Here is a 288,358-nt window from a genome sequence, read left to right as displayed (position 1 = left end):
CATACCAGGCCTCCCTGTCCATCACCAACTCCTGGAGTTTACCCAAATTCATGCCCATTGAGTCAGTGATGCCCTCCAACCATCTCATCCTCTGTCATCCCCTTCTCCTCCTGCCTTCAATCATTTCCAACATCAGAGTCTTTTCAAATGAGTCAGTTCTTCACATCAGGTGGCCAAAGTATTGGAGCTTCAGCTTCAACATCAGTACTTCCAATGAACACTCAGGACTGATCTCTTAGGATGGACTGGTTTGATGGACTGGTTTGATCTCCTTGCAGTCCAAGGGACTCTTAAGAGCAATATTGTAAAGTAAAAAATAATAATAATAATTTTTTAAAAAATTAAAAAATGAGTCTTCTCCAACACCACAGTTCAAAAGCATCAATTCTTCATTATAATAGTCTAAAAATCTGTAGAGTACAAGAAAGGAGGGAGACTAATTCAAAAAAAATTTTGTGAGTTGCTCCAAGGACCCTCTCCTCAGGAAAGTCATAATGAAAAACCATTTTAAAAAATTTAAGTAACTAGAAACTGTCCTAAGTGCATGCAATATATGAAAACTATTCATCCAAGAAAATTTACAAAATCTTGATTATTTAATATATATGGTATTTGAGAAATAAACCAATTCCTAGCCACTCCAGCTATAGCATGACAAAAGCACCACTCAGCGCATAAGCCAAGAAGAAAATGAATATCTTTCCCTAATTGCCATCCAAGAATCAGAGTATCAGTTTAAGATGGTCAAACTACCAGCATTCCCCATTCACTCTTGCAGCATACAAATGAAGCTAAATTTCAGGTGAATGTATCCAAGAGATAAAGACTCCTTTCTTCAGCCAGACACCACTTATAAGGTGTATCCTTAATGTACGTATGGAAGGTTGAGAATCAGTTCAGTTCAGTCACTCAGTGGTGGCCAGCTCTTTGTGACCCCATGGACTGCAGCACGCCAGGCCTCCCTGTCCATCATCAACTCCCAGAGCTTGGTTAAACTCATGTCCATCAAGTCGATGATGCCATCCAACCATCCTAGCCTCTGTCTTCCCCTTCTCCTGCTGACTTCAAGCTTTCCCAACATCAGGGTCTTTTCCAAGGAGTCAGTTCTTCACATCAGGTGGACAATGTATTGGAGTTTCAACTTCAGCATCAGTCCTTCCTTCCAAAGAATATTCAGGACTGATTTCCTTCAGGATTGACTGGTTGGATCTCCTTGTAGATCAGGGGACTCTCAAGAGTCTTCTCCAACAACACAGTTAAAAACCATCAATTCTTCAGCTCTCAGCTTTCTCTATAGTTCAACTCTCACATCCATACATAACTACTGAAAAAAGCATAGCTTTGACTAGACAGACTTTTGTCAACAAAGTAATGTCTCTGCTTTTTAATATGCTGTCTAGGTTGGCCTTAGCTTTTCTTCCAAGGAGCAAGTGTCATTTAATTTCATGGCTGCAGTCACCACCTGCAGTGATTTTGGAGCACCCCAAAATAAAGTCTCTCACTGTTTCCATTGTTTCCCCAGCTATTTGTCATGAAGTGATGGGACCAGATGCCATGATCTTAGTTTTTTTTATATAAATTTATTTATTTTAATTGGAGACTAATTACTTTACAATATTTTATTGGTATGCATGATCTTAGTTTTTTTAATGTTGAGCTTTAAAACAGATTTTTCACTCTCCTTTTTCACTTTCATCAAGAGGCTCTTTAGTTCTTCTTCGTTTTCTGCTCTAAGAATGGGGTCATCTGCATATCTGAGTTTATTGATATTTCTCCCAGAAATCTCAATTCCAGCTTGTGCTTCATCCAACCCATCATTTCACATGATGTACTCTGCACATAAGTTAAATAAGCAGGGTGACAAGATACAGCCTTGATATACTCCTTTCCCAATTTGCAACCAGTCTGTTATCCCATGTCCAGTTGTAACTGTTTCTTCTTGACTTGCATACAGATTTCTCATGAAGAAGGTAAGGTGGTCTGGTATTCCCATCTCTTGAATTTTGCACAGCTTGTTGTGATCTACACAGTCAAAGGCTGAGAATAATGGGATCCAAATATCCCTGAACCAGCTTGCTCATAGGAAAGACATTCCATACTAAAAGAAGCAAGCTAAGAAGGACAGATTTTGTGGTCTAAAACAAGTTCTCTGCTCATAAAGCAGATGTGTCACTCTGGAAGTATTGGGCCACTGGCTGTACTCCAAGGTCTAGAATAATCAGGTAGATATTTTATCCAAGGTGTCAGGCAGGCCATAAGATAGTTTCACAGCTATTGTCTAAGAAACTTATTTTATTTAGAATAGCATATTTGGAATTTAAAGGGCATTCTCAAAACAATGGAGATTTTTGTTGTATGCAGTTGAAGGGAATCCTGAAAGTTCAAGAAAATAAGAAAACAAACTGTAGAGTACAACATAACCATAAAGAACAGTGAAATATTTTATAAAGATCATGACTGTGATGAGAACAAATCTCAAAAACTAGCCACAAAAAATTCTCTTTCAAAGAGGTTAGATTTTAGATGAAACTGTGAAGCAATGTATGGCACCAGGAATTGTCAACAACAAAACAACAATCAGCTGGCAATCAGTGAAGCCTAACCATTCTGGTATAATATCACAGAGGCAAACAAGTTAATAGAGAAATCAGGGAAAGATACAGTCTAAGGAACCCTGTAGAAACCAGTATTATTCAAGGGTGACTGGGTTCACACCCAAGGCTGCATCCTTTGAAGAGTAATAGCAGAGACTTTATACTGTAGGAAAAAGTAAACATTATTAAAATACTTCACCCCAAGTCAATAAACCAAGACATAAGAAGATAAAAACAAATGCAAAACATAGAAAGGGGAAGAGGGAAAAACTGATATCAAAACTTGATACAATAAATAATCCAAAATGTATAGTATTCAACCAAAAAATTATGGAATAAATAAGCCAATGTAAATAAACAATAAGAAAAATAAAAATGTGGCTCATATATGAGACCAGAAACAGTAACCTAAAACTGAATGTGAGAGAGACCATATGTCAGTCTTATCAAATAAAGTGTTCAAAAAAGCTGTTACAGTTATGTTCAAAGAACTAAAGGAAACCATGCTTAAATAAAGATATATTATTGTTGCATCAAAGTGTAGAATATCAATAAACAGAAAATAAGAAAGAAATCAAATTAAAATCCTAGACTATAAAAGTTCAGTACTTGAAATCAAAATTTACCAGAGGCACTCAAGAGTAATTTTGATTTGCAGAAAAAAGCATCAGAAAACTTCAAAATGAGTCTGTAGAAAATATGTACTCTAAAGAAGAGAAAGCAAAGAATAAAGAAACATTTATGGAGCCTCAGAAACATATGGCACAGCACCAAGCACACCAATCCATGTATAAAGAGAATAACAACAAAGGATGGAAATTACAGGGGGGAAAAAAGGAGTTGAAAAATTACTGGCCATAAAGTTGCTAAATTTGATGAAATGCACTAATCTATATACCAAGAAGCTACACAGACTCCAGAGAGGTAAAGAGCAAAGAAAGCCACACCTCGGCACCTCATAGTAAAAAATATTGAAAGTCAGAGACAAAGAGAAAGTGGCAAGAGAAAAATATTTCATCATAAAGGGAATCCCAATACTATTAGCAGCTAATTTCTCATAAGAACAATGGACACAAGAGGAAGTAGAAAGATATTTTCAGTCCTCAAAGGAAAAAAAAAAAAACTGTAAATCAAGAATCTTACTTTAACCAGAAATGCTTTCAAATGTGAAGGTGAAATGAAAATATTACCAAACTAACAAATGTTAGAGAATATGTTGAAATTAGGTGATTAGAGAATGAATTTATGGCTGCCAGGAGGAAAGGGATAGTAAAGGAGTTTGGGATTGACATATACACACCATTATGTTTAATATGTATAACCAACAAGTGTGTACTATATAGCACAGCGAACTCTGTTCAGTCTTATGTGGCAGCCTGGATGGGATGGTAGTCTGGAAGAGAATGCATACATTCTATATGTATGGCTGAATCCCTTTGCTATCCACCTGGAAAGATCACAAAACTGTTAAATGATTATATTCCAATATAAAAATTAAAAGATTTTAAAAAATAAAAGTGGAGAAACAGGTAAAATGAAAACATAAGTAAATAATAGAAGTTATTCTTTAGGCTGAAAGCAAGTGTCCCCAGATAGTAGTTAAAATACATATGAAAAAATGAAGAACACAGGTGGAAGTAATTAGGCAATAATGAAAGAAGTGAAAATTTATATTTATTCTTATATTTATCTTGACTGATTTAAATGGAAATTATACAAAGCAATATGTATATAATTCCATTGTTGGGCCTATAGCATATAGAAATATAGGGTACATCTGAAAATAAGAGATCAAGGAACCAAAGGAAGCAAAGCTCTGTTGAATTAAGAAAATGACAGATGCTAACTCCAGAGGAACAAATAAAGAAGACCAGGAATAATACATAAGAAGTTTTATTTAACAAATGTCATAAGCATATGGCTTCTCTGCTTTCTTCTCCAATATTTTCATGACATAAAATTATATAAAGAAATTACTATAATACTGTAGAGATTGTAACATTTACAGATTGCAATGTGTAGATATAGGAGTTGGAATACAGCTATAAAATAACATTTCTATATTTATCAAATAACTTTGTCTTGCCCTAAAGTAGATTATGATAACTTAAGTTATATATGGTAAGCTCTAGAAGAACTGGTAAGAAAAATCAATTCATATATTCAATGAAATATCATTAAATAAATTCAAGTGTTGCACTAAGTAATATTAATTTAATGTACAAAGGAGAAAAGAGAGACAAAAAGACATGAGATGTTTGTACAAAAAAGTAAAATAGCTTACACAAATTCAAATGTATAAAAAATACAATTAAATCTGAATGGATTAAACAATCTGATCAAAAGCTAGAGGTTGTCTGACAGTCTTAGGGGCACAAAGATGCAAATGCTTTCTGTCTACAGAAGAAATATCTTTGATTTTAAAATACAATAGATTTAAAATAAAAGTGTGTAAAGCATTCTGCATTCTGCAGAATGCATTCTGCATGCAAACAAACATAAGAAAGTTGTATTGAATTATTATCCGAAATTAGGATTAAAGACAAATGAGAAAAGTGTCCAGAATATTGCAATGATCATCTTGCAGAAATATTTAACAGTTTAAACATATATGTAAATAACCGTGGACCTAAATGCATAAACAATAACTCACAGAATTGAAGGGAGAAAAAAAATTCAATAATAATTATTTGTAAACTACAATATTTCACTTTCAATGATTTATGTAATAACTAAAAGGAAGATCAACAGGGTAATGGAAGATTGGAAAAATAGTTTTAAACATTTATACCTAATGGCCATCTATGAATGGCTCCACAAAACTGAATATTCTTCTTCTCAAGAGCGCATAGATCATTCTGCACAGAAACAATACACTAGATCATAAAATGAGCCTGAATAAGTTTAAGAGGATTGAAATAATGCCACATACAAAGTATATTTTCAAACCAAAGTGCAATGAAATTAGAAATTAATAAAAATGGGGAAATTCATAAGTACTATGAAACTAAATTCCTTTCATAATACTATGAAATTCATTCCTTTCCCTAGAGAAGCAAACGGCAACCCATTTCAGTATTATTTTTTTTAATTGAAGGGTAATTATTGCTTTATAGAATTTTGTTAGGAGAAGGCAATGGCAACCCACTCCAATACTCTTGCCTGGAAAATCCCATGGACGGAGGGGCCTGGTGGGCTGCAGTCCATGGGGTCGCTAAGAGTCGGACATGACTGAGCGACTTCACTCTCACTTTTCACTTTCACTTTTCATTTTCATGCATTGGAGAAGGAAATGGCAACCCACTCCAGTGTTCTTGCCTGGAGAATCCCAGGGACGGGGGAGCCTGGTGGGCTGCCTTCTATGGGGTCGCAGAGTCGAACACGACTGAAGCAACTTAGCAGCAGCAGCAGATTTTGTTGTTTTCTGTCAAACCTCAACAGAATCCGCCATATATTCTTGCCTGGAAGACTTCATGGATAGAGGAGCCTCATGGGCTACTGTCCATGGGTTTGCAAAGAGTTTGGACACAATTTAGTGACAGCATGCAGGAAATTAAACACATAACTTACTAATCAATAAGCAAAAGTCTAAATCATGGGAAACTTTGAAATCACTATGAGATTTAAAAAACTAAAGATAAAATATAAATAAAGGAAATGCAGCAAAACCAGCGTTAGAATGAAATTTTATAACTCTAAGGCTTATATTTGTAACAAGGAAAATTATCAATAACCGGATTTTTCAGTTTAGCACAATAAAAAGAAAGAGCAAACTAAACTCTACCTAAAAAGAAAAAAAAAAAATGAAGCAATGCAAATTAGATTGAGAATTAAATAGAGAATATAAAACAATAGGAAAAAAATCAACAAAATTTACTTTTTTGAAAAATAGCAAATCTAAGAACTTTTAAAGTAAATTGAACAAAATTGAAAGAGACTAGATTACTAAAATCAGATCAAAATAATTTAATATATTGTATCAATAGAATAAAGGACAAACCCCATATGATCTTTAAAGACACAAAAATAACTTTGGTATTAAAAACCTACATCATAATGATGTTAATTCTAACAGCATTATGTTTTTAATAGGTTTTTAATAGATAACCTTTATCAGAATGAAAATATTTTTATTCCTAGTTTGACGATTGTTTATCATGAAGAGTATCAGACCATACAAAAGTTATTTTTGTGTCTTTAAAGATCATGTTATGGAGAAGAAAAAAAGAGTGGCTTCATTACTTTGCCAGGAAAAAGTGGAACATGTGTTAGCATTATTCAGTGAAGTCTTAAGGGGAGTCAGTTCTTTGAATCAGGTGGCCAAAGTATTGGAGTTTCAGCTTCAGCATCAGTCCTTCTGATGAATATTCAGGACTGTTTTCCTTTAGGATTGACTGGTTTGATCTCCTTGCAGTCCAAGGGACTCTAAATTTTTAACAGTTCCCTAACCCAACAACTACTCTTTGTTTCTATATCTTCACATTTCCCAATCATTAACTGTTGAGTCAGCATTTTACTTCAAAAGACAAGCATACAGGAACTTGTACATGGTTTCACTAGGGGCTAATTTCATGTCAGATGAGTTGATTATAGGAATTCATCTAGATTTATTTGGGTCTGTTTTTTATTCCTCAGAGAGTTCACTCCGTTTGATATTTTCAACCCAATGCTGTGCTGTGCTTAGTCTGTCAATCATGTCCAACTGTTTGTGACCCCATGGACTATAGTCCACCAGGCTCCTCTGTCTATGCAGATTCTCCAGGCAAGAATACTGGGATGGGTTGGCATGCCCTCCTCCAGGGGATCTTTCCAACCCAGGATCAAACTCAGGTCTCCTGCATTGCAGGTGAACTCTTTACCATCTGAGACATCAGGGAAACCCAAGAATACTGGAGTGGGTAGCCAGCCCCTTCTCCAGGGGATCTTCCAGACCCAAGAATTGAACCAGGGTCTCCTGCATTGCAGGAGGATTCTTAACCAGCTGAGCTACCAGGGAAGCCCTTCCAACCCAACTGGGGGCAATAAAATCCAAAACACTATTTAATACTTTACTTGTGGTTTCACATGGGGGCTTGCTTGTTACAGGGAAATTTTTTCAAGAGTGCCAAATCTGCCTTATGGTCACCCATAGCCAATGCTAATAACTGTAAGGAATTTAATTGTTTTATCAGAATAAATCAAAAATTGTCATAATAGTCTATATATGAGTCTGAGCTGTGAAACATTCCAGGTATTGCTGTTCTTCCTTTACAAGTGTTATGAATCCAACTTCTTCATCTCCCAATGACTCTAAATTTGAAAGGTACTCTGATTTTCAACTAAAAGTGGTCATGAATTTCCCCATTTCATTTTTTTGTGCAGATAACACTTCTCTGTAAGTGTTGTCAGATGATGTAGGCAAGAGTAAGCCAGAAACTTTTGTTGATCTAGGATAAATCATAGTACTAGTCATTACACTACTTTCCTGGTGGCTCAGATGGTAAAGAAACTGCCTGCAATACAGGAACCTGGGTTCAATCCCTGGGTTGGAAAGATGCCCTGGAGGAGGGCATGGCAACCCACTCCAGTATACTTGCCTGGAGAATCTGCAAGTACAGAGGAGCCTGGTGGGCTCCAGTCCATGAGATCACAAAGAGTCAGACATGACTGAATGACTAAGCACACAACACACAGCTATTTATAGTGGGACCCATCTAAGCTGAAAGTCAGATGGCAAGGAAGTACCCCTGCTGAGAGGAGAATTGAGAAGTACACCATTGAGAAGACTGACTTTTGAACTATTTCCAAGTACTCAATCATTAATCATTGCCTTTATTCCACTTCAGTAAAAGTCAACAAAATTCTGGACCACTTTTTGCCAATTGCCCATAGACTTGGTCTATATTCTCACTACTGATTTCCAGGGAACCCAAGTGCTATAAGTTCTCCAACAAACCTTCATTATTCTTCTTCAAATGAGTCATGTCTCTGTGAGTATGCTATCATTCACACCACAATTGTCAAGAAATTAAAAGGGTCTGAGATTTTACTCTACTTGTCAGCTAACAAATGAGACTGCTGTAATTTCATAGATGATTGAAATCATAGACTCAGTCATGTCTGACTCTTTGAGACCCCATGGACTGTAGACCGCCAGGATCCTCTGTCCATGGCATTCTCTAGGCAAGAATACTTGAGTGGGTAGTCATTGCCTTCTCCAGGGAATCTTCCTGATCCAGCAATCAAACACATCTCTTGCATTGGATGCAGATTCTTTAGCATCTGAGCCATCAGAGAAGCCTAGATGATTGTAAAGGTCCCACAATTCCTGGGACATAAACAAAAGACTACATTAGAATGCAGCATCAGAATCAACATGTGCTTTCCAGCCAAATCTTGTGAATGCAATGAAATATAGGTACAGATAGATGCCTATATGTGTGGAGGATTGCATTAAAGGGCAAGAACTCTGTATTTAGGGACCACCTATTATTTAGCATGCTTGTTCTTTGTTTTTGGATGAAAGCATTGCATTTATTATGCCCTTTCTTCACAGGGAGATATTATCTCTATATTCCAAGGTAATAGTAATCCTTCCTTTTGCATCAAGGAAAGAGTTATATATATGTATTTTCATTCTCTCTATATATATTCATTCCATTTGGACCTTTTTACCAAATCAAACTCTCTAAAAAGTCCAAAACAATGGACAGTATTGCCTGACTCTCAAGATATCCAGAAATACAAGACATCATATCCCAACAATCCACATGTGCATTTTGTATTTATTTAACTATAAACTCAAATTATATTTCAGAAGTATAGTAGGTATTTTGGAAAACTGATAGGAAATATGCATCTTTTCACATTACTACTGCATATTCCTCTTAAAACACTATGAAAGGACTTCAAAAGAAAAACTATTTCCTTTAGTGTTTATAGTTGAACAAAATTTTCATATTATCAGCTATTGAAAGTATTCTTTTAATATGTATTTTGTTTCTCAAACTGTCCTTTCAATAACATCACTTTTAAATTCCGTATTCTTAAATCATAAGTAACAAAAATTTACAAATTACTCAGTACAAGTCCATTTTTTGAATGAGGTGACTGAGAAGTGAGCTTAAATAAGAGGTTGTGATGGACTAATGCCATCCACTGCTGCTGCTGCTGTTATTGCTGCTAAGTTGCTTCAGTCGTGTCTGACTCTGTGTGATCCCATAGATGGCAGTCCACCAGGCTCCCCCATCCCTGGGATTCTCCAGGCAAGAACACTGGAGTGGGTTGCCATTTCCTTCTCCAATGCCATCCACTAAGATGGCACAAATAATACCATCTTAATGGACAAGTACTTGGATTTTCCTCTAATTCAGCTGTTGTGAATTTTTTTGCAAATATTTTGTATTTGCATGGAAATATGAAAATAAAGCAGGAAAACTCATATATGCACAAATAGACATATACATTCATATATACAGTAATGCTGAAGAAGCTGAAGTTGAACAGTTCTATGAAGACCTACAAGACCTTTTAGAACTAACACCCAAAAAAGATGTCCTTTTCATTATAGGGCACTGGAATGCAAAAGTAGGAAGTCAAGAAACACCTGGAGTAACAGGCAAATTTGGCCTTGGAGTATGGAATGAAACAGGGCAAAGACTAATAGAGTTTTGCCAAGAAAATGCACTGGTCATAACAAACACCCTCTTCCAACAACACAAGAGAAGACTCTACACATGGACATCACCAGATGGTCAACACCGAAATCAGATTGATTATATTCTTTGCAGCCAAAAATGGAGAAGCTCTATACAGTCATCAAAAACAAGACCAGGAGCTGACTGTGGCTCACATCATGAACTCCTTAATGCCAAATTCAGACTGAAATTGAAGAAAGTAGGGAAAACCACTAGACCATTCAGGTATGACCTAAAACAAACCCCTTATGATTATACAGTGGAAGTGAGAAATAGATTTAAGGGACTAGATCTGATAGATAGAGTGCCTGATGAACTATGGAATGAGGTTCATGACATTGTACAGGAGACAGGGATCAAGACCATCCCCATGGAAAAGAAATCCAAAAAAGCAAAATGGCTGTCTGGGAAGGCCTTACAAACAGCTGTGAAAAGAAGAGAAGCAAAAAGCAAAGGAGAAAAGGAAAGATATAAGCATCTGAATGCAGAGTTCCAAAGAATAGCGAGAAGAGATAAGAAAGCCTTCTTCGGTGATCAATGCAAAGAAATAGAGGAAAACAACAGAATGGGAAAGACTAGGGATCTCTTCAAGAAAATCAGAGATACCAAGGGAACATTTCATGCAAAGATGGGCTCGATAAAGGACAGAAATGGTATGGACCTAACAGAAGCAGAAGATATTAAGAAGAGATGGCAAGAATACACAGAAGAACTGTACACAAAAGATCTTCACGACCCAGATAATCATGATAGTGTGATCACTGACCTGGAGCCAGACATCCTGGAATGTGAAGTCAAGTGGGCCTTAGAAAGCATCACTATGAACAAAGCTAGTGGAGGTGATGGAATTCCAGTTGAGCTATTTCAAATCCTGGAAGATGATGCTGTGAAAGTGCTTCACTCAATATGCCAGCAAATATGGAAAACTCAGCAGTGGCCACAGGACTGGAAAAGGTCAGTTTTCATTACAACCCCAAAGAAAGGCAATGCCAAAGAATGCTCAAACTACCGCACAATTTCACTCATCTCACACGCTACTAAAGTAATGCTCAAAATTCTCCAAGCCAGGCTTCAGCAATACGTGAGCCGTGAACTTCCTGATGTTCAAGCTGGTTTTAGAAAAGGCAGAGGAACCAGAGATCAAATTGCCAACATCCGCTGGATCATGGAAAAAGCAAGAGAGTTCCAGAAAAGCATCTATTTCTGCTTTGTTGACTTTGCCAAAGCCTTTGACTGTGTGGATCACAATAAACTGTGGAAAATTCTGAAAGAGATGGGAATACCAGACCACCTGATCTGCCTCTTGAGAAATTTGTATGCAGGTCAGGAAGCAACAGTTAGAACTGGACATGGAACAACAGACTGGTTCCAAATAGGAAAAGGAGTACCTCAAGGCTGTATATTGTCACCCTGCTTATTTAACTTATATGCAGAGTACATCATGAGAAACGCTGGGCTGGAAGAAGCACAAGCTGGAATCAAGATTGCCAGGAGAAATATCAATAACCTCAGATATGCAGATGACACCATCCTTATGGCAGAAAGTGAAGAGGAACTCAAAAGCCTCTTGATGAAAGTGAAAGTGGAAAGTGAAAAAGTTGGCTTAAAACTCAACATTCAGAAAATGAAGATCATGGCATCTGGTCCCATCACTTCGTGGGAAATAGATGGGGAAACAGTGGAAACAGTGTCAGACTTTATTTTTCTGGGCTCCAAAATCACTGCAGATGGTGACTGCAGCCATGAAATTAAAAGACGCTTACTCCTTGGAAGGAAAGTTATGACCAACCTAGATAGCATATTCAAAAGCAGAGACATTACTTTGCCAACAAAGGTTTGTCTAGTCAAGGCTATGGTTTTTCCTGTGGTCATGTATGGACGTGAGAGTTGGACTGTGAAGAAGGCTGAGTGCCGAAGAATTGATGCTTTTGAACTGTGGTGTTTGAGAAGACTCATGAGAGTCCCTTGGACTGCAAGGAGATCCAACCTTGCAGAACGTCGCTCAGTCATGTCTGACTCTTTGCGACACCATGAATCGCAGCATGCCAGGCCTCCCTGTCCATCACCAACTCCATGTATAATGACATTAAAAGTTCCATTTAGATAAATCAATGCCACAAATTCAATGAAGTTGGAAAGAATCAACATGTGTAAGACTTCATATCTCTAAATAGCTTTATTTAAAATTAAACCAAAATATAGATGATGCATTTCTGCCTTATGGAAATTGAAAAATGACTAAAAATTGGAAAATTGAGATTAAAAACTCATAAAATGATTTTCATTTCACATCTTTATTGAGTGACAGTTTCATTAGCATAACAATATAATGTACTTACAGAATTTATAAAGTGAAAGGAAAATTATCTGCTCATGAAGAATTTACAAACTTTTTTGAAGGAAAAACAAGAAAGCAGAACCTATATAAAAGTAATAGCAAATTATTAATAATATATCACAAGAACAAAATAATATCATTGTAAAGCATACATACCATGAAGGATTTTAAAAGCATACTAGACTTACTTATCAGTTTGTAAACATTAAGAGTGTTTGTCCTCCTGCTATATAAGCTTCTCAATATGTTCACAATTTGTCACCAATCATTTTTCCTTTTCTTGTCCCCAGTTCTCTTCCCTGCTTCATCATCTCTATCTTATTACAGATCTGTTCATTAGAAAATGCTTTGACTAAAACTTATATATATATGAAATTAAGTCCTCTCCAAATTTCTTTTAAATAAAGTGAGATTTAAGTGCAAATTTTAAATAAATAAAATTTAATATTTGCCAAGGTTCTCAGCTAGGCATCATGCTGTTTAAATAGGAATAAATATATTTGTGTGCTAAGTTGCGTCAGTGGTGCCTGACTCTGCGCAACCGTATGGACTATAGCCCACAGGGCTCCTCTGTCAATGGGATTCTCCAGGCTAGAATACTGGAGTGGGTTGCCATGTCCTTCTCCAGGGATCTTCCCCACCCACTGATCAAACCCATGCTCTTTATGCCTCCTGCATTTGGTAGGTGGGTTTTTACCAAAGCCTTCTGTTCCCTTCAATCTCTCCAGAATCAGGGTCTTTTCCTAACAGTGGCTCCTTGAATCAGTTCAGTTCAGTCACTCAGTCATGTCTGAATCTTTGTGACCCCATGGACTGCAGCATGCCACTTTTCCCTGTCCATCACCAACTCCCAGAGCTTGCTCAAACTCATGTCCATCCAGTTAGTGATGCCATCCAACCATCTCATTCTCTGTTGTCCCCTTCTCCTCCTGCCCTCAATCTTCCCCAGCATCAGAGTTTTTTCCAATAAGTCAGTTATTCCCATCACGTGGCCAAAGTACTGAAGTTTCAACTTCAGCATCAGTCCTTCCAGTGAATATTCAGGACTGATTTCCTTTAGGATAAACTGGTTGGATCTCCTTGCAGTCCAAGAGACTCTGAAGAGTCTTCTCCAAGACAATAGTTCAAAAGCATCAATTCTTTGGCTCTCAGCTTTCTTTATGGTCCAACTCTGACATCCATACATTACTGGAAAAACCATAGTTTTGACTACATGGACCCTGGTCAGCAAAGTAATGTCTTTGCTTTTTAACATACTGTCTAGGTTTGTAGTAGATTTTCTTAAAAGGAGCAAGTGTCTTTTAATTTCATGGCTGCAGTCACCATCTGCAGTGATTTTGGAGCCCAAGAAAATAAAGTCTCTCACTGTTTCCATTTTTTCCCCATCTATTTGCCATAAAGTGATGGGATCAGATGCCATGATCTTTGTTTTTTTAATATTGAGTTTTAACCTAGCTTTTCACTCTCCTCTTTCACTTTCATCAAGAGACTCTTCAGTTCATCTTCAATATCTGCCATAAGGGTGGTGTCATCTGCATTTCCGAGGTTATTGATATTTCTCCAAGCAATCTTGATTCCAGCTTGTGCTTCATCCAGCCTGGCATTTTGCATGATATATTCTACATGTAAGTTAAATAAGAAGGGTGACAATATACAGCCTTGATGTATTCCAGTCCCAATTTGGAACCAGTCTGTTGTTCCATGTCTGGTTCTAATTGTGTTTCTTGCCCTAAATACAGATTTCTCAGGGGTCAGGTAAGGTGGTCTGGTACTCCCATCTCTTGAAGAATTTTGCAGTTTGCTGTGATCTACATGGTCAAAGCCTTTGATAATCAATGAAGCAGATGTAGATGTTTTTCTGGTATTCTCTTCCTTTTTCAATGATCCAACAGATGTTGGTAATTTGATCTCCAGTTACTCTGCCTTTTCTAAAGCCAGCTTGAACATCTGGAAGTTCATGGATCACATACTATTGAAGCCTGGTGTGGAGAATTTTGAACATTACTTTGCTAGCATGTTATATGAGTGAAATTGTTAGTAGTTGAACATTCTCAATCATTGCCTTTCAGGGATTGGAATTAAAATTCTCCTTTTCCAGTCCTGTGGCCACTGCTGAGTTTTCCAAATTTGCTGACATATTTAGTGCAGCACTTTCACAGCATAATCTTTTAGGATTTGAAATAGCTCAACTGGAATTCCATTACCTCCACTAGTTTTGTTCATAGTGATGCTTCCTAAGGCCCACTTGACTTCACATTTCAGGGTGTCTGGATCTAGATGAGTGATCACAGCATCATGGTTATCTGGGTCATGGAGATCTTTTTTGTATAGTTCTTTTGTGTATTCTTGCCACCTCTTCTTAGTATCTTCTGCTTCTGTTAGGTCCCTACCATTTCTGTCCTTTATTGTGCCCACCTTTGCATGAAGTGTTCCCTTGGTATCTCTAATTTTCTTGAAGAGATCTCTAGTCTTTCCCATTCTATTGTTTTCCTCTATTTCTTTGCATTGATCACTGAGGAAGGCTTTCTTATTTCTCTTTGCTGTTCTTTGGAACTCTGCATTCAGATGGGTATATCTTTCCTTTTCTCCTTTGCCTTTCACTTCTCTTCTTTTCTCAGGTATTTGTAAGGCCTCCTCTGACAACTATTTTGTCTTTTTGCATTACTTTTTCTTGGGGATGGTCTTGATCACTGTCTCCTGTACAATGTCATGAACCTCCATCCATAGTTCTTCAGACACCCTGTCTAATCCCTTGATCTAATCCCTTGAATCTATTTGTCACTTCCACTGTACAATCATAAGGGATTTGATTTAGGTCATACCTGAATTGTCTAGTGGTTTTCCCTACTTTTTTCAATTTAAGACTGAATTTGGCAATAAGGAGTTCATGATCTGAACCACAGTCAACTCCCAGCGTTGTTTTTGCTGACTGTATTCAGCTTATCCAACTTTGCCTGCAAAAAATATAATCATCCTGATTTCAGTATTGACCATCTGGTGATGTCCATGTGTATATCTTCTCTTGTGTTATTGGAAGAGGGTGTTTGCTATGACCAATGTGTTCTCTTGGCAAAACTCTGTTAGCTTTTGCCCTGCTTCATTTTGTATGCCAAGGCAAAATTTGCCTGTTACTCCAGGTATCTCTTGACTTCCTATTTTTGCATTCCAGTCCATCTATGTTGAAAAGGACATCTTTTTGGGGTGTTAGTTCTAGAAGGTCTTGTAGGTCTTCAAAGAACCATTCAACTTCAGCTTCTTCAGTATTACTGTTTGAAGCATAGACTTGGATTGCTGTGATATTGAGTGGCTTGCCTTTGAAAACAATGGAGATCATTTTTTGAGAATGCACCTAAATACTGCATTTCAGACTCTTTTTTACTCTGAGGGCTACTCCACTTCTTGTAAGGGATTCTTGCTCACAGTAGTAGATATAATGGTCATCTGAATTAAATTTTCCCATTTCAGTCCATTTTAGTCCACTGATTCCTAAAATCTCGATGTTCACTCTTGCCATCTCCTGTTTGACCACTTCCAACTTACCTTGTTTCATGTACCTAACATTCCAGTTCCTATAATACTGGTCTTTACAGCATCAGACTTTACTTCCATCACCAGTAACATCCACAACTGTCAGTTGTTTTCGCTTTGGCTCCATATCTTCTGTCTTTCTGGAGTTATTTCTCCACTCTTGTCCAATAGCATATTGGGCACCTACCAACCTGGGGAGTTCATCTTTTGGTGTCATATCTTTTTGCCTTTTCATATTGCTCATGCAGTTCTCAAGCCAAGAATACTGAAGTGGTTTGCCATTCCCTTCTCCAGTGGACCACATTTTGTCAGAACTCTCCACCATGACCCATCTGCCTTGAGTGACCCTGCATGGCATGGCTCGTATTTTCATTGAGTTAGACAAGGCTGTGGTCCATGTGATCAGTTTGATTATTTTTCTGGGATTGTGGTTTTCATTCTGTCTGCCCTCTGATGGATAAGGATAAGAGGCTTATGGAAGCTTCCTGTTGGAAGAGACTGACTTCAGGGGAAACTGGGCCTTGTCCTGATAGGCGGGCCATGCTCAGTAAATCTTTAATCCAACTTTCTGTAGATGAGCTAAGCTGTATTTCCTCCTGTGTTGTTTGACCTGAGAGTGAACTATGGTGGATGGAATGAAGATAATGGCCTTAAAAAGGTCCCCTACAGGTAAAACCCTCAATCCTATGATTCAGGGTTGATTTTCTTTAAGATTGACTGGCTTGTTGTTGCAGTCCAAGGGACTCTCAAACGTCTTCTCTAGCTCCACAATTAGGAAGCGTCAATTCATCTGCCCTCACCTTTCTTTATCCAACTCTCACATCTGTACATGAATACTGGAAAAAACATAACTTTGACTATATGCAGTTTTCTCAAAAACAGGATATCACTGCTTGTTAATATGTTGTCTAGGTTCATCATAGCTTTCATCCCAAGGAACAAGTGTCTTTTTGTTTTGTTTTTATTCCTATTTGAATTTTTCTTATTTTTTAAACTTTATTTTTTAATTGAAGGATAATTGTTTTACAGAACTTTGTTGCTTTCTGTCAAAAGTCAGAAAGAATCAGCCATAAATATACATATATCCCCTCTCTCTTGAAACTCCCACATAGCTCCCTTGCCAACCCACCTCTCTAGATTGTTACAGAGACCCTGTTTGAGTTTCCTGAGACATACAGCAAATTCCTGTTGGCTATATATTTTACATATGGTAATGTAATATTCCATGTTACTATTTCCATACATCTCATCCTCTACTCCCATCTCCCCATGTCCATAAATCTGTTCTCTATGTCTGCTTCTCCATTGCTGCCTTGCAAATAAATTAACTGATATCATCTTTCTAGATTCCATATATATGCATTAGTATCTGGTATTTATATTTCTCTTTATGACTTAATTCACTCTGTATAATAGGCTCTAGGTCCATCTGCCACATTAGAACTGACTCAATTGCCTTCCTTTTTATGGCTCTGTAATACTCGCTTGTGTATATGTACTACAACTTCCTTATCCATTTATCTGTCAGTAGACATCTAGGTTGCTTCCATGTTCTAGCTAATGCAAATTGTGCTGCAATGAACAATGGGATACACGTGTCTTTTTCAATTTTGGTTTCCTTGGGGTGTATGCTTAGGAGTGGGGTTGTTGGGTCATATGCTGGTTTACTGACTATGCCAAAGCCTTTGACTGTGTGGATCACAATAAACTGTGGGAAATTCTTCAAGAGATGGGAATACCAGACCACCTGATCTGCCTCTTGAGAAATTTGTATGCAGATCAGGAAGCAACAGCTAGAACTGGACATGGAACAACAGACTGTTTCCAAATAGGAAAAGGAGTACGTCAAGGCTGTATATTGTCACCCTGTTTATTTAACTTATATGCAGAGTATATCATGAGAAACGCTGGACTGGAAGAAACACAAGCTGGAATCAAGATTGCCGGGAGAAATATCAATAACCTCTGATATGCAGATGACACCACCCTTATGGCAGAAAGTGAAGAGGAACTCAAAAGCCTCTTGATGAAAGTGAAAGTGGAGAGTGAAAAAGTTGGCTTAAAGTTCAACATTCAGAAAATGAAGATCATGGCATCCGGCCCCATCACTTCGTGGGAAATAGATGGGGAAACAGTGGAAACAGTGTCAGACTGTATTTTTCTGGGCTCCAAAATCACTGCAGATGGTGATTGCAGCCATGAAATTAAAAGACGCTTACTCCTTGGAAGGAAAGTTATGACCAACTTAGATAGCATATTCAAAAGCAGACACATTACTTTGCCAACAAAGGTCCATCTTGTCAAGGCTATGGTTTTTCCTGTGGTCATGTATGGATGTGAGAGTTGAACTGTGAAGAAGGCTGAGCGCCAAAGAATTGATGCTTTTGAACTATGGTGTTGGAGAAGACTCTTCAGAGTCCCTTGGACTGCAAGGAGATCCAACCAGTCCATTCTGAAGGAGCTCAGCCTTGGGAATTCTTTGGAAGGAATGATGCTAAAGCTGAAACTCCAGTACTTTGGCCACCTCATGTGAAGAGTTGACTCATTGGAAAAGACTCTGATGCTGGGAGGGATTGGGGACAAGAGGAGAAGGGGACGACAGAGGATGAGATGACTGGATGGCATCACTGACTCGATGGATATGAGTCTGAGTGAACTCCGGGAGTTGGTGATGGACAGGGAGGCCTGGCATGCTGCAATTCATGGGGTCTCAAAGAGTTGGACATGACTGAGCGACTGATCTGATCTGATCTGATCTGATGCTGGTTTTATTCCTAGGTTTTTAAAGAATCATCATACTGTCTTCCATAGTGGCTGTATCCGTTTACATTCTCACCAGCAGTGCAAGAGGGTTCCCTTTTCTCCACACCCTCTGCAGCATTTATTGTTTGTAGATTCTGACTGGTGTGAGGTGATATCTCATTGTAGTTTTGATTAGCATTTCTCTAAAAATGAGTGATGTAGAGCATCTTTTCATGTGTTTGTTAGCCATCTGTATGTCTTCTTTGGAGAAATGTCTGTTTAGGTCTTTTTCCCACTTTTTGATTGGGTTTCTTGTTTTTCTGGCATTCAGCTATATGAGCTGCTTGTATAGTTTGGAAATTAATCCTTTGTCAGTTGTTTCATTTTTATTATTTTCTCCCATCCTGAGGGTTGTCTTTTCACCTTGCTTATAGTTTCCTTTGCAAAAGGAAAACAAAAGCTTTTGAGTTTGATCAGATCCGATTTGCTTACTTTTGTTTTTATTTCTGTTATTCTAGGAGGTGGGTCATACAGTGTCTTGCTTTGACTTGTGTCATTGAGTGTTCTGCCAATGTTTTCCTCTAAGAGTTTTATAGTTTCTCATCTTCAATCCATTTTGAGTTTATCTATGTATATGGTGTTAAGAAGTGTTCTAATATTGTTCTTTTACATGTAGCTGTCCAGTTTCCCAAGCACCACTTATAGAAGAGGCTGTCTTTGGCCCATTGTTTATTCTTGCCTCCTTTGTAAAAAATAAGGTGCCCATAGATGCATGGGTTTATTTCTGGTCTTTCTATCTTGTTCCATTGGTCTATATTTCTGTTTTAGTGCCAGTACCATACTGTCTTGATCACTGTAGCTTTGTAGTATAATCTGAAGTCAGGAAAGTTGAGTCCTCCAGCTCCATTCTTCTTTCCCAAGACTGCTTCTTTATTATTTCCATATGAATTGTGAAATTTTTTGTTCTAGTTCTGTGAAAAATGCCAGTGGTAATTTTATAGTGATTTGCACTGAATCTGTAGACTGTATCTGGTACTATAGTCATTTTCATAATGTTGATTTTTCCTACCCAGGAACATGGAATATCTCTCCATCTGTTTATGTCATCTTTTCTTTCTTTCATTATTGTCTTCTAATTTTCTATGTACAGTTCCTTTGTCTCCTTAGGTAAGTTTATTGATAGATATTTAATTCTTTTTGTTGAAACAGTGAATGGGATTGATTTGTTAATTTCACCTTTTGATTTTTTCATTGTTAGCATACAGGAATTCAAGTGATTTTTGTGTACATATAGATTTTGTATCCTACAGCTTTTCTATATTCACGGAAAAGCTCAAGCAACTTTCTGAGAGTATCTGTAGGGTTTTATATGTATAGTATCATCTCATCTGCAAACAGTGAGAGCTTTATTTCTTCTTTTCCAATTTCAATACAGTTCAGTTGCTCAGTTATGTCTGACTGTTTGTGACCCCATGGACTGCAGCACACCAGGCCTCCCTGTCCATCACCAACTCCCAGAGTTTACTCAAACTCATGCCCATTGAGTCAGTCATGCCATCCAACCCACTCATCTGTTGAGCCCTTCTCCTCCCGCCTTCAATATTTCCCAGCAGCAGAGTCTTTTCAAATGAGTCAGCTCTTTGCATCAGGTGGCCAAAGATATACATATTCTTGCCTGGAGAATCCCAGGGATGGGGGAGCCTGGTGGGCTGCTGTCTATGGGGTCGCACAGAGTCAGACACGACTGAAGTGACTTAGCATACATATATCCTGATTTGCATATATTGAAGAATCCTTGCATCACTGAAATAAACCCAACTTGATCATGGTGTATAAGATTTTAATGTGTTTTTGAATTCTGTTTTCTAAAATTTTGTTAATGATTTTTGCATATATGTTCATCAGTGATATTAGCCTGGGTTTTCTTTTTTTGTCCTGTCTTTATCTGACTTGGTATCATGGTGCTGGTGGCCTCGTAGAATGAGTTTGGAAGTATTTCTTCCTCTGCAATTTTTGGAAAAAGTTTTAGAAGGATAGGCATTCATTCTTCTCTAAATATTTGATAGAATTCATCTGTGAAGCCATCTAGTCCTGGGCTTTTATTTTGGGGGAGATGTTTGATAACAGCTTCAATTTCAGTACTTGTAATTGGGTTGCTCATAATTTCCATTTTTCCTGATTCAGTCTTGGAAGATTAAACTTTTCTAAGAATCTGTCCATTTCTTTCAGGTTATCCATTTTATTGTCATATAATAGCTCATAATAGTCTCTTTTTTTATTTTTTAACCTTACAATATTGTATTGGTTTTGCCATATATCAACATGAATCCACCACAAGTATACACATGTTCCCCATCCTGAACCCTCCTCCCTCCTCCCTCCCCATACCTATTATACAGAGTGAAGTAAGCCAGAAAGAAAAACACCAATACAGTATAATAACGAATATATATGGAATTTAGAAACATGGTAACAATAACCCTATATATGAGACAGCAAAAGAGACACTGATGTATAGAACAGTCTTTTGGACTCTGTGGGAGAGGGAGAGGGTGGGATGATTTGGGAGAATGGCACTGAAACATGTATAATATTATATATGAAACGAGTCACCAGTCCAGGTTCGATACATAATAGTCTCTATAACCCTTTGAATTTCTCCATTGTTTGTTGTAAGCTTTCCTTTTCCATTTCTAATTTTGTTGATTTCATTCTTCTCTTTTTTTCCTTGATGAATATGGCTAAAGGTTTGTCAATTTTGTTTATCTTCTCAAAGAACAGGCTTTTATTTTTATTTTTATTAATCTTTACTATTGTTTCTTCCATTCCTTTTTCATTTATTTCTGCTCTGATCATAATTATTTATTTCCTTCTGCTAATTTTGGGGGGATTTGTTCTTTTTTTTTTCCAGTTGTTTTAGGTGTAACTTTAGCTTGTCTGTTGGAAGTTTTTTCTTGTTTCTTGAGGTAGGATTGTATTGCTCTGAACTTTCCTCTTAGAATTGCTTTTGTTGCATCCCTTACATTTTGAGTTGTTGTGTTTTCATTGTAATTTGTTTCTAGGAATTTTTTGACTTCCCCTTTGATTTCTTCAGTAACCTGTTGGTTATTTAGAAATGTATCTTTTAATCTCTGAGTGTTTGTGTTTCTTACAGTCTTTTTTTTCCCCCTTGTAATTGATATCTAGTCTCATAGCGTTGTGGTTGGAAAAGATGTTTGATATGCTTTCAATTTTCTTAGATTTACTGAAGTTTGATTTTTGACCCAAAGTATGGTCTATCCTGGGGTATGTTACATGTGCACTTGAGAAGAAAGTGTATTATTTTGCATTTGAATGGAATTCCCTGAAGATATCAATGAGATCCATCTCATCTTATTAATTTTCTGTTTTGATGATCTGTCCATTGGTGTGAGTGTGGTGTTAAATTCTCCTACTATTATTGTGTTACTGTCAATTTTTCCTTTTATGTCTGTTAGTGTTTATCTTATGTATTGAGGTGCTCCTATGTTGGGTGCATAGATATCTACAATTGTTACGTCTTCCTCTTGGATTGATCCCTTTATCATTATGAAGTTTCCTTCCTTATCTCTCATAATATTCTTTATTTTTAAGGTCTACTTTGTCTGGTATGAGGATTGCTAGTCCAGCTTTCTTTTACTTTCCCATCTGCATGGAATATATTTTTCCATCCTCTCACTTTCAGTCTAGGTGTGTCTTTAAGTCTGAAATGGGTTTCCTGTAGACAGCATATATATGAGTCTTGTTTTTTGTATCCATTCAGCCAGTCTGTGTCTTTTAGTTGGAGCATTTGTTCCATTTACATTTAAAGTAATTATTGATATATATGTTCTTATTTCCATTTTCTTAATTGCTTTGTGATTTGTTCTTATAGATCTTTCTCTTCTCTTGTATTTCCTGACTATATAAGTCCCTTTAACATTTGTTGTAAAGTTGGTTTGGTGGTACTGAATTGTGTTAACTTTTGCTTGTCTGAAAAGTTTTTTTATTTCTCTGTCAATTTTGTGGGTTTTTTTGGGGGGGGGGAGTATACAAATTTTTTTTTTTTTTTTTTTTTTTTTTTTTGCTCTCAGTACCTTTATTTGTAATTGACCCAAGCTTTGGAAAAACCCAGATGTCTTTTTTTTTTTTTTTTAACTTTACATAATTGTATTAGTTTTGCCAAATATCAAAATGAATCCATCACAGGTATACATGTGCTCCCCATCCTGAACCCTCCTCCCTCCTCCCTCCCCATACCATCCCTCTGGGTCGTCCCAGTGCACTAGCCCCAAGCATCCAGTATCGTGCATTGAACCTGGACTGGCATCTCGTTTCATACATGATATTTTACATGTTTCAATGCCATTCTCCCACATCTTCCCACCCTCTCCCTCTCCCACAGAGTCCATAAGACTGTTCCATACATCAGTGTCTCTTTTGCTGTCTCGTACACAGGGTTATTGTTATCATCTTTCTAAATTCCATATATATGCGTTAGTATACTGTATTGGTGTTTTTTCTTCTGGCTTACTTCACTCTGTATAATAGGCTCCAGTTTTATCCACCTCATTAGAACAGGAAAACTGGTCAACCACTTGTAAAAGAATGAAACTAGAACACTTTCTAACACCATACACAAAAATAAACTCAAAATGGATTAAAGATCTAAACATAAGACCAGAACCTATAAAACTCCTAGAGGAGAACATAGGCAAAACACTCTCTGACATACATCACAGCAGGATCCTCTATGACCCACCTCCCAGAATATCGGAAATAAAAGCAAAAATAAACAAGTGGGACCTAATTAACCTTAAAAGCTTCTGCACATCAAAGGAAACTATCAGCAAGGTGAAAAGACAGCCTTCAGAATGGGAGAAAATAATAGCAAATGAAGCAACTGACAAACAACTAATCTCAAAAATATGCAAGCAACTCCTACAGCTCAACTCCAGAAAAATAAATGACCCAATCAAAAAATGGGCCAAAGAACCAAATACACATTTCTCCAAAGAAGACATACAGATGGCTAACAAACACATGGAAAGATGCTCACATCACTCATTATCAGAGAAATGCAAATCAAAACCACTATGAGGTACCATTTCACGGCAGTCAGAATGGCTGCGATCCAAAAGTCTACAAATAATAAATGTTGGAGAGGGTGTGGAGAAAAGGGAACCCTCTTACACTGTTGGTGGGAATGCAAACTAGTACAGCCACTATGGAGAATAGTGTGGAGATTCCTTAAAAAACTGGAAATAGAACTGCCTTATGATCCAGCAATCCCACTGCTGGGCATACACACTGAGGAAACCAGAAGGGAAAGAGACACGTGTACCCCAATGTTCATCGCAGCACTGTTTATAATAGCCAGGACATGGAAGCAACCTAGATGTCCATCAGCAGATGAATGGATAAGAAAGCTGTGGTACATATACACAATGGAGTATTACTCAGCCATTACAATTTTTTTTTTAACTTTAAAATATTGTATTGGTTTTGCCATACATCAACATGCATCTGCCACGGGTGTACACATGTTCCCCATCCTGAACCCCCCTCCCACCTCCCTCCCCATACCATCCCCCTGGGTCATCCCAGTGCACCAGCCCCAAGCTTCCTGTATCCTGCATCGAACCTGGACTGGCTATTCATTTCTTATATGATATTATACATGTTTTAATGCCATTCTCCCAAATCATCCCCCCCTCCCTCTCCCACAGGGTCCAAAAGATTGTACCCTGTATGCAAGACAGCAAAAGAGACATAGAAGTATTTCTCTGTCAATTTTGAATGAGATCTTTGCCAGGTACAGTAATCTTGGTTTTAGATTTTTCCTTTCAGTACTTTAAGTATATCCAGCCATTCCCTTCTGGCCTACAGAATTTTTGCTGAAAGATCAGCTATTAGCATATGGGGTTTCCCTTTAACGTTACTTGTTCCTTTTCTCTTACTGCTTTTCTTTATTTGTGTTTAATCTTTGTTTGATTAGTATATGTCTTGGCATGTTTCTCCTTGGGTTTATCCTGTGTGGGATTCTTTGCACTCTTGGACTTGATTGACTATTTCCTGTTCCATGTTGGAGAAATTTTCAACTATAGTCTCTTCAAAAATTTTCTCATACCTTTTCTTTTTCTCTTATTTTTCTGTGTTGTTTTGTGCATTAGTTGCTCTGTCGTATCTGACGCTGTCACCCCAAGGACTGTAACCCACCTGGTTTCTCTGTCCATGGGATTCTCAAAGCAAAATTACTGGACGGGATTGTCATTCCCTTCTCCAGAGGATCTTCCAAACCAAGGGATCAAAACCTGGTCTCCTGCATTGCAAGCAGATTGTTTCCCATTTGAGCTACAGGCAAGTTAGTAAGACTGGAGAAACTGCAGTCTTCTTGGACCCCTATCATTCAAATGTTGGTGTGTTTAACGTTTTCCCAGAGGTCTCTGAGGCTATCCTCAGTTCTTTCCATTCTTTTTAATTTATTCTGCTCATCAGAAGTTATTTTCACCACTTTATCCTCCAGCTCACTGATCCATTCAGATATTGTGCTATTGATTCCTTCTAGAGTATTTTTAATTTCAGTAATCGTGTTGTTTGTCTCTGTGTGTTTATTCTTTTTTTTTTTTTTTTTTAGATCTTTGTTAATTGGTTCTTGCATTTTCTCCACTTTGTTTTAAAGGTTTTTGATCATCTTTATTACCATCATTCTGGATTATTTTTCAGGTAGTTTTTCTATGTCCTGTTGATTTATTTGGACTTCTCCCTTCATTTGTGCAGTATTTCTCTGCCATTTCATATTTTTTTTTAACATATTGTATTTAAAGTCTCCTTTTCCCAGGGTTAAACATTGAATTATTTCTTCCTTTTGGTTTCTTCCCTCCTAAGGTTGGTCCAGTGACTTGTGTAAGCTTCATATAGGGTGAGATTTGAGCTGAGTTTTTGTTTGTTTTTCCTCTAATGACAGGGCTAAGTGAGGTGGTAATCTTGTCTGCTGATGATTAGGTTTGTATTTCTGTCTTATTTGTTGTTTGGATGAAGCGTCCTGCGATACTGATGCTGGGTCTTGCATTCAAGTGGTTTCCTTTGTGGGAGTTCTCACTATTTGATGTTCCCTAGGATTAGAAGTTTTCTGGTAATCTAGGGTCTTGGAGTCAGTGTTCCCACTTCAAAAGCTCAGGGCTTGATCTCTGCCAGCAAAGAAGATTCCAAAGTTAGTTTGTTATGGCGTAAGTGAGATTAAATCAAATCCCCAAGAACAGGAATCTAAAGTTGAACCCCAAATGGCAGTTGCAAAATCAGGCAAATAATAATTGAAATAATGGAAAATACACATATACATATGCACTCATAAGCAAAATCAAAACAGTTCAACAACAATAAAGTGCAATAGATTCACCTGGCAAACAAAGAAAACTGAAAATGATATCTAGCAGTTAAAAACAAAACTAACTAAAGTACAAGCTGGAAAATAAAACTAAGGCAAGATGTCAAGTGGGGGGAAAAGCAATGAAAATAAAACTAACAAATATGGTTAGCGGAAATGAAAGAAAGAAAAGAAAGGAAGAATAGATAGATATGCAAAGTTAAACAGAGGTAGATAAAGAAGATTTATATACATTAAAGTTTAACTGCTGTTAACTGATTTATATACATTAAGGGAGAAAGTAACAGTAGGAAAAGCAAACAAAGTAATAAATGTAGAAAAAATAATAACAGGGTTAAAATTTTTAAATTGGAAAAAGAGGGGGAAAATGAGAAAAGAAAGGAAAACTCCAAGAAAAAGCCTGCATGGAGGCAGAGGTTTGTAACAAGAAAAAAAAAGTGCAATTAAAAAAATTAAAAAACTTAAAAACTTAATCATATTTCATAGTACGAATGAAATCAACAACTTCAACAGAAGGAGGGTGAACAAAAAAGAAAAAAAAATCCAAAAAAAAAAAAAAAAAACTGTGGGACAAGTCAAAATATAAGAATAGTAAATATTTTTCTTGAGTCACTTCTGTCAGCATCCTTTTCCTCGCTGGAAGTCACAGTCCACTCCCCCACCCCCAGGGTGACTTCCAACACTGCGTTGGTCTCTGGACATGCTGTGGGGGCATCTCAGACTCTAATCTGATCCTACTCCTGTGTGTTCTTGCCTCCAATGTACACAGCTATCAGAACTGTGCATTTTCTTTTGTGGGAGCTCTTAATATCCTTTTATAATATTCCACAAGCACAGAGCCTGCCTAGTTGATCATGTGGATTTAATATGTAGCTTGTACAGCTGGTGAGAAGGTTTTGGGTCATCATCCTTAGCCACACTGCCCCTGGGTTTCAATTGCAGTTTTATTTCCACCTCTGCATGTAGGTCGTCCATTGGGGTTTGCTCCTGAGGCTGCCCTGGAGGACTTTGGTTTGCCCCAGTGAGGACCAGGTGTTGAGGTGGTACAGTTGCTTGGTTGCAGGGGTTCTGGCACCACCACATACTCAGGGGAGTTGGCAGCTAGGGCAGCAGGAAATATAGTGCTCTAGAAGTCTATGGCAACCAGTATTAGCCAATACTCTCCAGTATTCTTACATGGAGAATCCCACTGACAGAGAAGCCTGGCAGGCCACAGTCCACAGGGTTGCAAAAAGTTGGACATGACCAAAGCAACTCCATGTACATAGATGCAAGACATTTTTTTTCCCCCTGTGGCAGCTATTCCTCAGTGAAGGTTGAGTGTGAAGGTAATGTAGCTGCTTGCGTTGCAGGGACCCTGGGGGTGTCAAGTGTCCAGGGACATGGATTGCCTCAGCTACAGGAGTTATGGACCTATCAGAGTCTTTTTTCAAGCCTCTGGTAGCTGGCGATCAGAAGGCCTCTTTGGTTAGTATTCTCCGTAGCTCCACCCATTCAGACACTTAGAAGGCTCCCTTGCCAGGGGTCTTTCTCTGTTTTTCGGTGTATCAGACACATAGAGGGGACCCCTGCCTGGAATCCTACTCTGTAGATTGGTACATCAGGCACATAAAAGGGCACCCTAGGTGGGGTCCTACTCTGTAGTTTGGGGCATCAGTTGCTTAATGCTGCTGCTGCTAAGTCGCTTCAGTCGTGTCCGACTCTGTGCAACCCCATAGACGGCAGCCCAACAGGCTCCTCCGTCCCTGGGATTCTCCAGGCAAGAACACTGGAGTGGGTTGCCATTTCCTTCTCCAATGCATGAAAGTGAAAAGTGAAAGTGAAGTTGTTCAGTCGTGTCCGACTCTGTGCGACCCCATGGACTGCAGCCTACCAGGCTCTTCTGTCCATGGGATTTTCCAGGCAAGAGTACTGGAGTGGAGTGCCATTGCCTTCTCCTCAGTTGTTTAATGGGGCAGCCTTAATTGTTCAGCTGCCAATGCTGGTGTGTGGGGTAATAGTTCCACCCCCTACACATGACTCAGTAGTATTACCTTGCTTCCATGGCTGCCTAGCTTTTCTCCACAGGCATTTCCCACCACAGTCTCCTCCTTCATGTCCCCTCAGTCCGTCTCTCCACAGTCAACATCAGCCCTTACCCTGGGATTGCTCCACAATCCCTATGCTCCAGCTCTCAGCTGCTGTGCCTTCTAGGGGACCTGCATCCCTGTCCAGGGTACACATGGCTATGGCAAGAACTGTCTAATTCTCATTCCATTTAGTCTGCCACAGATCAGTTGTTTCACTCTCAGCCTTAACTGTTTCTCTTCTCACCCATACAATTGCCCCGATGTGGGGACTAGACCCCTGCTTCAGTTCCCCCACACTCTGAGGGCAGATCCACTTCTACTAAAATTAGTTTTCCCCCCTAGTTCCTTCATTCTACTGAGTTTTGCGTGGTTCTATATATTCTTTTCCAGTGGTCAGGTACTCCTGTCCACTCTCAGGTGGTGTTCTACAAGCACTTTTGTGTCTGAAGGTGTATTCCTGATGTTTCCATGGAGAAAGATGTACTCCATGTCAACCTATTCTTTCACCATCTTGTACTCCAAGCAAGTGTTTTTTAATTTCATTGCTGCTGTCATCTTCTACAGAAATTATGAAGCTCAAAAAAGGAAAATCTGTCACTGCTTCCACATTTCCCTTTTCTGTTTACCATGAAGTGATGGGACCAGAGGCCATGATCTTTGTATTTTTAATGATGAGTCTTAAGTCAGCTTTTACACTCTCCTCTTTCACCATTATCCAGAGGTTCTTTAGTTCCTCTTCACTTTCTGCCACTAGAGTGGTAACATCTGCATATCTGAGGTTGTTAACATTTCTCCCAGCAATCTTGATTTCAGCTTGTGATTCATCCAGCTTGGCATTTAGTGTAATGTACAGTCACAGAGTGACAATATACATACTTGTCTTATTCCTTTCCCAATTTTGACAAGTCGGTTTCTCCATGTTGGGTTCTAAATGTTGCCTGTTGACCTGCATATGGGTTTCTCTGGAGAAAAGTAAGATGGTCTGGTACTCCATCCTCTTTAAGAATTTTCCACAGTTTGTTGTGATCCATACAGTTAAAGGCTTTAGCAGTGAAGTTGGTAAAGCAGAAGTAGATATTTTTTCAAGAATTGCCTTGCTTTCTCCATGATCCACCAATTATTGGCAATTTGATCTCTGGCTCCTCTACCTTTTCTAAAGCCAGCTTGTACATCTGGAAGTTCTCAATTCATGTACTGTTGAAGCCTAGCTTGAAGGTTTATGTGTATTATCTTGCTAACATGTGAAATAAGTGCAATTGTGTGGTAGTTTGAACATTCTTTGATACTGACCTTCTTTGGGATTGTAATGAAAGCTGACTTTTTCCAGTCCTGTGACCTCTGCTGAGTTTTCCAAACTTGCTGGCATATTGAATGCAGCATTTTAACAGCACCATTTTCTAGGATTTGAAAAAGTTCAGCTGGAATTCCATCTCCTCCACTAGCTTTGTTTGTAGTAATGCTTCCTAAAGCTCGCTTGGCTTTATACTCCAGGATGTCTGGCTCTAGGTGAGTGACTACACCATCATGGTTATCTGGGCCATTAATAACATTTTTGCATAGTTCTGTGTATTCTTGCCACCTCTTCTTAATCTCTTCTGCTTCTGTTAGGTCCTTACTGTTTCTCTCCTTTATAGTGCCCATCCTTGCAAGAAATGTTTCCCTTGATATCTCCAATTTTGTTGAAGAGATCGCTAGTCTTTCCCATTCTTTTGTTTTCTTCTATTTCTTTGCATCGTTCACTTAAGAAGACCTTCTTATCTCTCCTTGCTATTTTCTGAACTCTGCATTCATTTGGGTGTATCTTTCCCTTTTTCCATTTCCTTTCACTTCTCTTTTTTCATCAGCTGTTTGTAAACCCAACTCAGATAACCATTTTGCCTCCTTGTATTTTTTTATTTGAAATGGTTTTCATCACTGTGTCCTGTACAATGCTAAGAAACTCCATCCATAGCTCTTCAGTCACTCTGTCTACCAGATCTCATTCCTTTAATCTGTTTGACACTTCCACTGTATAATTATAAGGGATTTGATTTAGGTCATACCTGAAAGGCCTAGTGGATTTCCTTACTTTTTTCAATTTCAGCCTGAATATTTCAACTAGAACTTCATGATCTGAGCCACAGTCAGTTCCATGTCTTGTTTTTGCTGACTTTATAGGCCTTCTCCATCTTTGGTTGCAAAGAATATAATCAATCTGATTTTGGTATTGACCATTTGGTGATATCCATGTCTGTTGTGTTGTTAGTCTTTGTTATTACCAGTTTGTTCTTTTAATAAAACTCCATATATATCTGATGACAGATGACAGAAGAAAGGGTAAATATTCAGACAAGTTGATAATGAATATATATCAGAATATATATTCATAATTATACTTCTGACTCTAATCTAGGCCCATGGACTTTATTATGGCCTTCTGTGTTTCCTTCAGATCACATGTACCTTTTTACTCTGATAGTGAAAAATCTGTCTCCCACTTAACTGCTATTATTTGCATATTTTGTCAACCCTAGTGTACATGTAAAATAATTTCAGAATTTTAAACCTACATTTTTGTATTCCTGAAAGAAATTTATCAAGGAGAATGCAGTGTTTCTGTTTCATTTTATTTTCCCCTTATTCTTCACTTACTCATTCAAGCAATTTTCCAAAGTTACACATCCTTTCACTCTCTTCAGTGTAATTATGTAATGCAATTAGATTAACATCACATTCAACATTCCATGCTGGGACTCTTGAAATCTGTTCATCTATTTTTAATTTACATATGTTAAATTTCACTCTTTATTGGTTTTGAAAGCATAAAGGCATATATCTAACTCCCGATATGTACATAAATTTAGCTGCTTACTTTTAAAAGTTAATATTAGATGTAATAAGTTAATAAACCTGATAATCTTATTTTGAATAGTTTTAGAAAAAAAATTAAAAGTAAAACCTTTTTTTTGAAAACAGGAAAAAATACCAACATGGGAAAAATAACAAAATGATACCAGTGAAGTCTCTCCCCAAAGCCTTAACTAAATATTCAGTTCAGTTCAGTCGCTCAGTCATGGCCAACTCTTTGCGACTCCATGAATCGCAGCACGCCAGGCTTCCCTGTCCATCACCAACTCTCAGAGTTCACCCAAACTCATGTGCATCGAGTCAGTGATGCCATCCAGCCATCTCATTCTCTGTTGTCCCCTTCTCCTCCTGCCCCCAACCCCTCCCAGCATCAGGGTCTTTTCCAATGAGTCAACTCTTCGCATGAGGTGGCCAAAGTATTGGAGTTTCAGCCTCAGTATCAGTCCTTCCAATGAATATCCAGGATTGATCTCCTTTAGGATGGACTGCTTGGATCTCCTTGCAGTCCAAGGGACTCTCAAGAGTCTTCTCCAGCACCACAGTTCAAAGGCATCAATTCTTCGGTGCTCAGCTTTCTTCACAGTCCAACTTTCACATCCATACATGACCACTGGAAAAAACATAGCCTTGACTAGACAGACCTTTGTTTGGCAAAGTAATGTCTCTGCTTTTGAATATGCTATCTAGGTTGGTCATAACTTTTCTTCCAAGGAATAAGTGTCTTTTAATTTCATGGCTTCAATCACCATCTGTAGTGATTTTGGAGCCCCCCAAAATAAAGTCTGACACTGTTTCCACTGTTTCCCCATCTATTTCCCATGTTATATAATATAATAATGTGGTTGTCACTAAGTCATGTCCAACTCTTTGCAACCCCATGGACTGCAGCCTGCCAGGCCCCTTTGACCATGGGATTTACCAGGCAAGAATACTGGAGTGGGTCACCATTTTCTTCTCCAAGGGATCTTCCTGACTCAGGGATCAAACCCTGAGTTTGATCTCCTGCATTGGCAGGCAGATTCTTTATCACCGGGCCACTAGGGAAGCCCTAATGTAATAAATATATGCTCAAAAACTATTTCACAAAGTAATAGATACTATAAATTAAAAAGAAGAAGAGCAGATTCAGAGTGTAGATCATAAGTGAAGTGGGAAATAGTTGCAATGTTTTATACTGAAGTCAGAAAAAGTCTCACTGAGAAGATAAAACATAGGCAAAACTTTTAAAAGATGACAGATATGTAAATAGTCAGGGAAGTTTATTGTGGTTATCACAAGTAGAAGAAACTTTTAGAGCTGCACAGTCCGGTAGCCACAAGTGACTATTTAAATTTAATTGATTGGCTTTAATTAAATTTTAAAATTTAATTATTTCATTGAATGTCAGTGATTACTAACCACATGTGCATAGTGCAGATTACACACTATTTCCATGTTTGCAGAAAGTTCTATTGGGAAGAACTAAACTTTTGATGTGGGAATATATACTTGTCATTTAGAGAAACAGAAAGGTGGTTGATGTGGAATGAGTAAAAAAAGAAAAAAAAAAGTGAGCAAATTATGAAAGAAGAATTGAGTAGATGGCACAAAGAAAATGTCTATATTAAGGAGTTTTTGGGGAGAGAATCTGTCATCCATTTGGAGTGCCCAGATTGCAAGGCTTATCCCACATTGACAGTGAGCAGTCTGCATGACTGGTCACATAGACAATGAAATAGATAAAAGTAACCACAGCCTTATTTACATTATTCACACCATTAAGACATAGAAAATATATAGATATATGTTATATAAAATAACTCATGATAAAAAGTGAAGAGAAGAATAAGAGCGAATAAGAAGAGCAGAAGAGAAGAATAAGAGCACTTGGAACATGATTTTCAAGGAGCCTGGCTTCTAGTTCCATGAATTATCAAATAGAGACCACTGTCAATGGACATATAGGTTGCTTCCATGTTCTAGATATTGTAAATAGTGCTGCCACAAACATTAGGGTATGTGTGAGTTGCAGTACATATACAAAATGGAATATTACTCAACCATAAAATGGAACACATTTGAGTCAGTTCTAATGAGGTAGTGAGACTAGAACCTATTATACAGAGTGAAGTAAACCAGAAAGAGAAAGATGAATATCATATATTAATGCATATTATGGAATCTAGAAAGATGGTACCAATAAATTTACTTGCAAGGTAGCAGTGAAGAAACAGACATAGAGAATAGACTTATGGACACGGGGAGAGGGGAGAAGAGGGTGAGAGGTATGGAGAGATTGTAACATGGATCTTACACTGCCATATGTAAAAGAGATAGCCATTGGAAATTTGCTGTATGTCTCAGGGAATTCAAAGAGGGGCTCTGTATCAACCTAGAGGAATGAGATGGGGAGGAAGATGGGAGGGAGGTTCAGGAGGGAGGGGAAATATGTACATCTATGGCTGATTCATGTTGATGTTTGATAGAAAACAACAAAATTCTGAAAAGAAATTGTCCTTCAATTAAAAAATAAATGAATTTTTAAAAGAGACCACTAAATTTAGAATTTATGAATGATGCACGGTTTAAATCATTTACATATATAAACATAATGTTCACCAATGCCAGTTCCAAAAGTACTTCAGGTTTAGTGATGTATACAGTTCCACAGATTATAATGATCTATTACACCAAGCATCTAACATTCTACTGAAACACCCTTCATGGCATTAAAACATGTATAATATCATATAAGAAATTAATCACCAGTCCAGGTTCGATGCAGGATACAGGAAGCTTGGGGCTGGTGCACTGGGATGACCCAGAGGGATGGTATGGGGAGGGAGGTGGGAGGGGGGTTCAGGATGGGGAACACATGTACACTGTGGGGGATGCATGTTGATGTATGGCAAATCCAATACAATATTGTAAAGTAAATAATAATAATAATTTTTAAAAAACTCAAAAAACTAATAATAATCACTTTGTCAACCAATTGTAGTGTCTTAAGGATGCTTCTTCATGAATGAAAGATGCCACTACTTCAGAAAAAAGATGCCATTTCTTTCTGTTGAAAAAGGATATCATTTGTCAGATTTTTAAAATCAATCTGATCTACTGAAAGTTACATTTTATGGTAACTTTTATTCCTTTTATCACAATCTTTGCTCTTACATGTTACCCTACTTCACTACATCCTCAGATTGATTCTCATAAATTGTGTTCTCATTATGTGATTCTGGCTAATTTCTTTTCATGTACCTGATCTTATTTTGAACATCTGATCGCTTTAATTCCTCAAATAAACCAGACTGGAACTACAATGTGAAAGGAATTATTAGGAGATTGAAATAATGTGTTCTTTATTTTGTAAAGTAGAAAACTATTGAACATTTTATTTAGTTGATGAACATGAACAAATTAATGGTTTAGGAAAATAAACCTAGCGACACAGCTTAAAAAAATAGTTTGCTGTAGAATGTTACACTGTAAATAAAGAGGAAATAGTAATATTCTCATTATTAAGAAAATTGTCTAATATATTATCAATAAGGATTGAAAAGAAAAAGTTATAAACATTTACCTTTGTGAAAGTGATGTGTAGCAAATTTGGCAAATTATCAGAGGGATCAAATGTGGTACTGTGAGCAAGATTATCTGACAAAGGAAAAAGTCCTTAGGTCTATCTAACAAAAAATACATGAAAATAAAAAACTTGCTAGATCAGTGATTAAAGGGAAGTTGCAACAACTCTGTAGGGGCGTGTATGGGAGTAGGAAGTGGGCAAGTACAGTAGGTAGCTAGTTTAAATAAATGTATAAACATATGTATATATGTATAAAGCTATGACCAACATAGACAGCATATTAAAAAGCAGAGATATTACTCTGTCAGAAAAGGTCCATCTAGTCAAAGCTATGGTTTTTCCAATAGTCATGTATGGATGTGAGAGTTGGACCATAAAGAAAGCTGAACACTGAAGAATTGATGCTTTTGAATCATGGTGAGTCCCTTGGACTGCGAGATCAAACCAGTCAATCCTCAAGGAAATCAGTCCTGAATATTCATTGGAAGGACTGATGCTGAGGCTGAAACTCCAATACTTTGGCCACCTGATCCAAAGAACTGACTCACTGGAAAAGACCCTGATGCTGGAAAAGACTGAAGGCAGGAGAAGGGGTCAAAAGAGGATGAGATGGTTGGATGGCATCACCAATGTGACAGACATGAGTTTGAGAAATCTCTGGGAATTGGTGATGGACAGGGAAGCCTGGTGTGCTGCAGTCCATGGGGTTGCAATGAATTGACACGACTGAGCGAATGAACTGAACTGATATGCATATATATATATACACACACACACACACACACACATATATATATATAGTGAACCTAGGTACAGTAATTTTCCAGCAAATCAACTCTCTAACTTAGGAAAAAAAAATATTGACATAGTGCTTATCAATTTTTCTTGAATAAATATTCCCACCAAGGTTTACCTAACTATCATTGATTTGATAATTTGCTCTATATTTTTTAAAAACTACTTTGTTTTGGAGTATAGTTGATTAACAATGTTGTGATAGTTTCAGGTGGACAGTGGCTCTCAAATTTTTGAAACATTTAAGAAATAGCTCTAGTGAGCTTGGGCCAGGTTCAACACATCACTATGAGGCAGTTACTTGGTTTTATATCTCACATTTACAAATAATTAGCTATAATAATTTTGATTATTTTATATAATCCTATAGCCATAGTGTTCTTATTTCTAAAATGGGACTTTATATAGAACCTGCATTACGGAGCTACTCTAGTAATTACTTGATTGAATTTGTTAGTAATATAGTAAGTTAAATCCAATCACTTCATGTAATGACCACTCAAATTTTTTCACTCATCTCTGACCACTTACAGCTAATAAATATATTCATCTTACTTGATATTTTGCTAGTGCTCTGCCCACACACATATTGAAAAATTTGTCTTACTTAGTTGCCTTTTCATTAATATATCCTCCATATCCTAATATATCTAACTACTCTTTATGATGACCTTGCATGGGTTTTCTTTTTCCTACTTACTTTTCATTATTGATATTTATCAAGTTAGAGCTTAAAACTGATTTTTTCCCCATCAATTTACATGCACACTTTTGAGCAGTTTGTCTAAACATATGACTCCAACTACATCATTGATATTATGTCCCCCAATTAATATAGATCAGGCAAAATATCTATAAAAATAATCTCAATTTTGCAGACATTTCACTGCAAACTAAAAATAGAAAGATGGATCTGTACTTTCTTTTACAAACATTACTAACTATTAAGGAAGATGTTGGGAAAAAAATGATTTTGATTTGCTATGACAAGTGATATTCCTCAGGTAAATTGAGCTACTTGTCATTACATATATAATATACTCTATCAAATCAATTGTTTCTCACATTCTGCTCTTTGCTCCCTGTTGCTTCTCCATTATATCCAATCTAAAATTAACTGCCTATTTGGATGTCTTCCTTGAATTCCTCAGACTTAGTTAGGGAGTCTGCTTCCCCATGCTCATATTACATCTTGTGGAAAATTTTAATAAATTACTTTTATTTGGTTATGTTCTATATTCACACTTAATATTTCCCTATGTGTTCATTAACTTGTGAGATCATTGAAGGTTCATGATATATATTTACACATTTAGAACCTAGCATCATGTCAGGTAGAGAGGATGTATTCAATAAATAAAATTCCAATTGAATTGAAGAAATTTGGTTCAATGTTATAGAGGAAATTCAAACACAGAAAGGATGATTAAATTAAATACCTTAAAAATACTTTCCAACTCTGAAATAAAGTAAAATAATTACTTTATATCAGAATTACAGATTTGTACTCATTTCTAGTGAAGGATTATTTCTGCTATAGAAATGGACAGCAAGGCAAGTGTTTAGGCAAAGAGGCCTAAGAAGTGTAAGCCTATATAGCCAATGCATATTTATTCCATGCCAGTCAAAGCCATCTATACTTATGTACACTTATCATTTAGCCAACAGGTAAATAGAGTGGACTGGAATGGGACATTTCTACTCCCACCAGTAAATATATTGAGGAAGTAGAACATTGTTTTAATTCAATAGAGAGAAAAAAAAATCACTTTAAAAAATGATGCACTGGATGTGGTAGAATAGAATGTAATATGCATTAGTTTAGGTGCTAAAGAAACTTTTGTTTACAAATTTTGGCTCCAAGGCAAGAATGAATTTAGCCTCCTTGCAATAATAATCACCACACATGTAAGGGTCAGTATATACCAAAGTATATTATTTATGTAAATTAACCAAAAGTGTCCGGAATATAACTGATAACCATTACTGTTAATCATTACAATTGGATTGTTTATATATAAAAAATATTCCTTCTTTTCCCACTCTACACTTCTTATGTATTTTTCTTGTCATTACTATCCACTTATTGCCAAAAAGGCAGTTAATAGTTTTTAAGACATTTCAAGTAAAGAGTAGAGACTCAACTGAAAGCCAGGCTCTTTTAAAGTACCTGTTTTATTGAGAAATGTTTTATGTGCAGTAGCATCAAAATTATTGCCAGTGTCAAGAAGTATTACATCTATCCTTCCCTTTGATTGATCTTGGATTAGTTTGGTAGGATTGGTACTTTACAAAGCCATTGCTGTTATTAACTAATTCCAAGGGTAAATTACCTCCATAAAATAGACCAGAATATTTCCCTGCTGACTGGCCAGAAGGCAAAACTGCTGGCAGAAGCAGACAAGTAACACTCCCTGCAACAAAGAGCATTGCAAAAAGGGACTCATTGTCTAGGTCACTAAGCAAATTAACAATAATTCTCAGTTGTAGTCTTATCCTTCATAAAAACATTTTCTCTTCTAAATTGATTTTATAACATATATTCTATTTTGAGTAAAACACTTAAATTAAGGGATGAGTAAATTCAGGGGTTACGTATTTCCTCTGTTCAAAGTGTGGGCACATTATTTATGGACTAAAGTATTTAAAGTATTAAAAATAATTTTAAATAAGTAAAATGTTTTTACATTTATTGTGCTTTGCAACTAACTTCCTGTATTATCTACTTTAATTGTGGCCTATTATTTTTGTTATTTTTGTTATCCATACTACTTTATTGAATTTTTTATATGGGCTTCCCTTGTGGCTCAGCTGGTAAAAAATCAGCCTGCAATGCTAGAGACCTGGGTTCAACACCTGGGTTGGGAAGATCCCCTAGGGAAAAAATGGCAACCCACTTCAGTATTCTGTCCTAGTGAATTCCATGGACTGTAATAATCCATGGGGTCACAAAGAGTCAGAAACAACTAAGTGACTAAGCACACACAATATTTTATATTCCAGAAATTATTTTAATAGAGATATTTTTAAAACATATTCTCAGATTTAGTCAATAGACAAGAATCATTGTCTATACAGAGGAAGATAAGTTACTCTTGCTGCATAAATCTCTAGAAGGTTTATATTACTATCATTGTAGGCAAATAAAATTTTAAAATAATAGGCATCTGAAGAATGCATATAAATTTGGATAAGCACTGTCTTTCAATGGAAAATTAGGTCAGTATAAGATTTGCAAGTCATTGAGTGCAATCTTTTTCTTGGGGATGGTCTTGATTCCTGTCTCCTGTACAATGTCGCAAATCTCCGTCCATAGTTCATCAGGCACTCTGTCTATCAGATCAAATCCCATAAATCTATTTCTCACTTCCACTGTATAGTTATAAGGGATTTGATTTATGTCATACCTGAACAGTCTAGTGGTTTTCCCCACTTTCTTCAATTTAAGTCTGAATTTGGCAATGAGGAGTTCATAATCTGTGCCACAGTCAGCTCCCGGTCTTGTTTTTGCAGGCTGTATAGAGCTTCTCCATCTTTGGCTGCAAATAATATTATCAATCTGATTCTGGTGTTGACCATCTGGTGATGTCCTTGTGTAAAGTCTATGGATGGAGGTCAGTGACATTGTACAGGAGACAGGAATCAAGACCATCCCCAAGAAAAAGAAATGCAAAAAGAGTAAAATGGCTGTCTCAGGAGGCCTTACAAATAGCTGTGAAAAGAAGAGAAGCAAAAAGCAAAGGAGAAAAGGAAAAATATATCCATTTGAATACAGATTTCCAAGGAATAGCAAGGAGAGACAAGAAAGCCTTCCTTGGTAATCAGTGCAAAGAAATAGAGGAAAACAATAGAATGACAAAGACTAGAGATCTCTTCAAGAAAACTAGAGATACCAAGGGAACATTTCATGCAAAGATGGGCTCAATAAAGGACAGAAATGGGACTGACCTAACAGAAGCAGGAGATATTAAGAAGAGGTGGCAAGAATACACAGAAGAACTGTACAAAAAAGATCTTCATGACCCAGATAATCACGATGGTGTGATCACTCACACTCACCTAGTGCCAGATACCCTGGAATGTGAAGTCAAGTGGGCCTTAGGAAGCATCACTATGAACAAAGCTACTGCAGGTAATAGAATTCCAGTTAAGCTATTTCAAATCTTAAAAGATGATGCTGTGAAAGTGTTGCACTCAATATGTCAGTAAACCTGGAAAGCACAGCAGTGGCCACAGGACTGGAAAAGGTCAATTTTCATTCCAATCCCAAAGAAAGGCAATGCCAAAGAATGCTCAAACTACCTCACAATTGCACTCATCTCACACACTAGTAAAGTAATGCTCAAAATTTTCCAAGTCATGCTTGAGCAATAATGTGAACCATGAACTTCCAGAAGTTCAAGCTGGATTTAGAAAAGGCAGAGAACCAGAGATCAAATTGCCAGCATCCACTGAATCATCGAAAAAGCAAGAGAGTTTCAGAAAAACACCTATTTCTGCTTTACTGACTATGCCAAAGCCTTTGACTGTGTGGATCACAATAAACTGTGGAAGATTCTGAAAGAGATGGGACTACCAGACCACCTGACCTGCCTCTTGGGAAATCTGTATGCAGGTCAGGAAACAACAGTTAGAACTGGACATGGAACAGACTGGTTCCAAATAAGAAAAGAAGTACGCCAAGGCTGTATATTTTCACTTTGCTTATTTAACTTATATGGAGAGTACATCATGAGAAATGCTGGGCTGGAAGATCACAAACTGGAATCAAGGTTGCCAGGAGAAATATCAATAACCTCAAATATGCAGATGACACCACCCTTATGGCAGAAAGTGAAGAAAAACTAAAAAGCCTTTTGATGAAAGTGAAAGAGGAGAGTGAAAAAGTTGGCTTAAAGTTCAACATTCAGAAAACTAAGATCCTATCATCCAGTCCCATCACTTCATGGCAAACAGATAACAGGGGAAACAATGGCTGACTTTGTTTTTTGGGGCTCCAATATCATTGCAGATGGTGACTGCAGCCATGAAATTAAAAGATGCTTACTCCTTGGAAGGAAAGTTATGACCAACCTAGACAACATATAAAAAAGCAGAGACATTATTTTGTCAACAAATGTCCATCTAGTCAAGGCTATGAGCACTGAAGAATTGATGCTTTTGAACTGTGGCATTGGAGAAGGCTCTTGAGAGTCCCTTGGACTGCAAGGAGATCCAACCAGTCCATCCTAAAGGAGATCGGTCCTGGGTGTTCATTGGAAGGACTGATGTTGAAGCTGAAACTCCAATACTTTGGCCACCTGATGCGAAGAGCTGACTCATTTGAAAAGACCCTGATGCTGGGAAAGATTGAGGGCAGGAGGAGAAGGGGATGACAGAGGATGAGATAGTTGGACGGCATCACTGACTCAATGGATGTGGGTTTCGGTAGACTCCGGCAGCTGGTAATGGGCATGGAGGCCTGGCCTGCTGCAGTTCATGGGGTCTCAAAGAGGCAGACACGACTGAGTGACTGAACTGAACTGAATGCAATCTATTTATTAAACATTAATGGTTGGGATTAATGAGTGATCAATCTGAGAATGTAGACATTTCCCAGACCTATGCATCTTCTGTCTATCAAGAAGAAAGATGAAAGATATAACATTCAAGAAGAAATAAACTTGATATCAAAAAGCATATAAAATATGAAAGATTACAAATATGAGAACAAATTCTTCAATAACAGAGCAAAATAAATTATTTTAATAGCAGCTGCCTTTGGTTGATGGAGACTCATGATCATCTGTCACTCTATTACAGTTTGATGTAAATTAATATTTTATGCTCAAAAGCAATTTTGTTTGGTATGTTATAACCATTAATGAAACTTTCAGATGAAGTACTCACCACCCAGATAAAGGTGGTGAATATAGTAGGCAAGAATTTAAGTGCTGACATAGTATGAATATCACATTATATCATTTTTGATAGAACAATCTAAGGAACAAACTGATCCATCTTCAGAATAGTGCTGTATCATAGCATTGGGCTAGCTGTTAGCAGACTGTATATCTGACAATACGTGTGGCCTTGAAGGGAAGCCTATGTTGTTGAGTTCATAGATAACCACTATCTATGAGTTATGAGACAACAATATATGTAATCCCATTGAGGAGTCACTATGTTGGGGACAGGTAGAGAGAGTGAGATATTTCTTAGTAAGATCTTTGGTTCTACTTTCAATTCTATCTCAAAATAAGTCACTCTCAAATCCTTCACACCAAGATCCATGATGTTATCATCCTTTATCTGGATTACTGCCAATTTGATGAAAGTGAAAGAGGAGAGTGAAAAAGTTGGCTTAAATCTCAACATTCAGAAAACGAAGATCATGGCATCTGGCCCCATCACTTCATGGCAAATAGATGGGGAAACAGTGGAAACAGTGGCTGACTTTATTTTTCTGGGCTCCAGAATGACTGCAGATGGTGATTGCAGCCATGAAATTAAAAGACGCTTACTCCTTAGAAGGAAAGCTATGACCAACCTAGACAGCATATTAAAAAAACAAAGACATTACTTTGTCAACAAAGGTCCATCTAGTCAGATCAGATCAGATCAGATCAGTCGCTCAGTCGTGTCTGACTCTTTGCGACCCCATGAATCACAGCACGCCAGGCCTCCCTGTCCATCACCAACTCCCGGAGTTCACTGAGACTCACGTCAGTCGACTCAGTGATGCCATCCAGCCATCTCATCCTCTGTCGTCCCCTTCTCCTCTTGCCCCCAATCCCTCCCAGCATCAGAGTCTTTTCCAATGAGTCAACTCTTTGCATGAGGTGGCCAAAGTACTGGAGTTTCAGCTTGAGCATCATTCCTTCCAAAGAAATCCCAGGGCTGATCTCCTTCAGAATGGACTGGTTGGATCTCCTTGCAGTCCAAGGGACTCTCAAGAGTCTTCTCCAACACCACAGTTCAAAAGCATCAATTCTTCGGTGCTCAGCCTTCTTCACAGTCCAACTCTCACATTCATACATGACCACAGGAAAAACCATAGCATTGACTAGACGAACCTTTGTTGGCAAAGTAATGTCTCTGCTTTTGAATATGCTACCTAGGTTGGTCATAACTTTGCTTTTGAATATGCTATCTAGGTTGGTCATAACTTTCCTTTCAAGGAGTAAGTGTCTTTTAATTTCATGGCTGCAGTCACCATCTGCAGTGATTTTGGAGCCCAGAAAAATAAAGTCTGACACTGTTTCCCCATCTATTTCCCATGAAGTGATGGGACAAGATGCCATGATCTTCATTTTCTGAATGTTGAGCTTTAAGCCAACTTTTTCACTCTCCACTTTCACTTTCATCAAGAGGCTTTTTAGTTCCTCTTCACTTTCTGCCATAAGGGTGGTGTCATCTGCATATCTGAGGTTATTGATATTTCTCCCAGCCATCTAGTCAAGGCTATGGTTTTTCCAGTAGTCATGTATAGATGTGAGAGTTGGACTATAAACTCTATTTGTGATATTTATATCCCTGGATGTAGAATAATGTCTAGTACATATAAAGCACTCAATAAATAGCTAAAATAGTCCAAAGAATGGGTCTTTTTTTGCCCATATGATTATTACAAGAATTGGTAAATATTTGGATTTTAAATAAACTATCCTGTTCTAAAACTAATTTCAGAGTTTTACCCATATAACCTAAACCTCCTTATAAACAATTCTTCCATCTTGATTATTCCAAATTCCAGATTGTTTATAAAAGAGTAATTAATCTTCCATGAATCATTGTAGATTGGTACTACTGGACTGTTCCCCTTCTAGGGGAACTGAAAAGCTATGAAACTTGAAGTTTAGTGTACTAAACAGTTCTATTCTTTACCATCTTTCAAAAAAATCCTTAAGTGAGGTTTTGATGCTCTAGTAGTCTCATTCCAACTTGAACTAGGATATTTGCAGAACACAAAAATCAAAGCCAATAGTTCTTTTTTTTTTTTTAAGGCAAAGATCATAATACATTTCTCTTGGGATACTCAGTATATGTGAATCAACTATCACTGCAGCAAGCATGACTTAGGTGCACTGGAAACATAAGTCACATACTCTTGTAAATTATTACCACATTCAGAATTTGCTAAAACCTGACTTTGCATAGATAACTTCCAAGTAACGTTAGGATTCTGCTACTGCATATATCCAAATTCATGGATTAATAGATATGCTAACATGGGATTAAAAGATCATGAACTGGTAGTGCATGATTCACTTCTGGTTTCTTGAGATACAGTGGCTTGAATAGCTCCAAAACCTGTTGTAATGAGAGGATGAATGCACAGTGAGTGGAATGTGAAGTGAAGTGAAAGTCACTCAGTCTTATCCAACTCTTTGCAATCCCATGGACTAAACAGTCCGTGGAATTCTCCAGTCCAGAATCAACTGGAGGGGGTAGCCTTTCCCTTCCCCAGGGGATCTTCTCAACCCTGGGATCAAACTCAGGTCCCCTGCATTGTTGGCAGATTCTTTACCAGCTGAGCCACAAAGGAAGCCCAAGAATACTGGAGTGGGTAGCCTATCCCTTCTCCAGCAGATCTTCCTGACCCAGGAATCCAACCACTGTCTCCTGCATTGCAGGCAGATTCTTTACCAATTGAGCTATCAATGAAATGAAGCAAATTCTAATTAGGATTTCAAAAGTGACTTTGAGATTAAAGAATCAAGTAAATGAGGCAGCTAGAGCCTATTCTTCACTCTGGAAGCTACCATTACAACCTCTGGCTATAGTATTAATACTATGACTAAATAAGCACTATCTAAGTAAGCCATCCATGATTAGCACCATAATGAGAAACTATGAGAAGCACCATAATGAGAAACTTTGAGTACCATGAAACTAAGAGACAAAAATACAGAATAAGATACCCCCATCATGACATACGTCTGTGGAAACCATAGGAGGAGTCGAATATAAAATCCCTCTGTCGTATTTCTTCTGACTTTGCAAAATTGCATGAGCACATCTAGTTAGTGGCTGTCGGATGACAAGAACAATGATTGCACACAAATCTTGGAAATTCAGTTTTCAACTTTGTCACTGAAAAAGACATGCTAGAAGAAATGAAATGGATTGACCACCAAGTCTTGTTATCAACCACAATTTATCTTCTCAATTATCCCCACATTTACTAGATACCATGTAGCAATGCATGAATTATCATGCAGAGTGCAGGTGGATAGATCCTAAGTGGGTGTGAGGAGGGTATTTCCACCAGGAAGTTGGGCAGCAGCAGCAACAGGAGATTGAGAAGCATCAATTAAGAAAATTAATTGAAAATTGTCATGGCCAGTTTCCCCTCTGATAGAGAAAAAAAGTGTAAATATATTAAGGGACAAAATCAAAACAAATATTGTGGTACTGGATAGGAACTAGAGATGTTAGTGTGAATTTGTAGTAGTGTATTTATATATCCATATGTGTACAGATATCAACATACATATATGCATGTGTGCATGCATGCCAAGTCACTTATTGTGTCTAACTCTTTGCAACCCTATGGACTATAGCCTGCCGGCTTCTCTATCAATGGGATTCTCCAGGCAAGAATACTGGAGTGAGTTGCCATGTGCTCCTCCAGAGGATCTTTTTAACCCAGAGATCAAACCCAAGTCTCTCAAGTCTCCTGCATTGGCAGACTGGTATTTTACCAAAAGTGCCACCTGGGAAGTCCATACATATGCATATGTATACCCATATATATACATAAATGGATGTAAATGTTTATATGAATCAATTATATACACCACACATATACTCATAAACAGTTGTATATATGTGTGTGTGTGTGTGTGTACAATTGACCCTTGAACAACATGGGGGTTAGGAGCACTGGATCTCCATGAAGTCAAATATCTAAGTATAACTTCTAGCCAAACTTTCATATCCATGGCTTCACATCAGCAGATTCAACCAGCAATGGATAGTGTAGTAGCATACTATTTACTATTGATAAAACCTTCTTACAAGTGCACATTACCAGAAAACCACAGCTCTCAGTCAGCTACACAATCACAAGAATAAATAATGGAAACCCAACTGTTCTGGACCCATACAACCATTCTGCTACTGACTTTCAGTACAATATTTGATAAATTACAAGAGATATTCAACATCATTATCACAACATAAACTTTATGTTGAATGATTTTGCCTGACTGTAGGTTAATGAAAATATTTTGAACACTTTTAAGGAGGCTAAACTAAGCTATGCTTTTGGTAAGTCAGGTGTATTAAATGTATTTTTGACCTACAATATTTTCAATTTGTGATAGATTTATCAGGACATGAAGCTTTTTTAAGTGAAGGAAGATCTATCTGTGTGTGAGTGTGTGTGTGTGTTTGTGTGTGCAAGCACGCATGTGTACATACATACACTGATATATTCCCTGGCTATGTCCACTAAGAAAAGAAAGGAGTAGTGACAACTCAGAAACAAAGAGAACAACTTGTGCCCTGATAATAGTTTATAAATACCATTCTCCCCTAAAAGGAATCAAGATTCCTTAGAAAAATGACTATTTCTAGTCCTGCGTCAAAAACTTAGAAAATGATCTGAAATATTTTACATAGGGATGAGATCAAAAAATGAAATAAGCATGTCAAAGTCACACAAAAGCTATCTTGAACAGGTTTTTGTGGAGCAAATCTAGGATGGTGGTGGTTTAGTCACTATGTCCTGTCCAACTTTTGCAACTCCATGGACTGCAGGCCTCTAAGGCTCCTCTGTCCATGGCATTTCCCAGGCAAGAACACTGGAGTGGGTTACCATTTCCTTCTCCAGAGGCTCTTTCCAACCCAGGACTCAATCCTACATCACCTGCATTGCAGGTAGATTCTTTACCATTGAGCCACGAGGGAAGCCCTAGAAATCTGGGATAGTTCATCAAAATAAATAACACTAAAAGAATATGTGCCATGTGCTCAGTCATGTCTGTCCTTTTATGACCCTATAAACCCTGCCAGACTCCTCTGTCTATGGAATTTTCCAGACAAGAATACTGGAGTGAGTTGCCATTTCCTCCTCCAGAAAGGAATATGACAAAGAATTTTTTTTTAAAAATGGGAAATCTTTATGAAAAAGATTGCTACAAGTGAGTAGATACATTAAAAGTCTGATTAGGAGTAAGATAATTTCAGATTCTTAAAGCACTTTCCCAATGTCAGTTTCCTGATAATGATGGTTTTCAGTTCAGTTAAGTCCCTCAGTCGTGTCCGACTCTTGGTGACCCCACGGACCGTAGCACACCAGGCCTCCCTGTCCACCACCAACTCCCGGAGTTTAGCCAAACTTATGCCATCCAACTATCTCATCCTCTGTCATCCCCTTCTCCTCTTGCCTTAAATCTCTCCCAACATCAGGATCTTTTCAAATGAGTCAGCTCTTCCCATCAGGTGGCCAAAATATTGTAGTTTCAGCTTCAATATCGGTCCTTCCAAAGAACACTCAAGATTGATCTCCTTTAGGATGGACTGATGGTTTTACAGGGTTGTATATGAGGGTCTCCTTCTTTGTAAGATATATACACTCAAATATTCTTAGGTAATGTTTCATCATGTCAGTGCCTTAACTAATTCAGTAATAAAATTATTTGTAGTATCATTACAACTTTCTATAAATTTTGAATTAAAATTTTAAAAATTAATAAATCTATTTACACAAACTAATGCCCCCTTTGTATATATTTATTGCCATGCAACAGTTTATTTCATACAACTTTTAGTTTTGTAAAATATTTATAATTATCAATGCCAATAGATTTTGATTTTATACTAAAAACTTAAATCAACTATACTTTTTAAAAGATCAAAGTTGTTATACATTTTTTTCTATATTATACATGTCACATTATAAAAGTGTAAAATACTTTAGTACTATGAATATGATTCTTTAAATCTACCTAAAAACTTGTTTGGATATTTGATCAGAACACTTACAAAACATCATACCATAGAATTTTTTTTTAAAACATCATTTCACTCTTCAACCCTTCTTATGTCTTTATGAGCCATTGAATTACTTGCAACTCAATTTTTATTCTCAAGGAAGCTAAAACATGTATGCTTCCATTAAATAGAATAGAGTTATTAAAATGTTTATTTACAAATTCGTATTATTTTCCTAGAATGTTAAAGCATCATTATGCAAATAGTCTACTTTTAATTGGAATGCTAAAATCAGATTTATTTTCCAATTTTCTCAGAAGAAAATACAACCAACAAAATCATACATCCCACATATTTTCTAATGTCTTTTCTTACTCTTATTAAACCGTCTCATCTGTTGCTCTATGTGTTGCATTATTTAAAAGCTGTTTGACGTATTTACTACTTATGGAGAGCTAATTCAATAACAAAATTGCTTTTAACATGCTGTGATAGACTTTCAAAAAATTTTCAAGTTCAATTATTTATAGACTAATTTCCTGTTTGCTGTCATTGAATGGTAAAGCGAAAAGTTCACAAATCTAGCTAGATGACACTTGCCTTCTCATATTCTAGGGCACTGACATTTCTTGGTGGACTGACAGTAAATTATAACTCCCCAGGCTACTCTTTAACTTTTAAAAGTTGATATAGTAACTTATAAGTTTGGTTTCTCTTGGATGACCATGAATTCTACTTATAGATCCTATTTTTACAAAAGTACTTGGGATGGTTAATATAGTGCCTCAAAGACTAAATTTAATTGTGGTTAATGTGAGGCATCACTACTGATACTTCCTATGAACACACATTGATACTTTAGAAGCTTTAGGGTAAAGCATATTTTTCACACCAGATAAATTGAATTTCCATTTTAGATTGTATTATTATCAGGTTTATAGGCAGTCATTTCTTTTTCTTGGGGATGGTCTTGTTCCCTGTCTCTTGTACAGTGCACAAACCTCTGTCCATAGTTCATCAGGCACTCTGTCTATCAGATCTAGTCCCTTAAATCTATTTCTCACTTCCACTTTATATTCATAACGGATTTGATTTAGGTCATACCTGAATGGTCTAGTGGTTTTCCCCACTTTCTTCAATTTAACTTAGAATTTGGCAATCAGGACTTCATGATCTGAGCCACAGTCAGCTCCCAGTCTTGTTTGTCCTAACTGTATGGAACATCTCCATCTTTGGCTCAAGACATTAAAGATACCAAGGGAATATTTCATGCAAAGATGGGCTCAATAAAGAACAGAAATGGGATGAACCTAAAAGAAGCAGAAGGTATTAAGAAGGGGTGGCAAGAATACACAGAAGACATGTACCAAAAAAAAAAAAACTTCAGGACCCAGATAATCACAATGATGAGATCACTCACCTAGAGTCAGACATCCTAGAATGTGAAGTCAAGTGGGCCTCAGGAAGCATCACTATGAACAAAGCTACTGATAGAATTCCAGTTGAGCTATTTCAAATCCTAAAAGATGATGCTGTGAAACTGCTGCACTCAATATGTGCAGCAGTTTCACAGCAAATCTGGAAAGCGCAGCAGTTGCCACAGAACTGGAAAAGGTCAGTTTTCATTCCATTCCCAAAAAAAGGCAATGCCAAAGAATGCTCAAACTACCGCACAGTTACACTCATCTCACACGCTAGTAAAGTAATGCTCAAAATTCTCCAAGCCAGACTTCAGCAATACATGAACCATGAACTTCCAAATGTTCAGGTTGGTTTGAAAAGACAGAAGAACCAGAGATCAAATTGCCAACATCCACTGAATCACCGAAAAACCAAGAGAGTTTCAGAAAAACATCTATTTCTGCTTTATTGACTATGCCAAAGCCTTTGACTGTGTGGATCACAATAAACTGTGGAAGATTCTGAAAGAGATGGGACTACCAGACCACCTGACCTCTTGGGAAGTCTGTATGCAGGTCAGGAAGCAACACTTAGAACTGGATATGGAACAACAGACTGGTTCCAAATAGGAAAAGAAGTACATCAAGGCTGTATATTGTCACCCTGCTTATTTAACTTATATGCAGAGTATATCATGAGAAACGCTGGGCTGGAAGAAGCACAAAGAAGAAGCTGGAATCAAGATTTCCAGGAGAAATATCAATAACCTCAGATATGCATATGACACCACCCTTATGGCAGAAAGTGAAGAACTAAAGAGCCTCTTGATGAAAGTGAAAGAGGAGAGTGAAAAAGTTGGCTTAAAGCTCAACATTCAGAAAACTAAGAGCATGGCATCTGGTGCCATCACTTCATGGCAAATAGATGGGGAAAGAATGGAAACAGTGTCAGACTTTGTTTTTGGGGGCTCAAAGTCACTGCAGATGATGACTGCAGCCATGAAATTAAAAGACACTTACTCCTTTGAAGGAAAGTTATGACCAACCTAGACAGCATATTAAAAAGCAAAGACGTTACTTTGTCAACAAAGGTCCATCTAGTCAAAGCTATGGTTTTTCCTGTGGTCATGTATGGATGTGAGAGTTGGACTGTGAAAAAAGCTGAGCACTGAAGAATTGATGCTTTTGAACTGTGGCATTGGAGAAGGCTCTTGAGAGTCCCTTGGACTGCAAGGAGATCCAACTAGTCCCTCCTAAAGGATCAGTCCTTATTGTTCATTGGAAGGACTGATGCTGAGGCTGAAACTCTAATATTTTGGCCACCTAATGCAAAGAGCTGGCTCATTTGAAAAGACCCTGATGCTGGGAAAGATTGAAGGCAGGAGGAGAAGGGGATGACAGAGGATGAGATAGTTGGATGGCATCACTGACTCAATGGACATGAGTTTTGGTAAACTGTGGGAGTTAGTGTTGGACAGGGAGGCCTGGTGTGCTGTGGCTCATGGGGTCACCAAGAGTCGGACTCGACTGAGCGACTGAACTGAACTGAACTGAAAAAGATATTCTAGTCCTAAATCTGCAGCTTGAATTGAAATTCAATCATTAAATATTGTAGAATATAGAAACAGGAACAATATACAGTAGTAAAACTAGGGGATTCCCCTCAAATAGATATTGAATGATGATTAATTACTTTGCAATTCAGAAATAAAAGATGTGTGTTTCTTAAAATATGACCCAATAACATAAGGCATGTGAATTTATATTCCTAATTCTCTTACCTGCATTTCAATATCAGTTTTCCGTGATAGTGAGTCATATATGCAAATTCAGGTATTCCTTTCAGGTGACCTAATTTTGATTATCTTATACAACTATCTTAACAAAATGTGAAAGAAGAAACAACTATGAGTACCAAAATCAATGAGATATTATAAATGGAGGTGGCAGCTTGAATAGGATGAAAGTTTAAAACTAATAAGTAAAAGGATCAAGTCCACCCTGTGAATAGGACTTTCAGAGACTACCACTTCAGCATACTTAGTAGGAGTAATGGCTCTTAAATATGTTTTTTAAATGTGAAATGTGACATTATATTTTCTATAAATTATTTTTGAATCTTCATAGAAATTGCATTGATTTTTTCAAAAGAAGCTAAAGGCAATAAACTGAATAGAAGAAAGGAATTAGAGCATTGTCCTTTCCCCTGGCATTATTTCAAACTCAAATCAGTTCAGAAGCAACTGAAAGTTTCAATAAGAAAAAATAAAAGAAAATTACCAGAGGTTGTGTGTTATTAACACCAATTATAGAAAGTTCTATACACATTCTAATACCATCTAACCACGTAGTCAGAAAATATAATGAAAATAATTACAATAGAAAGCACAATATTGTTGTGCTCAGAACAGTGAAATAACTGAAAACTACGTTCCTCTTTTTATTAAGTCATGTACTTTACAGTGTGTTCAGTAAAATGTGGGACAGTTTGTCATGAAAAACAAGCAAAATAGAAATCTATCAGATAATTAACTAGTATTGAAAGTACAATTCCAAATCCAGGTTGCCACAAAATAATTGCTATAAATACCAATAATAACTTATTTAAACATAAGTTGACTATACTAAACAAAGACCAAAAGCCCTTTCTTTGTTTTAATTAATTAATTAATTTTAATTGGTGGATGATTACTTTACAATATTGTGATTTTTTCCCATATATCAACATGAATTGGCCTCACAGATTCATGTAGGGGGAGGCCTTACAAAAGCTGTGAAAAGAAGAGAAGAGAAAAGCAAAGGAGAAAAGGAAAGATATAAACATCTGAATGCAGAGTTCCAAAGAATAGCAAGAAGAGATAAGAAAGCCTTCTTCAGCGATCAATACAAAGAAATAGAGGAAAACAACAGAATGGGAAAGACTAGGGATCTCTTCAAGAAAATCACAGATACCAAAGGAACATTTCATGCAAAGATGAGCTCGATAAAGGACAGAAATGGTATGGACCTAACAGAAGCAGAAGATATTAAGAAGAGATGGCAAGAATACACAGAAGAACTGTACAAAAAAGATCTACATGACCCAGATAATCACGATGGTGTGATCACTGACCTAGAGCCAGACATCCTGGAATGTGAAGTCAAGTGGGCCTTAGAAAGCATCACTACGAACAAAGGTAGTGGAGGTGATGACATTCCAGTTGAGCTATTCCAAATCCTGAAAGATGATGCTGTGAAAGTGCTTCACTCAATATGCCAGCAAATTTGGAAAACTCAGCAGTGGCCACAGGACTGGAAAAGGTCAGTTTTCATTCCAATCCCAAAGAAAGGCAATGCCAAAGAATGCTCAAACTACCACACAGGTGCACTCATCTCACACGCTAGTAAAGTAATGCTCAAAATTCTCCAAGCCAGGCTTCAGCAATATGTGAACCGTGAACTTCCTGGTGTTCAAGCTGGTTTTAGAAAAGGCAGAGGAACCAGAGATCAAATTGCCAAGATCCGCTGGATCATGGAAAAAGCAAGAGAGTTCCAGAAAAGCATCTATTTCTGCTTTATTGACTATGCCAAAGCCTTTGACTGTGTAGATCACAATAAACTGTGGACAACTCTTCAAGAGATGAGAATACCAGACCACCTGATCTGCCCCTTGAGAAATTTGTATGCAGGTCAGGAAGCAACAGTTAGAACTGGACATGGAACAACAGACTGGATCCAAATAGGAAAAGGAGTTCGTCAAGGCTGTATATTGTCACCCTGCTTATTTAACTTATATGCAGAGTACATCATGAGAAACGCTGGACTGGAAGAAACACAAGCTGGAATCAAGATTGCCGGGAGAAATATCAATAACCTCAGATATGTAGATGACACCACCCTTATGGCAGAAAGTGAAGAGGAACTCAAAAGCCTCTTGATGAAGATGAAAGAGGAGAGTGAAAAAGTTGGCTTAAAGCTCAACATTCAGAAAATGAAGATCATGGCATCTTGTCCCATCACTTCATGGGAAATAGATGGGGAAACAGTGGAAGCAGTGTCAGACTTTATTTTTCTGGGCTCCAAAATCACTACAGATGGTGAGTGCAGCCATGAAATTAAAAGACGCTTACTCCTTGGAAGGAAAGTTATGACCAACCTAGACAGCATATTCAAAAGCAAAGACATTACTTTGCCAACAAAGTTTCATCTAGTCAAGGCTATGGTTTTTCCAGTGGTCATGTATGGATGTGAGATTTGGACTGTGAAGAAAGCTGAGCACCAAAGAGTTGATGCTTTTGAACGGTGGTGTTGGAGAAGATTCTTGAGAGTCCCTTGGACTGCAAGGAGCTCCAACCAGTCCATTCTGAAGGAGATCAGCCCTGGGATTTCTTTGGAAGGAATGATGCTAAAGCTGAAACTCCAGCACTTTGGCTACCTCATGAGAAGAGTTGACTCATTGGAAAAGACTCTGATGCTGGGAGGGATTGGGGGCAGGAGGAGAAGGGGACGACAGAGGATGCTGCGATTCATGGGATCGCAAAGAGTCGGACACGACTGAGCGACTGATCTGATACATGTGTTCCATTTATCCTGAACCCCCCTCCCATCTCCGTCCCCACCCTATCCCTCTGTTGTTCCAGAGCACTGGCTTTGGGTGTCCTGATTTATGCACTGAACTTGTACTGGTCATCTATGTTACATATGGTAATGTATATGATTCAATGTTATTCTCTCAAATCATGCCATCCTTGCCTTCTCCCATTGAGCCCAAAAGTCTGTTTTTATATCTGTGTCTCCTTTGCTGCTCTGCGGGTAGGATTATCTGTACTATCTCTCAAAATTCCATATATATGTGTTAATATATAGTATTTGTCTTTCCATTTCTGGTAATTCACTCTGTATAATAGGCTCCAGGTTCATCGACTTTGTTAGAACTGACTCAGATGTGTTCCTTTTGATAGCTCAGTAATATTCCTTTGAGGATATACATAACAACTTCCTTATCCATTCATCTGCAAATGGACATCCAGGTTGCTTCTATGTCCTGCTATTGCAAATAGTGTTTCAATGAACACTATGTGTCTCTTTCAATTCTGGTTTCCTCAAGGTATGTGCCCATCTGTGGGATTACTGTGTTGTATAGCAGTTCTATTCCCAGGTTTTAAGGAATTTCCATACTGTTCTCCATAGTGGCTGTACAAATTTGCATTCCTACCAACAATAGAAGAGGGTTCCCTTTTCTTCACACCCTCTCCAGCATTTATTGTTTGTAGAAACTTTGATAGTGGCCATTCTGACCAGTGTGAGATAATACCTCATTGTGGTTTTCATTTGCATTTCCTTAATAATGACTTATGGTGAGCATCATTTCTTGTGTTTACTAGACATCTGTATGTCTTCTCTGGAGAAATTTCTGTTTATATCTTTTGCCCATTTTTTTTTAATTTTATTTTATTTTTAAACTTTACATAATTGTATTAGTTTTGCCAAATATCAAAATGAATCCGCCACAGGTATACATGTGTTCCCCATCCTGAACCCTCCTCCCTCCTCCCTCCCCATACCATCCCTCTGGGTCGTCCCAGTGCACTAGCCCCAAGCATCCAGTATCGTGCATCGAGCTGCATAACCTGCTTATGTATTTTGGAGATAAATTATTTGCCAGTTATTTCATTTGCTCTTATTTTCCCCCATTCTGAAGCCTGTCTTTTCAACTTGCTTATAGTTTCCTTTCTTGTGCAAAAGCTTTTAAATTTAATTAGGTCCTATTTGTTTATTTTGTTTTATTTCCATTATTCTAGGAGGTGGGTCATAAAGGATCTTGCAGTGATTTACCTCAGAGAGTGTTCTGTCTATGTTTTCCTCTAAGAGGTTTATGGTTTTTGGTCTTACATTTAGGTCTTTAATCCATTTTGAGTTTATTTTTGTGTATGGTGTTAGAAAATGTTCTAGCTTCATTCTTTAATGTGTAGTTGAGCAGTTTTCCCAGCACCACTTGGTGAAGAGACTATCTTTTTTCCAATGTATATTTTTGCTTCCTTTGTCCAAAATAAGATGTCCATAGGTGAGTGAATTTATCTCTGGACTCTATTTTGTTTCACTGATCTACAATTCTGTCTTTGTAACAGTACCATACTGTCTTGATGACTGCAGCTTTGTAGTATTGTTTGAAGTCGGGAAAGTTGATTCTTTCCATTCCTTTCTTCTTCCTCAAGATTACTTTGGCTATTTGGGGTCTTTCATGCTTCCATACAAATTGTGAAATTATTTGTTCTAGTTCTGTGAAATATATTGTCACCCTGCTTATTTAACTTATATGCAGAGTACATCATGAGAAACACTGGGCTGGAAGAAGCACAAAGTGGAATCAAGACTGCCAGGAGAAATAACAATAACCTCAGATATGTAGATGACACCACCCTTATGGCAGAAAGTGAAGAACTAAAGAGCTTCTTGATGAAAATGAAAGAGGATAGTGAAAAAGTTGGCTTAAAGCTCAACATTCAGAAAACGAAGATCATGGCATCTGGTCCCATCACTTCATGGCACATAGATGGGGAAACAGTGGAAACAGTGTCAGACTTTATTTTTCTGGGCTCCAAAATCACTCCAGATGGCGATTGCAGCAATGAAATTAAAAGAAGCTTACTCCTTGGAAGGAAAGTTATGACCAACCTAGATAGCATATTCAAAAGCAGAGATACTACTTTGCCAACAAAGGTCCATCTAGTCAAGGCTATGGTTTTTCATGTGGTCATGTATGGATGTGAGAGTTGGACTATAAAGAAAGCTGAGCACTGAAGAATTGATGCTTTTGAACTGTGGTGTTGGAGAAGGCTCTTGAGAGTCCCTGGGACTGCATGGAGATCCAACAAGTCCATCCTAAAGGAGATCAGTCCTGGGTGTTCATTGGAAGGACTGCTGTTGAGGCTGAAACTCCAAAACTTTGGCCACCTGGTGAAAAGAGCTGACTCATTGGAAAAGACCCTGATACTGAGAAAGATTGAGGGAAGGAGGAGAAGGGGACGACAGAGGATGAAATGGTTGGATGGCATCATCTACTTGATGGACATGGGTTTAAGTGGACTTTGGAACTTGGTGATGGACAGGGAGGCCTGGCGTGCTGCAGTTCATGGGGGTCTCAAAGAGTTGGAAACAACTGAGAGACTGAACTGAACTGAACTGAACTCTGTGAAATACCATTGGTAGTTTGATAGGAATTGCATTGAATCTATAGATTGCTTTGGATAGCATACTCATTTTCACTGCGTTGATTCTTCCAATCCAAGAACATGTTATATTTCTCCACCTATTTGTGTCATCTTTTATTTTTTTATCAGTATTTTATAGTTTTCTCTATACAGGTCTTTTGTTCCTTTAGGTAAATTTATTCTTAACTATTTTAATCTTTTCATTGCAATGGTGAATGTGATTGTGTACTTAATTTCTCTTTCTGATTTTTTATTGTTAGTATATAGGAATGGAAGAGATTTCAGTGCATTAATTTTATATCCAGCAACTTCATAATATTCATTGTTTAGCTCTAGTAATTTTATTGTGGTATCTTTATGGTGTTCTATGCAGTGGATCATGTCATCTGCAAACAATTAAAGTTTTACTTCTCTTTCAATCTGCATTTGTTTTGTTTCTTTTTCTTTTCTTATTTCTGTGGCTAGAATTTCCAAAACTATGTTGAATAGTAATGGTGAAATGGGTGACCTTGACTTATTCCTGATTTTAGAGGAAATGCTGTCAATATTTCAACATTGAAGATAATGTTTGCTGTGGATTTGACATAAATGGATGCTGAATTTTGTCAAAGGCTTTCTCTGCATCTGTTGAAATAAGCATATGGTTTTATCTTTCAGTTTGCTAATATGGTATATCAGTTGATTGATTTGTGAATATTGAAGAATACTTGCATCCCTGAAATAAAGCCCACTTGATCACTTTTTAATATGTTATTGGATTCTGTTTGTAAGAATTTTCTGAAGGATATTTGCATCTAAGTCATCAGTGATACTGGCTTGTGAGGTTTTGTTTGTTTTTTTTTTTTAATCTCAACTTGTTTGGTTTTGGTATCAGGGTGATATTGGTCTCATAGAATGAATTTAGGGAGTTTTCTGTCTGCGATTTTCTGGTAGATTTTGAGTACAATAGGTGTTAGTGCTTCTCTAAATTATTGTTATGATTCACCTGTGAAGCTGTCTGGTCCTGGGCTTTTGCATGTTGGAAGATTTTTGACTACAGTTTTTATTTCTGTGCATGTGATTGATGCATGCAATCACATTTCTTTCTGATTCTTGAAATGTAGTTGAAAAAAACATTTCACTCTAACTCTTTCTCATTCAGTTTTGAAAGGTTATACTTCTCTAAGAATTTGTTCATTTCATCCAAGTTGTCCATTGTGTTGCCATATACCTGCTCATAGCCATCTCTTATGATTGTTTCTACTGCTGCTGTAATTTCTCCATTTCCATTTCTAATTTTATTGATTTGAGTCTTTTTTTTTTTCTTTTTCTCTTGAAGAGTCGTTAATGGTTTGTCCATTTTGATTATCTTCTCAAACAACCAGCTTTTAGTGTTTTGTTTTGTTTTGTTTTGTTATCTTTGCTGTGTTGTTGTTGTGCAGTTGCTCATTCATTTTTGACTCTGCTTTCATTTCCATGAACTGAAGCACGTAGGTTTCCCCATCTTTAACCATCTCCTAGAGCTTGCTTAAACTCATGTCAATCAAGTCAGTGATACCATCGAACCATCCATTCCTCTGCCATCCCCTTTTCCTCCTGCCTTCAATCTTTCTCAGCATCAGGGTCTTTTCCAATGAATTATTTATTTGCATCAGATGACCACCAAAGTATTGGAGTTTCAGCTTCAGCATCAATCTTTCCAATAAATATTCAGGACTGATTTCCTTTAGGATTGACTACTTAGATTTCCTTGGAGTTCAAGGGTCTTCTCCAACACCACAGTTCGAAAACATCAATTCTTCAGTGCTCAGTCATCTTTATGGTCCAACCCTCACATCTGTGTATTACTACCAGAAAAACCATAACTGACTATACGAACCTTTGTTGGCAAAATGATGTCTCTTCTTTTTAATATGTGGTCCACTGGAGATGGGAATGGCAAACTACTTCAACAATCTTTGCCTTGAGAACCCCATGAACAGTATGAAAAGGCAATAAGATCTTTGCTATATTCTTCATTTTTATTTCTGATATGATTTTTATTGTTTCTTTCCTTCTACTAAATTTGAGAAAGTTTTGTTCTTCCTTTTTTAGTTGTTCTAGGTGTAAAGTTAGGTTGCTTGTTTGATGCTTCTCTTGTTTCTTGAGGTAGGTTTGCATTGCTATGAACTTCCTTCTTAGCACTACTTTTACTAAATCCCATAAATTTTGGGTTGTTGTATTTTCATTATCATTTGTTTCTATGAATATTTTGATATCCTTTTTTATTTTTTCAGTTATATGTTGGTTACTCAGTTCAGTTCAGTTCAGTTCAGTCGCTCAGTCATGTCTGACTCTTTCAACCCCATGAACCACAGCATGTCAGGCCTCCCTGTCCATCACCAACTCCTGCAGTTCACCCAAACCCATGCCTATTAAGTCAGTGATGCCATCCAACCAGCTTATCCTCTGTCATCCCCTTCTCCTCCTGCCCTCAATCTTTCCCATCATCAGGGTCTTTTCAAATGAGCCAGCTCTTCACATCAGGTAGCCAAAGTATTGGAGTTTCAGCTTCAGCATTGGTCCTTCCAATGAACACCCAGGACTGATCTCCTTTAGGATGGACTTGTTGGATCTCCTTGCAGTCCAAGAGATTCTCAAGAGCTTTCTCCAACACCACAGTTCAAAAGCATCAATTCTTTAGCACTCAGCTTTCTTTTTAGTCCAAATCTCACATTTATACATGACCACTGGAAAAAGCATAGCCTTGACTAGATGGACCTTTGTTGACAAAGTAATGTTTCTGCTTTTTAATATGCTGTCTAGATTGGTCATAGCTTTCCTTCTAAGGAGTAAGTATCTTTTAATTTCATGGCAGCAATCACCATCTGCAGTGATTTTGGAGCCCAGAAATATAAAGTCAGCCACTGTACCACTGTTTACCCATCTATTTGCCAAGAAGTGATGCCATGCTCTTAGTTTTCTGAATGTTGAGCTTTAAGCCAACTTCTTCACTCTCCTCTTTCACTTTCATCAAGAGGCTCTTTAGTTCTTCTTCATTTTCTGCCATAAGGGTGGTGTCATCTGCATATCTGAGGTTATTGATATTTCTCCCAGCAGTCTTGATTCCAGCTTGTGCTTCATCCAGCCCAGCATTCTCATGATGTACTCTGCATATAATTTAAGTAAGCAGGGTGACAATATACAGCCTTGATGTACTCCTTTTCCTATTTTGAGCCAGTCTGTTGTTCCATGTCCAGTTCTAAGTGTTGCTTCCTGACCTGCATATAGGTTTCTCAAGAGGCAGGTCAGGTGCTCTGGTGTTCCCATCTCTTTCAGAATTTTCCACAGTTTATTGTGATCCACACAGCCAAAGACTTTGGCATAGTCAATAAAGCAGAAAGAGATGTTTTTCTGGAACTCTCTCTTGCTTTTTCCATGATCCAGTGGATGTTGGCAATTTGATCTCTGGTTCCTCTACCTTTACTGAAACCAACTTGAACATCTGGAAGTTCATGGTTCACATATTGCTGAAGCCTGGCTTGGAGAATTTTAAGCATCACTTTACTAATGTGTGATATGAATGTAATTCTGCAGTAGTTTGAACATTCTTTGGCATTGCCTTTCTTTGGGATTGGAATGAAAACTGACGTTTTCCAGTCCTGTGGCCACTGCTGAGTTTTCCAAATTTGCTGGCATATTGAGTGCAGCACTTTCACAGCATCATCTTTCAAGATTTGAAATAGCTCAACTGGAATTCCATCACCTCCACTAGCTTTGTTCATAGTCATTCTTCCTAAGGCCCACTTGACTTCACCTTCAAGGATGTCTCACTCTAAGTGAGTGATCACACCATCATTATTATCTGAATCATGAAGATCTTTTTTGGATCATGATCTTTTTTGTACAGTTCTTCTCTGTATTCTTTCCACCTCTTCTTAATATCTTCTGCTTCTGTTAGGTCCATCCCATTTCTGTCCTTTATTGAGCCTACCTTTGCATGAAATGTTCCCATGGTATCTCTAATTTTCTTGAAGAGATCTCTAGTCTTTCCCAATCTATTGTTTCCCTCTATTTCTTTGCACTGATTGCTGAGGAAGGCTTTCTTATCTCTTCTTGCTATTCTTTGGAACTCTGCATCCAAATGGGTATATCTTTCCTTTTCTCCTTTGCTTTTCATTTCCCTTCTTTTCATAGCTATTTGTAAGGCCTCCTCAGACAGCCAGTTTGCTTTTTTGGATTTCTTTTTCTTGGGGATGGTCTTGATTCCTGTGTCCTGTACAATGTCACAAACCTCCATCCATAGTTCAGAAGTGTGTTGTTTAGCCTCCATATGTTTGTGTTCTTTTATAGCTTCTTCCCACCAACCACCCCCTCCCGGTAGCTGATATCTAATCTTACAACATTGTGATCAGAAAAGATGCTTGAAATGATTTTAATTTTTACAAAAATTATCAAGGCTTGATTTGTGGCCTAGGATGTGATCTATCTTGGAGAAGGTTCCATGTGCACTTGAGAAAAAGATGAAATCTGTTGTTTTAGGGGTGAAATGCCCTGTAATTATCAACTAGGTCCAATGCATCATTTAAAGTCTGTGTTTCCTTTTTAATTTTCTGTCTTGATGATCTGTACATTGTTGAGAGTGGTATATTAGAGTCCCCTGCTACTATTGTGCCACTGTCAGTTCAGTTCAGTTCAGTCGCTCAGTCGTGTCCGACTCTTTGCAACTCCATGAATCACAGCATGCCAGGCCTCTCTGTCCATCACCAACTCCCAGAGCTCACTCAAACTCACGTGCATCGAGTCAGTGATGCCATCCAGCCATCTCATCCTCTGTTGTCCCCTTCTCCTCCTGCTCCCAATCCCTCCCAACATCAGGGTCTTTTCCAATGCTGTCAATTTCCCCTTTAATAGTTGTTAGCATTTATTTGCCTTCTGTTTTGAGGTGCTCATTTGTTGGTTGCATATATATTTATAATTGTAACACCTTCTTGTATTTATCCCTTGATCATCATTCAGTGTCGTTCTTTGTCTCTTATAATGGTCTTTATTTTAAAGTCTATTTCATCTGATATAAGGATTGCTACTCAAAGTTTTTTTTGGTCTTCATTTGTGTGAAATATCTTTCTAGCCCTTCACTTTAGTCTGTATGTGTCTCTAGATTTGAGATGTGTCTCTTGCGGACAGCATACATAGGGATCTTACTTATATATCCATTCAGCTGGTCTTTATGTTTTGTTTGGAGCTTTTAACCAACTTTTTTTTTTTTTTAAACTTTACATATTAACCAACTTTTGTTTAAGGTAGTTTTTGATAATATGATCCATAAAATTTACTTTATTGTTTTGGGTTTATTTGTATTTCCTTCCTCATTTTAGGGAAGTTTTCAACTATTTTCAAGTATTTTCTCATGTCTTGTCCTTTTTTCTTCTTCTGGGATGCCTGATTCAAACGTTGGGGTGCTTAACATTGTCCCAGGGCTCTCTGAGGCTGTCCCCATTTACTTTTAATCTTTTTCCTTTTTCCACAATGCATCATTTATTTCCACCATTCTATCTTCTGGCTCACTCCTTTCTTCTGCCTCAGTTACTCAACTGTTGCTTCCCTCTGTTGCTTTTAATCTCAGTTACTGCATTGTTCATTACTGATTGACTATTCTTTGTTTCTTCTAGGTCTTTGTTAAACATTTCTTGCATCTTCTCAATCTGTGTCTTTAGTCTATTTATCTATACTCCATTTTGTTTTCAAGATTTGGATCATCTTCACTATCATTATTATGAATTATTTTTCAGGTAGACTCTCTATCTCCTCATCTTTTTTTGGTTTGGTGGGTTTATCATGTTCCTTCACCTGCTGGATATTTCTCTGCCCTTTCAGTTTGTTTAGTTTGCTATGTTGGGGTCTCCTTTCTTCAGGCTGGAGAGTTGTAGTTCCTCTTAATTGTGGATCTTCTCTCTGTGGGTGGGTTTGGACCAGTGGCTTGTGAAGGTTTCCTGATTGGGAATCCTTGTGTCTGTGTTCTGGTGGAGGGAGCTGGATCTCATCTTTCTGGAGGGCAAGGTAGTGTTACGGGTTTGTATGACTTTGGACAGCCTGTCTTTTAAAATTTAATGTTATGTTCCCATTTTTCTGGAGGATCAGTACTGGAACTTGATTTCCTTGGGTGGATTCTGGTCTTAGTGTATGGATGGGTGGTTTTGATGGACTCTCATCTATTCATTTTCCCTGGGGTCAGGAGTTCTATGATTGTCCAAAATTCTGGAGTTGAACTTCTTGTCTCTGGGTTTCAGTCCTGACCTCTTACAGTGGTATCAAAACTTCTCTGTCCACACAGGACTGAAGACAAAACCCCTAGGTTAATGATAGTAAAACAACTCTCCACAGCCAGAAACACCCAAAGAGATTAACAGAGTTATACAGATTGTAAGAGGCAGGAAGGAGAAAGAGGTGACCAGGAGGATAAAAGGGAGAGTCAAAAGGGAAGAGAGCAATCAAGCCAGTAATCAAATCCATAAGTGAAATTGGATACTAAAAATTAAACTCTTAAAGATATAAAATTAATAACAAAAGGTCAAAAAATTAAAATTAAAAACCTAGAATAAAAATTAGACTCTCAAAAGTACAATATAAAAAAATACAACACAAAAATTTTTTAAATATGAATTTTTTAATAAGATTTTTTAGAAAGGTGAAAATGTTATAAAAATTAATATTTAAAGGAGTAATAAAGAACCATATTAGGACAATATAAGGGGAAAAAGAAAAAAGGTAAAGAAAGGGGGAAAAGGAGGAAAAGAGGAAAAATGAAAAAAAGAATAAAAACAAAGAAATTTTTTAAATAATAAAAAAATTTTATTTAAAATGATAGTGATTTTTTTTAATTTTTTCATAGGAACCATGGGGATATGTACATTGGTAGTGAGGTAAATATTCATATAATTCCTCCTTTTTCCTGGTCCAGTTAGGTTGCCTACTCAGAAAGTACTCTAGTATATCTAGGAATATCTCTGGAGATTTTGTGGTCAGTGTGGCATCAGTTCAGTGTCAGATATTACCTTGTTCTGGCTCGTACTTGTTCTCAAAGTCTAAAGTTGCCCCTCAAATGCACAGTTTCAGGTTAATCACAGAATTTTAATCTGTTGCACCTGCTACTCTGGCTGCTTCCCCCTGAAGAAACACTCCCCCCTTCTTTTCTTTGCTTAGGTTGGCCTCCTCTGTTTGCAAGTCTCTCTTCAGTGTCTAATCTCTGCCCTGACATGAGGGGATGAAAGTGGACACTTATTTGAGCTCACTGGCTAAGTTGTGCTGTACAGGAGGGGCACTATAAACAAATGCAACTGGCAGGTGTGGGGAGTGCTCACAGTGGATGAAGCACACGGGGGTTGCCACAGCCCAAGGTGGTGTGCACCTCCCTGGTCCTAGCTGCTTGGGCTCCCAGGTTCACCATGAGGGCATAGTCCTAGGTGGGCTGTTCATCTCCTCAGGGGATCTGGTCTCATGTCCAGGATCCTAGGAAGATGTGGGTAATGACTGGCAGCCTACTCACAGCTTGGTAGAAGATGAGGTCTCTGGGGCTGAGATTTCAAGGGCCCCTAGCCTTCCACCTCTGACTGTCTCACACTTGCCTCTCTACCTCCGTGGAGGGCCATAAATGACAGTTGGCTCACTCTCCTTTGGTATTCACTAGGGCCAAATCCTTTGTTCTGTGAGTGCCCCAGGGGTCACAGTGCAGCATTACAGCCTTCCCATGGGAAAGGTCCTTTGTTTCTCCGGCATTCCCATGGTTTGGGTTTTCCCCATTCTATCTGTGCTATGTCATATTAACCCTTTTAGAATGTCCTCATGGCATTCAACCCCGTTCCTTTCCTTAAGGACTGGTGCAGCTTGCACCTCCACACCCTGCCCCCACTAGCTGCTGGTGGTTGACAGCCTGTGAGCTGCTTCTCAGCTGGTAATCACTGTTCAGTGTGATTTCTGTGTTGATTTTTTTTTTTTTTTTTTGGTTATGCTGCCTCTGAGATTCCAAAGCTCCCCACTGACCTCACCTATGAGAGGATTTCCTATTGTGCAGAAACTTCTCCTCCTTCACAACTCCCTCCCCAGCAGGGATCTCTGTACCCAAATCCTTTGTCTCCCTTTTTGTCTTTATACTTTGTCCTACCTCATTCTGAAGAGACTGGTTTTCCTTTCTGGGTATCTGAGATCCTCTGTCAACATTCAGAAATTGTTCTGTGGGAGTTGCTCCACATTTAGATCATTCTTTGATGTTTTTATGGGGGAGAAAGTGGTCTCCCTATCCTATTCTTCTTCTATCTTGGGAGCACCCTCCAAAGTTCTTTCTATTATGCTGTTAAAGACATACAAATTAAAAAAACACACACCCAAAAAAATTATGTCATATTATTATTTTGAGAATTAAATGAAATAACTCATTTAAAATCCATAGAAAAATGTCTGACACATAGTAAATTCTCAACAAGTATAAGTTATTTTCAATATTATCATTATTGGAGTTTCTGTTGTGGTTTTTGTTGCTGTGATCTTTTAAATGTATTGCCCACAAATGTTAACAATGCAAAAATATTAGAAGTATGTATATTCATTGATTCTAACAGAAATAAAAATGTTAAGATAAAAAGTCCTTTCCTCCCCCTTTCAAATCTGCCTCCACTTACCTGATCTTCACTTCTGATATCTATTTATAAAAAAGAAGTAGTTCAATGTTTTTTATAAAGCTAATTCCATCCCTATGTTTACAATTGTAGCATCCTACTTTTTTGGATTATGCTATATTAATGGTCTCAATTTTCTGTTGAATTTTTAATTCCTCCCTATCCATCTCTTGCTGATATGTGATATCAGTCAAAAATGCTAATGTGAACTTTGGATGAAATTATAGTTACATAGTAATTAGGAAAAAGAATATGGCAATCATGTTTTCCTTTTAGTTATAGAATTGAACTCATTTATAAAACCCTACTTTAGCAGAAATGCAGACATAGATAATGTTGGAAGCAAAAGAAAATTATGGCATTAAATATACTTTAAATTAGGTTGCATTTGATCACAATGGGAAATGTGTACCAGGGGCAATTCTAGACACAAATGATATAGTGGCATAAGAGACAGAACAGTCTGATAAGGTTTAAATTTTAGTGTGGAATAATTAAAATGAAGCAGGAAGCAAATGAATTAGTTAACATGAAACAGTGTTAGATGTTTTGAAGAATATAGACTAGCAAAACACTTGGAAATTACATGAGATGGCTTGGAAATGAAGTCAGTATATATAAAAACCAGGATTATAAATGTAAATTTAAGAATGAACTATGTTTATTGAACTGAGAGAAATTCTGGTATCAAGTTAATTGAAAGGACTAGAAATTTTCAAATTGAAAGTAGATATATTGTGTTTCCCAAGTTGTTAGGTGGTAAAGAATCCTCCTGCCAATGCAGGAGATGCAGGAGATGTGACTTTGATACCTGGGTCAGGAAGATTCCCTGAAGTAGGAAATGGCAACCCACTCCAATATCCTTGCCTGGAAAATTCCATGGACAGAGAAACTTAGCAGGTGCAAAGAGTCAAGCACAACTGAGGGACAGAGCATGCCCAATATTTTTAAACTCTAGAATAATGACCACATAAGAAAATATGCAACTTGAGGAGGATATTATATAAGAGAGGCTTCCCAGGTGCTAGTGATAAAGACTCCACCTGCCAATGGAAGAGACAAAAGAGACATGGATTCAGTTCCTGGGTTGGGGAGATCCCCTGGAGGAGGGCATCACAACCCACTCCAGTATTCTTATCTGGAGAATCCCACAGACAGAGAAGCCTGGTGGGCTACAGTCCAAGTGTTTGGAAAGAGTCGAACATGACTGAAGCAACTTATCACACACATGATTTAAGAAGAAATCAATTTTACCACATTTTTAGAAAACAGATTCATAGAAGAGATAATTAGAGTTACTTCTACAGTCAAAAGGAGAAACATGAAATGGATCGTTTCAATTTAATGTTCTGCTTTTCAACAATAGATGCTCTAGCAAAAATGTTTCCACAAACAAACACTTTGTGTAATTTTACATTCAAAACAATTCAATCAGGTAGGTGCTTCTATTTTATCCATTTTATAAATAATCTGAAGCTTTGGCAAGTAAAATCCACAGCTAGTGAAAGATAGAAAAGTTGAAAAAGAAAAGTTAGTCACACAGTTGTGTCTGACTCTTTGTGATCCCATGGACTGTAGCCCACCAGGCTCCTCCATCCATGGAATTCTCCAGGCAAGAGTACTGGAGTGGGTTGCCATTTCCTTATCCACGGGATCTTCCTGACCTAGGGATCAAACCAGGGTCTCCTGCATTGCAGGCGGATTCTTTACCATCTGAGCTACTAAGGAAGCCCCAGTGAAAGATAGAACCAGGTTCCAATCCAGGAGCATGGTCTTAATCTCCATGCTTCACTGATTTATTAGGATGGATGAATATTTGGAAGGGATTTTGTCGGGTTAGTTTGAGCATTGGATGGGTGGTTGAACTGAAGTTCTGGAAATAAGTAAGATAATATAATGCAGAGTTAAAATTAAAAACAAAGCAGTAACTTTACTATAATAAATAGCTAGGTTGCTTCCATGTCTTGGCTATTGTGAACAGAGTTGCAATGTACATTGGAGTGCATGTATACTTTCAAGCCTTGGTTTTCTCTGAATATACTCCTAGAAGTTGGGTAGCTGGATCATACAATAGCTCTATTTTATAATTTTTTATGAAAATTCCATGGAGACCACTTAAATGCCTATCAACAGATGAATGGATGAAGAAGATGTGGTACATACTTACAATACAGTATTACTCAGCTATTAAAAAGAATTAAATAATGCCATTTGCAGCCAAAGAAATGAACCTGGAGATTACATAGTAAGTGAAGTAAGTCAGAGAAAGTCAAGTGTTATATAATATTGCTTATATACAAAATCTAAAAAAAAAAAATGATACAAATGAACTTATTTACGAAACAAAGAGATACATACACTTAGAAAATTAACTTATGGTTAGGGGAAAGTTGAGGGGAGGGATAAGTTGTGAATTTACAATTGAGATATACACACTGCTATATTTAAAATAGATAACCAACAAGGAACTCTGGTCAATATTCTGTGATAACATAAATGGGGAAATTATATATATATATGTGTGTGTGTGTGTTTGTTTTATATATATATATATATATATATATATATACACACACACACACATTATATAATGTATATATATTATATATACACATTATATATAATGCATATATATATACACATATAGTATAGTGTATAGTATAGTGTATACACTATACTATAGTGTGTATATATATATGCATTATATATACACACATCGGAGAAGGCAGTGGCACCCCACTCCAGTACTCTTGCCTGGAAAATCCCATGGACAGAGGAGCCTGGTAGGCTGCAGTCGATGGGGTCGTTAAGAGTTGTACATGACTGAGCGACTTCACTTTCACTTTTTACTTTCATGCATTGGAGAAGGAAATGGCAACCCACTCCAGTGTTCTTGCCTGGAGAATCCCAGGTACGGGAGAGCCTGGTGGGCTGCTGTCTATGGGGTCACACAGAGTCGGACATGACTGAAGTGACTTAGAATAGCATAGCATAGCATATACACACATTATATTATATGTATTATATTATATTATATATATATATATAAACATTATATATATACACGTGTGTGTGTGCATACACACATATGACTGAAAACTTTGTTGTACACCTGAAATAAGAACAACATAATACATAAATATGAAATAAAAATCAAAAGAAAATAAAACAGAATAAACAATTAGCTATAGTAGTTTTTAAAAGACAAAAGAAACTTATAAACTTGGACTTACATATGAAAGTTAACAGCTAAGAGCAACTGTTTTTTTATAATCCAATGTAGTCCTTAAAGAATTCTAGAATTACTGATGACATAGAATTCATTTACTTTGAACCTCTGCATTAAGATTTAAGGAAAACTGGTAGATAATGAATCCAATTCTTGGAATTGCAAGAAAAAATAAGAACTAGGGCTTTCAAATTTTTTTGAACTGAATTAAGATTAGCATATTTAACTTACAGTATACTGTGTGGCCTTAACAAAATCCCATAAATTTTCTGTCTCTTCATCTAGAAACAATGTTAAACATAACACTTGTACATATTAAATATGATGAAATAATCTTAATAAGTCTCTTAGCCCACTATTAACAGACTGGTCATTCAAGGAAATTAAATACATTCAGATCAGATCGATCGCTCAGTCATGTCCGACTCTTTGCGACCCCATGAATCGCAGCACGCCAGGCCTCCCTGTCCATCACCAACTCCCAGAGTTCACCCAGACTCACATCCATCCAGTCAGTGATGCCATCCAGCCATCTCATCCTTTGTCATCCCCTTCTCCTCTTGCCCCCAATCCCTCCCAGCATCAGAGTCTTTTCCAATGAGTCAACTCTTTGCATGAGGTGGCCAAAGTACTGGAGTTTCAGCTTTAGCATCATTCCCTCCAAAGAAATCCCAGGGCTGATCTCCTTCAGAATGGACTGGTTGGATCTCCTTGCAGTCCAAGGGACTCTCAAGAGTCTTCTCCAACACCACAGTTCAAAAGCATCAATTCTTCGGCACTCAGCCTTCTTCACAGTCCAACTCTCACATCCATACATGACCACAGGAAAAACCATAGCCTTGACTAGACGAACTTTCGTTGGCAAAGTAATGTCTCTGCTTTTGAATGTGCTATCTAGGTTGGTCATAACTTTCCTTCCAAGGAGTAAGCGTCTTTTAATTTCATGGCTGCAGTCACCATCTGCAGTGATTTTGGAGCCCAAAAAATAGTCTGACACTGTTTCCACTGTTTCCGCATCTATCTCCCATGAAGTGATGGGACCGGATGCCATGATCTTCTTTTTTTGAATGTTGAGCTTTAAGCCACCTTTTTCACTCTCCACTTTCACTTTGATCAAGAGGCTTTTTAGTTCCTCCTCACTTTCTGCCATAAGAGTGGTGTCATCTGCATATCTGAGGTTATTGATATTTCTCCTGGCAATCTTGATTCCAGCTTGTGTTTCTTCCAGTCCAGCATTTCTCATGATGTACTCTGCATATAAGTTAAATAAACAGGGTGACAATATACAGCCTTGACGAACTCCTTTTCCTATTTGGAACCAGTCTGTTGTTCCATGTCCAGTTCTAACTGTTGCTTCCTGACCTGCATACAAATTTCTCAAGAGGCAGATCAAGTGGTCTGGTATTCCCATCTCTTGAAGAATTTTCCACAGTTTATTGTGATCCACACAGTCAAAGGCTTTGGCATAGTCAATAAAGCAGAATACATATTTTTTATTTATCTTTATCTTACTCATCTATTCAACAGATATTTATTACACATCTACTAGGTATCTGGCTCTGTTCTTTGTTCTAAGAGGAAAATAATGGTGACAAGTATGATTCCTGTTCTCTACTAGGTTAAGGTCTCAAAGAATGCTTAACTCTACTTTCAATGCTGTCATTTATGAACTTCCCTTTCCTATAAAATGGGGTTTCCCTTGTGGCTCAGCTGGTAAAGAATCCGCCTGTAATGCAGGAGACCTGGGTTTAATCCCTGGGTTGGGAAGATCCCCTGGAGAAGGGAAAGACTACCCACTCCAGTATTCTGGCCTGGGGAATTCCATGGACTATATACTCCATGGGGTCACAAAGAATCAGACATGGCTGGGCGACTTTCACTTCATTTTCATATAAAATTAATTCAAATTCCTTTAATTGCCAAAAACAAAACAAAACAAACCTCCTTCCACAAAGCTAAGATTCTTTGTTAAGACAAATCTTTAAAATTGTGTCTAATAACTGCTTCCAAAAAGTGTATTTTTGCTTTCTCACTCCCACATTTCAATGTATACATCTTTATCACCATATGACATGTGACTCTGTAGATCCTGATATATTTAAAATCACACTTCTCTCCTAGGATTTATTCTCATTTCATGTGATCACTGGGGCTCTTATGTTATATTAAACATGGTGTCATTTTCTTTTTTTTTTTTTTACTTTACATTTTCTTTCTAAAACATTTTTTGTTTCCTGCATATAGAACTATAAGTGCTCTCAGATCTCATCCAGCCTATCAGTCATAGTCTATCCTATTCTCTTTTACTCCAAAAAAAGAAGAAAAAAAAAAAGATTTAAATAATTAGCTAGGTATATACCTACATTTCTACTTTTACATTTCAATCCATAAAATGTAATTTCTACATTTTATCAGCAATATTCTTGTTTATATTTCAATACCATAGCTAGGCATATACTTGTGATGCTATTTCTACACTTCAATCATAAAGCAAGACATCATATTACATATAGTAAGAATAACAAGATTATGAAAAAGTGACAAGTAGATCCCTGGTATTAAAATTCTCAAGATAATAGAGTCTTTAAAATATGGTTTTTATAGAGTCCTATATCAGGTTATTTGACCTATATATGAGAAGATAAAATGATATTTTATCAATATTTTAAAAAAGCCAAAGATAAATGACAGCTAACCTAAAAATGAATCAAAATCAAGAAAACAAGAAAAATTTTTTGTAATAAACTAAATGGAATAGCAGAGAAGACTAATCCCCCCCTTTATTATTTAATCTCCTCAATTTACTTTAGTTAAAAAAATCTTCACCTAGAGCTGCTGAACGAGTGGCTATATTTTATGGCGTCTTTTGGAATTAATTCAGTTTTGAGGTTATGGGAATTCTTGCCCAAAAGGTGTGAGAAAAAATATGTTAAAATATTCATGTTTTGAATTCTTCAAATAGTTGACTTGATTTCTTTACTCCTCTTATCCTTTTCTGAATGGTGGCTGTAACTGTGGAGTTAGGACCACAGTAAACATGCCAATATGGTCCATGTCAGTATGAATTGAAGAAATTATATAGAAGAACTTTAGATCCTGATAACAATAGGGAGAAAAGCTGATTCCTGCTCTGAAATATCTACCTACATCTAGATTATAATGTGAGAGACATTTAACTTCTTTGTTTTTTAATCAGAGCATATTTGAGTCTCTATGTTACAGTAACATAAACTATATGCTAGCATTTACCATGAGTTTAGAAAAAAATAACATTTAAATAGAGTTTAGAGGCTTAATGCAAAATTTAAAAAAAAATTGAAATACAAACATTTGCAACAATAGCAATAAACTTAACATCTTAAAAAAAAAAAAAAAAAACAGAATTTACTAATCTACTTTTTTTTTTTTAACTACCTCAGGTCCTAATTGTGGCACATGGGATCTTCCATTGTGGTTCACTGACTCTCTAGCTGTGGCACATGGGATTAGATGCTCCACCATATGTGGGATCTTAGTTCTTCAGTCAGGGATCAAATCCACATCTCCTGTATTGCAAGGTGGATTCTTAACCACTGGAGCACCAGGAAAGTCCCTGGATCTATTCATTTAGATCTAAACATAGAAGTCTCTGGAAAAAATTGAATATGTATTTAATTATTTACTTTTTGTTCCATGTTTGACAAATATAAATCTATAATCAAAGCAAAATTAAAATCATTATTTCTGTCACCTAAATCTAAATCTAAATATATTAGAGATCTCTTATTGCTTGTCAGTTCAGTCAGTCAGTTCAGTCGCTCAGTCATGTCTGACTCTTTGCGACCCCATGAATCACAGCACGCCAGGCCTCCCTGTTCATCACCAACACCCGGAGTTCATTCAGACTCACATCCATTGAGTCAGTGATGCCATCCAGCCATCTCATCCTCTGTCATCCCTTTCTCCTCCTGCCCCCAATCCCTCCCAGCATCAGAGTCTTTTCCAATGAGTCAACTCTTCGCATGAGGTGGCCAAAGTACTGGAATTTCAGCTTTAGCATCATTCCCTCCAAAGAAATCCCAGGGCTGATCTCCTTCAGAATGGACTGGTTGGATCTCCTTGCAGTCCAAGGGACTCTCAAGAGTCTTCTTCAACATCACAGTTCAAAAGCATCAATTCTTTGGTGCTCAGCTTTCTTCACAGTCCAACTCTCATGACCACCAGAAAAGACATAGCCTTGACTAGACAGAACTTTGTTGGCAAAGTAATGTCTCTGCTTTTGAATATGCTATCTAGGTTGGTCATAACTTTCCTTCCAAGGAGTAAGCGTCTTTTAATTTCATGGCTGCAGTCACCATCTGCAGTGATTTTGGAGCCCAAAAAATAGTCTGACACTGTTTCCACTGTTTCCCCATCTATTTCCCATGAAATGATGGGACCAGGTGCCATGATCTTCATTTTCTGAATGTTGAGCTTTAAGCCAACTTTTTCACTCTCCTCGTTCACCTTTATCAAGAGGCTTTTTATTTCCTCTTCACTTTCTGCCATAAGAGTGGTGTCATCTGCATATCTGAGGTTATTGATATTTCTCCTGGCAATCTTGATTCCAGCTTGTGCTTCTTCCAGTCCAGCATTTCTCATGATGTACTCTGCATATAATTTAAGTAAGCAGGGTGACAATATACAGCCTTGACGAACTCCTTTTCCTATTTGGAACCAGTCTGTTGTTCCATGTCCAGTTCTAACTGTTGTTTCCTGACCTGCATATAGGTTTCTCAAGAGGCAGATCAGGTGGTCTGGTATTCCCATCTCTTTCAGAATTTTCCACAGTTTATTGTGATCCACACAGTCAAAGGCTTTATCATAGTCAATAGAGCAGAAATAGATGTTTTTCTGGAACTCTCTTGCTTTCTCCATGATCCAACAGATGTTGGCAATTTGGTCTCTGGTTCCTCTGCCTTTTTAAAACCAGCTTGAACATCAGGAAGTTCATGGCTCATGTATTGCCAAAGCCTGGCTTGGAGAATTTTGAGCATTACTTTACTAGCATATGAGATGAGTGCAATCGTGCAGTAGTTTGAGCATTCTTTGGCATTGCCTTTCTTTGGGATTGGAATGAAAACTGACCTTTTCCAGTCCTGTGGCCACTGCTGAGTATTGCTTGTACATACCAACTATTCTTTGGGAACTTCACTTTCAAAAGACTGAGTTTTCAGAGCCATATTTGTTCTACTTGTGGGCTTCCCTGGTGGCCCATATGGTAGAGAATCTGCCTACAATGAAGGAGACTTGGGTTCAATCCCTGGGTGAAGAAAATCCACTGGATAAGTGAACAGCTACCCACTGCAGTATTCTTGCCTGAAGAATTCCATGGGCAAAGAAGCCTGGTGAGTTATACAGTCCATGGGGTCACAAAGAATCAGACACAATTGAGAGAATAACACTTTCACATAACTTTTTGTTGCTGTTGTTCTGTTTAACACAGATTCTGGGTTGAAGCCAAGAGGCCATGCTTAAAAATCTCATCCAAACCAGGATAATTGGATGATCTGTTTCAAGGATTTAGAATTAGTCTGCCCCCATGGCTAGAAATGAAGATTAGTATTGCGAGGGAATCCCTTATGATTATACAGTGGAAGTGAGAAATAGATTTAAGGAACTAGATCTGATAGATAGAGTGCCTGACGAACTATGGACTGAGGTTCGTGACAGTGTACAGGAGACAGGGATCAAGACCATCCCCATGGAAAAGAAATGTAAAAAAGCAAAATGGCTGTCTGGGGAGGCCTTACAAATAGCTGTGAAAAGAAAAGAAGTGAAAAGCAAAGGAGAAAAGGAAAGATATAAACATCTGAATGCAGAGTTCCAAAGAATAGCGAGAAGAGATAAGAAAGCCTTCCTCAGCCATCAATGCAAAGAAATAGAGGAAAATAACAGAATGGGAAACACTAGAGATCTCTTCAAGAAAATGAGAGATGCCAAGGGAACATTTCATGCAAAGATGGGCTCGATAAAGGACAGAAATGGTATGGACCTAACAGAAGCAGAAGATATTAAGAAGAGGTGGAAAGAATACACAGAAGAACTGTACAAAAAAGATCTTCATGACCCAGACAATCACGATGGTGTGATCACTGACCTAGAGCCAGACATCCTGGAATGTGAAGTCAAGTGGGCCTTAGAAAGCATCACTACGAACAAAGGTAGTGGAGGTGATGACATTCCAGTTGAGCTATTCCAAATCCTGAAAGATGATGCTGTGAAAGTGCTTCACTCAATATGCCAGCAAATTTGGAAAACTCAGCAGTGGCCACAGGACTGGAAAAGGTCAGTTTTCATTCCAATCCCAAAGAAAGGCAATGCCAAAGAATGCTCAAACTACTGCACAATTGGCACTCATCTCACACGCTACTAAAGTAATGCTCAAAATTCTCGAAGCCAGGCTTCAGCAATACGTGAACCGTGAACTTCCTGATGTTCAAGCTGGTTTTAGAAAAGGCAGAGGAACCAGAGACCAAATTGCCAACATCTGCTGGATCATGGAAAAAGCAAGAGAGTTCCAGAAAAACATCTATTTCTGCTTTATTGACTATGCCAAAGCCTTTGACTGTGTGGATCACAATAAACTGTGGAAAATTCTTCAAGAGATGGGAATACCAGACCACCTGACCTGCCTCTTAAGGAATCTGTATGCAGGTCAGGAAGCAACAGTTAGAACTGGACATGGAACAACGGACTGGTTCCAAATAAGAAAAGGAGTATGTCAAGGCTGTATATTGTCACCCTGCTTATTTAACTTCTATGCAGAGTACATCGTGAGAAACGCTGGGCTGAAAGAAACACAAGCTGGAATCAAGATTGCCAGGAGAAATATCAATAACCTCAGATATGCAGATGACACCACTCTTATGGCAGAAAGTGAAGAGGAACTCAAAAGCCTCTTGAAAAAGGTGAAAGAGGAGAGTGAAAAATTTGGCTTAAAACTCAACATTCAGAAAATGAAGATCATGGCACCTGGTCCCATCATTTCATGGGAAATAGATGGGGAAACAGTGGAAACAGTGTCAGACTTTATTTTTCTGGGCTCCAAAATCACTGCAGATGGTGACTGCAGCCATGAAATTAAAAGATGCTTACTCCTTGGAAGAAAAGTTATGACCAACCTAGATAGCATATTGAAAAGCAGAGACATTATTTTACCAACAAAGGTCCGTCTAGTCAAGGCTATGACTTCTCCAGTAGTCATGTATGGATGTGAGAGTTGGACTGTGAAGAAAGCTGAGCGCCAAAGAATTGATGCTTTTGAACTGTGGCGTTAGAGAAGACTCTTGAGAGTCCCTTGGACTACAAGGAGATCCAACCAGTCCATTCTGAAGGAGATCAGCCCTGGGATTCCTTTGGAAGGAATGATGCTAAAGCTGAAACTCCAGTACTTTGGCCACCGCATGCAAAGAGTTGACTCATTGGAAAAGACTCTGATGCTGGGAGGAATTGGGGACAGGAGGAGAAGGCGATGACAGAGGATGAGATGGCTGGATGGCATCACTGACTCAATGGACGTGAGTCTGAGTGAACTCCGGGTGTTGGTGATGGACAGGGAGGCCTGGCGTGCTGTGATTCATGGGGTCGCAAAGAGTCGGACACAACTGAGTGACTGAAATGACTGACTGACTGACTGACTGAACACAGTGGGTCACATGTGCATAAAAAATTACACAGGACAAGTTAGCTGTTTATCTTGAAAAGCAGAGAAAGAGGCAAGATCTTGACTCCTTGTAGAAGCCCTGAGAGTTTAGCTGCCTTGGTTCATAATTACCATTCTTGTTTCTATTCCTGATTCATTAGACTTAAATGTTTGTTTGCTTGTTTGTTGTTGTTCTGTCTTGGTGTTACAATGTAATTCTACATATTATAAACTGATAGCCAATCAAGCATACACAGAAGAAGTAGGAACCATTCTTGAAAAAATAAATGTCTTCTGTTACTCAGTGTAGAGAAACTTACCTCTTACCTCTAACACTTATAGTTACTTTGATGAATAATTCTGTATTGACCTGGAGCATTTCCAGATCTAAAAATTGAGCTTTCTATAGTGTGTGTCTATTCAGTTTTGTCTGACTCTTTGTGACCCCATGGACTGCAGTACACCAGGCTCCCCTGTCCTCCACTATCTCCCAAAGTTTGATCAAATTCTTGTACATTGAGTATGTGATGTTATCTAAGTATTTCATCCACTGCTACCCTCTTCTCCTCATGCCTTCAATCTTTCACAGTACAAGGGTCTTTTCTAATGAGTTGGCTCTTCTCATAATGTGGCCAAAGTATTGGAGCCTCACCATCATCCTTTCAATGAATATTCAAGGTTGATTTCCTTTAAGATTGACTGGTTTGATCTCTTTGCAGTCCAGGGAACTCTCAAGAGTCTTTCCAACACCATGATTTGAAAGCATTAATTTTTCATCACTCAGCCTTCTTTATGATCCAACTGTCACGTCTATACTTGACTACTGGAAAAACCATAGCTTTGACTATATACAACCCTTTTGGCAAAGTGATGCCTCTGCTTTTTAATATGATGTCTAGGTTTGTCATAGCTTTTCTTCTGAAGAGCAAGTGTCTTTTAATTTTACGGTTGCAGTCACTGTCTTCAGTGATTTTGGAGCTCAAGAAAATAAAATCCAGTTTGTTCCCCTGCTCTTTGGCATAAAGTGATGGGACTAGATGTCATGACCTTAGGTTTTTGTTTTTTTTTTTTAATTTTGAGTTTCAAATCAGTTTTTCACTCTCCTTTTTCACCCTCATCTAGAAGCTCTTTAGTTCCTCTTCACTTTGCACCTTTAGCATGGTATCATCTGCATATCTGAGGTTGTTGATATTTCTCCAGGCAATTTTCATTCCAGCTTGTGATTCATCTAGTCCAGTATTTGGCTTGATGTACTCTGCATATGTCCAACCTAGATAGCATATTCAAAAGCAGAGACATTACTTTGCCAACAAAGGTCCATCTAGTCAAGGCTATGGTTTTTCCTGTGGTCATGTATGGATGTGAGAGTTAGACTGTGAAGAAGGCTCAGCGTCAAAGAATTAATGCTTTTGAACTGTGGTGTTGGAGAAGACTCTTGAGAGTCCTTTGGACTGCAAGGAGATCCAACCAGTCCATTCTGAAGGAGATCAGCCCTGGGATTCCTTTGGAAGGAATTATGCTAAAGCTGAAATTCCAGTACTTTGGCCACCGCATGCGAAGAGTTGACTCATTGGAAAAGACTATGATGCTGGCAGGGATTGGGGGCAGGAGGAGAAGGGGACGACAGAGGATGAGATGGCTGGATGGCATCACTGACTCAATGGACGTGAGTCGGAGTGAACTCTGGGAGTTGGTGATGGACAGGGAGGCCTGGCATGCTGTGATTCATGGGGTCGCAAAGAGTCGGACATGACTGAGCGACTGAACTGAACTGAACTGAACTCTGCATATACACTAAATAAGTAGGGTAACAATGTTTAGGTATCCCAATTAAATTCTCAGATGGTGGATACATGATTCTCTACTTCAGTTGAAAGATGAGAGGATAAGATCTAAGTTTAGAAACCACTTACATGTGTTGTGTGAAAGGAGAAAAGTTTAGAAATCACATACATGAATGGTATGTACAACCATGCCACTTCAAAAAAAATAATATAGAAAAAAATCCATTGATTGAGAAGGAAGGACAATCCAGGGCTCATGTAATGAGTAAAAAATATTTGAAGGCTAAGGGGAGCTGAGAGTAGCTAACAAAAACTGAGAAGGAAAAAAATAATTACACACTTTTAGTGGAGTATCAAGAGATTTTCAAAAGACAAGAGAATCACAGAACCAAGGAGAAATGAAATGTGTAAAATCCCAGAAGTCATCTGAACGATGATGTAAAGTGAAGACAAATTATAACCAGAGTTGTTAACATAGAGATAATCAGCTAAAGTGATGAAAATGGAATAATTTTGCATTGTTTTAAACTCAAATTTGAGATTTTTAGTTAAATTCAGTTGTTATTTTTCTACAGTACTTCAAAATATGTGTTATTATGAAAATCAGTAAAATGAAGGAGAGAAGGAGTTTAAATGCTTGTGATGACAATAAATGAATAAAATGATAAAATGGAAGACCATGATATGTAATCAGCATAAGGCTATAAGTGAGAACATGAAAGAGAGCATGGATTACTAAAAATGTAATAGAGGCACGTATATTAAGAAAAATGAAAATCCTTCCTCCTGTGTGTCACCTTGATTTTCACACAGAACACTTTATTTCTGATGCTTCTGTCACCAAATGCATGAGTTTTTCCCTACCAAAAAATTCTCTGAAACACAAGCTAAATTCTCTGAAACACAAGCTGGATGTTGTATCAGATCAGATCAGATCAGTCGCTCAGTCGTGTCCAACTCTTTGCAACCCCATGAATCACAGCACGCCAGGCCTCCCTGTCCATCACCAACAGCCGGAGTTCACCCAGACTCACGTCCATCAAGTCACTGATGCCATCCAGCCATCTCATCCTCTGTCGTCCCCTTCTCCTCCTGCCCCCAATCCCTCCCAGCATCAGAGTCTTTTCCAATGAGTCAACTCTTCACATGAGGTGGCCAAAGTACTGGAGTTTCAGCTTTAGCATCATTCCTTCCAAAGAAATCCCAGGGCTGATCTCCTTCAGAATGGACTGTTGTATAATTTACCTTAATTCTGAAAATGACTTCCTATAGTGTCAGATTCAACAGGTTAAGAAATTAGTCCCACAAGACTGTCCACTTCAATGCCAATCACAAGTACTAAGTCTCAAGGTTGCCTAAAACTGCTGTTTTACTTGACTAGATAGGGCCTGGAGGTTCCCAGGACCCCTCCTCACATTCAACTAATTTGCTAGAGGAGCTCATGGAATCTAGGGAAACATACTTATGTACTTATGTTTACTGTTTATTAAAGGATTTGGTAAAGAATACAGATGGGCAGCCTCATGAAAAGATAAATAAACAGAGGTCTAGGAGGTTCCTGAGCTCTTCAGTGCCAGGAGCCATCTCCCGGCATATTGCATATTGAGTGCAGCACTTTCACAGCATCATCTTTCAGGATCTGGAATAGCTCAACTGGAAGTCTATCACTGCCAGGAGCCAGCCCTAGGAACTCCTCCCGTGGCAAAGGTCATGAGGAAGGAGGCTCAGCATACGCAAAGGCGGGATCGAGCCTCAGGAGTCCCCCTGGAAATTCTCGAACATCTACCCCCAAAACCAGAGTCTGCCTACTTTTTGCTTTGTGCTCTCACCTACACCTCTGACTTTACGGGGAGCTGTCCCCCACTACCTCTCTCTGAAAAAAGAGTTAACTTACAGCTCCAGTTAATAATTCCTGGGTGTGACAGTGTTTCAACCTACAAACTCCTTTGGAAGTCCTCTAGCCTGCCTGAATAGGTTTTTCCGGCCACATGTGATAGTTCAGAGCCTCCCAACTGTGAGAGGCATGAGATGTTCTAAACTGTCTAAATACAGATTCCTTTGACCAGTTAAAAGATTGATTAGAAATTGTATTGGTGAAGGGTTTTTCACTTGTTGGGCCAATGTTTGCTGCTAAGTCTCCATATCCCTTACCTACTGTGTCCCTGGCAGTGTATTGATTAATATAATTGGTGTAAGTAGTAGCTTTAATGTTTGTAACCTTGGACCCTTGAGTTAATTCTTTTTCTTGTTACAGCCCACCACACCTTTGCCCTATAGGAATGCAACTTTAGTGCTTTTGGAGGGTGGCGCCTGACTAATCACCTTTAGAGAAAAATAAGTTTTCTGAAGAAAGGGTCTTAAAATGTTAACAGGCCTCTGGGCCAGAAAATGATGCAAATCACCTAAACTTTTGCATGTGATAAGTTTGCAGGAAGAAAGCCTGGCTTATTGCATGACTCTACCCCTTCTCCCATTATCCTCTATGCATAACTTAAGGTATAAAAACTATTTTGGAAAATAAAGTGCGGGCCTTGTTCACCGAAACTTGGTCTCCCCATGTCGTTCTTTCTCTCACCTTCTGGCTGAATTATTCAGCCTCTTTTCTCCACTGAATTTCCTCACTGAGCTATCCTTATTTCAGCCTCTTTTCTCCACTGAATTTCCTCACTGAGCTATCCTCATTCTATTACTCTTTATATCTTTGATGACTATTTAAATAAATAGGTCGCTGATGCCGTCTCTCCTTCGAATACCCTGGATCAGCCAGGGCTGGACCCCGGCACTTCAGTCCCTGCAGAGTGGGGGAGCATCACCATCCTGGTGTGGATGCTTTTACCAAAATGAAGCCTCTCCAAACCCCATACTATTGGAGTTTTTATAGAGGCTTCCTCACAGTAGGAATGATCAACTACTAGAGAAGTATAGAGGGGCTAAAAATTCCAAAATTTAAATTATGGCTTGGTCTTTCTAGTGACCAGTCCCCATCGAGGAGCCCACTAAGGGTCACCTCATTAGTACAAATGATACCCCTAATGCTTTTACCACTTTTGAAACTACAGGGTTTTTAAGAGCTCTGTGCCAGGACTAGGTCCAGAGGCAAATACATTTTCTTTTTTTTAATATCTCACTGTTTTGCCAAAGTTTTCACTTTCATCTCAGTTTCAAAGGATTTGTTAACAAAATAAGCCAAACATTATATACAAACAAATAATACAAATATTTATTAGAGAATTGTAGATCTTTCAATATACTAACATTAAAAGAAAAAAGAAAGAGAAAGCACAGAGAATACATCACCAAATTTGGTTTTGACCAACATCCAGACTTAAACAGCACTGGGAAGTCCCAAGTCATAGCACATCTGGAGTCCCAGCTGGGAAAAGGTTCCATGGCAGTGTGTTCTCTCTGTGGGTGAGATTTCAAAGATTGCAGTTTGGGGTTCCCACTTATAACCCAAGGACAATGCAAACTGATAGCATCATCAATCTGTGACCAAATTGCAAGCCAGGTTTCATGTTAATATCATTTGTTTTGTCTTGTAAAACTTGGAATATTGTTAAGTCTGGGGCTTGGTTGGCCAGGCCCCCTCCAGAGGCTCAACAGTTTCAATATTATTTCCCTATCTTATCTGTCATGTTCCAAGTCTTGCACTCACAGCAGGCAGTCACTCCTGGTCACTCCCAGTCAGGGCAGTGTCCAGGCAAGTTAGAAGCCAGGTCAGAGGCCTGCTCTGCTCTTTTGTCTCTGAAACCTGAAAAAGACTTCTATTTTATTTCCCTAACATTCATGACAAGGAACAGAAGTTTCTAATGAATTGAAATAATTATCAGAATGGATGTGATAAATCAATTAAATTGTAAGGAAAGATATTATTTTCAGAAATAAGTGTGGTTGAAATAAAGATTTTGCAAGAGTTGGAGTAATTGAAGATGTTAAAAGATAAAATAAGACTAAGAGAAATAAAGGTTAAAAAGTCAAAAAATGGAAACTCTAACTTCTGGTTAGAACATAGAAGCTGTCAACTAAAATTAAAATGTACAACATGATAGCTGTAGTTTCAGTTTTATTTAAGGATTCACTGAGGTCTATAGCCTGGGAGATAGTCTGTCACATAGCTCTGAAGAACTACTTCAAAGAGGGAAAAGGGGGGTCAGCATATATGCTATTTTGAAGAAGCGGTGCCTCTAATGAAGCACATATCTCAGTAAATTCTAGTCATGAGGAGTAGCTATCTCAATTAATGATTTTATTCATTTCCTAAGTAAAAGAAGGTGCAAAAATATGAGTTCATAAAATTTTGTTCCAAAAATGCCTATCTGAAGGCCTGCAATGCCATTTTTTTTCCCCAGAGCACAGAATGCCTCCTTCTTGATCTCTGCCCTGAACTCTTTTCAGGGTGTGTAGAAGTTCAGCTACTGTGGTAGCTGATGATTAAATCCATAGAGCTTGGTGGCAAGCTTTAGTTGGCAACATTTGAAGAAATTTTTACTCCAAATCTATGAATTCAAACAATTTGGGCCATTTGCAAAATTATAAATTTACAAAACGAATCAGTGATCTGAAGATTAAGAGAAATGTAAATGAACTATTTTTTTTTAACTTCACAATATTGTATTGGTTTTACCATATATCAAAATGAATCTGCCACAGGTATACATGTGTTCCGCATCCTGAACCCTCCTCCCTCCTCCCTCCCCATACCATCCCTCTGGGTCGTCCCAGTGCACCAGCCCCAAGCATCCAGTATCGTGCATCGAACCTGGACTGGCAACTCGTTTCATATATGATATTATACATACTTCAATGCTATTCTCCCAAATCATCCCACCCTCTCCCTCTCCCACAGAGTCCAAAAGACTGAGCTAAATTTTAAACCAGGATGAAGCTCTTCTAGGAAGGAAAGAAAAAAAGTGAAGTCGTTCAGTCATGTCCGACTCTTTGCGACCCCATGGACTGTAGCCTACCAGGTTCCTCCATCCATGGGATTTTCCAGGCAAGAATACTGGAGTGGGTTGCCATTTCCTTCTCCAGGAGATCTTCCCAACCCAGGGACTGAACCCAGGTCTCCCGTATTGTAGGCACACACTTTACCATCTGAGCCACCAGGGAAGCTCTCTTCTCTAGGAGATAAGAGACCCACAATTCTTCTACCCTTTGATGAAATAATGCATGAATAAAAAAATCTGACAACAATGAGGCTAAGGAGAAACCAGTTGCTAACTAAACATCTTATTAACAGCCATGTGTAACCTGATATAACAGAGTAGAGTGCCAATGAAGCTTACCTCCAGTGTGAATAATTACATATCTACCAGTTTGTCCCCAAGACTCTTCATTGAGGGTCAGAGATATTGCATTAAAAGTAGAATAAGAGAGTTGAGAAAAATCACCTTCACTCATCTTGAATCTCCCCAAAACCAAGATATTTATATTTGTGAAAGAAGTTGAATAAAAATGTTTTAGAAAGGGGAATAGAATGAAATATTCTTAGTTCAAAAAACTAGTATCATGGCATCTAGTCCCATCACTTCATAGAAAATAGATGGTGAAACAATGGAAACAGTGACAGACTTTTTTATTTTCTTGGGTTCCAAAATCACTGCATATGGTGACTGCAGCCATGAAATTAAAAAACGTTTGCTCCTTGGAAGAAAAGCTATGACCAACCTAAACAGTATATTAAAAAGCAGAGACATTACTTCATCAACAAAGGTCCATCTAGTCAAAGCTATGGTTTTTCCAGTAGTCATATATGCATGGAGGTGGCTTCCCTGGTGGTTCAGGCTGTAAAGCGTCTACCTACAATGCGGGAGATCCAGGTTCAATCCCTGGGTAGGGAAGATCTCCTGGAGAAGGAAATGGCAACCCACTCCAGTATTCTTGCCTGGAAAATCCCATGGATGGAGGAACCTGGTAGGCTACAGTCCATGGGGTTGCAAAGAGGTGGACACGACTGAGCGACTTCACTTTCACTTTCTATATGGATGTGAGAGTTGGACATTAAAGAGAACTGAGCGCCAAAGAATTGATGCTTTTGAACAGTGGTATTGGAAAAGATTCTAGAGAGTCCCTTTGACTGCAAGATCAAACCAGTCCATCCTAAAGGAAATCAGTCCTCAATATTTATTGGAAGGATTGATGCTGAAGCTGAAACTCCAATCCTTTGGCCACCTGATGCGAAGAACTGACTCCTTGAAAAAGAGCCTAATGCCGGGAAAGGTTGAAGGTGGGAGGAGAAGGGAAGGACAGATAATGAGATGGTTGGATGACATCACCGAATTGAGGACATGAGTTTGAGCAAGCTCTGGGAGTTGGTGATGGATAGGGAAGCCTGGTGTGCTATAGTCCATGGCATCACAAAGAGTCGAACATGACTGAGCAACTAAACTGAACTGATAGAATGAAAGAGAACATAATATAAATAGTAACAGAAGGGAACAAAAATATCTGAAGTACATGCCAGACGGTAAAGAAAAACAAATAACCTTTATTTTGAAGAATTAAAGAGGAAATAATTTCCATAATGAATATTCAATTTATGTCTAAGACAAAATGAAGCCAATTTTCAGAGAGATTATTGAAGATATTAGAAAACTATAGATATTATTCTCTAATTTCAGGTGGGCACAGATTGAGTTTGTGACCGTGGGAAAGAGGAATATTGAGTCCAAGTAAAAGAGGAAATGAGTAGTATGAGGATTCATATTCTTGATACATATCTTTCCTGCTTTCCTTAGATTTCCTGTAATAATCAAGTTAGCATGAAATACTAGGCATAAAAATATTAGTCTTAATAGTATCTTAGCAATTAGAGTCTACATCCTTTTACTAAAATATATACATTCACTGGGTATCTATTTCTTCATTTTACAGAGCTGTGTTTATTTGATGGTTGTGGGAAGCTTAATAAAAAGTGAAGATGTTCAGAAAATATTAATATTCACTGAAAAACCCAATTACGTATTGCTAAAAGGTGCCATAGAAGGAAGGCTCTTTTAATTTCTCTACCCAGTAGTCACAAGCACAGTTTCCCACCACAAGCATGTGTCTCTCATCGCCTCAATGTAGACATTTTCCTCAGTGCTCTGAGATTCTTTGGATAATACCTTAGCCTCCCCAGTTTCAGGTGAGATATTTATGAGACAAGATCAACATGGTCCCCAGGGAGATCTTGCCCCAGTGGCCCACAGTGGTAAATTATCTATTTATATAAAATTTGTTGGTTTTTCTCCCTTCTCTCTCTCTCTATTTTTTCCACTTTGTTTCTTGACTTCTCAGAAGATTCACTTGTATAAAATTCCTTGACCCAGAGTTGATTTGGAGGAGGTGGGGGTTGGGAAATTTTCAGAGTAGGGAGGATTTAAATTAAGAAAATGAAAAGTGAAAGTGAAGTCGTTCAGTCCTGTCTGACTCCTTGCAACCTCATGGACTGTAGCCTACCACACTCCTCCATTCGTGGGATTTTCCAGGCAAGAGTACTGAAGTGGGTTGCCATTTCCTTCTCCAGAGGATCTTCCCAACCCAGGGATCGAACCTGGGTCTCCTGCATTGTAGGCAGACGCTTTACCATCTGAGCCAGCAGAGGGGACAAATCTTGAAGGTAAATAAATGTAAGAAATCCATGGCAAATTTTTTTTAATGAAAAGGAATTGTTCATTAAATATAATTACATATTATTTGTATTAAATTTATACACAAAAATTGGATACTTAACTCATAGAATGCACCAATTATATAGAAGTGGGTAAAATAATGAATAAAAACTATTTTAAAAAGTCTTGCAAGAAAATATTTAAGGACTTCAGAAAGTTTTGGGAATATCAGAGATCAGATCAGTCGCTCAGTCGTGTCCGACTCTTTGTGACCCCATGAATCGCAGCACGCCAGGCCTCCCTGTCCATCACCAACTGCCGGAGTTCACCCAGACTCACGTCCATCGAGTCAGTGTTGCCATCCAGCCATCTCATCCTGTCATCCCCTTCTCCTCCTGCCTCAATCCCTCCCAGCATCAGAGTCTTTTCCAATGAGTCAACTCTTCGCATGAGGTGGCCAAAGTACTGGAGTTTCAGCTTTAGCATCATTCCCTCCAAAGAAATCTCAGGGCTGATCTCCTTCAGAATGATCTCCTTGCAGTCCAAGGGACTCTCAAGAGTCTTCTCCAACACCACAGTTCAAAAGCAGCAATTCTTCAGCGCTCAGCCTTCTTCACAGTCCAACTCTCACATCCATACATGACCACAGGAAAAACCATAGCCTTGACTAGACGAACCTTTGTTGGCAAAGTAATGTCTCTGCTTTTGAATATGCTATCTAGATTGGTCATGACCTTCCTTCCAAGGAGTAAGCGTCTTTTATTTTCATGGCTCTGCAGTCACCAACTGTAGTGATTTTGGAGCCCAGAAAAATAAAGTCTGACACTGTTTCCACTGTTTCCCCATCTATTTCCCATGAAGTGGTGGGACCAGATGCCATGATCTTCGTTTTCTGAATGTTGAGCTTTAAGCCAATTTTTTCACTCTCCTCTTTCACTTTCATCAAGAGGCTTTTGAGTTCCTCTTCACTTTCTGCCATAAGGGTGGTGTCATCTGCATATCTGAGGTTATTGATATTTCTCCTGGCAATCTTGATTCCAGCTTGTGTTTCTTCCAGTCCAGCGTTTCTCATGAAGTACTCTGCATATAAGTTAAATAAGCAGGGTGACAATATACAGCCTTGACATACTCCTTTTCCTATTTGGAACCAGTCTGTTGTTCCATGTCCAGTTCTAACTGTTGCTTCCTGGCCTGCATACAAATTTCTCAAGAGGCAGATTGGGTGGTCTGGTATTCCCATCTCTTGAAGAATTTTCCACAGTTTATTGTGATCCACACAGTCAAAGGCTTTGGCATAGTCAATAAAGCAGAAATAGATGTTTTTCTGGGACTCTCTTGCTTTTTCTATGATCCAGAGGATGTTGGCAATTTGATCTCTGGTTCCTCTGCCTTTTCTAAAACCAGCCTGAACATCTGGAAGTTCACAGTTCACATATTGCTGAAGCCTGGCTTGGAGAATTTTGAGCATTAATTTACTAGTGTGTGAGATGAGTGCAATTGTGTGGTAGTTTGAGCATTCTTTGGCATTGCCTTTCTTTGGGATTGGAATGAAAACTGACCTTTTCCAGTCCTGTGGCCACTGCTGAGTTTTCCAAATTTGCTGGCATATTGAGTGAAGCACTTTCACAGCACCATCTTTCAGGATTTGGAATAGTTCAACTGGAATTCAATCACCTCCACTAGCTTTGTTCGTAGTGATGCTTTCTAAGGCCCACTTGACTTCAAATTCCAGGATGTCTGGCTCTAGGTCAGTGATCACACCATTGTGATTATCTGGGTCGTGAAGATCTTTTTTGTACAGTTCTTCTGTGTATTCTTGCCATCTCTTCTTAATATCTTCTGCTTCTCTTAGGTCCATACCACTTCTGTCCTTTATCGAGCTCATCTTTGCATGAAATGTTCCTTTGGTATCTCTGATTTTCTTGAAGAGATCCCTAGTCTTTCCCATTCTGTTGTTTTCCTCTATTTCTTTGCATTGATAAAGAAAAAAGTAAATGTATTTGACTCCATAAATTGTATGTATACTTACAAATATATACATATAATATTTACAAGTGAAATCAATAGGCACATCATATAACTGAGGTGGTATGTGGACTTACACTGCAGTAATTTAGAGTATCTAATTATATCATGTGACTCAGATGGTAAATACTCTTATTGCAATGCAGGAGATTCCAATTCAGTCCCTGAGACAGGAATATTCCCTGGAGAAGGGAATAGCAGCCCACTTCAGTATTCTTGCCTGGAGAATTTCATGGACAGAGGATCCTAACAGGTTATAGTCCATGGGGTCACAAAGAGTTGGACATGACTGAGCAACACATTTACTTTCTTTCTTCAAGAAGTTCTCAAAAAGAACAAAAAATTCAGCACCTATTTAAGAAAAAAGTTCCCCAGAAAGTGAGCATAGAGGAAACAAACCTCAACATAATAAGGACCATATATGACAGACCTACAGAAAACATCATACTCAACTGTGAAAAGCTAAAAGCATTTCCTCCAAGATCAGGAACAAGACAAGAATGTTCACTCTTGACACTTTTATTTAACATAGTTTTAGAAGCTGTAGCTATGGCAGTCCAAGGGAAATGAAATAAAAGGAATCCAAACTGGAAAAGAAGAAGAGAAACTGTCACTGTTTGCAGGAGACACAATATTATACATAGAAAATCTGAAAGTTGCTACCAAAAAGTTAATGATTTTTATAATTGCATTGTAGTTCATTGCATTTTGATAATTTTACTTTATTTTGTAGTCTTTATCACCATGTAAAATAGTATATACTTAACTGATTTATATATTTATTTATTAGGCTTTTCCTCATTAGAATGTGAGTTTCATAAAAGCCAAAATTTTTGTCTAATTGGTTTGCCACTATTGCCTCAAAACTTACCACACTGCATGTCAAGTTCACAAATAGAGTTAAGTGGAAAAATGACCCTGTCTAATGGACTTTAACCACTTGTTTTTTAAAGTTAATTAAGCTTAAATCTGCATATCATAAATTACCCTTTTTGATCAGGTTTATAAATTTTTGACACAAACATCAATCATGTAAACATCACCACAATAAACAGTTCTTCCTTGCCAATTTTTATATTTCCTCTTATTCTCACTTCTAAGCAAAATTTTTTGTCCTTATAATTTTGCCTTTTCCAGAATATTATATAAATAAAATCACTTAACACATTGTTCTTGATATTAATTTGTTACATTTTTAACATTAAATAACATTCCTTTGTATGTATACACTACATCTAATTTATTCATCAACTTGTGGATAGTCAATTGTTTTTTTTTTTTTCTATTGTTTATAATGTGACTCACAGATAAAGAATCCGCCTGCCAATGCAGGAGATGCCAGAGATGTGAGTTCAACCCCTGGGTTGGGCAGATCTTGTGGAGGAGGAAATGGAAACCCATTCTTGCCTGGAGAATCCCATGGACAGACGAATTTAGGACTACAGCCCATAGGGTCGCAAAGAATCGGACACAACTGAGCACACACACATATATTAAACTAATCCAGGTTTACAAACAAGGTTTTTTTTGTCAGCATATGCTTTCATTTTTCTTCAATTGTCTATATGAATAGAATGACTGTCTCATATGTGTATGTATAACTAGATGAAACACTTCAACTTTACAAAGTGGTTGTACCATCTCATCAGCAGTACGTATGAGTTCTAATCACTGCACAACTTCACTCTCATTTGTAAAGAACTTAAAATAGCTAAAACATGATACTGGATGCTTGGGGCTGGTGCACTGATTTGACCCAGAGAGATGGTATGGGGAGGGAGGAGTGAGGGGGGTTCAGGATGGGGAACACGTGCATACCTGTGGTGAATTCATGTTGATGTATGGCAAAACCAATACAATATTGTAAAGTTTAAAAATAAAATTAAATTAAAAAAATAATTAAAAAATAATAAAAAATAAAATAAATTCATATTAAAAAAATTTTTTTTTAATTTTAAATAGCTAAAACAATTCTCAAAAAGAAAAACTCAGTTGAATTTCTCATACTATCTGATGAGCATGCATGCTCAGTCACTCAGTTGTGTCCGACACTGCAACCCCATGAATTGTAGCCCACCAGGCTCCTCTGTCCATAAGATTTTCCCAGGCAGGAGTACTGGAGTGGATTGCAATTTCCTCCTCCAAGGGATCGTCCCAACCCAGGGATCGAACCAACAACATCTCCTGTGTCTCTTGCATTGTAGGTGGATTCTTTACCTGCTCAGCCATCAGAAAGGCCCTATATACACATACATATATTTCAGACATTTCAAAATCTGGATTTATATCTGAATAGTTTCTTTTCTCAGTATCTCAGTTACATACCATATAGTAAGAAATTTAGAGAGGTATTGAATTTGTAAAGCTTACTCACTACTGTTAAATATCATATATTAAATGATATATGAAATCAATATCATATATCTAATGCTTGTGCAATGTTTACATGAACCTAAATGTACTATTTTTAGTTGATTGATCTAGGAAAATTCCTATGGCCAAATCCACAGTTCAATGCTAAAGTTCTATCGGGTTCTCAGGTACAGCTCTCTGTCAGCACAACTTTGACCTAATAGCTTAGCAAGATCTCACCAGTGTCAAATCACTCTCCTGTTTAGCTTTTCAATCATGCTCTCACTAAGCCTGGCCAACATGATATAATTTATTTTTTACAGCATTATAGAATTTTGAGACACGACTTTTTCCACTTCATATCAGATCAGATCAGTCGCTCAGTCGTGTCCAACTCTTTGCGACCCCATGAATCACAGCACACCAGGCCTCCCTGTCCATCACCAACTCCTAGAGTTCACCCAGACCCACGTCCATCGAGTCAGTGATGCCATCCAGCCATCTCATCCTCTGTCATCGCCTTCTCCTCCTGCCTCCAATCCCTCCCAACATCAGAGTCTTTTCCAATGAGTCAACTCTTCGCATGAGGTGGCCAAAGTACTGGAGTTTCAGCTTTAGCATCATTCCCTCCAAAGAAATCCCAGGGCTGATCTCCTTCAGAATGGACTGGTTGGATCTCCTTGCAGTCCAAGGGACTCTCAAGAGTCTTCTCCAACACCAAGGTTCAAAAGCATCAATTCTTCAGCGCTCAGCCTTCTTCACAGTCCAACTCTCACATCCATACATGACCACAGAAAAACCATAGCCTAGACTAGATGAACCTTTGTTGGCAAAGTAATGTCTCTGCTTTTGAATATACTATCTAGGTTGGTCATAACTTCCCTTCCAAGGAGTAAGTGTCTTTTAATTTCATGGCTGCAGTCACCATCTGCAGTGCTTTTGGAGCCCAGAAAAATAAAGTCTGACACTGTTTCCACCGTTTCCCCATCTATTTCCCATGAAGTGATGGGACCAGATGCCATGATCTTCGTTTTCTGAATATTGAGCTTTAAGCCAACTTTTTCACTCTCCTCTTTCACTTTCATCAAGAGGCTTTTGAGTTCCTCTTCACTTTCTGCCATAAGGGTGGTGTCATCTGCATATCTGAGGTTATTGATATTTCTCCTGGCAATCTTGATTCCAGCTTGTGTTTCTTCCAGTCCAGCGTTTCTCATGATGTACTCTGCATAGAAGTTAAATAAACAGGGTGACAATATACAGCCTTGACGAACTCCTTTTCCTATTTGGAACCAGTCTGTTGTTCCATGTCCAGTTCTAACTGTTGCTTCCTGACCTGCACACAAATTTCTCAAGAGGCAGATCGGGTGGTCTGGTATTCCCATCTCTTGAAGAATTTTCCACAGTTTATTGTGATTCACACAGTCAAAGGCTTTGGCATAGTCAATAAAGCAGAAATAGATGTTTTTCTGGGACGCTCTTGCTTTTTCTATGATCCAGAGGATGTTGGCAATTTGATCTCTGGTTCCTCTGCCTTTTCTAAAACCAGCCTGAACATCTGGAAGTTCACGGTTCACATATTGCTGAAGCCTGGCTTGGAGAATTTTGAGCATTAATTTACTAGCGTGTGAGATGAGTGCAAGTGTGTGGTAGTTTGAGCATTCTTTGGCATTGCCTTTCTTTGGGATTGGAATGAAAACTGACCTTTTCCAGTCCTGTGGCCACTGCTGAGTTTTCCAAATTTGCTGGCATATTGAGTGAAGCACTTTCACAGCATCATCTTTCAGGATTTGGAATAGCTCAACTGGAATGTCATCACCTCTACTAGCTTTGTTCGTAGTGATGCTTTCTAAGGCCCACTTGACTTCACATTCCAGGATGTCTGGCTCTAGGTCAGTGATCACACCATCGTGATTATCTGGGTCGTGAAGATCTTTTTTGTACAGTTCTTCTGTGTATTCTTGCCATCTTTTCTGAATATCTTCTGCTTCTGTTAGGTCCATACCATTTCTGTCCTTTATCAAGCTCATCTTTGCATGAAATATTCCTTGGGTATCTCTGATTTTTTTGAAGAGATCCCTAGTCTTTCCCATTCTGTTGTTTTCCTCTATTTCTTTGCATTGATCGCTGAAGAAGGCTTTCTTATCTCTTCTTGCTATTCTTTGGAACTCTGCATTCAGATGTTTATATCTTTCCTTTTCTCCTTTGCTTTTTGCTTCTCTTCTTTTCACAGCTATTTGTAAAGCCTCCCCAGAAAGCCATTTTGCTTTTTTGCATTTCTTTTCCATGGGGATGGTCTTGATCCCTGTCTCCTGTACAATGTCACGAACCTCCATCCATAGTTCATCAGGTACTCTATCTATCAGATCTAGGCCCTTAAATCTATTTCTCACTTCCACTGTATAATCATAAGGGATTTGATTTAGGTCATACCTGAATGGTCTAGTGGTTTTTCCTACTTTCTTCAATTTCAGTCTGAATTTGGCAATAAGGAGTTCATGGTCTGAGCCACAGTCAGCTCCTGGTCTTGTTTTTGCTGACTGTATAGAGCTTCTCCATCTTTGGCTGCAAAGAATATAATCAATCTGATTTCGGTGTTGACCATCTGGTGATGTCCATGTGTAGAGTCTGCCCTTGTGTTATTGGAAGAGGGTGTTTGTTATGACCAGTGCATTTTCTTCGCAGAATTCTATTAGTCTTTGCCCTGCTTCATTCCGTATTCCAAGGCCAAATTTGCCTGTTACTCCAGGTGTTTCTTAACTTCCTACTTTTGCATTCCAGTCCCCTATAATGAAAAGGACATCTTTTTTGGGTGTTAGTTCTAAAAGGTCTTGTAGATCTTCATAGAACCCTTCAACTTCAGCTTCTTTAGCATTACTGGTTGGGGCATAGACTTGGATTACTGTGATATTGAATTGTTTGCCTTGAAACGAACAGAGATCATTCTGTCGTTTTTGAGATTGCATCCAAGTACTGCATTTCAGACTCTTTTGTTGACCATGATGGCCACTCCATTTCTTCTGAGGGATTCCTGCCCACAGTAGTAGATATAATGGTCATCTGAGTTAAATTCACCCATTCTAGTCCATTTCAGTTCACTGATTCCTAGAATGTCGACGACATTCACTCTTGTCATCTCTTGTTTGACCACTTCCAATTTGCCTTGATTCATGGACCTGATGGACCTGACATTTCAGGTTCCAATGCAATATTGCTCTTTACAGCATCGGACCTTGCTTCTATCACCAGTCACATCCACAGCTGGGTATTGTTTTGCTTTGGCTCCATCCCTTCATTCTTTTTGGAGTTATTTCTCCACTGGTCTCCAGTAGCATATTGGGCACCTACTGACCTGGGGAGTTTCTCTTTCAGTATCCTATCACTTTGCCTTTTTATACTGTTCATGGGGTTCTCAAGGCAAGAATACTGAAGTGGTTTGCCATTCCCTTCTCCAGTGGACCACATTCTGTCAAATCTCTCCACCATGACCCGCCCGTCTTGGGTTGCCCCACGGGCATGGTTTAGTTTCATTGAGTTAGACAAGGCCTAGTGTGGTCCTAGTGTGATTAGATTGACTAGTTTTCTGTGAGTATGGTTTCAGTGTGTTTGCCCTCTGATGCCCTCTTGCAACACCTACCATCTTACTGTTAAGTCTCAGATATAGTTTTCAAGGGATCACCAGAAACATTTTTATGTAACTTGTGAAAGTTCGAAGTCATAAGGTTATTTCTCACTCAACTGAATCTGTTCCTAGTGAACCTTAAAGAGTTAGCCACAAAACACCATAGAAGAATCCTGTTAAAAATTATTTTTCCTACTGAAGTTCAAGAGAAAAATCTAAAACTAAAGCCATGTTTGATAGATTGTTTATAGGAAAGGATCACATCATTTCCTGCATTTGGAGGCCATATTTGTGTATTATGAAGTCCAATATTATGTTGCTATCAGTGACATAAATCTAAGTTATATAAAGTAACTTTAAAAAAATTCATAACACATTCTGTTAAAAGAAATAACATAAAGAGTATTTGCTATATGTTTCCATGAAAACTAATGTGCTCATACAAAAAAGGCATGCCCATTATTTCTCATAAAATGTATCTGATTAATAATAGATTGATTCAAAACCAAAAGAAGCTGGGAAAGTTTAAAACTTAGTAAATGTCTCAAAATTAGGATTAAAATAATAAGAAGCTACCATAAAATTTTTGGATCTGGCTTAGATTATGCACATCCTTTCATCTTTCAGCATGGTGCCTCATCTGAAATTGAAGAGTTCTGATTAAGGGCTTAAAAATATGTTTCTCAAATTCATATATGAAAAGCTACCATTTTATAGAAATGAGACTATTTACATCACTGTAAAATGATCATTTGAAAAAATAACTACATTTTTATGAAAGTATAATACATGTATCCTGGAATGTAATCTTGAAGTTAAAGTTGATCACTCACATAATATATATGAAAAAATTTGAGGTGTTGAGTTCTTTACCATTCTTGAAGCTCCAGACTAAGCTGAGTGATGTTTTCTAATTGCTGTGTGACTTTCAAAGAAAATTTTACAGGCTTAGATAACTTCTATTGAATCTGAGAAATATTTTTTTTTCCCACAAAGTCTCAATTGATCTAATTGAATCTCTGGAATTCTCCTAGAAACAGTCATATTTTGAGTGAATAAAATAAACATTTTATCTACTTAGTTTTTAAAATTCAGACATAGATACATAGTCTGTTTTAGTTAATACCAAGTTTTATAGTTTGGTTTCAATATGAAAATTCAATCATGAAGAACAAAGCCCAAATCTGAAGACTCTTGAAGTACTTTTCTCTTCATTTTATTTTACAGTTTCAAAAAAGGGGGAAAAAATCACCTCATGGAAAATATAAACTCTCAGGTGCTTTTAAGTATATTCTATAGAAGATGGTATATTTTAAACAAATTTATGAAGAAAAAAGTATTACAGTTTAGTTCTGCTTTTAAAATGGAAATTGATCAAGGTAGTGAAGTAAAAGGCCATGAAGCTCCCCTTCCCTATGAACACATAAAAAACATATCTACATGTGGAAAAATTCTCACTAAAAAGTAAGTGGAAACTGAAGAAAAATTACAACCAAGCCTGTAAGAATGATATACATGTAACCAAACAGGTAAGAAGAGAAGGATTCAAGCTAGGAGCTCTGCCCCTCAGAGGGAATGCAAAGGATAGAAGCGATTACATGCCCCAGGGAGTGAGTGGTTCAAGCCATAATTTGGGCATCCAAGTCCTGAGTCCAATTGAAGGGAAATAAGCCCCCTTTGTTGGTTGAAAAAGTGCTGGGACTAACAGTAGGACAGTGGGAAGCTTAAATTCTGCTCATGAGGAGAAAGCACTTACTGACTTCCCTCCAGCAGGGCAGAGAGAGGTCTGTTCTGGCAGCTCCCCAGTCATGTGAATGCTCTAGCCATGTTCACTCTATGTCACAGCATTGTACTTGATCTGGGACAGCCACAACCTGGAAGAAGATTTGACCAGAGGATGTAGAGGCTGCCCAGTCTCAGGTGGTATCTGGGTGGAGCAGCAGTAGCCATTGTTGGCATTTCCTCAAGTAGTGCCTCAGAGGCTGCCCAGATTTCTGATGGTCTCTGCTCAACCAGAGGTAACGCCTGGTACACACTGAGAGTTTATACAAATACAAACCACACCTGCCTTGAGGACTGTTCAATAATAGAGCAGAGGTGACAGGAGACTGGGAGAAGTGATCAGATATGAGGGAAAAAAAGGCACTTGCACCAAAGGTTGTGTCTGAGCAGAGCAGAGAAACAAGTTTGGCCTTTGTACAGGCAGTACAATGGAGGCAGCTCAGATCTCTGTCTGTATATAATCCTAGTCCATAAAATACACATGGGCCCCTCCAGCTTTAGCAGTTCTCCACTCTCATGCAGGAGTCTCAGTGGAGGGAGAAGGGGAAAATATATGCTTAAAGGAAAACAGAGACACCTTGGATCTGGCCTCAAGGCTTCTGTTCCAGCAAATTGAGATAGTCTATGACACTGATAAAGGTATGACAGCCGCTAAACCCAGGGGAAGTCCTGCCTCAGACCTGACCCTAGAATTAGCCTTCTATTTCCACCCCTGAAAGTGAAAGTGTTAGTCGCTCAGTGATGTCTGACTCTTTGCAACCCCGTGGACTATATAGCCTGCCAGGTTCCTCTGTCCATGGAATTCTCAGGCAAAAATACTGGAAAGGGTAGCCATTCCCTTCTCCAGATGTCTTCCCAACTCAGGATTGACCCAGGTCTCCTGCATTACAGGTAGATTTCTTACCATCTGAGCCACTGAGGTGATAGCTTCCAGTATACCCTAAGGAAACACATGACTTGCATCTACAAGTCCAGCTATCCCACCAAAGGCTTTGGGAGCATGCAGTCTCTTTAGAAAGGCTCCCATGTATGAATACAATAAGTAACTGAGTTAATCATGAGTTAATCTGTAAGTTAATCATAGAGCCAGAGAAGTTAAGCAAAATGAAAAGGTAGAGGAACTACCTTCAATGAAATTAGTGAGTGGCTTAGGACAAGAGATGGAGTGTAGGGGGAGATTTAAGTTAGCATATCTCTTTTACTGTATGCTTCACATTATTTGCTTCAGAAAGGGTACATTCACATAATAAAAACAATGCAACTTATATCATGTTGACATCTTCTACAGGCATAGATACTATCTCTGGATTTGCACAACTAGTTTGCCCTTTCACTTCTTCCGATGTGACTGAATGGCTCCCACTCTGTGCAACCTGGACATGCCTCCATACACATTGTTGGCTTTCCTTTCCCATGCCTCCCAGAGATATGTAAATTCTCTTCCTAACCACTTCTTATGTTACCCCAGTTGTTTTCTCTGATTAAAACAGAGATCCTTAAATTCACAGGTATTTCAGTGAGGTTAAGGACTTTAATTGCACAATTGCACTCATCTCACATGCTAGCAAAGTAATACTCAAAATTCTCCAAGCCAGGCTTCAAGAGTACGTGATCTGTGAAATTCCAGATGTTCAACCTGGATTTAGAAAAGGCAGAAGAACCAGAGTTCAAATTGTCAACATCCGTTGGATAATCAAAAAAGCAAGAGAGTTCCAGAAAAACATCTACTTCAACTTTACTGACTATGCCAAAGCCTTTGACTGTGTGGATCACAACAAACTATGGAAAATTCTTCAAAAGATTAGAATATCAGACCACCTTACCTGCTTCCTGAGAAATCTGTAGGCAGGTCCAGAGGGAACAGTTAGAACCAGACATGGAGCAACAGACTGGTTCTGAATTGGGAAAGAAGTACATCAAGGCTGTATATTGTCACTCTGTTTATTTAACTTATATGCAGAATACAACTTGAGAAATGCTGGGCTGGAAGAAGCCCACACTGGAATCAAGATTTCTGGGAGAAATATCAATAACCTCAGATATACAGATAACACCACTCTTATGGAAGAAAGCAAAGAATAACTAAAGAACCTCTTGATAAAAGTGAAAGAGGAGAGTGAAAAAGTTGGCTTAAAAATCAACATTCAGAAAATGAAGATTATGACACCTGGCCACATCACTTCATGGTAAATAGATGGGGAAACAGTGGAAACACTGTCAGACTTTATTTGGGGGGGCTCCAAAATCACTGAAGATGGTGACTGCAGCCATGAAAATAAAAGACGCTTGCTCTTTGGAAGAAAAGCTATTACCAACCTACATAGCATATTAAAAGCAGAGACATTACTTTGCCAACAAAGGTCCATTTGGTCAAAGCTATGGTTTTTCCTGTAGTCATGTTTGGATGTGAGAGTTGGACCATAAAGAAAGCTGAGCACTGAAGAATTGATGCTTTTGATCTGTGGTGTTGGAGAAGACTCTTGAGAGTCCCCTGGACTGCAAGAAGATCCAACCAGTCAGTCCCAAGTGAAATCAGTCCTGAATATTCATTGGAAGGACTGATGCTGAAGCTGAAGCTCCAATACTTTGGGCACCTGATGCGAAGAACTAACTCACTGGAAAAGACCCTGATGCTGAAAATATTGAAGGCAGGAGGCAAAGGGGATGACAGAGGATGAGATGGTTGGATGGCATCAGCGACTCAATGGACATGAGTTTGAGTAAGCTCAGGGAGTTGGTGATGGACAGGGAAGCCTAGCGTGCTGCTGTTCATGGGGTCGCAAAGAGTTGGGCATGACTGAGCGACTGAACTGAACTGAACTGAACTGAAGGATTTTGCTGCTGCTGCTGCTAAGTCACTTCAGTCATGTCCGACTCTGTGCAACCCCATAGACGGCAGCCCACCAGGCTCCCCCATCCCTGGGATTCTCCAGGCAAGAACACTGGAGTGGGTTGCCATTTCCTTCTCCAATGCATGAAAGTGAAAAGTGAAAGTGAAGTCGCTCAGTCGTGTCCGACTCTTCGCAACCCCATTCTCCACTCTGACAAACATATATCTTACATTTATAACTGGGGATCTTGAACTTGCTGCTCTTTAATATTCTAGTTTTCTCAGTTCACTAAAAGTTGAGATTATCAGTGAGATGTCCCAGGATCATGGTCTGTGGGGATAGTGAGGTTGTTAATGTGCTTCAAGACTATTTTATGGCACAGATATGAAACACCACATATCCTTAAAGCATGTAAAGACTTAACTCCTGTTGACCTATATTTCCAAGAATATACTATTTTTTATAGATAACCAGCAAGAAGCTACTGTATATCACAGGGAACTCTTCTCAGTATTCTGTAACAACATAAATGGAAAGAGACAATTTGAAATAGAATGCATGCATGTATATGTATAAATGAACCACTTTGCTGTACATCTGAAACCAACACAGCATGTTAATCAACTATGCTCCAATATAAAATAAAAATTTTGAAAAGAATATATTACTTTTTCAAAAGAAAGGAAAAGGAAACAAGTTTGAAGGCGCATAAGTACTTTCCAGTGCCAGAGATTTATTACATTGCCCAAGAAAAGAGACTGTATCTGAAATAGTAGCTATAATTTCAATCATTTCCCAATTAATTTTCTTATAATCCATTGTCATTTTCCAATGTGTGCCAGACTGCTGTGTAGTTCAGGTCAAGGAAATTAATGGATGGATAATAAGCATCTCTATAGCTGCATGATTCAAAACTTTGATTGAAGCATTAATCTCTATGATTTGAAATAGATGCATTATTCAATTTTGATTGTAAATAGGAAGATCTTCAGTTGTTTCTACTTGATTTTTCCTTTAAAAAAATGTGAGGATTCTGTCTGATTCTAAGCTTATCTCTTTAAAATTTGCATGAGAAAAATATTAAACAGTCAGAACATTGATATGAAGCCTGTAACAATTACGATTAAGCTCAATTGTGTATACTAATAATAGTAAAGCAAAAGCAAACTGTCTAAACAAGATTAAAAAAAATTTTTTTTTCCTTCTTTTGTAAACTCAGAAAGCAGACAATCTGGGCCCTGTTTGCTTCATATTCATTGGGGACTCAACACATCTCTTCTCTATCACTCTTGCAATTGACTTTCTTCCTTCTTCTGCTTGCTACTGGCCATAGGACCTCTAGAAACAACAATAAGTTAGTACTCCTCACACCGAATTTTTGTGGTTAATCTCACACTCTCTGACAAACATCCATCTTACTGGATTATCTACTGTTCCAACTATGATCAAGCAAGCTTTATAATGAGTCTCTATAATGAAGTTTCTTGTCTAATGTACTTCAATAAAGCATTTTATGCTTAAAAAACACAGAGTATGGTTAGTTTGGTTTGCCTCTAGAAATCCTAACAATTTTTAGCAAAATTCTTTCATTTGCTACTGAAACCTAGCAAAAATTTTCCTGAAAATAAAAGTGAAAACCAATCTCCATTATGAAACAGATATAAGCATCTAAAGGAAAAAATAATAGTCATTAAATCACCAAGCATGATGCAAAATTCTTAAACTATAAGGTTTGATATAGGAATATATATTTAAAGTTTATTATATTAATATGCCAAATGGAGGCAATAGTTTTGATAAATGTTGGAAAGAGGTATCATCAAAAGATCATACTAAAACTTGATGTCAGGGTGTAATGTCACCATCATGGCACTATGAGATGCTACTTTGTCTCTCTCCTTCAATCTACAATCAGTAAAACAACTATAATTCAACTAAGGTACCTCTGCCCAACATTCCAGTATGCTGGAAAATTCCACACATATGTACATCTAAAGGTGGATGGAATGGAACACCCAGAGGCAGAACCTGGGAAAGAGCAAAGGCAGTATCTGTAATCTTTTATCCCAACCATGGCCGTTAAACCTACAACTCCCAGAGAACTAGATAGCATCAGGGAAGGTAAGCATGAAACACTAGCCTCCAACTGTAGCACCCAAAGTTACAGGGAACCAGATAGTAATGGCAGCGGTGCTGCTGCTCCTGCCACTAAGGTGCCCATAATTCCAACCACTTCCCCTACTCTTAGCAGTGACACCCACAGACTTGACACTTTTCCTGTAATGGTAGAGACACTCACTACCCTGGTTTTCCTCTCACACTGTTCCACTCCACAAATTGGCAAAGACTACAATCTAGGAAACCATAGATGTGGTGAAGAGAGCTGCTACCCTGGTGTTCCAGGACATGCCAATGACACTGGTAAGAGCAAGGCACTAATGACCCTGAATGCAAAAGCGGTGACATCAAAGCTACTTGTAACATCTATAACAAAGGCAGAGAAAGGTAAAAATTGATGATTCTCAGAGTTCATATAAACTTGTCAACAAAGGTCTGTCTAGTCAAAGCTATGGTTTTTCCAATAGTCATGTATGGATGTGAGAGTTCTACCATAAAGAAGGCTGAGTGCCGAAGAATTGATGCTTTTGAACTATGGTGTTGGAGAAGACTCTTGAGAGTTCCTTGGACTGCAAGGAGATCCAACCAGTCAATCCTAAAGGAAAACAGTCCTGAATATTCATTGGAAGGTTTGATGCTGAAATTGAAACGCCAATCCTTTGGCCACCTGATCTGAAGAACTGACTCCTTGGAAAAGACCCTGATGATGGGAAAGATTGAAGGCCGGAGGAGAAGGGGATGACAGAGGATGAGGTGGTTGGATGGCATCACCCACTGCATGGACATGAGTTTGAGTAAGCTCCGGGAGTTGGTGAAGCCTGGTGTGCTGCAGTCCATGGGGTCACAGAGTCAGACACCACTGAGCGACTGAACTGAACTGAAAATTTGTCCTATAATGCCACCTACTGGAAAACAAAAGACTTCTACTCTAACCTATTGAATCCTTGAAAGTGAAAGTGCTAGTCATTCAGCCATGTCGGACTCTTTGTGACCCAGTAGGCTGCCATCTATGGGGTCGCACAGTGTCGGACATGACTGAAGCGACTTAGCAGCAGCAGTCTGTCCATGGGATTCTCCAGGCAAGGATACTGGAGCAGACTGCCATTCCCTTCTCCAGCATAATTGAGTTTAAAAAAAAAAAAACTAAAAAAAGATGTTTGCTACTTCATATGTCAGATGAACACTTTAATTATTAAACACCATGAAGAACCACAAGAAAAGAAAATGAAAATTCTTCAGAAACCAAAATTTAAGCCATGAAATATTATGTAATAGAGAATTCAAAACAACTTTCATAAAGAAAAACAATGAACTACAAGAAAACTCAGAAAGACAGTTTAATTAGCTCAGAAAATAATTTATGAGTGAAAAAAATATCTACCAAAGAGATTTAAATTCTACAAAAGAACCAAACAAAAATTCTGAGATTGAGGAACTAAATAAATGAAATAAACAATGACTTATAAAGCACTGGAAATCTAGCAGATTACATGAAAGAGAGAAATAGCAAGCTTAAAGATGGAAATTTTGAAAAAATACATATTTAAGAAAGTGAGAGAATTAAGATTTGTTTCTAAATTAAGTTTTATGACAACTTAAATTCTGTGAGAAATAATACAGGTGTAAGAGGTGAGAGATTTTTTTTTTAATTTAAATCCTATGAAATTTCAATTTAATTATTTTAGATAGAACAATATTGTGATAATCAGTATCCCAAAAAAAGAGGACAGAGGGAGTGTAAAATATATTTTATTTAAAGAAATAATACCTAAGATTTTCCCAAACATGGGGAAGGAACTGGATACACAAGTCCATGAAAATGAAAGAACACGTGATTGCCACAATATTAAAAGACTTTCTATAAAACACATTGTATTAAAACTATCAAAAGTCAATGATGGGACTTCTTGATGGCCCAGTGGCTAAAACTCTTTGCTCCCAGTGCAGGGGTTCAGGTTTGATCCCTAGAGAGGGAACTAGATCCCACATGCTGCAACTAAGATCTGCAAATAAGTCTCATTCAGACAAATAAGTAAATATTAAAAAAAAAAAAAAGGTAAAAAACGTCCTTGACTAAGAAATAATTTAAAGGCAATCAGGAAAAAGAAAGATAGTAATCTACAAAAGAACCCTCATTAGGATATCAACAGACTTCTCAGGAGAAACTCTAAAGGCCAGGAGAAAGTGGAATAATATAGTCAAAGTACTGAAAGATAAAATAAAAAAAAGTCAGTCAAGAATACTCTGCCCAACAAATTATTATTGTTCAAATATGAAGGAAAAATAAAGGGTTTCCCAGAAAAAGAAAAGCTGAGGAAGTTCATCAACACTAAATCTTCTTTACAATAAACATTGAAAGGAACTCATATCTTAAACATTGAGGCAAAATTACACAAATCTTTCAGTAAGGTGATAAAAGGAATAAGTAAATCTCAACTTTGTATCAGAATACATTTTTAAACACAATTATGACATTGATGTTAAAGAAAAAAAGCAGTAAAAATAACCATAGCTAGTTCAATTTGGTAACAAAATCACATTAAAAATGAAAAACATTTGGGACAAGAATACCATAAAAGGTAAGAAAAAATGGATGGAATTTATATATGCAAATAAAAATGAGATACTATTAGCAGGGGGAAAAAAGACTATTTTTTAATGAGATATTTTATACAAACCTCATGGTAACCTGCAAGGTATAAATCTAGAGCAGAGACACAAAATATAAAAGGAGAGGAAACTGAGAAAAACATCAGACAGTTCAGTCGCTCAGTCGAGTCCAACTCTTTGCAACCTCATGGACTGCAACACTCCAGGCTTCCCTGTCCATTTTCAACTCCCAGAGTTCACTCAAACCCATGTCCATCTAGTCAGTGATGCCATCCAACCATCTCATCCTCTTTCGTCCCCGTCTCCTTCTGCCTTCATTCTTTCCCAGTATCAGGCTCTTTTCTTTTTTTTCTTTTTCTTTTAAATTTTATTTTAATTTTTAATTTTACAATATTGTATTGGTTTTGCCATATATCAACATGAATCCACCACAGGTATACACGTGTTCCCCATCCTGAACCCTCCTCCCTCCTCCCTCCCCGTACCATCCCTCTGGGTCACGATACTGGATGCTTGGGGCTGGTGCACTGGGACGACCCAGGCTCTTTTTTAAGGAGTCAGTTCTTCCATCAGATGGCCAAAGTATTAGAGTTTCAGCTTCAGCATCAGTCTTTCCAATGAATATTCAGGACTGATTTCCTTTGGGATTGACTGGTTGGATCTCCTTGAAGTCCAGGGGACTCTCAAGAGTCTTCTCCAACACCACAGTTCAAAAGCATTAATTCTTAAGTGCTCAACCTTCTTTATAGTCCAACTCTCACATCCATACATAACTACTGGAAAAACCATAGCTTTGTCTAGACAGACTTTTGTCGACAAAGTAGTGTCTCTGCTTTTTAATATGCTGTGTATTTTGGTCATAGGTTTTCTTCCAAGGAGCAAGCATCTTTTATTTTCATGGCTGCAGTCACCATCTGCAGTGATTTTGGAGTCCAAGAAAATAAAGCCAAAGAAAACACTGAATGTAGCCGAGGAATGAATTGCCTCACTTCAGAATATATCAGTAGAAACTTCCAATATTGAAATACAAAGAAAAAAAAAGATAGTAGAATATACAAGATGTGGGATAATTACAAAAGTGTAACACATGTATGAAAATATCATAAGGAGACATAAGAATAAAACAGATGAAATACTTGAAACATACTTACTGAGAATTTTCACAAGTTTATGTTGAACACCAAACTACGTATTTGGGAAGCTCAGAGAAGACCAAGTAGGGAAATGCCAAAAAGTAAAACTAGATAATATTCAAATGACAGAAAATGACAACAACATATCATATTCAAATGACAGAAAATTGAAGAAAAAGAGAAAAACTTGAAGCTTGGGTGAGGGTACAGGAAATTTTACTATAGAGGAGAAAAGATAAGAAATTCATGTAACTTCTTGTCAAAAAATACATAAACAGAAAATCAGTGGAGTGAAAAGTTTGAGTGTTCAGAAGAATAACCCAACAACCTAGAATTCTGCGTCCTGAAAGATTACCTTTCAAAAGTGAAGGAGAAATAGAGATTTACTTAGGTAACAAAAAGTGATGGGATTTGTTAGCATTAGTCCTGACTTGCAAAAAGTGTTAAAGATATTCTTTAGAAAGAATGAAACAATATAGCTTAGAAACTTGGATCTATATGAAGGAACAGAGAGCATCAGAAAAGGAATAAGTAAAAGTAAATAAAATGTTTATATTCTCAATTGACCTAACAGATAACAGTTTGTTTGAAATAATACCAAAAATTTATGAAAGTATCTTTATGTATCCTTATATACAAATAAGAAGAATAGCAGCTATGATATAAGGGATGGGAGCAATGATCAGAATTGCTTTATTGTAAGATACTTACACGATATTAAGAAAGAGGTGGCAAGAATACACAGAAGAACTATACAAAAAAATCTTTATGACCCAGATAACCAAGATGGTGTGATCACTCACCTAGAGCCAGACATCCTGGAATGCAGAGTCATGTGGGCATTAGGAAGCATCACAATGAACAAAGCTAGTGGAGGTGATGGAATTCCAATTGAGCCATTTCAAATCTTAAAAGATGATGCTGTGGAAGTGCTGCACTCAATATGCCAGCAAACTTGGAAAACTCAGCAGTGGCCACACGACTGGAAAAGGTCGGTTTTCATTCCAGTCCCAAAGAAAGACAATGGTAAAGAATTTTCAAAACTACCGCCCAGTTGGACTCATCTCACATGCTAGCAAAGTAACGTTCAAAATTCTAAAGCCAGACTTCAACAGTACGTGATCTGTGAAAATTCTAGATGTTCAAGCTAGATTTAGAAAATGCAGAGGAACCAGAGATCAAATTGCCAACATCCATTGGATCATCAAAAAATCAAGAGAGTTCCAGAAAAACATCTACTTCAACTTTATTGACTATGCCAAAGCCTTTGACAGTATGGATCACAATAAACTGTGGAAAATTCTTCAAAAGATCAGAATATCAGACCACCTTACCTGCCTCCTGAGAAATCTATAGGCAGGTCAAAAGGGAACAGTTAGAGCCAGACATGGAGCAACAGACTGGTTCTGAATTGGGAAAGGAGTACATCAAGGCTGTATGCTGTCACCTTGCTTATTTAACTTATACGCAGAGTACATCATGCCAAATGCCAGACTGGATGAAGCACAAGCTGAAATCAAGATTTCTAGGAGAAACATCAATAACCTCAGTCCTGAATGTTCATTGGACGGACTGATGCTGAAGCTGAAACTCCAATTCTTTGGCCACCTGATGCAAAGAACTGACTCATTGGAAAAGACCCTGATGCTGGGAAAGATTGAAGGTAGGAGGAGAAGAATATGACAGAGGATGAGATTGTTGCATGACATCACCAACTCGATTGGACATGAGTTTGAGTAAGCTCCGGTAGTTGGTAATGGACAGAATAGCCTGGTGTGCTGCAGTCTATGGGGTCCCAAAGAGTCGGACAGGACTGAATGACTGATAGGTAGGTAGATAGATAGATAGATCCCTGCAAGCTGAAGTACAAGGAAGGCTGATGGTATAATACAGTCCCAGTCTGAAGACCAAAGAAACAGAAATGCTGATGGCGTAACTCTCAGTCGGAGGAAAAGTGCCAGAATGGGCCATTGCTATAAGTCCTAGAATCTGAAAGCCCAATAATCAAGAGCTCCAACGTCTGGGCCAGGAGAAGATGAATACTCCAGCTCAAAGAGAAAATTTGCCTTTCCTTCACCTGTTTTTGTTCTTCTCTGATGCTCAGAGAATTGAATAGTACCCACCCATGTTAATGAGGGTAGATGTCTTTTACTCAGTCTACTAACTCAAGTGCTAATGTTTTCTGGAAACTCCCTTACAAAGACAGCAGAAAAAATATTTTGCCATCTACCTGAACATCCTTTAGACTAGTTGTTGAAGCAAAATCAATATCAAAAGTGATACGCAAAAAAGTTTGAAAATTTCTTACACAGCTAAACATGTTCTTATGATATGATGCATCAATCACGTACCTTGCTATTTACCCAAAGAAATTGAAAATGTATACACAAAAACTTCCTCATGAATATTATAAAATGAATTTTATTTAAAATTTCATTATAATATTCATGATGGATGTCCCAGAAGGATTTTTTTTAAGGGACAGAAAGCTTATTTGAAATATAGTGCCACTAAACTTTTCAAATCTGTGGAAATAAAAAGATAAATAAATTCAAGAAACTGAACGTTATTCAAGTATATAAATCCAAAGGGAACCCACAATACAGCCAGTCTGCCAAAAATCAAATTGAAGGGAATCTTTAAAGTAGCAAGAGAAATACAACTTGTGGCGTATAAGGAAACTTCCATGAAATTCAGTGTGCACCTCAGTGGAATTCTTGCAGACCAAAAAGGAGAGAGGTAATGTATTCAAAAAACGAAAAAAAAATATTGTCAACAAAAAATTCTATATGAGAAAAAACTATCCTTCAAACATGAAGGAGAAATTAAGACTCCCAGATAAAGAAAAACCAAAAGACATCACTACCATTAGGCCTGTTCTGCAAGAAGTGCTAGTGAGAGTGCTTCAAGTTAAAATGAAAGCGCACTAGATAGGAAAATAAAGTTATACAATAATATAAAGTTCTCTGCTGCTGCTGCTGCTAAGTCACTTCAGTCATGTCCGACTCCGTGAGACCCCATAGACGGCAGCCCACCAGGCTGCCCGGTCCCTGGGATTCTCCAGGCAAGAACACTGGAGGGGGTTGCCATTTCCTTCTCCAATGCGCGAAAGTGAGAAGTGAAAGTGAAGTCGCTCAGTAAGTGTCCGACTCTTAGCGACCCCGTGGACTGCAGCCCACCAGGCTCCTCCGTCGGTGGAATTCCTCCTGGCAAGAGTACTGGAGTGGGGTGCCATTGCCTTCTCCAAAAGTTCTCTAGTAAAGGCAAATGCATAAACAAATATTAGTAACTGGTATCATTTTAATTTGGATCAGTCAATTCTTATACAAACATTAAATTGCAAAAACAATAAATAACTTCAAACCTGTGTCAATGAATTTATAATATGTAAAGACGAAATTTGTGACTCAATAACAAAAGTGGGAGATGAAGCTGGAAAGCAGTAGGGTTTTGTGAGTGATGGAAATTGTTATTAAACTAAATAGCTTTAAAAGAATGCTATAATTTAAAGATGTTTTATGCAAATTCAACTGCAACCACAAAGAAAATATCACCACATAAATCAATAAAACCAAAAGGGAGGCAGTAACAGAGGAAGCAGAGGACAAAGGAGCTACAAAACCTTCTGAAAATAATTAATAAATTGTTGATATTCTGTATCAATATTTAATTTGAATGTAAGTTGAGTAAACTAAGCAATCAGAACTCATAAATTAGTTGAATGGATAAAAAGGAAAACAAGATTCAATTATATACTATTTACAAGAGACTGACTTTAGATCTAAGGACACATAGAAGCTGAAAGCAAAGTGAAGGAAAAGGTTATTCCATAAAATTGGTAAAACAAGAGCAGGAGTGGTCATATCAATATTTGGCAAACTAGATTTTAAATCTAAAACCATTATGAGAAAAAGAAGGACATCATATAAGGACTAAAGTGCCAACTAACCAAGAAGTTATAACAGCTATGCATATTTGCACACCCAGTATCTGTGCCCTTAATATATGAAACAAAGTTTGACAAAATTAAAGCAAGAAATAAAAAGAAACCAAATAATAGCAGGAAAATTTTTTTTCTTTATCACAAAAGATATATATTTTAGAAAATAGGAAAATGTGGATGAGAAAATATTAAAATACACACACATATACCCCATGTACTTAACCTCTAGTAATTATTATTGCTAATGCCTTAATATATACTTTTTCAGAATATTTTCTACATGGATCTAGATATATATATATATATATTTAAAACCAAAATGAGATAAATACCTCACTTTCAGCAAAGGATAGAACAGGACAGAGATAAACAATAGACTTCAAAACAATATAGACAACAACATATACAGAACACTTCACTTGAAAATAACTGAATATATATACTCAAGAATACATGAAATATCGCCAAGATAGGCCCCATGTTAGACCACAAAACAAATCTTAATAATTTTAAAACAAACAGTTTGAAATAATGCAAATTTTCATTTCTGGTCAATGTGATGAAACTACAAATCAATAGTTAAGGAAAATCCTCTATGACCTACCTCCCAGAATATTGGAAATAAAAGCAAAAATAAACAAATGGGACCTAGTTAAAATTAAAAGCTTCTACACAACAAAGGAAACTATAAGCAAGGTGAAAAGACAGCCTTCAGAATGGGAGAAAATAATAGCAAATGAAGCAAAAGACAAAGAACTAATCTCAAAAATATACAAGCAACTCCTGCAGCTCAATTCCAGAAAAATAAATGATCCAAGCAATAAATGGGCCAAAGAACTAAACAGACATCTCTCCAAAGAAGACATACAGATGGCTAACAAACACATGAAAAGATGCTCAGCATCACTCATTATCAGAGAAATGCAAATCAAAACCACTATGAGGCACCATCTCATGCCAGTCAGAATGGCTGCTATCCAAAAGTCTACAAACAATAAATGCTGGAGAGGGTGTGGAGAAAAAGGAACCCTCTTACACTGTTGGTGGGAATGCAAACTAGTACAGCCACTATGGAGAACAGTGTGGAGATTCCTTAAAAAACTGGAAATAGAACTGCCATACGAACCAGCAATCCCACTGCTGGGCATACACACTGAAGAAATCAGAATTGAAGGAGACACGTGTACCCCAATGTTCATCGCAGCACTGCTTATAATAGCCAGGACATGGAAGCAACCTAGATGTCCATCAGCAGACGAATGGATAAGAAAGCAGTGGTACATATACACAATGGAGTATTACTCAGCCATTAAAAAGAATACATTTGAATCAGTTCTAATGAGGTGGATGAAACTGGAGCCTATTATACAGAGTGAAGTAGTCCAGAAAGAAAAAACACCAGTACAGTATAATAACACATATGTATGGAATTTAGAAAGATGGTAATGATAACCCTGTATGTGAGACAGCAAGAGAGACACAGATATATAGAATAGTCTTTTGGACTCTGTGGGAGAGGGTGAGGGTGGGATAATTTGGGAGAATGGCATTGAAACATGTATATTATCATATGTGAAACTAATCACCAATCCAGGTTCGATGCGTGATACAGGATGCTCGGGGCTGGTGTACCCCCAGAGGGATGGTATGGGGAGGGAGGAGGGAGAGGGGTTCAGGATGGGGAACACATGTACACCTGTAGCGGATTCATGTCAATGTATGGCAAAACCAATACAATATTGTAAAGTAATTAGCCTCCAATTAAAATAAATAAATGTATATTTTTTAAAAAAAAAAGATGCTCCACATCAATAACAATAGAGAAATACAAAATAAACATTATGAAATATCACCTCATACCCATAGGATGGCCACTATCAAATACATCAATAATAAAAAACAAACAAAAATAGAAAACAGCAAGTGTTGGTGAGGATTGTAAGAGTCAGACATGACTTAGCAACTAAATCATCATCATCAACCACTAAAGTACTCAAATTCACTGAAACAAGAAGTAAAATGGTGGTTACCAAGGACTCCACGGGGGGGAATTAGGAGTTATTGTTTGTAGTGTAGATAGTTTCAGTTTTTCAAGGTTAAAAGTCCTGGAAATATATTTCACAGCATTATGAATGCACATAGCACTACTTAATTGTGTGCTTAATAATGAATGGTTGTTTTGTGCATTTTATGTTATGTATTTTTGACCACAACATAAGACAAAGTGAAAAATAAAAATCTTAGTAATTTATAAATTGAACAATATCCATAGTAGAAATTGTCATAGTTAGATTTTTAACATATTTTTAACATAACATGATTTATCAGAATTAAGACAGGAACTCAAATAAAAACGTGGGACTTCCTGGTGGTTCAGTGGTTAAGACTCCATGCTTTCACTTCAGATGTCATGGTTTCCCTAGTCAGGGAACTAGAATCGCATATGCTGTGTAGTGCAAACAAAATTAAATAAATATGTGAACATGAAAATAAATAAGACTTTCTTGATGTGTGCATATAAATTACATGCTAATAAGTATGAGAAAATATTCTTATTGAGGACTAAAAATATATTTTCAGATATTTTTCAATTTGCAGTTTCTACAAACTCTTCCACATATAACTTTATAGTTCTTATGCCATCATATATATTCATAGAATGATGTGATTTTCAAAACACAGTTGCAAAATTACATGTGAAATGTGTTTTTATGCTGATTACACCCTGTAAGTTAGACTGCTCTGTTACTGATCTTCCTGTTAACACAGATACTAAGTTCTGGGAGTACATTCTATCAGTCTTGATTCTTAGAATAAAAGGAAGTAAATTGATACATTCCTATATTTAGAGAGAATCCAAGTGTGCCAGAAAAAAAAAAAAAACTGGAATGTTAACTGTTTTTTGTATGTCTAAATCAATATTTAGAATATTCACTAATTGTAAATTAATTTTCTGATATTTGAAGTTAAGAATTTAATAACACATATGGAAAATAATTTAAGAGCAATAAACTATTTAATTTCCAGGCAAGAGTACTGGAGTGGGGTGTCATCACCTTCTCTGGAAGTTTTATTAGTTAGTGTCAAATTTCATGGGGGAGACTTTTGGGAGAAGTGAGAGTATGAAAATCACTTAAATGGGTCTTTGGTGATATAAATGTGAAATAGGTTTATTTTTAATGAAAGTAGGGTTTGAAACTATACTAAATTTCTGTACATATTAATGTTTGAAATTGTTTTCCTCTGAGGAAAACTGACTCTTTCCAAGATTATTATGATGCTGAAATCCATTCTGTAGAATTATGCAAGCAATAAATGGCTCTATTCCTTCTCACTTCACAGTGAAAAAAAAGTGGGGGGGGGAACAGCTAGGATCCAGATTGGTTTTAAGAACCCACCTTATTGAAGATATTGTTTTTTCCCCATTGTATATTCCTTCTTCCTTTGCTATGTATTTGTTGACTACATAAATATGGGTTTATTTCTGTCCCATTGATCTATGGATATGCTTCTGTGGCAATATAAAAACGTTTCAATTACTTTAGTTTATAGCTTAGCTTGAAATCAGAGAGCATACTTCCAGCTTTGTTCTTTATCAAGATTACTTTGGCTTACTTCACTCTGTATAATAGGTTCCAGTTTCATCTACCTCATTAGAACTGATTCAAATGTATTCTTTTTAATGGCTGAGTAATACTCTATTGTGTATATGTACCACTGCTTTCTTATCCATTCATCTGCTGATGGGCATCTAGGTTGCTTCCATGTCCTGGCTATTATAAACAGTGCTGCGATGAACATTGGGGTACACGTGTCTCTTTCCCTTCTGGTTTCCTCAGTGTGCATGCCCAGCAGTGGGATTGCTGGATCATAAGGCAGTTCTATTTCCAGTTTTTTAAGGAATCTCCACACTGTTCTCCATAGTGGCTGTACTAGTTTGCATTCCCACCAACAGTGTAAGAGAGTTCCCTTTTCTCCACACCCTCTCCAGCATTTATTGCTTATAGACTTTTGGATCGCAGCCATTCTGACTGGCATGAAATGGTACCTCATAGTGGTTTTGATTTGCTTTTCTCTGATAATGAGTGATGTTGAGCATCTTTTCATGTGTTTGTTAGCCATCTGTATGTCTTCTTTGGAAACATGTATAATATCATGTATGAAACGAGTCACCAGTCCAGGTTCAATGCACGATACTGGATGCTTGGGGCTGGTGCACTGGGATGATCCAGAAGAAGGGTATGGGGAGGGAGGAGGGAGGAGGGTTCAGGATGGGGAACAAAGGTATACCTGTGGCGGATTCATTTCGATATTTGGCAAAACTAATACAATATTGTAAAGTTTAAAAATAAAATAAATTTTTTTTTAAAAAAGATTACTTTGGCTATTTGAAGCCTTTTGAATTTTTACACAATTTTAGAATTACTTGTTCTAGTCTTGAAAAATTCCAATGGTATTTTGATAGGGATTGCAGATAATCTGCTAATTGCCTTGTGCTACATGGTAATTTTAACAATATTAATGCTTCCAATTTATGAGTATATTGTAACTTGCCATTTTTTAGTGAGTCATTGCCATTCTTTCATCAATATCTTATAGTTTCCTAAGCACAGGTCTCTTCCCTCCTTGGTTAGATGTATTCCTATTCTTATTGATGCAACTGTAAACAGGATTGTTTTCTTTCTTTCTCTTTCTGATAGTGCATTTTTAGTGTGTAGAAACATGTCAAATTTCTGTATATTAATCTTGTATCCTGCAACTTTATTGAATTCATTTATTCTAATATTTTTTAATGAAGTCCTTAGGGTTTTCTACATATAGTATTACATCATCTGCAAATAGTGACAGTTTTACTTCTTCTTTCCGGTTTGGACTAGTTTATTTTTCTCATCTGATTGCTGTACTTAAGGCTTACAAAATCATATTGAACAAAAGTGGTAAAAGTGAGCATCTTTGTATTGTTCCTATGCTTAGAGGAAATACAAGTTAGCTTTTCCCATTGATTACAATGTTTATTGTAGGGATGCCATATATGCCTTTTATTAAGTTGAAGCATGTTCCCTTTTTGTTGACATCACTTTTCTTTTGAAAAAAAGATCTTTATATTCAAAGCTATGATTTTTTTCAGTAGTCATGTATGAGTGTCAGAGTTAGACCACAAAGAAGGCTGAGCACCAAGGAATTGATGCTTTTTAACTGTGGTGTTGGAGAAGACTTGAGAGTCCCTTGGGCTGCAAGGATATCAAACCAGTCAATCCTAAAGGAAATCAACCTTGAATATTCATTGGAAGTACTAATGCTGAAGCTGAAGCTCTAATGTTTGGCCAGCTGATGCAAAGAATAAAATCATTGGAAAAGACCCTGATGCTGGTGAAAAGTTGTTGCTGAGCCATGAAAGACAACCAGGATTCTTGGCCTCCGGAGGAGAGGAAGTCAACCAGGGGCGAGTGATGAGACTTGATCACTCAGAGCTTTTATGTAATAAAGTTTTATTAAAGTATAAAAGAGATAGAAAAGGCTTCTGACATAGACTTCAGAAGGGGGAAGAAAGAGTGCTCCCTGCTAGTCTTTACCTGGATGTTATATAGCTACTAACAGTCTGCTAATTTGAGAAAGGAAATGTCTCAAAACTCAGAGACTGGCACCAGGCCCCTCACCCACAACATGCATTTTGAGATAACACTGGCACAAGGTGAGTTGTGAGCCATAAAATAATTGGCATGAATCTTGAAGAATAGCAGGTTTCCAAGCAAATACAGTCTCATTAACACAGCTTAAGAGGACATTTGCATATTAAAACACACTGGTTTGTCAAGTCAGTTCTGATTCTTAGGCTGAACCAACTTGAAGACAGAGTCTAGGGTTAATACCTAGTTCATTAACATAGCTTAAGACAAAACATTTCCATAAGAAAAATGTATTGGTTAGCTCAAGGTTTGAGAAAAGTTAAGTTCAGGTGGAACCAGGTGTCGTCATGGCAACACATAAATTTAAAAGAAACCTTTTAAATTTGTACAGAGAAGGGGAAAAAATCTAACACTTGTTTGTTTCCTCCTGCCACTTAAGAGAGATAAAAAAATGTATGACGCTTGCAGCCTATTTCCTCTGTTTGGAGACCCCTGGCCTTCCTGCCTGTTACCCTCTCATTGGGAAAGACTGAGGGCAGGAGGAGAAGGGGGCAACAGAGGATGAGATGGTTGGATAGCATCATGGTCTCAACGGACATGAGTTTGAGCAAACTCTGGGAGGTAGTGAAGGGCAGGAAAGCCTAACGTGCTGCAGTCCATGGGGTTCACAAAGATTCAGACACAACTGAATGACAGAACTAAAACTTTTTCCCTCAATACTGTTTGTGGAGAGTTTTTAATCATGAATAAAGTTGTAAGTTTTTTTCTGCAACTAATGAGATGATCATATAATGTGGATTCTTCAGTTTGTTAATGTGTTATATGAAATTGATTGATTTATGGATACTGACCTGGATGATCTTTACCTGGATGTTGTATAGCTACTAACAGTCTGCTAATTGGAGAAATGAAATGTCTCAAAATTCAGAGACTGGCACTAGGCCCCTCACCCACAACATGCATTTTGAGATAACATAGCAACATCTCTAAGATAAATCCCACTTGATCATTGTATGCTGCTGCTGCTGCTAAGTCCTTCAGTCGTGTCCGACTCTGTGCGACCCCAAAGACGGCAGCCCACCAGGCTACCCCATCCCTGGGATTCTCCAGGCAAGAACACTGGAGTGGGTTGCCATTTCCTTCTCCAATGCTGGAAAGTGAAAAGTGAAAGTGAAGTCGTTCAGTTGTGTCCAACTCTTTGCGACTCCATGGACTGCAGCCTACCAGGCTGTTGAAATTTGTTTGCTACTACTTGTTGAGGATTTTGCATCTATTTTTTTCAGGGATATTGGCCTATAATTTTATTTTATGTTATTGTGGTATCTTTGCCTGCTTTTGATATCAGAATGATTCTTGCCTTATAGAATGAGATTGGAAAATTTTCTTTCTCTTCAATTTTTTGGAATAGTTAGAGAAGAGTAAATGTTTAATAGAATTCTTCTTTAAGTGTTTGATAGAATTCTCCCATTAAGCTCTATTGTCCTGGATCTTTGTTTGCTGAGAGATTTTTGTTCGTTTTTATTTTTTTATTTTTTATTTTTTTTTCATTTCCAACATTTTTTTTTCTCTTTTTTTTTTTTTTTCTTCCAATTTTATTTTATTTTTAAACTTTACATAATTGTATTAGTTTTGCCAAATATCAAAATGAATCCGCCACAGGTATACATGCGCTCCCCATCCCGAACCCTCCTCCCTCCTCCCTCCCCATATCATCCCTCTGGGCCGTCCCAGTGCACCAGCCCCAAGCATCCAGCATCTTGCATCGAACCTGGACTGGCAACTCGTTTCCTACATGATATTTTATATGTTTCATTGCCATTCTCCCAAATCTTCCCACCCTCTCCCTCTCCCACAGAGTCCATAAGACTGTTCTATACATCAGTGTCTCTTTAGCTGTCTCGTACACCAGGTTATTGTTACCATCTTTCTAAATTCCATATATATGCGTTAGTATACTGTATTTATGTTTTTCCTTCTGGCTTACTTCACTCTGTACAATAGGCTCCAGTTTCATCCACCTCATTAGAACTGATTCAAATGTATTCTTTTTAATGGCTGAGTAATACTCCATTGTGTATATGTACCACAGCTTTCCTATCCATTCATCCGCTGATGGACATCTAGGTTGCTTCCATGTCTTGGCTATTATAAACAGTGCTGCGATGAACATTGGGGTACACGTGTCTCTTTCCCTTCTGGTTTCCTCAGTGTGTATGCCCAGCAGTGGGATTGCTGGATCATAAGGCAGTTCTATTTCCAGTTTTTTAAGGAATCTCCACACTGTTCTCCATAGTGGCTGTACTAGTTTGCATTCCCACCAACAGTGTAAGAGGGTTCCCTTTTCTCCACACCCTCTCCAGCATTTATTATTTGTAGACTTTTGGATCGCAGCCATTCTGACTGGTGTGAAATGGTACCTCATAGTGGTTTTGATTTGCATTTCTCTGATAATGAGTGATGTTGAGCATCTTGTTTTTATTTTTTAATTGACTGATTCAACTGCATTTTTCAATGTTTTGCTGTGCCCCATTAATTTTGCATCATTGTCATTTCATTTTCTTTTGTTTCATGATACTTTAATATTTACTTTTTATTTTTTAATTTATTGTAATTGGAGGAAAATTATTTTACAATATTATGATGGGCTTTGCCATCTCTGATCCATTTGTTGTTTAATAACATATTGTCCACCATCACGTGTTTGTGTTTTTCAGTTTTGCTCTTGTAATTGATTTCTAGTTCCATACTGTTATGGTGGGAAAAGATACTTCAATCATCTCAAATTTAAAAGATACTTTTAAATTTAAAAGATACTTAAAAGATACTTTCAGTCATCTTAAATTTATAAGGACTTGTTTGTGGCCAGGAGAAGGCAATGGCACCCCACTCCAGTGCTCTTGCCTGGAAAATCCCATGGATGGAGGAGCTGGTAGGCTGCAGTCCATGGGGTCGCTGGGAGTCGGACACGACCAAGTGACTTCACTTTCACTTTTCACTTTCATGCTTTGGAGAAGGAAATGGCAACCCACTCCAGTATTCTTGCCTGGAGAACCCAGGGATGGAGGAGGGATTGTGCTGCCGTCTATGGGGTCGCACAGAGTCGGACACGACTGAAGCGACTTAGCAGCAGCAGCAGCATATCTATTCTGGAGAATTTCATGTGCACTTAATACAAATATGTATTCTGCTGCTTTAAGATAGAACATTATACATGTACATATAATGCTTATCTGACTTTATGTTTGATTTAAGGCAAGTGTTTTTCATTGATTTTCTTTCTGGATAAACTGTCCATTTCCATAAGTGGGATGTTAAAGTCTTCTTCTATTACTGCATTACTCTCAATTTCTCCCTTTATGTTATAAATGTCATATTTTATGTCTTTTATCATTCCCTTATTGTATATCTTTTATCATTCCCAATAAGTATAGACACTTATTGTAGTTATAGATACTTCTTTACTTTTCTATTTTAACCTCCATACTGGCTTTTTCTAATACATTACTATGTGTTTGCCTTCACAGATGAACTACTTCCTTTCACAATATTTATATTTTTAGTTGTAGTCCTTTCTTTTCTGATTAGAAAAGTCTGTCAACATTTCTCATTAAGTTTGTTTGGTAGTACAGAACTCTTTTTAGCTTTTGCTTGTCTGTGAAATCCTTTATCTCTCCTTCAAATGTGAATGATAGACTTCCTGGGTAAAGTGTTTTTGGTTTAGGTTTTTTTCTCTTTCATTATTTTTAATATATTAAGCCTCTGCCTTCTGTCCTAGAAAGTTTCTACTTAAAAGGCTACAGATAGCCTTAAGTTTCATTATATGTAACTAATTGCCCTTGTCTTGGTGCTTTTAAGATTCTTTCTTATCTTTAATTTTTATGCAGTGCAGACCTCTTTGCATTCATCTTTTTTGGGACTCTGTGCTTCGTGGACCTGAATGTACGCTTTCCTCCCTAGATTATGGAAGTTTTTAGTTATCCTTTATTCAAATAAATTCTATGATACTTTCTCTCTTCGTCTTCTTTTCTGAGAGCCATAAGATGTAAGTTTTAGAACATTTGATTTTGTTCCAAAGATTTCCTTTGTTTAAATTCTTTTTTTTTTTTTTTTTCTGTTTAGCTTGGGTCATTTTCAACACTCTACTTTCCAGTTCACTAATATGTTCCCTTGTATCATCTATTCTATCATTAATTCCTTCTAGTATATTTTTTTTCTCTACTATTATATTCTTCAGTTCACCTTAGTTATTCCATATACTTTCTAATTATTTCTTAAACTTCTTACTATGTTCATTCATTCTCCTCCCAAGTTCACTTAACATCTTTAAGAGCACTACCTTGAACTCTTTATTGCTGCTGCTGCTGCTGCTAAGTCGCTTTAGTCGTGTCCGACTCTGTGTGACCCCATACATGGCAGCCCACCAGGCTCCCCCGTCCCTGGGATTCTCCAGGCAAGAACACTGGAGTGGGTTGCCATTTCTTTTTCCAATGCATAAAAGTGAAAAGTGAAAGTGAAGTCACTCAGTGGTGTCTGATTCTCAGCGACCTCATGGTAGATTGCAAGTCTTCACTTGTTTTATTTCTTCTTCTAGGGTTTTATCTACTTTCTTCATTTGGAACTTATTCCTCTGTCACCTTGTCTTTCTTAATTCTCTGTGTTTATTTTTATGTAATAGGTAGGTCATAGATGCTTCCTAATCTTAGATATGTGGTCCTATATAGCAGTTTTCCTATGGGTCCCAACAGCATGTTCCCCTGTAGTCACCAGAGCTATATGTTCCAGGACTGCAACCAATGTGAGTCCTTCAACTGTGGCAGGGTGAACTACTAAGGGCAGACTTATAGGTGGAGCTGAATTCTGTCCAGGTTGACTGCCTTGTCCTGCTTTGTGTGGTGGCTGGCAGCCCACTGAAACGTGAGCTTGGGTCCTGGCATGGCTATCCATGCTGCCTGGGCAGTCCTATGGATGGTGCCAGCCTGCTGGTGGGAGGGGCTTTGTCTCTAAAATATATTCTCAACATGTTAGGCTTTAATTTTTTTAATTAATTAAAGTTATTAATATCCAACTTTTAAAGGGCAAACAGAATCACTGCATGAGCAAAGAGGAAAAGAATGAATTTCTTTTAATCAAACATCAAAAAAAAAAAACTAATGTGCTAAAATAAATATAACAAAATAAATAAATATGGTACATGAAGAAATTATATAAAAATGTAAAGTGAGCATTCTTTCTCAATACAAATAAGTGATTTTAAAAATCTCTAATTTAGGCATTGTTTAAGATCAACATGCATATTTTTTCTCTAAAAAATTAAATTATGGATTTAATGCACAAACATCTCAGACAGTAAAGAATCCACCTGCCATGCTGGAGACCTGGGCTCGACCCTTGGGTTGGGAAGACCCCCTGGAGAAGGAAATGGCAACCCATTCCAGTATTCTTGCCTGGAGAATCCCAAGAACAGAGGTTCTTGACAAACTACAGTCCATGGGGTCACAAAGAGTCAGACATGACAACTGAGTTACTAAAACACATATGTGCAAACAATACTAAACACTTTACAGATACATGTTTAAATGTGTAAAATGTTATAGATTAATTACTATGGCTTGTTCTCAGAATCATGACTTCTTTTCCAACCTTTCCTTATCAACTTTATTAAATCACAACTAACATGTATTTCTGACCACAGAACAAAGAAAAATTTGAAGTGACAAACATTTAGTGCTCAAATGGCTCCTTCTGCCTCTTCTAGGTGTAACTTTTCCCATAGAAAATATTCAACCATGTGCCAGATGATCATGGCCACTTTGTGTGTCAGCTAAATCTTTAATTTTTACCATTTTTGTTGTGTATTACTATATCTTCATTATTTTTTCCTGCTTAAAGCTGTTTTGTGCATTTCTAAACTTTTATTTTCTGCCTACAATTTCCTAGTAACTGTTCTAGCTTTGTCTCCTGAGGATACATATAGAATAAACAATTTCATTGCAAGATAACATTGAAATTCTAAGAAATCATTCTCTACCAAAAATTCTGAAAAAACCTGAAAACATTTGAATTATTTTTTATCCAGTGGTGGTTCCTTTCTTTTGAGTGTGACTTATGATTCAATTGATTGCATTACTACTTTGTTTTTGTAAACACCATATGGATTACGGGTGATATATTCATACTGAAGTTTAATCTATCATTAGTTCATACTTTAGATTTTGTCACACTCAAACATATGAAGTTTAATCTATCATTAGTTCATACTTTAGATTCTGTCCAGCTCAGACACAATAAATTTCTGTTTCATCTTGATAAAGTTAAAAAATTTGGTGTTATGACTGATTTCTCTATTTCTCTTATATTGTAAATCTAAAGCATAAGCAAATATTGTTAACTCTTATCATCAGAATATATCCAAATTCTAAAACCTAAATCACCATTTAACTTCCAACACCCTGATAAACAACACAGAGAAACATGAGTTGTTGGATTAGCTCTCTAATCTTTTTTTTTTTCCTTCCTTCTGTTTTCCCATCTGTCCCATTACTGTCTATGTTCAGCACAATTGATGGAATAATACTTTAAAATGTAAATCAGATCATCTCAGTCTCTAATGTAAAACTTTTTTTTTTTTTTTTTTAGTTTCCCATCTCACACAGACTAAAATAAGAGTTTTCCAGGAAGGCCATGGTAGAGTTGAATTCCTACGATGCATTATGTGGATTTAGGTATGTGAGGGTAGTGCTCCTTTAATCTCGTACATCTTGCCTGGCTATAAAAAAATATATGGCATATTGAAAAACAAACAAGAATGCCTTCAATGGGTTTATTAGTAGACGAGACATGGCTGGAGAAAGAAGTACTGAACTTGAGGAAATAAAAGGCAAAGAAAAAGAGACTTAAAAATAGGATAGCCAAGAAATATGACACAACTACAAAGTGTGTAACATATACATAATAGGAATATTAGAAGGTGATGAAAAAAATAAAGTAGCAGAAGAAATATCTGAAATATAATGACTGAGAATTTCCCCAGAAATGGTTATCATCAAAAAAATCTATAACAATAAATGCTAAAGAAGATATGGGGAAAAGGTACAACTATTGGTACAACCTCTTTGGAGAACGATGTGAAAGTTCCTTAAAAATAGAACTGCCATATCACCCAGCAATCTCACCCTTGAGCATATATCCATATGCATATATTGTTGTTGTTTTTGCATTTTTAAGTAAATGAATAGACAATGGCAAGGCATGTTAACACTAACCAGAGGGCAGGAGTAGTTATATTAATTTCAACCAGAGCAGATGTCAACACAAGGGACATTATCAGGGATAAAGTAGTGTTCAGTGGCAAATTCTACTAAGTATTTCAAGCAAGAAATTAGATTAATTGTCTACAATCTCTTTCATAAGGTAGAAGCAGAAGAACTACTTGCTAATTTATTCTATGAAGCCATCATTTCCTTATTATGAAAACTAAACAGTACAAGCTACTTTGAAAGATGGCTTGGCTGTTTCTTACAAAACTAAACATGGTCTTACCATACCATTCAACAATCTCATTTTTTTATATCTATACAAAAGATTTGAAAACTTATGATCACACCTATGTTTATAGCAATTTTATTAATAATTGCCCAAACTTAGAAGAAACCAAGATGTCTTTCAGTAGGTGAACAGATAAATAATCAGTAGTACATCCAAATGATGGAATATTATTCAGCACTAAAAGAAAAGAGCTATCAAGATAAAAAATATATATATTGAGAAAACTTAGATGAATATTACCAAGTCCAAAAAAAAAAAAAACTTACACTGCATGATTTCAGTTATATTACATTCTGGAAAAGGCAAAACTATGGATACAACAACAACAACAAGAAATCAGTAGCTACCAGAGTTTGGAGGGAGGAAAAGATAAACAGACACAACATAGAAGATTTTTAGGGCAGTGAAATTATTCTTTATAATATACAATGGTGGATATATATCATTATAAACTGATAAAATTTGTTCATACCAATAGAACGACAACACCAAGAGTGAAATAGTGTAAACATGGACTTTGGGGGATATGATATGTCAATGTAGGTTTATCAATTGTAACAAATGTGGGAAGTTGTATACATACATATATGTATATATACATATATATATATATATATATATATATATATATATATATATATGTCTGTGTGTGTGTGTGTGTGTGTGTGGCAGCAGAGGGTATATGTGATATCTGTATCTTTCACTTTGGTAACCTAAATCTGATCTAAACATAGATTCTATTTAAAAGAGGGGAAAAAGGAAAAGAAAAATGCAATTTTCCTGAGCACAGTTATTATTTAATGTGCAGTCCTGAAGTTTATAGCTGGGCCTAACACATAATAGGCACTCAATAGCTATTTGCTGAATAAATTCAATAACTAAACCACTATTTTTCCCTTGTATGCCACCTAGATTTCAGTAGAGTAGAAAATAGAAATTCTAAAATGGAAGCTTGAGTCCTCTTAGTACCATCTTAATGGTATACCCGCAAAGCATTTAATTATCACATCCTTTCCTCAGTGTGTTTACAGTAGATGTGTGATTACAAAATTTTAGTCTTTTTTTTTACATTGTTGCTAATATTGTTAGTATGTGTATGAATCAGCTTATATGTAAATTATAAAAATAAAAGATTTAACGATTGTTTTACCAAAGACAATAAATGCAAATATAATTCAGTACTTAGGTGATTTACAAATATATTGTCACTATAATATGAAGATAAATGTTCATGTTACATGATGACTCCCTACAAAACATTTTAAGAACAGCATCAAATGAAAAAGAAGCTGATCTCTGTAATGTCAGGCTGCATCACATTATGTAGTATCTACAACACAGGAACACTCAAAATTGCATATCATGTGGCTTATCTTACTTATAAAATATTCAAACTCATTTGTTTTTGTTTTTGTTTTTGTTTTCAGAATGCAAGTAATCACTCCAAGTTCCTGTTAAACAAGAATGGAGCTATCTCAGGCCCCTAATACTAAGTGGCTTCATTTATCAGTTTTCCTGAGACAGTCTCAAAGCTTACCATGTGTCTCATTCTCTGACCCCAAATAAAGAGTTTCATTAGGTCGTGGTTGAAAAAGTGCAATATATGAAGCAGTAGCATGATCAATTCTCAGAAACATAGGAAATAATTTCTATGACATGGGTCATTGAAGGAGAAAATAACTTTGAGAGTGTTAATTAGAAAAACTCTAGTACCTACTATTTTTAAAAGTATGTGCTGAATTTTATTACAATTTTCATGTATACACTTATTTAATATCACAGGAACAGAAAGATGTGGAGAAAATAAAATTTGTCCTCACCCAAGTATAAATATTTTCAACAGTTAAGTAAATATTCTTTAATTATGAGGGACAGAGGAAAGAATAATAATCACAATAAACACATAAGTTTGTAATAGTATTTTACTATTTAACAATATATTATGAACTTTTTTCCATATCATTAAATGTTTTGATCTTATCTAAACATAGTATTCTTGACTGGAGAATCCCAGGGACGGGGGAGCCTGGTGGCCTGCCGTCTATGGGGTCACACAGAGTTGGACACAACTGAAGCGACTTAGCAGCAGCAGCAGCAAACCCAGTGTAGTCTTTTGTTAGTGTCTCATAGTTATGCCATGCTTTTGAGTAGGTAATGGCAGTGTGGGAATGAAGAGATAAGATCCTTACACTTAACTGCATCCTACTTAGATATCTATGTTTGCAACTGTATGTTCTTTCCCATCAAATGTAAATATTCCATTATTGATGCTGATAATTCTTTGTCTACTGTCCCCACCCTCAACAGAATCTATTCTTACATATTGAATCCCTCAGGGTTGTAATCAATTCAAATTATCAATTCAAGTTAGGATCATCATGACTATTTTTGATAAAGCACTTGTGATTTTTACACAGACTTTATACTTTTCTTTTTTTTTTTTTTTTTTAACATACTGGGACAATGGTTGAAATGGGAGTCATGTCTTCTTCTTCTCTATTTCTGTCATCTCTGAACTTTCATGCCCAACCTGCTCTATTTTTCTGTACTTGAAGATGGCGGTGGGAGACTAAGTATTATTAGTCTCAGAAATAAAACACTTATATTTGATTGGAAAAATTCTAAAGCAAAAATGTAGACATCTGTATAAGATGGAGTTAACATGCACCTCGTGGATTTAATTAGGATGATAATAAGTATTGTTGGAAAAATTAAATAAAATAATTTACATTTTTCATTTTCCAGCTTACCTTGCACTAAGTATTCTTAGTATTCTAAGTATTCTCAGGTATCAGTGGAAGTCTGCTGAAACATTTGGGTATGTTTTATTTTCTGATATAGTCGTTATCCTATTTTTGTTGTTTCCCTTAACTAGTCTACTGTTCCATTCAGTTCAGTTCAGTCGCTCAGTCGTGTCCGACTCTTTGCGACCCCATGAACCGCAGCACACCAGGCCTCCCTGTCCATCACCAACTCCCGGAGTCCACCCAAACCCATATCCGTTGAGTCGGTGATGCCATCCAATCATCTCATCCTCTGTCATCCCCTTCTCCTCCTGTCCTCAATGTTTCCCAGCATCAGGGTTTTTTCAAATGAGTCAGCTCTTCACATCAGGTGGCCAAAGTGTTGGAGTTTCAGCTTCAAAATCAGTCTTTCCAATGAACACCCAGACTGATCTCCTTCAGGATGGACTGGTTGGATCTCCTTGCAGTCCAAGGGACTCTCAAGAGTCTTCTCCAACACCACAGTTCAAAAGCATCAATTCTTCAGTGCTCAGCTTTCTTCACAGTCCAACTCTCACATCTATATATGACCACTGGAAAAACCATAGCCTTGACTAGAAAGACCTCTGTTGACAAAGTAATGACTCTGCTTTTTAATATTCTGTCTAGGTTGGTCATAACTTTCCTTCTAAGGAGAAAGCGTCTTTTGATTTCATGGCTGCAATCACCATCTTCAGTGATTTGGAGCCCAGGAAAATAAAGTCAGCCACTGTTTCCACTGTTTCCCCATGTATTTGCCATGAAGAAGAGCTACCCAAGTCCAAGGCCAGGGGCGGCGGCTGAGAGGAGATACCCCGCGAACGAGGTCGGGGTGGCGGCCGGGAGGACCAACCCCACGTCCAAGGAGCAGTGGCTGCGTGGGCGCAGGAGGACCTAGAGGAGCTATCCCACATTGAAGGTCAGGAAGGGCGGCCATGAGGAGATACCCCTCGTCTAGGGTAAGGAGCAGCGGCTGTGCTTTGCTGAGGCAGCCGTGAAGAGATACCCCATGCCCAAGGTAAGAGAAACCCAAGTAAGATGGTAGGTGTTGCAAGAGGGCATCAGAGGGCAGACACACTGAAATGATACTCCCAGAAAACTAGTCAATCTAATCACACTAGGACCACAGCCTTGTCTAACTCAATGAAACTAAGCCATGCCTGTGGGGCAACCCAAGATGGGCGGGTCATGGTGGAGAGATCTGACAGAATGTGGTCCACTGGAGAAGGGAATGGACAACCACTTCAGTATTCTTGCCTTGAGAACCCCATGAACATATGAAAAGGCAAAATGAAAGGATACTGAAAGAGGAACTCCCCAAGTCAGTAGGGGCCCAATATGCTACTGGAGATCAGTGAAGAAATAACTCCAGAGAGAATGAAGGGATGGAGCCAAAGCAAAAACAATACCCAGCTGTGGATGTGACTGGTGATAGAAGCAAGGTCCGATGTTGTAAAGAGCAATATTGCATTGGAACCTGAAATGTCAGGTCCATCAGGTCCATGAATCAAGGCAAATTGGAAGTGGTCAAACAAGAGATGACAAGAGTGAATGTCGACATTCTAGGAATCAGCGAACTGAAATGGACTAGAATGGGTGAATTTAACTCAGATGACCATTATATCTACTACTGCGGGCAGGAATCCCTCAGAAGAAATGGAGTGGCCATCATGGTCAACAAAAGAGTCCGAAATGCAGTACTTGGATGCAATCTCAAAAACGACAGAATGATCTCTGTTCGTTTCCAAGGAAAACCATTCAGTCTCACAATAATCAAAGTTTATGCCCCAACCAGTAACGCTGAAGAAGCTGAAGTTGAATGGTTCTATGAAGACCTACAAGACCTTTTAGAAATAACATCCAAAAAAGATGTCCTTTTCATTATAGAGGACTGGAATGCAAAAGTAGGAAGTCAAGAAACACCTGGAGTAACAGGCAAATTTGGCCTTGGAGTATTGAATGAAGCAGGGCAAAGACTAATAGAGTTTTGCCAAGAATATGCACTGGTCATAGCAAGCACCCTCTTCCAACAACACAAGAGAAGACTCTACACATGGACATCACCAGATGGTCAACACCGAAATCAGACTAATTATATTCTTTGCAGCCAAAGATGGAGAAGCTCTATACAGCAAACAAAAACAAGACCAGGAGCTGACTGTGCCTCAGATCATGAACTCCTTATTACCAAATTCAGACTTAAATTGAAGAAAGTAGGGAAAACCACAAGACCATTCAGGTATGACCTAAATCAAATCCCTTATGATTATACAGTGGAAGTGAGAAATAGATTTAAGGGCCTAGATCTGATAGATAGAGTGCCTGATGAACTATGGCTGGAGGTTCGTGACATTGTACAGGAGACAGGGATCAAGACCATCCCCATGGAAAAGAAATGCAAAAAAGCAAAATGGCTGTCTGGGGAGGCCTTACAAATAGCTGTGAAAAGAAGAGAAGTGAAAAGCAAAGGATAAAAGGAAAGATAGAAGCATCTGAATGCAGAGTTCCAAAGAACAGCAAGAAGAGATAAGAAAACATCCCTCAGTGATCAGTGCAAGGAAATAGAGGAAAACAACAGAATGGGAAAGACTAGAGATCTCTTCAAGAAAATTAGAAACACCAAGGGGACATTTCATGCAAAGATGGGATCAACAAAGGACAGAAATGGTATGGACCTAACAGAAGTAGAAGATATTAAGAAGAGGTGGCAAGAATACACAGAAGAACTGTACACAAAAGATCTTCATGACCCAGATAATCACAAAGGTGTGATCACTGACCTAGAGCCAGACATCCTGGAACGTGAACTCAAGTGGGCCTTAGAAAGCATCACTATGAACAAAGCTAGGGGAAGTGATGGAATTCCAGTTGAGCTATTTCAAATCCTGAAAGATGATGCTGTAAAAGTGCTTCACTCAATATGCCAGCAAATTTGGAAAACTCAGCAGTGACCACAGGACTGGAAAAGGTCAGTTTTCATTCCAACCCCAAAGAAAGGCAATGCCAAAGAATGCTCAAACAACTGCACAATTGCACTCATCTCAAAGGCTAGGAAAGTAATGCTCAAAATTCTCCAAGCCAGGCTTCAGCAATACGTGAACCGTGAACTTCCTGCTGTTCAAGCTGGTTTTAGAAAAGGCAGAGGAACCAGAGATCAAATTGCCAACATCTGCTGGATCATGGAAAAAGCAAGAGAGTTCCAGAAAAACATCTATTTCTGCTTTATTGACTATGCCAAAGCCTTTGACTGTGTAGATCACAAAAAACTGGAAAATTCTGAAAGAGATGGGAATACCAGACCACCTGACCTGCCTCTTGAGAAATCTGTATGCAGGTCAGGAAGCAACAGTTAGAACTGGATATGGAACAACAGACTGGTTCCAAATAGGAAAAGGAGTACGTCAAGGCTGTATATTGTCACCCTGCTTATGGGGTTCGTCAAGGCTGTATATTGTCACCCTGTTTATCTAACTTATATGCAGAGTACATCATGAGAAACACTGGACTGGAAGAAACACAAGCTGGAATCAAGATTGCTGGGAGAAATATCAATAACCTCAGATATGCAGATGACACCACCCTTATGGCAGAAAGTGAAGAGGAAATCAAAAGCCTCTTGATCAAAGTGAAAGTGGAGAGTGAAAAAGTTGGCTTAAAGCTCAACATTCAGAAAATGAAGATCATGGCATCCGGTCCCACCACTTCATGGGAAATAGATGGGGAAACACTGGAAACAGTGTCAGACTTTATTTTTTTGGGCTCCAAAATCACTGCAGATGGTGACTGCAGCCATGAAATTAAAAGACACTCCTTGGAAGGAAAGTTATGACCAACCTAGATAGCATATTCAAAAGCAGAGACATTACTTTGCCAGCAAAGGTTCGTCTAGTCAAGGCTACGGTTTTTCCTATGGTCACGTATGGATGTGAGAGTTGGACTGTGAAGAAGGTGAGCGCCGAAGAATTGATGCTTTTGAACTGTGGTGTTGGAGAAGACTCTTGAGAGGCCCTTGGACTGCAAGGAGATTCAACCAGTCCTTTCTTAAGGAGATCAGCTCTTGGATTTCTTCTGAGGGAATGATGCTGAAGTTGAAACTCCAGTACTTTGGCCACCTCATGCGAAGAGTTGACTCATTGGAAAAGACCCTGATGCTGGGAGGGATTGAGGGCAGGAGGAGAAGGGGATGACAGAGGATGAAATGGCTGGATGGCATCACTGACTCGATGGACGTGAGTCTGAGTGAACTCCGGGAATTGGTGATGGAGTTCTGGCATGCTGCGATTCATGGGGTCGCAAAGAGTCGGACACAGCTGAGTGACTGAACTGAACTGAACTGATAGAACTGGATGCCATTATCTTAGTTTTCTGAATGTTGAGCTTTAAGCCAACTTTTTCTGTTAGTAACCTGTAATATGAGGCTGAATTTATCAATGTGAGACAGTGACCAAGAAGTTTACAGCACTCACTATGGACGGTGGAGAAGCGAGATAGAAAAAGCCTCCAGAAATGGTGATGTGGCAAAATTAATGAATTATCCTGGGACTTCTTAGCTCTGAGTTTCTTTTTATACTAAACAGCAACCTATTATTTCCTAAGTCATTTTTATCCACTATCTGCCTCCTGCAGCTTATGGCAAACATTTACTGATATTCTTTCCTTCCAAGTTCTTTTATTTATTTATTTATTTATTTATTTATTTATTTATTTATTTTAATTGAAGGATAATTGCTCTACAGTATTGTGTTGGTTTCTGCTAAACATCAACATAAATCAGCCACAGGTTTATCCATGTCCACTCCTACTTAAACAACCCCCTCCTCCACCCCTCTAGGTTGTTACCAAGCCCCAGTTTGAGTTCCTTGAATTCTACAGCAAATACTCATTGGCTATCTATTTTACATATGGTAAAGTATGTTTCCATGTTATTCTGTATACATCCTACCCTCTCCTTTCTCCCATCCCCCAGCCATGTCCATAAGTCTATTCTCAATGTCTGTGTCTTCTTTGCTGCTCTGAAGATAGGTTCATCAGTACCATCTCCCTAGATTTCATATATATGCATTAGTATATGGTATTTGTTTTCCTCTTTATGACTTACTTCACTCTGTCCACAATAGGCTCTAAGTTACCCACCTCATTAGAACTGACTCAAATATGTTCCTTTTTGGCTGAGTTATATTCCATTGTATGTATGTGCCATAGCTTCTTTATCCATTCATCTGTCAGACATCTAGGTTGCTTCCATGTCATAGCTATTGTAAACAGAGCTGCAATGAACATTATGGTACATGTGTGTTTTTCAATTTTTGTTTCCTCAGGCTATATTCCTGGTAGTGGGATTGCTGGGTAATATGGTGGTTTAATTTCTAGGTTTTTAAGAAATCTCCATACTGTTCTCCATAGTGGCTATATCAATTTACATTCCCACCAACAGTGCAAGAGTGTTCCTTTTTCTTCACATCCTCTCCAGAATTTATTGTTTGCAGAATTTTTGGTAATGGCCATTCTGATCAGTGTGAGGTGGTATCTCATTGTAGTTTTGATTTTGATTTACATTTCTCTAATAATGAGCACTTATTGAAGTGCTTTGTCCCACTGTCTATTCTTGCCTCCTTTGTCAAAAATAAGGTATTCATAGTTGTGAAGCTTTATCTCTTGGCTTTCTATCTTGTTCCATTGGTCTGCATTTCTGTTTTTGTGCCAGTACCATACAGTCTTGATAATTATAGCATTGTAGTATAGTCTGAAGTCAGGAAGGTTGATTTCTCCAGCTTAATTCTTCTTTCTCAAGATTGCTTTGGCTATTTGGGGTCTTTTGTGTTTCTGAATGAATTGTGAGATTATTTGTACTAGTTCTGTGAAAAATGCCATTGGTAATTTCATATGGATTGCATTGAATCTGTAGATTACATTTGATAGCATAGTCATTTTCACAATATTGATTCTTCCAACCCAGGAACATGGAATATCTCTCCATATGTTTATGTCATCATTGATTTCTTTCATCACTGCCTGTATATAACAGTTTTCTGTATATAACTCTTTTCTCTCCCTGCTGCTGCTAAGTTGCTTCAGTCGTGTCCAACTCTGTGCAACCCCATAGACGGCAGCCCACCAGGCTCCCCTGTCCCTGGGATTCTCCAGGCAAGAACACTGGAGTGGGTTGCCATTTCCTTCTCCAATGCCTGGATAGGTATTTTTGCTGCAATGGTAAATGGCATTGCTTCCTTAATTTCTCTTTCTGATATTTCATTGGTGATAGGAATGCAAGTGATTCCAAACTCACTTTTAAGAATCCTATTGCACAAATTAAAACAAAGAAAATTCCCATACATATTATATTTTTCCTGAATAACTCCATATTTTGGTCTTGCTTAAATTCAGATTGAAATGACAATTATCATATTTTCTGCAGCTTTCTTAAAGGACTATGTTTTATTTTCCCTAGTCTTTCATATTTTAGAATCTGAGATGATCTGAGATGGGGAAAGCATTCTTCTCCCATTTCATTGATCCTTACACATGATGATATATCTGTCCTTTTAGATCATGCAATTTAACTGTTTCCACAACATCTTTTCTGACTTCTATTTTCTTATGATCTCTTCCTTTTTTTTCTGCTTGGTCTCCAGTACTTAAATAATCTTAACAACTGAAATACCTGAAATAATCTGAACAACCAGAGCACCATTACCCATATTCTTAAAGTCTTTTCCCTTCCACTTGTTCACACTCAATATATTTCAATTACTTCTGTACATATATGTAAGTTGATTGTCAGCATCACTCATAGGGCTTCACATTTAAAATATTAAAACAAAAATTTCTTTCTCTGACCATAACTCCATACATTTTCTGCCTCCTCCTCCTCTTTGACAACACTGATCCTTCCATTTTTTTGACCCTTCTAACATCTTCATATAAAACTTTTATCCTTTCCACTTTCTCCTTACTGTTCTCTATTCGTCAACTTTAGAAAAACTCTTGTTGACATCACCCATTCTGTTCTGTTCTTTAAACTAGTGGAATCTCTTAACAAAGCCGAACCTTAGATCAACATTTGTTTGCTCCCTTTTAATTCCAAGTTATTTAGTAGTTCAATAGAAAAGTACATAACCATGTTGGCTACTGTTAAATTATAAATTTAAAACTCAGTTAGGCCTGAAAAAACTGTTTGGGATTCTTATGAATAACTGATATCAATCACACGGCTCTTCCATAACATGAAAGGCAATAGAAACAATTATGCCTGACGATGGAATGAACAGTCTCTTAAATGAAGTATGTTTATCTGAATCTATGTGAATAAACGGAAAAGGCAATGGCACAGCACTCCAGTACTCTTGCCTGGAAAATCACATGGATGGAGGAGGCTGGTAGGCTGCAGACCATGGGGTCGCTAAGAGTCAGACATGATTGAGCGACTTCACTTTCACTTTTCTCTTTCATGCACTGGAGAAGGAAATGGCAACCCACTCCAGCGTTCTTGCCTGGAGAATCCCAGGGACGGAGGAGCCTGATGGGCTGCTGTCTATAGGGTCACACAGAGTCGGACACGACTGAAGCAACTTAGCATGTGAATATAATTGCTTTTTAGATATAATTTTAGAAATAGGAAGGAAATAAAATACAGCTAGTTTAGAAAACTGAACATCACCTATGGTACTTCAAATGTATGTTCTTCATTCAGTGGATGTAACTGGAATATGTGAGGAAACTATGTTTAATATATACTCTAGTGACTTTTAAAGCTTTATTCAATTAGAAATGATAGGCAAAAAATAAACTTTTGACAGAGGACTGAAGAATATTATATATAGGTTAATATAGTTTCTTCTTGCACAACAACAAAAATACCCTTTAATTTGAAATCATTTCTAAATTCCAGAAGCACATGTAGTAGAAAAAAAACAAGTAAACATTAAGAAGATTCATATTTTGATAGCTAGTCTAATTGTTATACGTGTGTTTATAAAAATTAGATCATATACACTTATTATTTTGCTTCATATTTTTCCATACACAAATATTGTAACTCTGTTTCTGCATTAAGATTTTTCTACACTATCATTTTTAATGATGTGACATCATTCCATAATATCAGTTCTTGAAAAAAAGTTAAGCAATTTACTTTTAATTTCAGTTCATGCCAGGTTATACATATTAGGAATAATGCTTCAATAAGCATCCATAAACAGTTTCCTGAACTTTAATATTTTTAGAATTGATAAGATTCTATTTAGAAAATTTACTAATAATAGCATTCTAGGTTTTTAATATCTGTTAAATAATAAATTTAATATTTTAATATGTTTAAATAATTCTCCAGAAATTTTCTACTAATATATTTCTTTATTTTGTGATTTTCTTAATAGCATTTCATTGTTTATAGCAAACTTTATTGTAAGAATATGTTGTATGCGGTACATATAACATACAAAATATGTTAATCAACTATAAATGTAATTGATGAGGTTTTTGGTCAACAGCAGGCCATTGTAGCTAATTTTTTAGGGAATCACAGATTATTGACTGTGCAAGAGTTAGTGCCCCGAGACCTCATGCTGTTTAGGAGATCATCCCTTGAAAAATGTGGTAAAGAAGAATATGAAAGTGGTAAGGAAGTGGTAAGGAAGTAATCAGAGAAGTAAAAATGTTTAATTCATAATGTGGCAAAAAATACACTCAATAAAGTGTTTTTTTAATGAAAAATTCCAAATATTGGAAAGGACTGACTTTCATACATACTTGTTGCAAGTATAAACTTATACAAGTATTTTAGAAAATTGTTCATGGTTTCTTAAAAAATTTAAACATATATCTACCCTATAATCCAGAAATTTCACTTTAGGTATATATCCAAGAGCACAGAGAATGATGTGTACATTGCAGCACTATTGATAATTGTTCATTCACTAAGTCCTGTCTAACTTTTTGTGATCCCATGGACTTCAGAATGCAAGTTTTCGCTGTCCTTCACTATCTTCTGGAGTTTACTCAAACCCAAGTCTGTTGGGTCAGGGATATTATTTAACCACTTCATGGTCTGCCGCCCCCTTCTTTTGCATTCACTCTTAGCCAGCATCACGGCCTTTTTCAATAAGCCAGCTCTTCAGATCAGATGGTTAAAGTATTGGAGCTTCAGTTTCAGCATCAGTCGTGCCAATGAATATTCAAGGTTGACTTCCTTTAAGGTTAATTGATTTGATCTCCTTGCTGTCCAAGGGATTCTCAGGAGACGTCTCCAGCACCACAATTTGAAAGCATTAATTCCTCAGTGCTCTGCCTTCTTTATAGTCAAACTTTCACATCCATACATGACTCCTGGAAAAACCATAGTTTGGTTGCCCTGACTTTCTTCCGAGGAGCAAGTGTCTTTTAATTTCATGGCTGCAGTCACCATCTGCAGTGATTTTGGAGCCCAAGAAAATAAAATCAAAAGTAAATGATTTAGTGGTGGTGGCATCAGCATTTTGACAAGGTTTTTCCTTCTTTGTTACACTAGAGTTGATAATCCATTTCACATTACTGGACTTATCTAACTGTTGACCAATAATAACAGAAAAAAAAAATCCATAAAACTCTGAAAGGCAAAACTTTACTTTGCCATGTGCTAGCAACATTTTTCTATAACATTTGTGTTATCTTACATATCTAATCTAGAAATGATTAAGGATGGATGAGAAGATGTTTGGAAGTTATAGAAAAAATACTACCCTGTTTTATGTAAAGTACTTGAGCATTCTCAAATCTCGAAGGGTGCTTGAGGTCATGGAACTGACAATCTACTAAACTGTTGTTGTTCAGTCTCTGTCATGTCTGATTCTTTGTGACCCCGTGGACTACATACAGGCTCTCTATCCTTCACCATATCCCAGAGTTTGCTCAAGCTCATGTCCAATGAGTCAATGATGCTGTACAACCATGTCATCCTCTGTCATCTCCTTCTCCTTCTGCCTTCAATCTTTCCCAGCATCAGGGTCTTTTCCAAAGATTCAGCTCTTTGTATCAGGTGGCCAGAGTATTGCAGCTTCAGCCTCATCATCAGTCCCTCCAATGAATATTAAGCATTGATTTCATTTGGAATTGACTGGTGTGATTCCCTTGCTGTTCAAAGAATTCTTAAGAGACTTCTCCAACAACACAGTTCAAAAGCATCAATTCTTCAGTGCTCAGCCTTCTTTATGGTCCAACTCTCACATCTATACATGACTACTGGAAAAAATCATAGCCTTGACAATATGGACCTTTGTCAGCAAAGTAATGTCTCTGCTTTTTAATACACTGTCTAGTTTTATCATAGCTTTTCTTCCAAGGAGCAAGCATATTTTAGTTTCATGGCTGCAGTCACCATCTGCAGTAATTTTGGAGCCTAAGAAAATAAAGTCTGTCACTATTTGCCTTGCTTCCCCATCTGTTGGTCACAAAGTGACAGGACCAGATGCCATGATGTTAGTTTTTTTGAATGTTGAGTTTAAACTAGGTTTTTCACTCTTCTCTTTCACCTTCATCAGGAGTTTCTTTAGTTCCTCTTCACTTTCTGCCATAAGGGTGGTGTCATCTGCATATCTTAGGTTATTGATATTTCTCCACCAATCTTATTTCCAGCTTCAGCTTCATCAAGGCAGGCATTTTGCAAGATATACTCTGCATATAAGTTAAATAAGCAGGGTGACAATATGCAACCTTTATGTACTTCTTCCCCAATTTTGAATCATTCCATTGTTTCATGACCAGTTCTAACTATTGCTTCTTGACCTGCATGCAGGTTTCTCAGGAAGCAGGAAAGGTGTTCTGGTATTCCTATCTCTTGAAGAATTTCCGCAATATGTTGTGATTCACACAGTCAAAGGCTTTGGCTCAGTCAACAAAACAGAAGAAAGATATTTTTCTGGAATTTTCTTGCTCTTTCTATGATCTGGATGTTGGCATTTTGATCTCTGGTTTCTCTGCATTTTCTAAATCCAGCTTGTACATCTGGATGTTCTCAGTTCACATACTATTGAAACAAAGCTTGAAGGATTTTGGGCATTACCTTTCTAGCATGTGAAATGAGTGCAATTTTGTGGTAGTTTGAATATTCTTGAAAACTGACTTTTTGCACTCTGTGGCCACTGCTGAGTTTTCCAAATTTGCTGGCATACTGAGTGCAGCACTTTCACAACATCATCTGTTAGGATTTGAAATGGCTCAGCTAATATTCCATCACCTCCACTATTTTTGCTCATGGTGATACTTCCAAAGGCCCACTTGACTTTACACTCCAGGATGTCTGGCTCCAGGTGACTGATCACACCCTCGTGGTTATCTGGGTGATTAAGATCATTTTTGTATAGTTCTTCTGTGTATTATTGCCACCTCTTCTTCATATCTTTTTCTTCTGGTAGGTCCTTATCATTTCTGTCCTTTACTGTGCCCATCCTTGAATGAAATATTCCTTTGGTATCCCTAATTTTCTTGATGAAATATCTAGTCTTTCCCATTCTATTGCTTTCCTTTATTTCTTTGCATTGTTCACTTAGGAAGGCTTTCTTATCTCTCCTTGCTATTCTTTGGAACTCTGCATTCAGATGGGTATATCTTTGCTTTTTTCCTTTGCCTCTTGCTTCTCTTCTTTTCTCAGCTATTTGTAAGGCCTCTTCAGACAATCATTTTGCCTCTTTGCATTTCCTTTTCTTGGGGATGATTTTTATCACTGCCTCCTGTACAATGTTACAAACCTTTTTCCATAGCTTTTCAGGCACTCTCTCTACCAGATCTCATTCCCTAATTCTATTCATCACTTCCACTGTATAGCTGTAAGGGATTTTATTTAGGTCATACCTGAATGGTCTAGTGGTTTTCTCTACTTTCTTCAATTTAAGTCTGAATTTTGCAATAAGGAGTTCATGATCTGAGCCACAGTCAGCTCCATGTCTTGTTTTTATTAACTATATAGAGTTTCTCCATCTTTGGGTGTAAAGAATATAATCAGTATTTCAGTATTGACCATCTTACGATGTTCATGTTTAAAGTCATCTCTTGTGTTGTTGAAGAGGTTGTTTGTTATGACAAATGTGTTCTCCTGTAAACTCTGTTAGCCTTTGCCCTGATTCATTTTGTACTCCAAGGCCAATCTTGCCTGTTCCTTCAGGTATCTCTTGACTTCCTATTTTTGCTTTCCAGTCCCCAATGATAAAAATGACATTTTATTTGGTGTTAGTTCTAAAAGGTCTTGCAGGTTTTCATGTGCTATTTTTTTTCACATGGTTGCAAAAGTTATGTTTCAATTTCAAGTCCAATTTCAACTCTATTAGGCTTTGTTGTTATTTAAAAGTTTTCCAGAAGCTTTATGTAAGACTACTTTTCAGATTTCAGTAGCAGAGCCTGGTATCCAAAGAATCACATAAAATGAGATTTGAAGTAGTGGGAGAAGGAGCTTTGAGTAAGCAACTGTCAGGTGCCGGAGTCCAGCTTCAGCAGCCAGGGGATCAGCCTGAAGGGATGAGCAGTGTCGATGGGAAATAATGTAACCTCTGACTCGAGGTATGGGACTACATGTTCATTTCAAGCATCAGGTCTTCTTTTATACTTTTTCAAAAGCATTAGGTCAGAGGTTTTACATTTTCAGCTCCCCCTCATCCAGATTTTTTATCTCCTTGTTGTCCTTCAAACAGAGTTCCTGCTTCAGAGATTCTTTCAGAATTGTGTTTACTTGTGATTACACTGCAACTCATGCTTATGTCTGGGCCGCATACAACATTCCTCAGTTTATTTCTTATCTTTTTAAATCCTGCTTGCCCCTAGTATCCTAAGCTCACTATCTCCTAAAAAGGCTTCTAACTATTCTTAATTATTCCTAAACCCTAAACTCAGCAAACTTCTTTTGCCATAAACATTTCCCTCACAAACAGGTCTCAGATAACAATCCTTCCCATGGCCTGAAGCTGTGGCCTACGTGCTCATCCTGGGACATTCTTTGCAAAAATCCTTGAACAAATGTCAATGGTTAATTTATAGATTATTTTCTGGGCACAACTTCAGAAAGCTTTTGCTTTCTCATACTTCTCTCAAGAACAATAAGCACCTTAACATTCCCTCCAGCCAACTCAGCCGAAGAAAGGAAAGAACAAGTCAGGATCACAAATCTTAACTCCTTCATCCCAGGACCATGCCTGCAGAATGAGGAGAGGAGGCTGGGGCCGTGCCTCCATTTTGTCAGTAATGCCTAACGCAGCTCCTGACAGTCAGGGTCTACCACAGTAGACAATACCGTGACTCATTTAATTAAAAGTTTCTAACTTTGAGGTAATGTTTAGAAAAGCCATACAACCCATGATTTTATTGGAAATTTCTCCAAGGCCTCAAATCTAAATGTGATGGTATTTGTAGATAACAAATGGATATGTGTTTTATATACATATTTTAAAAAGAGAACAAACAAGGGGAAATTAGAGGTCATCTGAAGAATTGATGCTTTTGAACTGTGGTATTGGAGAAGACTCTTGAGAGTCCCTTGGACTGCAAGGAGATACAGCCAGTCCATTCTAAAGGAGATCAGCCCTGGGTGTTCTTTGGAAGGAATGATGCTAAAGCTGAAACTCCAGTACTTTGGCCACCTCATGTGAAGAGTTGACTCATTGGAAAAGACTCTGATGCTGGGAGGGATTGGGGCCAGGAGGAAAAGGGGATGACAGAGGATGATGGCTGGATGGCATCACCGACTCAATGGACATGAGTTTGAGTGAACTCCGGGAGATGGTGATGGACAGGGAGGCCTGGTGTGCTGCAATTCATGGGGTCACAAAGAGTCGGACATGACTGGGCAACTGAACTGAACTGACTTCTTTTCAAGAAGGTGTAGTTGCCAAGGTGGTTTACTTATGAGTTTTCATCTTAAAGGTGGAATTTATCAATTTATCTATTCAATATTTATTGAAAGGTTCATATTTCACTTTCATTCCTTTTCTCTCAGTTCAGTCGCTCAGTCATGTCAGACTCTTTACAACCCCATGGACTGCAGCACACCAGGCTTCTCTCTCCATCATCAACTCCCAGAGGTTATTCAAACTCGTGTCTATCAAGTCGGTGATGCCATCCAACTATCTCATCCTCTATCATCCCCTTCAATCTTTCACAGCATCAGGCTCTTTTCAAATTAGTTCTTTGCATCAGGTGGCCAAGGTATTGGAGTTTTAGCTTCAGCATCAGTCCTTTCAATAAATATTTGGGACTGATTTCCTTTAGGATTGAATGGCTGGGTTTCCTTGAAGTCCAAGGGACTCTCAAGAGTTTTCTCCAACACCACAGTTCAAAGCATCAGTTCTTCAGTGGTCAGCTTTCTTTATACTCCAACTCTCACGTCCATACATGACTACTGGAAAAACCATAGCTCTGACTAGACGGACCTTTGTTGGCAAAGAAATGTGTCTGCTTTTTAATACGCTGTCTAGGTTGGTCATAGCTTTTTTCCAAGGAGAAAGCATCTTTTAATTTCATTGCTGCAGTCACCATCTGCAGTGATTTTTGACATCCCCCCAAAAATTAAGTCTGCCACTGTTTCCATTGTTTCCCTATCTATTTGCCATGTAGTGATGGGACCAGATGCCATGATCTTAATTCACTGTATATTGAGTTTTAAGCCATATTTTCACTCTCATCTTTCACTTTCATGAAGAGGCTCTTTAGTTCTTTGCTTTCTACCATAAGGGTGGTATTATCTGCATATCTGAGGTTATTGATGTTTCTCCCAGCAACCTTGATTCCAGCTTGTGCTTTTCTCTACTAATGATTAAATATATGCTTACTAATATATTATCTTCCTTGCATCCCTACCAATTACCCTGCTTGTTTTATAATTTTTATGAAATGTTGGAGATGAATCACTCACATTGCTATTTTAGTTCTTTTGCTTCTATATATAAGCTTGAGTTCCTTTTATCTTTGAAACATGCTTCTAAACATCAATATGATGTTAACTTTTAGAAAGGAATTGGGTAACCATCTATCTTGTTCTGTATGCTAGAGAAGTTTAAACCTCCAAAGAATAGTTTATGTATGTCTTGAAACATATTGATTTTTATCTTAACTGAGCCCAGAAACATTTTGTAGATAGTTGCTTGCCAATTGCTTCCCATATATATTGCTGCATTTTTTTCTTCTTAAACTAATTAAATCAATATATTTTTCAACACTCACTAAGTCTCAGAATATGCCCAATAAAAAGCATGATAAAAGATCTACATTAAAACTCATTAATTGGAAATTCAAAATTCAACATTCAAAAATAACATAAAATCTTCCAGGGAAGAAAAAATTGACACTCAAAAACAATCTAAACAAAGGCTTAATAATAGAATAACATTTCACTTTCCAAATATTGATAATCTTTCTAACTCAGAGGAAATTATCTGTACTATGCATCTATATATACCTAGTTAAATATCAAATCACTATAAGGTTTAATTGAAGAAACAAACTTGTTTCTATTAATATTTGGCACAGACACAGTTTCAAGAGCCATAATAAAAAAGAAGCAGCAGAGAAAAGTCCTGAGATCTGGAAAGCAAGAGATTCACTTAGTAAAGAACTAGGAGATTCACAGTGTGATGATGAAGGGAAAGCACAGCAAAAGTTCTGTGCTGAAGACCTAGAGAGCAATCAATCCTGATTGCTGAAGAGGGCCAAAATCCCTAGAAGTATATCCTCTTATATATGAAACTGACCAAGTATCTGCTGTTTACATTTTGGTCAGAAAAATCAAGAGTGGCTAACTGAAGTAATGGTACTAAGTAAGAATGTAAAAAGTATGTTGCCAGCTCCAGGAAAATAAAATGTAAAATAAAGTCTCTTATCTCTGATGAAGTTCAGATATGGATAATGCCTACATTATCATAGTGAGGCATATATTGATTATTGATAAGACAAAATGTATGGTTTAACAACTTTGGAAAGATGTGGGCATAATTAAAAGGTTTGTCAGAGAGCTAACTCTTCATTTTACATAATGAAAAATAAATAAATAAAGTCTAAAATGATTTACATTTATCACCATTATAATAATTCCCTGTATAATTGTTATCTATATTTTACAGTTTTGTGCCTGCTCAGTAACTTCAGTCATGTCTGACTCTGCAACTCTGTGGACTGTAGTTCATCAGGCTCCTCTGACAATGAGATTCTCCAGGCAAGGATACTGAAATGGGTTACCATGCCCTCCTCCAGGAGATCTTCCCAACCCAGGGATCAAACTTGCATCTCCTGTATCTCCTGCATTGCAGGCAGATTATTTACCCACTGAGCTGCCTGGGAATTCCATAATTTACAGATAAAGAACGATTTTTAGGAAAACTCTGCTCATAATAATAGTATAACATGGATTTATATATAGCAGATACTATCCACAAAGGCAGAGAAAAAACAATGAAATTCAAGCCAGTATTTCATGGAGTTAGTCAATGAGTGTTCTAATTTTCAGTAAGACTTCAGGCAGTGAAAGCTCAATAGACATGCAGATTATTTCAACTATGAAAGACTTAATTTTAAAAGTGTAGTAATATAGACACACATTTTTAAAATGTGTTTTGATATATTTAAATATATTCTTATATTGCAAAAGTAAATATTTCAAGAAATGCAAAAAAATATAAAGGAAAATCCAGTAATTTGCCTTTCTTCAACAATAGACAAATTAAATTATTGCAGCCTTTTCTAAGTTTTGTTTTTCTAGTATTCTAAGAAAATGCATTTAAATTTCAGATAACTGCTTTAGGCCTGCTATCTTTCAATTTATTTCACTGCATGAGTATTATTATTTGTGTTCATTAAGAATCACTGTACTCTGAAGTTGTCATAAGTAAATACAAGCCAGAGGCAATGGTGCTTTGATACTATTTCTATATACCTCTGAAAAAATATTCTGAAGAAATGTCATTTATAAAAATAGCATATTAATTTGTGCTTGCTTTCTCTGTTCAATGAACAATGTAATAATAAATGAAATTATTTTAATATATTTTCTTGATCTATTTTAATCATATTGTATATTTACCATCTGATTTATGCTAAATTATGTTGCTTTTAGAGGTAAATCCAAATTACAATATTTTATTTGGAAGAACAAGAAGATTCATGCTTTGGCTTAGATAGCATGTAGGCTTTGTGTCAAGATTATCTGTTTTCTCTTTGCTACTATACATGATGCTTCAGAGTTGAATATAACACAGGGGTAATTGTCCATATAAATTGTTTCTCTCAAAACTTTTTGGGTAAGAAGAAAACATGTAGGAATTCAATAGACCTATTTTATCTTACTCAAACAGAGGAACTTAAATGAGAACAAAACAGAAATACTGGACTTCCCTGGTGCTGCTGTTGCTGCTGCTAAGTCGCTTCAGTAGTATCCAACTCTATGCGACCCCATAGACGGGAGCACACCAGGCTCTGCCATCCCTGGGATTCTCCAGGAAAGAACACTGGAGTGAGTTGCCACTTTCTTCTCCAAAACATGAAAGTGAAAAGTGAAAGTGAAGTCGCTCTCAGTCCTGTCCAACTCCTAGCGACCCTATGGACTGCAACCTACCAGCCTCCTCCATCCATGGGATTTTCCAGGCAAGAGTACTAGAGTGGGGTGGGGCTTCCCTGGTGGCTCAGTGATAAAGAATATGCCTGCCAATGAAGTAGATATGGGTTCAATCCCTGGTCCTGGAAGATCCCACATGCCATGAAGTAACTAATACTTTGTGCCACACTATTGATTCTGTGTTCTACATACCTGAGTCCGCAACTTCTGAGCCCATGAGCTACAACTAGTGAAGCTCCTGAGTCCTAGAGCCCATGATCTGCAACAAGAAGACACTTCAATGAGAAGCTGGCCCACTGTAACTAGAGAGTTGGAGAAGGAAATGGCAACCCACTCCAGTACTCTTGCCTGGAAAGTCCTATGGACAGAGGAACCTGGTAGGCTACAGTCTGTGGGGTCGCAAAGAGTCTGACATGACTGAGCGACTTCACTTTCCTGAGTAGCCCTGACTCAACTCAAGTAGAGAAAATACCTTATGAAAATGAAGACCCAGTGCAGCACAGCCATAAATAAATAAATGAATAAATAAAATTATAGAAAAACAGGAATGCCTGTTTAATATTATAATTATCCTTAGTATTTTCCACTTTTGTTGTTCTTCAGTGTTTCAGTCATGTCTGATTCTTTGTGATGCCATGGACTGCAGTACACCAAGCTTCCCTGTTTTTCAATACCTCCCAAGTTTGCTTAAACTCACATCCATTGAGTTGGTGATGACATCCAACCATCTCATCCTCTGTCATCCCCTTATCCTTCTGCCTTCAATCTTTCCCAGCATCAGAGTCTTCTCAATGAGTCAGCTCTTCACATCAGGTAGCCACAGTATCAGAGCTTCTGCATCAGTCCTTCTAATGAATATTCAGAGTTGACTTCCTCTAGGATTGATTGATTTGATCTTCTTTATGACCAATGGACTCTCAAGAGTCTTCTCCTGCACCACAGTTTGAAAGCATCAATTCTTAAATGCTCAGTCATATTTATGATCCAATTTTCACATCTATATGTGACTACTGGAAAAACCGGAGCTTTGACTATACAGATCTTTGTCAGCAAAGTGATGTCTCTACATTTTAATACATTGTCTAGGTTTGTCATAACTTTTATTCCAAGGAGCAAGCTTCTTTTCATTTCATGGCTGCAGTAACCATACCCAGTGATTTTGATGATAAGAAAATAAAGTCTGTCACTCTTTCCTTTTTTTTTTTTTTCCATATATCAGCCATGAAATGATAGGACCAGACACTATGATCTTAGTTTTCTGAATGTTAAGTTTTAAACCAGATTTTTCACTCTTCTCTTTCACCCTAATCAAGAGGCTTTTAGTTCCTCTTCACTTTCTGCCATAAGGGTGATGTCATCTGCACATCTGAGGTTATTGACATTTCTTCCAGCAATCTTAATTCCAATTTATGTTTCATCCAGCTCAACATCTCACATGATGTATTGTGCTGCTTGAGTGCTGCTGCTGCTGCTAAGTCGTTTCAGTCGTGTCCGACTCTGTGCAACCCCATAGATGGCAGCCCACCAGGCTCCCCTGTCCCTGGGATTCTCCAAGCAAGAACACTAGACTGGGTTGCCATGCCCTTCTCCAGGGGATCTTCCCAACCCAGGGATTGAACCCACTTTTCTTACATCTCCTGCACTGGCAGGCAGGTTCTTTACTACTAGTGCCACCTGATGTACTCTGCATATAAGTTAAATAAGCAGTGTGACAGTATACGACCTTAATGTACTCCTTTTCCAATTTTGAACCAGGCTATTATTCCATGTCCGGTTTTAACTGCTGCTTCTTGACATGCATACAAGTTTCTCAGGAGGAAGGTAAAGGGGTCTGGTATTTCCATCTCTTGAAGAATTTTCCATAGTTTGTTTTGACCCATACAGTCAACAGCTTTAGCATAGTCAATGAAACAGAAGTAGATTTTTTTTTTCTGGAATTCCATTGCTCTCTCTATGATCCAATGAATATTGGCAATTTGATTTCTGCTTCCTCTGACTTTTCTTAATCCAGCTTATACATCTGGAAGTTCTTGGTGACATACTGCTGAAGCCTAGCTTGAAGGACTTTAAACATTACCTTGCTAGCATGTGAAATGAGTGCAAATACATGGTAGCATGAAGATTCTTTGGCATTATCCTTCTTTGGGATTGGAAAGAAAACCAACCTTTTTCAGTCCTGTGGCCACTGCTGAGTTTTCCAATTTTGCTAGCATATTAAGTTCATCACTTTAACAGCATCATCTTTTAGGATTTTAAATAACTCAGTTGGAATTTAATCACCTCCACTAGCTTTGCTTGTAGTAATGCTTCCTAAGGCCCCCTTGACTTCACACCCCAGGATGTCTGGCTCTAAGGGAGTGACCACATGAGTGTGGTTATCTGGGTCATTAAGATCTTTTTTGTACAGTTCTTCTTTGTATTCTTACCACCTCTTCTTAATATCTTCTGCTTTTGTTAGGTCCATACCATTTCCATCCTTTATTGTGCCCATCTTTGCATGAAATTGTCCCTTGATATCTCTAATTTTCTTGAGGTCTCTAGTCTTTTCCATTCTATTATTTTTATTTCTTTGCATTGTTCACTAAAGAAGGCTTTCTTATTGCTCTTTGTTATTCTTTGGAACTCTGCATTCAGATAAGTATATCTTTGCTTTTCTCCTTTGCCTTTTGCTTCTCTTCTTGTCTCAGCTATTTGTAAGGCCTCCCCAGACAACATTTTGCCTTTTTACATTGCTTTTACTTGAGGATTGTTTGGGCACCATCTCCTCTACAAGGTTAGGACCCTCCATTCATAGTTCTTCAGGCAACCTATCAGATCTAATCCCTTGAACCTATTTGTCAGTTCCTGTGTATAATCATAAGAGATTTGATTTAGGCCTTATCTGAATAGTATAGTGGTTTTTCTCTGCTTTCTTCAAGTTGCCTAACATTTGCAATAAAGAGCTCATGATTCCATATATATCTGTATGCATATGTGTTTATATATGTATATTTGTGTATGTATAAATGCATCAGATGATAATAAGAAAAATTCTTTTGGTCATAGTAACTCTGGAATTTTCAAGAAAGAAAATACATTTTACTGCTTTACCAATTTGTGTATAGTAAAAAAGGAAAATAACTGCTATCCATTCTATATTTGTTTCATCAGCTGAGAGGCTTGAGCCTGAAATGAAACTTCCACCAAAAATTGAATGACCTCATGAGGTGTAATGTTGAAAATTCAAGTTGTTATGTAATATATCTAGTGAACATGCCTGATGTAGGATACCATGTGGAAGTCTCATGAAAATCATTATTCTATAGCTAGGCCTGATGGTAACACTGAGAAAGAAGGGGGTAGTTGACTCTGTCAATGGCGATTAAGAAAGTCTTTAAGAGTTCTTCTGATTCTACTGGTAAGTGACTAAGGCTAAAAGTTCAACCCCTATTTATTTATCTGCTTTGCTATCATGAACAATTTCACTTAAATTGCCTTTATTAAATCTAGTCTGAAAATGATGTATAATTTCAATTGAGCCACTCAGTTGAGGCTAGTACTCACAGAACTCAAGTTATCATTTTGTTCTCACCTAATTATTTTGAACCACTAGACTTCTATATTGCACTGCTTTTTACTTTACCTTTGTATTTGCAAAAAGTTTACTTAAAAAGATTCTAGAGTCATAGAAAATTAGGCTGCTTTCAAAAATGCTGAATTTTTTCATGGAATAATTTGTATTTTTAGAAACTCTGAGTCTGTTTTATATGATTCACCTGGAGACCTGAAAAGACAGGTCTTTAATGTCAACACCAATTATAGCATCAGTTCAGTTCAGTTCAGTCACTCAGTTGTGTCTGACTCTTTGCAACCCCATGAACCACAGCACACCAGGCCTCCCTGTCCATCACCAACATAGCCAAATAACTATATTGTGGACACAACTGCTTATTTCCCTCAAGAATAGGAAAATTCATCCTTGTATAGTTCAATGGCTGTGTTCAGTATTTATCACTGAATATCTGGAATAAATATTATTGATTAGTGGATTGTGAATCAGCCCACTCTGCTAGTCATATGTAGAGATGTCTTGGGTGACATAAATGGCATGTATTTCAAAAAATATAATCTCGACCCTTCAACAAACTGACATTTCAGAATGACAAGTATCTTTCTATGTGCTGCTGCTGCTAAGTAGCTTCAGTCATGTCCGACTCTGTGCAACCCCATAGATGGCAACCCACCAGGCTCCCCCATCCCTGGGATTCTTCAGGCAAGAACACTGGAGTGGGTTGCCATTTCCTTCTCCAATGCATGAAAGTAAAAAGTGAAAGTGAAGTCGCTCAGTCGTGTCCGACCCTCAGCGACCCCATGGACTGCAGCCTTCCAGGCTCCTCCATCCATGGGATTTTTCAGGCAAGAGTACTGGAGTGGGGTGCCATTGCCTTCTCCAATCTTTCTATTGGGCCTAGAAAAAATTTATAAACATTTGGAAATTACTGTTTCTAATCTTGCCAGTATTTTGTGCTAAAATTATTTAAAATCAGCATGACATTTATGTTGCTAAGCTGCTGCTAAGTCACTTCAGTCGTGTCCGACTCTGTGCGACCCCATAGATGTCAGCCCACCAGGCTCCCCTGTCCCTGGGATTCTCTAGGCAAGAACACTGGAGTGGGTTGCCATTTCCTTCTCCAATGCATGAAAGTGAAAAGTGAAAGTGAAGTCGCTCAGTCGTGTCCAACTCTTAGCAACCCCATGGACTGCAGCCCACCAGGCTCCTCCATCCATGGGATTTTCCAGGCAAGAGTACTGGAGTGGGGTGCCACTGCCTTCTCAAACATTTATGTTAAGTAAATACAAATTAGCAATTATTGCTAAATATGATGTTTTAGAATTGCTGAAGAAGACTCTTGAGAGTCTTGGACTGCAAGGAGATCAAACCAGTCAGTGCTAAAGGAAATCAACTTTGAATATATATTGGAAGGGCTGATGCTGAAGCTGAAGCTCCAATAATTTGGCCACATGATGCAAAGAGCTGACTCATTGAAAAAGACTCATGCTGGGAAAGATTGAGGGCAGGAGAAACAGAGGGTGACAGAGGATGAACTGGTTGGATGGCATCATCGATTAGATGGACATGAGTTTGAGCAAACTCTGGAAGATAGTAAAGGACAGCAAAGACTGGTGTGCTGCAGTCCATGAGGTCAAAAAGAGTTGGACACAACTTAGTGACTGAACAACATGTTTTATACAGCAATGTTGTTTAAAAGATTCAAGTTGGATGCAGAGTTTATATCTCCTCACAACTAGAATATCAACCAAGTGCTCATGAGGGATCTCAGACACCTAAATGAAGAAGAGGAATCCCCATGTGACTGGGTAGGACATGGATTGGGGAGGAGAGACAGAATCTGCATTCCTGAGGGGTGACAGGGGGAAAGGAAGGGTTCCCACAATCAGAGGGGCCCAGCCATGATGCAGGGATTACCAGAGACAGGGACACACTTTTGGGGGTCAGGCGATTAGAGGGGAATGTGGCTAGCACCTTCCCTGCCTGTTTGGGCTATGTTGAGCTTCGTGGGGTCCTGGGCCTGAACCTCAGCTCTCTGTGGTCTCCTCTGATTATAGGTCTGGGGATTAGGAGTGAAAGAGGGGAAAGTAAAAGAAGGTGGAAAATAACTGGCATCTCTGAGGTGCAGAGGGTTGAAGAGACAGGTCCCACACTCGGAGGGGCCCACTCACACACTGAGGATTAGTGGAGACAGAAAGACCTTTGGGAGATCAGGGGATTGGAAGGAAAACAGCTATTATCTTCCCTCGCACTTAGGCTTCTGTGAGCCTACTGGGATTTGAGGCCTCAACCTGAGCTCTCCAGGGCCTACTCTGGCTGCGGGGGTTCTGGGAACATGGGAGTGAAGAGCTGGGGAGGAAAGGTGGAGGTGGTTCTGGACTGGCACCTCTGAGAGGCAGCAGGGGTGGGAGAGGGGTTCCTGTGCTTAGAGGGGCCCACACACAAGTGTGAGGATCAACTGGGGTGGGAAGAGACCTTCAGGGACTGGGGGATCAGACGAAAACAAGGCCAGTGCTTTCCCTGCCCCTTTGGCCCCAGCAAGCTTGCTATAGTCCCACAACTGAATCTCTGATCTCCTGGGCCACTCTGGATGTGAGAATCCTGAATCTAAGACTAGATGATTCCACAGGCCTTTTCAAGCTATGAAGACCCTGAGCCTAAGCCATGCCCTCACCCCCGACTAGAGCCTTTTCTGGTCTTTGTTTGTTTCACCACATGACTTGTGGGGTCTTGGTTCCCAGGCCAGGAGTCAAGCCTGAGCACCTGTGGTGAGTGGGGTCAGTCCAAATTACTGGACTAAGAGAGAACCTCAGACCCCAGGGAATAATAATTGGTGTGAGCTCTCCTGGAGGTCTTCATCTTGGCATCAAGAACTAGCTATAACTAACTACCTGTAAACTCCAGTGCTGGATGCCTAAGACAAAACAACTAGAAAGATAAGAAGACAGCCCTACCCACTGCTCAGTTATATCCAACTCCTTGCAACCCTATGAACTATACAGTCCATGGAATTTTCTAGGCCAGAATACTGAAGTGGGTAGCCTTTCCCTTCTCCAGGAGATCTTCCCAACCCAGGGATCGAACCGAGGTCTCCCACAATTCAGGTGGATTCTTTACCAGCTGAGCCACAAAGGAAGCCTAAGAATACTGGAGTGGGTAGCCTATCCCTTCTCCAGTCGATCTTCCTGACAGAGGAATCGAACTCGGGCGTCCTCCATTGCAGGTGGATTCTTTACCAACTGAGCTATCATGGAAGCTGAGATAACAAAAAATATGATATTGATTAAAGAACAAAGGAAAACCTTCAAGACCAAATAAAGGAAGGGAAAATAGGCAACCACCTGGAAAAAAAAAAGTCAGAGTAATAAAGATGATTCTAAATCTCAAAAATAGAATAGTCACAGATCAAGAAAATACAAGAAATGTTTAAGGTTCAAGGACCAAGAACAGCTAAAGAACAAACAAACAGTGCTGAATAATACAGTAACTGATTTGAATAATAAACTAGAAGGAATCAAAAGCAGAATATCTGAAGCAGAAGAAAGAATGAAGTAGATAGATAGCTGGAAATAACTGATAAGGAGAAGAAGAAAGAAAAAAGGTAAAAAGAAATGAGGACAGCTTCAGAGAACTCTGAGACAATATTAGGTGTACCAACATTTGAATTACAGGGTTCCCAAAAGAAGAGAAAGGGCCTGAAAAGATTATATTGGAAAAGATTATAGGTGAAAACTTCCCTAACATGGGAAAGGAAATAACAAAGCCAAGGAAATAGTCAACAAAGTCCAGGAAATGCAGAGAGCACCATACAAATGATAAATAATAATAATATGTGCCAAAACACAAGATAATCAAATTAATGTAAATTAATTTTTTAAAGCAAAGGGAAAAAAATAATATAAAATGTAATCCCCATAAGAGTAAATGCTGATCTTTCAGCAGAAATACTGTAGACCAGAAGGAAATGCACTATATATTTGAAATGATGACAGGGAAAAACCTACAACCAAGATTCCTCTATCCAGAAATGATTTCATTCAGATTTGATGGAGATATCAAGGGTTTTACTGCTGCTGCTGCTGCTAAGTCACTTCAGTCGTGTTCAACTCTGTGCAACCCCATAGACAGCAGCCCATCAGGCTCACCCGGCAGTGGGATTCTCCAGGCAAGAACACTGGAGTGGGTTGCCATTTCTTTCTCCAATGCATGAAAGTGAAAAGTGAAAATGAAGTCGTTCAATCATGTCTGACTCTTAGCGACCCCATGGACTGCAGCCTACCAGGCTCTTTCGTCCATGGGATTTTTCCAGGCAAGAGTATTGGAGTGGGTTGCCATGCCTTCTCTGATCAAGAGTTTTACAGACAAGCAAAAGGTGAGAATCCAGCACCACAAAATCAGCTTTACAGCAAAAAATTCTAAGTGAAGTTTCCTAGGTGGGAAAGAATAAAAAAAAAAAAAAAAAGACCCACACAAACAAGCTCAAAACAATTATGAAAATGGTTATAGGAACATATTGCTATCATTGTTCAGTCACTAAGTTGTGTCTGACTCTTTCTAATCCCATGGACTGTAGCATGCCAGTCCTCTGTCCTCTACTATCTCCCACAATTTGCTCAGATTTGTGTCCATCTCATCTTCTTCTTCTTGTCTGTCTTGTCTTGTCCAGCTATATAACCATCTCATCTTCTTCTGCCTCCTTCTTATTTTGCCTTCAATATCTCCCAGCATCAAGATCTTTTCCAATGAATCGACTCTTCCCAACAGGTGGCCAAATTATTGGAACTTCAGCTTCAGTGTCAATCCTTTCAATGAATATCCAGGGTTGATTTCCTTTAGGATTGACTGGTTTGATCTTGTAGTCCAAGGGACTCTCAACAGTCTTCTCCAACACCACAATTCAAAAGCATCAATTCTTCAGTATTCAGCCTTCTTTATGGTCCATGTCTCACATTTGTACATTACTACTGGAAAAACCATAGCCTTGACTGGATGGACCTTTGTCAGCAAAGTGATGTTTCTGCTTTTAAATATGCTGTCTAGGTTTGTCATGGCTTTTCTTCCAAGGAGCAAGTGTCTTTTAATTTCATGCTTCACTCGCCATCTGCAGTGATTTTTGGAGCCCAAGAAAATAAAATCTGTCACCACTTCTGCTTTTTCTCCTTCTATTTGCCATGAAGTGATGGGACCAGTGACCATAATTTTAGTTTTTTTCATGCTGCATTTCAAGCCAGGTTTTCACTCTCCTCTTTCACCCTCATCAAGAGGCTCTTTAATTTCTGTTCAGTTTCTGTCATTAAGGTATCATCTGCATATCTGAGGTTGTTGACATTTCTTCTGGTAATCTTGATTCCTGCTTGTGATTCATCCAGAATGGCATTTCCCATGGTGTACTCTGCACACAAGCTAAATAAGCAGGGTGACTATATACAGCCTTGACATACTCCTTTCTCAATTTTGAACCAGTCAGTTGTTCCATGTCTGGTTCTAACTGTTGCTTCTTGATCCACATACAGGTTTCTCAAGAGACATGCAAGGTGATTTGATATATCCATCTCTTTAAGAATTTTCCACAGTTTTTTGTGATCCACACAGTCAAAGGCTTTAGTGTAGTCAATGAAGAAAAAGTAGATTTTTTTCTGGAATTCCCTTGAATGTAAATGGATTAAATATTCCATCCAAAAGACACCAGTTAGCTGAATGAATACAAAAACAAGACCTATAGATATATACTCTCTACAAGAGACCCGCCTCAGACATAAGGACACATACAGATTGAAAGTGAAGGAATAGAGAAAGATATTCCATGTAAATGGAAATCAAAAGAAAGCTGGGGTAGCAATACTTATACAAGATAAAATAGACTTCAAAATAAAGAGGGTTACAAGAGACAAAGAAGATTACTACATAATAATCAAAGGATTTACTGAAGAAGATGCAGAAATTATAATTATGCACCCAGCATAGGAGCAACTCAACAAATAAGGCAAACTGCTAACAGCTTTCAGAGGGAAAGTTGACAGTAAGCACAATAATAATGGGGAATTTAACACCTCAGTTAAAGCAATGGACAGATTATCCTCACAGAAAACAAATAAAGAATCGAAAGATTTCAGTGACACAATAGATCAGATTAACTGAAATGATATTTATAGACATTGCTCCTGAAAGCAGAATATACCTTATTCTCAAGTGCCTGTGGAATATTCTCCAGGATAGATGATATCTTGAGTCATAAATTAAGCCTTGATAAATTTAAGAAAATAAAAATTATATCAAGTATCTTTTCCAATCACAACACTATGAGATTATAAAGCAATTACATTAAAAAAATATAAAAAACCATGAACACATGGAGGCTAAACTATATGCAACTAAATAACCAAGAGATCATTGAAGAAATCAAAGAGTAAATAAAAAATTACATAGAAAGAAATGACAATGAAAACATGATGATCCCAAATCTATGGGTCTCAGCAAAAGGAGTTCTAATAGTTAAGGTTATAGCAAATCAATCTCATCTAAATAAATAGGAAAAATTCAAATAAACAATCTAACCTTACATAAAAAACAACTAGGAAAAAATACAGCAACAACAACAAAAAAAAAACCTAAAGTTAGTAGAAGGAAATCAATCAGAAAGATCAGAGCAGAAATAAATAAAATACAAACAAAAAAGGTTGATGTATGGCAAAACCAATACAATATTGTAAAGTAGCCTCTAATTAAAATAAATAAATAAATAAAATCAAAAATCAATAAAATTAAAGTTTTTTTCTTTGAAAGTGAAGGAAAATTGATAAACTTTTAGCCAGACAGATCAAGAAAAAGTTAGATGAATCAAATCAATAAAATTAGAAATGATAAAGGAGAAATTACAGCTGAAACCACAGAAATACAAAGGATCATAAGAGATCATTACAAGTAACAATGCCAACAAAATGGACAACTTGGAGAAGTTATTGGAAAGGTACAACCTTCAAAGGCTGAATCAGGAAGAGATAGAGAATATAAGCTGACCAATCACAAGTAGTGAATTGAAACTGTAACTAAAAATATTCCAACAAATGAAAGTCGAGGACCAGATGACTTCATAGGTGAATTTTATCAAGCATTTAGAGAAGAGCTAACAACTACCCATCTCAAACTCTTCCAAAAAATTTGTAGTGGGAGAAACACTCCTAGATCCATTGTATGAGGCCAACATCACCCTGATACCTAAACCAGACAAAGATGTGACACAAAAAAAGAAAATTACAGGCCAGTATCACTGATGACCTTAGATGCAAAAATTCTCAATATGTTGAAAGGACCATACACTGTGATCAAGGGGGATTTATCCCAGTAATGCAAGGATTCCTCAGTATTCACAAATCAATCAATGTGATACTCCATTTTAACAAATTAAATAATAAGAATCATATGATCATCTCACTAGATGCATAAAAAAAGGATTTTGATAGAATTTAACACCTATTTATGATGAAAAAAAATTTCTAGAAAATTAGCATTGTAAAACTTATGTCAATACCATAAAAGTTAAGTATAACAAACACACAGCAAGCACCATTTTCAATAGTGAAAGTATTTTCTCTAAGATCAGGAACAAAGCAAAGATGTCCACTTTCACCATTCTAACTCAACATAAATTTGGAAGCCCTGCTGCTGCTGCTGCTGCTGTCACTTCAGTCGTGTCCAACTCTGTGCGACCCCATAGACAGCAGCCCACTAGGCTCCTCTGTCCCTGGGATTCTCCAGGCAAGAATACTGGAGTGGGTTGCCATTTCCTCATGACAATTTAGAAGAAAAATAAAGGAATACAAATTGAAAAAGAAGTAAAACTGCCACTGTTTGCAAATAACATGATAGTACACATAGAAAATCCTAAAGATGCAACTAGAAAACTACTATAGCTAATCAGTAAATTTGGTGAGTTTTCAGGATACAGATTTATACACAAAAATCTCTTGCATTCCTGTACACTTAACAACAAAAGTTCAGAAAGAGAAATTAAGGAATTAATTCCATTTACAAGAAACAAAATAAGATAGCTAGGAATAGACTTCCATAAGAAGGCAAAAGACCTCTACACAGAAAACTGAGAAACTGAAAAGGAATCAAAGCTGACACAAAGAGATCATTCCATGATCTTTGATTGGAAGAATCAAAACTGTGAAAATTACTATATCACCCAAAGCAAACTACAGATTCAATACAATCCCTAGCAAAATGCTAATGGCAGTTTTCGAAGAATTAGAACAAAAAAGTTTAAAATTTGTATGGAAACACAAAAGATCCCAAATAAGGAAAGCAATCTTGGAAAAGGAAAATGGAGCTGGAGGAACTAGGCTACCTGACTGCAGACTCTTCTGCAAAGCTATAGTAATCAAGACAGTATGGTACTGACAGAAAAACAGAAATATAGATCAATGGAACAGGATAAAAAGCCTAAAGATAAATCCAAGCATTTATGGTTGCCTAACCTATGACAAAGTAGGCAAGAATCTATAAAGGGGGAAAGACAGTATTTTTAATAAGTAGTTTGGGAAACCTTAACAGCTATAGGTAGAAAAATGAAATTAGAGCATTCCATAACATCATACACAAAAGTCAACTCAAAATGGATTAAACACCTAAATGCAAGAGTGGACACTATAAAACTTTTTGAGGAAAACTTTGGGAAAACATCTTTGTCATAAATCACAGCAAGATCTTTTTGACCCATTTTCTAAAATAAAGAAAAATTTTTAAATAAATAAATGAAAGCTATTTTAAACTTAAAAGTTTCTACACAGTAAAGGAAAGCACAAAGAAGATGAAAAGACAGGCATCAGAATGCAAAAATATCTGCAAAAGAAGCAACTGACATGGAATTAATTTTCAAAATATGCAAACAGTTCATCAAGCTCAATATCATAAATACAAAAAAATCAGTCAAAAAATGAGTTCAGTTCAGTTGCTCAGTCATGTCCGACTCTTTGTGACCCCATGAATCACAGCATGCCAGACCTCCCTGTCCATCACCAACTCCCAGAGTTCACTCAGACTCACATCCATGGAGTTAGTGATGCCATCCAGCCATCGCATCCTCTGTCGTCCCCTTCTCCTCCTGCCCCCAATCCCTCCCAGCATCAGAGTCTTTTCCAATGAGTCAACTCTTCCCATGAGGTGGCCAAAGTACTGGAGTTTCAGCTTCAGCATCATTCCCTCCAAAGAAATCCCAGGGCTGATCTCCTTCAGAATGGACTGGTTGGATCTCCTTGCAGTCCAAGGGACTCTCAACAGTCTTCTCCAACACCACAGTTCAAAAGCATCAATTCTTCGACGTTCAGCCTTCTTCACAGTCCAATTTTCATGACCACTGGAAAAACTATAGCCTTGACTAGACGGACCTTTTTTGGCAAAGTAATGTCTCTGCTTTTGAATATGCTATCTAGGTTCGTCATAACTTTCCTTCCAAGGAGTAAGCGTCTTTTAATTTCATGGCTGCAGTCACCATCTGCAGTGATTTTGGAGCCCAAAAAATAAAGTCTGACACTTTCCACTGTTTCCCCATCTATTTCCCATGAAGTGATGGGACTGGATGCCATGATCTTCGTTTTCTGAATGTGGAAAACTTAAATATGCATTCCTCCAAAGAAACATACAGACGGCCAAGAGTCACTTGAAAAGATGCTCAACATGACTAGTTATTGGAGAAATTCAAACCAAAACTACAATGAAGTCTGAGTCCTACACTGAATACCTGGCAATTTCTATCCCTCAGTTAGCCATTGCCTGGACTTGACTTTTTATATCTTGAAGAAAATCAGACATTTTTTATGTAATCAGGTATATATGTGCAACATTTTGTATGAATTATGGCACAGGTTTCTCTTTGTGCTGTTGTTAATATATGTAATGTCATTTTATTTTGGTGTACAGTTTTATGCATTAAAGTGTAAATGTGGCACTTTATGTTTAATGTGACTATCATTAAATTATCATTTAAAGATATTAGACTATAAAATTTGTCTTGAAAAAATAGCTAAAACTTTTGCCTTGAAATTTACCTGCAGGTCTTTTCTTGCTGAATTATTTAAAGCTGCTGCTGCTAAGTCACTTCAGCTGTGTCCAACTCTGTGCTACCCCATGGATAGCAGCCCACCAGGCTCCTCTGTCCATGGGATTCTCCAGGTAAGAATACTGGAGTGGGTTTCCATTCCCTTCTCCAAATTTAAAGCTAGGACTTGATAACAGTCATGGTTTTGTTTCTTATCTAATGACTCAGGAAGGAGTGTTGCTAGATTTAAGGCTGAACAATTTTTTAGCTGAGTTATGGGTCTTTCTAAGAGTAGCAATTGGTATTTGAGAAGGCAATTGTCAGATAACCATTATCCTTCCTTAGACTTTAAAATTCGAGATATCATGTGAAATATAGACTGTCAGATCTCTGTCTGTAATTAACTTAGTAGCTTCAGAAATTACTAGGCCACAATTTGTAGAAAACGTGGCCATCCTTGGGCGACAGAACAGAATCTTTTGCTCAAAGTAAGCAACCAGTTATTGTCAGCTTTGGGCCAAGTTAAAACTCCCCATGTTATCCCTGATTTCTCTGCTACAAAAAGATTAAATTAGTCTCCTGTAGGTAGGCTGAGAGCAGTAGCCTGAAGAACAGCCTGTTATAAAAAGTCTTATTTTTTAAACAAATATTTTAATTGGAGGCTAATTCCTTAACAATATCGTGATGTTTTTTGCCATACATTGACATGAATCAGTCATGGGTGTACATATGTCCCCTCATCCCAGTCCCCCTTCCCACCTCCCTCCCCATCCTATCCCTCTGGGTCATCCCAGTGTACCGGCTTTAAGTGCCCTGTTTCATGCATTGAACTTGGACTGGTCATCTATTTCACATGTAGTAATATACATGTTTCAACGCTATTCTCTTAAATCATCCCACCCTTTTCTTCTCCCACAGAGTCCAAAAGTATGTTCTTTTATATCTATGTCTCTTTTGCTGTCTTAGACATAGGGTTGTCGTTACCATCTTTCCAAATTTCACATATATGTGTTAATACATTGCATTGGTGTTTTTCATTCTGACATACTTCACTATGTATAATAGGCTCCAGTTTCATCCATCTCATTAGACCTGACCCAAATGTGTTCTTTTTAATAGCTAAGCAATATTCCTTTATGTATATGTACCACAGCTTTCTTATCCATTTCTCTGCAGATGGACATCTAGGCTGCTTACATGTCCTAGCTATTGTAAACAGTGCTGCAATGAACCTTGGGGAACATGTGTCTCTTTCAATTCTGGTATCCTCAGTGTGTATGCCCAGCAGTGGGATTGCTGGGTCATATGGCAGTTCAATCTCCACTTTTTTAAGGAGTCTCCTCACTGTTCTCCATAGTGGTTGTACTAGTCTGCATTCCCACCAAAAATATAAGAGGGTTCCCTTTTCTCCACATCCTCTCCAGCATTTATAGTTTGTAGACTTTTTGATGGCAGCCATTCCAACCGGCGTGAGATGGTACCTCATTGTGGTTTTGATTTGCATTTCTCTGATAATGAATGATGTTGAGCATCTTTTCATGTGTTTGTTAGCCAGATGTATGTCTTCTTTGGAGAGATGTCTGTTTAGTTCTTTGGCTCTTTTTTGATTGGGTAATTTATTTTCCTGGTATTGAGCTGCATGAGCTGACTGTTTATTTTTGAGATTAATTCTTTGTCAGCTGCTTTTTTGCTATTATTTTCTTTCATTCTGAAGGCCGTCTTTTCACCTTGCTTGTAGTTTCCTTCGTTGTGCAAAAGCTTTTAAGTTTAATTAGGCTCCATTTGCTTGTTTTTGTTTTTATTTCCATTACTCTGCAAGGTGGGTCATAGAGGATCTTGCTGTTATTTATGTCAGAGAGTCTTCTGGCTATGTTTACCTATAGGTTTTATAGTTTCTGGTCTAACATTTTGATCTTTAATCCATTTTGAGTTTATTTTTGTGTATGGTGTTAGAAAGTGTTCTAGTTTTATTGTTTTACAAGTGGTTGACCAGTTTTCCCACCACCACTTGTTAAAGAGATTGTCTTTTCTCCATTATATATTTTTGCCTCCTTTGTCAAACACAAGGTGTCCATAGGTGCATAGATTCCTCTCTGGGCTTTCTATTTGATGCCATTGATCTATATTTCTGTCTTTGTGCCAGTACCATACTGTCTTGATGACAGTAGCTTTGAAGTATAGTCTAAAGTCAGGCAGGTTGATTCCTCCAGTTCCATTCTTCTTTCTCAAGAATGCTTTGGCTATTTGAAGTTTTGTGTTTTTCCACACAAATTGTGAAATTATTTATTCTAGTTCTGCTAAAAACGCCATTGGTGGCTTGATGGAGATTGCATTGAATCTATAAATTGCTTTTGGTAGTATACTCATTTTCACTATATTGACTCTTCTGATCCATGAATATGGTATATTTCTCCATCTATTTGTGTCATCTTTGATTTCTTTCATCAGTGTTCTATGGTTTTCAATAATACAGGTCTTTTGTTTCTTTAGGTAAATTTATCCCTACTTTGCCAACAAATGTCCGTGTAGTCAAGGCTATAGTTTTCCCACTGGTCATGTACGGCTGTGAGAGTTGGACTGTGAAGAAAGCTGAGTGCTGAAGAATTGATGCTTTTGAACTGTGGTGTTGGAGAAGACTGTTGAGAGTCCCTTGGACTGCAAGGAGATCCAACCAGTCCATTCTGAAGGAGATCAGCCCTGGGATTTCTTTGGAAGGAATGATGCTCAAGCTGAAACTCCAGTACTTTGGCCACCTCATGCAAAGAGTTGACTCATTGGAAAAGACTCTGATGCTGGGAGGGATTGGGGGCAGGAGGAGAAGGGGACGACAGAGGATGAGATGGCTGGATGGCATCAATGACTCGATGGACATGAGTCTGAGTGAACTGCGGGAGTTGGTGATGGACAGGGAGGCCTGGTGTGCTGTAATTCATCGGGTTGCAAAGAGTCAGACACGACTGAGTGACTGAAATGAACTGAACTGAACTGAACTGATCCCTAAATATTTTATTCTTTTTGTTGCAATGGTGAATATAATTGTTTACTTAATTTCTCTTTATGTTTTCTCATTGTTAGTGTATAGGCATGCAAGGGACTTCTGTGTACTAATTTTATATCCTGCAACTTTATTTCATTCTTGATTAGCTCTAGTAATTTTCTGGTGGTGTCTTTAGGGTTTTCTATGTAAGAGGATCATGTCATCTGGAAACAGTGAAAGTCTTATTTCTTCTTTTCCAATCTGTATTCCTTTTATTACTTTTTCTTCTCTGATTGCTGTAGCTAAAACTTCCACAACTATGTTGAATAGTAGTGGTGAGGGTGGGCACCCTTGTCTTGTTTCTGACTTTAGAAGAAATGCTTTCAATTTTTCACCATTGAGGATAATGTTTATTGTGGTTTTATTGTGTATGGTTTTTATAGGTTGAGGTATGTTCCTTCTATGCCTTCTTTCTGGAGAGTTTTTATCATAAATTGGAGTTGAATTTTGTCAAAGGCTTTCTTGGCATCTATTGAGATAATCATGGTTTTTATCTTTCAGTTTGTTAATGTGGTATATCACATTGGTTGATTTGCAATTATTGAAGAATCCTTGCATTCCTGGGATAAAGCCCACCTGGTCATGAAGTAAGATCTTTTTAACATGTTGTTGGATTCTGTTTGCTAGAATTTTGTTGAGGACTTTTGCATCTATGTTCATCAGTGGTGTTGGCCTGTAGTTTTCTTTTTTGTGGCATCTTTGCCTGGTTTTGGTATTAGGGTAATGGTGGCCTCATAGAATGAGTTTGGGAGTTTACCTTCCTCTGTAAATTTCTGGAAGACTTTGAGTAGGATAGGTGTCACCTGTGAAGCCATCTGATCCTGGACTTTTGTTTGTTGGAAGATTTTTGATAACAGTTTTGATTTCTGTGCTTGTCATGGGTCTAGTAAGATTTTCTATTTCTTCCTGATTCACTTTCAGAAGGTTATACTTTTCTAAGAATTCCTCCATTTCTTCCAAGTTGTCCAATTTATTGGCACATAGTTGCTGATAGTAGTCTTTTATGATCCTTTGTATTTTTGTGTTACCTGTTGTGATTTCTCCAATTTAACTTTTAATTTTATTGATTTGATTCCTCTCCCTTTTTTTCTTGATGACTTTAGTTTGTCTATTTTAATTTTCTTCTCAATGAACCAGCTTTTAGTTTTGCTGATTTTTGCTGTAGCCACCTTTCTTTTTCAATTATCTCTGCTCTGATTTTTATGATTTCTTTTCTTCTACTAACTGGGGTTCTTAATTTCTTCTTTTTCTAGTTGTTTTAGGTGAAAAGTTAGGGGGGGGGTTGTTTGTTTCTCTTGTTTCTTGAGGTAAGCTTGTATTGTTATGAACCTTCCTCTTAGCACTGCTTTTACTGAATCCTGTAGGTTTTGGGTTGTCATGTTTTCATTTTAATTTGTTTCTATGTATATTTTGATTTCCTTTTTTATTTCTTCAGTGATCTGTTAGTTATTCAGAAATGTGTTGTTTAGCCTCCATATATTTGTATTTTTAATAGTTTTTTTCTTGTAGTTGATGTCTAATCTTATCACATTGTGAGCAGAAAAGACGCTTGAAGTGATTTCAGTTTATTTGAATTTACCAAGGCTAGATTTATGGCCCAGAATGTGATCTATCCTGGAGAATGTTTCATGTGCACTTGAGAGAAATGTGAAATTAATTGTTTTGGGGTGAAATGCCCTAACCCAATCCAGTGTTCTTGCCTGGAGAATCCCAGGGATGGGGGAGTCTGGTGGGCTGCCGTCTATGGGGTCACACAGAGTCAGACACGACTGAAGCAACTTAGCAGCAGCAGCAGCAGCAGCAGCAGTCCTATAGATATCAATCAGTTCTAACTGGCCCATTGTATCATTTAAAGCTTGTGCTTCCTTGCTAATTTTTCGTTTGGTTGATCTATCCATAGGTGTGAGTGGGGTATTAAAGTCTCCCACTATTAGTGTGTTACTGTTAATTTCCCCTTTCATACTTTGTTAGCATTTGCCTTATGTATTGATGTGCTCCTATGTTGGGTGCATATATATTTATAATTGCTATATCTTCTTCTTGGATTGATCCTTTGATCATTGTCCTTCTTTGTCTCTTTTCATGGTCTTTATTTCAAAGTCTAGTTTGTCTGTCAAGTATTGCTACTCCTGCTTTCTTTTGGTGTCCATTTGCATGAAATAACTTTTTCCATCCCTTCACTTTCAGTTTGTATATGTCTCTTGGTTTGAGGTGGGTCTCTTATAGACGACATATATAGGGGTCTTGTTTTTGTATCCATTCAGCCAGTCTTCGTCTTTCGGTTGAGAAATGGTAACCCATTCCAGTATTCTTGCCTGGAGAATCCCATGGACAGAGAAGCCTGGTAGGCTACAGTCCATGGGGTTGCGAAGAGTTGGACACGACTGAGCGACTTCACTATTCACTATTCAACCCATTTATATTTAAGGTAATTATTGATAAGTATGATCCCATTCGGAGAAGGCAATGGCACCCCACTCCAGTACTCTTGCCTGGAAAACCCCACGGACGGAGGAGCCTGGTGGGCTACAGTCCATGGGGTCGCTAAGAGTCAAACATGACTGAGCGACTTCACTTTCACTTTTTACTTTCATGCATTGGAGAAGGAAATGACAACCCACTCCAGGTTCTTGCCTGGAGAATCCCAGGGACGGGGGAGCCTGGTGGGCTGCCATGTATGGGGTCGCACAGAGTCAGACACAACTGAAGTGACTTAGCAGCAGCAGCAGCAGCAGCAGCATGATCTCACTGCCATTTACTTTGTTGTTTTGGGTTTAATTTTATAATCTTTTTCTGTGTTTCCTGTCTAGAGAAGATCCTTTAATATTTGTTGAAGAACTGGTTTGGTGGTGCTGAATTCTCTCAGCTTTTGCTTGTCTGTAAAGCTTTTGATTTCTCCTTCATAGCCGAATGACATCACTGCTGGGTACAGTAATCTTGATTGTAGGTTTTTCTTCCCTTCTGGCCTGAAGAGTTTCTATGGAAAGATCAGCTCTTATCCTTATTGGGATCCCCTTGTGTGTTATTTGTTGTTTTTCCTTTGCTTCTTTTAAAATTTGCTCTTTGTGTTTGATCTTCGTTAGTTTGATTAATGGACTTCCCTGGTGGCTCAGAAGGTAAAGTGTCTGTCTACAATGCAGGAGACCTGGGTTCCATCCCTGGGTTGGGAAGATCCACTGGAGAAGGAAATGGCAATCCACTCCAGTACTGTTGCCTGTAAAATCCCATGGACAGAGGAGTCTGGTAGGCTACAGTCCAAATTTGATTAATATGTGTCTTTGGTTGTTTCATCTTGGGTTTATCCTGTTAGGGACTCTATGGGTTTCTTGAACTTGGATGGCTATTTCCTTCCCCACTTTAGGGAAGTTTTCAACTATTATCTCCCCAAGTATTTTCTCATGCCCTTTCTTTTTGTCTTCTTCTTTTGGGACACTTATGATTCAAATGCTGAGGTGTTGAACCTTGTCCCAGAGGTCTCTGAGGTTGTCCTCATTTTTTTAAATTATTTTTCCCCCTCTCTGCTTCATTTATTTTCATCATTCTATCTTCCACCTCATTTATCCTCTCTTCTGCCTCAATTATTCTACCGCTGGTTCCCTCCAGAGTGCTTTTGATCTCAGTTATTGCAAATTATTCATTATTGGTTGACTCTTCTTTATTTTTTCTAGGTCTTTGTTAAACGTTTATTGTATCTTCTCAATCCTTGTGTCTAGTCTATTTATCTTTAACTCCATTTTGTTATCAATATTTTGGATCTTCTTTACTATCATTATTCTGAATTCTTTTTCAAGTAGACTCCCTATCTCCTCTCTTTTGTTTGGTTTGGTGGGTATTTATCATGTTCCTTTACCTGCTGAATATTTATCTGCCTTTTCACTTTGTTTAGATTGCTGTGTTTGGGGTGCCCTTTCTGTAGGCTGGATGTTCATGGTTCCTCTTTATTGTGGGGTCTGATTACTGTCGGTGGGGTTGGACTAGTGGCTTGTCAATTTTCCTGGCTGGGGAGCTTGTGTCTATGTTTTGGTGGGTGGAGCTAGATTTCTTCTCTCTGGAGTGCAATGAAGTGTCCAGTATTGAGTTTGGGGGTGTCTATGGGCTTGGCATGACTTTGAGCAGCCTGTCTTTTATGCTCAGGGTTGTGTTCCTGCTTTGCTGAAGAATTAGTGTGGTATGTCTGGAACTTGTTGGCTCTTGGTTTCAGTGTAAGTATGGAGATTTTGGGGGTGAGTTCTTGTCTATTAATGTCCCCTGGAGTCGGGAGTTCTCTGATGTTCTCATTCTGGAGTTAACCCTCCTGCTTCTGGCTTCCAGTCCTTCTCTTACAGTAACCTCAAGACTTCTCCATCCATAAGCATAGATGATAAAACATCTAGGTTAATGGTGAAACAATTCTTTGCAGCAAAGGACACCCAAAGAGATTCACAGTTACATAGAGAAGAGAAGAGGGAGGGAGGAGATAGAGGTGACCAGGAAGAGAAGAGGGGGAGTCAAAAGGGGAGAGAGCAATCTAGCCAGGAATCATTTCCCTAAGTGTTCTCCACAGTCCTGAACACCCAGAGAGATTCACATATTTAGGTATAGAAAAGAAAAGGACGGGGGAGGGGGGTTGGAAATAGAGGTGACCTGCAGGACAAAATAGAGTGTCAAAAGGGAAAGGGCAATCATGCCAGTAATCAAATCTAAGTGAAAATGAATACTGAAGATTAGATTCTTAAAGGTACAATATTGATAACAAATACCAAAATGCAAAAATTAAAAATCTAGAATAGATGTTAGATACTCAAAAATGCAATATAAAAAAGACAAAACAAAATGAATCACAAAAATTTTAATATATATATATATATGAAATTTGCTTTAAAAATAGTGTCTTATTTTGCAAGGTAATAGTAGGTCTTAATCATCTCCCTGGTCCCAGCCAATTGGTTTCCCAGCTGCACCATGAGAGCACCATTTCAGGTGTGCCATTGGTCTCCTCTGGGGAGCTGATCTCAAGTTGCAACATCCTGGCAGATGTCAACCAACCTGGATTCCAGGAAGATGTGGTTAGCAACTGGGAACCTGGTCACAGTTTGGTGGAAGATGCTGTCTCTGGCGCCACGATTGCAGCAGTCCCTTACCTTTTGGTTCTGGCTGTCGCTCACCTGCCTCTCTGCCTCCAGCAGGGTACATGGGGGTGGGGAGAGGCCTATACATAGCCAGCTAGCTCTCCTTTGGTATTCGCTCAATACTTTGTTCTGTGAGCTCGCTAAGCTGTGTGTTAGAACATTTGCAGGAATGTTTTGTGTGTGTGTGTGTGTGTGTGTGTGTGTGTGTGTGTAGTTTTTTGTTTTTTGTTTTTTTATCTCTCTGGTGATCCCATGGTTTGGGTTGCTATCTCACATTAGCTCCCTTAGATAGTCCCAGGGCATTCAGGCCCAGTCCTTACCCTAAGAACTGATGATGAAAATTATGTTGCCCTCTGAGATTCCAAAACTCCCCAAAGACCCACATATGGGAGGGTTTCCTGCTGTGTAGAAACTTCTCCTCCTTCACGACTCCCTCCCCAGAATAGGTCTCCATCCCTAAGTCTTTTGTCTCTGTTTTTTTGTCTTTTATATTTTGTCCTACCTCCTTTCAAAAAGAATGGGCTTTCTGGGTGTCTTTCTGGGTGCCTAGTATCCTTCATCAGCATTCAGAAGTGGTTTTGTGGAAGTGGCTCAACATTCAAATGAGCTTTGATGAATTTGTGGGGTAGAAAGTGGTCTCCCCGGCTTAATCCTCTGCCATCGTGGGACTGCCCCCTCGTAAAGTCTTAAATGAATCTATTTCTCCAGGTTCCCATTGTAATATTTTTTGTCCTGATTGTTTAAGTCTTAGTAATTTATATAAAGGTAGAGGTAATTCTCCATATTTGGGAATCCAAATTTGGCAATAACCAGTTATGCCAAGGAAATTATGGAGTTTTCTAAGAGTATTAGGAAAAGGATGTTGTAAAATGGGCTGTATTCTTTATTTTCCCAGGGATTGAACTCCTTGTGACAGTTTGAATCCTAAATATTTAGGTTCTCATTGACATATCTGAGCTTTATATTTTGATATTTTGTAGCTGCATTGGGCTAGATAATGAAGTAGATCATAAGTAGCTTGGTCACATTGTTCTTCTGTGTCAGTGAGAAGGAGAATGTCGTCTTCATACTGGACAATTTTTATAGGCTCTGGTGCCTGAAAGGCAGCTGCTCTTTAGCTAAAGCCTGTTCAAACAAGTAAAGACTATCTAAAAGTCCTTGAGTCAATACTGTCCAAGGTAATTGGGTAGAGAAATCAAATGGATCCTCAAAAGCAAACAAAAATAGTGAACTTTGGGCTTCAGTTCAGTTCAGTCATTCAGTCGTGTCTGACTGTTTGCGACCCCAAGAACCGCAGCACACAAGGTCTCCCTGTCCCTCACCAACTCCCAGAGTTTACCCAAACTCATGTCCATTGAGTCGGTGATGCCATCTAATCATCTCATCTTCTGTCGTCCCCTTCTTCTCCCACCCTCAATGTTTCCCAGAATAAGGGTCTTTTCAAATGAGTCAGCTCTTCACATCAGGTGGCCAAACTATTGGAGTTTCAGCTTCAATATCAGTCCTACCAATGAATACCCAGGACTGAACTCCTTTACGATGGACTGGTTGGATCTCCTTGCAATCCAAGGGACTCTCAAGAGTCTTCTCCAACACCACAGTTCAAAAGCATCAATTCTTCAGTGCTCAGCTTTCTTTATCGTCCAACTCTCACATCCATACTTGACTACTGGAAAAACCATAGCCATGACTAGACGGACCTTTGTTGGCAAAGTAATATCTCTGCTTTTTAATATGCTATCTAGCTTGGTCATAACTTTCCTTCCAAAGAGTAAGCATATTTTTATTTCATGGCTGCAATCACCATCTGCTGTGATTTGGGAGTCAAAAAAAAAATAAAATCAGCCACTGTTTCCATTGTTTCCCCATCTATTTGCCATGAAGTGATGGGGCCAGATGTTATGATCTTAGTTTTCTGAATGTTGAGTTTTAGCCAACTTTTTCACTCTCCTCTTGCACGTCCATCAAGAGGCTCTTTGGTTCTTCTTCACTTTCTGCCATAAGGGTGCTGTTATCTGCATTTCTGAGGTTATTAATATTTCTCCCAGCAATCTTGATTCCAGCTTGTGCTTCCTCCAGCCCAGCATTTCTCATGATGTACTGTACATATAAGTTACATAAGCAGGGTGACAATATACAACGTTGACATACTCCTTTTCCTATTTGGAACTAGTCTGTTGTTCCATGTCTGGTTCTAACTGTTGCTTCCTGACTTGCATATAGGTTTCTCAAGAGGCAGGTCAGGTGGTCTGGTATTCCCAACTCTTTCAGAATTTTCCACAGTTTATTGTGATCCACACAGTCAAAGGCTTTGGCATAGTCAATAAAGCAGAAATAGATGTTTTTCTGGAACTCTCTTGCTTTTTCCATGATCCAGTGGATGTTGGCAATTTGACCTCTGGTTCCTCCGCCTTTTCTAAAAGCAGCTCGAACATCTGGAAGTTCATGGTTCACGTATTGATGAAGCCTGGTTTGGAGAATTTTGAGCATTACTTTACTAGTGTGTGAGATGAGTGTAGTTGTGCAGTAGTAGAGCATTCTTTGGCATTGCCTTTCTTTGGGGTTGGAATGAAAACTGACCTTTTCCAGTCCTGTGGCCACTGCTGAGTTTTCCAAATTTGCTGGCATATTGAGTGAAGCACTTTCACAGCATCATATTTTAGGATTTGAAATAATTCAACTGGAATTCCATCACTTTCACTAGCTTTGTTCATAGTGATGCTTCCTAAGGTCCACTTGACTTCACAGTCCAGGATGTCTGGCTCCAGGTGAGTGATCATACCATCGTGATTATCCCAAATAGAGAGCTTCAAAAACACTCATTTTGTCTATAACTGTTGAAAATAGAATGGGATTTCTGAAAGACTGTAAAGCTATAAAATTTTAAATTAGTGACCATTTAAAATCTGTGGTAATGTTATTCAAAATATTTCAATATTAGCTCTATATTTGACCACTTGATATTCAGAGATTAAAAAGTTAAATGATTAATTCTTTGTAAAAAGTAACATCACTTTATTTAAGCATCTTTGACAGAAATTAAAATAATTATTTAAATTTTTATTATCTTTAATGTTAATAAATTTATACTCCCCCATCAACAACTTCTCCATCCACATGCTTATCTTTTCTTTATATCTGTGTTCTTGGGGTTATTTTAGATTTCATATATAAAAGAGATCATACAATAACTCTTTATCTGTCTAATATTTCTCTTGGAATTACACCCATAAGATCCATCTACATTATTGCAAATGTCAGGATTTCCTTCATTTTTATGGCTGAATAATAATCCATATTCCACAGTATTTTTCATCCAGTCATCAGTCATTGGATACTTGGCTTTTTTCCACAACTTGGCTATTGTAAGTAATGCTAGAATATGGGTATATATATATATATATATATATTAAAGACTCTGCCTGAAATGCAATGTAAGTATATATATGGCCTTACTCTGTGGTTAAGAACCTGTCTGCAATGCAGGATCCATAGGAAATGCAGGTCCAATCTATGGGTTGAGAAGATCCACAAGAGGAGGGTACAGTAACTCATTCCAATGTTCTTGACTGGAGAATCCCATAGATAGAGGACCCTGATGGGCTGCAATCCATAGGGTCGCAAAGAGTCGGATACGACTGAAGTAACTTACATATATATAGTTGCCGGGAGCCGGCATATTGCATATTGAGTGCATATTGCATATTGCATATTGAGTGCAGCACTTTCCACAGCATCATCTTTCAGGATCTGGAATAGCTCAACTGGAATTCTATCACTGCTGGGAGCCAGCATAAGGAACTCCGCCTGTGGCAAAGGTCATGAGGAAGGAGGTTCGGCGTACGCAAAGGCGGGATTGAGCCTCAGGAGTCCCCCTGGAAATTCTCAAGCATCTACCCCCAAAACCAGAGTCTGCCTACTTTCTGCTTTGTGCTTTCACCTACACCTCTGACTTTATGGGGGGCTGTCCCCCACTACCTCTCTCTGAAAAAAGAGTTAGCTTACAGCTCCAGTTAATAATTCCTGGGTGTGACAGTGTTTCAACCTACAAACTCCTTTGGAAATCCTCTAGCCTGCCTGAATAGGTTTTTCTGGCCACATGTGATTGTTCGGAGCAGGAGAGGCAGGAGATGTTCTAAACTGTCTAAACACAGATTCCTTTGAGTAGTTAAAAGATTGATTAGAAATTGTATTGGTGAAGGGTTTTTCACTTATTGAGCCAATGTTTGCTGCTAAGTCTCCATACCCCTTACCTACTGTGTTCTTGGCAGTGTATTGATTGATATAATGGGTGTATAGAAATGTAAGTAGTAGCCTCAATGTTTGTAACCTTGGACCCTTGAGTTAATTCTTTTCTTGATTGAGCCCACCTCACCTTTGCCCTATAGGAATGCAGCTTTGTCCAATGTTTTTTTGGAGGCTGTTGCCTGACTTTAGAATAATCACCTTTAGAGAAAAATAAGCTTCTTAAAATGTTAACAGGCCTCCTGGCCAGAAGATGATGTAAATCACCTGAACTTTTGCATATGATAAGTTTGCAGGAAGAAAGCCTGGCTTACTGCATGACTCTACCCTTCCCCCATTATCCTCTATGCATAACTTAAGGTATAAAAACTACTTTGGAAAATAAAGTGCGGGCCTTGTTCACCGAAACTTGGTCTCCCCATGTCGTTCTTTCTCTCACCTTCTGGCTGAATTATTCAGCCTCTTTTCTCCAATGAATTTCCTCACTGAGCTATCCTCATTCTATTACTCTTTATATCTTTGATAAATATTTAAATAAATAGGTCGCCAATGCCATCTCTCCTTCGAATACCCTGGATCAGCTGGGGCTGGACCCCAGCATATAGTAAATAAGTGTATTTGTTTTCTTTGGATAAATAACCCCAAATGCACTGCTAGATAGTATATTAATTCTACTTTTAAATTTCTGAGGAAACCATTCTATTTTCCACAGTGGCTATACCAAGTTACATTGCTACAACTGTGCATGTAAGTTCCTTTTCCCACATTCTTGCCAACATTTGTTATATTGTACTTTTTTTTTGATAATAGACATGTTAACAGATATGAGGTGATATCTCATTGTGCTTTTGATTTGCATTTGCCTGATGAAGAGGAACTCAAAAGCCTCTTGATGAAAGTGAAAGTGGAGAGTGAAAAAGTTGGCTTAAAGCTCAACATTCAGAAAACGAAGATCATGGCATCCGGTCCCATCACTTCATGGGAAATAGATGGGGAAACAGTGGAAACAGTGTCCGACTTTATTTTTCTGGGCTCCAAAATCACTACAGATAGTGACTGCAGCCATGAAATTAAAAGACGCTTACTCCTTGGAAGGAAAGTTATGACCAACCTAGATAGCATATTCAAAAGCAGAGACATTACTTTGCCAACAAAGTTTCGTCTAGTCAAGGCTATGGTTTTTCCTGTGGTCATGTATGGATGTGAGAGTTGGACTGTGAAGAAGGCTGAGCGCCGAAGAGTTGATGCTTTTGAACTGTGGTGTTGGAGAAGACTCTTGAGAGTCCCTTGGACTGCAAGGAGATCCAACCAGTCCATTCTGAAGGAGATCAGCCCTGGGATTTCTTTGGAAGGAATGATGCTAAAGCTGAAACTCCAGTACTTTGGCCACCTCGTGCGAAGAGTTGACTCATTGGAAAAGACTCTGATGCTGGGAGGGATTGGGGGCAAGAGGAGAAGGGGACAACAGAGGATGAGATGGCTGGATGGCATCACTGACTCGATGGACGTGAGTCTGAGTGAACTCCGGGAGTTGGTGATGGACAGGCAGGCCTGGCGTGCTGCGATTCATGGGGTCACAAAGAGTCAGACACGACTGAACGACTGATATGATCTGATCTGATGCTTAATTATGTATTGATGTTAGTCACCTTTTTTGTTTCTTTGTCATAAATTAATTGACTATATAAGTGTGGGTTTAATTCTGAGCTCTCTATTCTGTTCCATTTATCCATTTCTGTTTTTGTGCCTAGAAAACTCATATTATATGAATAATTAATAAAAGATTAATTAAATTAATGAACTAAGTATTTTCTATTCAACAAAGTTTTGGAAGTCCTAGCCACAGCAATCAGAGAAATAAAAGGAATTCAAATTGGAAAAGAAGAAGTAAAACTCTGTTTGCTAATGACATGATCTTCATAGAAAACCCTAAAGATACCACCAGAAAATTGCTAGAGCTAATCAATGAATATAGTAAAGTTGCAGTATATGAAATTAATACACAGAAAGTCCTTGCATTCCTATGCACTAGCTATGAGAAAACAGAAAGAGAAATTAAGGAAACAATCATATTCAACATTGTGATGAAAAGAATAAAATATATAGGAATAAATTTACCTAAAGAAACGAAATATCTATACATAAAAAACTATAAAACACTGATGAAAGAAAATCAAAGATGACACAAATAGATGGAGAAATATACTGTGTTTGTGGACTGGAAGAATCAATATAGTGAAAATGAGTATACTACCCAAAGCAATCTATAGATTCAACAAAATCCCCATCAAGTTACCAATGGCATTTTTCATGTAACTAGAACAAATAATTTCACAATTTGTATGGAAACACAACAAACCTCGAATAGCCAAAGCAATCTTGAGAAAGAAGGCTGGAACTGGAGGAATTATAAAATATATAATTCTGGCTTCAGAATATACTACAAAACTACAGTCATCAAGGCACTATGGTACTGGCACAAAAACATAAATATAGACCAATGGAACAAAATAGAAAGCCAGAGATAAACTCACACACCTAAGGACACCTTATGTTTGACAAAGGAGGCAAAATATACAATGGAGAAAAGACAATCTCTTTAACAAGTGGTACTGAGAAAACTGGTCAACCACATGTAAAAGAATGAAACCAGAACACCTTCTAATACCATACACAAAAATAAGCTCAAAATGCATTAAAGATCTAAATGTAAGACCAGAAACTATAAAACTCTTAGAAGAAAACAGGCAGAACACTCTCTGACATCAATCACAGCAGGTCCTCTGTGACCCACATCCTAGAGTAATGGAAATAAAAATAAATAAATAACAAATATGACCTACTTAAAATATTTTGCACAATGAAGGAAATTATAAACAAGGTGGAAAGGCAGCCTTCATAATGGGAGAAAATAATAGCAAATGAAACAACTGACAAATAATTAATCTCCAAAATATATAAATAGCACATGCAGCTTAATGCCAGAAAAGTCAACAATTCAATCATAAAGTGGGCTAAAGAACTAAACAGACATTTCTCCAAAGAAGACATACATCTGGCTAACAAACACATGAAAACATGCTCAACATCACTCATTATCAGAGAAATTCAAATCAAAACCACAATGAGGTATCTTCCCATGCCAGTCAGAATGGCCACCATCCGAAAGTCTACCAACAACAAATGCTGGAGAGGGTGTGGAGAATAGGGAGCCCTCTTACACTGTTGGTGGGAATGCAAACTGGTACAGCCACTATGGAGGACAGTGTGGAGATTCCTTTAAAAAGTGGAAATAGAACTGCCATATGACCCAGCACCCCCACTGCTGGATATACATACTGAGGAAACCAGAACCTAAAGAGACACAAGTACCCCAATATTCATTGCAGCACTGTTTAGAATAACTAGGACATGGAAGCAACCTAGATGTCCATTGGCAGATGAATGGATAAGGGAGTTGTGGTACAATAGAATATTAATCAGCTATCAGTAAGAACGCATTTGAGTCAGTCTAATGAGTTTGGGTAAACTCCGGGAGTTGGTGATGGACAGGGAGTCCTGGCGAGCTGCAATTCATGGGGTCGCAAACAGTTGGACACGACTGAGCGACTGAACTGAACTGAACTGAATGAGGTGGATGAAACTGGAGCTTATTAAACAGAGTTAAGTAAGTCAGAATGACAAACACCAATGCAGTATATTAATGCATATATATATATATGGAATTTAGAAAGATAGTAACCATGATCCTATATGCAAGGCAGCAAAAGAGACACAGGTGTAAAGAACAGACTTTTGGACTATTCAGGAGAAGGTAACTGTGAGATGATTTGAGAGAACAGCATTGAGACATGTATATTACTATACATAAAATAGATGACCAGTGCAAGTTTGATGCATCAAACAGGGCACTCAAAACCTGTGCTCTGAGACAATCCAGAGGGATGGGGTGGGGAGGGAGGTGAGGGGGTTCAGGATGGGGAGGACACATTTGCACCCTTGGCTGATTCATGTCAATGTATGGGAAAAACCACCACTATATTGTAAAGCAATTATCCTCCAATTAAAATAAATAAACTAAAATAATAATAAAAAATTTCACTTAGGCATGTTTAATCTATTTTAAAGATTATTCTCTATTTAAATTAAGCTCTTTCTACCAAGGAAAAAGATAAAAAAAATAAATTTAAGAATGGTATGAAAGTCTTTGAAATCTAATCCACGTGTTTTTGTTTTATTTTCTTCATTTTACCAATCAAAACATCTGCTTTGTATTTCTCTAATCATGTATAGTATTTTAGAGAATGATCACAAAAATGAAAATTTAAATGCAAATATTTAGGAGTAACGATTAATATTCAGTTGCATTCAAAGATACTAAATAGTAAGAGTATTTTAAAAGGTAGAAGAATATACCACCCCCAAGTACACCACTTTGTCATAAGGATTGTTTTGAACTGAAGGCAATTGAGAAGATATATATGAAAATATACATACCCTTACATATTTGCCTAAATGGACATAAGTTTGTGAAGTGCTCCTCTTTCTCTTTCTACCAACAAGGATAAACATTAATCCCTGAAGAAAAATTTAGACCTATATCAAAGGAGAAAGACTGAATTAAATCTGCATTAAAAACCTTACTCTCATTTACTATCATTTTCTGGTCAAACTCCCTATTACTGACCTCCCCTACACCTTTATATCTTTTTCCTTTAGCTGAAGTTGTTATTTAAGTCTGAGTTCTAAGCCATTCCTAAGATACTCAGTTTTTAAACGTTGTTTTTTTTTTTTTTAATTAGACTATAGTTGATTTACAATGTGTCAGTTTCAGATGTCCAGTAAAATGAATCTGTTATACAAATCCATATATCCAAGATTGTAAAGATTCTTTTCCCATATAGCCTATTACGGAATATTGAGTAGAGTTTCAAATTTATCCCTCGCCTTCACCTCTGGTAACTGTAGTTTATTTTCTCCATGTGCTTGTAGTCAGTTTTTAAGTCATGTCTAACTCTTTGCAACCCCATGGACTGCAGCATGCCAGGCTTCCCTGTCCTTCAGTATCTCCTGGAATTGGCTCAGATTCATGTCCATTGAGTCACTGATGCTATCTAACCAACTCATCCTCTGCTGCTCCCTGTATAGAAATAGAGTTATGTATGTAATTTTTTTTTCAGATTCTGCATATAAATGATATCATGTGATATTTATCTTTCTCCTTTTGACTGATTTCACTCAGTATGATGATATAAAATAAGTTCATTCATACTGTTGCAAGTGGCATTATTTATTCCTTTTTATAGCTGAGTAGTTGGAGAGGGCGATGGCACCCCACTCCAGTACTCTTGCCTGGCAAATCCCATGGACGGAGGAGCCTGGTAGACTGCAGTCCATGAGGTCGCTGAGAGTCTGACATGACTGAGCGCCTTCACTTTCACTTTTCACTTTCATGCATGGGAGAAGGGAATGGCGGCCCACTCCACTGTTCTTGCCTGGAGAATCCCAGGGACAGAGGAGCCTGGTGGGAGGCCGTCTATGTGGTCGCACAGAGTCGGACACGACTGAAGCGACTTAGCAGCAGCAGCAGCAGTATTCCATTGTGTATATGTGACATGTCCTTTTTATCCATTCTTCTGTTGATGACAATTGAGGTTGCTTCCATATCCTGGCTGTTGTAAATGGTGTTCCAATGAACATTAGGGTGCATGTATCATTTAGAATGGTGATTTTCTCTGGATACAAAGCTAAAAATTAGATTACTGGGTTATGTTAGCTCCACTTTAAGTTTTTAAAGGAAACCTCCATACTACTCTCCACAATGACTGCACTGGTTCACATTCCAAACAACAGGGTCATATGATGCCCATTTCTCCACACCCTTTCCAGTCTTTATTATTTTTGGATTTTTTATGGTGACCATTGTAAATGGTTATACCATATTGTAGTTTTGATTTCCATTTACCTAATAATTATCAATGCTGAGCATTTTTTCATGTGCCTTTTAACCAGATATATGCCTTTTTTTGAGAAATGAGGATCTTCTGTGTATTAGGATCTTCTGCTCGTTAAAGCTTTTAAGTTTCATTCAGTTCAGTTCAGTTCAGTCACTCAGTCGTGTCCAACTCCTTGCGACCCCATGAATCGCAGCACGCCAGGCCTCCCTGTCCATCACCAACTCCCGGAGTTCACTCAAACTCACGTCCATTGAGTCAGTGATGCCATCCAGCCATCTCATCCTCTGTCGTCCCCTTCTCCTCCTGCCCCCAATCCCTCCCAGCATCAGAGTCTTTTCCAATGAGACAACTCTTCACATGAGGTGGCCAAAGTACTGGAGTTTCAGCTTTAGCATCATTCCTTCCAAAGAACACCCAGGGCTGATCTCCTTTAGAATGGACTAGATCCCATTTATTCATTTATTTATTTTTATTTTCATTACTCTAGGAGGTGAGTCAATTAAGATCTTGTTACAATTTATATTGCAGTGAGGTGTATTTATGTTTTCCTTTAAGAGTTTTACAGTATCCAGCTTCACATTTAGGTCTTTAATTCATTTTAAGTTTTTTTTTGTATGGTGTTAGTGTTCTAATGTCATTTTTTACATGGAGCTGTTCAGTTTTTAATAAGCACCACTTATTAAAGAAAAAGCTTTTTCTCCATTTTATATTCTTGCATTCTTTGTCATGGACTAGGTAACCATAGTTGTGTAGGTTTATCTCTGGGATTTTTATCCTATTCCATTAATCTCTATTTCTATTTTCTGCTGGTATCATACAGTCTTAATTTCTATATCTTTGTAGTATAGTCTGAAGTCAGGAAGCCTGATTCCTTCAACTCTGAATTTTTTCTTATGATTGCTTTGAATCTTTATGTTCTTTTGTGTCTCCATACAAGGTGATTTTTAAAATTAACATTTATTTTAATTGGAGGCTAATTACTTTACAGTATTGTAGTGGTTTTTGCCATATCTTGACATGAATCAGCCATGGGTGTACATGTGTCCCCCATCCTGAACCCTCCTCCCACCTCCCTCCCCATCCCATCCCCCAGGGTCATCCCAGTGGATCAGCCCAGTGCACCCAGTCTCATGCATCAAACCTAGACTGGCAATCTGTTTCACATATGGTAATATACATGTTTCAATGCTATTCTCTCAAATCATCCCACCCTTGCCTTCTCCCACAGAATCCAAAATCTGTTCTTTATCTCTGTGTCTCTGTGTTGCTGATGACCATGAGATGGTCATCATTACCATCTTTCTAAATTCCATATATATGCATTAAAATACTATATTGGGTCTTATTCTTTCTGACTTACTTCACTCTGTTTTTTGTTCTACCTATTTGAAAAGTGCCATTGGTATTTTGATAGGGATTGCATTGAATCCATAGATTTCTTTGGCCAGCATAGCCATTTTCACAATATTGATTCTTCCAATCCAAGAATATGATATGTCTCTCCATCTGTGTCATCTTGGATTTCTTTCATTAATATCTTACAGTTTTCTGAGTACAGGTCTTTTGCCTCCTTAGGAAGGTTTATCCCTACATATTTACAATGGTAAATGAAATTAATGCCTTGATTTCTCTTTCTGATCTTTCATTGTTGTGTATAGAAATGCAAGAGATTTCTCTGTATCAATTTTGTATCCTGAAATTTTTCCAATTCATTGATGAGCTAATAGATTTTTGGTATCTTTTTTTAAGTTTTTGTTTGTTTGTTTGTTTTTGTACAGTGCCATATCATCTGCAAATGGTGACAATTTTATTTCTTATCTTCCAATTTGGATTCATTTATTTCTTTTTCTTCTCTGGTTGTTGTCACTAGGACTCTCAAAACTATGTTGAATAATAGTGGTGAGAGTGGACATCCTTCTCTTGTTTTTGGTCTTAGAGGAAATTCTATCATGTTTTTACCATTGAAAATGAAGTTATCTGTGGGTTTGGCCTGTATGGCCATTATTATATTTAAGGAAGTTCTCTCTCTGCCCACATTCTGGAAAGTATTTTTATCATAAATGGATGTTGAACTTGTCAAAAGCTTTTTTCTGCATCATATAATCATTGGTTTCTATTCTTCAATTTTTTAATATGGTGTTCCACATTGATTTACATGTATTAAAGAAAATAAATCATACTTGATCATGGTGTATAACCCTTTTAATGTATTGATGAATATCGTTTGCTAGTATTTTATTGAGAATTTTTGAATATATGTTGACCAGTGATATTGACTTGCAATTTTCATTTATTGTGACATCTTTGTCTGTTCTTTTTTTTTTTTTTTTTTCTTACAAGGTGATGATGGTCTCATAGAATAAACTGGGGAATGTTCCTTTCTCTACACTTTTTTGGAAGAGTTTCAGAAGTATAGACTCTAACTCTTCTCTAAATGTTTGTTGGAATTAGTCTGTGTAGCCATATGGTCCTGAACTTTTGCTGCTTGGAAGATTTTTAATCACAGTTTCAATTTCAGTACCTACGATTAGTCTGTTTATATTTTCTATTTGTTCTTGGTTCAGAAAGACTGCATCTTTTAAGAATTTGTCCATTTATTCTAGGTTGTCACTTTTACTGGTTTATGGTTTCTTATTATTGTTGTTTAGTCACTAAGTTGGATCTAACTTTCTTATGACCTCATGGACTGTAGCCTGCCAGACTCCTCTGTCCATGAGATTTTCCAGGCAAGAATACTGGAATGGGTTGCTATTTCCATCTCCAAGGGATATTCCTGACCCAGGGATTGAACATGTGTCTCCTGCATTAGCAAGAGGATTATTTACCATTAAGCCACCTGGATAATCTCTTATGATCCTTTGCACTTCTGTGGTATCAGTTGTAACTTTTCACTTTCCATTTCTAATTTCATTGGTTTCTGTCATCAACTTTTTCTTTTTGATGAGTCTGTCATCAAAAGATAGAAGTTTAAAGATTTATTTTGTTCAACTTTCAAAGAACCAGGTTTAAGCTTAATTAATCTTTATTATTTTCTTCAACTCCATTTCCTTTATTTCAGTTGTGGTCTTTATGATCTATTTCCTTCTACTAACAGAGTTTTCTTTATTTCTTCTTTAGCTGCTTTACATGTAAGGAGAGATTGTTTCTGATTTTTCTCATTTCTTGACATAAAGATTGTATTGCTATAAGCAATTGCTATAAATGAAGAATCAATGCTTTTGAATTGTGGTGCTGGATAAGAGTCTTGAGAGTCCCTTGGAGAGCAGGGAGATCAAACCAGTCATTCCTAAAGAAATCAACCTTAAATATTCATAGGAAGGACTGATGCAGAAACTGAAGCTCTAATACTTTGGTCACTCATTGCAAAGAGCTGACTCATTGGAAAAGATCCTGATGCTGAAAAAAATCCGGGGGCAGGAGAGAAGTGAATGACAGAGGATGAGGTGTTTGGATATCATCACTGACTCAATAGACATGAATTTGAGCAAACTCTGGGAGATAGTGAAGGACAGGGAAGCCAGGTGTGCTGCAGTCCATGAGGTCACAAACAGTCAGACATGACTTAGCAACTGAACATCTGAAACATCCCTCTTATAATTGCTTTTGCTGAGTCACATAGGTTTTGGACTATATGTTTTTGTTGTCCTTTTTCTCTAGGTATTTTTTTTTCCTTTATGATTTGTTCAGCTGTCCACTGGTTATTTAGTAATAAATTGTTTTGTCTTCATTAATTTATGTTTTTTTAATATTTTCCTCTGTAATTCATTTCTAATCTTATAGCGTTATAGTTGGAAAAGATAATTTTATGATTTCAATTTTCTTAAATATACCAAAATTTGAATTGTGACCTGATATGTGATCTATTCTGGAGAATGTTCAGTGTGCACTTGAGAAGAAAGCATACCCCACTGCTTGGGGATGAAATGTCATAAATATCAACATATCTATCCGATCTAATGTGTGATTAAGGCTTGTGTTTCCTTGTTATATTTCTGCTGGATGATCTATCAATTGATATATGTGGGGTGTTACAGTCCCCCACTACTAGTGTGTTACTATTGATTTCCCCACCTATAGCTGTTAGCATTTGCCTTAAGTCTTGAGGTGCTCTCATGTGGGTGCACATGTATTTACAATTGTTATACCTTCTCCTAGGACTGATCCCTTTATCATTACATGACATCCTTCCTTGTCTCTTTTAACAGTCTTTATTTTAAAATCTATTTTTTTCTGATAAAAGTATTGCTTTCTTTTGTTTTTCATTTCTATAGAGTATCTTTTTCCATCCCTTCACTTTCAGTCTGTATACCTCTCTAGGTCTGAAGTGGGTCTCAGGTAGACAGCATATATATGGGTCTTGTTTTTGCATCCATTCAGTCAGTGTTTTTGCATCCACTCAGCCAGTCTGTCTTTTAGAATGGTAATTCATTTACATTTAAGGTAATTATACATAGGCTTGCTTCTGCTGCAATATTCTTTGGGTGGTTTGTTTTCATAGATCTTTTTTTCTTTTCTTCTTTTGTTGTTCTATTCTTTTGTGTTTCTTGCCTAGAGACAGTCCTTTAGAATTTGTTGCAAAGCTGGTTTGATGATGTTGAATTATTTTAGCTTCTTCTGGTAAAGCTTTTGATTTCTCCATTGAATCTGAATGAAAACCTTGAATGGATAGAATATTACCGGTGTAGGTTTTTCCCTTTCATCACTTTAAACATATTATGGCACTCCATTCTATAATCTTCAGTGTTTCTGCTGAAAAGTCAGCTAGTAACCTTATGAGGATTATCTTGTATGTTACTTGTTACTTTTCTTTGCTATTTTAATTGTTTGTATTAATTTTTATTAGTTTGATTAATATATGTCTTGACATGTTTCTCCTTCTGTTTACTCTGTATGAGACTCTCTGCTCTTCCTAGATTTTGGGTGACTTTTCCCATGTTAGGGATTGTTTGACTACAACCTCTTCATGTTTTTCCTCATTCTCTTTCTCTTCTTCTCTTGAGACCCTTATAATTTGAATGTTGGTGCATTTAACATTGTCCCAGAGATCTCTGAGACTGTCCTCAAATCTTTTTATTATTTTTTCTTTATTCTGTTGTGTTGCAGTAATTTCCACCATTCTATCTCCTGGTCACTTATCAATTTTTCTGCCTCAATTATTCTGCTATTTTTTTCTTCTAGTATATTTTTTTTAATTTGTTCTTGTGTTATTGCTTTTTTGCTGCTGTTGTTTTTGTTGTTTAGTTCTTCTAAGTCCCTGTTAAACATTTATTGTATTTTCTAAATCTATGCCTCCATTCTTTTTCAAGATCTTGAGTCATCTTTACTATCATTACTTTGAATTATTTTTCAAGTAGATTGCCTATCTCCTCTTCATTTAGTTGGTCCTGTAGGTTTTTACCTTGCTCCTTTGTCTGTAAAATATTTCTTTATCATCTCATTTAGTCTAACTTACTGTGTCTGTGGTCTCTTTTCCACAGACTGAAGGAGCATATTTTTTCTGGCTTCTGTTTTCTGCCTCCTGGTGTTTGAGGTTGTTTCAGAGGTTTGTGTAGCCTTCCTAGTGGGAAAGACTGCTGTCTTCTCTCTATAGTTAGAGCTGGGTCTTGTCCCTCTAACAAGACTTTGTCACAGTGTATGTTTTGGAGTGTCAGTGAGCTTATTATGACTTTGAGCAACCTGCTTGCTATTTGATAGTGCTGTGTTCCTCTTTCATTTGTTGTTTGGCCTAAGATATTCCAGCACTAGGCTTGCAGGCTGTTGGGTGGTACTCAGGTCTTCATGCTGAGATGGGGACCTCTGAGAGAACTCATATTGATTAATATATCTACCTTTCAGGATTTTGTACTCCCCTTATGGGGGTTTAGGTCTGATCCCAGCAGAGGAATCAGGACCCCCCATGCTGTGCAGTTTGTCTTCCCCAGGTGAATTACCCTCTTCTCCCTTTCAACTCCCCCCTCTCAGGGTTGCAGGTCCCATCCCATTTTCCTTTTTTCTTTTTCTTCCTTTTCTGTGTTTTGTCCTACCCAGTTATGTGGGAAATTTTTGTGTCCTTGTAGGTGTCTGAGGTCCTCTGCTTGTGTTCAGCAGGTGCTTTGTGCAATTGTTTCACTTGAAATATATTCTTGATGTACTTGTGGGGAGGAGTGCTCCTATACCCCAGGTACTCCTATTCCACCATCTTGACCCAAACTCCTTTAAAAGACAATCATTTTTACCTGGGCCCTCCAATATATACATGGAATAATATTAATAGATTTGTATTTGCTTTTCTTATCTCAATTCATATATAATATAGGGGCTGCAGACAATAGCTTAGAAGGGTAGAAGAAAAATTACATCATCTGCCCCTACTATTCCAATTCCACTTATACTCTGTTTACAATATTTTTATTATGCAGTCTCCTTACATTTATTTATTTTTAGAGCATATGCATGTATGTGTGTGTGTGTGTGTGTGTGTGTATATATATATATATATACACATATATGTATGTGTGTGTGTGTGTGTGTGTGTGTGCATGTGTGCATGCGTGCTATGTCGCTTCAGTCGTGTCTGACTCTTTGCAACCCTATGGGCTGTAGCCCACCAGGCTCCCCTGTTCACGGGATTCCAGGTAAGAATACTGGAGTCGATTGCCCTCCTCCAGGGGATCTTCCCAACTCAGGGATTGAACTCACATCTCTTATGTTTTCTATATTGGCAAGTGAGTTCTTTACCACTAGTACCACCTGAGAAGCCCATATATACATACTGAAGTGAATCAATTATATGTATACATATATCTGGGCTTCCCTGGTAACTCAGCTGGTAGAGAATCTGCCTACAGTGCAGGAGACCCAAGTTCGATCCCTGGGTTGAGAGATTCCCTGGAGGAGGGCATGGCAATTCACTCCAGTATTCTTGATTGGAGAATCCCCATGGACAGAGTAGCCTGGCATGCTACAGTCCATGAGGTCACGAAGAATTGGACATGACTGAGTGACCAAGCACAGCAGAGCATACATATATCTCTTTTTTTGGGTATTCCTCCCACCCTCCCTGCATTCCACTCATCTAGTTCAGCACAGAGCACTAAGTTGAACTACCAATGGTATAGAACAGGTTCCCACTAGCTATCTATTTTACACACTAGCTATCTATTTTATATATATATATAAACTCCCAATCCATCATGCCTCCACTCCCATGTCCACAGGTCTTTTATCTACATCTACATCTCTTACCCCACCCTGTATACAAATTCATCTCTACCTGTTTTCTAGGTTTCACCTCTATGTGGAATAGATGTTAATATATGATATTTGTTTTTCTCTTTCTGACATACTTCACTCTGTAAGACAGTCTCTAGATTCATCTACATCTCTACAAATCACCAAATTTATTCCTTTTAATGGCTGAGTGATACTCCACTGTACATATAGGTACCACATCTTCTTTATCCATTCATCTATCAATGGACATTTAGGTTACTTTCATGCTCTAGTTATTGTAAATAGTGCTGCAATGAACATTGCAGTGCATATCTCATTTTGAATTATGATTTTCTTAGAGCATGTGCCCAGTAATAGAACTGCTGGGTCATATGGTAGCTGCATTTTTAGTTTTTTAGGGAATCTCCATACTGTTCCCTATAGTCATTGTATTAATTTACATTCCCATCAACAGTGCAAAAGACTTCCTTTTTTTCCACACCCTCTTCAGCATTTATTTTTTGTAAAATTTTTGATGATGGCCATTCTGATTTGTATGAGTTGATACCTCATTGTAGTTTAGATTTGCATTTCTTTAATAATTAATGATGCTGAGTGGTGTTGGAAAAATGGACATCTAGTGTAAAAGAATGAAATTAGAACACTCTACACAAAAATAACACTCTACACAAAAATAAACTCAAAATGGATTAAAGAACTAAATGTAAGTCTGGACACTATACAACTCTTAGAGGAAAACATAGGAAGAACACTTTTTACATAAAGCACATTAAAATCTTTTTTGACCTACCTCCTAGAGTAATGAGAATAAAAACAAAGTAACAAGGAGAACTTAATTAAACCTGAAAGTTTTTGCACAGCAAAGGAAACCATGAACAAGATGAAAAGACAACTTTTAGAATGAAAGAAAATATTCATAAATGAAGCAACTGTCAAGGGATTAATCTTCAAAATTATACAAGTAGTTCATTTAGCTCAATGAAAAAGCAGCCCAGTCAAAAGATTGGCATAACACCTAAAAAGACATTTTTCCAAGGAAGACATACAGATGGCAAAGAGACACATGAAACATTCTCCTCCATACATTTACATGTACAGATTTAACAACCTCAGGTAAGATAAGTGAATTGATTTTATTTGAATGGCAAATTTTATTTAGAAACTTTGGGAAAGAGCAAAAAGTTTGGGAAGTTTGTAGTTATAAAATATAAAACACAGGAGGGAGCAGTCTTGTGTAAGCAGAATATAGCATGGAATGAGATGGTTAATAATGAAAGACAAGACACTCTCTGAACATTTCACTTTACCATTTGACAAATTCATGTACAAAAAATGTTAAAGAAGAAATTATAAGAATAAGGTAAATTTAAGAGAAATGTTTATGTTATCAGGTTGAACAATTGTACCTATGCCAGGGTTCTGTCCCAGGCTGAGACTCCTTGACTAGGCCAGGGAGATACTTTTCAAACTTGTTTTATACAGGCAATAACAAAACAAATGCTCAGACTGGAACAGCACAAGATTTATTCAATGACCAAAGAATGGAGAAGTGGGAATCAAGTTTACAAGTCAACTCTTCAACCCAATTTGTGTGGAGACACTGAGTATATAGGTGGGTCAAGGTACAAGACAGGGGGTTGAAAAGAATGGTAGAAATATTTATCACTTATGTGAGAACGTGGATGTGGGTTGGGCCTGGAACTGATGACACTCTCTTTTCAGTCTTTGTATGGGCTTTTCTGATTCTTGTCATGGCAATTGTCAACTGTCATGGTGCTTGTGGGGTGTGTCATTTAGCATATTAATGTATTACAATGAGGCTCAAGATTACTGGAAGTCAAATCTTCCACTATCTTGGGCCTAATTGGTTCTAACCAGTTCTTGCTCTTTCTCTTAGTAGCTTCCTTCTGAAACTTCTATAAAAGTAATTGGTTCCTTTTCAAAGGAGGGGAAGGGGTATATTTGGGGGTAACATTGGACAAGCACTGAAGCCAATTTATAATTTACGATGAAAGGAGCTTTTGTTTGCAGCTGCAAAATTCGATGCATGCTTCTATAGACTGAACTTTAAACATTTTATTTTAAAATGGAAATAAATTTCTATTATTTGTATAATCTTATCTGAAATGTAAAACAAATAAAACCCAATTTTCTTTTCCTATATCTATTTTTAATTCCTTCTTTAGGTGACAGGAACCAACAAATTATCTAAATAATGTTCTGCTGTTAGCAATTTTTAATATGCCAAATCAGTTTAATTACAGTTTCTATAAATAATCTATGCAAAATACTTTCCAGAAGAGAATGCACTTTTCCTTCTGTGTGTGGCACATTTTAATACTTAAAAGCATTAGAACAGATGTTAGGTGCCTGCTAAACTTGTTTTCAGTTTTCTTTTATTTATATGTTAATGAGAATTTAATTACTTCATGAATACTTAAACAACTTGAGGGTGCCTGATATCATTAGCCTGAACATAAGCACCTCAAGTGACCACATGGGAAGACAGAAATTGCTTTTAGTTTACTTGAAGACAGAAAGATGAATTCATTTCACCCCCTGCTATGTTTTACCTGACACACAAAGCACAGACTCAATCTTGCTTCAAGACTGAAAGGATTTCAGCAAAGCACTCAAGAGCATAAATACTTTCTATTTGGTTTTGTTTCAATGTCTTTTAAGAATTACTCTAGTTATACTCCATTTCAAAATATTTCACTTGAAATTTTTCTGTTAAAGCTAGTCACTGTATTTTATTTATTATTGCTATGGCAATCTTAGTGGAACTGTGAACATTATAAGCATTATTGATGGCACTGAAAAATTCTCAGTTTAATCTGAATCAAAAAGGTTTATTTGGCTGAACTCTGGAAACATGAAATACAGATAAAATCTGTGAATTTCTGCTTGTTATTTTTAGCACCAAAAATAGTAAATTAAAATAATTGTTCTAATAATATTTATGATTAAATCTTATATATTTAAATAATGAGTAAATAGTTCCACATAGACATATATTTTTTCAAAATATACAAAATTTATAACAAAAATATAAACAGTAAATATTTGCCCTAGAAAACAAAAAGATTTTAAAACTCATAAATATACATATTAGAAATAAATAATATCTGGAATGCATGAAGATTGTGAAGGGATATAAGAAAACTGCTTTAGGTAAAGAAAAGAAACAGTATTTAAAAATAGGAGAAAATTGTATAAAAATTTTTTTTCTCAAAAGTAGTTGAATATAATTTTCAAAAATTTTTCACAGAATTGGTAGTATTAAAACAAAGCAAATAGTCTAAAACTAAGATAGATTGAAAACAAAAGCAAAAATAAAAGCAGCCAACCACAAAAAGAATGAAACAGTAACTCTGAGTAGAATTTATTAAAGCTTTAAATAGACAAACATAATGATAAATCCCTATGAAGTGTCTGATTCACAGCTTTGCTCTGATGATGGGATGGGTTGAGATCTGTAGAAACTCATGGCCAGGACTACATATTGTCTTCAACTGAAGCTTCTGTGATGTACAAATTGTGCTCTATTCAGTATATGCTATAAAGTGGCAATGTTGGAGTTTCTGGGTTTCAGTCAGATAAATTTTTAAACTTATCTGATCAGAATCCCTCTTGAGACTGATGTGTCAAAAAATAGCTTAAAATAATGGTTGCAAATAATTTATTTTATAATATTTATGTGTGAAAAGGCAAAAGCTTTTATATTTTCATGATATATCTTCAAAACAGAATAGTGCTATATTTGTATAGCATAAATATATACCATTTTATATGTATACATTTACGTAGTAGAAAGGCAATGCCAAAGAATGCTCAAACTACTGCACAATTGCACTCATCTCACATGCTGGTAAAGTAATGCTCAAACTTCTCCAAGCCAGGCTTCAGCAATACGTGAACCATGAACTTCCAGATGTTCAAGCTGGTTTTAGAAAAGGCAGAGGAACCAGAGATCAAATTGCCAACATCCTCTGGATCATGGAAAAAGCAAGAGAGTTCCAGAAAAGCATCTATTTCTGCTTTATTGACTACGACAAAGCCTTTGACTGTGTGGATCACAATAAACTGTGGAAAATTCTGAAAGTGATGGGAATACCAGACCACCTGACCTGCCTCTTGAGAAATCTGTATGCAGGTCAGGAAGCAACAGTTAGAACTGGACATGGAACAACAGACTGGTTCCAAATAGGAAAAGGAGTTCGTCAAGGCTGTATATTGTCACCCTGCTTATTTAACTTGTATGCAGAGTACATCACGAGAAACGCTGGACTGGAAGAAACACAAGCTGGAATCAAGATTGCCAGGAGAAATATCAATAACCTCAGATATGCAGATGACACCACCCTTATGGCAGAAAGTGAAGAGGAACTAAAAAGCCTCTTGATGAGAGTGAAAGTGGAGAGTGAAAAAGTTGGCTTAAAGCTCAACATTCAGAAAACGAAGATCATGGCATCCGGTCCCATCACTTCATGGCAAATAGATGGGGAAACAGTGGAAACAGTGTCAGATTTTATTTTTTTGAGCTCCAAAATCACTGCAGATGGTGTCTGCAGCCATGAAATTAAAAGACGCTTACTCCTTGGAAGGAAAGTTATGACCAACCTAGATAGCATATTCAAAAGCAGAGACATTACTTTGCCCACAAAGGTCCGTCTAGTCAAGGCTATGGTTTTTCCAGTGGTCATGTATGGATGTGAGAGTTGGACTGTGAAGAAGGCTGAGTGCCAAAGAATTGTTGCTTTTGAACTGTGGTGTTGGAGAAGACTCTTGAGAGTCCCTTGGACTGCAAGGAGATCCAACCAGTCCATTCTGAAGGAGATCAGCCGTGGGATTTCTTTGGAAGGAATGGTGCTCAAGCTGAAACTCCAGTACTTTGGCCACCTCATGCGAAGAGTTGACTCCTTGGAAAAGACTCTGATGCTGGGAGGGATTGGGGGCAGGAGGAGAAGGGGACGACAGAGGATGAGATGGCTGGATGGCATCACTGACTCGATGGACGTGAGTCTGAGTGAACTCCGGGAGTTGGTGATGGACAGGGAGGCTGCTATTCATGGGGTCGCAGAGTCGGACACGATTGAGCGACTGAACTGACTGACTGATATAGAAATTAAATTGTGCAAGCATAATTTAAGACATGAAGATACCTTTTGTGGGGTAAAATCAAGTGAAATATTATTAGTATAAACCTTCATTCAACAATAACCTTCATGAAAAAGCTCGTAAAGAGCCAACTGTTTGAGGGGGAGGAATGATTTATAAGGCATTAATTGGAAGGAGGGATCATACAAATTTCACAGAAATGAAGAAATCATTCTTGCTGATTACCAGTCATTGTTGGGGTAATTTGAATTTTATCAAAAGAGGTAGAGAAGAATAGAAATGGCAAGGACATTCCATAACAATAGTTGAAAATTCCGTGTTTTGTTTCTCTTACAATTTATAGGGAAATTGTTCTACTGGGCATTTTGAGAGAGGATTCAAAAGACAAAAGTTACTAACGCAATGTGCATAGATTTCTATTTTGCCAAAAGTATTCAGCTTCACTTAACACTCAATAGATTTTCCAGGAATAAATTTGTTCTTGAGCTTCCTTTTAAAAACTTCATGTTTTATCATTTAACTAAATCACAGATTTTACAAATTAAATGACCACAAACTAGTAACCATATTGACCAGATTTACATACTGGCAAAATGTTAAGTTTAGAAAGAGGAGTAACAAGGTAAAAGTGTATTTCCCAGGGACTAAACACAAGGGGAGGGCAATTTTTGTCCAGTGTTAGCTTTTATTAAATATATTTTACTGTTAATTTTTGAAAATATTTTTTAAAGAATAAATGTGCCTTGTACCATATTAACAAAGAAAAATTTATAATGGACATTTTTTAAACAATAAAGAAATTTATTACACTTTATTTAAGGCTACTACAATAGAGGTGACATTGAATTCAATTCCTTTGAAGTAAAAGGCAGCAAAGTTTTCCAGCAATGGGGTGAGTTAGCGGAAAAGTACTGGGGTGGGGAATATTGTAGAGATAGTAGGTGAATGTGATTAATCCATCAGGGTTTGGTAATTGGTGCTTATTAAACTTAGGCTCATGAGTTCCCACAGAAGCTGGGAAATAAGGATGATATCTTCCCTGGGTCAGGAAGATCCCCTGGAAAAGGGAATAGCAATCCACTCCAGTATTTTCACCTGAAGAATTACACGGACAGAAGACCATGTCGGGCTACAGTCCATGGGGTCCCAAAGGGTCAGATGTGACTGAGTGACTTTTACTTCACATCTTCTTTAAGAATAACATTTCAAAAGGATGGCTTCCAGGTCCTTGATAAAAACATACTTGCCTTGTATAAGATTTACATCTCCAAAAAGAAGAGAAAAAATTTGTAGTTACATGTTTTTAAATAAAGGGAGATCAGAGGCCTATAGTCAGGATGAAACCTGTCTAAATTTTAGTAAAGTTGAAGGGATATTAAAATCATCTTGGTCAATATCAATCCATCATTGTGTATCAGGACATAAAATATTAATTAAAATTAACTAGCAAGAAATTGTTTTAGATGGAAATAATATTTTCATTTTTGATGAGCAAAACTCACATCACTTATTTAATAGAAATCTTTACATTGTGAAAATAACAGAGGCATTTAGAAACTGGTACAATGCAAATAATTACATAAGTAGTAAACTTAAAAGGCACAAGCAATGCAAAATGCATATTTAAGATAAAGGATTTTTCTGCCAAGCATCACAGAAATAAGAGTCTTTCTCATTTAAATGAGAAAAAATAAAATGTTTTATGCCTTAACTGCAAATTGCATCAAATTCCCTATAATAAAATTAAATTGCAGTAAATCATCTATGTATAAGGAACATGCTCTCACCGTAGGATGTATGTACTTATACATAATTTCCTGATTAAATATGGTTCTTAAATAATTGCTTTGTAGGCAGACTACATATAGTTTGCATGTCTTTAACAATGAGAAATTATTGGCACAATGGATAACAAATTTGGGGGAAATTGTAATTCATTATAGCTTTTTAAAAATCCTATAATAAGCATGTCTTGGTCAGTTTAGGCTGCTATAACATACCATGCACTTGGTGGCTTATGAACAATACAAATTCATCTCTCACAGTGAGATGAGAACCTTGATATTAGAACCTGGAAAGTCTAATATCAAGGCTCCAACAGATTCAGTGTTTGATGAATCCATAAACAGCCGTTTTTTCATCTTCTCCCTGTGTCCTGATACGGCAGAAAGAGCGAGAGAACTGCCTGAGATGTCTTTTACAAAGTGACTGATCTCATTCAGGAGAACTTGACCTGCATGACCTAAGTACCCCAAAGGCCCCACCTCCAAACACCAACACACTGAGGACTAAGTTTCAACACGTGCCCTTTTGTGAGGATACATTCTGTTTCCAACTTTCTACGTCTGCCTTCCCTAAAATTCATGTGTTTTGCAACATGCAAAATATATGTGTTCCTTCCAAATAGCCCCAAAAGTGTTCCAGCATCAACTTTCAAATCCAAGTCCAAAATCTCATCTCAATATTTAACCTATAAATTGATGGTATTATAATTGTTGCATTATTTCATTTTTCAAATTGACTTGAGTGTGTGTCAAATTACCTTGTAAGAATCTTAATGAAATGAAAATGTTTGTTGGATGGGATAGCCAACAGTATCATCAAACTTCTTTCTTTTGAGTTATTTATCCTTTTATTGCAAATAAAAAATATCAGTATCCCATGCAGTAATTATTTAAAGTTATGAGCTACCAGAGTCTTCCAAAAGTGATCAATACATTGACAGATCTAAAAGACATATGGAAAATATTATCAATGCTGATATTTCAAATTTAAATTTTGGTAAAGATGATCAGGTTCAATGAAATGATTCCATGTAACTGAACAAAGCCATTAATAAAATTCTATAAAGGCATTTTCATATTACCAGTACACACTATGCTATCAAAATAATTATGATTGGAAGGTACTTAAGAAGGAATTAAATGCACTGATATATTTTATCTTCACTAATTGTTCAAAAACAAAACTATTAATTTCCCATATTAGTTGTAGATGCTTATGCATCTAAATGACATTTTAAAATGGTATTACTGATAGTAAACATTAAGGTTTTGTTAACATAAAAATGTAATACTTTATGTTTTGATGATGGGTGACCATGAAGTCTTCCTTATATTGGGATCATAATAGCTAAGAGATAATGTGAAGAATCTCAGAGCCTAAAGATTGTAAGAGGAACAATCAGGTTATAATTCTGTTAAGGATGTATTCAAGTCAAAGTTGAACATTGGCTTTTGATAAACAATGTCTTCTTTCCCTACAAAAAAGTGAATTTTGTTTGAAATTAGTTTGTAAAGTTCTGAACACACTTACTGCTTCACAATTTCACAATCCTCCAGTTGATCATCTCCTCCAGAGTATCATGTCTGATACATTATTCCATACCTATGGCCAACATAAGCAGATTATCCATTTGAAATGTAATTTATGCAGGTATTTGCTCTTTGAAGTTCCAAGGAGAAAAGAATATAATGAATAACTCACTAATTTCTTAATTTTTCAACTTATATTTAATTTTAAAAAATATTTTTGGTCTTCTAAATTTATTCTAATCACTTAGGTGTAAGTGTTCCTTAATCTCTCCAGTGGAATTATAAGAACAGGTCAGCTGCTTTATTTTAGGTTACAAGTAGCATGATGCCGTGTTACTGTGTAGTTCATGAATTCTGCAAAAGTCAATCCCACTTACATAGTTTCTATCCTTCCAATATGTTGTCTTACTTGTTCTTCTGCTAAAGAACTAAAGCAAACAGAATTGTTATCTTCCTATATATTTTCCCAAATCATTTATTTATCTCACAGTATATTCTAAAGACTGTAATAGGATTTTACAACCATACAGAACCAATAGTATATGGATATATGTGGAAAGAGACTTATCATAAAGAATTGGCTTATGCGATTATGGAGGCTGGCAATCCAAATTCTGCAGTGTGAAATAGCAAGTTTTGAATTAGGAGAACCAATGGTGCAGTTTCTTAACTAAATTCAGCGGACCAAATAAAGTCAGAAGGGAGTCTGTTGGAAAATTTTCCTTCTTACTCTAAGAAGCCATTTTTGTTGTACTATTCAGACCTTCAGTGGATTGAATAACCACCTGCACTATGGAGGGCAATCTGCCTACTCTAAGTTCACAAATCTTAATAATGGAATGGAAAGGAAACAAGATGGCAGAGTAGAAGGACTTGATGCCACCTCTTCTCAAGAAAACATGAAAAATCACCATTACTGAACACCCATCAACAAAGAAAACTGCAACCTACCAGAAAAAGATATTCTACATCCAAAGACAAAGAATAAACCACAACAAGAAGGTAGGAGGGACATATTCAAGGTACAATTAAATCCCATACCTTCCAGGTGGATGACCCACATACTAGAAAATAACTATATCACAGGATATACTTTCTCTCCCATAAGAGTGAAAGTTTTGAGTCCCGTATCAGACTCACAAGTCGAGGGGTTAGCATTTTGAATAGGAGCCCCCAGATAATTTGTCATTGAAGGCCAGTGGGGCTTGATCACAGGCACTCCACAGCCTTGGGGAAACAGATTCTCCACTCTTGGGGGGTGCACACATCTCATGCCCACCAGGACCCAGGGGAAAAGCATTGAACTCACAGAAACCGAGATCAGACTTATCTGGTCTCCTGTGGAGGCAGGAGGTGGCTGTGGCTCACTGTGTGAACAAGAATGCAGGTAGCACAGGTACTGGACTATATTCACTGGTGTGAGCTCTCCTGAAGGCCGTAACATTGACACCAAGACCTGGCCCCACCCGATAGACTGTAGACTCCAGTGCTGAGATACCTCAGGCCAAACAACCAACAGAGCAGAAACAGACTCACCCCTCAGCAACTAACAACTTAAAGTTTTAGATGTGTCTTGATCTAACAATTGCCTCTAAACATACTCCTTGACATGGACCTGCCCACCAGAGGTACAAGAACCATCTCCACCCACCAGTGGATAGGCTCCAGTCACTCCCATCAGAAATCCTGCAACGGCCTCTTAAACCAGCCTTACCCACCAGGGAGCAGACAGCAGAAACAAGAGGAACTACAATTCTGAAATCTGTGGGACCAAAAACACAGAAATTTAGACAAAATGCGATGGCAGAGGAATATGTTCCAGACATTAGAACAAGATAAAACCCTAGAAGAATAGCTATGTGAAGTGGAGATAGGCAATTTATGCAAGAAAAAGTTTATAGTATGCTAATAAAGATGATATAAGATCTCAGAAAATGGATGGAGGCACAGACTAAGAAGATATATGAAATGTTTAAAAAGTTGGAATATATAAAGAACAAATGAACACAGATGAACAGTACAGCAACTAAAATAAAATTTAAAAAAAGAAAACCTAAAAGGAATTTAATAACAGAATAAATGAGACAGAAGAATGAACAAGTGAGCTGAATTTTAGAATGATAGAAATCAATGCCACAGAACAGAATTTTTGAAAAGAGTGAAAATAAATTAGGACAGTTTAAGAGACTTCTGGGACAACATTAAAATGCCCCATTTGCATTATAGGGTTCCCAGGAGGAGAAGAAAGACAGAAAGTGCCAGAGAAAATATTAGAAGAGATAATAACTAAAAGCTTCTCTAATGTGGGGAAGAAAACTGTCATCCAAGTCCAGGAAGGACAGAGTCCCATAAAGGACAAACCCAAAGAGTAACACTTCAAGACACATGTGAATCAAATTGACAAAAATCAAGGACAAAAAGACAATATTAAAAGAAACAAGGTAGAAGCAACAAATGAAAGGGAATCCCCATAAGATTATCAGCTGATTTTTCAGCAGAAACTCTGCAGGCCAGAGGGAATGGCACAATGCATTTAAAGTGATAAAAGGGAAAAATCTATAACCAAGAATACACTAACCAGCTATTCCTATTCAGATTTGACAGAGACAGCAAAAGTTAGGAGAATTCAGCACCACCAAACCAGAATTAAAACGAATGCTAAAAGAAGTTCTCTTGGCAGAAAAGTAAAGGTCATAAAGAAAAGCAAAAAAAAATTAAAAATTGGAAAGTTCACCAGTAAATGCAAACATATTGTGAAGGTAGGAAATCATCCATACATATATATGATATAGAAACCAGTAATCATGAGAGTACAAACCCAGGATATTGGAAATGCATTTGAAGTTAATCAGCAACTTAAAATGATTATATATTTAATGTTGTTCAGTCACTCAGTCATGTCTGACTCTGTGACCCATGGACTGCAGCATGCCAATCTTTTCTGTTCCTCACTATCTCCTGGAGTTTACACATTGACTCATGTCCATTGAGTCAATGATGCCATCCAACCATCTCATCCTCCATCACCCCCTTTTCCTACTGCCCTCAATCTTCACTAAAATCAGGATCTTTTCCAATGAGTCGGCTCTTAGCATCAGGTAGCCAAAATATTAAAGCTTCAGCATCAGTCCTTGTAATGAATATTCAGAGTTGACGATGTCCTTTCTGATTGACTGATTTGATCTCTCTGCTGTTCAAGGGACTCTCGAGAGTCTTCTCCAGCACCACAGTTTGAAAGCACTGATTCTTCAGTGCTTAGTCCTCTGTGGTCCAACTCTCACATCCACACAAGACTACATAGCTTTGACAAGACTGACCATTGTTGGCAAAGTGATGTTTCTGCCTTTTAATATGTGGTCTAGATTTGCAGTAGCTTTTCTTCCAAGAAGCAAGTGTCTTTTAATTTCATGGCTGCAGTCACCATCCATATTGATTTTGAGGCCCAAGAAAATAAAGTCTGTCACTGTTTCCATTTTTTCACCATATATTGGCCATGAAGTAATGGGACTAACTTCCATGATGTTCATTTTTGAATGGTGAGTTTCAAGCCAGATTTTTCACTCTCCTCTTTCATCTTCATCAAGAGGCTCTTTAGTTCCTCTTCACTTTCTGCCATTAGGGTGGTGTCATCTGCATATCTGAGATTATTGATATTTCCCCTGGCAATCTTGAATTTCTTGAATTTCCCCTGGCTTATGCTTCATCTAGCCTAGCATCCAGTAGACACTGGCAATTTAAAATCTGGTCCCTCTGCCTTTCCTAAATCCAGCCTATACATCTGGAATTTCTTGGTTCATGTATTGTTGAAGACTAGCTTGAAGGATTTTGAACATTACCTTACTAATATGAGAAATGAGTGCAATTGTACGGTAGTTTGAACATTCTTTGGCATTACCCTTCTTTGGGATTGAAATGAAAACTGACATTTTCCAGTCTTGTGACCACTGCTGAGTTTTCTAAGTTTGCTGGCATATTGAGTGCAACACTTTAATAGGATCATTTTTTAGGATTTTATATAGCTCAGCTGGAATTCCATCACTTTCAATAGATTTGTTTGTAGTAATGCTTCTTAATGCCCACTTGACTTCCCACTCCAGCGTGTCTGTCTCTAAGTGAGTGACCACACCATCATGGTTATCTGTGTCATTAAGACCTTTTTTGTACAGTTCTTCTGTGTATTCTTGCCACCTCTTCTAATATCTTCTGCTTCTGTTGGGTCCATACCATCTTTGTCCTTTATTGTGCCCATCTTTGCATGAAATGTTCCCTTGGTGTCTCTAATTTTCTTGAGGGTATCTCTAGTCTTTCCCATTCTATATTTTTAGTCTGTTTCTTTGCATTGTTCACTTAAGAAGGGTTTCTTATCTTTCCTTGCTATTCTTTGGAACTCTACATTCATATTTTTTCTTTTCTCCTTTGCCTTTTGCTTCTCTCCTTTGTTTAGCTATTTGTAGGACCTCCTCAAACACCATTTTGCCTTGTTGCATTTCTCTTTCTTGCTGATGGTTTTGGTCACTGCCTCTTGTACAATGTCCTCTTGTACCTATGTCCATAGTTCTCCAGGCACTCTGTCTTTCAGATCTAATCCCTTGAATCTATTTGTCACTTCCGGCGTATAATAATAAGGGATCTAATTCAGGTCATACAGGAATGTCCCAGTCATTTTCCCTACTTTCTTCAAGTCTGAATTTTGCAATGAGGGGCTCATGATCTGAGCCACAGTCAGCTCCCAGTCTAATTTTTGCTGACTGTATAGAGCTTCCCTATCTTTGGTTGCAAAGAATATAACCAATATGATTTTGGTATAGACCATCTAGTAATGTCCATGTGTAGAGTTGTCTCTTGTGTTGTTGGAAGAGGATGTTTGCTATTACCAGTGTGTTCTCTTGTTAAGCTCTATTAGTGTTTGCCATTTTATACTTCAGATATCATTTGACTTCCTACTTTTGCATTCCAGTCCCTTATGAAGAAAAGGACATCATTTTTGGTGTTAGTTCTAGAAGGTCTTTTAGGTCTTCATAGACCATTCAACTTCATTTTCTTCAGCATTTGTTGTTGGCACATAGATTTGGATTACTGTGATGTTTAATAGTTTGTCTTGGAAATCAACCAAGTTCATTCTGTCGTGTTTGAGATTGTATTCAAGTACTGCATTTCAGACTCTTTTGTTGACTATGAGAGATAATTTATTCTTGAAAGGTTATACCTTGTTTTAGGATTCTGGATAAGACTCCTAGATGATAGCTATACCTTGTCTTGGGAATCCCAAACGAGCCCCCAAGGTGATAGATGAAAGCTTACAGTGTTCCACTGGATTCATGACCTCTGAAGAACTCCATGACCTTTTAACTCCAGGACCAAAGACTGTCTTGTCACTCAGAGCTTTGTGTAGTAGAAATTTTATTAAAGTGATAGTGACAGAAAACCTTCTGACATAGACATCAGAAGGGGGTAGAAAGATTACTGGCTTAAGTGGGGCATTATATACTTTTCAACTGGTTGCTGAGAATAGATAAAAAGAATACCTCAAAGTTGTAAGAGTTCCACCAGACCCTTTCCCAAAGAATATATCCTGAAATAACTGGCACAAGATTATCCAGGGAGAATTGGTTCTGGGTAATGTCTCTGGCGAGATATACAACAGTATATTACCCATGTGTAATCAGGGGTACAAGTCTTGAGAAATAGGTTTCCAGGCAAGATTTGTTACAATTATAATATTTAACATAGAGTCTAAGAAAAGCATTTCCATGATAAAGACATTGTGCTGTGTGACCATCAGCTCCTAAAGAAAGGACAGTCCTCAGGCAAGATACACTGTGCACAAGGCTTAAGCAAAGAATTGACCAAGAATGCTCACCTCTTCCTTGAAGTGGCCCGGACTGCCTAAGCTTTAACTCTTTTATTCTAAGGGAATTTTTCCCACAGTAGTAAATATAATGATCATCTGAATTAAATTCAGCCATTCCCATCCATTTTAGTTCACTGATTCCTAAAATGTTGATGTTCATGCTTACCATCTACTGTTTGACCTTGATTTACCTTGATTCATGGACCAAACATTCCAGATACGTGTGCAATATTGTTCTTTACAGCATTGGACTTTTCTTTCACCACCAGACACAGCTAGAACTGAGCATCATTTCTGCTTTGGCTCAGCCTCTTCATTCTTTCAGGAGCTATTACACTCTTCTTTAATGGCATATTGAACACTTACCAGCCAGAGGGGTTCATCTTTCAGTATCATATCTTTTTTTCATATTATTATTATTAACTGTAAATCTTTGTGTAGGTATATAACATATAGAGAGAGATAGATACAGATATATACTTGCATAGACATAGAGATAGATGCATTGATACAGAATAGAGAGAGAGAAGGAGGGGGAGGGGAAGATTGCTATATCAAAACCTCATGGTAAAGGCAAAACAAATTTCCACAATAGGTATATACACACACAAAAAAAGGAAAAGCAATCCAAATACAATACAAAAGATAGTCATCAAATTACAAGTTCAGTTCAGTTCAGTTGCTCAGTCATGTCCGACTCTTTGCGACCCCATGAATCGCAGCACACCAGGCCTGCCTGTCCATCACCAACTCCCAGAATTCACTCAGACTCATGTCCATCGAGTCAGTGATGCCATCCAGCCATCTCATCCTCTGTCGTCCCCTTCACCTCCTGCCCCCAATCCCTCCCAACATCAGAGTCTTTTCCAATGAGTCAACTCTTCGCATGAGGTGGCCAAAGTACTGGGGTTTCAGCTTTAGCATCATTCCCTCCAAAGAAATCCCAGGGCTGATCTCCTTCAGAATGGACTGGTTGGATCTCCTTGCAGTCCAGGGGACTCTCAAGAGTCTTCTCCAACACCACAGTTCAAAAGCGTCAATTCTTCAGCGCTCAGCCTTCTTCACAGTCCAACTCTCACATCCATACATGACCACTGGAAAAACCATAGCCTTGACTAGATGGACCTTTGTTGGCAAAATAATGTCTCTGCTTTTGAATATGCTATCTAGGTTGGTCATAACTTTCCTTCCAAGGAGTAAGCGTCTTTTAATTTCATGGCTGCAGTCACCATCTGCAGTGATTTTGGAGCCCAGAAAAATAAAGTCTGACACTGTTTCCACTGTTTCCCCATCTATTTCCCATGAAGTGATGGGACCAGATGCCATGATCTTCGTTTTCTGAATGTTGAGCTTTAAGCCAACTTTTTCACTCTTCTCTTTCATTTTCATCAAGAGGCTTTTTAGTTCCTCTTCACTTTTGGCCATAAGGGTGGTGTCATCTGCATATCAGAGGTTATTGATATTTCTCCCGGAAACCTTGATTCCAGCTTGTGCTTCTTCCAGCCCAGCATTTCTCATGATATACTCTGCATAGAAGTTAAATAGGCATGGTGACAATATACAGCCTTGACGGACTCCTTTTACTGTTTGGAACCAGTCTGTTGTTCCATGTCTAGTTCTAACTGTTGCTTCCTGACCTGCATACAGATTTCTCAAGAGGCAGGTCAGGTGGTCTGGTATTCCCATCTCTTTCAGAATTTTCCACAGTTTATTGTTATCCACACAGTCAAAGGCTTTGGCATAGTCAATAAAGCAGAAATAGATGTTTTCTGGAACTCTCTTGCTTTTTCCATGATCAAGTCACAAGAGAAAAGAACAAAAGAAACAAAAGAAAGAAGACCTACAAAAACAAACAAAACAATTAACAAAATGGTGATAATAACGTATAGATTGGTAATTACCTTAATGTAAATGGATTAAATGCTCCCACCAAAAGATATAGACTGGCTTAATGGATACAAAACAAGACATATATATGCTGTCTACAAAAGATTCAGTTCAGTCCTAGGACACAAACAGACTAAAATTTGGGGGATTGAAAAGGGTATTTAACGCAAATGGAAATTAAAAGAAGGCTGGGGTAGCAATACTCATATCAGACAAAATATAGTTTAAAATAATGTTAGAAGGAGCAAAGAAGGGCACTACATAATGATCAAGGGGTCAATCCAAGAAGAAGAAATAACAATTGTAAATACATATGCACTCAACATAGGGACAAATAAGGCAAATGTTAACATTCATAAAAGGAGAAATCAAGAGTAACACAATACTGTTGGAGAACTCTAACACTAGTCACATCTCTATATTTCTTTATGGCCTTTGCTTTAAAGTCTAATTTTGTCTGATATGAGTATTGCAATCCCCAATTTCTTGTCATTTTCATTTGCATGCAATATATTTTCCCATCTCCTCACTTTTAATTCCATGTATGTCCTTTGTCCTAAAGTGGGTCTTTTGTAGGCCACATATATTGGGCTTGTAGGCTCATATTTTTATTTATAAAGTTATAAACATAGTGATTTAGTTATCATTGCTGTTCATCATAGTTAGAATTGCTATTAAAAGCATTTTTTTTCTTTTTAATCTATATACTGGCTTACTTAAATGATTTACTTTCCAATTGTGATTTTCTCTTTCCTCTTCTTTCCTGTATCTTTTCTATTTAGAGAAGAATTTTCAGTATTTATTTTAGAATAGGTTTAATATTGTATTGCTTTTAGTATTTTATTGTCTGAGAAATTCTTGATCTCTCTTTCTAAGTGACACTTTTGCTGAATAGAACATTCTAGGTTGCAGACTTTTTACCTTTCGGGACTTTGAAAGTATTTTGTCACTGCCTTCTGGCTTTCAATGTTTCTGTAGAGAAATCAGCAGATAACCTCATGGGGATGTTCCTTTGTAATTAACTTTATATTTTTTAGAAAGATTTTAGAATCCTCCTGCCTTTAGAATTTTCTCTTTAACTTTTGCCATTTTAATTATAACATGCCTTGGTGTAGGTCTGTTTGGATTCATCTTGTTTGGGATTCTCTGTGTTTCTTGTACTTCTGGATATCTGCTTCCTTCTTTAGGTTTGGGAAGTTGTTGGTTTGTTTTTTTGTTGGTTTTTGTTTTTGGTTTTGGTTTTTTTTTGTCACTTTATTTTTTTAATTGAAAGATATTTGTTTTACAGAATTTTGCTGCTTTCTGTCAAGCATCAACAAAAATCAGCCATAGGTACACCCATGTCCCTACTCCGGAACCTCCCTGCCATCTCCCACCCCATCCCACCCTTCTAGATTTTTTCAGCCATGATTTCTTCAAAATACATTTTTAATCACTTTTCTCTTTCTTGTCCTTTTGGAATTCATATTATGCCTAGATTGTCATGCTTTACCTTATCGTATATGCCTCTTATATTGTTTTCTTTTTCCTTTTTCATTTGGCTTTCCTCCTGCTGTTCTGACTATATGATTTCCATTATTCTATCTTCCAGATCACTTATTTGCTCTTCTTTGTCCATCTGCATTATTCATTCTGCTATTCATTGCCTTTGGCTTAGATTTCATCTTGACAAATGGATTTTCTGCCTTTTCTTGACTCATTCTTATGGTTTCTAGTTCTTTTTTTTACAGTAATCTGCATTTAATCTGCATTTCTGTTGCTAGCCTTTCTTAATTCCTTCAGTATTTCATTATCTCCTTTTTGAACTCAGTGTCTATTAGAGTGAAGAGGGCTGTTTCATTGTTCTTTCAGGAGAATTTTCTTGGTATTTTAACTATGAGTGGTTCCTCTAGTCTTCATTTTACTTATATTCTCTTACTCTGTGAGTTTAGGAGAAATAATTACTATTGTGATCTTGGAGGGTTATTTTTTGTGTGAGAGAATTCCTGGGCAGCTTGTGTAGGTTTAATATTTTTGGTACAAGGACTTTTTGTTTTACACACATGTGTCTTTTTCCTTGGCATGTGCTGGTTATTATCCCCTTTATCAGGGGTGTGAAGATGCAGCAGCTAGTCCCTGTTCCCAGAGCCTGTGGCAGTGAGAGTAGTGGCTACTTGTGCCAGCACCTGGAGCCTGTGGAGAATGTGTCTTGCTGACTGTGATTGCACACATGTGGAGAAAGAGACTGCATCCTGCTCCTCCCTTTGTGCACCCTCCAACAATGGTGCTCACCTTTATGCCAGGACTAGGCTCTGTCCACATACATGGTTGCTGCCCCTTCAGGCTATCTCCACACAACTAACCCAGTCTTTTCCCCAGGTATGACTTCCAAAGCCTTCCCTTCAGCAGCCAGCCCCCAACTACACTGGTGGATTTGGGTCTCAGTCTGGGGAGCACAGAGTGGCAGCACAGACAGTCTATGCAGATCTCTGTCCTTTATTTTTTCAAAATGGTTGCTGAGAAATCCTCTGAGTATCTGAAGCTTCCCCTCCATCCTGGTTGATCTCCCTGCTGGTGAGGGTGGTTCCCAGGGTGGGGGAAGCTTTCCTCTTATACAGCTCCCTCTCAGGGGAAATGTCCTGTTCTGATTTATTTCTCGCTCTCTCTCTTTATTTTATTTTGTTCTCCCCAGTTATGTGGAGATTCATCTTGCCCTTTCAGACAGTTTAGGTCTTCTGGCAGCATTCAGTAGGTATTTTGTGAGAAGTGCCCCACATGTAGATATATTTTGATATATTTGTGAGAGGAGGTGAGTCCCATATCCTTCTACTCCACTATTTTGATAACTCTCCCCAGTTTGGTCTTGATTTTACCCAATATAACAAAATTTTTCATTTACTTGGGGTCTTTATTAAGTTTAATATGACTAGTGATACAGTTTGATTTCACTCTAACACCATGTTATCAGTTTTACTTGTCTGTCTGTTCTTTGTTCCTTCTTCCCTGTTTTCATGTGTTCTTTTGGATTAGTATACTTTATGATTCCTTTTGATATCTTCAGTTGAATTATTGGATAATAATGTTGGATAGTTCTTTCAGCAGTTATATTACACCTTTAAATTATCAGTCTTCCTTAAAGAGGTATTATAGCATATTATATATAAAAATCTTACTGTAGTATATGTTTATTTTTCTCATCTTAGCCTCTATGTCTTCATAGCCATATATTTTAACTGTTAGAGTTGTCTTAATCCCTATACTCTATTCTTATCTTTGGTAATACATTTAGTTATCTTATAAGGGAATTTAAATAACAAGAAAAGCATATTATGTGTTTGCTATGTAGTTACCATCTTCTGTGCTACTTCTTTCGTATCCTTTCTTTCTAAGTATTTCCTTGTAATTTAGGCTTATAGTTTATTATTTCTTTTTCTTAAGTATTTCTTTTGTATCCTTTCTTTCTAAGTATTTCCTTGTGTATATATGTGTATATATATATATATATATATTTGTAATTTAGGTTTATAGTTTATTAAGTATTTCTTTTTCTTAAATGTTATGGTTCTTAAATGTTATTTCACTTGCATTTTTGAAAGCTTTTTTTTTTTTTTTACTGATTATAGAATTCTACTCTGATAATATATTTTTATTTTAGTGCTTTAAAAATGTTGCCCCTCTGTCTTCTGCTTACTGTTTTTAATAAAAAATCAATTGTCTTACTTACCTTTGTTCCACAGTACAAAATCTGTTTGCTTCATCTGGGTGCTTTTAAGATTCTTTTTTTAACCATCATTTTGAGAAATTTGATTATGATTTGTCTTACAAAAGTTTCCTTTATGTTTTTGCATTTTGAGTTTTGTTGAATTTCTTATATTTGTGAATTTATATTTTTATCACTTTTGGAAATAGCTTTTTTATCACTTTTATATTTTATCACTTTTTATCACTTTTGCCAATTATTTCCTGCAGTTCTTTTTTTCTTTCTTTTTTCTTGTGTAATCTCTTAATTATTTTCTTTGAAGACTCAAAATATACATATATGAAGCTGCTTGAAATTATCTCATAATTCATTGGTATTCTGTGAATTTCTTTAAAATGTATTTCCTCTATTTCACTTTTGAGTGTTTATATTGCTGTGTCTTTGAGTTTACCAAGTTTACTTAAGATTTTTTTTCTTTCAATGTCTTATCTACCTTTAATATATTTCTGTGTATTTTCATCTCATACATTATAGTTTTTATTATTAGAAATTGCATTTTTGTCTTTTTCTAGCTTTCACTTAAACTTTTGATCATAGGGAATCCAGTTTTAATAACTGTTCCAAATAATTTATCTGCTAATTCTAACATACATATCACTTGTGGATCATTTTCCATTGATTGATTTTTCTCCTAATTACATGGAATATTTGGTTATTTCCTATATGCCTACTAACTTTTAACTGGATACTAGACATTGTGATTTCACCTTATTGAGGGCTGGGTAGTTTCAAGTTTTGGAAACATTGTTGATCATTTTCTCAGACATTGTTCACTTTTTTAGAAACAGTTTGATTCTCTTGGGTCTTGCTTTTAAAATGTGTTAAGTGGAAACAAAAAGAGTGTTCACTTTAGAGCTAATTATTCACTACTAATAAGACAAGGATTTTCTGTCTACTTTATTCAATACTACATGAATAATTAGATTTTTCTATTGGAAATAGACGCTTTTCCTAACTCTCTGTGAGCTAGGGACATTTTTCTCTCTCTTTTACAGTTGATATCTTCCCTGGCTTTGTGTAATCTCCTTACATACAAGGATTAATCAGTGCTTCGAGGTGGGGAGATTATCTGTAGCTCTCCAGTTCTTTCTCTGACCCTGTTCTGCCAAGTCTAGCTACCTTGGCTTTATTATCTTCTCTCTTCCTTCCATCTGAAAACCAAACTAAGGCTGTTACATTAAGGCCATTGCTGTATTCATCTCATTTATTATCTGTCACTTAAGATTTGCTGTCCTTTATTACCTGTCTGGTATTTTGAACATCACTTTAATATGTTTCTTTTTTTTCTCTGTTTTTCTTTCTTTTCCCCCCTTTGGTTGATCCAGGAGCAGGATAAATCTACTCTCTTCGATCCCACTTTGATTGAAAGCAAAAATTTCCTGGTTATTATATTTTTGAGTTATATGATTTCTATGTATTTTTCCCATTATTTCCAGTTCTCTGCCAAAATTCTAAAATTTTATTCTATGTGTTTGGCAGCATAATTTGAATTTTGTGATTATTTAATTTGATACTTTAATTCTTTGTAGGTCTCTTTCTATAGCTTATTCTTTTTATTACCTGCTATTCTTGATTAATACTTTGTTGCCCCCTTGTATGCATGGTTATTTATAATTGTATGGAATATATTTTATTTCTGAAATTATTTTTAGGATTTTTTGAGGATTAAGGTTATGTTATCTTTATTCAGAGAAAAATTATAACTACTTTTAGTAGTTATAATTTCTTTTACATCTGCTTTTACAAAAATCATTGTTATTTTCTAGGAATGAGATATTTCCACATATGTCAGAATATGGACAGCTGAGTGAGTTTCCAATCTTCTTCCAAAAATGTGACAGAAAAAAAATGTAACTTGCTTTAAGTATATAATGGTATAAGCTCTGAACCAGTCACTGCAGTTTAACAAATATTTTGCTCTAACTGACCAAGATTGAATCACATACCTGAGCTTGGATTCAAAGAATATTCACTGAATTTTTCATTAAGAGTGAGAAAGTGAGTTACCATGGGAAGACTGGTACATCAGGAAAGAATAAATATACACTAGATGTGAAAACATATGTTGACTAATATTTATGATTTTAGATTAATAGATTCATGATTAATTTTTTAGCTTTTCATCTAACAAATTTCCTTGTCATTCTCCTACTTGCACCTCATGCCTTTTCCATGACACAGACTTCATCTTTCTCCTCAAAAATTATATTTCATATACACTTAACTGTATGTTTCTTCTCCCTTCCATTTCAGATATTCTTTACTTTGTCTATTTGAAAGACTTGTCCTTTTAAACGTCTTCTCGTATATATGAATTTGTATCTGCTACTTTTATTTCAAGAGATTTCATAATGATTATTGAGCATCTCCAGGAGTTGGTGTTGGACAGGGAGGCCTGGCATGCTGCGATTCATGGGGTCGCAAAGAGTCAGACACGACTGAGCAACTGATCTGATCTGATAAGTACATAGGAAATTCTTTCAAACAGAATAAACTTGGTAACTTTTAGTGGCTTAATAAGAGTTACCAAGTTTATTCTATTCGAAAGAATTTCCTATGTACTCATCAGATATATTTAAATAAATGCTCAATAATCAGATACAAATACATATTTATTTTAGGTAAGACCTAGAGGAAATGCAAATGAAATGCAAACAAAAGTAAGCTGGGCCTAGTTGGAAAGGAGAACATCTTATATGGTCTAAATTAATGACGGAGAAGACAATGGCACCCCACTCCAATACTCTTGCCTGGAAAATCCCGTGGATGGAGGAGCCTGGTAGGCTGCAGGACATGACTGAGAGACTTCACTTTCACTTTTCACTATCATGCATTATTGGAGAAGGAATGGCAACCCATTCCAGTGTTCTTGCCTGGAGAATCCCAGGGACGGGGGAGCCTGGTGGGCGGCCGTCTATGGGTCGCACAGAGTCGGACACGACTGAAGTGACTTAGCAGCAGCAGTGGCTTAATGAACAAATACTGAATTACATCTTAGTTTGGACACAGCCTTAATGCCATTCCAGTAAAATTCAAACCAGTTGCATTTTATGGATAAAATAAAATAAAATTCCCGTTTGCAGTCTTATTACTCTTAACAGTGTTCTCAGAACACGGTGCATAAATCAGTTTAATCAGGACCATGTTATAGGATAAAATTACAAAATGCAAAATCCTTAGTATGATCACAGAGTTACTAGATCAGAAGCTTTGATGGTGGCATCAAGACTGTGCTTTTAACAAGTACCACAGGTGATTATTGTGTATTTTCAATATAAGTAGGTCTATGGACATTATATTTAGTCTCAGTTTAAGATATCCACTTTAAATGTCCATGTATTCTTTTCTTTTATTTCATTTAAATGACAAGCCACTATGCTTTTAATTCTTTTTCTAGTAATAAATGCTTTAGAAAGCAATTGCATCAGTGTTACAATAACATTGACATAGATACATATTTGGAAGAGGAACTATTTGTGCTTTCCTCAAAACTACCCTTATATTTAGCACAAATTTTATGCAAATACCTTACTCTCTGTTTTCTGCAAAGGCTTTATAGTTATGTAATGAATATTCAGAATGAGTTCTGTATGGCTATTTATTTAATGTATTTCTTTTCGGTTTGTTTACCATTTGTATCAGCATCACATGGAGCGCTTTATCAGAGTGCATGTTTTACTGAGTCTCATGAGTAAAAAACTTTTTTGGTGATATATTAGGGTTTTTAAAAAGTAGCATATAGTTCATATTAAAACTTACACATGACAGAGTTTGAGACTCTCTAATCCTAAGCATATGACTACAAAATATTTTACTTTTTAACAGTTCACATATTAACATATTCCAACTTTGATTCTTAACATTTATTTATTTATTTTAAGTAAAATTTAAATTTGTGAAATATCATTTATTTGAAGGAATTGATTCAAGTAGGTGGTCTAAAGATGATAAAAATAAAATGAATAAATTTAATAAGACACATACAACATATAACTTCTTAGACTTAAATAGGTCTTATAAATAAGTACCCTTAATGCACTGACCTTTAATTGCCAAACTCGTCTTATATTCAGTAAAATCTCTCAGGGGTTGTTTTATTTTCCTTTATAAGCAAAAATATTTTATACAAAGCAAATAAAACTGAAAACATCTAAAGTTACTGTATCACACAATCTTAAACATAAGGACATGATATTATGATGAATTTTCCACAGCATGGATGATTTCTACAATTTATAAAAGATAAATGAGAAATAGTCATATTAGCAAAATCCCATACTTGAAACTTAGCTCATTATACATAGCTGCCCAAGGCTACATTAAATGTTTAGTAACAATAGGATACAGTTTATCCCCACAACTGATAAATTAGAACATTTTAGCACTTTATCTTTTCTGTGGTGATTTTGTTATTATCTGCTATGTCATAAAAAAGAGAAAGAAATCTTAAGTTCCTACTTTTTAAATCTTCAAAACAGTGTTATTAGTGAAGATAGAAAATAATTTTACCATCTTCTCAAAGATAGATCAGATCAGATCAGATCAGTCGCTCAGTCGTGTCTGACTCTTTGCTACCTCATGAATCGCAGCACACCAGGCCTCCCTGTCCATCACCGACTCCAGAGTTCACTCAGATTCACGTAGAATACTATAGGTGCTTATATATGAGCAATTTTCGTTTTAAGTTTATACAATTCCAAAAAGAAATTCATCATAAATATGTTTAATGGGAAAATTTAGAAGGTTGCTTTTATGTTGGTTTTTTTTTTTAATTCATTGTTTATTTCTGGGACAATGTCTGAAATGTTAGAGCACTAATTAAAAATATATTCAACCATGGGTATGAGACAAATTCTAAAATTCCCCTTCCAATCCAATAAATATAATACAAAACTTAACAATTGAGTGTTAATAATAACTCTTCTTTTTGGGGTTCAATTCATATGCACCTCGAACTTTGACACATTATTCAGTGCGTGAAAAGGAAACAGAAAAGAATGAACAAGCCAAAAAAAGGGCTAAGAAATCACTTCTCTGACAAGAAAAAACCTGAAAAAGTGCATAAAACTGCATATAAGAGACACCTCAGCATCCTCATATTTCTTTTCATTGCATAATAGCTCTGTTGTAGTAGAAAAGAATGCTAAGTACCCAGTCTTGAATTTTAAGAATTATGGGTCAAACATATTTCTCTCAATACAATGGTAAAGAACAAGTGGTCTCATTGTAATGTCAAAGAAAAATTTTAATTTTCATGAATTCAAGACTAATTTCTTGTGAAATGAACAATCACAGATGATTTCCATCATCCAACTCACTCATACAAATTAAACTTGATTCTGAATCATCTATTAAGAATACACCCAAACAAGGGCTCTGTATCTACCTAGAGGTATGGGATGGGGAGGGAGATAAGAGGGAGTTTCAAAAGGGAAGAGATATATGTATACCTATGGCTGATTCAGGTTGAGGTTTGACAGAAAACAGCAAAATTCTGTAAGCAATTATACTTCAACAAAAAATAAATTAATTTTTTAAAAAGGAATACAATCTTCTTTTCTCTATACGAGTGGCTTATAGACAATTATTCTCTCTTAAGGGTTTTCTGGTGGTTCAGCCACAAAGAATCAGCCTGCAATGCAGGAGACATGGCAGCAGCTGCAGATTTGATCCCTGAGGCAGGAAGATCCCCTGGAGAAGGAAATGGCAATCCACTTCAGTATTCTTGCCTGGGAAATCCCATGGACAGAGAAGCCTGACAGACTACAGTTCATGGGGTTGCAAAAGAATTGGACACAACTTAGTGACTAAACAACAATAACCCTTCCAAGAAATTGTGAACCAAGTTGTTAATACATTTCATTGAATCTGATCAAGTACTTTTTTAGGATTAGGAAGTGTAATGGTCACATAGTTTTGGTAACAAATATAATAATATCTTATTTCTTCCATGGCCACATTTGCTGTCTGTTTTGAAAAAACAGAGCTCTTTCTGTGTTAGTATTAATATAATGATTTTTACATTCTGGTAATCTATAGATTAGAATAGAGATCACTTTACTTACAAGCACTGCTTATCACTCCCAAATACTCTCAAGTGAGTCCTGCAGTCTCTATGAGTTTATGATCATTAAATCATATGGAGGTCAGCATACTACAGTTTACAGGCCTTATCTTGCTGGAACCTCTTATTCCAAACAAAACTTTAGTGGAACAACCATTTGCTTGCCTACTACCTACAATTAGTAGATTTGAGTAGTTGTGAAGAGACAATCTGCCTTGAAAAGAGTTTAAAATATCTACTATTTCATTCTTTATACAAAACGTTGCTCAGTATCTGACAGAATATTTTCTTCCAGGGACATATTTCTGAAAGTTGTATCATAGTGGTTAGGTATAGTTCTCTAAAACATATAAATGTATGCAGAAAATTTTGAGAATATTTGATCAGAAATCAGAAGAACTTATTTTGTTTTTATTCTTTTTTCTATTATTTAGAAAATATGTTTAAATGGGAAAATCAAAACTTGCTCATCTCATTTTTTAAGCCCTGCAAATATCTGTAGATATGAAACACTACATGGAAAGATAATATATAAAATTGAAGCTATTTTTACTGAAATGAAGGTGAGGAGTTTCAATTCAAATCATTTTGTTCTCCAGTAATCCTATGTAACTCTTGTGTGAACACAAACAACTATGCCTCTAAGTACCCATTCTAGTTCTCTACTTACATGTTCCTTAGGCATCTTAGAATGCACAAGCTGCTTATTTCTCTAATAATGTCTCCTTTTCATCTACACCCTAGTTCTGTGAGGAGCAGCATGATTTACCATAATACTGCTTAAGCCATAATATCAGCTGTCATCCTTGACTCCCACCTGCCTTAATCCTCAGATAAAATACTCTGTCAATTACAGATGCATAAAATTCCTTCAATATTGTCTTTTTGTCTTCTTCTCCTAACTTGGTCCTGGATAGACATTTGTTCATCTCACATCTGAGTTTTAGGAAAAGCTTCATAAATGGTCCTCCTGCTTCTAGTTTTGTTTCTTCAATTCAATTATAAACTGATAAAAAGTTGATCTTTTACAATGAAAATAGTCTTACCACAACTCTATGTAAATTAATTCAGTATGTAACATTTTTCTTTAAAATAAAATTAAAGCTCATTAGTCTGATATATAATGCCCTTCAGGGTCTTGCTTCTACTTTGTTCTACATTCTCATTTCTTGTCACACGTTTCTTTACAAACTTAAACTCATTCTATATAGAGTCATGTGGTTGAAAAACTCTTGAAAATGTAAACACCAAAAATCTAACTTTATTTCAGAGGTAAACTAATCCAATTTGCATTCTTAAATGCTATATTAAATACAACTCTAATCTAAAACTTCATATAAGCATGACTCATATAAATATATCTTTGTTTTATACCTTGAATAGCATTTTGAATTATGCCCCAAATGATAAAAGAAATAGAACTCCTTTATTATTTTACCCAGGCAACTAACAGCTTTCAAAGTCAGGAAAGGACAGGAAAGAAATTATATAAGTCTATATACATATATATACATATATTTAGTAACAGTAGCTAGCAGACATGGCATATTTGGGACATCTATGTACAAGTAATTTGTAGCACTATAAAACATTAGAATTATAAAAGATCTCTTTGATAATCAAAATTTCATTTCATTTTTTGAGGCCTGAAGAAAACAGGACTAAAATGTTACAGGATTTGAATAAGTTCTCAACAAGTTTCTAGCACCTGACTCATGTCTTAAGTTCTCAATGATTTTGCCAGAAGTCAAGTTTTGTGATATTTAGGAATTTCAGGAAGAAGTTGAAACTGCAGAGAAATATTTTCAAGTCTTCTAAGAATCTGAGGTGTGAGAATGGATGAAAGCACTTGTTAAATTAACAGAAACAGAGGATTTGAAAAATTGCATTGTTCCTTTGAATTCCTTGATGCCAAAGTTTGTTTCTGATTATACCTTGTTATGGTCAAACTGAGTGACCAACTGGCTGAGGGAAAGCAAAAGAACAAAGAGGAAAAAATCAAATACAGATTAATTCAAGGTTACAGGTATGAAGAGAAGAGAGTTTGGGATAAGTGGAGATTATCAAATGTCAGTGTTGCAGATGATGAAGTTGAAAGAAATGAAGAAATACTATGAACATTGCTGATTGGCAAATTAATCATGAATATGATAATCAGAAAAAAGTCTACTGATAAGAGTGATGAGAAATAAAACAATATTTGTGGGGTCATATAAAACAAATTATTCTTAATATCTTCTGACTGTAGACAGTGTCAGAATTTTAGCTTACCAGAATAAGAAAATGCAACTAATAAGGTAGTCAATCAAAAAGTGGGGACTCTGTTGTGACTAAATTTTAATTTTCATTAATGTTATCTTATATTTCTCATTAAATGTTTCTATGAATGTATTTTATTCACATTATTATGATATAGTATGTATTTCAAAAGCAAGTTTCCTAATTTAAAAATATTGTATTGAGTTTCATCAACTAATGAGAAAATTTTAAAGGTTTAGCTCCTTGAGAACAGTGATTGTGTTCTAAAACAAAACCAAGAACAAATTAGCCCTTCAAAAAATATTTCTTGGAATAAATGTTTAGCTGGAATCAAGATTGCTGGAAATGATATCAGCAATTTCAGCTTCATGAATGATACCACCCTAATGACAGAAAGTGAAGAGGAACTAAAGTCCTCTTGATGGGGGTGAATGAGGAGCATGAACAAGCTGTCTTAAAACTCAACATTCAAAAAAACTAAGATCATGGTATCTGGTCCCATCACATCAAGGCAAATGGGGAAAAAGTGGAAGCAGTAACAGATTTTTCCCCCTCTTGGACTCCAAAATCACTGCATATGGTGACTGCAGTCCTGAAATTAAAAGACACTTGTTTCTTGGAAGGAAAGCTATGACAAACCTAGACACTGTATTAAAAAGCAGAGATATCACTTTGCTGACAAAGGTCTATATAGGGAAAGTATGATTTTTCCAATAGTCATGTGTGGATGTGAGAGTTGCACCATAGAAAAAGCTAAGTGCTAAAGAATTGATGCTTTTGAATTGTGGTACTGATGAAGATTCTTTTTTTTTTTTTTTTTCTAATTTTATTTTATTTTTAAACTTTACATAATTGTATTAGTTTGGCCAAATATCAAAATGAATCCGCCACAGATATACATGTGTTCCCCATCCTGAACCTTCCTCCCTCCTCCCTCCCCATACCATCCCTCTGGGTCGTCCCAGTGCACTAGCCCCAAGCATCCAGTATCGTGCATCGAACCTGGACTGGCAACTCATTTCTTACATGATATTTTACATGTTTCAATGCCATTCTCCCAAATCTTCCCACCCTCTCCCTCTCCCACAGAGTCCATAAGACTGTTCTATACATCAGTGTCTCTTTTGCTGTCTCGTACACCGGGTTATTGTTACCATCTTTCTAAATTCCATGAAGATTCTTGAGAGTCTCTTGGGCTGCAAGGAAATCAAACCAGTCAATCCTAAAGGAAATCATCTCTGAATACTCTTTGGAAGGATTGGTGCTGAGACTGAAGCTCCAATACTTTGGCCACCTGATGTGAGAGCTTACTCATTGTAAAACACTGCATCACTAATCCAGTAATTGCCTTTGAAATACATACTACATCATAATGATATGAATAATATACATGAGTAAAGTCATTCAATGAGAAATATAGGATAACATTAATGAAAATTAAAATTTAGTGACAACAGATTCCCTACTTCTTGATTAATTACCTTATTAGTTGCATCTTCTTAATCTGATAAGCTAAAATTCTGTCACTGTCTTCAGTCAGAAGATAATTTTAAGAACAATTTGTTTGACATGACCCCACTAATATTGTAATTAGTTTTATTTCTCATCACTCTCATCAGTAGACTTTTTCTGATTATCATATTCATGATTAATTTGCCAATCAGCAAATTCACTAATATGAATTCGAGCAAACTCTGGGAGATAGTGAAGGATAGGGGAAACTGGCATGCTGCAGTCAATGGCATAACAAAGAGTCAGACATGACTTAGTGAATGAACAACAACAAAAATAAATATTTATCAACCAAATAAATTCTCAATCACAATTTGGCACTTGCCAGAGGTACTTGCCACCTGCCTCTACAAGGACTGAATCATATGCTGTTGCAGTTGCTGACTTTCAACACCCCCTGAAGGAGTGGAGAGTACAAATGAGGCACTCTGCGCTTTAGGAAACTGTCAAGACAGGTCTTTAGATAGTTAGATATTCTCAGGAGCTGATTTTATGAGCTCAATTCTTATATCTCCTTCTATCCAGAAAAGTACTAAAATCGTTCATGGTGACAATCATTTCTCATGATTACCAGAAGCTTTATGATATCAGCAGAAATTTTCTACAAAAAAAAAAAAGGGCTTGATTGTATGAACTCCCCATTCAATACAATTACATATACACTGACTTTTCCCCCTACCTCTTTGGAACAGTTTCTCAGAGCTATCTGAGGTGCTGTCTCCTAAGCTGTAGTTTTCATATTCAGTTCAGTTCAGTCAGTTCAGTCGCTCAGTCGTGTCCAGCTCTTTGTGACCCCATGAATTGCAGCACACCAGGCCTCCCTGTCCATCACCAACTCCCGGAGTTCACTCAAACTCACATCCATACCCCAAATAAAATTTAAGTCACAACTCACACTGTGCATATTTTTAAAGTCAGCAAAATACTTAACATGATACAAGCCCTCCTGAAAACTGCTAATATATTTTCAGGCACAAGATTTATCAGAACTCACACAAACCACAGAGTTATAGCCACCCAATTCAATCTCAAAATTATTGAGAAAAACTCATAGGCAGTATTTTTTTAAGGTCAGTAAGTTGAAAACTATCTCTGCATCCAAATTTGGGTTATAAGAATTATAAGGTTAAGAAAAGTTAACCTAAATATAATTTAGCAAATATGACATTCTAGTTGGTTAAAAGCTAGAGGAGGTTAGCATAAAATTGAAAGAAATACAAAATAATGGAATGGCTACATTGATCTTAAGAATAAGAAACTCATAAAACAAATGTTTAAAAAATCAAGTAATTGCCATTATGTAATATTGCACTTGTGGCTTGCAGAGTTTCTTCTCAGAGATGAATACTAAATTATTTGGGGGATCAAGAGACACTTAAATCAAAGTTAAGAATTAAATCTGATATACATAGATGACAACTTTTATTACTATAAAATTGTAAGCTGCTTACTTAGTGGAATTGAGAGTTATCACACATTTCTTTGATATTCAATATTTATTATTATGAATTATGATGATATGCTTACAAATATTTTTTAATGGTAAGCAATAGGAAAAATAAATATCCCTATATTACATTTTCTCAATGAAGCTGTAATTCTACTGCTTAATACAAAATATTCACAGTAGAATACATTGGAGGCAAATTTATGGTATTTGTCTTGCTGTGTACATGATTACTTTCATTCCAAATCCCTGAGTGTCACTTTTTACAGTGCCATGAAACTGTGTAGCAAATTATCTGACTGAACAAAAAGGGGCATATACAAAACAGCTTAACTGAAAAACAGTTTGACAGCAAAATGTCATTCAAAAATTTGTTATGGTCAGATCATTAGACTAATATGAAGTTGCATGAGAAGAATGGCTAAAGGGGAGGTTCATACGTCTAGAAATATTAAAAAGCAATTTGCACCATGCACACATCCTCACCCCAACTGCTTTTGAACATGTTTGTAATCCACTAAGAAAATCTGATGCAGATTTTTTTTCATAATTGAGTAGAACAGGTGTTAGTTTAGTCAGAAGTGGAAAGACTAAAGGGATGTGAAAATGCTGGTTGAACTTGAATAGAATATATCAGCTGCTTTTTTAGATATTTATATAAACTTATGCAATTTTTACTAGCTTTTGAACAAAATATCTCATCAACTGTTGATTCACAGAAAAAGATTCTCCCTCCAGCATATGTCTCTTCTCTTTTCTTCTCATGTTTTAAAGTACTACTTATAAACAATTAGAATTAAATATTACTATTCTGTTCATTATATTTCTGACCAAAAGTGTAACTTAGAATATATGATAGATGAGGTAGACTATAAAAGCTTCTATATTGATAATGTGTGCTAAGTCACTTCAGTTGTGTCTGACTCTTTGCAAACCTATAGACTGTAACCTGCCAGGCTCCTTTGTCCATGGGATTCTCCAGGCAGCAATACTGGAGTGCATTGCCATGCCCTCCTGCAGAGAATCTCACCAACCCAGGAATCAAACCCATATCTCTATGTCTCTTGCATTTGCAGGCTGGTTCTTTGCAACTAGCACCACCTAGGAAGCCCCTCTATGGATATATGACATCATAAACAAAAATATGAAAGTTTAAATATAAATGAATAGGGTGTATGTCTTTGGTTTATTTCTCTAAAATCTCACTAAACGTTTCAATAATTAATTGTATCTCCCTGTTTGTCTTTCCTGCTCTGTGCTTATCCACTCTTGGTTCCTCCATTATTGATTCATTTTTCTGCTTTGGCCCTATATTAAGTTGTAGGTCCACTGTACCTCTACCTCTTTGTATCCAAATTTTTTTTAAAGTAGTATACATTTGCTCTCTCCCTTCTTTACCCATCTGGCCACCTAAGTATTTGTGCTAGTCGCTCACTTGTGTCCAAAGTTGTTTCTCATCCATTTCTTTCAACCACAATCTGTGTGTTGTGTTAGTCACTCAGTCGTGTCCAACTCTTTGTGACCCCATGGACTTGAGCCCACCAGGCTCCTCTGTCCATGGAATTTTCTAAGCAAGAATGCTGGAGTGGGTTGACATTTCCTTCTTCAGGGAATATTCCTAACCCAGGGATCAAACCAAAGTCTTCTGCATTGCAGGTGGATTCTTTACCGTCTGATCCACCAGGGAAGCCCCTCAACCACAACCAATATACTACCAATATTTCAACTCAGTATTTCACCCCATAATCATTTATTGAACCAGAGTCACATTCATTTGATTGACTTCTAAATATGTATTTGCAGATTTTCCATGGACATCTTACAATCAACATTTATAAACTTCATTTTCATCTTCTTTTCTTAATGTATTCCTACTCTGAATCATGACTGGAGACACCCAGTTACCCAAGTGAAAAAATTGACACCCATCTTAGACTCTTCCCACTTTTACATGCACAGCATTCAGTCAATAAAAAGAAAAAAATCTTCCAAATTCCCAGCACCTTTAAATCCCCGTTAATGCACTAACAACGATAATAATTTCTCTTAATTGGGTAACTACAAAGGTCTCAATTTTCTCTATTCTCTTCATTATTATGTTTATCCCATAGATTTTCTAACTACTGAGTTCAGTTCAGTTCAGTCACTCAGTCGTGTCCGACTCTTTGCGACCCAATAAACTGCAGTACGCCAGGCCTCCCTGTCAATCACACCAGGCCTCCCTGTCCATCACCAACTCCCGGAGTTTACTCAAACTCGTGTCAACCGAGTTGGTGATGCCATCCAACCATCTTATCCTCCATCATCCCCTTCTCCTCCAGCCCTCAATCTTTCCCAGCATCAGGGTCTTTTCAAATGAGTCAGCTCTTGGCATCAGTTGCCAAAGTATTGGAGTTTCAGCTTCATCAGTCTTTCCAATAAACACGCAGGACTGATCTCCTTTAGGACAGACTGGTTGGATCTCTTGCTGTCCAGGGGATTCTCAAGAGTCTTTTCCAACACCAGAGTTCAAAAGCATCAATTCTTCTTCACTCAGCTTTCTTTATAGTCCAAGTCTAACATCCATACATGACTACTGGAAAAACTACATCCTTGACGAGATGGAGCTTTGTTGACAAAGTAATGTCTCTGCTTTTTAATATGCTGTCTAGGTTGGTCATAACGTTCCTTCCAAGGAATAAGCATCTGTTAATTTAATGGCTGAAGTCACCATCTTCAGTGATTTTGGAGCCAAAAAAATAAATAAAGTCAGCCATGTTGCCACTGTTTCCCCATCTATTTGCCATGAAGTGATGGGACCAGATGCCATGATCTCAGTTTTATGAGTGTTTAGCTTTAAGCCAACTTGAGCTTTAAGCTCTGCTTTCACTTTCATCAAGAGGATCTTTAGTTCTAACTCATTTTCTGCCATAAGGGTGCTGTCATCTACATATCTGAGGTTATTGATATTTCTCCCAGCAATCTTGATTCCAGCTTGTGCTTCATCTAGGCCAGCATATCTCATGATGTACTCTGCATATAAGTTAAATAAGCAGGGTGACAATATACAGCCTTGACATACTCCTTTTCCTATTTGAAACCAGTCTGTTGTTCCATATCCAATTCTAACTGTTGTTTCCTGACCTGAATACAGGTTTCTCAAAAGGCAGGTCAGGAGGTCTGGTATTCCCATCTCTTTCAGAATTTTCCACCGTTTATTGTGAGCCACACAGGCAAAGGCTTTGGCAAAGTCAATAAAGCAGAAATAGATGTTTTTCTGGAACTCTCTTGCTTTTTTGATGATCCAGCGGCAATTTGGCAATTTGATATCTGGTTCCTCTGCCTTTTCTAAAACCAGCTTGAACATCTGGAAGTTCCCGGTTCACGTATTGCTGAAGCCTGGCTTGGAGAATTTTGAGCATTACTTTACTAGCATGTGAGATGAGTGCAATTGTGCAGTAGTTTGAGCATTCTTTGGCATTGCTTTTCTTTAGGATTGGAATGAAAACTGACCTTTTCCAGTCCTGTGGCCACTGCTGAGTTTTCCAAATTTGCTGGCATATTGAGTGCAGCATTTTCACAGCATCATCTTTAGGATTTGAAATGGCTCCACTGGAATTCCATCACCTCCACTAGCTTTGTTCATAGTGATGCTTTCTAAGGCCCACTTGACTTCACATTCCAGGATGTCTGGCTCTAGGTCAGTGATCACACCATCATGATTATCTGGTTGTGAAGATCTTCTGTGTACAGTTCTTCTGTGTATTCTTGCCACCTCTTCTTAATATCTTCTGCTTCTGTTAGGTGCCTACCATTTCTATCCTTTATTGAGCCCATCTTTGCATGAAATGTTCCCTTGGTATCTCTAATTTTCTTGAAAAGATCTCTAGTCTTTCCCAATCTACTGTTTTCCTCTATTTCTTGGCATTGATTGCTGAGGAAGGCTTTCTTATCTCTCCTTGCTCTTCTTTGGAACTCTGCATTCAAATGCATATACCTTTCCTTTTCTCCTTTGCTTTTCACTTCTCTTCTTTTCACAGCTATTTGTAAGGCCTCCCTAGACAGCCATTTTGCTTGTTTGCATTTCTTTTTCTGGGGATGGTCTTGATCCCTGTCTCCTGTACAATGCATGAACCTCTGTCCATAGTTCATCAGGCACTCTATCAGATCTGGTCCCTTAAATCTATTTCTCACTTCCTCTGTATCATCGTAAGGGATTTGATTTAGGTCATACCTGAACGGTCTAGTGGTTTTCCCCACTTTCTTCAATTTAAGTCTGAATTTGGCCATAACGAGTTCATGATCTGAGCCACAGTCTGCTCCCAGTCTTGTTTTTGTTAACTGTACAGAGCTTCTCCATCTTTGGCTGCAAAGAATATAATCAATCTGATTTCGGTGTTGACCATCTGGTGATGTCCATGTGTAGAGTCTTCTCTTGTGTTGTTGGAAGAGCGTGTTTGCTATGACCAGTGCATTCTCTTAGCAAAACTCTATTAGCCTTTGCCCTGCTTCATTCTGTATTCCAAGGCCAAATTTGCCTGTTACTCCAGGTGTTTCTTGACTTCCTACTTTTGCGTTCCAGTCCCCTATAATGAAAAGGACATCTTTGTTGGGTGTTAGTTCTAAAAGTTCTTGTACGTCTTCATAGAACTGTTCAAGTTCAACTTCTTCAGCGTTACTGGTTGGGGCATAGGTTTGGATTACCATGATACTGAATGGTTTGCCTTGGAAATGAACAGAGATCATTCTGTCCTTTTTGAGATTGCATCCAAGTACTGCATTTCAGACACGTTTTTGGCTATGAGTGCTACTTTATTTCTTCTAAGGGATTCCTGCCCACAGTAGTAGATATAATGGTCATCTGAGTTAAATTCACCCATTCCAATCCATCTTAGTTCATTGATTCCTAGAATGTTGACGTTCACTCTTGCAATCTCTTGTTTGACCACTTCCAATTTGCCTTGATTCATGGACCTGACATTCCAGGTTCCTATGCAATATTGCTCTTTACAGCATCGGATCTTGCTTCTATCACCAGTCACACCTACAACTGGGTGTTGTTTTTGCTTTGGCTCCATCCCTTCATTCTTTCTGGAGTTATTTCTCCACTGATCTCCAGTAGCATATTGGGCACCTACCGACCTGAAGAGTTCATCTTTCAGTGTCCTATCTTTCTGCCTTTTCATACTGTTCATGGGGTTCTCATGGCAAGAATACTGAAGTGGTTTGCCATTCCCTTCTCCAGTGGACCACATTCTGTTAGACCTCTCCACCATGATCCAGCCATCTTGGGTGGCCCACACGGCATGGCTTAGTTTCATTGAGTTAGACAAGCTGTGGTCCATGTGATGAGACAGGCTAGTTGACTGTCATTGTGGTCTCAGTCTGTCTGCCCTCTGATGCCCTCTCTCAGCGCCTACCATCTTACTTGGGTTTCTTTTAGCTTGGATGTGGGGTATCTCTTCATGGCTGCTCCAGCAAAGCACAGTTATGATGTGAATTGGAGCATTTAATGTTGCTGCAGAGGTCTCTTAGGCTGTCATCTGTTTTTTTTATTATTTTTTCTATATTCATTTTGTGAGAGTGATTTTCACCATTCTGTCTTCTAGGTCACTTATTTGTTCTTCTGCCTCATTTATTCTTCTATTGATTTCTTCTAGCATATTGTTTATCTCTGTTTGCTTTTGTAGTTCTTCTATGTCTTTGGTAACATTTACTGCATCTTCTCCATTCTTTTTCAGAGATCCTGGATCATTTTCAATATCATCATTCTGAATTCTTTTTTCTGCAATTTTTTAAATATAAATTTTTAAAATTTAATTGGAGGTTGATTACTTTACAATATTGTATTGGTTTTGCCATACATCAACATGAATCCGCCACAGGTATACACGTGTTCCCCACGCTGAACCCCTCTCCCACCTCCCTCCCTGTACCATCCCTCTGGGTCGTCCCCAAGCCCAGCCCCAAGCATCCAGTATCATGCATGGAACCTGGACTGGCAATTCATTTCATGTAAGATATTATACATGTTTCAATGCCATTCTCCCAAATCATCCCACCCTCTCCCTCTCCCACAGAGTCCAAAAGACTGTTCTATACATCTGTATCTCTTTTGCTGTCTTGCTTACTTCATTTAGTCGTTTTTCTGGCATTTTAGCTTGTCCCTACATCTAAGACTCAACTCTCTGCCTTTTCATTTTGATTAACTTTCTGTAATGTGGTTTTCATTCTGTTAGCTGTAGGATTGCAGTTTTTCTTGCTTCTTTATCTGCCCTTTAGTGGATGAGGCTAAGATGCTTGTGTAAACATCCTGATGGGAGGGGCTTGCAGTGGGAAAAACTGGGTCTTATTCTGGTGGGCTTCCCTGGTAGCTCAGTTGGTAAAGAATCTGCCTGCAGTGCAAGGGACCCGGGTTTGATCCCTGGGTCGGGAAGACCCCTTGGAGAAGAAAATAGCAAATCACTCTGGTATCCTTGCCTGAACAATCCCATGGACAGAGGAGCCTGGTGGGTTGCAGTCCGTGGGATCACAAAGAGTCAGACACTACTGAGTAACTAACACTTTCACTTTAATTCTGGTTGTCAGGGCCATGCTCAGTAAAACTTTAATCCAGTTGTGTGCAGATGGGTGGGGCTGCCTTCTCTCCCTGTTAGTTGTTTGGCCTGAGGTGACCTTGCCCTAAAGTGTACAGATTCTATTGTAGGGTTAATGGCATCCTCCAAGAGGGCTCACACATAGGGGTACCTACCTCTCAGGATGGTTGCTGATGCCCCCATCCCTTCAGTGAGCCAGTGCCAAACCACTTCTCCATAAGAGACCCTTCAACACTAGCATGTAGGTCTGGCTCAGTCTCCTGTGGAGTCACTGCTCCTTTTCCCTAGGTCCTGTTGCTGGCAGGATTCTGTTTGTGCCCTCCAAGATGGAGTCTCTGCTTCCCCCAGTTCACTTCAATGCACCTTCTTCTTTGTCTTTGAACATGGGGTGTTTTTTGGGTGGGGAGGTGGGTTCATGTGTCCTCCTGTCAATAGTTGTTCAAAAACTAGTTGTGATTTTGGTACTCTCACAGGAGTGCATATCCTTCTACTTCATCTTGAAACTTCAAGTCAGTTTCACCTCAGTATTTCCAAGTTTCACAGATTTTTAATTTGCAAGATATTGTGGAATTTTTCATAAAAATAAATCTTTCCTCTGTTTCTGTTCTTTTTTTCTGTATCATCATTTCTTATTGCTGTTGCTACCATGTTTATTTATTCAAGTACATACCAACCTTTACCATCATCCTCTTTCTATCTAGTGTCAATTAAAATTGTGTAGATTTAAAAAACACACACACACACACAAAAAAAAAGTATTGATAGCTTACAAACTATTTCATGTGTTCTATATTACACATCATATTCTAAGTACTGGATATAGCATTATCTACATATGTAAAGTTTTATAATATGTACTTTTCCAGTAGCTTCTTACACCTATTTTTTTTTAATAATTGCAGACAAAGCAAACTTTTTCAAGTACTTTTAAGATTATGAAGACTTTGAAATGTCTTATCCTATGTTTCAGACTGAACAGATATTAGAATAGTCTTCATGCTGGATTGTACAAGAATAAGTAGAATACGTATACATATATTTTTATTTTTAGTCAGTACAAATGCATGTTTTTAAGAATCAGTCAGACTTCACATTTGGGAGGATACCTCAGCCTCAAAATTGAAGATCTAAGTTTCTTCAATTTTTAAATATTTCTGCCTATTACCTATCAGCCAATTGGGTGTATGTGTTTATAGATATGACTGAGCTGGTATACTTATATTTTGATCTCCCTTACTTTGTACTCATTTCCCAATAGAGTTTACTCCTTGAGGGGGAGAATTCACATTAAACATTTAAGAATTATATTATTGACACTGCAATCTATATTATCATAAGACCAAATCCATAATTTAAAGGTCACTATCACGCTAATTGGAGAAGGCAATGGCAACCCACTCCAGTACTCTTGCCTGGAAAATCTCAAGGATGGAGAAGCCTGGTGGGCTGCAGTCCATGGGGTCACTAAGAGTCGGACACAACTGAGCGACTTCACTTTCACTTTTCACTTTCATGCATTGGAGAAGGAAACAGCAACACACTCCAGTGTTCTCACCTGGAGAATCCCACCGACAGGGGAGCCTGGTGGGCTGCCGTCTATGGGGTTGCACAGAGCTGGACACAACTGAAGTGACTTAGCAGCATCATGCTAATAAAGTAGAAAAAATAATATCAATCTATATTGTTTAAAATTGCTTTGTTGCTATCCAATATGTTTTTATACCTATAAAGAATACACTTCATAGTACATAAACAATTAAAATGTAAAAACTTAAAAAGTTAAGAAGACAGTAGGAATCAAGCCAAATAGATACTCCAAGAACAAATTTATACATGCAAATAAGAGACTAATAATACACAATCCCCTTAAATTAGCTAGTTCAAAGACTCATTTCCGTTTGGCTGTCAACACTGTTTCCCAGCATATTTAGGACTAGTTTATCCTTTGCAACTTCCATATAGACTGTGTGATCATTTTCCATCATACTGAAAAATTCCTCCTTTCTCCAATCATTGATATAAATAGAATGAGCCATAAGCAAAATTATGAAACAGGTAAAACATTTTAGGAACTTTGTTACAACTTGGAGTAATATTTCTCCTTGAATTACATGTCTCTTTCTTCTCTGAAGAGGATTTTTTCCTAAAGTAGCTATCAATTAACTCAATTTAATGAGGTAAAACAGCAGTTATCAAAATTGCATTATTTTGGATTAGGGCCATTAATTTACTCTATTTTTTACTAAGACAACATTAGTTTATAACATTATGTTTCATGACAACTGTGTGTGTGCTCAGTCATGTCCGACTCTTTGCGACCACATAGGCTGTAGCCCACCGGGCTCCTCTGTCCATGGGATTCTCTGGGTGAGAATACTGGAGTGGGTCACCATTTCCTTCTCCAAGCGATCTTCCTGACCCAGAGAAAGAACCTGAGTCTCTTGCGTTGCCTGCATTGGCAAGTGGGTTCTTTACCACTAGTGCCACATGGGAAACCCTATGTTCCATGAGTACATTATATTTAGATTTCTATATACATCACAGCATGCTTATCACCAAAAATTTAGTTTCCATCTGTAACCATACAATTGAGCCCCTTTACCAGTTTCACTTTCTCCCATTCCTTCCCCACTGAGCTGCTCAGTATTCTTCCATGTTGTTGCAAATTGGCAAGATTTCACTTTTTTTTTAATTGGTAACTAGTATTTCATTGGGCTTCACTGGCGGCTCATATGATAAAGAGTTTGCCTGAAAAAACCAGGAGACCCATGTTCGATTCCTGGGTCAGGAAGATCCCCTGGAGAACAAAATGGCAACCCATTCAAGTATTCTTACCTGGAAAATCCCAGGGATGGAGGAGTCTTGAATTCTATAGTCCATGGGGTCACAAAGAGTCAGACACAAATCAACAACTAACAACCAGCATTTCATTGCATGTGTATTATATATCTACATGTACTATATATATATATATATATATATATATAAGATATTAAGAAGAGATGGCAAGAATACACAGAAGAACTGTACACAGAAGATCTTCACAACCCAGATAATCACGATGCTGTGATCACTGACCTAGAGCCAGACATCCTGGAATGTGAAGTCAAGTGGGCCTTAGAAAGCATCACTATGAACAAAGCTAGTGGAGGTGATGGAATTCCAGTTGAGCTATTCCAAATCCTGAAAGATGATGCTGTGAAAGTGCTGCACTCAATATGCCAGCAAATTTGAAAACTCACCAGTGGCCACAGGACTGGAAAAGGTCAGTTTTCATTCCAATCCTAAAAAAAGGCAATGCCAAAGAATGCTTAAACTACTGCACAATTGCACTCATCTCACACGCTAGTAAAGTAATGCTCAAAATTCTCCAAGCCAGGCTTCAGCAATATGTGAACCGTGAACTTCCAGATGTTCAAGCTGGTTTTAGAAAAGGCAGAGGAACCAGAGATCATATTGCCAACATCCGCTGGATCATGGAAAAAGCAATAGAGTTCCAGAAGAACATCTGTTTCTGCTTTATTGACTTTGCCAAAGCCTTTGCCTGTGTGGATCACAATAAACTGTGGAAAATTCTGAAAGAGATGGGAATACCAGACCTCCTGACCTGCCTCTTGAGAAACCTGTATTCAGGTCAGGAAACAACAGTTCGAATTGGACATGAAACAACAGACTGGTTTCAAATAGGAAAAGGAGTATGTCAAGGCTGTATATTGTCACCCTGCTTATTTAACTTATATGCAGAGTACATCATGAGAAACGCTGGGCTGGAAGAAGCACAAGCTGGAATCAAGATTGCCGGGAGAAATATCAATAACCTCAGATATGCAGATGACACCACCCTTATGGCAGAAAGTGAAGAGGAACTAAAAAGCCTCTTGATGAAAGTGAAAGTGGAGAGTGAAAAAGTTGGCTTAAAGTTCAACATTCAGAAAACGAAGATCATGGCATCCAGTCCCATCACTTCATGGCAAATAGATAGGGAAACAGTGGAAACAGTGTCAGACTTTATTTTTCTGGGCTCCAAAATCACTGCAGATGGTGACTGCAGCCATGAAATTAAAAGACTTTTACTCCTTGGAAGGAAAGTTATGACCAAGCTAGATAGCATATTCAAAAGCAGAGACATTACTTTGCCAACAAAGGTTTGTCTAGCCAAGGCTATGGTTTTTCCTGTGTTCATGTACGGATGTGAGAGTTGGACTACGAAGAAGGCTGAGCGCCGAAGAATTGATGCTTTTGAACTGTGGTGTTGGAGAAGACTCTTGAGAGTCCCCTGGACTGCAAGGAGATCCAACCAGTCCATTCTGAAGGAGATCAGCCCTGGGATTTCTTTGGAAGGAATGATGCTAAAGCTGAAACTCCAGTACTTTGGCCACCTCACGCGAAGAGTTGACTCATTGGAAAAGACTCTGATGCTGGGAGGGATTGGGGCAGGAGGAGAAGGGGACGACAGAGGATTAGATGGCTGGATGGCATCACTGACTCGATGGAAATGAGTCTGGGTGAACTCTGGGAGTTGGTGATGGACAGGGAGGCCTGGCGTGCTGCAATTCATGGGGTCACAGAGTTGGACATGACTGAGCGACTGATCTGATCTGATATACACATATAATCGGAAAAAAATGTTTTACAATGTTGTGTCGGTTTTCTGCTGTGAAACAGCAATGTGAATCAGCCATAAGCATATATATATCCCCTTCCTCTTAAGCCTTCCTCCCATACCCCCATTCCACCATTCTAGGTTATCAGAGAGCAACAAGCTGAGCTACCTGTTCTATACAGCAGCTTCCCACTAGGTATCTATTTTATACATGGTAGTGCACATAGGTAAATTTACTCTCACAATTCCTCCCAGCTCTCCTTCCCTGCTGTGTCCACAAGTCTGTTCTCTATGTTTAGCCCCTATAATCCTATCCTGCAAATAGGTTCATCAGTATCATTTTTCTAGATTCCATATATAAGTATTAATAGATGATATTTGTTTTTCAATTTATGTCTTACTTTGTGTGATGGGCTCTAGGTTCATACTCATCACTACAACTGACTCAATTTCATTGATTTTTTATGACTGAGTAATATTCCATTATACATATATACATTTTTTTTTCCCCATTCATTTGTTTAATGGACATCTAGGCTGTTTCCACATTCTGGCTACTGTAAATATTGCTCCAATGTACTCTGAGGTACATGTGTCTTTTTGAGCTTTGGTGGCTCAGTAGAAAAGAATCCACCTGCCAATGCAGGAGATGTTGGAGTTGTGATGTTCAAACTACTGTACAATTGCATTCATTTCACATGCTATCAAGGTTACACTCAAAATCTTTCAAGCTAGATTTTAGAAGTTCATGAAGTGAGAATTTCTAGAGAAACTGTCTTTTAAAGACATGATTGCAATCACCATTTGCAGTGATTTTGGAGCCCAAGAAAATTCTGAAGGCTGTCTTTTCACCTTGCTTATAGTTTCTTTTTCTTGCTTATAGTTGTGCAGAAGCTTTTAATTTTAATTAGGTCCCATTTGTTTATTTTTGCTTTTATTTCCAACATAAGGAGGTGGGTCATAGAGGATCATGCTGTGATGTATGTCAGAGAGTGTTTTGCCTATGTTCTCCTCTAAGAGTTTTATAGTTTCTGGTCTTATGTTTAGATCTTTAATCCATTTTGAGTTTATTTTTGTGTATGGTGTCAGAAAGTGTTCTAGTTTCATTCTTTTACAAGTGGTTGACCAATTTTCCCAGCACCACTTGTTAAAGAGATTGTCTTTTTTCCACTGTATATTCTTGCCTCCTTTGTCAAAGATAAGATGTCCATAGGTGCATGGGTTTATCTCTGGGCTTTCTATTTTGTTCCATTGATCTATATTTCTGTCTTTGTGCCAGTACCCTACTGTCTTGATGACTGTGGCTTTGTAGTAGAGCCTGAAGTCAGGTAAGTTGATTCCTCCAGTTCCATTCTTCTTTCTCAAGATTGCTTTGGCTATTCGAGGTTTTTTGTATTTCCATACAAATTGTGAAATTATTTGTTCTAGCTCTGTGAAAAATACTGTTGGTAGCTTGATAGGGATTGCATTGCATCTATAGTTTGCTTTGGGTAGTAAACTCATTTTCACTCTATTGATTCTTCCAATCCATGAACATGGTATATTTCTCAATCTATTAGTGTCCTTTTTGATTTCTTTCATCAGTGTTTTATACTTTTCTATATATAGGTCTTTAGTTTCTTTAGGTAGATATATTCCTAAGTATTTTATTCTTTTCGTTGCAATGGTGAATGGAATTGTTTCCTTAATTTCTCTTTCTATTTTCTCATTATTAGTGTATAGGAATGCAAGGGATTTCTGTGTGTTGATTTTATATCCTGAAACTTTACTATATTCATTGATTAGCTCTAGTAATTTTCTGGTGGAGTCTTTAGGGTTTTCTATGTAGAGGATCATGTCATCTGCAAACAGTGAGTTTTACTTCTTCTTTTCCAATTTGGATTCCTTTTGTTTCTTTTTCTGCTCTGATTGCTGTGGCCAAAACTTCCAAAACTATGTTGAATAGTAGTGGTGAGAGTGGGCACACTTGTCTTGTTCCTGACTTTAGGGGAAATGCTGTCAGTTTTTCACCATTGAGGATAATGTTTGCTGTGGGTTTGTCATATATAGCTTTTATTATGTTGAGGTATGTTCCTTCTATTCCTGCTTTCTGGAGAGTTCTTATCATAAATGGATGTTGAATTTTATCAAAGGCTTTCTCTGCATCTATTGAGATAATCATATGGCTTTTATTTTTCAATTTGTTAATGTGATGTATTACATTGATTGATTTGCAGATATTGAAGAATCTTTGCATCCCTGGGATAAAGCCCACTTGGTCATGGTGCATAATCTTTTTAACGTGTTGTTGGATTCTGATTGCTAGAATTTCATTAAGGATTTTTGCATCTATTCCAAAACTGAACCAGGAAGAAATAGAAAATCTTAACAGACCCATCACAAGCACGGAAATTGAAACTGTAATCAGAAATCTTCCAGCAAATAAAAGCCCAGGTCCAGATGGCTTCACAGCTGAATTCTACCAAAAATTTAGAGAAGAGCTGACACCTATCCTACTCAAACTCTTCCAGAAAATTGCAGGAGAAAGTAAACTTCCAAACTCATTCTACGAGGCCACCATCACCCTAATACCAAAACCTGACAAGGATGCCATAAAACTTTTTTTAACTCAGGAGGGAACTTGTGCTGGGTCTGTTTGCCTCCCATGAACACAATTCTACATCTTTCCTTCTGTATTATTTTTTATAAAGTAAGGAAATGGCAACCCACTCCAGTGTTCTTGCCTAGAGAATCCCAGGGATGGGGGAGCCTACTGGGCTGCCGTCTATGGGGTCGCACAGAGTCAGACACGACTGAAGTGACTTAGTAGCAGCAGCAATGAAGAATTGATGCTTTTGAACTATGGTGTTGGAGAAGACTCTTGAGAGTCCCTTGGACTGCAAGGAGATCCAACCAGTCCATTCTGAAGGAGATCAGCCCTGGGATTTCTTTGGAAGGAATGGTGCTAAAGCTGAAACTCCAGTACTTTGGCCACCTCATGTGAAGAGTTGACTCATTGGAAAAGACTCTGATGCTGGGAGGGATTGGGGGCAGGAGGAGAAGGGGATGACAGAGGATGAGATGACTGGATGGCATCACTGACTCGATGGACGTGAGTCTGAGTGAACTCCAGGAGTTGGTGATGGACAGGGAGGCCTGGTGTGCTGCGATTCATGGAGTCACAGAGTCAGACATGACTGAGCGACTGAACTGAACTGAACTAAATGAAGTATGAGGTCCCAGAGTTATATATATAGTACTTTCATAAACCCTGGACTGAATTAGATGGTTTATTATAAAAGAGAATCAATTTTACTTCCAAAATTAAAATAACTTGTTTTATTCTTTTTTACTCCTAACCAAGAAACCATGAAAAATATAAGCCTTGTTTTACCTTTGTAATGGTTGTTCACAATTGGATGCTTTCATCTATACTTTTTTCATTGAATTTAAGTTTTGATTTGAGATGTGTGTGTAAGGGTATATGTAAGCATGTACCTGTGTGTGTGTCTGTATGTGCAACCAGTGTGAAAACATTAACAGATTAAAAAATAAATAAATAAAACTATTATAATATCATGGTCCTTTAAAAAAACATACCTATGAGTTGCTATAGTCATATTATAGCAGGAGGAATGTTTCTGATTGGTACACTGGGAGATATCTCAGAATAGGTACAATTTTAACCAGAACTTGAATGATGATAAAATAACTAATATCTGTGTGAGAGAAAACTATAAACAAAATCAGGGAAGGAGAGGACATCTGGCAGTCTCTTGTTATCCAATGAGTCTTCATTTTTATATATTTATTTTGAAAATTAATTTATTTACTGTAATTGGAGGATAATTACTTTACAACATTGTGATGGTTTTTGCCATACATCAACATGAATTTGCCATAGGTATACATGGGTCCCCCCAATCCTGAATCTCCTTCCCACTTCTCTCCCTACCCTATTCCTCTAAGTTGTCCCAAGCACCAGCTTTGGGTGCTTCATGCATCAAACTCACACTGGTCATATATTTTATATATGGTATTGTGTAGGTTTCAATGCTATTCTCTCACCTAATCACCTTGAATCTTCACTCTTGTCATTCAGAATTCTCTCCCTTTTCACTTTCACACTAACCCCTGTAGGCTTGAGTAAGAAAGCATTGAGGATATTTGCAGATAATTAAATGAAGGCAGTTGGCAGCTAAAGATGTTTCCAAATAACTACTGGAGTTGAATTGGACAAAGACTTAAATGTGCCTTTAAATTTCATTCTAGAAGAAGTATAAGTATGTCTTTTAGGAGGAAACTCTTAACATCTGGCATGTGGCATATGGTATGCCAGATGCTCTCTGACCAATAACCAGAGAAATGTTAACCTTCTTGATCTGTGTACTATATTTATAATAATGAAATCTAAAATAACATTAGTTGTCCAGGTTGGCATGTAATGCACTTGTCTGACACAGAACACACAAGAAATAAGATTTCTGATATTTCTTATCTTAAAATCTTATCATTTTTATCACTATGTATTTGTATAGTTTTTATTTATTAATACAGAAATTTAATTTACTTCATTATATTTCATCTTTTGGTTTCCATTTTAACCAAAACAAAATAACTCAGATTAATTACTTTATTCAATATTTTCATAGACATCTACTAATACTGAAGGACATCATAGATACTGGTCTTTTGGAATTATAGCTTTTCACTCTCCCAATTTGTGACATTTGTCTCTTCCTATGAAATTGTCAGTAGACATTCCTCATCACTATAAGCTACACTTTCTAAACTTTTCTGCATATTTTTAATTCTAGAAAAATTAATTAATGGTGAACATTGGGATCCAACTCAAAACCTTCCAACTGCTTATTCAGGTTGTAATGCCTTACAGTAGTTTTAAGGACAATATGGCCTTGAACTATTTTCTATATACCCTCAGAGCTGCCTGTGTAACACTTTTGCTCCAAATTTCAATCCTTTCCAATCATTGAATAGAAACATTTTCCTGTTTTTTTTTCACCCTTGTTCTGCTGTCTATTTATAGTCATTGTCATTCTCTTCATATTTCACTTATTATTTCTAAACCATGGGGTCCATAATCCTCATGAAATTTCTACTTATCTACCTGATTGAGAAGTAATTTCACTCACTTTTGAAATATATACCTATTAATGGTGGTGGTTCAATCACTAAGTCATGTCCCCATGGACTGTAGCCTGCCAGGCTCCTCTGTCCATGGGACTTTCCAGGCAAGAATACTGGAGTGGATTGCCATTTCCTTCTCCATATATACCTATTACTTCTATGAAATTATAAATAGAATGAATATTATATATATATATAATTATACAAAGATTTTACTGATTCTCTTTTCAATTTTAGACAGGTTTGATATAAATATAAAACAAAATTTTTCAGGTCTATTGAATTAATACATTTTAAACTTCTTGAAAATGCAATTATTTCCATGATCATCATGTGGTAATTATCACTCTTTAATAAGAAGAAAAAAATTTCTAATGCCATAATTAGAAAGCCTGACCTGGGCTGTGTTATGTTTAATAACATAATCAATGATGTGATCACATCATAGAAAACATCATATTTACAAATTTTGAGAAAATATTAAATATAATGGACAATGCTTTCAGTGAAAGTAAGAGTCTAGAAGGGTAAAATAAAGTAAGATAACGAGAGTATTAAAAACTACATAGTAGAATCTCCTTTCCCAGTCTTATTGCACTTACCAAACATCCTATTATTTTTCCCACCAAACTTGCTCTCTCTTCACTGCCTTTGTACTTATTTCCTTGTTTGAAATGCTATACTTTTAATCTCTACATATTTCTGTCAAATCTCTTGAAGTCATTGACTAAATACTATCTTATCATAAGAGGCCTTTTATGATGCCTATGTGTATAATAGCTTTGTATATACCACCTGTCATTCTCCACTCATATCTCTCATTTGATTGTCCTGTAGTACTTTTCACTATCTAACACAGTACATTAGCAAACACACTCTTCCAACAACACAAGAGAAAACTCTACACATGGATATCACCAGATGGTCAATATTGAAATCAGATTGATGATATTCTTTGCACTCAAAGATGGAGAAGCTCTATACAGTCAGCAAAAACAAGACTGGGAACTGACTGTGGCTCAGATCATGAATTCCTTATTGCAAAATTCAGACTTAAATTGAAAAAAGTAGGGAAAACCACTAAACGCTTCAGGTATGACCTAAATCAAATCCCTTACGAATACACAGTGAAAGTGACAAATATATTCAAGGGATTAGATCTGATAGAGTGTCTAAAGACCTATGGACAGAGGTTCATGACATTGTACAAGGGGCAGCGATCAACACCATCCCTAAGAAAAAGAAATGCAAAAAGGCAAAATGGTTGTCTGAGGCCTTACAAATAACTGAGAAAAGAAGAGAAGCTAAAGGCAAAGGAGAAATGGAAAAATATACCCATTTGAATATACAGTTCAAAAGATAGCAAGGAGAGAGAAGAAAGCCTTCCTCAGTGATCAATGCAAAGAAATAGAGAAAAATAATACAATGGGAAAGACTAGAGATCTCTTCAAGAAAATTAGAGATACCAGGGGAATATTTCTTGCAAAGATGAGCACAATAAAGAACAGAAATGGTATGGACCTAACAGAAGCAGAAGATATTAAGAAGAGGTGGAAAGAATACACAGAAGAACTATACAGAAGGATCTTCATGACCCAGATAACCACGATGGTGTGATCACTCACCTAGAGGCAAACTTCCTGGAATGCAAAGTCAAATGGGCCTTGGAAAGCATCACTATGAACAAAGCTAGTGGAGGTGATGGAATTCCAGTTGAGCTATCTCAAACCTTAAAAGATGATGTTGTGAAAGTGTTGCACTCAATATGCCAGCAAATTTGGAAAGCTCAGCAGTGGCCACAGCATTGGAAAAGGTCAGTTTTCATTCCAGTTCCAAAGAAGTGAAGTGAAGTGAAGTTGCTCAGTCGTGTCCGACTCTTTGTGACCCCATGGACTGTAGCCTACCAGGCTTATCCATCCGTGGGATTTTCCAGAAAGAGTACTGGAGAGGGTTGCAATTCCCTCTCCAGGGGATCTTCCTAACCCAGGGATCAAACCCTGATCTCCCTCATTGTAGGCACGCACTTTACCATCTGAGCCACCAGGGGAGTCCAGTTCTAAAGAAAGGCAATGCCAAAGAAAATTCAAACTACTACACACTTACACTCATCTCACGTGCTAGCAAAGTAATTCTCAAAAATCTCCAAGCCAGGCTTCAACAGTACATGAACGATGAACTTCCAGATGTTCAAGCTGGATTTAGAAAAGGCAGAGGAACCAGACATCAAATTGCCAACATCCATTGGATCATGGGAAAGCAAGAGAGTTCCAAAAAATCTCTATTTCTGCTTTTTTGACTACAGTAAAGCATTTGACTGTGTGGATCACAATAAACTTTGAAAAATTATTCAAGATATGGGAATACCAGACCACCTTACCTGCCTCCTGAGAAATTTGTATGCAGGTCAAGAAGCAACAGAACCAGACATGGAACAAAAGACTGTTTCCAAATTGGGAAAGGAGTATATCAAGGCTGTATACTGTCACCTGGCTTATTTAGCTTATATGCAGAGTACTTCATGTGAAATCCTGGGTTGGATGAAGAACAAGCTGGAATCAAGATTGCTGGGAGAAATACCAATAACCTCAGATACACAGGTGATATCACCCTTATGGCAGAAAGCGAAAAAGAACTAAAGAGCCTCTTGATGAAAGTGAAGGAGGAGGGTGAAAAAGTTGGCTTCACGCTCAACATTCAGAAAATGAAGATCATGACACACAGTCCCACCACTTCAGGGGAAACAGATGGGGAAACAGTGTCAGACTTTATTTTCTTGGGCTCCAAAATCACTGCAGATGGTGACTGCAGCCATGAAACTAAAAGACACTTACTCCTTGGAAGAAAAGCTATGACCAACCTAGACAGCATATTAAAAAGCAGAGACATTACTTTGCCAACTAAGGTTCATCTAGGCAAAGCTATGGTTTTTCCAGTAGTCATGTATGGATGTGAGAGTTGGGCTATAAAGAAATCTGAGCACCAAAGAATTGATGTTTTTGAACTGTGTTGTTGGAGAAGACTCTTGAGAGTCCTTTGGACTGCAAGGAGGTCCAACCAGCCCATCCTAAAGGAGATCAGTCCTGAGTGTTCATTGGAAGGACTGATGTGGAAGCTGAAACTCCAATGCTTTGGCCACCTGATGCAAAGAACTGACTCCTTGGAAAAGACCCTGATGCTGGGAAACATTGAAGGTGGGAGGAGAAGCGGACGACAGAGGATGAGATGGTTGGATGGCATCACCGACTCATTGGGCATGAGTTTGAGTAAACTCTGGGAGCTGGTGATGGACAGGGAGGCCTGGCATGCTGCAGTCCATGGGGTCACAAAGAGTCGGACACGACTGAGTGACTGAACTGAACTGAACTGATTATCTTTACTGAAGAAAGAATCCACTCTGAACAATATGATAGATATCTTCAAACAAAGATTCAGGTTTGTTGTTCAGTCAGTAAGTCATGTGTGACTATTTGTGACTTCATAGACGGCAGCAGACCAGGCTTCCCTGCCTTTCACTCTCTCTCATAATTTGCTGAAATTCATGTCCATTAAGTCAGTAATGCTATCTAGTCATCTCATTCTCTGCTAACCTCTTCGCCTTTTGCCTTCAATCTTCCCCAGCATCAAGGCTTTTCCAATGAGTTGACTCTTCATATCAAGTAGCCAAAATATTGGAACTTCAGTGTCCGCAACAGTCCTTCCAATGAATATTCAGAGATAATTTCCTTTAGGGATGACTAGTTTGACCTCCTTGCAGTCCATGGAATTATGAAGAGTCTTCTCCAGAACCAGTTTTGAAACTTCAATTCTTAAGCACTCAGCGTTCTTTATGGTCCAACTCTCACATCCCTATTGACTGCTGCTAAAACCATAGATTTGACTATATAGACTTGTTTCCGCAAACTATATGTCTCTGCTTTTTAATATACTGTCTTAGGTTTGTCACAGGGCTTCCCTGGTGGCTCAGAGGTTAAAGTGTCTGCCTGCAGTGCAGGAGACCTGGGTTCGATCCCTGGGTTGAGAAGATCCCCTGGAGAAGAAAATGGCAACCCACTCCAGTATTCTTGCCTGGAGAATCCCATGGACAGAGGAGCCTGGTGGGCTACAGTCCACAGGGTCGCAAAGAGTCAGACACAACTGAGCCACTTCACTCACTCACTCACTCAGGTTTGTCATAGCTTACCTTTCAAGGAGCAAGTGTCTTAATTTCATGGCTACAGTCACCATCTGCAATGATTTTGGAGCCCAAGAAAATAAAATCTGTCACTCCTTCCACTTTTCCCCCATCTATGTGCCATGACATGATGGGACTGAATGCCATGATCTTAGTTTTTTGAGTGCTGAGTTTCAGACTAGCCTTTTCACTCTCCTCTTTCACACTTATCAAGAGGCTCTTTAGTTCCTCTTCACTTTCAGGCATTAGAGTGGTATTATCTGCATAACTAAGGTTGTTGATATTTCTCCCAGCAATCATGATTCCAATTTGTGGTTCATCTAGCCTGGTATTTTGTATGATGTACTCTGCTTATGAGTTAAATAAACAGGGTGACAATATACAGCCTTGTCATACTCCTTTCCTGATTTTGAACCAGTCAGTTGTTCCATGTCCAGTTCTAACTGTTGCTTCTTGACTCACAGGTTTCTCAGGAGACAGATATTCCCATCTCTTTAAGAATTTTCCACAGTTTGTGGTGAATCACACAGTCAAAGGCTTTAGCATAATCAATGAAGTCAGAAGTAGATAATTTTCTGGAATTCCCTTGCTTTCTCTATGATCCAACAAATGTTGACAATTTGATCTCTGATTCCTCTTTTAGAAACCTAGATTGTACATGTAGAAGTTCTCAGTTCGTGTACTGCTGAAACCTATCTTGAAAATTTTTAGGGATAAACTTAGTAGAATGTGAAATGAGTACAATTTTATGGTAGTTTGAACATTCTTTGGCATTTCTGGCTTTGGGATTGAAATGAAAACTGACCTTTTCCTGTCATATGGCCACTGCTAAGCTTTCCAAATTTGCTGACATATTGAGTGAAGCACACTAACTGTCATCTTTTAGGATTTTAAATAGCTCAGCTTGAAATCCATTACCTCCTCTAGCTTTGTTCACAGTAATGCTTCCTATGGCCCACTTAACGTCATAATCCAAAATGTCTTGCTCTAGGTGAATGACCACAACATCATGGTTATCCAGGTCATGAAGACCTTTTTCTGCATAGTTCTGCTTATTCTTGACACCTCTTCTTAATCTCTTCTGCTTCTGTTTGATCTTTACCATTTCTGTCCTTTATCATCCCTGTCTTTGCATGAAATGTTCTTTTGATCTCTCTAATTTTCTTAAAGAGATCTTTAGTCTTTCCCGTTCTATTGTTTGCTTCTACTTCTTCGCATTGTTTCCTTAAGAAGACCTTCCTATCTCTCCTTGCTACTCTCTGGAATTCTGCATTCAGCTGGATATATCTTTCCCTTTCTTCCTTGCTTTTTACTTCTTTTCTTCCCTCATCTATTTGTAAAGCCTCCTTATAAAACCACTTTGACTTCTTGCATATGTTTTTCTTTGTGATGATTTTGGTTACTGCCTTCAGTATGATGTCACAAATCTCTGTCCATAATTCTTCAGGCTCTCTGTTTACCATATCTAATCCCTTGAATCTATTCATCACCTCCACTGTATAGTCATAAGTGGTTTGATTTAGGTCATACCTGAATGGCCTAGTGACTTTTCCTACTTTCTTCAGTTTAAGACTGAATTTTTTAAAAAGGTGCTGACAATCTGAGCTACAGTCAGCTCCAGGTCTTCTTTTTCTGACTGTATAGCTGTTCTCAATCTTTGGCTGCAAAGAATATAACCAATCTGATTTTGGTATTGACCATTTATTGATGCCCATGTGTAGCATCTTCTGTTGTCTTGTTGGAAAAGGGTATTTGCTATGAATAGAGTGTTCTCTTGATAAAACTCTCTTAGCCTTTATTCTGCTTCATTTTGCACTCCAAGGCCACACTTGCCTATTATTGTAGGCATCTCTGGACCCCTACTTTTGCAGTCCAATCCCTTATGTCCAAAAAATGGACATCTTTTCTGGCATTAGTTCCAGAAAATCTTGTAGGTTTTCGTAGAACAGGTCAGCTTCAGCTTCTTCAGCATCAGTGGTTGGGGCATAGACTGGGTTTTCTGTGATGCTGAATGGTTTGCCTTGGTAATAAGCTGAGATCATGCTGTCATTTCTGAGATTGTACACAAGTATCACATTTCAAACTCTTTTATTAACTATGAGATCTACTCCATTTCTTCTAAAGGATTCTTGCCCACAGTAGTGAATATATGTATATATCTGATTACCTGAAGATGTTGATGTTAACTACAAGATATGGATAAAGATGGATAAAATATTCTATGTATTTCCAAGGGTTGAAAGTATGAACAAATAAAAGTAAAATGAATAAATTTATTTTTGCTCAGAATAATAAAGAATATTTTAACATTCAGAGCTGTCCAAAAATGAAAGTGTTTTCTCAAGAGTTAGGGAGTGGTATAGTAACTGTTATCTGCACCATCTCTTCTCAGGGGTGTTATAAAAGTGATTAAACATGAAATAGAGATTATACTTGAAGACCCAAAACCTTCAATCTGGATTCCCTGTAAATTCTATGAAAAATAAACTTTAAAATATTGAAGGTATAAATCTGCATAGGTAATATTTTTAGACTTAAACTCAAGAAAAAGGTTGAATTCTATGTTTTTGTGATTTGAACTTGCAGAATATCAGCAAATTTATTATTTTCTTATTATTATTGAGATCAATGACAGCATATTAAGCAGAATGACTCAGACATTTTGTAGTCATCCTTCCCAATCTGTAAATTTATATTATATAGCAATGACAGTTCATTATTTCAGTTAAATTTATCTTATCTGTGTTCTTATGACTACTTTATAATAGATTGCTTTTCTTAACACTTTTTAAAAAGTTTATCAAGTAAATTTACTATAGAAATAAGCAAAAACATTTAAATTAATTTTTTGTTAGGATATCCAAGTTATTTTAGAACATTATTCTCAAAGATTTGGATGATCTTTTATCAAAGTACAAACATTAATATACTTGATGTTTTTAAGCATTATTGTCAAGCTTTTGCAATAAAACTTTCAAAATAGTCTGTTCTTCATGTTGTTTTCAGTTATGCTATTGACTGCATGAGTAGCTGAATCAATGATGCATAAATTCATCAAGTCAAAAAAAAAACTCATTCATCAAAATCAATTGAAAACTGCTGACTCTATGAATGTTACTCTCATGAGAAGAAAACACATATCAGATTAAGCTGACTTGCTATAACTTCCAGAAGAAAATTTAAACAATTTTTCACTCACTTAATCCTGTGGTATTTTTTTAATTACTGTTTCACATAATTTTAATTTTTGTTGTATTTTTATGTAAATTTATTTTAAAATATAACCTCACATTTTGGATGCTTATATTTGGATGCATGGAGTAGTCAGAAGTACTCTTCAGAGATGGTTTAGTTTGGGGAAAAAAAAAAAGTTTGACCAAGCAGCATCATTACTTCCTCGAAAAAATTCGCATTTTCAGTGAAACTTTTATAAAACTGTTTAAATTACTTCAGGGGCATGCTGTTGAAATAGCTATTACTAGAATTCAAGATATTTCATTGATCTTATAGAGAGTAAATAAAGAGGTTAATTTAATAATCCTATCTATGCCATAAAGCAAAACATGCCCAAAGTTTGTTGTCTAAACCTTGCATCAGGATTGTAGATAAGATTTTAGAAGGCAATGCTTCTATGTTGCTATGCTTAGAGTCACTCAAGCTATTCATTTGGTTTCTGGACTGGTCTAGAGATATAAGAACATCTTTATTCTTCCCTTGGCAGAGTCCTCTGGAAAACTAGCTTAAGTACAGACTTCTTTTAGGACTTTCCCTCATGGGCCCTCCATAGTGAACTAATTACTTTAACAACAGTTCAAGGTTCTAAAAATAATTCTTCCAAAATATAGGACACAAGACCTGCCAGTTGTTGTAAAGGCTAGACCTGTAAGAACTGGTATGACATTACTTCTATGGTACTCTGATAGTGGAGTACTGCCCAGCTCGTTTTGAATGGCAGGAGAAATAGAACCGAACTTTCGAAGAGACGAGTATCAAGAATATTTGGTTGTCTTTATTCCGATAGTGAACTGAGTTTTAAACCCTTGTTCAAATGTTCTTGAAGTTCCCTTTTATGTTTAATCAGGGAATTAAGAAATACTTCTTTTTCTCTTCTCATGACTTTTAAAAATTCATACATATATATGTATATATAGTCTCAGCAAATGTCAAAAGGAGATTTCATTTCAAATCCAATAGCTTGCAAACTCAGCAATTTAGGAAGAAAGTCAAGTTTGTCTAGAGCTTGCTTATGTTTCTAAATGACATATTGCATTGTTTCTGGATTAGCTGAGACCTAGGTTCACTATTTCAATTTAACTTAGCCACCCAGCTTTTATAGTAAATTCTTGAGAATGCATAGGGTTTTATGATTCCTTTTGAATTCCTCACCAGGTTTATTTGTAAAATATGACAAAACTTGTCAAACTTGTGAACCCAAAAGAGTTGGCTGAAGCTCAGCAGTTTTATGTTTAACTTGGAAGCTCACATGGGCTTGGCTGAACATGAAATGTCAAGCTTAATGCACTTGACTTAAAATGGTAAAGTTAAAGCAAATAAATCAATGCAAATTCAAGTAAGTTGGACACTGTGTATTACTATTAAAGTCAATAACAGTTAAAATCAAGACCATCAGGAAATGAGGAACCAGCTCTAGAAAAATTTGTAAAATTAATGAAGTTTGTCCTCAAACTGTTTCTGAATGCTCTAAGCCTTGTTCTACTCTGATGCTGATTTGTTAAACAGTCATGCTTTCTCTCCTGTGGCTCTACAAGTCTCCTCACACTAACAATCTTTCCCTCAAATCTCTTCTGCTCTGTGAATACTCTGCATTTCTTTTCTATGTTGAAACTCACATGAGTGTTTTGTTTTGTTTTTTCCCCACTTAATTAATTGATTGACTTTTGGTTGCACTGAGTTTTCATTGCTGCTCATGGGCCTTCTCTAGTTGTGGAGAGCAGGGGCTACTGTTGGTTGCTTTGCTCATGCTTCTCATTGCAGTGACTTCTCTTGTTACAGAGCACAGAATCTAGACACATGTGCTTCAGTAGTTGTGGCTTGTTGGCTCTAGGGCATACAGGCTTCATTAGTTGCAGCACAGGGACTTCTTAGTTGTGCCTCATGGGCCCTAGAGCATAGGTTAAGAAGTCATGATTGGATTTAGTTGCTCTGCAGCATGTGGAACCTTCCCAGACCAGAAATTGAATCTGTGTCCCCTGCATTGGCAGGATTCCTATCCACTGCACCACCAGAGAAGCCTTACTTGAGTTTCTATTATACCTATATGTCTTATACACATAAATATACAAATACCATTAATTATATATATAATAATAACCTATGTGATACATCATATATAGTATATAATAATATATAGCAACATAGTATATGTTAATAACATGTAACATATATTCTATATGTTATATAACACATTTAATATATTGTATATGCATCGAGCTTTAAGCGAACTTTTTCACTATCCTCTTTCACTTTCATCAGGAGGCTTTTTAGTTCCTCTTCACTTTCTGCCATAAGAGTGGTGTCATCTGTATATCTGAGGTTATTGATATTTGTCCCGGCAATCTTGATTCCAGCTTGTGTTTCTTCCAGTCCAGCATTTCTCATGATGTACTCTGCATATAAGTTAAATAAGCAGGGTGACAATATACAGCCTTGACATACTCCTTTTCCTATTTGGAACCAGTCTGTTGTTCCATGTCCAGTTCTAACTGTTGCTTCCTGACCTGCATACAGGTTTCTCAAGAGGCAGATCAGGTAGTCTGGTATTCCCATCTCTTCCAGAATTGTCCACAGTTTATTGTGATCCACACAGGCAAAGGCTTTGGCATAGTCAATAAAGCAGAAATAGATGCTTTTCTGGAACTCTCTTGCTTTTTTGAGGATCCAGCGGATGTTGGCAATATGATCTCTGGTTCCTCTGCCTTTTCTAAAACCAGCTTGAACATCAGGAAGTTCACAGTTCACATATTGCTGAAGCCTGGCTTGGAGAATTTTGAGCATTATTTTACTAGCGTGTGAGATGAGTGCAATTGTGAGGTAGTTTGAGCGTTCTTTGGCATTGCCTTTCTTTGGGACTGAAATGAAAACTGACCTTTTCCAGTCCTGTGGCCACTGGTGAGTTTTCCAAATTTGCTGGCATATTGAGTGCAGCATTTTCACAGCATCATCTTTCAGGATTTGGAATAGCTCAACTGGAATTCCATCACCTCCAGTAGCTTTGTTCATAGTGATGCTTTCTAAGGCCCAATTGACTTCACATTCCAGGATGTCTGGCTCTAGGTCAGTGATCACACCATCGTGATTATCTGGGTCATGAAGATCTTTTTTGTACACTTCTTCTGTGTATTCTTGCCATCTCTTCTTAATATCTTCTGCTTCTGTTAGGTCCATACCATTTCTGTCCTTTATCATGAAAGTGAAAGTGGAGAGTGAAAAAGTTGGCTTAAAGTTCAACATTCAGAAAACGAAGATCATAGCACCCAGTCCCATCACTTCATGGGAAATAGATGGGGAAACAGTGGAAACAGTGTCAGACTTTAGTTCTTTGGGCTCCAAAATCACTGCAGATGGTGACTGCAGCCATGAAATTAAAAGACGCTTACTCCTTGAAAGGAAAGTTATGACCAAGCTAGATAGCATATTCAAAAGCAGAGACATTACTTTGCCAACAAAGGTCCGTCTAGTCAAGGCTATGGTTTTTCCAGTGGTCATGTATGGATGTGAGAGTTGGACTGTGAAGAAAGCTGAGTGCCGAAGAATTGATGTTTTTGAACTGTGGTGTTGGAGAAGAATCTTGAGAGAGTCCCTTGGACTGCAAGGAGATCCAACCAGTCCATTCTGAAGGAGATCAGCCCTGGGTGTTCTTTGGAAGGAATGATGCTAAAGCTGAAACTCCAGTACTTTGGCCACCTCATGCAAAGAGTTGACTCATTGGAAAAGACTCTGATGCTGGGAGGGATTGGGGGCAGGAGGAGAAGGGGACGACAGAGGATGAGATGGCTGGATGGCATCACTGACTCGATGGATGTGAGTCTCAGTGGACTCCGAGAGTTGGTGATGGACAGGGAGGCCTGGCGTGCTGCAATTCATGGGGTCGCAAAGAGTCGGACATGACTGAGCAACTGATCTGATCTGATCTGATATGCATTGAGTGAGGTATGCTACTCTTATAGTATACTGTCTGATATGCTAAGATTTTAATTTATGAAAAAGAAAAAGAAACATATTTACTGAAAGCAAAAATAACAGATTTTATACCAAGATATAAGATGAAAATAATAACATGGTCGTTCATCGGCCTCATAGTCAATTCCAAGAAAGAAACCATTTTACATTTTTAGATAAGCATATATTATAAATTAATAATAAGAAACATTTTACATCTGTCTTGTTAAGGAAGAATGAAAGTACCTTAAGCATGAAAAATAGGGAATTGCATTTGTTTACAATTTCCATTTGAGTAGGTCCAAGGTAAACCTGTCACAAATTTGCACCTTTTGCATCATATGGCACATAAATGAATAGCTAAAGAGATTGAAGATTAAAAAAAAAGATTAGTCAGCAAGTTTTCCAAAATAGGGAATTTTCAAGTAGGAAAAAAGCAAGTACTTTTGCCAATGCTCTATGTTTGTTTGTTTGTTTAATACACTTTGTTCTCTTGTCTTCATAACCTCTCAACTTTGTTACCTCTGGAATTTCATCTTTGATTTAATTTATCTTTTTCAATGTAATTTTTTTTCTTTTTAGCTATGCTAAAAAGTAGTGTGTGGATAGATATGATCACAATATTATACTTGCCTCTAACTCAACCCAGAAAATAAAAACTGAGAGAAAAAATTTTTTTTCATGATTTGAAAAATACTTAATGAAACAGTTACTCTCGATAAATGATTAAAAAAAAAAAAAAAATCCCTAGTCTGGTCAAATTTTTCTGTTTTATGAAGTCTCAGTAAGTAAAGCAAAGAGTTTAGATTCGTGCACAATATATCTTTGAACAAAATTATTTTACTTCTCTAACTCCTAGAAACAAATTATAAATCAGGAAATGTTACATCTGTCAAAGAATAGCACAGCTTTCAATTGTTTAATCTAGATTAGAGAAGACCAGGGTGAGGATTAATATAAAATATAATTCAATCTTTCAAAAATACTACTAAAGTTACTATTCAGTTCAGTTCAGTTCAGTCGCTCAGTCGTGTAGGACTCTGCAACCCCATGAATTGCAGCATGCCAGGCCTCCCTGTCCATCACCAACTCCCGGAGTTCACTCAGACTCACGTCCATTGAGTCAGTGATGCCATCCAGCCATCTCATCCTCTGTCGTCCCCTTCTCCTCCTGCCCCCAATCCCTCCCAGCATCAGAGTCTTTTCCAAGGAGTCAACTCTTCGCATGAGGTGGCCAAAGTACTGGAGTTTCAGCTTTAGCATCATTCCTTCCAAAGAAATCCTAGGGCTGATCTCCTTCAGAATGGACTGCTTGGATCTCCTTGCAGTCCAGGGGACTCTCAAGAGTCTTCTCCAACACCACAGTTCAAAAGCATCAATTCTGCGGCACTCAGCTTTCTTCACAGTCCAACTCTCACATCCATACATGACCACTGGAAAAACCATAGCCTTGACTAGATGGACCTTTGTTGGCAAAGTAATGTCTCTGCTTTTGAACACGCTATCTAGGTTGGTCATAACTTTCCTTCCAAGGAGTAAGTGTCTTTTAATTTCATGGCTGCAGTCACCATCTGCAGTGATTTTGGAGCCCCCAAAAATAAAGTCTGACACTGTTTCCACTGTTTCCCCATCTATTTAACTCAATGTAGAGTTAATACTACATCAGGAGAAAGAAAGTAAAATATGACATTTCAAAACCACAGGGAAACATTAGATAGGTCATATTGTTATTGTCATACTGCAGATTCTCTTAGGAATGATCGTTTTAACTTTCTGAAAACAAAAACAAACAAACAAAAAAACAGAAATATAAGCATAATGGCACAGATTACAAAGTAATGGAAAATTGATATTTCAGGTACACCCTGGTGTGACAGTGAGAATGATGTAGTCTAAAACCAAAGATAGATACAACCCTGCTTCTTATGTTATCCCTTCAAATACCCTATTTTTCTGCTTCCCGTTTAGCCCACTCTGTTTCCGTACATCATGGAGCTAAGTCAAATTCATCTTATCACTGTAGATACAATATCTTTATTAGACAGAAGTATAAAAATATAAAATTAACTATAGCTTGGTACAAGAAATCATTGTTTACTTTTTTATTTGATTGAATTTTTATATCTTGATCCATCTTTCCTTATACCACAAAAATTAACAGAACTGCTTTTCAGCCCATATATCACTCACATTAGTCTTTTTTTTTTAATATCTTCTCTATTTATAGAAGTTCTATTGAAAGACATAAAGATTGAATTGTAAACACTTGTCATTGAAAGCCTTAAATATATAATATAATGTGACTGATAATTAAGGCATATACATAAAAGGTTGAGTAAGGGTGTAATACAATTGCAGACCTTAACTCTCAATCAGGATGGACCCAGCATACCATCAAATTTTAAAACACAATGAAATTGTTTTATTTCATAAAATTATTGTGTATGTTTGAGTGTGCACATATTTATTGATGGAGAAAGCATCATCTAACAAACTCCTTCCTATTCTCTAAATAATTATTATTCTAAATACTCTTTTCCTTCTAGTGATGTGCATAGAATATATACTAAGTTTAACCTATTGTTGACTATGTGCTTATATAAGATTATGTATAATACCTCTTCCACATCTTAGTAAATGTATAGTTATAGTATGTAATGTATACTATACATACATAACTGTAGTAATGTATAGTTAACCACCAGGTAACAACTGCAATGCATATATTAATATATATTATGCACACTTTGGCTTATCTTTATTGCTCTCTGCACATGAAAATTGAAAGAAATTACTTTACCAAGTGATCATTGATATATTGAAGGATTTATAAGTAAATTTGGTTTACTCCTAGGGGGGAGGCCCAGAAGGCAGTTTTCAAAGGATGGGAGAACAATAAGAAAAGGATGATTCTATCTACCATTCTTGTTGCTGTTGTTGTTTAGTTGCTAAGTCATATCTCACTCTTTGTGACCCCATGGACTACAGCACCCCAGGCTTTCTGATACTTTACTATCTCCCAAAGTTTGCTCACACTAGTGTCCATTGAGTCAGTGATGCTCTTCACATCAGGTGGCCAAAATACTGGAGCTTCAGCACTTGTCATTCTAATGAATATTCAGGGTTGAATTTCCTCTAGGATTGACTGGTTTAATCTCCTTTCAGTCCCAGGGATTCTCAAGAGTCTTCTCCAGAACCACAACTGGAAAGCATCAATTCTTCAGCATGCAGTCTTCTTTCTGGTCCAACTCTGACATCCGTACATGACTACTGGAAAAACCATAAGTTTGACTATACATACCTTTGTTGGCAAAGTGATGTCTCTGGTTTTAATGTGCTGTCTGGGTTTTTAATAGTTTTCCTTCCAAGGTAAAGTGTCTTTTAATTTCATGGCTGCAGTCATCATCCACAGTGATTTTGGAGACTAAGATATTATCTGTTGCTGTATCCATTTTTCACCCTTCTATTTGCCCTAAAGTGATGGAACCGGATGCCATGATCTCAGTTTTTTTAACGTTGAGTTTTAAGCAAGGTTTTTTATTCTCCTCTTTCACTAGCATATAGAGGCTCCTAGTTCCTCTTCACTTTCTCTCATTAGAGTGTTATCATCTGCATATCTGAGGTTGCTGATATTTCTCCCAGCAATCTTGATTCCAGTTTGTGACTCATCTAGCCCGGCATTTCACATTATCTATTCTGCATGTAAGTTAAATAAATAGGAAGACAATATACAGCTTTGACATACTTCTTTCCCAATTTTGAACCAGTCATTTGTTCTGTGTTTGGATCTGTTGCTTCTTGGCTTGTGTACAAGTCTTTTAGGAGACAGGTAAGGAGGTCTGATAGTCACATCTCTAAGAATTTTCCCCAGTTTGTTATGATCCACACAGTCAAAACCTTTAGCATAGACAATAAAGCAGAAGTAGATGTTTTTCTGGAATTCCCTTCCTTTCTCCATGATCCAACAAATTTCCAATTTGATCTCTGGTTCCTTTGTCTTTTTGAAGCTCAGCTTGTATACCTGGAAGTTCTTAGTTCACGTACTGCTGAAACCTAGCTTGAATGATTTTGAACATTACCTTGCTAGAATGTGAAATGACCACAATTTCAGGGCAGTTTGAACATTATTTGGCATTCCTTGCTTTGGGATTGGAATGAAAATTGACATTTTCCTGTCCTGTGGCCAATGCCAAGTTTTCTAAATCTCCTAGGTTTTAACAGCATCATCTTTTAGAATTTTAATTAGCTCACCTGGAATTCCATCACCTCCACTGGCTTGTTTGTAGTAATGCTTCCTAATGCTCACTTGACTTCAAACTCCATAATGTCTGGCTCTAAAACAGTGACCGTACCATCATGGTCATCCAAGTGATTATCTTTTTTTGTATAGTTTTTCTTAATCTCTCTGTTTCTCTTAGATCCTTACCATTTCTGTCCTTTATTGTACCCATCCTTGCATTAAATGTTCTCTTGATATCTCCAATTTCTTGAGGAGACCTCTAGCCTTTCCCACTCTATTATTTTCCTCTATTTCTTTATATTGTTCACTTAAGGATTTCTTATCTCTCCTCGCTCTTCTCTGGAATGCTGCATTCAGTTTGGTGTATATTTTCCCTCTCTCCCTTTCCATTTGCTTCTCTTCTTTCCTCAGCTATTTGGAAAGCCTCTTCAAACAACCATTTTGCCTTCTTGTATTTCCTTTTCTTTGAGATGAATTTGGTCACTGCCTCTTATATAGTGTTATGAACCACTGTCCATCATTCTTCAGGCAGGGTATCTACCACATTTAATTCCTTGAATCATGGATTAATGAACCATAACCTTGTCATGGTGAAAGGTCTTGCATAACTCAATGAAGCTCTGAGCCATGTCATGCAGGGCCACCCAAGATGGACAGTTCATAGTGGAGAGCTTTGACCAAATGTGGTCCACTGGAGGAGGGAACGGCTTACCATTCCAGTATTCTTGCCTCAGGAGCCCCATGAGCAGTATGAAAAGGTAAAAAGATATGACACTGGAAGCCCTTCCAGTTTGGGAGGTGTCTAATATGCATCTGGGGAAGAGCAGAGACATAACTCCAGAAGAATGAAGAGGCTGGGCCAAAACTGAAGCTATACCCAGTTGTTGATGTGTCTGGTGGTGATAGTAAAGTCTGATGCTGTGAAGAACAATATTGCATAGGAACCCGGAATGTTATATCAATGAATGAAGGTAACTTAGATCTGATCAAGGAGGAGATGGCAAGAGTGAACATCAGCATCTCAGGAATCAGTTAACTAAAATGGACAGGAATGGTCATTCAGATGACCATTATATCTACTACTGTGGGCAAGAATCCCTTGGAAGAAATGAAGTAGCCCTCATAGTCAATAAAAGGGCAAAATGTAGTACTTGGATACAATCTTAAAAACAATAGAATGATCTTGGTTTATTTCCAAGTATTGGCAAAGTATTCAGTATCACACTAATTCAAATTTATGGCCCAACCATTAATGCTGAAGAAACTGAAGTTGAACCATATTATGAAGACCTAGAAAACCTCCTAGAACTAACACCAAAAAAAAAAAAAAATTTTTTTATCACATCATATTACAATCCTCTCTTTTTATCACAGAGGATTGCAATTGCAAAGTAGGAAGTCAAGAGCTACCTAGAGTAATAGCCAAGTTTGGCCTTGGATTACAAAATGAAGCTGTGCATAGGTTAACAGAGTTTTGCCAAGAGAACATACTGGTGATAGCAAACCCCTTCTTCCAATAACACAAGCGATGACTCTACACATGGACATCACCAGATGGTCAATACCAAAATTAGATTGGTTATATTTTTTGGAGCTAAAGATGGAGAAGCTTTTTACACTCAGCAAAAACAAGACTGAGGCTCAGATCATGAGCTCCTTACTTCAAAATTCAGTCTTAAATTGAAGAAAGTAGGGAAAACCATTAGGCCATACAGGTATGAAAGTGAAAGTCACTCAGTAGTATCCAACTCTGCAACCACATAGACTATACAGCCCATGGAATTCTCCAGCCCTCCTGGAGTAGGTAGCTTTTCCCTTCTCCAAGGGATCTTCCCAACTCAGAGATCAAACCCAGATCTTCCACATTTCAGGCAAATTGTTTACCAGCTGAGCCACAAAGGAAGCCCATTCAGGTCTGAGCTAATCAAATTGCAAATTTAAGATGGCATCCGGTCCCATCACTTCATGGCAAATAAATGGGGAAACAGTGGAAACAATGTCAGACTTTATTTTTCTGGGCTCCAAAATCACTGCAGATGGTGATTCCAGCCATGAAATTAAAAGATGCTTACTCCTTGGAAGGAAAGTTATGACCAACCTAGACAACATATTAAAAAACAGAGACATTACTTTTCCAACAAAGGTCTGTCTAGTCAAGGCTATGGTTTTTCCAGTGGTCATGTATGGATGTGAGAGTTGGACTATAAAGAAAGCTGAGTGCCGAAGAATTGATGCTTTTGAACTGTGGTGTTGGAGAATCCCTTGGACTGCAAGGAGATCCAACCAGTCCATCCTAAAGGAGATCAGTCCTGGGTGTTCATTGGAAGGACTGATGTTGAAGCTGAAACTCCGGTACTTTGGCCACCTGATGTGAAGAGCTGGCTCATTTGAAAAGACCCTGATGTTGGGATAGATTAAGGGCAGGAGGAGAAGAGGAAGACAGAGGCTGAGATGGTTGGATGGCATCACCGACTTGATGGACATGGGTTTGGGTGGACTCCAGGAGTTGGTTATGGGCAGGGAGGCCTGGCGTGCTGCATTCATTGGGTGGCAAAGAGTCGGACATGACTGAGCTACTGTACTGATGTCATTGCTTCAAAGGGGCACTTTGTTTCTATTTACTGCCTGTCAGTACAGACTGCGGAGAAGGCAATGTCAACCCCCTCCAGTACTCTTGCCTGGAAAATCCCATGGATGGAGGAGCCTGATGGGCTGCCGTCTATGGGGTCACACAGAGTCGGACATGAATGAAGTGACTTAGCAGCAGCAGCAGCAGCAGTACAGACTGTGCTTTTGAGCAAGGTTGAAGAATTCCCTTCACTACTAAACAGACAACCCTAGGTTTTAGAAAGTTTAGAGGAAAGTATTTGTTCTAATGATGGGGAATTTTTAAAAAATCCTATGTCCCTTGAATTTTTGTCTACCTAGACTCTATAATTCCATACTCCTTTTATACCTAAGGGCCCAAGAGGGAGAAAAATTACAGATATAGTCTCAGGACTGAGCTCAGGATTCTGGGATTTTGAATTTACTATAATAACCAAGAATTTGGAATGACTAACTCCTGTTCAGCTTTTTTCCCCTATGTCTTCCACCCTCTGTTGCTCAGCCTTTTTGCATTAAATTAGTCATTATCCATCAGCACTTTCCCTAGTCTGGATTATGTGATGCAGAATATTCATTCTGCTATTATCATCTTCAGGAACAAACATGAATATAGTATTTCCTTCCCAAGGGATCCGTAAAACATTGCTTCCATTATTATCTCTGCGTGGGCATTTGGATGTGAGGTATGCCGTTTTCTCTCTTTTATTCACAAGCACATTTCAAAATGCCAATCAAAATCACTAAGAAACCGCTCCTATTTGGGGTGAAAATGATGGTCCCTGAAAGTACTTCAAATTTTTGGTCATGCTTCTCAATGTCACATTTATATTTGTATTTAATCAGGATAACAATTGGTAGATCCAGTCTTGTTAGCAATTGAATTTAGGGTTTGTTCTGAAATACATCAGAAAATACATTTTAAAAACTACATTAAGTAATTGTTTTACATGTGATATGCCCCAATTACCTTATTTAAAATAGTTTTTTAATGTTTCAAATGGAAGTAGATTTTTCTGTTTGTCCCCATATTTTAAATTATTTAAGATAAGACCTTGGTACATTAGTTACTAATAAAGAAAGCATTTCTTTTCCTTTACCAAAAATAATTTCCAATTATTTGAGATACAAGAATGGAATTAGAATTACAAGTGCATCTGAGATCCAATATCTTTTACAGGAAGAAACAGAATAGCAAGTCTGAATGCCTAATTTTAACCAAAGCAAACTCTTCCTGATATTTTAATTTACAGCCTTGGGAAAGTGCTGGACTTTCATAGCTGTGTTTTTCTCTTGGACAGAGAGAGCTTAAACCACACCTATTACTAAAGTGTCAGGCACTGAACCAGCTCTCACTCAGTTAAAACTAGTTCCTTAACTCCCTTCCATCTCCTTCCACACACCTCGGTGTAATTGTGAAGATCTAATGTTAATTATATTCAGACAAGAGTGTTTTATACTATCAATGAAAGTGAAAGTCGCTCAGTCATCTCTGATTCTTTGTGATCCCATGGATGTCCATGGAATTCTCTAGGCCAGAATACTGCAGTGGGCAGTCTTTCCCTTCTCCAGGGGATCTTCCCAACCCAGCAATCAAACCAAGGTCTCCCGCTTTGCAGGCAGACTCTTTACCAGCTGAGACACAAGGGAAGACCAAGAATACTGGAGTTGGTAGCCTATTCCTTTTCCAGTGGATTTTCCCCACCCAGAAATCGAACTGGAGTCTCCTGCATTTGCAGGTGGATTCTTTACCAACTGAGCTATTAGGAAAGCCCTTTATACTATCAGGTGCTATACAAATAAAAGAAGTTTCCATTCAAGGTTTTACATTAAATAGCTATTATATCCATTAGAAAAACAGAATTAATTTTCAATTTACTAGCATGGATTTAAAAAGTATTGCATAACTTTTATTAAATTAAAAACAAACAGCCTTTCTACTACAGAAGACACTTTTCCATTAGCCTTCACCATTCATTATACATTTGAATGAATTTAATATCTGTAGATATCTGTTTACATTTGGATACTTAATCTTAAATGACTGAATCAAAATTGTTCATGAGAAGTTCTAAATACATAATTGTTTATAGGTAAACTGTGGAAAATTCTGAAAGAGATGGGAATACTAGACCACCTGATCTGCCTCCTGAGAAATGTGTATGCAGGTCAAGAAGCAACAGTTAGAACTGGACACTGAAAGGTTGTTGCTGAACCACAAAAGACACTGGGATTCTTGGCCTCTGGAGGAGAAGAATTCAATCCAGGGCCAGAGACGAGGCTTGATCATTCAGAGCTTTTGTGTAATAAAGTTTTATTCAAGTATAAAAGAGATAGAGAAAGCTTCAGACATAGACATCAGAAGGGCAGAAAGAATACCCGCCTGCTAGTCTTTAGCTGGATGTTATATAATTACTAGCAATCTGTTAATGAAAGAAAGGAATGTCTCAAAACTCAGAGAATGGCACCAGGTCCTTAACCCACAAGGTGCATTTTGAGATAATCTTTGCACCAGGCGAATCATCCCAGGCCATAAAATGATTGACTTGAATCTTGTATAAAGGCAGATTACCATACAAATAGTTTTGTTTACATGGATTAGGAGAACAATGTATGAGAGTAACATACTGGATTGTCAAGTCAGTTCTGAGCCTTTAGGCGGAACAGACTTGAAGACAGAGTCTGGGGTAAATGTGTAAGTACATTAACATATCTTAAGACAACCATTTCTATAAGAAAAATGCATTGGTTAGCTCAATATTTGAGAAAAGTTAAGTTCAGGTGGAAAGAGTTGTCATTATGGCAACACCGTATTTTAAGAGAAACCTCTTTGTAAATTTATATGGAGAGGGGGGAAAATATATCACTAGTTTGTTTCTTCCTGCCACTTAAGAGTGAGATTTAAAAAGTCTGACACTTGCAATCTATTTCCTCCATTTGGAGAGCCCTGGACTTCCTGCCTTTTATCATCTTAACATGGAACTAAAGACTGATTCTAAATTGGAAAAGGAGTATATTAAGCTATATGTTGTCAACCTGCTTATTTAACTTATATGCAGAGTACATCATGAGAAATGCTGGACTAGATGAAGCACAAGCTGGAATCAAGATTACCAGGAGAAATATCAATAACTTCAGATATGCAGATGACACCATCCTTATGGCAGAAATCAAAGAACTAAAGAGCCTCTTGATGAAAGTGAAAGAAGAGAGTGAAAAAGTTGGCTTAAAACTCAACATTGAGAAAATGAAGATCTGGTCCCTTCACTTCATGGCAGATAGATGGGGAAACAATGGAAACAGTGACAGACTTTATTTTGGGGACTCCAAAATCACTGAAGATGGTGACTGTAGCTATGAAATTAAAAGACACTTACTCCTTGGAAGAAAAGTTATGACCAACCTAGACAGCATATTAAAAAACAGAGACATTACTTTGCCAACAAAGGTCCATCTAATCAAAGCTTTGGTTTTTCTGGTAGTCATGTATGGATGTGAAAGTTAAAAGAATTATCCTCCAATCAAAAATAAAATAAAAATTTTAAAAAGCACAAAATGTATGTATTACATGAATTTCAAATGTGTCTTTAATATCCCATTTTAGAGGTCATTTTGAGGCATCCTGAGAAGGCAATGGCAACCCACTCCAGTACTCTTGGCTGGAAAATCCCATGTGCGGAGGATCCTGGTAGGCTGCAGTCCATGAGGTCGATACGAGTCGGACACCACTGAGAGACTTCACTTTCACTTTTTACTTTCATGCACTGGAGAAGGAAATGGCAACACACTCCAGTGTTCTTGCCTGGAGAATCCCAAGGACAGCGGGGCCTGGTGGGCTGCCATCTATGGGGTCTCACAGAGTCGGACACGACTGAAGCGACCTAGCAGTAGCAGCAGCAAATAAATACACAGGACTATAAAGAAAGTTGAACACCAAAGAATTGATGCTTTTGAACTGTGGTGTTGGAGAAGACGCTTGAGAGTCCCTTAGACAGCAAAGAGATCCAACCAGTCCATCCTAAAGGAAATCAGTCCTGAACGTTCATTGGAAGGACTAATGTTGAAGCTGAAATTCCAATGCTTTGGCCACCTGATGTGAAAAACTGACTCATTTGAAAAGACCCTGATGTTGGGAAAGATTGAAGGCAGGAGGAGAAGGGGACAACAGAGGATGAGATGTTTCGATGGCATCACCGGCTTAATGGGCATGAGTTGGAGTAAACTCCAGGAGTTGGTGATGGACAGGGAGGCCTGGCGTGCTGCAGTCCATGGCGTCACAAAGAGTAGGACACAACAGCGACCGAACTAAACTGAACTGAAACTCACTATACCTAGAAATGGTATGATTCACTAAAGTCATTTTGTACATAAGGAAGCTCTAGAATTATCAAACAGTAGAATGGCGTTCTACTTTCAGAATAAAGCTATCAAGGGAATGTTTGTTAAGATTTACAGCTAGGGATCAGCTGGTTTGGGTCCAGAACCCAAACTGTTGGCAATGAGCACAGTGCTTTTTCTCTCTTCCACTACTTCACAGACGACACAGCCAAATAAAGTCATAAAATATTTTGAAAATCAAAACAAAAATGTCAAATAAAATAATTGCTGTGTATTTAATTAACCTGAATTCATAACCCTATAATTCATATGTTGTACGTGTTCACTTGCTGCTGCTAAGTCGCTTCAGTCATGTCCAACTCTGTGCGACCCCATAGACGGCAGCCCACCAGGCTCCCCCGTCCCTCAGATTCTCCAGGCAAGAACACTGGAGTGGGTTGCCATTCCCTCTTCAATGCATGAAAGTGAAAAGTGAAAGTGAAGTTGCTCAGTCGTGCCTGACTCCATGCGACCCCATAGACTGCAGCCTACCAGGCTCCTCCGTCCATGGGATTTTCCAGGGAAGAGTACTGGAGTGGGGTGCCACTGCCTTCTCTGATGTATTCACTTAGGATGCCTCAAAATGACCTCTAAAATGGGATATTAAAGACACATTTGAAATTCATGTAATACATACATTTTGTGCTTTTTTAATATTTTATTTTATTTTTGATTGGAGGATAATTCTTTTACAATATTGTGATGTTTTCTTCCATACATCAATATGAATCAACCATAGGTATATGTATGTTTCCTCAAAATATCTAGCCTACTTGGGGTTGAGAATTATTTAGATGTATAGCAAGATATAAATATCATGCAAATGATAATACTTAGAAAGACTTATGTGTAGAACAGTAGTAAATTATTGTATGAAAGTTTATGCTAAAGAGCTGAACTGTGAAGAACTGTTCACAGAACTGAAGCCTCCTCAGATATCCACTTTTTCTTCTTGCATTTCTTTTTTAGGGGGATGCTTTTGGTCATTGCCTTCTGTAGAATGTTTCAAACTTCTACCCATAGTTTTTCAGGCACTCTGTCTACCAGGCTACTTTTTGTTGTTCAGTTGTTGTTCAGTCATGTCCAACTCTTAGCCACACCATGGACTATAGCATGCCAGGATTCCCTGTCCTTCACCATCTCCTGGAACCTGCTCAAACTCGTATCCATTGAGTTGGTGATGCCATCCAACCATCTTGTCCTCTGTTAGCCCCTTTTCCTCCTTTCTTCAATCTTTCCCAGCATCAGGGTCTTTACCAATGAGTTGGCTCTTCACATCAGGTGTCCCAAGTATTGGAGCTTCAGCCTCAGCATCAGTCTTTCCAGTAAATATACAGGGTTGATCTCCTTTAGGATTGACTGGTTTGATCTCCTTGAAGTTCAAGTGTCTCTCAAGAGTCTTCTCCAAAAGCACAGTTCAAAGCATCAATTCTTTGGCGCTCATGTTTCTTTAAGGTCCAGCTCTCACATCCATCCATGGACTACTGGAAAAAGGATAGCTTTGATTATATGGACCTTTATGAAGAATACAGCTATATTTCATTCTGTGAAATGAGAAGCACATTTTCAGGTAATTTCTTATTAAAATGACAATTATTTGAAATATTGTTGAAAATGAAGTAGTGATTATTTCTATTATGAATGAACAGTCCACAAAGGGTGTTCCTGATGATGCTTCCCACTGCCCATTTGGTCATCAATGCGGGATTCAACAGGATCCTCTCTGGTGTACAGAAGACCACTATACCAACATCTGTCAGCCAACACGTGTATCATATTTTCTTTCTTATGTTGCTCAAGGTTCATTTGTTTTTGAAAGTCACATCACAGCCATCATAGAATTATTATGCCTAAGTATATTACAGAGGGCACATGGGAAAATTATCACAGGAAGACTTGAGGGATAAGATGAAATATTTTAAGCAGAGTTGGAAATAAGAGTTCAGGCAGAAAGGGCAATATGAGACATTTTAAGAACCGGAGAAGAACATGACTATCTTAAAATGGCAAGTAAGGCTGTATTCTTATTACTTATATGACAGGAGGAAGCTAGAAGTTAAGTAGTTTGTCCACTGTTTCACAGATAGTAATTTGACATGTTCAGGCTGAAGTTTGTTTTCTATAATACCTTGTCTATTCTGTTTGAACCACTTCACTCTCTAAGATGTGCTATTGAAAGTTGCATCAAATCATTTGAGTGTAATACTAAGGAGATTCAGTAGGCATGTTTCATTGACCTTTTAAATGAAGGCTTATTTTACAAAATTTTAAAGGCAAATCTGTCCTTTCTTTAGTTTCTCCAATTGTTTTATTTGTTTCAGTGGTAGTGGAGAAATATTTACCTATTTATTTCTTTATTTAATTAGGTAAAACATATAATGTGAAAACTATCCTCTTAACTTTTGTACTTGTACTTTATGGTATTATAAATTATATACACATATTGCACAGCAGAGCTCTAAAAACATTTCAGGTCACATAACTGCAAATGTATGCCCATGAAGCATCATTTCCCTATTTCCCTTTCTCTCCAGCCCCTGGCAAACTGTCATTTGCTTTCTACTATTTCTATTAGTTTGTCTAGTTTAGATATCCCAAAATAACTGGAATCATGCATTATTTGTTCTTCTGTGTCTGGATTATTTGTTTTTTTCTCTTTTTTTTTATTTTATTTTTTAACTTTACAATATTGTATTGGTTTTGCCATACATCAACATGGATCGGCCACAAGTATACACATGTTCCCCATCCTGACCCCTCCTCCTTCCTCCCTCCCCGTACCATCCCTCTGGGTCATCCCAGTGCACCAGCCCCAAGCATCCAGTATCGTGCATCGAACCTGGACTGGCAACTCGTTTCATATATGATAGTATACATGTTTCAATGCCATTCTCCCAAATCATCCCACCCTCTCCCTCTCCCACAGAGTCCAAAAGACTGTTTTATACATCAGTGTCTCTTTTGCTGTCTCGTATACAGGGTTATTGTTACCATCTTTCTAAATTTCATATATATGCATTAGTATACTGTATTGGGGATTATTTCTTTATCATGTTCTCAAATTTCATCAACATTTTAGTACCTGACAAGATTTTCTTCTTAATAATGCTGAATAATATTCTGTTGTATGTCTGTATCTCATTTTCTTTATTTACTAATCTGCTGATGGGCATTTAGTTTGTTTCAACATTTTCACTAATGTGAAGAATTTAAAAATGAGCATGAAAGTGCAAATACCTTTTGATATCCTGTTTTATTTATTTATGTATTTGTTTATTGTTAGTGGAGCATGATTGTTTACAAAGTTGTGTTAATTTCTGCTGTACAACAAAATGAATCAACTATATATATACATATATTCCCTGCTCCTTGGAACTTTGTCCCAGCAAACCACCCATCCCATCCTTCTAGGTCATCACAGAACACCAAGCTGAACTGCTAGTGCTATACAGCAGGTGTCCACTAAATTCATCAAGACTGTATATTGTCACCCTGCTTATTTAACTTATATGCTGCATACATCATGAGAAATGCCAGGCTGGATGAAGCACAAGCTGGAATCAAGATTGCCAGGAGAAATATTAATAAACTCAGATATGCAGATGGCACCATCTTTATGGCACAAAGTGAAAAAAAACTAAAGAGCCTCTTGATTAAGGTGAAAGAGGAGAGTGAAAAAGATGGCTCAAAACTCGACATTCAAAAAGCAAAGATCATGACATCTGGTCCCATCAGTTCATGGCAAATAGATGGGGAAACAATGGAAATACTGACAGATTTTATTTTCTTGAGCTCCAAAATCACTGCAGATGGTAACAGCAGCCATGAAATTAAAAGATGCTTGTTCCTTGGGGGAAAAAAAAAACTATGACAAATCTAGATAGCATATTAAAAAGCAGAGACATTATTTTGCAACAAAGGTCCATATACTCAAAGCTATGGTTTTTCCAGTAGTCATGTATTGATGTGAGAGTTGGGCCATAAAGAAAGCTGAGCACTGTAGAATGGATGCTTTTGAACTGTGGTGTTGGAGAAGACTCTCGAGAGACGCTTGGACTTCAAGGAGATCACACCAGTCAATCCTAAAGAAATATTCCTGAATATTCATTCCTTGAATATTCATTGGAGAGACAGATGCTGAGGCTGAAGCCCCAGTACTTTGGCCATCTGATGTGAAAAACCAACTCATTGGACAAGATCCTGATACTGGGAAAGACTGAAGGCAGGAGGAGAAGAGAATGACAGAGGACAAGATGGTTGGATGGCATCACCAACTCAATGGATATGAGTTTGAGCTGGCTCCAGGAGATGGTAAAGAACAGGGAAGCCTGGCATGCTGTAATCCATGGAGTTGCTAAGAGTTCAACATGACTGAGCAATTGAACAACAACAATTAGTCTGGTAGACAGAGTGCCTGAAAATCTATGGACAGAAGTTTGAAACATTGTCCAGAAGGCTGTGGCCAAAACCATCCCAAAGAAAAAGAAATGCGAGAAGACAAAGTGGATGTCTGAAGAGACACAAATAGCTGCAGAAAGAAGAGAAGCAAAAGGAAAGGGAGAGAGGGAAAAAATATACCCAACTGAATGCAGAGTTCCAGAGAATAGAAAGAAGAGATAAAATGGCCTTCTTAAAAGAACAATGCAAAGAAACAAAGAGAATAGTATAATGGGAAAGACTAGAGATCTCTTCAAGAAAATTGGAGATATAAAGGGAATATTTCATGCAACAATGGGCATGGTAAAAGACAGAAATGGTAAGGGCCTAATAGAAGCAGAAAATATTAAAAATAAAGGAAAAGAATACCCAGAAGAACTATACAAGAAAGATCTTAATGACCTGAATAACCATGATGTTATGGTCACTCACCTAGGGCCAGACATCCTGGAGTGTGAACTCAAGTGGGATTTAGGAAACATTCAGTTCAGTTCAGTCGCTCATTCGTGTCCGACTCTTTGCTACCCTATAAATTGCAGCGCACCAGGCCTCCTTGTCCATCACCAACTCCCAGAGTTTACTCAAACTCATGTCCATTGAGTCAGTGATGCCATCCAGCCACCTCATCCTCTGTTGTCCCCTTCTCCTCCTGCCCCCAATCCCTCCCAGCATCAGGGTCTTTTCCAATGAGTCAACTCTTCCCATGAGGTGGCCAAAGTATTGGAGTTTCAGCTTCACCAGCAGTCCTTCCAATGAACACCCAGGACTGATCTCCTTTAGGGTGGATTGGTTGGATCTCCTTGCAGTCCAGGGGACTCTCAAGAGTCTTCTCCAACACCACAGTTCAAAAGCATCAATTCTTCAGCTCTTAGCTTTCTTCACAGTCCAACTCTCACATCCATACATGACCACTGGGAAAAACCATAGCCTTGACTAGACAGACCTTTGTTGGCATAGTAATGTCTCTGCTTTTGAATATGCTATCTACTTTGGTCATAACTTTCCTTCCAAGGAGTAAGCGTCTTTTAATTTCATGGCTGCAATCACCATCTGCAGTGATTTTGGAGCCCCAAAAAATAAAGTCTGACACTCTTTCCACTGTTTCCCCATATATTTCCCATGAACTGATGGGACTGGATGCCATGATCTTCATTTTCTGAATGTTGAGCTGTAAGCCAACTTTTTCACTCTCCTCTTTCACTTTCATCAAGAGGCTTTGCCAGGAACAAATGTAGTGGAAATGATGGAATTCCAGCTGAGCTTTTTAAAACTCTAAAAGAGGTTGCTCTTAAAGTGCTGCACTCAATATGCTAGCAAATTTGGACTAGTCAGTAGTGGCCACAGGATTGGAAAAGGTCAGTTTTCATGCAAATCCCAAAGAAGGGCAATGTCAAAGAGTTTTCAAACTACTGTATGCTCACACTCATTTCACATGCTATCAAAACTATTCTCAAAAATCTACAAGCTAGATTTTAGCAGTATGTGAACTACTACTTCCAGATGTACACACTAATTTTCAGAGTCAGAGGAAACAGAGATCAAACTGCCAACACTTGTTAGATGGTGGAAAAGACAAGGGAATACCAGAAAAACATGTATTTTTGCTTCTTTGACTATACTGAAGTCTTTGACTGTGTTTATCATAACAAACTGTGGAAAATTCTTAAAAAGATGGGTGTATCAGATCATATCTGCCTCTTGATAAACCTGTATGCAAGTCAAGAAACAATAGTTAGAACCATACATGGAACAACTGAATTGTTCAAAATTAGGAAAGGAGTACAAGGCTGCATATTGTCATCCAGCTTATTTAACTTACATGCAGAGTACATTATGTGAAGCAGTGCATGAATCACAAGCTGGTATCAAGAATGCCAAGAGAAATATGAATAATCTCAGAAATGCAGTTGTTGGCAGAAAATGAAGAGAAACTAAAGAGTCTCTTTATGGGGGTGAAAGAGGAGAATTAAAAAGCTGGCTTGCAGCTCAACATTAAAAAAAAAAAGAAAAAAAACTAAGATCATGGCATCCAGTCCCATCACTTTAATGACAAAGAGAAGGAGAATAAATAGAAGCAGCAACAGATTTTATTTTCTTGAACTCCAAAATCACTGTGGACAGTGACTGCAGCCATGAAATAAAAGCCACTTGGTCCCTGGGAAAGAAAGTCATGACAAACTTAGACTGCATATTAAAAAGTAGAGACATCACCTTTATAACAAAAGTTTACATAGTCAAGGCTATAGTTTTTCCAGTAGTCATGTACGGATGTGAGATTTGTATTATAAAGAAGGCTAAGCACCAAAGAATTGATGCCTTCAAATTACGGTGCTAGAGAAGACTCTTGAAAATTCTTTGGGCTGCAGGAGATCAAACCAATCAATCCTAAAGGAAATTAATGCTGTATATTCATTGGAAGGACTATTATTTATACTGAAATTCCAGTACTTTGGCTGTCTGATACAAAGAACCAACTCACTGGAAAAGTTCCTCATGCTGTGAAAACTTTAAGGCAAATGAGTAGGAGGTGGCAGTGGATGAGATGGTTAGAAAGCATCACTCACTCAATGGACATGAACTTGGACAAACTCTGGGAGATAGTGAAGGGCAGAGAAGCCTAGCATGCTGCAGTACTTGATCGCAGAGTCGATCATGACTTAGCAACTGAAGATCAGCAATAATACGTAGAAATGCTTTGTAAGAAAAAAAGAAATTTGCTTTTTCATAATAGCAAAGAGTTGAATCAGAACTACATAATAAAATGTATACAAAATGTATTAAGCATTACAAGATGCACTTTTTATGAGTATAGATTAATAGTATGCTTACATAATGATAATAATCCAGTTCTACTTGGTAACATGTTGTTCAGATTTGTGGTCATTTCTGTACTCATTCATCAAATTAGTTCATGTTTGTTTGTGTTAGGGCCTATATTAAATTAAATTAATATAAATTAATTATATAAATATATATAATTATATAAAGTATATAAATAAATATAAATTAAACTACCAATTAATTACCACCTACTCAATCACATTGAATATGTGGCAGACTGAAATCATCATTTAACACAAGGAAATATAGTGAATAGATTCCTTGAGTTCTGATTATTTACATAATCTAGAAATTTGATGAGCTAATAATTTTATTTATTATGTGATATTTGTACATATTGCTCTAATAAAAATCTTCTTAGTAATGAGTAGAATTTCTACTTTTACTAGAAATCAATCACAAATCAAATGGCATTAGATGTAGCTTCCAAAAATCTGTTTCAAAAAGAAATAATTTTATGTGTTGAAGAGATGAAGAAATCAAGTCTCAATAGTTCAATGTCTATTGTGATAATTTCCAGATGATTTTAACACCGATATACTGACCTATTTTAACAAAATGGAGCCAGATAATTGAGACAATAATGAATAGAATGTCTCAGTTATTCCTATAATTGCTTCACCATTCACTCTACTACCCAGACCTCATTTTACAAAGGATAGGCTGGGAATAGAGTATTTTTTATTTCAATATTACTTTTTCTATTTAGCATTTCTAATGTTTTAACCACTTCTAAAGTTTGTTTATTAAAATTAAGAGAACATAAAAAATGACAAGTATTCATAAAGGTATTAAGGGAATAATGTTGCTATTTCCATTGTTTTTGTTTCTACTAAATGAAATCACTGAGTGTCCTTCCAAAAAATTCTTTTTATCTACAAATGCTAGAGGGATTTATTAATGAAAACAAAGGGATATTAAAGCCCTAAAGTGTAACAGCAGAAAAAATGTTCCTATAATTCTTTCCAAAGAAATATTTGGTTGAAACAACTGATGAAAATATTTAAAAGCAAATATGAGCACAACATATTTAAGACCAAAATCCTCACTAATATGCAAATATCACATTGATGAAACTGACGGAATATAGCCAAGATAGTAGATTCATAACTCATTTAAATGAATTAATATCATATCAAATTTGCATTAGATTTGTCTTGGATATATTATGCCAAATGATGAATTATTGAATCTTTAATCTTTGAATATACTTCTTCATTCCTGTCTAGGTATAAGCTTTAGAATTTCCTTAAGTGAGAGATTATCTAAAACATTAAATTTAGAGTTTACATTTTAGCTTAAGGTATGAGGTTATAGCTCAATTTCCCTGTTTACTTTAACTATCTTCCCAATAACAATATTATCAGATAATTAGATCATGCAACAGTCTGTAACTTTCGTTTAGTTCAGAACTGACCAAACTTTTTCTGTAAAAGACCAGATAGTAAATATTTTAGGCTTTAAGGGTTATATTTTCTCTGTCTTTTGCTCTTACAAAAGCAGCTGTAGACAATGCTTAAACAAGTGAGCGTGGAAATGTTCCAATAAAACTTCATTTACAAACATTGTAGTTCAATTTTTTGTGTGAATTTCTATGTAACTCGGTGGGTAAAGAAACTATCTGCAGTGTAGGGGATGGAGGCGTTGCAGGTTCGACCTCTGGGTTAGGAAGATCCCCTGGAGGAGGACATGGCAATCCACTCCAGTATTCTTTTTTTTTTTTTAATTGAAGGATAATTGCTTTACAGAATTTTACTGTTTTCTGTCAAACCTCAATATGAATCAGACATAGGCATAAATATACCCCCTCCCTTTTGAAACTCCCTCCCATCTCACTCCCCATCCCACTCCTCTATGTTGATACAGACCCCCTGTTTGAGTTTCCTGAGCCATACAGCAAATTCCTGTTGGCTATCTATTTTACATAAGGTAATGTAAGTTTCCATGTTACTCTTTTCACAAATTTCACCCTCTCCTCCCCTTTCCCCATGACCATAAGTCTATTCTCTATGTCTGTTTCTCCATTGTTGCTCTATAAATAAATTCTTCAGTACCATTTTTATAGATTCCATATATATGTGTTAGAATACAGTATTTATCTTTCTCTTTATGACTCACTTCACTCTGTATAATAGGTTCTAGGTTCATCCACCTCATTATAACTGATTCAAATGTGTTCCTTTTTATGGCTGAGTAATATTCCATTGTGTATATATAACACAACTTCTTTATCCATTCATCTGTCAACAGACATCTAGGTTGCTTCCATGTTCTAGCTATTGTAAATAGTGCTGCAATGAACACTGGGATACATGTGTTTCATTCAGTTGTGGTTTCCTCAGGGTATATACCTAGGAGCCCTCCAGTGTTCTTAACTGGAGAAGCCCATGGACAGAGGAGCCTGGCAGGCTACATATGGTCACCAAGAGTTGGATAACTCTTAAGCGACTGAGCACGCAGAATCCAAATGATTATCTTTTTTCAAAACATAAAATAAAACATTTCAAACCCATTCTTAACTCATGGAAGACATAAAAACAGGCAGAAGGCTGAATTTGGCTTTCAGACCATATTTTGCTAGTCACTGATAGTTAAATAAAACCTTAGTTAGCTACTTTTAAGAACAGCGCTCAAACATCTTCATCATGGGCTTAATCACATTGCAACACATACTTTTCTAGCCTAAAGGGAAAATTCCAAGAATTTTTTCTAACTTAACTTATCTGGTTATAAGATCACATTTTATTTTTTTGGTTTTTGTTTCTTTTGCTTTTTATACTGGTGTTAACATGACTGGCTGTAATGCCGGTCTGGAGCACCATCTAGAGATGAAAAGTTAAAATTGACATTAAAAAAATAAAGACTAAGAATCAGTGTAGCTGGAGGATGACTTTGCAATTTACAATTAGTGTGCAAATTATATTTTCAAATGATCAGCTCTAAGAAAGTCACACACTTTCCTAATTGAAAGCAAATACTGTTTAATGTTGATTCTCTGTGTGACTTTTCCAAAAATACATTGATTTGAACTGGTTCAGACTATGATTTGCATTCCATGAAAATAATTTTTAATGACTAGATTACTGTGTCTTTAATTATATACATAAAAACCTCTAATGTTGAGTAGATATGTTTTAAAAAAATCTCCTAAATACCATACATATAAATGTAAAAGTACAGAGTAATCAAAATTAGCATGAACAATCTCTTCCCTTAGAGCTTAAACCAGTTTATTCATTATTCCCAATATACATTTTTCTTTCTTTTTTACATAAAACTAGAAATATTTTCTATGTTTATGACTGCAAGCACACTTCTGTCTCTCAGTTTGTGGTAGATGATAAAAGGGTTGCAATCAGTCTATGGAGCTGAGTGCAATTTTCTTATTACATATGTATCTTGATCCACAATGATTTAGTAATAGAGCTACAGTTCTATTGATTTATGTGAAAGTTAAGGAGCCAAGACTATTTTCTTAATTAAGTAGCTAATTAATAAAATGAATATTGCTATTTTAAAATAACATTTACAATGTATCAGACTATAGTGAGCCAAGAGCCCTTTCTAACTTTGACATTTCAATTTCATCATTTTTTGGAAAAACTATCCTGTGTCCCATAAAATTATTAGGGTAATAATAACTAATTTTTAAGAACATAGGTGACAGCATGAACACACCCTTTTTCTACAGTTATATTCTACAAGTGTGTGCTATTTTGTCTTAGTTATTGTCTTTAAAATTTTTTATATTATATCATTTATTCTCCAACTAACCTCAAGAAAATCTACAAGTTAGAAAGTAGTGTTCTATCTCACACATGTGAAAATACATTATTGAAGCTATTTAAATAACAGAAATTGTATGGACCTAATGGAAGCAAAAGATATTAAGAAGACGTGGAAAGAATACACAGAAAAACTATACAAAAAAGATCTTCATGACCCAGATAACCATGATGGTGTGATCACTCACCTAGAGCCAGACATCTGGAATGCAAAGTCAAATGGGCCTTAGGAAGCATCACACAAACAAAGCTAGTGGACATGATGGAATTCTAGATGAGCTATTTTAAATCTTAAAAGATGATGCTGTTAAAGTGCTGCATTCAAAATGCCAGCAAATTTGGAAAACTCTGCAGTGGCCACAGCACTGGAAACAGTCAGTTTTCATTCCAGTCCTGAAGAAGGACAATGCCAAAGAATATTCAAGCTGCCACACAATTGCACTCATCTCACACTCTAGCAAAGTAATGCTCAAAACTCTCTAAGCCAGGCTTCAAAAGTATGTGAACCATGAACTTCCAAATGTTCAAGCTGGACTTAGAAAAGGTAGAGGAACCAGAGATCAAATTGCTGACATCCATCAGAACATGGAAAAGGGAAAAGAGTTACAGAAAAACATCTACTTCTGCTTTATTGACTATGCCAAAGCCTTTGACTATATGGATCACAACAAATTGTAGGAAATTTTTAAAAAGATGGGAATACAAGACCACCTTACCTGCCTCCTGAGAAACCTGTATGCAGGCCAAACAGCAACAGTTAGAATCGGACGTGGAACAATAGACTAGTTCCAAATTGGGAAAGGAGTACATCAAGGCTGTATATTGTCACCCTGCTTATTTAACTTATACGCAGAGTACATCATGTGGAAATGTCAGGCTGGATGAAGCACAAGCTGGAATCAAGATTGCTGGGAGAAATATAATAAGCTCACATATGCAGATGACAACACCCTTATGGCAGAAAGTGAAGAAGAACTAAAGAGCCTCTTGATGAAGATGAAAGAGGAGAGTTAAAAAGTTGGCTTAAAACTCAACATTCAAAAAACTAAGATCATAGCATCAGGTCCCAACACTTCATGACAAATAGTTTCACAAACAGTGAAACTTTAGTGTCTTGGGCTCCCAAATCACTGCAGATGATGACAGTAGCCATGAAATTAAAAGACACTTGCTCCTTGGAAGTCAAGCTATGACCAATCTAGACAGCACATTAAAAAGCAGAAACATTACTTTGACAACAAAGGTCCATCTTGTCAAAGCTATGGTTTTTCCAGTAGTCATGTATGCATGAGAGAGTTTAACTATAAAGAAAGCTGAGTGCTGAAGAATTGATGTTTTTGAACTGTGGTGTTGGAGAAGACTCTTGAGAGTCCCTTGGACTGCAAGGAGATCCAACCAGCCCATCCTAAAGGAAATCAGTCCTGAGCATAGAAGGACTGATGCTGAAGCTGAAACTCCAATACTTTGACCACGTCATGCAAAGAGTTGACTCATAGGAAAAGACGCTGATATTGGGAGGGAGTCAGGGCAGGAGGAGAAGGGGACAACAGAGGAGAAGATGGTTCGATGGCATCACTACCTCGATGAACATGAGTTTGAGCAAGCTCTGGGAGTTGGTGATGGACAGGGAATCCTGGTGTGCTACAGTCCATGAGGTCACAAACAGTCAGACACAACGAGTGATTGAACTGAACTAAAATATCAAACATGTAATTCAAACCCATATGTGTCTGGCTTTGAAGCAAATTCTCTTTCCATTTTCAATTCTGGCTCCGCTGAGGTTAAGATCAGAATCCTAATGAATGCATAGATAATAAACTGATTCTAGGAGAGTAAACACAAAAATTGGGAGTCAGACTTCTATCGATGAAAGCCCAGGAGATTCTTACTATCAGCAAAATAAGTTTGGAAAAATTGCTAAAGCTTTCTAAAACATACATTACTCTTCTATAAAATAGGGATAGCAACTGTACATCAATTGTTTATTTTTAATATTAGTAGGGAAAATGTATGTAAAAGATTTAGTATAATGCCTGGTACTGAAACAATATTAAAATACTTTGAACTACTACTGTGGAAAACAAAGTAGACCCGGGGTGACTTGATTATTTGGGTACAGTAAACCAAAGCTAGGATTGGTAGATATGATTTATTTGATTGTATGATAGTTGATTTTATAAAGAAAGAAAATCATTTTTTTCAGACAAAGACAATATTGAGATCATCCCACATTATTTATTCCTGTTATTGATTTTAAAATTACATATAAATTTAAGAGGTAAATTTTTAAAAATCTTTCCAAATGACTGGATGTTTCTAATTTGACACATCAACAAGTTGTCTTCATCTTCACCATGCTCTTCATTTTAACCTAAAATATATGCGAAAATGTGTACTTTTTAAAATCCAGAATAAAAATTTCTTTTTTTTTTAGTATTTTTCCTAAAAAAATATACTGCAAGTGTTCTATCACTTGAAGACATTTAAAATTTGAACCAGTGATGCAGTATGGCCAAGATGGTAGAATAGGAAGATGTGGTCATCACCTAATTCCATGAGCACACAAAATGTTTACTATGTATAGAGCAACTCTGTATGAGAACAAGCTGATACTGGCATAAAATATTTTCCAAAATTAAAGATATAAAGAAGGGACCACAGTGAGATTGTTAGGAAGAGCAAATATGAGTTATATTCAAGACCTAATCCCACAAGTGATAATCAAAAATAAGATAATTATAAGAGGAGAGGTTCTATCCAAGGAGCAAAGATTCTAAACCCACACCGTGCTTCCTAGCCTGGAAGTCCTTCAGTGGCATGATAAACCCAGAACATCCAGCTTTGAATGACAGAGGGCCTTGTGGATGGGAGAGTTAAAAGACTTCAGGAAACAATTTCCATTATGAAAGGGCACTGACAAACTCTCATAAGATCTAAATCTTATCACAGAGGCAGTACTTTGAAACAGGTCTAGTCATAACCACTTACTGATTGATCAAGGAGAGTCTCCCAGAGAGGCAGGAGGCAACTGGAATTCATCAGGTACTTGAACATTGGTGGTAGCCATTTTGGGACATGGTGCTGACATATTTGGGAGAAGGCAATGGCACCCCACTCCAGTACTCTTGTCTGGAAAATCCCACGGACAGAGGAGCCTGGTAGGCTGCAGTCCATGGGGTCACAAAGAGTCCGACACGACTGAGCATCTTCACTTTCACTTTTCACTTTCATGCATTGGAGAAGGAAATGGCAACCCACTCCAGTGTTCTTGCCTGCAGAATCCCAGGGACAGGAGATCCTGCTGGGCTGCCATCTATGGGGTCGCACAGAGTCGGACACGACTGAAACGACTTAGCAGCAGCAGCAGCTGACATATTTGACCATGACAACACTGGTGCTGACAGTGAATTTTGGATTTCTTCTAGGCTATTATTGCCGGGGGCTACTATGGACCACCAGTGGAGTACCAGGCCCAGGTCTCCCAGCCTGCATAGCCTGTCATCCTGGGATAAGCCATCAGGCTCAGAGAAAGATAGGGACTGGAGGACCAGGGCCAAGCCCTGCCTACCAGCATGCCCACTGCACTCAACCCTGCCATAACAGTAAGGCATATATAGCCTACAAAGGGAGTGTATAGCTCAGATGACCAGAGAGAGTGAGCTACTGCACCTTCTAGGACATCTCCTACATAGTGCCACCTCTCCAAGATTGGAAAACCTAACCAACCAACCGAAAGCACACAAATAAAAGCAAAGAATTAGGCAACATAAGGTGGAAGAATATGTTCCAAATAAAGGATAAGATAAAACCACAGATGATGTAAGTGACATGGAGATAAGCTATCTAATCAATAAATAGTTAAAGGTAATGATCATAAGGATGCTTAATGAACTCAGGAGAAGAATGAAGAAACACAATGAGGATTTTAACAAACAGAAAATATAAAGAAGAATCAAACAGAGCTGAAGAATATAGTAATTTAAATAAAAAATACATTAGAAGGAATCAACAGTAGATTAGATGATCAGACAAATACATTGACAAATGGGAATAAATAATAGTGAAAATGGCCCAAGATGGACAGAAGGGGAAAAAGATTTTTTTAATTAAGGATAAATTAAGAGACCATCGAAAAAGCAAGAGAATTCCAGAAAAACATCTATTTCTGCTTTATTGACTATGCCAAAGCCTTTGACTGTGTGGATCACAATAAACTGTGGAAAATTCTTAAAGAGATGGGAATACCAGACCACCTGACCTGCCTCTTGAGAAATTTATATACAGGTCAGGAAGCAACAGTTGGAACTGGACATGGAACAACAGACTGGTTCCAAATAGGAAAAGGAGTACGTCAAGGCTGTATATTGTCACCCTGCTTATTTAACTTCTATGCAGAGTACATCATGAGAAACACTGGGCTGGAAGAAGCACAAGCTGGAATCAAGATTGCCGGGAGAAATACCAATAACTTCAGATATGCAGATGGCACCACCCTTATGGTAGAAAGTGAAGAGGAACTAAAAAGCCTCTTGATGAAGATGAAAGAGGAGAGTGAAAAAGTTGGCTTAAAGCTCAACATTCAGAAAATGAAGATCATGGCATCTGGTCCCATCACTTCATGGGAAACAGATGGGGAAACAGGGGAAACAGTGTCAGACTTTATTTTTGGGGGCTCCAAAATCACTACAGATGGTGACTGCAGCCATGAAATTAAAAGACACTCCTTGGAAGGAAAGTTATGACCAACCTAGATAGCATATTCAAAAGCAGAGACATTACTTTGCCAACAAAGGTCCATCTAGTCAAGGCTATGGTTTTTCCTGTGGTCATGTATGGATGTGAGAGTTGGATTGTGAAGAAAGCTGAGTGCCAAAGAATTGATGCTTTTGAACTGTGGTGTTGGAGAAGACTCTTGAGAGTCCCTTGGACTGCAAGGAGATCCAACCAGTCCATTCTGAAGGAAATCAGCCCTGGGATTTCTTTGGAGGGAATGATGCTGAAGCTGAAACTCCAGTACTTTGGCCACCTCATGCAAAGAGTTGACTCATTGGAAAAGACTCTGATGCTGGGAGGGATTGGGGGCAGAAGGAGAAGGTGATGACAGAGGATGAGATGGCTGTATGGCATCACTGACTCGATGGACATGAGTCTGAGTGAACTTCTGGAGTTGGTGATGGACAGGGAGGCCTGGCGTGCTGCGATTCATGGGGTCACAAACAGTCGGACACGACTGAGCAACTGAACTGAACTGAACTGAAGAGACCTCTGCAAATACATCAGTTATAGACATATAACATATATAATCTTGTCTACCCAACAAGATTACCATTCAAATTCAAATTTAAAGGACAAAACTGTAAGTTCAGTACCTCTAGAGTGGACTTGCAAGAAATATTAAAGGGATTTCTCTATGTAGGACAGAAGATCACAGCAAGAAGTACATAAAATTACAAAAGAAAAAAAAATCTCATTTGTAAAAGCAAACAGTAAAGGTAATTAATCTATATAACAATTAAAAATGTTAAAAGTAGTAAAATCATTTGTATGAAAAAAAGTAGTTAAATGATGTACAAAACAAAAAGATTAAAATATGATATAAAAAATTAAATGCGTGTGTGTGGAGTTAAAATGTAGGGATGTTAGCATGTGTTCCAAAGGCATCCAAACAGGAAAGGAAGAAGTAAAACTCATTGTTTGCAGATGACATGATACTATACATAGAATAGTCTAAAGAAGCCACCAAAAATCTATGTGAATGATAAATGAAGAGTAAAATTTCAGGATACTAAATTAATATAGAGAAATTTTTTATGTTTTTATATACTAAAAACAAACTAATGGAAAAAGAAATGAAGAAAACAATCTAATTTACAACTGTATCTAAAAGAATGAAATAGCTAGGAATAAATTTAGCAAAGGAAATAAAAGACTTGCCTGAACTAGGAAAACAGTGAGACATTTTTGAAGGAAACTGAAGATAAAAACAAATGAAAAAATATACATTGCTTCTTCATTGGAAGTTAATATTGTTAAAAGGACCTTTTTTCCTAAGGTAATCTACAAATTCCATGTAATTTCTATCAAAATATCCATAGTGTTTTCTTTCACTATGAATAAGCAATTCTAAAATTTATATGGAAAAACAAAGATATTGAATGGTCAAAACATTCTTGTGAAAAAAGAATAAAGCTGAAGATGTCACACCTTGATTTATACTACAAAGCTACAGTAATCAAAATATTATGGTACTGCCAACAAAAGTAAACACATAGATGAATAGAATAAAACAGAGATCCCAGAAATAAACCCACAATTATATGATCATTTTCTGGCACAAAAGGAAAGAATATACACGGAGGAAATAAATGGTGTTGGGAAAACCAGTCAGCTACATACCTAAAAATAAACCTGGACTACTTTCTGCCATCATATGCAAAAATAAATTTTAAATGGGTTGAAGACTTAAATGTAAGACCTGAAACTATAAAACTTCTAGAGGAAAACTTATGGAGTAATCTCTTTGACATTGCTCTTAGAAATGATGTTCAGACTGATCTCCTCAGAAAAGGATAACAAAAACCGTAAATAAACAAATGGGTCTACATTAAACTAAAAACTTTTTTCATAGTGAAGAAAACTATCAACAAAATGAAACTGTTGCCTGTCGAATGGGAGAGGAGATTTGTAAACAGTGTATATGATAAGGGCTTGTTGTGGTTGTTCAGTTGCCTAGTCATGTCTGACCCTTTGTGACCCCATGGACTGCAGAATGCTGGGCTTCCCTGTACTTCATTATCTCCCAGAGTTTTCTAATATCCAAAATATACGACGAAGTCATACAACTTGATGACAAAAAACACACAAACACACTGATTAAAAAATGGCCAGAGGATCTGAATAGACATTTTCCTCCATGGAGAAATGCAGCTGGCCAAAAGACACATGAGAAGGTGTCAACATCTCTAACCATAAGGAAAATGAAAATTAGAACTACAGTGAGATATCACACCACATCTGTCAGAATTATTGTTGTTCAGTTGTTAAGTAGTTTCCAATTCTTTGAGACCTCCACGAGCATCACCAGGCTTACTTGTCCCACACTGTCTCCCAGAGTGTGCCCAAGTTCCTGCCCACTGAGTCAGTGATGCTATCCAACTGTCTCATCCTCTGCCACCCTCTTCTTTTTCCTTCAACCTTTCCCAACATCAGGGTCTTATCCAATGAGTCAAATGTTCACATCAGGTGGCCAAAGTTTTGGAGCTTCAGCATCAGTCCTTCCAATGAATATTCAGAGTTGATTTCTTTTTTTTTTATGTGTGTGTGTGTGTGTGTGTGTGTGTGTTTTCCTTTTCTGTTAATTTTGGGAAAAGGATAACTGTGTAATAGATGACATACTTGGGTTAGAGTCTAAAATAGAGTGAAGAATTTTTTTCCAAGTCAATGTTTTTGTGCCTTCAGTGAACCTTATATGTTTATTGACTGAATGTGTATTCCTAGGCTTTTCTTTTGCATTTCAGGAGCTCAGTTGTTGTTATCAGATAATTTATTAAAATTTTCCATTTCCTAGATAAATTTTAATTTCTTTGATAACTTTTTGTTCTTTTTGGACTTCCTCAAAATTTAGAAGACTATAGAAACTTTGATTATATTATGTTCTTTTAAAATGTATTTTTGATTTTTCTAATGAAGGTGATATTTAGTTTGAAAATCTTTTACAGGATTTCTTTTGGAAAAAAATGTCTAGCTAAATATATACTGAAAACACAAATTTCCTTAAGAATCACTTAGCAGTTATAACTTAGTGTTCTTCTGACTTTTTATTACTTACTATTGGATATGCTATTTGAACTTATACTTTAATATTTTTATTATTATTATTTTTTTTTTACTTTACAATATTGTATTGGTTTTGCCATACATCAACATGCATCCACCACGGGTGTACACGTGTTCCCAATCCTGAACCCCCCCCTCCCACCTCCCTCCCCATACCATCCCTCTGGGTCATCCCAGTGCACCAGCCCCAAGCATCCTGTATCCTGCATCAAACCTGGACTGGTGATTAGTTTCTTATATGATATTATACATGTTTCAATGCCATTCTCCCAAATCATCCCCTCCTCCCTCTCCCACAGAGTCCAAAAGACTGTTCTATACATCTGTGTCTCAGAGTTGAATTCTTTAGAATTGACTGATTTGATCTCCTTGCTGTCCAAGAGACTCTCAAGAGTCTTCTCCAGCACCACACCATGAAAGCATCAGTTCTTCAGCACTCAGCCTTCTTTATCGTTCAACACTTACATCTGTACATGACTAGTGGAAAGGCCATAGATTTGACAATAGGGACGTTTGTCTGCAAAGTGGACAAACAGTTAATATGCTGTCTAGGTTTGTCCATAGATTTCTTCCAAGGAGCAAGGGTCTTCTAATTTCATGGCTGCAGTAACTATCCACAGTGATTTGGGAACCAAAGAAAATAAAATCTGTCACTTCATCCACATTTCCTCCTTCTATTTGCCATGATGTGATGGGATTGGATACCATGATCTTAGTTTTTTTAATGTTGAGTTTTAAGCTAGCTTTTTCATTCTCCTCTTTCACTCTCATCAAGAGGCTCTTTAGTTCCTCTTTGCTTTCTGCCATTAGAGTGGTATCATCTGAACATTTGAGGTTGTTGATATTTCTCCTGGCAATCTAGATTCCAGCTTGTACATCATCTAGTCTGGCATTTCGCATGATGTACCCTGCATAGAAGTTAAATAAACAGGGTGACAGTATACCACCTTGCTATACTCCTTCCCAATTTTGAACCAGTCAGTTGTTCTATATAAAGTTCTAATTACTGCTTCTTGACCTGCATTCAAGTTTCTGAGGAGATAGGTAAGATAATATGGTATTCCCAATTCTTTAAGAATTTTCCAGTTTGTTGTGATCCACACAAAGGCTTTAACATAGTCAATGAAGCAGAAGTAGATGATTTTTCTGGAATTATCTTGCTTTTCCTATGATACAATGAATATTAGCAATTTGATCTCTGGTCCCTGAACCTTTTCTAAACCCAGCTTATATATCTGGAAGTTCTCAATTGAAGTATTGCTGATAGAAGCTAGCTTGAAGGATTTTGAGTATAACCTTATTAGCATGGGAAATGAGTGCAATTGTACTGCAGTTTGAACATTGTTTAGCACTGTTCTTCTTTGGGATTGGGATGAACACTGACCTTTTCCAGCCCTGTAGCAACTGCTTGGTTTTCCAAATTTGCTGCCATATTGAGTATAGCACTTTCACAGCATCATCTTTTAGGTTTTGAAATAACTCAGCTGGAATTCCATCACCTCCACTACCTTTGCTCATAGTAATGCTTCCTAAGGCCCTCTTGACTTCACACTCCAGGATATCTGTCTAGGTGAATGACTCCACCATCATGGTTATCATGGTCATTAGGACCTTTTTGTATTAATCTATTAATTCTTTTCAGCTCTTTTTACTTTCTTCTGCCTCTGTGAGGTTCTTACCATTTCTGTTCATTATTGTGTCTATCCTTGCATGAAATGTTCCTTTGATAGCTCTAATTTTCTTGAAGAGATCTCTAGTCTTTCCCATTCTATTGTTTTCCTCTATTTCTTTGCATTTTTCATTGAAGAAAACCTTGTTAACTCTCCTTGCCATTCTCTGGAACTCTGCATACAGTTGGGTATATCTTTCCCTTTCTCCTTTGCTTTTTGCTTCTCTTCTTTCTTCTGGTATTTATAAAGCCTCCTTAGACAACCACTCTGCCTTCATGCATTTCTTTTTCTTTAGGATTATTTTGGTCACTGCTTCTTGTTCAATGTTATGATTTTCTGCCCCATAGTTCTTCAGGCATTCCATCTACCAAATCTAATCCCTTGAATCTACTCATCACCTTCTTTGTACAATCATAAGGGATTTGATTTAGGTCATACCTGAATGGCTTAGTGGTTTTCCTTACTTTCTTCAGTTTATGACTGAATTTTGTAATAAGAAGTTCATGATTTGAGCCACAATATGCTCCACATCTTGTTTTTGCTGACTGTATAGAGCATCTACAGCTTCAGTTGCAAATAATATAATCAATCTGATTTGGGTAATGACCACTGAAGATGTCCATATGTTGAGTCATCTCTTGCATCATTGGAAAAGGGTTAGGAAAAGGGAAAGTTGGAAAAGTGTGCTCCCTTGGCAAAACTTTATTAGACTTTCCTTTACTTGATGTTGAACTTCAAGGCCAATCTTGCCTGTTGCTCCAGTTAGATCTTGAATTCCTACTTTTGCATTCCAATCACCTATGATGAAAATTACATTTCTTTTTTGGCTTTGGTTCTAGAAGGTCTTATAGGTCTTCATAGAACTGGTAACATCAGCTTTTTTGGAATCATTGGTTGGGGCACAGAGTTGAATTACTGTGATGTTGAATTGTTTGCCTTGGAAACAAATCGAGATCATTCTGTTGTTTTTGAGCTTGCACCCAAGTACTGCATTTTGCACTCTTTTGTTGATTATGAGAGCTGCTCCATTTCTTCTATGGGATTCTTGCCCACAGTAGTAGATATGATGGTCATCTGAATTACATTTTCCCATTCCTGTCCATTTTAGTTCACATACTCCCAAGAGATTGGCACATACTCTTGCCATCTCCAGCTTGACCTATCAGAATAACTATCATTAAAGATGCAAGGAATAGCAAGTGTTGGTGAGGAAGTGGAGATTGGGGGGGGGGGGGTTGGGGGGATGTAAATTGACGCAGCCAATATCTAAAACAGTTTGTGTACTCTGGGGGGGGGGGGGGGGGTTGGGGGGATGTAAATTGACGCAGCCAATATCTAAAACAGTTTGTGTACTTAGTCAGTCAGTCATGTCCGACTCTTTGCTACCCACCAGGCTCGTCAGTCTTTGGGGCTTCTCCAGGCAAGAATACTGGAGTGGGTTGCCCTGCCTTCCTCCAGGGGATCTTCCCAATCCATGGACTGAACCCAGTCTCCTGCAGGCTGATTCTTTACCATTTGAGCCACAAGGGAAGCCCATGAATACTGGAGTGGGTAGCCTATCTCTTCTCCAGGGGATCTTCCTGACCCAGGAATCAAACTGGGGTCTCCTGCATTTCAGACAGATTCTTTTCTAGTGAGCCACTTTCATGCCTTGGAGAAGGAAATGGCAACCCACTCCAGTGTTCTTGCCTGGAGAGTCCCAGGGACGGGGGAGCCTGGTGGCCTGCCGTCTATGGGGTCACACGGAGTTGGACATGACTGAAGTGACTTAGCAGCAGCAGCAGCAGCAGTTTAGGTTATTCAAAAAAATAAAGCTAAAACTATCATATGATTCAGCAATTCCACTCCTGGGTTATTTAAAAAACCTACAAAAATACTAATTTTAAAAATATATGTACCCTATGTTTACTGAAGCTTTATTTACAATATCTAAGATATGGAAACACCCAAATGTCCATTAGTAGATGAATGGATGAAAAGACCTGCTATATATGTGGGTTGTTTTCATATCTTGGCTGCTGCTGCTGCTAAATCATTTCAGTCACGTCCGACTCTGTGTGACCCCATAGACGGCAGCCCTCGAGGCTCCCCCATCCCTGGGGTTCTCCAGGCAAGAAAACTGGAGTGGATCATCATTTCCTTCTCCAATGCATGAAAGTGAAAAGTGAAAGTGAAGATGCTCAGTCATGTCGGACTCTTAGCAACCCCATGGACTGCAGCATACGCTCCTTCATCCATGGGATTTTCCAGGCAAGAGTACATAAACTGCAGGTAACATGATATATATATCAAATATTCTAAAGATGCTACCAAAAATCTACTAGAACTACTAAATGCATAGTATATATACATACACAATGGAATATATTCAGCCATAAAATAATTGAAATCCTACTGTTTATGACATCAATGGACCTAGAGGCTATTATGGTAAGAGAAATGATTCAGACAGAGAAAGACATATACCATATGATTTCCCTTATATGTGGAATCAAACAACAAAAGAAGGAAACAAAAATAATGTGACAAAAGCAGACACAAAGAAAAGAGCAAATTGGTATAGCCACAGGGGAGGACTGTTGGGGGGTGGGATGTATAAAATATGTAAAGTGGATGAAGAGGTAAAACTACCACATATATAAATATACAGTAAAGATATGAGTCACAATGATAAAATTTACAGTACAAAAAATATAGTCAATACTATTAAAACAACTTTGTATGGTAACAAATGGTAAGTAGGCTTATGACAGTGATACTTTTGTAATACATACAACTATGAAATTTCTATGTTGAACACTTAAAACTAATATATTATTGAGAATCAGTTATTCTTAAATTTAAAAATGTAAATAATTCTGAACCAGCATTTTAAACAATACGTTTCTTTTTTTTGCCTTTTTTGCCTTTCAACCACATTCACTAAATGCCCAGAATCCACATAACAAGTAAGTAAGGGCCTTCAATTTCTAGCAGTTCATCCTGCCTTCTTGGTTTACAGAAGTTTTTCTACATATGTAGATCACACAAATCATAATAAAAATTTTCTGTGTAATTTTACTCTTATATATGCATAATCATATTTGTTATATAATCTGTAGCCTTGGAGCAAATGTCTGAATTATATATAAAATTAGTTTTAAAAACTTTTTTATAATCACAAAATAAATGACTCATGAAAAAAATTAAATGAACAGCTAATTTTGTATTAGAGTTGGAAATTTCATGGGTGTTTTTTTTTTGACAAGTCTATTTCTGGCTATGCCATTGAATAGATGTGTGTTATTGAGATAGTGGAAGTGGGAAATCAGAAAGATATTGTTTTAAATTCCTGATTTCTCATTTTTGAAGTTTATGGCCTTAAGTTAATCACAATATATCTGAATCTCAGTTTTTGCACTTATATCTTGTATATATTTCATTTACTTAAATTTCTAATGTCAAATTGGAAGGCAAATATAAATATTAAATTAGATATACTTAATGTTTTTAAGGTCTACAGTTGTTCACCACTTAATTGAAGAATTTAAAAATAACATCTCTTGATATAGAAAAGAAAAGAAATAATGATATGAAATAGTACTGTGAAAGGGAGAGTCAAAATAGATTCATAATGTATCCTTGAATTTCTCTTAACATACAATAAAGCTCTAAGGTTGCAGTAGCAGTAAGAGATCATGTGTGAGCAGAAGGGAGGGTGTCTGGTGTAGAAATCCTTAGCGATTGTGATTTAAATTAGGATTTTGAGAAATAAGACACAGTATCAAGCAAAGTGGATTTTTTTTGTTGTTAGTTACAAAATTTAAAGACTTCAAGCAGAATATTCCTTAAAGTTTATAACAATGAATAGGGCTGAAACTCTATATGTTTATAATTTTTGTTTAATTATCACTGTAGAATACGGAAAAGGGAGAAATCAATAAGAAAGAAATTTTCTCCTATGAAACTTCTTATTTCTCTATTGCAAATAAAGAGTAAAGGATCAGTTAACCATCTTTCCTTGCAAAATACAAATGGTTGAAGAGTTCTTGACTTAGTAGTTACCAGGAGAATTCTATAGTTTTTTCTCCTAATAATTTGCAATTAATACATTAGAACTTCCTAACAGTTAAAATATCAACCAGTGTCCAATGGATTAAAGATACACAAAGCCACCAGAAACTGACTGTTCAGTCTTTAAAATTGTATTTGGAATATAAATTGATTTAATATACCTATATTAAATATCTAAAAGTAATTTATCTGTGATGGATATTTAGGAAATGGAAAATCACAATCACACATGGCTGTAGTACCAACTGACAATTGTCTAAGGATACAAGGTTTTTATCCAAAGCTTGGATACTGTATATCACTTTTATGGATAAATGAATACCAATCTAGATTACACACTTGAAAATAAAATGGTCAAACCATGCTTTCTCTCAAGAAAATCAATATAATGTATCATGTAAACGCACTGATTCCTCTATCTGTTTACTTGAATTAAAATTCTGGCTCTTCCAACTTACCAACTATTTTACTAAGAATCACTTGACCTCTCTGCCTTCAGTTTCCTCATCTGTGAAATGAGGTTACCAATAGCTTCCTCATAGGATTACTAGGAGGGTCAAATTAGATAATGCAAGTAAAGCATTTAAAATAGTGTTGTGTATGTAAATGTGCTTACATATTAAGTATAGTTTGACTTTCCTACAGAATTCCTTTTGTTAATATTTATTTTACATTGGACTATAGCTGAATTTAGGGTAGAAAATGGCAAGCCACTCTAGCATTCTTGCCTGGGAAATCCCACAGACAGAGTTTAGAAGGCTACAGTCCACGGTGTCACAAAGAGTAAGACATGAATGAGCACACCCACACACATACTAGAATTTTAATATTGTGTTAGCTTCAGTTGCACAGCAAAAAGATTCAGTTTCACACTTACATGCATCTATTTTTTGTCAAATTCCTTTCCCGTTTAGGTTATTACAGAATATTGAGCAGAGTCCCCTGTGCCGTGTAGTAGGTCCTTATTGGTTATCTATGTAAATACAGTAGCATGTATCCATCCCTGGAGGAGGGCATGGCAATCCAATCCAGTATTCTTGCCTGCAGAATCCCCATGGACAGAGGAACTTGGTGGATTACAGTCCATGGGGTCATAAAGAGTAGGACACAACTGAGTGACTAAGCACAGCATTAGCACAGTATGTATTTGTCAAACTCAACTCCCAATTTATCCCTTCCTCCCTAGCCTGTCTTTCTCCTTTTGTAACTTCAATCTTTCCCAGCATCAGGGACTTTTCCAATGAGTCAGTTCTTCACATCAGGCAGCCAAAGTATTGGAGTTTCAGCTTGAACATTAGTCCTTAAAATGAATATTCAAGGTTGATTTCCTTTAAGATGGACTGGTTTGATCTCCTTGCAGTCCAAGGTACTCTCAAGAGTTTTCTCCAACACCACAGTTCAAAAGCATCAATTCTTCAACACTCAGCCTTCTTTATGGTCCAACTCTCACATCCATGCATGACTACTGCAAAATCCTTAGCTTTTTCTTGTCAGCAAACTAATGTCTCTGCTTTATAATATGCTGTCTAGGTTTGTCATAGCTTTTCTTCCAAGGAGCAAGCGTATTTAATTTCATGGCTGCAGTCACCATCTACAGTGATTTAGGAACCCAAGAAAATAAACTCTATCACTGTTTCCCCATCTATTTGCCATGAAGTGATGAGACTGGATGCTATGATCTTGGTTTTCTGAATGCTGAGTTTTAAGCTGGACTTCCCTAGTGGTTCAGACAGTAAAGAATCTGCCTGCAATGCAGGAGACCTGTGCTCCATCCCTGGGTTGGGAAGATTGAGCAACTGAGCAACTTTCACTTTCACTTTGAGTTTTAACTCAGTTTTTTCACTCTCCTCTTTCATCTTCATCAAGAGGCTCTTTGGTTCCTCTTCACTTTCTTCCATAAGGGTGGTGTCATCTGCATATCTGAGGTTATTGATATTTCTCCTGGCAATCTTGATTCCAGCTTGTGCTTCTTCCAGCCTGGCATTTCTCATGATGTACCCTGCATATAAGTTAAATAAGCAGGGTGACAATATACAGCCTTGACATATTCCTTTTCCTATTTGGAACCAGTCTGTTGTTCCATGTCTGGTTCTAACTGTTGCTTTTTGGCCTGCATACAGGTTTCTTAGAAGTCAGGTAAGGTGGTTTGGTATTCCCATCCCATTCCCATTTAAGAATTTTCCACAGTTTGTTGTGATCCACAGAGTCAAAGGCTTTACCATAGTCAAAGAAGCAGAAGTAGATGTTTTTCTGAAATTCTCTTGCATTTTCTATGATACAACAGATATTAGAATTTGATCTCTGGTTCACCCTTTTCTAAGTCCAGCTTGAATATCAGGAAGTTCTCTATTCATGTACTGTTGAAGCCTGACTTGGAGAATTTTGAGCATTACTTTGCTACTGTGTGAAATGAGTGCGATTGTGTGGTATTTGAACATTCTTTGTCATTGCCCTTCTTTGGGATTGGAATGAAAACTGACCATTTCCAGGGCTGTGGCCACTGTTGAGTTTTCCAAATTGTATTGAGTGCAACATATTAACAGCATCATATTTTAGGATTTGAAATCGTTCAGCTGGAATTCCATCACCTCCACTAACTTTGTTCATAGTGATGTTTCCTCAGGCCCTCTTGACTTTGCACTCCAAGATGTGTGGCTTTAGATGAGTGATTACATCATCCTAGTTATCTGGGTCATTCAGATACCTCTTTTTTTTTTTTTTTTTTTTTGGTCTAGTTTTTCTGTGTATTCTTGCCACCTCTTCTTACTATATTCTGCTTCTGTTAGGTTTATACCTTTTATGTCCTTTTTTTGTATCTATCTTTGCATTACATGTTTCCTTTGTATCTCTACTTTTCTTGAGGTGATCTCTAGTATTCCCCATTCTACTGTTTTCCTCCATTTCTTTGCATTGTTATTGATTTTTTTAATTTTTAAATTAATTTATTTATTTAAATTGGAGGCTAATTACTTTACAATATTGTGGTGGTATAAGAAGGCTTTCAAAAAACCTGAGGAAAATTCTTAAAGAAATGGGAAGAATGTGGTCACCTTATCTGTCTCCTGAGTAACCTGTATGTAGGCCAAAAAGCAACAGTTAAAACTGGACATGGAACAAAAGACTGGTTCCAAATTGGGAAAGGAGTACATCAAGCCTGTATATTGTCACCCTACTTATTTAACTTATATGCAAAGTACATCATATGAAATATGAAGCTAGATGAAGCACAAGTTGGATCAAGATTGATGGGAGAAATATCAATAACCTCAGATTGCAGATGACACCACCCTTATGTCAGAAAGCAAAGAGGAAGTAAAGAGCCTCTTAATGAAAATGAAAGAAGACAGTGAAAAAACTGGCTTACAACTCAACATTGAAACAACGAAGATCATGGCATCCAGTCCCATCACTTCAGGGCAAATAGATGGTAAAACTATGGAAACAGTGACAGACTTTATTTTCTTGAGCTCCAAAATCACTGCAGATGGTGACTGCAGCCATGAAATTAAAAGACACTTGCTCCTTGGAAGAAAAGCTATGACCAACCTAAACAGCATATTAAAAAGCAGAGAAATTCAGTTAAGTTCAGTCGCTCAGTCATGTCCAACTCTTTGTGACCCCATGAACCACAGCACACCAGGCCTCCCTGTCCATCACCATCTCCCGGAGTTCACTCAAACTCATGTCCATCGAGTCAGTGATGGACATCTCATCCTCTGTCATCCCCTTCTCCTCCTGCCCCCAATCCCTCCCAGCATCAGGGCCTTTTCCAATGAGTCAACTCTTCACATGAGGTGGCCAAAGTACTGGAGTTTCAGCTTTAGCATCATTCCTTCCAAAGAATACCAGGACTGATCTCCTTTAGAATGGACTGGTTGGATCTCCTTGCAGTCCAGGGGACTCTCAAGAGTCTTCTCCAACACCACAGTTCAAAACCATCAATTCTTCAGTGCTCAGCTTTCTTTATAGTCCAACTCTCACATCCATACATGACCACAGGAAAAACCATAGCCTTGACTAGACAGACCTTTGTTGGCAAAGTAATGTCTTTGCTTTTTAATATGCTGTCTAGGTTGGTCATAACTTTCCTACCAAGGAGTAGGCATCTTTTAATTTCATGGTTGCAATCATCTTTAGTGATTTTGGAGCCCCAAAAAATGATGTCAGCCACTGTTTCCACTGTTTCCCCATCTATTTCCCATGAAGTGATGGGACCAGATGCCATGATCTTCACTTTCTGAATGTTCAGCTTTAAGCCAACTTTTCGCTCTCCTCTTGCACTTTCAGCAAGAGGCTCTTTAGTTCTTCACTTTCTGTCATAAGGGTGGTGTCATCTGCATATTCTCCCGGCAATCTTGATTCCAGCTTGTGCTTCTTCCAGCCCAGCATTTCTCATGATGTACTCTGCATAGAAGTTAAATAAGCAGGGTGACAATATACAGCCTTGATGTACTCCTTTTCCTATTTGGACCCAGTCTGTTGTTCCATGTCCAATTCTAACTGTTGCCTCCTTACTTGCATACAGGTTTCTCAAGAGGCAGGTCAGGTGGTCTGGTATTCCCATCTCTTTCAAAATTTTCCAGTTTGTTGTGTCCACACATCAAAGGCTTTGACATAGTCAATAAAGCAGAAATAGATATTTTTCTGGAACTCTCTTGCTTTTTCCATGATCCAGCGGATGTTGGCAATTTGATCTCTGGTTCCTCTGCCTTTTCTAAAACCAGCTTGAACATCTAGAAGTTCAGAGTTCACGTATTGCTGAAGCCTGGCTTAGAGAACTTTGAGCATTACTTTACTAGCATGTGAGATGAGTGCAATTGTGCGGTAGTTTAAGCATTCTTTGGCATTGCCTTTCTTTGGGATTGGAATGAAAACTGACCTTTTCCAGTCTTGTGGCCACTACTGAGTTTTCCAAATTTGCTGACATATTGTGAAAGTATATCACTTTCACAGCATCATCTTTTAGGATTTGAAATACCTCAACTGGAATTCCATCACCTTCACTAGCTCTGTTCTTAGGGATACTTCCTAAGGCCCACTTGACTTCACATGACTCAGAGAAGGGGATATTTCTCAGATCCTCTCACAAAAATATGGGTACTTAAATATTTTATGTCAAGCGTAAGACATATATTTTATTATTTTATTCAATTCCTACTTGCCTTCTCAGCTTTACTTGTTCTGGAAGAGCAAGAATTTATTTTTACCCTGTTTATGTTTTTCTTTTATTTTTCTCTGTTTTTCTCTTAGTAACACATTTTGACAGTTACTGTAAAACAAAGCAAACTAAACAAAAGCCCTGAAACCTATATCCACAGACAAGTGCATGTAGTCACTTGTCTGCATATATACAAGTCAGGCTTCATATATACCAATAATAGAATTAAAAAGAATACGACTGCATGTATTTTCAAATATTTTTTATTAAAAAATTCTTTTTAATAGCCCAAAGAATCAAATAGATATTTCTAAGTTGAATTTAGAGAAAGAAGTTGAAAGATTATTAAGCAGTTGAGTTAGTTAAGTGGGCTTTTGAAGATACTGATTAGCAAATAGTACAGATGTCTCAGAATGATCATATCTCTATAATATTATATTCAAATGTATGTAATATGACCAATGTGACATTGGTTTTTGGTAATTCAGCTTTCTAAGTGATCTATTCATGGCAATTATTTCACTTGTAAGAGAGAAAAAATAGAGCATGTTGTCATAAATATAACATTTTCTAGCTCAAAATAAAGTCACAACTATCAAATATGAGGCAAGTTTAATATTTTAAATGAGAAGAAATAAGTTGATATTATTTATTTCATTGTCATTGATTTTACTATTTGTTTTAAATAGACAAAAACATACATCAGTAATAACAATGCGAAAACTATTCACAGAGAAGAAAGGTGGAATGTAGCAAGTGCATTTACAGTACTCTGAGACTTCCCTGAGTAAGAGATATTTGAGCTGGGATTTTAAGGATGACAAATAAAAGGAAATAATTGGATAGTAATGTTTTTCAGGTTTTTGAAAGTACATGGAATTTAGGAAATTATAACCTAAGCAGTGTTACATACTGGCAGAAATAGGTTGAAATGGTTGGAATTAATTTACATAGGAGTCCTGTGTGTTAGTCATTCAGTCAAGTCTGACTCTTTTAGACCCCATGGACTATAGCTCATCAGGCTCCTCTGTCCATGGAATTCTCTAGGCAAGAATAGTGAAGTGGGTAACCATTCCCTTCTTCAGAGAATCTTCCCATTCCAGGGATCAAACCCAAGTCTCCTGCATTGCATGCAGATTCTTTACCATCCCAGCCACTGGGATTCTCCAGGCAAGAACACTGGAGTGGGTTGCCATTTCCTTCTCCAAGGGAAGCCAATAGGAGTCTTGTATATACTAAATTTGGGGCTTCAAAATTTGCTGATTTTTTGTTTTCATTTTCAATATTGCTACATTATTATAAGGATACATCTTTCAGAGCACTAACTCTGACAGCCTTAAGAAAAACAGAAATTGGGTGTAGTAGAGTTCTTATTTATATTGATAGGTCAAATATTCCATAAGTAAGGTCAGTACAGTTCAGTTGCTCAGTCATGTCCAACTCTATGCAAACCCATGAATCATAGCATGCCAGGCCTCCCAGTCCATCACCAACTCCCGGAGTTCACTCAAACTCATGTCCATTGAGTCGGTGATGCCATCCAGCCATTTTCCTCTGTCGTCCCCTTCTCCTCCTGCTCCCAATCCCTCCCAGCATCAGAATCTTTTCCAATCAGTCAACTCTTCACATGAGGTGGCCAAAGTGTTGGAGTTTCAGCCTCAGCATCAGTCCTTCCAGTGAGCACCCAGGGCTGATCTCCTTTAGGATGGACTGGTTGGATCTCCTTGCAGTCCAGGGGACTCTCAAGAGTCTTCTCCAACACCACAGTTCAAAACCATCAGTTCTTCAGCGCTCAGCTTTCTTCACAGTCCAACTCTCACATCCATACATGACCACTGGAAAAACCATAGCCTTGACTAGATGGACCTTTGTTGGCAAAGTAATGTCTCTGCTTTTGAATATGCTATCTAGGTTGGTCATAACTTTCCTTCCAAGGAGTAAGAGTCTTTTAATTTCATGGCTGCAATCACCATCTGCAGTGATTTTGGAGCCCAAAAAAATAAAGTCTGACACTATTTCCACTGTTTCCCCATCTATTTCCCATGAAGTGATGGGACCAGATGCCATGATCTTCGTTTTCTGAATATTGAGCTTTAAGCCAACTTTTTCACTCTCCACTTTCACTTTCATCAAGAGGCTTTTTAGTTCCTCTTCATTTTTTGCCATAAGGGTGGTGTCATCTGCATATCTGAGGTTATTGATATTTCTCCCTGGCAATCTTGATTCCAGCTTGTGTTTCTTCCAGCCCAGCGTTTCTCATGATGTACTCTGCATAGAAGTTAAATAAGCAGGGTCTCAATATACAGCCTTGACGAACTCCTATTCCTATTTGGAACCAGTCTGTTGTTCCATGTCCAGTTCTAACTGTTGCTTCATGACCTACATATAGGTTTCTCAAGAGGCAGGTCAGGTGGTCTGGTATTCCCATCTCTTGAAGAATTGTCCACAGTTTATTGTGATCCACACAGTCAAAGGCTTTGGCATAGTCAATAAAGCAGAAATAGATGCTTTTCTGGAACTCTCTTGCTTTTTCCATGATCCAGTGGATGTTGGCAATTTGATCTCTGGTTCCTCTGCCTTTTCTAAAACCAGCTTGAACATCAGGAAGTTCACGGCTCACGTATTGCTGAAGCCTGGCTTGGAGAATTTTGAGCATTACTTCACTAGCATGTGAGATGAGTGCAACTGTGTGGTACTTTGAGCATTCTTTGGCATTGCCTAAGATAGTGGTTTTTAAAACTTTAAATGTGACTGAAAATATAAAAATATTCATATACCCACACACATATAAATAAAACTATCATGAAAAAATCCTTGCTGTATTTAATGTGAGGTGATATTTTATACTAATTCTATTTTATTAATATTTTTAGACAATACAATTATAAGCAAATAAATTGATTTAACAGCCAATTAATGACCTATAACCCACAGTTTTAAAAATATTGGCAAGTTGGTGAGTTTCTGAATTTAAAAATACTGATAGGAGGGAAGATTTCTAAGTACAATTGACAAAAGAATAGTAACATTCATTGAGTACTTATTAGATGCCAAGTTTATTTTATAAATTAGCTTTTTCAAACTTACAAAATCCCCAGAGATAGTTGAAATTTACATCCAGTTTTATAGATGTTATACTGGTTATGTGAAAATGGTTACAACCTTTAAGGTTCAACTTAAATTTCATGTGATCCATAAAACATGTTCTGAGTAATTCAGCCCGTTAATTTTTCCTCTAAATTTCTATATGTTTTTACTTATAAAAATGAACCATATCTTCTTTCTGTGTGTCCTGCAGTATCTAATACATATATGATCATAGAGTAAGTATTTTTCATTTTTAAATTAATTTCTTTCATAGTTAATAATGTGATTCCTTGTAATATTTATCCACTGGACAGAAGTTTTCATGTTTTTGCATTACTGTCCAAGATGTTCATTTGCCTTTCCCACTCACTTGAAAATAGAATCATGAAATACTTTTTGAGCACAAAATAGTTTTTTGAATGTAAAACTAAATCACAGTAGAATATAAATATAAATAAAATATATGATCAAGACAAATATATTAACATGCTCCCCCATATAAAACATGCTTTTCCTAACCCCAGGAAAAGATCAGCAACACTCAATCCCCATTGTACATTTTGCTTCTTTAGCAGCTTTCTTTCAGGTAAAAATCAATTTTCTTTCCTGTCCTCTCACTCTGAGATTGTTTTGCATATGTAAACTCATCCAATATTTTGTAATTTGATTTATCCAGTTTTCTCTTTATCTGTTGTTATCTCTTCTTTTTGAGGGAGAGAGATTCTGGGTTTTGTGGAAATACCTCAGTATGCCTCTCTCTAAAATTAAATACATGAATTATAAAAATGCTTTATTTTTGGTTGGTAGCATGGCATGGAGTTAAATATCAGAACATAAAGACAAAGACATCCTATGGCTCTTCTTAGGTTTAACCTTGACTATGACTACATATTTTGGTTTGAAGTACATATGGTCCTGCTCATTTAGTATAATTGCAAACAAAAATAAGATATCACTTTTAAAATACAACAGAAACGTCTTAGGTTTTTATTCTTACAGATTACTTATGTTTTTTCCCTGAAATAATACATAGTTAAGAAATAATCACATATTTGATTTAAATGAAATGTACAATAAAAGTTTAATTAGACAAAAAATAAACTATATTTGTGTTTAAAACATATACACGTGAGGGAATACTGTAAGAAAGAGGTAGAGGTTACAAATATCTAAAGTCCAGATAAGATTTTTGTAGAGAGCTTATTGTAGCTACAGTTGAATTCCAGTGAGCCCAGGTCCTTAAATGTATAAAATTGCTTCTGACAATTAAGGTCTCCAAGACTGCCAACATTCAGCAAAAGGCTGGCTTAGTTTCAAGGGGACTGTCTACTGAAAGTATCCTTTCTGGCACTGCTTTTTTAATCTGTATGGGTTTTGAAGAAAGCAGTCACTTTGAATATAGGTCTAACAGTTCTAGGTTATCAAAGAAGAAATCTCAAGATAATCAATTCAAGGGCTCAGAGCCCTTGTTGTTTACTGGGCAACCCCAAGGAAGGTTCAGAAGATTGTGAATTAACTACAAATTGTCCAAAGGTTTTCTCTTGAGTAATTCTGTATTGCCTTAATGCTTTTATTCATTATACTTGCTTAAAATGGATTTAGATAGAATTATATACACATGTTATATTTACTATGGGTGTGAAGAATATTATTCTTTCAATTTCAACTTAACTCAAAATTGAGGATTTGTGAAGTCTATTACCAAGCATACTTTATTAAAAGTTATTCCAGGATATCATTACATGGTCAATATTATACAGAGAACAGTATGAAATGAATAAGCATTATTATTAATAGAACCATATTGGGCTTTCAAAATCTAGCATCTAGTAAAATCCTTTGAGAGTAGTTTCAGGCCCATAGCTATTTAACATATTTATTAACAATCTGGATAGAATGCTAAGATACATATGATTCAAAATTAAGAGGAGAAGCAAGTAATATGCTTGAAGATTTAAGATTCAGTAAGATCTGGAGAAATTAAAAGAACAAGCAAAGAGTACTAAGCTTCACCATATGCATTAGTAAAGGTACAAGAAAACATTTTAAATTATGTTAGAGAAATTTGCCTTAAGATGTTCTAGCTAAGCAATATTCAATATGATATAATTGAATTATGTACTTATGCACATTATTAAGATGGCATTTACATACCAGTGCCAAAATGAGAGAGCTTTCCTGGTGACTCAGACAGTAAATAAAATCTGCCTGTAATGCAGGAGACCCAGGTTCAATCCCTGGATCAGGAAGATGCCCTGGAGAAGGGAATGGCTACCCACTCAGTAATTTTGCCTGGAGAGGCACTATGCATTCAGATTTAAAACAATATTAGACTTACTGCCAAAAAGAACTACAGACAAAAGGGACATTTAAAATTATTCAAGAATTGTATCTATAACCAGAGTCATAAACATAAATCACAGAGCAGAATTAAACCATAGCTGGGGCACTGTTCTCTTATTCTCTATTAAGAACATATACACAGTCTGGAAAACATATATAGATAATACCCAAAGAGAAGTCATAAAATAAATCACACTATAAAAAGTTCAATGGTAAAATGAGAATGATAAAAAATGAGAGATTGTGATGAATAAAAAGCAGTTATTAAGAAAAAATGCCCTTAATCAATACACCTAATTTTCTGAACTACTTACTGTAGATAAAACAAAGAAATTACAAACAATTGTTGATGTAAATTGAAATCAATAAAATCTTAAATGTTCTAGATTTCAAGAAATGTTTGTGTATTAGTTATTCAGATAGATTATTCCCAGTTATTCAGATAGATTATTTCCTATTAATTCTTTGATATCTTATCTTGTGTTAGCTACTCTTTAGGTTGTTCCAGTGAACTCACTGTAGGAATTTTAATTTTGAAATTTTCTTTTAGGAATCCCCATTAATATATTTAATTTGGATTTTTCATAATTTTTCTGCAATTGCACATGATTTTATTTTGTCAAAGGAATTTAAGAAAGAGAATAGAAAAATCAAGGCTGGAAAATAAGGACAATTCATTATAAACTCATAGAAATAGCATTCTACATTATTTTCACATATAAGATGATATAAACAGTGAACATGTAGACAACTTACAGAAAAAAATGAATGTTGCTGTCTAATGATGTCTAATAGAAGTAGTTAAGATTCGCTAAATGTTAGGAATTGTATAAGCATGCAACGAGAATATTCTAGGCTAATTAGGCACAGAGAATCTTAGTGGGTGATTAGGAAATTAATGTGAGGTATAAATTATTTCAACAAAATGAAGAGGGATATAACTGAAATTAATATAGAGATTTCTAGTCAATGGAAAATTTTGGTAGGTGTGGTTAGGTGTGGTTATATTGAGGTGTGATTACAAAATTTTACAAACTATATTTTCCATGTTTTCTATTTACCATCTATAAAAAATGAGAAAGAATAAAATATGGTGCTTTAGTTATTTGTTGAGTTTTAAATAGCAGCTATTTTTTTTTAATAATCTAACTTTTTTTTTTTACTTTAAAATATTGTATTGGTTTTGCCATACATCAACATGCATCTGCCACGGGTGTACACATGTTCCCCATCCTGAACCCCCCTTCCTCCTCCCTCCCCGTACCATCCCTCTGGGTCATCCCAGTGCACCAGCCCCAAGCTTCCTGTATCCTGCATTGAACCTGGACTGGAGATTCATTTCTTATATGATATTATACATGTTTTAATGCCATTCTCCCAAATCATTCCCCCACCTCCCACAGAGTCCAAAAGACTGTTCTATACATCTGTGTCTCTTTTGCTGTCTCGCAAACAGGGTTGTCATTACCATCTTTCTAAATTCCATATATATGCATTCGTATACTATATTGGTGTTTTTCTTTCTGGCTTACTTCACTCTGTATAATAGGCTCCAGTTTCATCCACCTCATTAGAACTGATTCAAATGTATTCTTTTTAATGGCTGAGTAATACTCCATTGTGTATATGTACCACCGCTTTCTTATCCATTCATCTGCTGATGGACATCTAGGTTGCTTCCATGTCTTGGCTATTATAAACAGTGCTGCGATGAATATTGGGGTACACGTGTCTCTTTCCCTTCTGGTTTCCTCAGTGTGTATGCCCAGCAGTGGGATTGCTGGATCATAAGGCAGTTCTACTTCCAGTTTTTTAAGGAATCTCCACACTGTTCTCCATAGTGGCTGTACTAGTTTGCATTCCCACCAACAGTGTAAGAGGGTTCCCTTTTCTCCACATCCTCTCCAGCATTTATTGCTTGTAGACTTTTGGATCGCAGCCATTCTGACTGGCGTAAAATGGTACCTCATTGTGGTTTTGATTTGCATTTCTCTGATAGTGATGTTGAACATCTTTTCATATGTTTGTTAACCATCTGTATGTCTTCTTTGGAGAAATGTCTATTTAGTTCTTTGGCCATTTTTTGATTGGGTCATTTATTTTTCTGGAATTGAGCTGTAGGAGTTGCTTGTATATTTTTGAGATTAGTTGTCCGTCAGTTGCTTCATTTGCTATTATTTTCTCCCATTCTGAAGGCTGTCTTTTCACCTTGCTAATAGTTTCTTTTGTTGTGCAGAAGCTTTCAATTTTAATTAGATCCCATTTGTTTATTTTTGCCTTTATTTCCAATATTCTGGGAGATGGGTCATAGAGGATCCTGCTGTGATGTATGTCGGAGAGTGTTTTGCCTATTTTTTAAAAGGACTGCTATAATCAGGATGACTAAAATATTTCCCAGGTGGCTAAAGGTCTTCCCAGGCTCCTTCCCAATACAGGAGCCGCAGGAGATGCAGACTTGATCCTGGGACCAGGAAGATTCCCCCTGGAGTAGGAAATGGCAATCCACCCAGTTTTCTTGCCTGGAAAATTCCATGGGCAGAGCAGCCTGGCAGAGTACAGTCCATAGGGTTGAGAAAAGACTCAGACATGACTTGGTGACTGAGCACACACGCAGAACTTTTTTTTTTTTTTTCGTAGTCATGATACACAACAACTTTTATTGTGTTGTTTAAAAATTTTTTTAAAGTTCTTTTGTACACAGTGGACTACATTGGCATGCAGAAAATGAGAGACATTTAAGGTGAAACAGTTAACACAGACCTGAGAATGGCTTGGGGACTAGTGAGGAGGTTCTGTTTCATGTTAGTGATGTGTTATAGTGTCCAATTTAAGTGGGTTAGTTGTATTGAGTGATGCTTCTCTAGAAAGGCTTCAATAACCTGGGACAACAGGTGAAACTCAGTGATTTATCTGTAATTGAAATATGAGGAGTAAAGGCAAGCATTTCATTTGGAAATTAACTCAAAGGCTAAAACTTTAAGTGAAATATGTTTACAAAGATACACTGGATTTATCATTTGACTATACGAATAGAGCCACATAGCACTCAGGACAACTTCTGATGCTTCACATCCA

This window comes from Bos indicus x Bos taurus, chromosome 12 (genome assembly GCF_003369695.1).
Source record: "Bos indicus x Bos taurus breed Angus x Brahman F1 hybrid chromosome 12, Bos_hybrid_MaternalHap_v2.0, whole genome shotgun sequence".
NCBI classification, from domain to species: Eukaryota; Metazoa; Chordata; class Mammalia; order Artiodactyla; family Bovidae; genus Bos; species Bos indicus x Bos taurus.
The sequence above is the reverse complement of the archived record's forward strand: the minus strand, read 5'-3'. Positions refer to the sequence as shown.